Genomic DNA, 212505 nt, shown 5'->3' with positions numbered 1-212505 from the left:
CTCTTGATCTCAGGGTCGTGAGTTCAGCGGCCCACTAGGTGTAGACATTACTTAAATAAATAAAACTTTAAAAAATCTGGAAAAGATTCCCTTCTCTATTAGTAAGGACCTAAAAAGAAGAGCCACATTTGTATTTTATCCTATTCTTTGAATCACTATTTTACCATCTACAAGAAAATAAAGCAACACAATAAAGTATCAAAAGCCAAGAAAGCAGAATCCAGATGTTTTTAAATTTTTCTTCCTGAACAATAGTACAACTAAAAGATATTCTCAATTCCACAAAAATTTTCTACCTTAATTACATTAATTATTAGCTGACAGAATTTTAAAGAATAAAGTTAACTTCATAATGAACTCTATCAGAAAAGCATTTTGCAGGGGCACCTGACTGGCTCAGTTGGTGGAGCATGCGACTATTGATCTCAGGTTGTAAGTCAAGCCCCACATCGGGGGTAGAAATTACTTAAAAATAAAATCTTAAAAAAAAAAAGTTTTGAGATGGTAATTTCTGTCTGTTATTTACGGAAAGACTTATTCAGCTTGACAAGTATTTGAGTGCCTACTAGTGGTTAAAATGTGGTACTGCACCACGGGGCCTCATCTCTCGGAGAAATGAGGGCCCTAAAAATTTAGTTCAGAATCTGCAATACTCAACCAACTCTCTTGCTCCTTTCAAAAGGCTGAATCACTTGGAGGAAGCAGACATAAAAAACGAAATTTAGTATCTATTATTTTAAAAAATACAATTTACCAATATATTCATTTTCTTGAAAAACAAAGATTTCTTTTGGCAAAAAACCATGCTGGAAAAACCTGAGGCGATGTTGAAAGGGTCATGGTTTGGGAGTCCCAACACCAGTGTTCTCAACCTGGCTCTGTCACACACTATCTCTTGATTTCCTTATCTGAGATGAAGCTCTTTCTGGCTTTATAATTCTAGACTGTGTGAAGAATTTCCTTAGCAATGATAAAACTTCAAAAAATAGAAACACAGTGATTGTGTTACACCTAATTTTTGAGACGTGAACATTATGAATCAAAGAAGAACAGCCATAATTATCCAAAAGAGCTATTAAAATACTCTTCCTTTTTCTACTACATATCTGTGTGAGGCTAGATTTTCTTTATACACTTCAACCAAAAACAATGTAATTCAACAGGTTGCATGCAGAAGCATATATAAAAATCTAGTTGTCTTCATTAAGCTAGTCACAGTGGAGAGATGCAAAAATGTAAAATAATGCAGCTCTTCTCACTAAACTGTTTTGTTTTGGAAAATATAGTTAGAAAATATGTTATTTATGTTATTATGCAATCGGTTCATTTTATTTTAAATAGATATTTAATAAATAAATGCAGTGATTGTTTTCATTTTACAGCACACCATACTGAAAGGATAGTTACCAAAAGTTAGCAGAGGTTACCTGAGGTTGGTGGCCTAAACTATTTAGGAATTTTTATTTTCTTCTTTAAATACTTGTTTTTTCCTGAATTTTCACAGTAAGCACATATTACTCTTATATTCATAAAATGCCATTTCAAACTTGAAAAATAAATCAAGTGGACCACAGTTCTTTCAATAATATATATTACATAGCATCCATGAAAAATTTCCTCTCTATTCAACCCCAGCGATAAAGTACACATATTATTAATAGCCATTTGTGCCACCATTGAGATATGTTGCATTTTTAATGTGGTTGATTGATATTTCTTTTCAGAAAAACAAATTAATATTAGTATATGTGCTGCCGAAGCGAGAGCCAGAAAAACAAATTAAAAGCAGAACACTTTCTTCACTCAGAAGCTTGATATCATGAGAAGAGATTGGTTTCTTCCATCCCCATATACTCACCCAAGGACCCCCCAACCCTTCTACTTCCCAGCTGTAACTTTATACAAGTTAGCCAATATTTCTATGGATGGGGTGGAGCTACGGTGTGAGTTATTGGCTAACTGCCTCTTAGGACCAAGGCTCTCATCTGTATTCTGCTCTGGGATGCTGAGTCTGGGACTCTAAAAACTACATATCTCAGATTCCTTGGCAGCTGGATTCCTACTAAGATTTGTCAGTAAGAGTCACTGGCTGGTGATTGGAAGGTTTCTAGATTCTCTCAGCATCCCTCCCCAACTTCCTCCTCCACTGCAGGTGACCCTCCAGCTCTAGCTTCTCTCAGCACTCCCTCCCAGCACCAGCTACACTAAGACCCTCCAGAACATCAGCCAGCTGCTCTGCATCAGGGATCCAAGCGCTATGCAGTGTGGACCCCAGAAGCATCAGCACCAGCCACAAGGCACACCTCCTGTTGAGATCTCCGCCTCCGAAGATCCAAGCACCACTGCGTTGTGCCCTCACCTCAGAGGTCCAAGCACCAGCTCTAGAGGTGAGCAGGAGTATCTCCTTTGAGCCCCTGTGTTCTAATAGCTTAACTCTGCCCTTCTTTTCCCCAACCCGAATGTCTACTAATCTACCTACCTAGATAAGGAATACCTTTCCTCACTCATCCTTCCAGTGGAAAATCACTCAAATTTGTGCCTCAGCAAACCATACATTTCTGATACTTTGGATTGCTTGTGAGTGGTCCAAATGGCTTGTTTTAGAGTCTACCATGTCGAGGGTCTGTTGTATTTCTGAAAATTGTTCATATGAGATTGACAATAAACATAGCTGTATCTGCACATCTCTAAGAATGATCCAAAGTCTGCAATTTCCTGCATCCCTTGTAAGGACAATTCTACCCCCAGGAAGTTCCACTTCCTAAGTGAATAGGTTCCCAGTTAATAAGAGAATTGATGCCCCCCCAACAAAAAAAAAGGGTCATTCCTTCCCCAAACCACTAACTTTTGACTCCTCACACTTTCATTCCATTTTCATCTTGGAGGAAAGGAGCCAAGAAACTATAGAAAGACAAATTATGTTATTTAAAAAGACCTCTACTTTAGCATTTCCTAGAGAGTTCCTTAAAGATTTTTCAATCAGTAAGAAATCCCCCTAAGATAATGATCAAAATACTAAGTTTTGGGGTGCCTGCCTGGCTCAGTAAGTAAAGCATGAGAATCTTGATCTTGGGGCTGTGAGTCTTAGCCCCACACTGAGTGTAGAGATTACTTAAAAATATTTTTAAAAAATACTAAGGTTTTTGTCCATATAGTCAACTTTCAGTTGTGACATGACATAGTCACTGAAGTGATATATACCAGACAAATGCAATGTCCTTCTCTAGGTAAAGAAAAGAATACAATGTATTTTGAGCATTTTCTAACAGATCCAGTACCTGGACCTAAGTATTGCTTCATGTGCTCTGAGTCTCACAAAGTCCCTTGTGAAAACAGTCCTTTGATTATTCTGTTTGAAAACTACCTCCTCTTAGAGACTAAAAAACTAGCTGGCACAGGACTAAATGTAGTCAATATGCCATACTGTTTGAAATTCCCACCTTGTAAGTCATTTTGTATTAAGACTCTGTGTGAGGAAGACTACTGTCAGATGCAAATTTGTTAACGAGAAAGGTTAACACAATACTAAACAACCATGCATGTAATTATAAATACGTGAGAATTTTGAGAAAAGAGAAATTTGGGGGAAAAGAGCAAGAGTCAAGGTCCTGCAGGAATTCTGTGAAGAGCAGGGACCAGGGGGGTATCACCACAGGGGGTCATCAGACATGAGATCTTGCTGTAGCTATGCAGAAGACGAACAGAGGAGCCTTCAAGAGAAGAAGGAAAATTAGGCTTAACTGATAATTTCATGTTAAGTCAAGTCTTCTACATCTGAAGGAGGGAGTGGAAAACTCTGTGGGTATTTTAGATCTACCCAAATTGGAAGGAAGATAACTCAGTAGAGAAGAGCCAAAAGACAAAGCTTGGGCTTCAATTTTTTTATTCCCATTGAGAAGTCACTCAAAAAGAGCCACTCAACTGTCAAAAAGAATTCTGAAGTCAGGATCATGTTTAATCATGTTAACATACAGAAGCTGAACGTGGGGAGTTGACTCCAAGCTGTCTGAGAAGACAGGAAATGGACACTCATTTAGCCCACACACTTTGGAAACTAAGTAGTCGATCATCTTACCTATAACAAAGACATTGTGGAGAATCTGGTGTTTAGAAAAAAACATGCTGTTAACTTCCACATTCAAAAAAATGGGGTACATGTAAAATTCCCATCATGGCTCCACTGCCATGGTAACTAAGCCAACATCTAAGGCTATAAATGCCTTAGATTATGAAAAGTTACAAAATCAAAACACTAAGGACAACGGATCACAAACAGCAAACTGGGCTTTAAGCTCTAGTCAGTCAAGTAATTCCCTTTCCTTGCCCTAGCACTTTCTCTACACAGGTCTTAGCCCCAGCTCCTTTCTCCTAACCCCCTCTGGTTTTGGTGCTGCCTGATTTGAATTGATTTCTGTTCAAATAAGCTCTTAAAATTGTTTAATGTGCCTGAGTTTATCTTTTAACAGTCTTTCACACGCTCATGAGTTCATTTATCCAGGTATAACTAACTGTTGGGTGGTCTTGTCCTTTCCACAATCCCAGTGGGTTCCCATTCTGAGACTTAATGGAGCTGGCTCACTGCACTTCGTTTTCTCCAGCATGCTGATTCCTGCTGTGACCCTGATTATATCATCCCCCCGCCCCAGTGTCTGCTCACACCACTTGTCCAGGCTTTCCAGGCAAGCTAGCGGCCTTTTGCTCTATCTTTCCCTGAGGATTAGATTTTCAAGGCCCTTTGGTCATGTCTGCTACTTATCTCTGAACTCCTTCTAATTTTGCCTACATCTCTCAGGTAATGAGATGGTCCAGACTGAACACATTACTCTCCAGAGTAGGATGGAAGGAATATACTGCCTCCCAAAAGTATGGAATTCCCTGGGTTATGCTTTTTATAATTAAAAAAAAAATTCATCTCCCATTTAAGATTTAAATATAATTTTCTGTGTACTCATGACTTCAATTGGATTTTTGTTCTCTGGTTTTATTTTTCTAGTTCAAAGGTCATTGGGGCATCTGGGTGGCTCGGTCTGTTAAGCGTCTGCCTTTAGCTCAGGTCATGATCCCAGGGTCCTGGAATCGAGCCCCACATCGGGCTCCCTGCTTAGCAGGGAGTATGCTTCTCCCTCTCCCTCTGCCTCTGTGATCTCTCTCTCTCTCTCAAATAAATAAATAAGTTCTTAAAAAAAAAAACTTGTTTGTGAAAGTATTTCCCTGGATGGATTGGTTTCAGTTTTTAGAGAGTATTGTATCATTTGTACTATTTCAATATTCTTAATTTTTCAGTTTTCAATTTTCAAAAAGTATTTTTCAGTCTAAACATGACCAAAATTTTGTATAAATGAAAATTAAAAAGTACTTTCTAAAAAGTGAACTTTTTAGGAATACCGTATTAGAAATCATCTTGTTTAAAGAGTCCCAAACTAAATTTATTTACCTAACAAATTCCTACAGATTACCTTTTAAAAACAGGATTAAAACTCATTATAATTAACCTTTTGCTTTGACATAGCATCAAAATAACAAAGTGCTTTGCGATTTATATGGTCTTCAATTGCTTTGTTGGGGAAAGAAGCTCTCACGTGTATCATACCTAAGAGTGATTATTCTATTCCTGACAATCTGAATTATACAAGTTCATATAATTTTAGAATCTTCAGGCAATGTGAAATAATCAATAAAAATAATTTTACAAAGAATATTATGAATTCAAAAGGGATATAAGTTCTTACTGATTTTTTTAAGAATAAGAAAGTACTCTATGTGTACTCTATGTGCCGTAGTAAATATGAAAAAAAAAATCCCACTGGTTCCATTAAAACAACAAACAAAAAAAAAGCAAACAAATAAACACCTTCTTATCCATCCAGACAGCAGAGACAGGCAGAGTAACATCAGTCCACCAAAAACCAAAAGTTTTACCAAAAGGAAGGAAACACAGTCATTAAAAAAGGTCTTAAAACCATAAAAAGAACACTCAAAACCAAGAAGCTGTGATGTGATAAGGAAAAGTTGTCATTGTTGAGCCTTAAAACGTTTGCGAATGGCACCTTTGGATAATGAACAGGATATTTATCAATAGTGAATGAGGACTAAGAAATTATTCATAAAGGAGAAATTATATCAGAAAAATATCTGTCTACATAGATCTGGCAGGGAATGCTTTTCCTTTTTAGAATAAGTAAATAAATAAATAAATCACAGGTCAGTCCCTGCCAAAGAGCAACATTGATTCATTTCATTTAACTGAACCATTGACTCATTTTTCAGCCAAAAGATTTCAGAATATTCTATGTTCATTACCAAATCGTAGATCAAATATAATAAAAAAGGATTATCACCAATCATCCTCCTAGGAAAGACTTGAGTAGAAAGTAATGTAATTCCTGTGCCTTTGACAAAAAAGATATATACTGCAACTAATTTATTCTTCCCATGGATGGTGTAAATAGCACAGTCTAATTTTAAGTGGCTTATTGTTGGCACTCTCACTCAAGGAAGTTTGAAAGTATTTCTGGATAGACATCACTCAATAACATTCTATGTTGCTAGTTTCCAGTTTATTTAAATCTGGTTTTCTACCTTTTGGTGACTCATCTTGACTTGAGGACTAACCAGCATAAGAAAATTCCTAAGTTTGTGTATGGAGTAAAGATGCTTTGGAGCTTCACTCCCCAGTCACTTAATACTCAATGAATGTAAGGCTGACTTCAGATATTGTTATTAACCAGGGATTTTATTTTATTTTATTTTTTTAAAGATTTCATTTATTTATTTGCCAGAGAGAGAGAGAGAGTGAGAGCACAAGCAGGGGGAGCGGCAGGCAGAGGGAGAAGCAGGCCTCCTGCTGAGCAGGGAGCCTGATGTGGGACTCGATTCCAGGACCCTGGGATCATGATCTGAGCCGAAGGCAGACGCTTAACCAACTGAGCCACCCAGGCATCCCTAACCAGGGATTTTAATTGCAAGTGATAAAAGCCAGCTCAAACCAGTGTGAGGGGAAAAAGGAATGATTGGCTCATATCGCTGAAAAAGCCAAGGTTTAGGCATAGAAAGATCCACAAGTTCAAAGTATCATCTGGACTTAGTCTTCCTTTCTCTTCTCTGAGTTTTGCTTTCCTCTGTGTTAGCTTTGCTCACTGGCAGGCCCTCTTCATTTAATAATCCCTGGCATTTCCAGCTTCTCTTTCCTCTTAGTTCCAATTAAAACCCAGAAAATAAGTTTCACTTGCCATGCCTGGATCACATTTCCATGCCTGCAACCAGAAGGGGGATGTGAGTAAGTCTGTATGACCCCATCTACAAGGACCAAGGTGGGGTGGTTCCCAAAAGGAAAATCAAAATGCTGTTACTGGAAAAGGAGAGAAGGATCCTGGACAAGCGAAACCTACAGATCTCTCTCAAAAGTAGTCAGGACCCTTCAGCTCATCTAACAAACCCAGTTCTTAATCAGTGGAGACTTTTGGGTCAGAAAATCAAACCACAGGGAGGGCAGGAGAACAGCTGGGCTTCAAGGACTCAAGACACGGCCAGGACCGTCTCTCTCTCCATCTCTGTGCTTCCCTCTGAGTTCCAGCCTCACTTTCTCAGACTGTACTTCCTCCATGCTGGAAACACGGTGACCTACAACGCCTAGTATCTCTTCTCCCAGCCTCACCCAGGAAAGGGTACTGGGCTGGTATCCTCTAAACTCAGACTTAAAAATCCTAGGAAAGATCTCTGATCCAGTAATTAGAACAATCACTGGCCCAGGGAGGCCACAACTTTGGATAAAACCATGAAAGCTCCCTCACTGTTGAAGTGGAAAAATGGTTCCCTGAAGATGAGAGATACAATTCCCAAAAGAAGAGTGAAAGAAGGCAGGGCAAACAGAACAGTAAATGTCCAGATTTGTATCACAGCACATTACAAGGTTCTATTCTATTATGGTCCCTATACCTTCCATATCTCCGAAAGCAGATATAGGAAATAAATAGACAAACAAACAAACATCACTGTAGTAAATGTATTCTAATGAACGGGTTCTCCAGGGCCTCTTCTGTGTGCCCTGCCTGCAAGGAGTGGTTATCTTCCAGTACAAAGCTGTCTTCTAAAAAAAAAAAAAAAAAAAGTTGCCTAAGAGGGAACAAGTATCAATTTTATTCTGGTACCTATAAATGCTCCTGGATTAGCCTGAAAGTAGACTTGGTATCGATGTGACATATCCTATTTTCCGTTTTTCTTTGGCTGCCAAAAAGCTGACACAAATTCTTCTGTATCATTTCAGTAATTCTCTGGTAAGTGAAACTGCACAGCTCTTTTCTCTCTTCATATGATATCTGATTTATTTTTTATACGTATATTTTACTAACAGACTGCTTTAAATTACTTTTGGAAGCACGACGGGGCATATGTTACAACAAAATACAATATTGAAATACTTTAGATATTTATAAATATCAAACCAGAAAATGTTTTCTAGACCTGACATCTTATTCCTTATAGGCCCAGTCATTCCTATTACGACACAGGTTAGACCTTTCAGGAGTTTCTCTATATCAAGGAAGGTCAAGAAACAAATCCATGATTCAGTAGAAGCTCTTTTACCTCAAGAATATGTATATGTCAGGGGTGCCTGGCTGGCTCGGTCAATGAAGCATGTGACTCTTGATCTCAGGGTTGTAAGTTCAAGACCCAGATTGGGTGTAGAGATTACTTAAAAATAAAATCTTAAAAAAAAAAAGAGTATGTGTCAAATTTTGATACAAAAAACTCTACAAACTCCCAGTGACACAAAAGGAAGAAAGAACCGAAGAGCCATTTCTTACCCAATGAGTACCTGAAATTTATATTGCCCTCCCTGGTATGCAAAGTAATCTGGTGAGATGGTCAGTGTCAGAACTATTGTCATGAGCATTCCTGGTTTTCCTTTATGAAAACCAAGGTATAGAGAGGCCCAGCAATTCATCCAAGGCCACAAATCTTTGAACCCATGGCCTGTCCAACTCCAGAGCTCCTTCCACTACAAGACTCAGGCTTTCCCTTGTTGACTTCCAGGGGCCACTGCAGCTCTCTGGGAAGACTGTACTTTGTCTCAGATTTGTCATCATCTTAATGAAGAAATTCTGGTAAATCATGACTTCCCAAGGCTAAAAATCCTCTGCCAAGTAAACAGTGCCTGGAATTCATTAAGTCATTCAATAATTATTTTTGAATGTCCACTCTCATTCATTCACAATTTATTGGATACTAAGCTCTAGGGGTTCAGTAACAGGTAAGAACGACAGAGTCCCTGTTCTTGAGAACCTTATATTCAAGTGGAATAAGACAAACAGTAGACAAGAATAACAGTAAGTGAAACCTTTCCAATAGTGATAATGCTATGAAAAAGAACACAAAACAAGGGGATGCAATAGGCAACAAATAGGTGGTTGCAGGACGGTATGATACTTTAGATAGGGTTGCCAGGAAAGCATGTCTAAGGAAATGACATTTTCACTGAGCCCGACTAATAGGAAAGAGCCAGCCATGGCAAGATAGGGGAGAATAGCATTGGCAGAGGTCCCGAAGGAGTGAGAGGTTGATATGTGTAAGTAACAGAGAGAACAGTGTGGGTGGATCAGACTGAGCTAAACCAGAGCATCAGCTGAGGCCAGAGAGGTACACAGGGCACATTCAATAGATGGCACCAGAGAACCAAGCTGGATCACGCTTTCTGAAAACAAGGTAGTGGTCTACTAAGGATATTTTTTCAGATGTTCGTATTTATTGTCATTTAAAAAAAAACCTTATAATCATATGAAAATCAAATCCCATATTGCTGTACATTTTAATGTTGTTTTTTTTTAAATAATAAGAGATCATGACCTTGAGCACAAACTGTCCCAAGAATCCAAGAAGTGAAGCTAATGTAATAATAGCCTATGGCGGCCTTGGCACAGGTCTACCGGGGAGACACAGAAGCCATGTAAACCCCAAAGGTGGACTGCGAGGTTTTCTTCCCTCCATTTATGATGATACGGGGCAGTTTACTTGGAAGACTAGAACATAACCTATCTCTTGCTGAAGATACTATTCTTTGCTGAACATTTTGTGGCTTTTTGGAACTCTTTCCATTTGTACATAATCATGAACAATGTTGCTGTGTGAAAAATGGTCAAATCATGCAGGGGAAATAGGCATGCCCCATTTAACACTGAATAATCTTTTAACTCCAATGGGTGCCTCACATAATGGGGGTGAACTGAACATCAACTAAAATGGAAAAGGCCAGGGGAGGAAAGCCTCACCACAGGCCTGCCCGGAGATTTAACATCATGGCATTTCTCCATATGCGCATTTCTGAACACTTTGCTTTCCATAAAAGAGAGGTAGTCACTTCACAATCTGAGAGACACAGAGGAAATCCCAGAGAGTATCCCTTTGGAAAAGGACATGATACCCTAACTTTAAGCTTTGAATGAACTCCAAAGGAACTACTTTCAGGAACCGCTGTGGTTTCTCTGTTTCCTCCCAATTTCCTTCTTTAGCCCCTTCTCCTCCCACCCATTCAACACATCCCCTAACCACGAATCTTTAAGAGGCCCTCTTAGGATGTTTAGCAAAGCAGAAGAAAGCATTCTTCTTCCCAAACTTGCAAACCTGTTTTAGAACATGTCCTACATTGGGTGTGGCCCAACTAGATCTGGTTTATTTGTCAACCTAGAAGTTTCCAACAAAGCTTAAGTTCCTATTTTTTCATTTTATAAACCAATTATGAAAAGATTGCTAGTTGGGGCGCCTGGGTGGCTCAGTCGTTAGGCGTCTGCCTTCGGCTCAGGTCATGATCCCAGGGCCCTGGGATGGAACCCCGCATTGGGCTCCCTGCTCTGCCAGAAGCCTGCTTCTCCCTCTCCCACTCCCCATGCTTGTGTTCCCTCTCTCGCTGTGTCTCTCTCTGTCAAATAAATAAATAAATAAATAAATAAATAAATAAATAAATAAATAAATAAAATCTTAAAAAAAAAAAAAGATCGTTAGTTACCTCAATAAAATTAATGGTGTTATCAGTCTAAAAAGAGACATACATTACCCCCTCTGGCTTTGGAAAAATGTGTTATTTTCTGGGCCAGGCATGAGGTTTTTCATTTTACTCTGAATGGAAACCGCTTTCTGCAGCTAACATAGGACGTGAGGCTCTAGTCAAAGCAAGGATCTTCTGAAATCACCATTCTTTTCCTAAAATTGCTTATTTTATATGCTCAAGTAGTTGCCCTTAGTAGGAGACATGAGACCAGAGAAACTGGTCATATTTCTGTAGGGTCCAATAGGATATATTAAAACTAAGGAAAAGTTACTACATTAGTCATGGTTCTCCAGAGAAGCAGAACCAGTAGGACATCTGTGCGCGCATGCACACACACACACACACACAGATCATAAGGAATTGGCTCAATTGGCTTATGGAAGTAAGCAAGTCCCAAGATCTGCAGGGCGAGCCAGCAAGCTGGAGCCGCTGGAGAGCTGATGGTCTAGTTCCAGTCCAAAGGCCTACAGGCTTGAGACCCAGAAAGAGCGGATATTTCAGTTTGAGTCCAAAGGCAAGAAAAAGCCAACGTTCCAGTTCCAAAGCAGTCAGGTGGGAGAAATTCTCTCCTACTGGAGGGCAGTTCAGCCTTTTTGTTCTATTCATACCTTAACTGATTGCAGGAGAGCAGCTTATACTAGGGATGACAATCTGCCTCACTCCATCTACTACTGATTCAAAAATTAATCTAATCGCAAAACAACTTTACAAAAACACCCAAAAATAAAGTTTGACCAAATACCTGGGTACCCCATGGCCCAGCCAAATTCACACATAAAATTGACCATCACATTTACAAATATAACTGTATCTTAGGCCATATCCCCAAATTAATTGTTTGATGGAGGTTATGGAGCCAGAGGCTTGCCATTCTCATCCAAAAATTACTGCTACTTTGAGGCCAGACAATTGGTTTCGGGACTTGTTTTGAAAGCATAAGCAGGACTATAGTTGTGTTAGTCGCATTATTAACTTAGCTCCACATTTTGTTGTGGTCCCTACTTGTTTTAGGCACCTCTTAACCTTATGCACAATCAATCATTAACTTTGCCTTTTCACCCCTACCCTCTATGTACCTATTCCTTGTAGAAACCTAATGGGGACTGGACTGCAACATTTGTCTTCAAATTATCTGGTGTATCTAATCTTACCCGCTCTTGAATAGAGCCTCACTGTCCAGAAGAATGCATATCTCCTTATTGTTTCAAGGCCTCTCCCCTCTAGGTTTCAAGAAATCCCTTAACACCCTCTCATGTATGTAAACTGTCCCTAGGCTCAACAGGGCAAGGCAGTTTTGGGAGTGATGCCCTGCAATTCTGTTAATAAAGCTTTCTTTGCTTCAAAACCGGTGTCTCAGACATTGGATTACTGCGCCTCAGGTACAAGGACAAGTTTGAGTTCAGTAACAACTTTACTCAGGACATTTTCAGAGGGTTAAGTGTGCTCCTCGGAAATATGGGAAGTTCTACGTTACGAATTTCTTTGTATGATCTAGATTATACCTCATTAAATTTTGTGCAACTGAGATTTATTAAGATTATTTAAAGCTGGGGATTCTGTTTATACTCTCCCTGATTTTAAGAAATTGTAAACTTCCGTCATGAAGAACCAAACAGCCTAGGGGAGCCTGGGTGGCTAAGTCCATTAAGTATCCAACTCTTGACTTCCGCTCAGGTCATGATCTTAGGGTTGAGGGATTGAGCCCTGCATTGGGCTCCATGCTCAGCATGGAGTCTGCTTGAGTTTCTCTCTCTCCCTCTGCCCCTCCCCATGCTCTCTCTCAAATAAATAAAACCTTAAAACAAAAAACCCATAAGGTAAAATCTCAAATAACCAGAAGCTTTGATTAAATAGTATTTTCCAATATTTTTTAGAAGAAACAAAACACAGTTAATGAAGCACAAATCATGACATTTAGTCAAAATGCCAACCCACAAGAGAAGACAGATACAGTTGATCTCTTACACCTATACTGACATGTTTGAATGAGAATTCTGAGAGGGACGACTCTGAGTTACTACAACGTCTTTAATTATTGTCAGACAAATAACAACAAAAACCCCTCAATTATCTACCAATGAGTGTGCATTTATTAGACTGAGATACTTAGAAATATCTTGTCAATAAATATTGAGACCAAAGGGTTTGGAGATGCAGTTTGAGTTTTAGAGTCAGGCCTCAGTGATATCAAATGCGATGACATACGGGAGTGTAGCAAGCTATTTAAAAGGGTCTCCCTGTTTAGCTGGTTCTCAAAAAACAAATGCTCATGAGATTTTTGCTTGGTCTCAGGCTCATGCAAGAAAATAAAGCTGATTTTCCAAGAGAGGAAATAATTCCATGGACAGATGAAGAAAGAAATGTCCTCACCTGTGAAAGAGTAGACCATCCCTTTATGTCCCAATTTTGTGCAGGACTCTGGATGGGGATATGAAGGCAAGGAGCTTATGAAGGGTGGCTACAGAGCCCTTAGGTGCTGTGGAGGCCTATGGGTCTGAGCCTTTGATTTGTACAAAAGAAAGGTAAGTAGGTTGTCTCTGAGGTAAACTCGTGCCTGAGGTCCAAGAACACAGACCCAAACTGTGCAAGTAGCATCTGTAGTGGCCAAGGTCAACTGATCTTAACCCATTTTTTAGGAGCCACACAAGTCCCTATATTTACTCCATGGCCTTAGCAGAAACAAGGGCCCCAGGAAACACAACTGAAATTAAACTTCTTAATATCTTGACAAGTGGGAATATAAAAATATTTAAGTTTTTTAACAGCTTTATGAGGCAAAATTGACACAATAAACTACATTTGCAATTCCTTGATAGGTAATGAATTAGAGCATCTTTCCATATGTTTACTGGCAATTAATATATCTTTTTTGGTGAAGTATATATTCACATATTTTGTTCACTTTTTAATTGGAATTTTGTTTCTTAATCATTGAATTTTGAAGATTCTTAATATATTCTAGATACAATTCCTTAATTAGATATGTGATTTGCAAATATGTTCTCTCAGTCTGTAGGCTTGTCTTTTTTTTTCTTTTAACAATGTCTTTCAAAGTTCTTAATTTTTATGCAGTATAATTTATAAATTTCTTTTATGGATCATATTTATGGATCATCCCCCCCGCTCTTGCTCTCTCACACACACTCTCTCTCAAATAAGTAAATAAAATCCTAATAAAAAAAAAAGAAAGAAATACTTGCCTGATCCAAAGTTACAAAGAATTTTTCCTATGTTTCATTATGGAACTCTAAAAATTTTAGGTTTTATATTTAGATCTAGGATCCATTTTGAGCTAATTTTTTTTAAAGATTTTATTTATTTGACAGAGAGAGAGAGAGCACAGGCAGGGGAAGCAGAGGCAGAGGGAGAAGCAGGCTCCCCGCTAAGCAAGAAGCCTGTCATGGGGCTTGATCCCAGGACCCCGGGATCATGACCTGAGCCGAAGGCAGACGCTTAACCGACTGAGCCATCCAGGTGCCCCTTTTTTGAGCTAATTTTTATATATGATGCAAACTAGGGATCAATTCTTTTTGTTTTGTTTTGCATATAGATATCCAATGGCTCTACTAGCACCATTTGTGCAAAAGACTATCTTTCTCCAAAAAATGGCTTCTGTACTTTGTTAAAAATCAGTATATAACCACATACATTTGGGTCTATTTCTGGAATTTCCAATCTGTCCCATTGGTCTATATGTCTATCTTGACAGCACTACTAAACCAGCTTGATTACTGTAGATATATATAATAAGTCTTGAAGTCAAAGGGAATAAGACTATTGAGAGCAGACATACTTGCTTTGTTCCCAATCTTAGGGAGCAAGAATTCAGTCTAGTGAATTCAGCAAGAATTCACTATTAACTATAATGTCACTTACAGTGTTTTTGTAGATACTCTTTATCAAGCTGAGTAAGTTCCCCTCTATTCCTTTCTCTGATGGTTTTCATCATGAATGATGCATTTTTTTCAAATGTTTTTGTGCCTTATCCTTTCTCCACTGAGTTGACTCCAATGGAATCAAACTGGAATCAATAGCAGAAAGATAACAGGAAAATCTCTAAACACTTGGAAACTAACCAACATATCTCTAAATAATCTTTATGTCAGAGAGGAATTCTCAAGGAAAATCAAAAGATAAAATGAACCAAATTAAAATATTTCATATCAAAGCAAACAGAAAGAAGAAATAACAAAATCAGAGTAGAAATCAATGAAATTGAAAACAGAAAAACAAAGTCAATGAAATAAAGACTTGGTTCTTGGCAAAGATCAGTAAGATGGACAAACCTTAACACAAGACTTAAAAGTGAAAAAAGAAAAAAGAATCAGAAAGGTAACAACAGGTATTATTATAGACCCTGCAGATACCAAAGGACTAAGAAGGGAAAGTTACAAAGAACTCTGTACATACAAATAAATTTGACAGTTACAAGAAATGAGGCAAATATTCAAAAACACAAACTACTGCAACTCACTACGAAATAGATGATCGGAATAGCCCTATATATGTTAAGGAAATTGCATTTGTAATTTAAAATCTCCCCAAAAAGAAATCTCTAGGCCTAGATTGTTTCACTGAAGAATGAACACTAATTCCAAACATTCTTTTCCATAAAATAGAAGAGGACAAAATACTTACTAACTCATTCTATAAAGTTATTATTATCCTGATATCAACACTTTACAAAGTTTAAAAAGAAAACTATAGACCAATACTCCTCTCATGAACATAGACACAAAAATCCTTAAGAATATTAACAAATAGCATATGAGGGCGATCTGGCTGTGACAACTGTCACCCCACTGACGGCCAGGATTGATTCGGCTGATCTGGCTGGCTAGGCGAGTGTCCCCTCTCCCCTACCTGTGTTTCCCTACCGAAGCTGCATGCTGGGTTGAAGAGGACGACCTTCCGCGATAGAGAGGGACTATTCTTCGGTCAAGTGTACATGAGTAGCTGCACTCCCCTGCTAGAACCTCCAAACAAGCTCTTAAGAATATTAACAAATAGAATTCAATGATACATAAAAATAATTATACACCATGACAAAGGGGGGTTTATTCCAGGGATGAAAGGCTGGTTCAGCATTTCAAAAGAAATCAATGTAATCCACACATCAAGGCTAAAGAAGAAATTACATGTGGGTTATGTTTCCCTCACTAGCCAGAGGTACAATTACATTACAAACCTGTACAGGCTCTAGGAACATGTCAACACAAAGACACTTTAGGGTTGGGTTTTGGTCTGCCTTACAAGATTCCTAAGACATCATAAGTGGTCAAGGCATCGAGGCTTGTGCTACCTATTTGCTCTATTGTAGGTTAAAATTACCAGCTCACACAGTGACTAAGTCTATTCTCCAATTTACTGACATAGAAACCAGGATAAAGGGAAAACAGAAAAACCAACACCCAATTAAGAGTTAATAATAAGGGTGCCTGGGTGGCTCAGTCGGTTAAGTGTCTGCCTTTGGCTCAGGTCATGATCCCAGAATCCTGGGATCGAGCCCCGCATCAGGCTCTTTACTCAGTGGAGAGGCTGCTTCTCCCTCTCCTTCTGTCTGCTGAGTGCTTGTGCTCTTTCTCTCTCTCTGTCAAATAAATACATAAAATCTTAAAAAAAAAAAGAGGCTTGCTTTCAGAATAAATCCAAAAGCACCATTTTTCATCAAATTGCAAAAAGACTATTGTAGAGCAAATACAATGAGTCCTTCTAACCTGTCATCTTTGAACTGGTGCACTATGGAGTATGAAGAACACCTTGCCCCGGGTGGAAGCTTCCACAGTCCCATGCCAATGGAAAATATGGAGACTGCCTAAAACAAAGAGAAAGCCTACACAGGCTTAAGGTTAAAAGTGTTTATTATGTGACTCAGAAAAACGTAACACATCTTAGAGACATCATACTGGCTTACTCATTTCCCATAAAGACACATTCTTTTTAGAGAAGTCTAGGAAATTGAGGCAAAGCCAGCTAAACTCATTATTATCCACCTGCAGGACTGTGGAACGTACAGCATCCCATACGTCTTCAACTGCACAGCCTGAGTGTGAAAGGCTGAGATGACCAAGTAGGAATCAAAGCACACTTGGGGAGGAGGCAACTTGCCCAAGGGAGGTGAAATATCTAATTCCAACTGCAGGTTCTGTTTGTACATATATCCCACATCCCGGTTCATCCTTCATCAACTCCATCCCTCCCTCTTTCCAATTTGGATTTCACTTGCTCCAGTGGAAACTATACCATAGAAGCAGATCTCAAATTGAACACATACTCTATAAAGCTTATTCTGCTAAAGGCAGAAGCACCTGAGGAATTCTTGCTTTGTCTTGCTGATGGTTTCATCATTCAGGAAGGAATAAGGATGGGTGTGCATGCACTGCACGACTGTAAGAGACACTATTCCCAGTGCAATCCATGTGAGTGTTGCCCCCTGGAGTTGTGTAGGGCACAACACACAGTCCTGGAGGCAGTTTTTTAAATTTCAAGAACTGATTAATAAAGTGGAGATGATGAGAATGCCAGAAGAACAGAACCAAATTCCTAGGATTCATGGTACCATGGTCAAAAAATGGCCCCTGGGCAATAATAATAACTAATATATATTATCTCATGTTAGGCATTTTACTAAGAATTTTATGTATTTTATCTCATTTAATCCTCCACAAAATGTGCAATTACTCCAATTTTACAGATGAGGAAACTGAGGCACAAGGAGCTTAAGTAACTTGTCTGAGTTCGCCTAGCATGTTAGACTCCAAAGCTGAGTTGCTTAACCACTATCCTATATACTGTGTCCCCCAAAAGAGAGCAGGTGTGAAAAAATGGTCAGGAAAAGATACCACAGTCCTGTGTCCAGAGACTGAAAGGGAATTCAGCTCTAGAAGAACATTTAATCGACTGAGCCACCCAGGTGCCCCTCTCTAGGAGAACATTTAAAAAAAGAAAGGGAAAAGAAAAAAAAAAAGAAAGAATAAAGGAAAGAAAGTTTGACTATGGAGTTCCCAGCAATCATTCTGAGGAAGGAGACAGAGTTGTCTGAAGATGATCAGGTGACTTCCCAAGGAATATTCTGCTCATTTCACTGCAAAAAATAACGAAAGATGAAAAGAAAGATAGGTGTATAACCAGAGTGAAATACAAGAGGGAAAAGGGACCTTTCAGGAGGTTAAAGCATAGTATGACCTGAGATAAAAGAAGTTTCAGGACAACTCTAAGGGTTTTTACATATGTGTTCCAAGCAGAAAGGAGGAAAACACATCGCTGCTTGAGGCATATGGAGTAATATTAACTAGGTTTAAGTTTAAAAAAAAAATGTTCATTGCAGTAAGAAAGGGAAACACAAACATGATTAAGATAAATGGAAATCAAACAAACTGAGGGTTGCTGGAGGGGAGGTTGGTGGGGGGATGGGGTAACTGGGTGATGGGCATTAAGGAGGGCACTTGATGTAATGAGCACTGGGTGTTATATGCAACTGAAGAATCACTAAATTACTTCTGAAACTAGTAATACACTATATGTTAATTAACTGAATTTAAATTTTAAAAAAAGACAAATGGAAATCAGAGATGGATAATATTCCAAAGTACCCAAACACCTAGAGATTTACATGAGTTCAACTTTTCCTCCTGTGGTGAGAAAGGAACAAGAATTGGCAGAAATTTCTGCATAATTATATGAACGGCAGAGATGTCTGAAGTCTGGAATTAGGTAACATTCGAATGTATTGAAAGAAATTAGGCTTCCCACACAACCACCTGTGGGCTTACCATAGAATACTTGGCAGAATTAAAAAATATTAAAAAATAGTTTGTGAGCACTTAAAAACTTTTAAATGTCATCATCAAAAGCCTTTATGTGAGGCTTTTGGTGAGGACAAAAATATAAAAATATTTTCATTTTCCATTTTGAGGGTGTTGCTAGTACTATATTCCCAGCAAAGAATTACACAAAATTTCATATGACCTTGTGGCCAAACTGGAAAAACATGGGGAAGGTGACGAAAGATAGTGCACTCATGGCTCTTATACACTTGTTCAAAGAGCTCTGATTACTGGAGCTGCCTTGTGCCAGGGCTGAGAGCTCTGTCCTTGGTTCTAACCCACTCACATTCTTATCCACTTGACTAAGGACCTACAAGAAATACTTCCTTATCACTTGGGCAGCAAAGTAGAACAGGCTTCATATTCTAAATGACAGAATCTGGAACCAAAAAAAATTCCAAATAGGCTGCAACAAGGTCCAAAGTAACAAAATAATATTTTTTAGATGAAAATTACTAAGATCTTAAATTGGCATTTAAAACAAACCACTGTACAAATGCTGAAGAGGACAGGATTTTTTTTTTTTTTTTAAGATTTTATTTATTTGACAGAGAGACAGCGAGAGAGGGAACACAAGCAGGGGGAGTGGGAGAGGGAGAAGCAGGCTTTCCACGGAGCAGAGAGCCTGATGTGGGGCTCGATCCCAGGACCCTGGATCATGACCCGAGCCGAAGGCAGATGCTTAACGACTGAGCCACCCAGGCGCCCCTGAAGAGGACAGGATTTTAACAACACCAAATAAACTTAAGATCTTTAGTTGACTAGAAGCTCAAAGTGAGTTGACATTCTGCTTGTGATCTGATCATCGGTCAGTGTGGCTACTGGTGGCGTTAATGGAGAGGAGACAGACACTTTTCTTTTATCAACCAATAATCTTTACTTTTTTAATTAACATATAATGTATTCTTGGTTTCAGAGGTAGAGGTCAGTGATTCATCAGTCTTATATAATACCCGGTGGTCATTACATCACGTGCCTTCCTTAATGTCCAACACCGTTACCCCATCCCTCCACCCGCCTCTGCTCCAGCAACCCTCAGTTTGTTTCCTGTAGTTAAGTGTCTCTTATGGTTTTTCTCCCTCTCTGATTTCATCTTATTTTTTCCTCTCTTCCGCTATGATCCTGTTTTGTTTCTTAAATTCCACATATCAGTGAGATCATATGATGTCTTTCTCTGACTGACTTATTTCACTTAGCATAATACCCTCTAGTTCCATCCACATCATTGCAAGTGGCAAGATTTCATTTTTTGATGGCTGAGTAATATTCCATTGTGTGCGTGTGTGCATGCGTGTGTGTGTGTATACATACCACATCTTCTTTATCATCTGTCAATGGACATCTGGGCTCTTTCCATAGTTTGGCTATTGTGGATACTGCTGCTATAAGCATTAGGGTACAGATGCCCCTTCGGATCACTATATTTTAATCTTTGGGGTAAATACCAAGCAGTGCAATTGCTGGATTGTAGGGTAGCTCTATTTTCAACGTTTTGAGCAACCTCCATACTGTTTTCCAGAGTAGGTATACCAGCTTGCATTCCCACCAGCAGTGTACGAGGGTTCCCCTTTTTCTGCAACCTCACCAACATCTGTCATTTCCTCACTTGTAAATTTTAGCCTTTCTGACTGGTATGAGGTGGTATCTCATTGTGGTTTTGATTTGTATTTCCCTGATGCCGAGTGATGTTAAGCATTTTTTCATGTGTCTGTTGGCCATTTGGATGTCTTCTTTGGAGAAATGTCTGTTCATGTCTTCTGCCCATTTCTTGATTATTTGGATGTTGAGTTTGATAAGTTCTTTGTAGATTTTGGATACTAGCCCTTTATCTGATATGACAGATGCATTTCTATATTCTCCCTGATTACAGTGCACAACAGAAGATAATGAGAGTAGGTCACATGGAGTGCAGTTTCAGATCCAGGCAGATCTCTGATAATCAGAGCTTGTGAAAAAGTGAGTTACCTGTTGCTGGAAATTCTTAGGAAGTAGCTAGGACTGAGGAGGAATGCTGTAAAGGATATCCTCCCATGTGAATACCCACAGGTTATGGACATCCATAACTTTCACCTAAGGTTGCACTAGGTGACCTCTAAGCTCCTTACTAGCTTCAAAAGTTAGATTTTACTCTAGAAGCTTCTCAGCACTTTGTCTTCTTATTCCCTGGGGCTACATATTGAGATCCCTGCTGCTGAGCCCATATGCTGCCTCCAAAACAGATTCACTGGATCCTGGGTGAACAGGATGTTACTGGACTTTGGGTTTACAAAAGACTCCTGGATACTTCCTGCCTACTTGTGACTTTCCCAACTCTGCAGATCCACTGTGGACTCCCGAAGTCATGGTGAAGAGATCTCTGTCTTTTTTCTGCATGCTCAATTGTTACCTGTTTTTACTATTTTTGACTCTCCAACTCACCTTGCTAGATGCACAATCCTCATGTGATTCTGTCACTGCTAAATCTTCCTATTTCAAATTCTACAGTTCTGTCATTTATGCACTGTCCCCGAAGCTTAGGGAACAGCAGCTCATCACACCAACTGGTCAATACCTGCCCACCCAACCCTTGTACAAAGTCTTCTATGCCACCATCATTTTGATTACATCATGATCTCTTCCCAAAGTTTCTCCTCATAATCTCCTGAAGATGAAATCTAAGAGCTAAAAAAAGCAAAAGAAGTCAAAGAAAAAAGAGGAGGATTTAACTTCTAACAAAAAAACCCCCAAATCTATTTTGGCTTAAAATGAAAAAAGCAGCTATCAAAATGCCTTAAACCACAGGAGCCAAGTTCCTATTATTCTGGTTAAATACCAGCCAAACAACACTTCAAATTGCCAACATGTTGAAAACTGCTGTAACGTGCTCATGGGTGAGCAATGGAACTTCACTTATGAGGATCACCTTGGCTTTTCTCTACAAGATGCTTAGAAAAGCATTTAAACCAGCTTCCAACAAGTGAGCTTTTAAACATAAAGACAAAGTACTTACTGAGAAAAGTATATCAGGTACTGACAAATCTCAGTCCCTGGTGTGCGCTAATTATAATCTCATTTACAATTTTATTATTGACACATACTTAAGTCTCAGTGACCAAACTACAGGTAGTTTGCTTGGAACAGGCCTTGTCTCAAAGATTAATGACTTAGAAGAGGTAACCAATGGATCTCAGCCTGAATAAATTTTAAAACAACCATTCCATTATCTGAAGAAACAGATACCAGATAGTACATTTGTTTGTTTAGTCAATGAAGTTGGGGGCACAGGAAGATGTGTGTGAACACAAGAGCCTGGAGAGGAAAATATAAGGTTCTTGCATTTATAAATTTACGAACTACAAAGAAATCCACTAAAAGAATTGAGAATACTCTCCTGACAATCTTAAGATACTGATAAATGGCAGGGTTATACCTCCATTAATGCCTCTGCTGGTTTTCTGTGCTTCTGTTGCTTTTCTTTGCTTCTCACACATCCAAGTACCATTTTTCCTCCTTCAACCCTCAAAGAAGCTGAACTAATGAGTCTAAGAAACTCCTAATTTAAGTGTGAACAAAAATGCACCCACTTCCAGAACTCTTCTTTTGTTCCCTAAAACATGCTAAGATTGGGGCTAGGGAAAGAGGTTGCAATGGGGTGACTGGGATGGAAAAGGAAGGTATGGAGAGAGCTAAGCAGAAAGGGGAAAGGCAATTCTGCACATGGGCAAGAGAGCAGAGAGGGGACTAAGTGCTAAGCTGCCCAGTGTGGACATTTCTATTACCTGTGGACCACCTACCACTTGAAAGCCCCAGACTTAAGACCCCACATGGAGAAAAACCTTCCCCACACCTGAGGGGGAACTGAACAGAACACCTGGAATTTCCGTAGAAGCTGATATGGTAGCAGAAACACTACCACTGTCACATGAATCACACCTGAGTTTCTTAAGAGTCAGAAGAGGGTCCCTTGGATGGTTTACCAAGAGAACATAAAGGAAAAGACTCCTGAGCATTTGCCCGTCATAATGGCATAAACACTGATTCTCACTTCCCCAAATCAAGACACATCACTCACTCATAATAGGCTCTGCTATTTAATTAAATTACACTAAAAATGTAAGGAATCCCATTGAGGACCAGCATACATTCTGCAGTGTGCCAACTAACTCCTCAGGAAGGAGGCAAATGTGTGGTCGAGGTACTGATACTGGGATGCAATTTAGGCAGACCAGCCACAAAAGCCCTATGAAGTGGGTACTATTACTATTCCCATCTTAGAGATACAGAAATACTCTTTAAAATGATGGCACAGAAGGTGAATTAGAGACTAGGCAAGGTACAAGAGTATGAACTCAACAGAACCCCAGCCACCAACACATCCAGCTCATGCTAAGCTTCCCTTACCAACTGGCTCCTCATTCCATCTGATTCAATCAGCTGCCGAGAGAATCAAGGACCAAATCTCTGTAAAATGATACAATAGTCCTCCAGTTTCACCATCTCACTGCACATGACTCTTGCACCAATTAAAAATCTGGGAAAATCTCTTCCCACTCAAGTCAATGTGAAAGAGATGCACATGTTTGTTGGCCTGTTCAAACACAAAATATTGTCTAAAAACATTAAAAAAAAAAAAAAAGGCCTTCTCAGCAGTGTGTCTGGAATAGCTACACTATAGCCCTGTGAGGGGAAAGAAAGTTCCAGGCGAACACCTTCTCTGCATCACCCCATCCCACTGTGTCTTTGAAATCAGTGGTTCCCAAAGTTCAATATGCATCAGAGTTGTTAAAATACCAGTTGCAGGGTTTCACCCCCAGAGTTTCTGATTCCATAGGTCTCTAGTGGGGCTGAGAATTTGCTTGTCTAATGAGTTCCCAGATGATGCTGAGGCTGATGATCTGGGACCATACTTTGAGAACCACTGGTCTAAGGCAGTCTATTAAAACACCTCAAACTTCATCCCAGGCAGTCTGCAGGTGTTAAAAAGTTAAGGAATTGAAGTGAGTTTTGCTTCTTTTTAAACGGCTAATGTTTTGACTTCCAATGCCAGTGTGGACCTCTCTTCAACAATCACTGAGTAATTAATCCTCCTTCCACAATATTGAGAAGCCAACAAACAAACAGCAATTACATGTCCGATCCAGTACAAGGAGCTCAGGGGTGTAAAGAAGCATACTTGGGACAAGCCTGCCCCGGAGACAGCAAGCAGCACTTCAGGACAGTTTAGGGATGAATTCTAGTTCAAAGGGCCTGAGTATTTGCATTCCATTCGACCATTCCATCCATCATATAGTTCTGAGCAAAGTAAGATTCTATGCTAAGTGCTGCCAAGATGTACAGGGGAACCACAGATAGATGTTCTGGGGAATTCCCTTCCCTATACAGATTCCCTTCTCCCTGGCACTGATGGGCCAGTGGAGCTCATTCATTCGTTTGGATGCAGAGATTAAAATTTGAATTGGAGTGCCTGTTGGTTCAGCTGGGCCCACATTGCCCACATCTCAAAATGCCTGTCACGCATTATTGAATAAGACCTACTGCTTTATTCATTCGTGTCTCCTGCTTCGCTGCACAAGTTTTCTAAGTTTGCCACATCTCCTCTGTCTTCTCTGTGCCCCTTTCCCTGCCCCTTCTGGGTGCCAACCACCCTGCCCTTTCTGATCCCCAAGCACACTCTTCTGTCAGCCTCCTCCCCTAACACCTGTTCTTCTTCAGTCTCCACTTGAACATGTCTTCCTCAGTGTTGTTCCTGACTCCCACTCTAGAATTCTCCTTTGGAGTACTCCCCAGAATGGAATGTGTTTGTCTTACATCTGTTTATCCTACTAGTTTTAAACTCCTGAGGCTAGGAACTATTTGTCCATTCCACTAGAATGCAGCCAGTGCGTGACTCAAGACAGGACCCTGGAGCTCACTCTGGTTGCCTCAGTGATGAGCTAGCTAGGGCAAGGGCTGCACCGGAAATCATCTGCCCCAAGGAAATGGCTTCTGCTTCCCAGCCAAATAACTACACTGTCCACAGGCCTCAGGTCACTAGGTGGCGAGTTTTTCTCACAATTGCTATTAACACCTCCCCCTTAGACCCCTCAACACAATCTCTGCATGTTCCCAGCCCTGTCTCATCTCTCCTAGTGACAATGCCAAGAAGCTGGGAGATAATGCCTGCTCTTTTTGCTCTCCCAGGCTTGTGAGTTTCCCCAAAAAAGCCTCTTCCTTAACCTATCCTGTGTGATGTGGAAATTGTCCTGAGCTCAATTGCAAGGCAGATGGCAACTCTAAAGGGACAAAACCTCTATGACCTATGCTTAACGGGCCAGGTATGACTTCTCTGCGTCCTAAAGAAACCTTTGGGTTTATATGCTATATGCCGATGACTCCCACACTTACATCTACAGCCCTGACTTCTCCAGACTCACGTGCACAGCTGCCTCTTCTATACCTCCAATGGTATATCTCAAGGTCTCTTAAAACTCAGCTGTCCAACTGCTCTCTTGATCATCTTCACAAACCCAGTTCTCCCAGAGACTTCTACTTTCTCAAGCCAAAGTCTTGGAATCATCTTTAATCCCTCTTTTCTCAAACTTCACAACAACCAATCAACAAACCCTGTCTCTACTTTTGAAACACATCCAGAATGTGATCACAGCTCACCATATCCACCAAAACTCCAGCAGTCTGAGCCTCCATTATGCTGCTCTTAGTTTACTGTATTAGCTTCTTACTTTGTCTCCTTGCTTCAGTCCTTGTTTCCCTCTGGCCTTTTCTCAAATATACAGGTAGAGTAATGTTGCTAAAACCTAAGTCAGAAATCAGGTGTCCGCTCTGTTCATAATCTTCCAAATGCTTCCTATCTGAAAGTAAAATCCAAAGTCCTTTCCATGGTTCATAGGCCTTCACTCTGTGTGCCTCCTCCTGTCACATCCCTTCCACTCCTACTCTCTCCCACTTGCTGTGCCAGCCATGCTGGCCTCTTTAAAGCTCTCAGAGCAGAAGCCCTCACCCTAAGCCTTCACTTTGCACTTACTACTCCCTCAGCCTGCAACACTCTACCTGAGATAACTGCATGGCTGGCCTCCTTACTTCCTTCCAAGAGAGATCTTTTGCCATCTTCCTTGTTAAAATTCTAAAATTCTAAAATCCACCATAACCACCACCATTCCTTCTTCTCCATAGCACCTACTCCCGAGAAGGATAGGTTTCATGGAAAGTACAGCATCTTGGTTGGGTTCTTAAAGGTGGAACTGTGATAGGAAGTAGAAATAAGATAAGGAAGACAGCAGGCAGTCAGCAAAAATTGTCTTCTAATAGTTACCTGAGGGTGTAATTACACTTTAATGGAGGCTCCAGAAGGGACTTCTACTGAAATGGAAACTGACTAAAATGTCCCTCCCATCTAAGGCAAAGATTAGTATGCTATTTGTGGTAGTTGGACCAAAATGCCCACAGTATGAAAATGGCTTTTCTTTAAAACATAAATCCTTTTGGTTGCTGGTAGGCAGAATCAAGAAACAAGGGATGGGGGAAGAAAGAGAATAAAATATAGGCTGTAGATTTTTAAAAAATCCCTTTTCTGGATTGAAAGGCTTGGCTCAGTGTGAAAAAGTCTGTAAAGAGCAAACCTGGAGTTCCAGTCTTGAGATCGAGAAGTAATCACCAAAGGAACTTATAAAAATGTTTCTTCATCAAAAACAAAAAGCAAAACAAAAAACTGTTCTAAATAAATCAATAAAGTACCAAAATCCCACAGAGAGACTAGTTATCCTTCTTCCTGCCCCTTCCCCCAACATCCTTAGCAAATAAGAGAATCTAATTATGGGTTTGCTTTCAAACTGAACAAATGATGCAGGTATACTTAGCAATATTCACAAAAGGATGCACAAATCAAAAAAAGGCTATCAGAGTTAATGAACTATTTTCCTCCATTATTTTCAAACGAGTTAAGAATTCTGACATAGTTTTGTCCTTGGGAATGTTGGGCACCTTGAACTTTCTGATGGCCTTTAAAAATTTGTGGATGATAAGAATTGAGCAAATATTTTCCATAATACTAAAAAAGAATATCTGCAGAAAGCTGCACTGGTCTTAATATTTACAAAGATCAGGCCAGAGTATTAATAATTTTCTTGTCATTAATCATTCTCAAGAGTTAAATATCATTTGTCTTTTTTTTTTTTAAAGATTTTATTTATTTATTTGAGAGAGAGAGAATGAGAGATAGAGAGCACGAGAGGGAAGAGGGTCAGAGGGAGGAGCAGACTCCCTGCCGAGCAGGGAGCCCGATGTGGGACTCGATCCCGGGACTCCGGGATCATGACCTGAGCCGAAGGCAGTCGCTTAACCAACTGAGCCACCCAGGCACCCTAAATATCATTTGTCTTAACTACCAAGTCTGTATTAAAATTACTCCAAAGAATAAATATAGAAATATAAATATTTTTCCCCAGGACTTCTTCATTTTGCTCTGAGCACAACTGGTATTTCATCTTCAGGTCCAATTTTTCATTACAAAAGATAACTATGCTTTCAAAGTGAATTGAATTACAAGTCTTTTTTATGACTACATTTCAGTGAGCAGGTAAAGAAAAAGCTATTCAATCTAACTTAAAGTTTCACTTTAGCACTCGGCCAAATAGAAATTTTCAAAGGAAATTCTGCTTAAAGATATGATAAAATACCATATGGTCCTGGCTTCAAGCAAAATTCTATTTCATTTTGTAAGTTGAGCAAATGAGCTTACTAGTCAAAGTGAACTTATAAGATCTCTGTAGTCTTTATAAACTGAAGCAAACTAGTTCATTTGAACTGCTATGTATTTCCCTAGCATTTTAAAATGTAAGACAATATATTTATAGAAATAATCATTCTTTATCAGGGAATGCTATTTTACCATGCTCCCACATCAACTTAAAATCTTGAATTTCATAGGACACTTTCATATAAAATGTCAAAGTTCAGGAAAACTTAGACACAAAAAGAAATTTTTGTAACAGTAAAAATTTTGGAAGACAGATAATTCGATTTATATTCTCACGCTTTTCAATTCTATTTATCTTAAAATTAGTTTCACAAAAATGTTACATGGTTATAATTCATTATCACTGCGTAATGTATTTGAGAAATGTCTGGTAACTGACTTGTTATTAGGTAATTTCACAACTCAAGTATCCTGTTACTGTTTTGATGTTAATGAGCACTTATTAAAAGCTACCCTGAAATGAAGAAAAAAAAAAGCTTTTTCAAAAATATTTATTAAAGCAGAGTATGGGTAAGTTAAAAGGTCTGTCTGACTGCATGGTTGATTCCCTAACAATTCTTTTGTATCAATTTCTACCATCCTGGAAAACACTCTACCGGGTATGTAATTGCTGTCCATACTACCTAGGGCAAAATAAACTAGAAATTAAAGAAAGCCAACCATAAAGTCCATGTAAAAAAGAAGAAACAAGCAGCTCTTAATCAACTGAGAAATAAATGAGGCTGATTAGCTCTTTATGTCCCAGCTGAATGTGTCATTTAAACACAAGGACCAAGCTTATTTCATATTCGTTTTCTTCCGGTGGCTGTATATGGATAACGGCTACTGGCAGAATCTGCCTTACAAGTACACATTCTAATGCCACAGGTAGACCATTACAGCATCAAGCCCATACCTTTTAACAAGAGGAAAGTTTTACTGGCAATATTGACAGTAAATGAACTGCAGAGGCTGAAAACAAAAAACTCATCGTACAGACACACATACTAACACCCGCACAGAGATTCTAAAAGCACTTTCTAGTCTACTGCGCCAGTTATGAATATCTGCAGGGAAAGGCAGGCACTGAGTGGCAATCCCCTCCCTCCTTATTCGCCACTATGCTTGATCACGTACCATCCTTCGCCCTCCACTTCCGCATCTCAGTTCCCAGAAGACTCACAGAACACAAGGCCCACTTCTCATGAGATTATGCTTCAGGATTCTGGGAGCTACTGATGTTACAGGTCATGCCCAGTACACCTGGACCAAAACCACACAAACTTAAGAGTCTTCTACTCTCCAGTTACAAAGAACATGCAAAAAATTCCGTAAAAGACAGTTGGCAGGAGTGCATGGGAAACTGATTTTTATGTCGTATATGTTGATAGAAGATCTCTGGTTTCAAAGCAAAGTACACATTTACTAAAGACTGAGTTCCAAAGTTTATCCCTAGCTAGCTCACATTATTTTACATCTGTGATACAAAGCAGATCTCTAAGAAAGGTGAACATATGACCATAAACTTATGCTTGACTACTAACAGTTCTTTCCCTAACTCAGCTAAGCCAGGTTTTCCTGTCTTAAGACAGAAGCAGAATTCAAAGAGAACAACGCTTATGTGAAAAAATGTCCCATATTAAAAAAGAAAAGAAAAGGAAAAAAAAATCCCATAATCACTATTCTGGGTGCTACTCAGGCTCTGAAAAGGTACATCCAATGAAATTGCTTTTTACCACTGGTACCAGGATGTAAGATCATTAAAATTGTTAGAACACACTGAAAAGTTCTATTACAGTTTCATAAATTCTGTCTCACATAGGCGGATCGTGTTAGAGTACAATATTTATTCAATTTCATCATTTACGATCACTGTTATAACCAAATTAACCCCGACATAAACTCTGACATTTAAAAACACAGAGAACATACTGATTTTTCAGCTATTTTGTTTACGTGTACTTTTCAATTTTCATGCAGTGCTCATAATTAGGAGATACTGTACAAAACCCTCTCACTTATGTATTAAGAACCAAGTAGAGAGGGTAAAAAAATACCAACATAAATTCATTCTCCAAAAACTGCCCATGGATGCATTATCACTGTTCCTTCTAATTATATACTTACAGTGCATTCTTCAGTAAAATGTATAACTGTAGTCACATAACAATACTTATGACGAGGCAATGATATCATTTCAGAAAAAGAATACAACAAATGAGACTAAAAGTTGAAGAGAAGGATCACAGCATATAAAAGTCATTTGAGAACACCACACGAACTTCAGTGTTTTCCACTTGCCAGTTGGAAAGAACATGCACAAAGATTTCTTAGCAGACAATAGTCAGGAGTGCATGAAAAATTGGCTTTCATGTCATATATGTTGAGAGAAGATCAATGCCATTGAGAAAAAGGAATGTGTTCATTATCTTTTGGGTCTATCTATATCATCTATAGCAGCTAGAAGTTTTTGTCTTGCTTTCTTATTGATATGGGATCCCAGGCAAACATTTACCAGATTGGTCAGCTGCTTCGTTGAATACTCCTGCTCAAGAAAAAACAAAAAAAAGATCCAAATTTAGTACACTGAAAGACATGTATTTGATCAATGCAAGGAAAGAACAGGCAGATACTCAGTTTTCAGTGGATAGTGACCGAGCACTACAAATCAGTGAAAAGCAGAGGAAATTATAGTTTGAAACATGGAAACAAGTTGTTTACTCAGCCGTTATAACAATAAGGACGCCGCAGGATACACCGAAACAGAAAGGACTAGAATCTCTTCAATATGGCAGAGTAATCTGACATGCCTATGCTTTTGTTACTTTTAAGACCACACACTTTATGCTTGTTTCTGTGACAGTCTTTATTAAGTTATTAAAATATACTGACCTCTCAAAATTTTAAAATGCTACTAAATAGTTATTTTCTGGTACTCTACATTTTGCAAACATTTTAGGTGAAAGGGAAAAAAATCTCTAACCACAGAACAACTTTTCTGAGATATGATAAATGAGTAAGGTAACAAGGATCTTTAGAAAGCTACTGGCTTTTAAACCCTCATACTGTCATTATAGCTAGTAAGTAAAATTAAGACTAAGTCTCTTATGCTGTACAAATCTATTTGGTTCCTGAATTTCAGATAATGAGTTCCTAGGAAAAGAATGATTAGGGATTCACCAGAAAGGTTTGCATATTGATCTGGTTCTGGAGGATGAATAACAAGAGTTCAGATAAGGAAAAGAGAGAGTTCTATACTATCATCTGAGAAGAAAAGTCATCTGTCTTCACTGGAGGTAACCACCTAAAGATAGCACAATTTCAAAATATGAGAAAGAGTTCATTTTAAAAACTCAGCAAACTATTCAGTTTGTGTATCTGAGCTCTGGGAGCACCTGTCAGCATCTGATAAATTCTCTTAATCAGTCAACATTTAACGAGTATCCACTGTCATCAAGCACTGGGCCAGACACTGTCCTGGAAGACAGAAATAGTCGGCTCCTGAGAAAATTTCACTGAATTACAAATATCAGCTAGTTAAAGTTCTCACAAAATGCTAAGCTAAAAATTTTGGTGCACTATATTAAAAGAGGAAACTCGAAAATGGGTATCTTTCTTGCATCAAATAATGGATATCTAAGAGCTGTGCTTTTTCTCCTCAGTTACTTGTACTCTTTCCCTAAATGCCTTCCACAGTAGCAACCTCAAAGTGTTTACAGCTTCCTTTACTAAATGGATTCCAGCAACATTCAGCAGTCCATCTGTTCCTGGTCTAGCATTCTGGTTTTCAAATGTCAGAAGTCAGTGGGACTAAAAGGGACAACCTTTTTCTCAATTCTGGTGTACTGATCAAAATCACTGAAAATAATATGTACATTTCTATTTTGCTTCTAAAGATATGAAACTGACCCACAGTGGGCACATTTCCACAAAATTCAGGCTAATTTTCATTTCATTTAGAATTTCTAGAGTAGTGAAACCAGACTGGATGAGGCTGATAAAGTATAAATGATTCTTTATTTCCTCACCCAGTCAAATGAAATAAAAATTTACTTAGCTTTTACCCATGATGTTTATAGCATAAGTAAATGTGATCACTAGAGTTACTGAAGGAATAAAATGAGGTGATAATTTTAATACTTTCCATATTTTCATTAAATCTGTCTTCCCATACTGCCTACCTAGACAAACGATAGAACAATCATACTAGGAAAGCTCCCCATACTGAGCATGCTCTGGTGATAGATGTTGAGTTGAACTGTGTCAAAAATTCAGCATCCTAAACAACACTTAATAAATAATACTTTTCTCTACTTATTTTTATAGCCACACAAAAGAAAAATAATCACATCTATACTCAAGGTAAAATATAATGTAGGAGGAAGTTAAATTTAGCCATTTAAATATTAATATATTCAATCATCACCAATATATGTCAGTGTGGTCAGGATGACAGCAACTCACCTTTGAGAGCTACAAGGTTTAAGTTATATAACAGAGGTTAACTTGTGAATCACTTCAATGTTGCTGTCTTCAATTTGTCTTGATGGCAACCAACTTCAGCCTTCTCCCACAACACAGTTGCAGGATAAACACACCTAAAGTTCAGACTCTGGCTACCATTCCAGATAATTACTGTTGCAGTTCAGAAAGATCTCAAAAGGATTCGATTACGCAAAGGGCACTGCATAGACACAGTGTGAATATGGCAAAGAATCAGCTGATGCTTTATATTTCACTCTCATGATTTTGAATTATATAATACACCAGACAAGAACAGCACAAAGGAAAAGGAATAAAAACTTAATTAACTGTTTTCCAGCTCTCACCCTGTGCTCTTTGATCCAGCGTTCCATGTCATTCTCGGTTAGATAGTAGGCTTTAATATAGGTTTCCACAAATTCTTTATCAGGAATGGGTCTAATATCTGTTAGTTTTTCAAGTTTCATTAAAAACTGTTGAAAATCCAATTGCATCAAGGCACGACCCTCATTACTACACTTCTTGACGTTGGCATATCTAAGATACACAATAATAAAAAACCAGAAATGATGGGATGGAAAAAGAAACCTGTAGGTACTTAAACTCTTTTTTAACCCATATCTGGACAGATTCTCCAGAAACGAGAGGATTCTAGGGAAAAGAGCACATGAGCCTTGTGTCAGAAGGACTGGGCTGTGTTGGGGCCCTGGCACTAAGCTGTCATTTTACCTATGGGGCCTCAGCTTCCTCATTTGCAAAGCAAAGAGATCTAACAACTTCTGAAGTTCTTTGCAGCTCCACAGACTACAGTTTCCCCCTACCCCCAGTCAATTAACAGAATCATCTGTAAGAAAGTTAAACTGGTCTTCCCGTAAATCTGGCTACCAAGAATTATTTATAAAAATTGAGCTAGGAATACTCCAAACGAATCTTAGTTTCCTAAAACTGTTCAATATTGTAACTACTGATGCAAAGAAACAAAAGCAGTAATTCCCCCATTGACTGTCAGCTGAACCTAAGAAACGTGTGAGCATATAAGCAAAAAAAAAAGGATATACATACTTGTCATAAACCTTATAGACTTATTCTGACACCCCTCACTACTAAAAAACTGTGTGTTCTAAGGTTGAGTAGTAATAAGAATGTATTAACCTCAAGAGTACAACATGTTATTACTCAGAAGTCAGTGTCTCATTCCTTCAATAATACAAAAGGTGGAGAATCCAACCCTAGGAATGCAGTACTTCCCCTAAGGAAATTTGCAAGGACACTGGAGAGCATATTGTTTGAAGTGAATGGGTTTTTTTGTTTTTTGATTTAATAAAAAGTGTTTTGTACAGAAATATAACATTATTCAGTTTTCTACTTTATTAAACAAATTTATTAAAAACACTTTTCAGTCGTGACTCTTGACACAGAGCCATTCTGTGATTTCCAGCACCGTTGGGTTTCTATACAGAGTGCTAAAACTGTTGTCAGCTTGTCACTGTCACTTTCCCACTCTCTAATAACATTCTTCTTTGTATCAAAGAAGAACTGAAAAGAAATCAGATAAATGATAGTGTGGAAATTCAACTGATGTGCAATTCCAGACCACTGTGAATGGTCTTTGAGACAGCACTTGCTTTCCAAAGACAGTTTATATTCTAGATGTAATAAGCGTGGTCTCTGAGTAAGTGGGAAAATTAGTACTGATAGATCTTTAAGCTCAACATATGAAAGATTTATACAGTTTACAATGATATAATAATGATACCACTAACAGACATAGTGGTTATGAGGCTTGATTTTGCCATCAGAAGTTCATAAACCTTCTTGGTGTTTGAAAACTGTGTCAACTTGGACAAGTTATTTAATCTCTCTAAACCTTGATTTTTCTGAGGTTTTCTCCTTGATAAAACAGAGAGAATTAATGGTTCTATCAAAGAGTTTATGTTAGGATTTGGTGATATAATCCTGTGAAGTGCTTGATCCAGTAAATGACACATAGTGCTCAATAAGTGTTATGCATAATCATAATAATTATATCATTAAGTAATAATAATTATTATAAGTTTAATTTTCAGATAACCATGAGATGCTACTTTCCACTCTCCCCTACTAGCTGGTTCTAGGTTACCACTGAGAAAAGAAAGCACAGACAGAGGAGGCACAGTGGGGTTTAAGGTTTCTTCAATTATGTTCTAAAGTCAAACCTGAATTATTATAGGACTATCTGCTATCTATGACTTTCTCTACCTATTCTCTCCAGTAATGACAACATACAATGTGATCTGTATATTATGATTTATCACTGAAGACTCAGATAATTCTTTCATGAAAACTTACCCCTCTACAATAGTTCTGTTGGCCAGCCGTATACAGTGTTCCCAAAGTATATTAGACACGGGCAGGGGTATCCGAACTCTCTTAGAAACCTCATTTAACCTCCTGTTAAACTGCTCAAATTCCTAAGAAGACAAAAATCATGGCCATATGTGGATATAATTATAGTGCCACATCGCTTTCCAATCTTCCCGGCAAAGAAGAAGATAAAGAAAGCGAAGCATATTTGATTCTGAGAATCAAACCGAGTAAAACAAAAAGAGAATACAAAAGATAACTTGGACTTTTTAAGTACCTCACATTGAATAAACTATGTTGTGATACAGAGTACACTACATTTCATCTCAAAAGAAATGTGTCATTAACAGATTAAACAATGCTAACAATGTTTAAATGCTTCATCTCAAATTTTTCTATGACTGTCAGAATGGATTAAAAGAGCTTAATAACCTAATATGTCTTTAAAATTATCTTCAAGAAACCCATTTTAAAAAATATTTTGATAAGCTTTCAACTCAGAGTGAACCGTGAACCATTTGTAATTTGAGGCTATACTCCTTAGAGAACAATTGGATAAATTATCCTCTTTCCTAAACATTCTTTAAAAGTAAATAAGTTATTATATTCCAGATAATTTGAAAGTCATGTAATAGCTGCAAATTTTTAGTGCAAAGGAAAAAATAAAACATAACATAGTTCCTGTTTCCTACAGGAAAACTTATTTTCATTACTTATTAGGGACTTTTATGATACCTCTCCACTAAAAATAAAAATATATGTTACCAATTTAGACAAATTCCAACAATCACATGAAAGCAGTTTACCCTTCAATAAATGTATTTCTAGTTTCTCTGGACTACTGTCATCTAAATATGTTCATTTACAAAAGTAAATGCTATCGCTCCTTCCCTGACAATACATTTCAAATAAATTTAACAAGGTTTAAAAATGACATTTTTTCCTTTAGTTTCCTCAGGACAGCAGCTACATAATGCTTAACAAGTCAAGAGTGACATGTGTTCAAATTCTCTAATAACACACAGGAGGAAAAAGAAAATCTAATCATCACCACTCAAGCTACCACATGATCACTTATTATCCTTTTGCTGTTTTGCTAATCACAATTTTTTTGATTTATTTTTGACAGTTAAATACTTTTAATTATTTATAAAAAGCGAATTTTTAATTCACTAAGATTACTTTTGAAAATCAAAGTTAAATAAATAATTGCTCTTCATCCTTTTCATTTTATGAATCTAGTAGAACACTAGTATTAGCTATTGCATTTATGCTTCACTGCAGTAAACTCTGCTTTAAGATTTCCAGTCATGATTCAGTACTTTCCACTAATATTTTAAAAATAAAGTTATATGCTGTGGCGTCTGGGTGGCTCAGTTGCTTAAGCATCTGCTTTCGGCTCAGGTCAGGATCCAGGGTCCTGGAATGGAGCCCTACCTTGGGCTCCTTGCTCAACAGGGAATCTGTTGCTCCCTCTCCCTCTTCCTCTCCCCTCCTGCTCAACTTTTTCTCTCTCTCTCTCTAATAAATAAATAAAATCTTAAAAAAAAAAAAGTTATACGCTAACTGTAAACAATGTCATTTACTCATTGCTAAATTCAATGTTCAAGAATGTTGTTAAATGAACAATAAAACCATTTCATTTTACTTAAGATTTTTGGGGGGCAATAAATGCAGATTGCTTTTTACCTAAAAGTTTGGACTCGGAAAAGAAATAGAACAAACAGAGGTTATATGAAAGCTTCTTTAGGAAAGAAGGTTTTAAGCTGCTAAAAACTGGGTTCAAGTTAATAATCTGAATAAACTTGGTTCTTTCTTACAATATTAATGTTTCTTATAATTAAAAATAACCAGGGGCACTGGGGCAGCTCAATCGGTTGGGCATCTGACTCTTGGTTTTGGCTCAGTCATGATCTCAGGGTCATGGAATCGAGGCCCATGTCCAGCTCAGTGCTGAATCTGCTCGAGATTCTCTCTCCCTCTCCCTGCTTGTGGTGCACGCTCTCTCTCTCTCAAATAAATAAATAAATAAAATAAAATCTAAAAAAAAAAAAAACACAAAAAACCAAGAAGAACTAAAGCAAGTAGACTCCTTCTAGTATATATATTCAGAGTGCAGAAATCTCTTTCTTTTTGCATCCCTATGAGTACCATGGTTAGCATGCCATAAACAATAAAATCAACTTTTCAAAAACAAAATTGTTAAAAAAAAGGGAGTATGTGATTATTTATAAATTACATTTGTCTATCATATTCCAAATTAAAATTCCCAAGTGAAATCTCATGGGGACTCTAGAAATCAAAGTTCTCCCAGGGTGGCAATTACAGAGCACCCTTGTCACTTACCCCTCAGACCAGACAGTAACCCCTAGACACTGCTAACTGATCTCTCACCCTTAGTTCCAGAGTCTGGGGAGGGTCTTGCAGTCTCCATCACAGAGCTCTAGAAAGGCACCAGGCAGAGAGATGATTAATTCCGCCTCTATCTCTGTTTTGATCTCTGGCTTTGCTTACTGGTTCGCAAGTGTCCCAGCTACCAGCTGTTGCCCTGGACTAAGCAGGTAAGAATGTTTGTGTGAACGAGATAAAAGTCAGGAGCTTAAGAAGGGTCAACTTTCTTTTCGCTGACAAATATGAAAAACAAGACTTTTCTGAAAGCAGTTTTCATCTCCTCAGATGCCCTTTCCTCACCTCAGACATCCACATGGCTCATCTCCTTGCTTCCTTCAGGCCTCTCCCCAACGCTCACTTTATCTCCTGATAAGTATTCCCTTCTCTGATGACACGTAAATAAACAATATTGCCCCCAACCCACATCCTGCCACTCTATCCCTTTTCTGCTGCTTATTTACTTTTTCACAGGGCTATTCATTATCTGAGACATTTTATCTTAATTTATGTCTTTACTGCTGTCTCCGTATTGGCATGTAAATTCTCTGAGGGCATGTAAGTTCCTTAATTCACAACTATGTTGTCAGCACCTAGATCAGTGTGTGGCACACATCAGGTAACCTACAAATATCTCTTGATTCATAAAGGACAAAAAATGTGCAAGTCTTTCCAGAAAACTTTTAAATGTAAGTTTTAAATGCAAAGGTGTTTGCATGACACATTGCAAAAGTAAAGTGATTTCTGGAAAAACAACAACAACAACAATGGAATAATCAGGGGCCTGGTCTCTTGCTAATCTACACAACTACAGAAATATCTTCTTGTCACCACAGTCATGGTTATTGAAATTATTTAATATGAAAGTCAGCCAAGACATGCCAATCAAACTCTAATTCAAGATGGGAAATTAGGGAGCAAAAACCAAAAAAATCTACAAAAAATTCTTGGGTCTAAAAGAACACAAAATTCAAAAAGCAAGTCTATTCTGATTCAGGGGTTTTAATGTCATGATGCTAGCAATGTAGTAATAACTATAATCTCACTAATTTAGAGCAAGTGCAATGATAGGAGCAGTTCTCCTGGTAGACTTGTCTTTAACAAAGGTGTTTCTGTGTACTTGCCTTTAGCAGTGCGTCTACATAGATGTTGTGCTGTGACATAATTTCTTTTACATCCCACTTCACATTGGCCATTAGGAGCAACATCTGTTCATAATCAATAGCTTTACCGGCTACAATCCAATAAATTGGTTTGCGTAGTTCACTGGCAGTTGAGACTGTCTGAAATACATTTCACAAAAAGGAAAACAAATATTTTCTAAAAGTATCAAGTTTATAAAAAATCTTCTGTGCCTATTTCTAGTGTACATCACATCTAAAAATAAAACATATGTATCTGGAGATTTAAATTATGAAAACACTTCAGTTCGTTGGCAAATGACTTACTCAAAACATACTTTGGAGACATCCCAACAACGTGAGGCCACTGATAACACAACAATAAAAGAACCACAGATCTTCATGGAGACAAGCAAATATTTCTCATGTTTTTTCACTTCTCTCCGTTTCCACTCCAACTGCCCTGTCTCAAGATTTCGTCATCTCTCAAATGTAAACCTGTAATAGCCTACAAGCCGGTCTCCCTGCCTGCAGGCCTGTCATCTACTTCTGCCAACTACACACTGACCATGCCACTTACCGGTCTCAGATCCTCTGGTACCTTCCCTGTACCCTCAAAACAGAGTTCGCCTCCTGGCTGAGAGCACGGCGTACCATGTAGCTCCTGCTTCTTCCTCCAGCCGTCCCTCTCACCACTAGCCCCCTTCCCTGCTCTGACAGTTTGAGTTTTCCACTGCCGCTGACATGCACCCTGCTCTCTCTCACCAGCTGGTCTTCACGTAAGCCATTCCCCTAGTTTGCAATATACTCCCGACGTAGCCGGCTGCCCCGGCTTAAAACATCCTTCCTCCAGACAGCCATTCTAGACAACCTTCTCCCAATGACACACGCCCCTTTCCTCCTCCAGCCAAGGTTAAATTCCCTGCTGCTGTTTCTTCCCCCTTACCATACTTTATTGTAAACACAGCTGTAATGGGCATTAGACTAAGTTATAGGAGGTGCTCAGTACTTCATACAGGAATTCATGAGTGAATAAACATATGCTAATTGCTCTCCTGGAATTTGGAGACTGGCCACTAGCCAAAAAACCCCAAATAATGTGCTCACAGTTGAAATGACATCCAAGAGTGTCTCTGACCTGAGAATAAAACTGCTGAAGAAAGGGCTTTTTGACTGCGGGCATCACGGCATCCAGATGGGGCTGAAGGAACTCAAACTGTTCAGCCAAGAATACCCTAAAGGGAATAAAGAAGCCACTGCGTAAGCAGAGTGCAGGATCCACAGGCTGGTCAATACTTCTGTATAAGTCATCTTTAAGATCTCTAAGCAAAAGTTCGACCATTAAAATTCTTTTCCACTTGAGTGAACCACCTTGTATTAGCTCATTTACAACCTACCCAAAAGTTATTGCTGAGCTTAGCACGGAATGTAAGCAGAGGTGGAAGAAGGAGACTTCAGATCAACTGCTCTGGAAACCACAAGGTGTAGAGCTATGCTGCTCTGCATGTGACGCAGAAGCACAGATCACAGAAAAGACGGAAGAAAAAACGTAACAGTTTTTTTTTTTTTGGAAAGGATTTCCCATAAGGATCCCATTTAATTATACAGAACAGAGAGCTGAATTCACAGACTTAACATCTAGCTGGCACTTCTCGTAAGTGACCTCATGCAGCAAACTGCAGCTTGGCTGAGACACACATGTGAACTTCAGGTCAGGAGGCTGGGGTGGGGGAGTGAGGTCATTTGCCTGGAGTATTGCCAGCAGCTGCCCTCTTTTTCTCTTTTTTTGTAATGTACACAAAAACTCTTAACTGATACTGGCCTACATTTAAAGGAAGAAGTCATGTGCTTTACCTGTTTTAAAAACTGGGGGATTTATAAAGGTCAGGAAGCATTCTTGCTCATGTCAAGGGCTGACTACATTTAACACTAAAGTGACATCGTAACCAGTTTCTCTAGAATCACAATTTGATAGGAAAATATAAAGTATGCTATAACGTGGTATTTTTTAAAGTTTTACTTTTTTTTTTAAGATTTTATCTATTTATTTGACAAAGAGAGACACAGCGAGAGAGGGAACACAAGCAGGAGGAGTGGGAGAGAGAGAAGCAGGCTTCCTGTGGAGCAGGGAGCCCGATGCAGGGCTCGATCCTAAAGTTTTACTTTAAAGCAAGGATCATGTTGCTAAAGACTGAAACCTAAAAGATTTCCCTTCTTCCATTTATGTAACTGAAAACCAACCATGCAGTTTCAAAGATCGACGGGTAATCTATTTTAGGATAGACTTCTCAGAAATATATAAGTGACACTCAGAAGTGGGAGATGGATACAGCTAGAAATCTAATTATACAATGCTTACTTTTATAACTTTTCTTAAAAACTTAAAGGCAAAGCAATGGTTTTTAACAACTTACAAGGATTCTGTGGCTACCACTCTTTCCGCCAGCCCATATAATGTATCCCCAGATGTCAAAACCACTAGGTGACTGAGGTGTGGACTTGGTACCTTCTCCTTTCTCTCTTCTGCTGCTGTGAGGGTGGCAGTAGGATCAGCTGAAACTTCCTGAAAATACAACACATGTACACACACAACCTGAAATCAAATCTAATAGCAATAAACCATGTGGTTTTGCAAAACTGGACCTGTACTTAAAATACTCGTAGTCATACATATTAATTACATTTAGTTTCTGTTCTTTCTTTTCCTTCTTTTATATTTTCTAACTACTGGAAATTTCCTTTTTATACTAAGTGAAAATGATCCAACTATGCTATTATCTGCGCATGACCTAAAAGCGGCCAACACAAGCAATCTTTATGAACTGGCAGATGTTTCATAGAGACAAGAGTAAGATGCCCTTTGAGAACCTGGAAATGAGAAAAGAGACAGCCTCTGGAGGACTGAACTGGCACATTCCAAAATTATGGTGTGGTTAACCATTTCACAGCCACACTTTAATCAAGGTAACTCTGGTATAATCTCAAGAAGAGGACTAGAATGCACTTATAAATCGAAACTGAGCTAACTGTATTGGTAGGTGTCTGGGGTCATGTTACTGATGAGCAGGAAGATGGTTAATGGGAATAAAAGAAAGGGATGCCCGAAAAGCAGGCTGTACTGAGCTTTAAAAGATCCTCCAAGAAAATTATGGCACAAAAATTGGATACAAACAAGTCTAAAAGTGTACAAAATGTAAATCTAGATTACTTCTTAAATCAATTATACAGTCGCAAATCTCCAACTTGCCTTATGAATGAGAGAGACATCAAATGCACGGGACTCTGGGAGCATAACAGGTTTATAAATTTAGCAAAATGGAACTAAAACATTATAAAACCTTCCAAATTAGAAAATGGTTTTAGTCTTCTTCAGTGCTTTTTTATATCCTATCTTCTACAAACGATACGGTTTCTCTTCAATCTCTAATTACTCAATTAGCATTTAAAAGTTATTTTGGGAACAAAATAACTTTTTAACTTTTAATGTTGTGCTTTCTCTAAGGGAGGATCACGATAAGGAAACTATGCAAGTTAACCAATGTTGCCGCTCCAGTATTTATTTTCTTCTACTAGAAAGGAAAATAATCACCCCTCTCCTGCACACACACATATCGTCACAAAATAACATACTGTTTGGTATGGCTGCCTGTGCTATTTCATTTAATGCCGGTGGTTATGCAATTACCATCTACCAGACTGTCCAAGTGAGGAACCCTGGAATCATTCATATCTTTCCCACCCTCCTCCCTCCACACCTCTCCTTTGTTTCTTCCCCAGTCACTGCTTCATCGGGACCAAGGCCCCACAGCATTTTTACCTGAACTAACAGTCCCCAAAGAGAGACCTCTCCCTCTGGCTTCTCCTGTTTCTACTTCACTTTGCACACAGTTCACTGGCTGATTTTTCTAGAATACCAAAGTGATCTTTCTAAAACGGAAACATGATCACACCACTCCCCGGTTTAAAAGTCTCAATTAACTATCCACTCCTTACAGACAAAAGCCTAAACTTGTCATCATGGTATTACTCCTTTACAGAGATACCAGCTACCTTGCCAGCTTCATTTCCCAGTAATCTTCTATGCCCCTAGGATCTAGCTGCACTGGACTACCTCCTATACCTGTCTTCCTGACACTCTTCTCTTACCAGCTCTCTGCTGCTTGTCTGCCTAGCTCTGTCCTTCTCTTCTTTTAAGTCTGAGGTCATATTTACCTCCTTTCTGTTACTTTCTCAGCCTCCCAAGAATGGTTAGTATCTTACTTCTGTTTTTTTTTTTTTTAAGATTTTATTTATTTATTTGACAGAGAGAGAGAGAGAGAGAGCACAAGTAGGCAGAGAGGCAGGCAGAGGGAGAGGGAGAAGCAGGCTCCCCACTGAGCAGAAAGCCTGATGTGGGTCTTGATCCTAGGACCCTGGGATCATAACCTGAGCCGAAGGTACACGCTTAACTGACTAAGCCACGCAGGCGCCCAGTAGCTTACTTGTGTTAATGTTACCTACACATATACGTATGTCTATACATGGGATCAAGTGCACTTTGTCGGTTGTGGTTTCCTGACCCTCTACCTCATTGTGAGTTCTTGGGAGAATTGGGACCAATTTCATCATCTTTGTATCTCGAGACCTTGTCATGCCTCTTGGAACGGGCAGGCCCTCAAATGGTTTAACTGATGGAGATGGTAAGAGGGTCTTTACTTCCTCTCCTCTCACTCTCTTTCAAGCCCATTCCAATCAGGCTTTCGTGTGCCCTATTCCAAAGAAACACTTATCAAGGTCCCCAGTGGCATCCTATGGCCAAGTCCAATAGTCAATTCTGAATACCTACTTTATTTAGACCACTGTAGCATCCTACAGGGCTAACCCTGAAAAACTTTCTTCACTTAGTTTCCAGAGTACCGTACCCTCCTGGTTTTCCTCCTATGCTCCTGGCCACTTCTCAGATTCCTGTGCTAGCCTGTCGTCTTCTCCCTGACCTTTAAACACTGGATGCCCTCGAGTTCACTCCTCAGACTTCTCTCACTCAAGGTCTACTCCCTAGATGATTTCATCCCCCGTTTTAAATATCATCCCCATGCCAAGAACTCAAAATTTACATGCTAGCCCTGACCTCTCTCTTACCTTTAGTGCATTTATCATATCTGAAGACTGAACTCAAATGTGTCCCTCCTAAAAGTCTTATCCATCTCCATTCTCCAGAAGTTAGGTGTCATCGTTGACTCCTCTCTGGGTCCTACCTCACTTATAATCTATCAACAAATCTGGATGGGTCTACCTTCAAAACACATCCAGAATCTGACCATGTCTCACTACTCCTTCCATTAACACTGGTACAAGCCACCTTATCTCTCTCCTTAACTGTGACACACTATGGTGAAAATAATTCTCTTTTACCTATTTAAGGCAGATCATGTCAACTCTTCTGCTAAAGCTCTTCCAACAGCTTCCTGTCTTCCTTAGGGTAAAATCCAAAGGCCTTACATGATCTAGGCTCTGGCTATCTCTTTGGTTTTATCTATCACCAACCCTCCTACTTGCTTCATTCTAGTTATACTCATCTCTGTGCTGTCAAGCATGGTCCCACCTCAGGGCCTTTGCATTCCCTGTTCCCTCCACCTGAGACACTTTTCTCCAAAATATTCCCTCTCTACAAGCAAACAAGTTGCACACGAGTAGGGAGTTTTGTTGGATTGCTCTCGCCCCACCAAAACTGTATCCTCAACTCCCAGACAGGGTCTAACATCATATATAAAGTGTTCAATAAACAAGGCACTAAATAAGTGTTGTTAAATAAATGAATTCTCATCCTGGTGGCTCACCCCTCTATTTCTTCCTTCAGGGATCTACTTCAAGGTTATCTCCCCAGAGAAGCCATGTGTGATCACCTAAACAAAATCACACCCCTTCTCTATCTTGAGTTTCAGATTGTGCAATATTGGCAGAAAGTTCACGTCAGTTTGTGTCAATATAATTACAGAATATTTTATTTTTTTAAATATTTATTTATTTATTTATTTATTTGAGACAGAGACAGAAATAGCAAGAGAGAGAGGGCAGGAGCAGGCAGAAGAGGGAGAAGCAGACTCCCTGCTGAGCAGGAAGTCTGAGGCAGGACTTGATCCCAGGACGCTGGGTTTATGACCTGAGCTGAAGGTAGCCACTCAACCAACAGAGCCACCCAGGCACTCCAAACACAGCCTCTTTTACAATATTCTGTAATTAAGGGCACCTGGGTGGCTCTGTCGGTTAAGCGTCTGCCTTCAGCTCAGGTCATGATCTCAGGATCCTAGGATCGAGCCCCGCATTGGGCTCCCTGCTCAGCGGGGAGCCTGCTTCTCCCTCTTCTCCCTGCTCCTGCCCTCTCTCTATCTCTGTCTCTGTCTCTCAAATAAATAAATAAATATTTTAAAAAATAAAATAAAATATTCTGTAATTACACTGACAAAAACTGATGTGAACTTTCTGCCAATATTGCACAATTTCAAACTCAAAATAGCACCAGGATAACCCTGAATACCATGAATACCACATATTTATACTAGCAGAGTTAGTTTTGGAATTTCATTCTTTTATGATTAGTTATCACTTATATATAAATATATATAAAAACTAAAAATATATTTAAAAACTAAAAGTTCCTGTGAAAATAGATATTAACTAGCTAATTTAGGATAGAAGAGGGATATAGTGCTAGAAGGTGATAGAAGGCAAGGAGAGGTTCTATCTGTGGCCTGAGAGAAAGGAAGTTTATCTCTGGGTATACAGGAAAGGCCACAAGCACTCACCTACTCCGTCCTTACCTACTCCTTACCTACCTGCCATTCAAATGTGCTGAACTCCCTCTTTACTCACAGAGCTCTTTCACAAAAACATGCCTGCAGTGATCACTGGAATTGTTGCCCCCACTTCAAAAGGTTTGCATTAGGATGCCATTCTTTGTTCCTAGTTAACACTGGCATTCTAGGCATAAAAATTATGGTAATTATCTGCTTAAAGGCTACAATTCTGTGTTTACATTTAGGGAAACAGGCTTAAAGAGAGCAAGAGAGTCACAAAAATGTCAAGCTGATATAAATAAACGGTATGTGCTTATTGCGCACTTCAATGGAAAAGCTCCAAACTGGATCAGTGTTTCAGATTACACCAGTACAATAAGGAAAAGATAGAAAACCCCTTGAAGACTTTGAGAAATAAAACCTTAATCAAAATCTTTAGTTTCACAGTGAAAGTCACAGTGTTTAACTTCTCCTGCCACTAATAATTTACTACTAAAAAGAGAAGTCGTTTTTATGACTTTTCTGGACCGATTTAAAATATATTTTTATTATCAAAGATTTCAAGTGAGTCAAAGATCTTAAAGTAAACAATTTAGCATCATAAAGTATATAACTAAAAATTCACAGTTCTGGTACCAGTATGACCTATACCAGCTTCCCTTTCTTCTTCCCCCTAGTAGACTCCTTTTCTTGAACTTCTATTTGATGTGTTGAATTTTCTTATTTACATTAAATATATACGATAAACAATTTCAGGTGGCATTTTTAAGACCATAATGATTCCATGATACCTTTTACAGCTTAAAGAGAAGCAAAACTTAGAAGATATATATGGGGAAAATGAAATTACCAGAAATGTGCTTATTACATTTTAACCCGGAGAAAGTACAACTTTCATCTAGTGGTTCCAGATTGATTAGGCTATAAATTATTTTAATAGCCAAAGACAGTATTGAATAGCAAGAAATCAGTTAATGTTCTCTGCCAACGTAGATGCAAATTAATGAAGTGAAGAAAAATTAATATAACAGCTTACAAGAACCTGAGATCAAGGTCTAGCAAATGACAAATATATTTTCTAAAATAATATACCAGTGCTTATCAGTATGAGTAATAATTTAACATGTAACACTGGAAACCAACAGAAAATTCGAGAAAAACTTCTGTATTGCTGTAGGAGGAATAAGGACTCCGGAGAGACCCTGTCAAAAAGGTCAGCACTACTTACAAACTGAAGAAGGAACGACTGCTCTCATGGCCTTCTGATCCGAGGTGCAGTTTGATTTAAGAGATGGTAACGATAAAGACTTAAAGAAAAGATATCTTTAAAAGACCAGGTGCCAAAGAAAAAAGCAGGCATATCTATCTATCCATTTATTGGGGAGGGGTTTTTAAAAACATGTTTCTAAATCTGACTACCAGTTCTGGGAAAAACTTACCCAATGAACACAGAACTGATCAGACAGATGCTACAGATACACTGTTATCCATAGATGGGTGGCAGCTGGTTTGAATAGCTAGTTTATTTACTCGGTCATGATACTTCATTACACACCATATGGCAAAATCTGAAGCATCAAATCCATGCCTTAAGGGTCAAATTTGGAACTGTGGTTTGACAGTCATGAACCAGTAACTAGCAGAGATGACCGAGACATCAGAGTGAATGATTCTAGTGGTAAATTTTGACCTATCAATCTTTTTAACTGTATTATTATTATTTTATTATTAAGGAATCCACTGCTATAACTGTCATGAAGCCCAGACTAGGTTAACAGTAATGAGTTCTAGAGGTAACTATACCCCACTCTGGACTTCTGATTATGACCATTCAGTCCATCAATGTCATGGCTTTCAGCCAGAAACAAGAAAAACTTAAGCTGTGGACTAAGACCTGCAAAACAAGATGTGATGGTCAAGGTTATACTAAGTATCAAACAAGGAGAAGCAAAACAGAAACATGGGTAACTTCTAATGGATTGAAAGCCAATGGATTTTACAAAACAAAGACAAAAATATATATAAATAAGTGGCTGAGTCAAACAAGGAGCCTTGACTCTGAACATGATCAGAATTAAATGGATAGCAAAGCCAAGAAAACAAGCCAGGTTAAGCCAGAAGACAAGAAAACTCAGGGATTGGAGTTTACTCATCTATTCTATGAACATTTACTGAAGAAATGCAGTTTCCTAAGTGCTATGAAAATATAAATATACATGTGCTGGGCAGAATGATCTCCAAATTATAAGGGAGATGGATGAGGTGTATACAGGTGATTTCCTCTGTGTAGAGTGCTCACCCGAGATAGGAACACATGCCTCTCTCATCTTACCTCTCTGCTCAAAGACCACTGTTGTATCACTCTGCTTCCTTTTCTTCTTAGCGCTTCTCAGTATCTGACAGTATATTACATATTTATCTCTCTGCCTCAATAAAATATTAAGTTCCAAGACAGGAATTACCTCTTCTGTGCACTGATGAATGTCCAGCACTATTACCACATCCAGCAAATATTATTTCAATTAGTATTTCTTAAAAGAATGATTACATTGCTTTATTAAAACTTCAATAGCAGAAGTATGTACATAATAATAGACCTCATGAGAAAAGAGGCAAATGACTGCTTGTTTGGGTAGGTGAAGAAAAATCAGAGGATCCTGGGGTTAATGTAGATGCAGAAGAATGTGCTGAACAACAACAATCTCTAGATACAGTGACCCATCACAAGAAAAAAACCTTTATTTTAAATGCCTATGTTAGCTTAAACACTACGAAGGCTCAACCCTGTTTTGCTGCCTAACTTATTTTCTTAAAATATACGTTACGTCATGTGACACAACAGTCAAGAATCCAGACCCCCTACTACATAGCCAACTATACCCAAACCTCTTCTTTGAATTTCAAGGCCATTTGTAAAGTGTCCTAAACAGTTTCTGCAACCCGACTCTTCAGTATATACCAGTGTCCCAATCGCAAAGACGGCCAAACTTTGGGCCAGGCCTGCTCCCACCTCCAGGCCCTTTCTCAGCTTCTGAACCTTAATTTGAATGCCAATCTTTCTTCTTTTTCCCCACTAACCCCGTGCCTGTTCTTCAAAGACTAGCACAGGTCTCACTTCTTCCTGTAATTATTCTCTGAAATCAGGTTTCCACATAAACCTTTCCTCCCCTTGAACTTGTACTGGATATACAGCCAACATCACACTCTTCCCTTTATAGCAGGTTTTTTCTCTCCAATCAGACTGTAAAAAACCTCTATTTACTTCCTTACAAGCACACAGTGTAATACTGAGGACTCAGGCACTCAATATAAACATAGACATCAGTTATATGCAGTTGATTGGTTGGCTAATTTTTATTTTCTGTAACCCAAAAGAATTATGTCCAGTTGGTCACTTACCATAGCAATAAGGCTTTCTTGTATTCTGTTGAGAGTGGTTCTTAGTCTACTACTACTAAGGCCCAATCCCGTTGACTCCAGCTGAAAAAGAGAAAGAAAGGTACGCCACATCACGTCGGAGATCATCTTTTTTATACGTCGTAACTTCAAATTAACCAAAGTTAAGAATCTGATGAGTTTTCACTCACACTTGGCCTTCAGAGGGTCTCCAAACTGTATTTAAAAATTTCAAAACATCAAGCATATTTAGTCAAACCTTAGCCTTTAAGGGAACAAGAGAGCTACTTACACATTTGCATTTACAGGTCACACTAGCATCTGTCAATCTAATAAATTTATCAGGAGAGAGTTCACCAGTATTTCTCTTTCCCAGAAGTTATTATTTTTAGTCCTAAAACTTATGATTTCAGATACTTAAAGATAGTGCACTGTGTCGTATTTAGGTAGAAGCATAACAAGGTAGACTGTTTTTAATTTTCTTTTTTTTAAAAGATTTTATTTATTTATTTGACACATGGAGAAAGATAGTGAAAGAGAGCGCACAAGCAGGGGGAGAGACAGAGGGAGAAGCAGGCTCCCCGCCGAGCCGGGAGCCCGATGCGGGGCTCGATCCCAGGACCCTGGGATCATGACCTGAGCCGAAGGCAGACGCTTAACTAAGCCACCCAGGTGCCCCGTTTTAAATTTTCTAACACAAATTACAGATAGTCCAAATCCTTATCCAAAAATTAAGAAAAAATTTTATTAGGCCCAGTAAACATTTCACAGTATAGACTTTGCCTTACTACATCAGAGCCAAAGCACTTGTAAACATCCTCATGCAAGAACATAAATGAGAGGGGACACTCAACTCTTGAAATGAAAAGCTGACGGGGCGCCTAGGTGGCTCAGTCGTTAAGCGTCTGCCTTCGCCTCGGGTCATGATCCCAGGGCCCTGGGATCGAGCCCCGCATCAGGCTCCCTGCTCCGTGGGAAGCCTGCTTCTCCCTCTCCCACTGCCCTTGCTTGTGTTCCCTCTCTCTGTCAAATAAATAAAATCTTTAAAAAAAAAAAAAAGAAGAAGAAGAAATGAAAAGCTGGGGTGCCTGGGTGGTGCGGTGGGTTAAGCATCAGACTCTTGGTTTCAGCTGAGGTGATCTCAGGGTCATGAGATCCAGAGCTCTGCACATTGGGCTCTGCACTCAGTGCGGAGTCTGCTTGTCCCTCTCCCTGTCCATGCTCACTCTCTCTCCCTCTCTCAAATAAATAAATACAATCTAAAAAAAAAAAAAAAAGACATGAAAAGCCGGTTAGTTGGCTCTTTAGTTGGTGATGATTCAATTGATGAATATACATTTAATTTAGAGGTAATCATAGATACATACAGACATCTAGAAAAATGTTAAAATGTTCTATATGAGCCAAAAAATTTAAAACATTGGTAACAGTAAGCTATAAAATATATAGTGTCACTAATTCATTCATAGAAAATTATAATATATATGGCATGTGCACACATTTATTACTCATCCTTTCCTATCTGAGATAGGATGAGAACAAGGAATTACTTACACAACACGTGACAGAAAGCCTCAAACTACAATAGCTGTGTGATGCCATGGTGTAGTAAAACATGAACTCATGTAATATAGTTATTTTAAATACATTTTACTTTCATTAGGTTTTATAAACTTTATCACTTCATTTCCCCTCTTTTTTCACTAGGGTCTTATTTTTGCACAGTTAAATTTAGCCACTGCAAATATATAGTTTGATGAATTTTGGTAACTGTATACAGTCCTATGACCAGTACCACAATCAAGATGTAGAATTTCCCTCGCCTTTAAAAATGTCCTTAAGCCCTTTGCATGGATTCCCTCCCTCCACCCTTAATCCCTGATCTTTCTGTCACTGCAGTTTTGCTTTTTCTAAAATTTCATATAAATGTACTCATACATGTGTAGTCTTTTTTATTTGACTTCTTTCTTGTATTTAACATGCTTTTGAGATTCATCCGTGTTGTAAGCCTATTAGTAATTCATGCTCTTTTATTGCTTAATAGTATTCTATAACATGGATATATCACAACCTGTTTACTTACTCATCAGTTGATGAACATTTGGGTTCCAGTTTTGGGCTACTTGAATAATGTCACTATGAACATTTATATATGTGTATATGTCCTTGAGAAGACATACATTTTCTGTTCTTTTGGGTAAATACCTAAAAGTGGAATTTCTGGTTCATAAAATAGGCATAGTTTTAAGTTTGTAAGGTACTGCCGTACTGTTTTCCAGTGGCTGTACCAATTTTCATTTCCATAAGCAATGTATGTAAATTCTAGTTATTCCATTTATGGACTGAATGTTTGTTGTCCCCTCAAAATTCGTATGTTGAAGCCCTAACCTCCAGTGAGATGCTATCTGGAGATGGGGCCTTTAGGAAGTATTCAGGTTTAGATGAGGTCATGAGAGTGGGGTCCCCACAATAGGTTTGGTGCCCTTTTAAGAGACATAGCACATAATTTACACTTCTTTTTCTAGTTTCTTAAGGTGGTAGCTTATCATTAACGTAAGACTTTCCTCTTTTTTACCGCAGGCATTTAAAGCTTGATACTTCCATTTAAGCACTAATTTAACTGTATTCCACAACTTGATACACTATGTTTTCATTATTATTCAATTTAATATATTTTCTAATTTCTCTTATGATTTCTTTAAACCAATCTTTATTCAGAAGTGTGTTAATTTCCAAACACTTAGATTTTTCCTAGTTATCTTATTGTTTCTAATTCAATTACATTGTCATCAGAGAATATATTTTACATGATTTTAATCTTTTAAATTCACTAGAACATACTTAATGGCCCACAGAATATGGTCTATCCTGATAAACATACCATGTGCACTTGAAAAGTATATCCTGCCACTGTTTGGTGTGTTGTCCCATAAACATCAATTAACTGAAGATGGTTGAAACTGTTCTTCAAATCTTCGATGTATTTGCTGATTTTCTATATACTTGTCCTATTAGTTACTGTGTAGTTTTAAAATCTCCAGCATAATGGAATTATTTTTTTGTTTCTCTTGAATTCTGTCAAGTACTGTCTTATGTATTTTGAAGCTCTGTTAAGTAGCCACATACACATTTATGCTTGCTATTCCTTCCAGCTGAATTGACCCTTAAATTATTATGAATCCCTCTATCTCACATTTTGCTTTCAAAGTTGTTTTATCTGATATTAACATAGCTAATGCAACTTCTTTTAAAGATTTTATTTATTTGAGAAGGAGACGGAAGGAGGGAGGGGGAGAGACAGCGAGAGTGCGAGCACTCACATGAGCAAGAGGAGGGGCAGAGGGAGAAGGAGAAGTAGAGTCCCTGCTGAGGGGCTTGATCCCGGGACCCGGGGATCATGACCTGAGCCAAAGGCAAGACTCTTAATTGACTGAGCCAACCAGGTGCCCCAGCTACTGCAGCTTTCTTAAGAAAGCAAATACTTACTGTTTGCATGGCATATCTTTTCAATGCATTTGCTTTCAACCTATATGTGTTTCTTTTATATTTAAAGTGTTTCTGTTGGGCGCCTGGGTGGCTCAGTCATTAGGCATCTGCCTTCGGCTCAGGTCATGGTCCCAGGGTCCTGGGATCAAGCCCCACATCGGGCTCCCTGCTCAGCAGGGAGCCTGCTTCTCCCTCTCCCACTCCCCCTGCTTGTGTTCCCTCTCTTGCTGTCTCTCTATCAAATAAATAAATAAAATCTTTAAAAAATAAAGTGTTTCTTTTGTTTTAATCATTCTGACAATCTCTGCCTTCTAATTTGACTGTTTAGTCCATTAACATTTAATGTGATTATTGGTTGGATTTAAAGTTACCATTCATTATAGGTTATCTCTTTTTTGTTCCTTGGTTCCTCTTTTCTTGCCTTTTCTGATAATATGAATATTATTTTTTAGAATTCTAATTTAATTTTCCTATTGGCAAAAGATCTAAAGTCTTAAATATTATTTTTCATTGTCCTATGAATTACAGTATACATTCTTGGTATTTCACAATCCATTTGCTGTTAAAAATGTTTTGTTTAACAAAATATATAGAAATCTTGCCATCTTATAGGTGCATATCTTATTATAGTTGTTGTATGTAATATATTTACATATATTATGAACTCCAGAAAGTAATGTTATGATTTCACTTTTAATCAGCTACATGGTTTATACAGAAATTAGAAAAAGAAAAAAATAATCTTTTGTATTTCACCAAGTAGTTTCCATTACCAATGTTCTTCATCCTTTCTTAAGGATCCAAGTTTTCTGGTATCATTTTCCTTCAGCCTAAAAAAAATTCCTTCAGCATTTCAGTATTATATGTCTGTTGGTGACAAGTTCTTAGTTTTTTTTTTTCTTTTTATCGAAAAATGTCTTAATTTCACTTTTTTTTTTTTTTATTTGAGAGAGAGTGAGAAAGAGAGATCACATGAGAGAGTACAAGCAGTGGCAAGAGGGAGAAGCAGGCTCCCTGCTGAGCAGGGAGCCCAACATGGGGCTTGCTTCCAGGGTTCCAGGATCATGACCCGAGCCCAAGGCAGATGCTTAACTGACTGAGCTACCCAGGTGCCCCTCACCTTCATTCTTGAATGATGTTTTGCTAGATATAAATTCCGGATTGACACTGTTTTCTTCTCTTTCAGTACCTTAAAGGTATTAACCATCTCCTAGCCTCTACAGTTTTGCATGAAGAGTCAGCTGAATCAGATCATTGGTCCCTTTATATAATAAGCCTATTGTACTTTTCCAGGGACAGTTTCACCATGAGGTATCATGCTGTACGCTCCTTTGTGCTTACTCTGCTTGCTGTTCATTTAGTATCTTGTATCTGCAAATTTTTGGCCAGTGTTTCTTCAAATATTTTTTTTTCTACCTCATTCTCTCTCTTCTCCATCTGGTATTCCAATTACCTGTATATATGATCATTTGATATAACTTAACATGTCCCTAAGGCTTTGATCATTTTGCTTTCCAATCTTTTTCCTCTGTGTTCTTTATTTGAATTATTTCTATTGATTTATCTTCAAGTTCACATATTCTTTCCTCTGCCATGTCAATTTAATTGTAAAGTACATTCAGTAAATTTTTTTTAATGGCTGAAATTCTATTTTTCAGTTCTAGGATTTCCCTTTGGTTTTTTTATTAATGTTTTTACTAGAACTTACTATTTTTCTACTGAGATGTTCATACATTTAAAACATCTTTTGTTTTGGGGTGCCTAGGTGGCTCAGTTGGTTAAGCGACTGCCTTCGGCTCAGGTCATGATCCTGGAGTCCCTGGATTGAGTCCCACATCGGGCTCCCAGCTCGGCAGGGAGTCTGCTTCTCCCTCTGACCCTGCCCCCTCTCATGTGCTCTCTCTCTATCCTCTCCCTCTCAAATAAAATCCTTAAAAAACAAAACAAAAATCTTTTGTTTTACTTTATTTGAGATGGTTCTAATAGTCCATTTAAAATTCTTATCCCTTAGTTTCAACATCTTGGGGTCAAACTAAATTGATTTTCTTTTTACTTAAGGATGTACTCTACTTTTTTTGGTTTTATGTATGTTGGGTAAAGTTAGACTGCATTATCAATTTAATTCTGGAGATTTTGGATTTTGTTATTTTTCTCCACTGGGCACTGTTTCCTTTGTTTTCACTATGTAATTTTCTTGGCTGGGCTTGTACTACAAATTGTCTCTTATGCAACAGCTTCATTCTCTGTTCAGATATTTTTTTTCTTTGGCTCTAGTCAATCTGTTTCATATAAACAGGTTATGGGCTAATCAAATATTATCAATCAAATTGATCAAATCAACTTCCCCCTACTCTTTTCACTTTCCCAGTTTCCTGGCTTCACTTTTCTGGTTCCCCAATCCATAAAGACTGAAGCTCTTCCTATGCCTGCCTCCACCTTTGTGCTGTGTGAACTGTATTCAATCCTGGGCTACAAGGCCAAGGAGATGGAATTTATTTTTATAGCTCCCCTTTCCCCAATCTACACACTAGCATGAAATGTGCCCCCACCACCCCCTGAGTCTATGCTTTGTTCACTCTCCAGTATCTTTAGGTATTTGCCTTTTGTGTAACATTTAGTTACACACAAAAATAACAATAGTTATTTTCTTTTTTTTTAAAGATTTTATTGTCAGAGAGAGGGCACAAGCAAGGGGAGCCACGGGCAGAGGGAAGATGCAGGTTCCCCACTGAGCAAGGAGCCCAATGCGGGACTTGATCCCAGTCCCCAGGATCATGACCTGAGCCGAAGGCAGATGCGCAACCTACTGGGGCACCCAGGCATCCCTATTTTCTACAGGGATTATTATCCAGTAAAATCTTAGTCCTTCATAGCCAGAAGCAGAAGTTAATTCATTCTTAAAAATTTTAAAAACTAAGCCGAATGTGCTCTTTGTCCATGGGGGCCCAGTGTGCCATGGCTGCAAACAGTAGCCTCCTTGGTAGTGTATGCAGCCTGTTGATTGTATGGGTTGCCCTAAGGGACCTTGGGGACAGCCCTTTCCAGTGGATTTTGAGGTCTGACCTCATGCTATCTCCAATCTAGGCTGCAGACAGGTATGTGGGGTGCCTTTGGAAAGCCCCAGGGCACAGTAGCCAGGGTCCACATTGGCCAAGTCATCATGGCCATCCGTACCAAGCTGCAGAACAAGGAACACATGATTGAGGCCCTACGCAGGGCCAAGTTCAAGTTCCCTGGCCGCCAAAAGATCCACATCTCCAAGAAGTGGGGCTTTACTAAGTTTAATGCAGATGAATTTGAAGACATGGTGGCTGAAAAGCGGCTTATCCCAGATGGCTGTGGGGTCAAATACATCCCTAATCATGGCCCCTTGGACAAATGGAGGGCTCTGCACTCATGAGAATCTCGGCACTGCCCCCTCCCTATTCATGTCCACCAATAAAACCTACTTCCTGTCAAAAAAAAATTTTTTTAAAAACGGAATCACAGACTCTATATGGAAAAAAAAAATCTCATTAATGAAGGTAACTTTAAATGATGCTCACAAACTGTTTTCAAGTAAGAACACTCATCAGATTTACTTGGATAAGAAATAATTAGGACATCAATACATGTGTCCTAAGAATCTACTATGTGCTTATTACTGTGTTAAGGTAAGATACAGAATGGTCTTCATGAAAGAATATAAACAGGAAGAACCACAGAAACTATAACTCAAAAGGTGAATAATGGAAGGCTGGGGCCAAGGCAAAATAAAGCAACACTGTAACTAACATTATCATAATAGAGCCAAATGGATTAGACACATAATAGAGCATGATGTAGTAAGTTATAAACATTTCCAAGAAAAGCAAGAGCTTCTGGAGGAATTAGTATGAACACGAAGAATCTCTTAGCCTACTGCATACACTATGGCTCCCCAGCCAATGACTTTCTAGAAACCCTGAGAAATGTACACTTATTCTTCTACAGGCAGCATCCATCTAAATTCACTCATACAAGTGTCTTTCTTCCCTGGAAGAGAAGCAGGAGCAATCATGTACCACCATGTTCTTCCAGTTCTACCAGTTACCTAATTACTCCTCCCCTCCTACCACCTAAGACTCAACAGCTAACAGGGCAATTTGGAGTATGTATGTATGTATGTATGTCCATATTTGAATATCAAAATTTCTAGGATTTCTAATGGCCTTGAAGGCTTATCTTCTTAGCAAACTAAAAGCTACCACTTCAATCTTATACACTTGTATATGCTTATTTATGCTATTTAGATTGTCTTGTTCCAAAAGGAATTTAAAGTAGGAAATTAAGAATATAATCTTGCAAGGTAAAAAACCCAGAAACTTTAAATAGATATAAAATTAAGCAAAGCATGGGACGCCTGGGTGGCTCAGTCAGTTGAACGTCAGACTCTTGATTTTGGCTCAGGTCCTGATCTCAGGGTCATGGGATGGAGCCCCACATCGGGCTCCATGCTTGACAGGGAGTCTGCTGAGATTCTCTCTCTCTGGCTCCCTCTGCCTCTGTCCCAGCCCCCAATTGAGCTCTCTAAAATAAATAAATAAATCTTTAAAAAAAATTAAGCAAAGCAAAATATGCGTAGAAAGATGGAGTGGTTCTTTTTACAAATTTGTAAAACCCCTTTTTATGGAGATTCAGTCTTTGTTTTGCTTTAAATAGTGTTTCCTTCAGTTTTGCAGAATCAAAAATAGTAGGGTCCAAATTATAAATTGTTCTATTTGAAGATGTGCATATTTTCAATATTCACATGGTAGATAAAAGCTAGTATTACTAAGCATACTCTAACAATAGGAAAAGTCTTTCTTAAAAAGTATAAGACGCAGAGCGAGCCCTGTATTTAGTCATACATCCTCACTCATAGGCACATTGTATCGGTTCATATAATACAAAATGTTTCTAATATGACATATGTATAGACACCCAGGTTAAGGACAGAAATGCTTATAGCTGACAGCTAATTAAATAGCTGAGTCTTATAAGACTGAAAATGCTTTTAATATAAAATATAAGGTTAATGTGTTCTTTAAAACATGGTATATTTTAAATAAAATATGTAGCATATTTTACAATAAGCACCTAACTATATTTTGCTAACTTTCTCAGGTCCAAGTGAACTCCACTGTAAACAAATCTGTGCCAACATAAAATCAGCTAGAAAGTCATGTCCAAAAGCATTAGTTCCCAAAAGCTTCCAAAGGACCCTGTTTTAACAGATCTTATCAACAATGTGGTCCACAAGTGTTCTAACCAATATGACAGTCCCAGCCACATGTGACCACTTATATTTAGAGATAAATTAGCTAAAATTAAATATAATTAAAAACCTGTTCCTCAGTTTCTCGACTAATCACACTGCAAGTGCTCAATAGTCACATGTGGCTAGTGGCTAGAGCATTTCCATGACTGTAAAACTTCTCTTGGACAGTGCTGGTCTGGAGGCTCAGCTCAGGAGAGAGAGTAAGGGTCATCTAGAAGACTTAAAGATTCTGACAATTAGCTAAAATTCTAGAATGCCTTTCTTCTCTAATACATATTTATTGAGTTTCCAAATTCAGAGCAATGAATTAGTACATATTTTATAGTAACCTAAATTCTGTAGCAATACTCCTTACTCTGATTTTATTAGTACTCTTTCTAAAGAATATTATAGAGAATTAAGAACAGGAAATTCAGATCCCATTATTAAAAGATCATGTCTTTGGGGTGCCTGAGTGGCTCAGTCGATTAGTGTCCAACTCTTGGTTTCGGATTAGGTCATGATCTCAGGGTCATGGGTTGAGCCCTGTGGTGGGCTCCAAGCTCAGCATGGAGTCTACTTGTCCCTGTCCCTCCCCCCACTCACATACACTCTCTCTCAAATAAATAAATAAAATCTTTAAAAAAATAAAAATAAATAAAAGATTACGTCTTTGATATAACTGTAATCACAGCAAGGATATGAACATTTATATAATAAATGTAGTTATCTGTTAAAATTAATGTATTTATTTATTATTTTTAGATTTTATTTATTTATTTGACAGAGAGAGATACAGTGAGAGAGGGAACACAAGCAGGGGGACTGGGAGAGGGAGAAGCAAGTTCCCACTGAGCAGGGAGCCCGATGTGGGGCTCGATCCCAGGACCCTGGGGTCATGACCCAAGCCGAAGGCAGACGCTTAACGAATGAGCCACCCAGACACCCCAAAATTCATGTTTTTAAAAAGATACAAAATAAAGTACATGAAAACTTTGTATTATGATATAGTCATAGGACCCAACAGGATTCTTTTACACAGCATCTATCAAATATCTAGGTGAGCCACATAATAACCAAATATCAGGGAAGTTATCTGCCTAATATTGTGTTGTTCTCTTTAGGAGTAGAAAAAGATAAAATTAATAAGAGCTTTGGAAACACAAAAAGGAGGTATAGGAAACAATTCTGTAGCAGACAGAAGGTTCAGTTCAAAGGTTTTCAATTATTTTAATAAATATTTGCCATTATCTTTTGAATGTAGTAGTGCCTGCTAAGGTTTGTAAGCCAATATTTAAAATGTCTCATTACACACTGGGCCAGATTTAAACAAGGCAACCCACACATTTTTCATTGCCAAAATATGTCAAGGTTAAAAAAAGATGCTGCACTTTTTCTGCCAAAAATCTGAATAACATAAAATATGTTTATCATTTCAAAGCTTAAAATTAATATACAAATAAGGTAATTAGGCAGACAAAAAGCTGACAGCAAAAATTTTGTTAGATTTCTGATGAATAATTTTCAAAATATTATTATTTGTGTATTTTATACAAAGAGAAAGAAAAACTTTATATTTTAAAAATAAATAAATTTTAAAAGAAACAGACTTTCCCTCCAAAGGTGACTTACTGAATCATTCCGACCAAAAAAGGTATATATTGCATACAAGTAATAATCAAATAGCTGAGACATGAAATGGATAACATCAAAGGCAATTGGCTTAAGAATGTTCATCATCTGCATATATTTACCTGAAAAGAAAAAAAAATCAAAATTAGAAAAAAATTAAAATCTGTTAGTCTATCAGTATAAAGAGACAACTTGCACACCCAGAGCAGGTGAGTTTTATGCTAAATGACACCTCAATCTATTAAAAAAAAAAACAAAAAAAAACCCACTTTACCAAAATATATATTTTTAATGAACTATTACATTCCTCAGTCCCTAGTCATGTTTCAAGTACTCAGGTATCATTTGTGGCTAGTGGCTACTAGATTGGACAGCACAGATAGAGAACAGGTACATTATCTGGGAAAGTACTGCTGGACAGCACTGATATACATACTACTTACGAAAAAGCTTATATCATTATATTTTACTGTTTGTCAAATATTCATGGGATATCTATGCTCTTCTACAAATGACACTGAACAAACACACAACACAGTTCCACATTCTTGGAGATTCCATTTAAAATAATTTCCTCAAAAATGTTTAGGTATAATAAAAGACAATGTACTTGAGAAAAAGCATTTTTCCCCCATAAGCTTATATACACATAGCTAAAGTAAAAAGGCAAGAAGAAAAAGGATACATGGAAGTTTCCCCTGAATTCTAGCCCTGTGAAATCTTGTGTCAGAGGCCAAGGACGTTTCTTTATCACTACAGCACTCAAGAGCTCAATACTCTCAAAGTGCCAAGAAAAGGTCCTCCTCATTCCTTCTTTTGGGAGATGCCAATATTACATTCTCTTTTCTCTAAACATATGATGCAGTTAGGGGCAAAAAATTTAAAAACCAAAATTTCTGCATTTATAAACTTCTTAATGCATTTGAAGGGTGCATGGGAGATGGGCTGAATCAAGTAACAAATAATAACAAAACACTAACTGTGTTTCTGTTTTATGGGGAATAACAGGGAAAGGAGCGCATCCATATAAAAATGCTCTTCTGCAGAAGATGTTAAAACAGGCCATTTGCCTAATTTCCAAATGAGCAAATAATTCAGGTGCTCACTCTACTTAATGTAACTGTTATAAATTTTAAATTGGTACTACTGAAGACACCATGACTCAAGAGAAACACATTAACTGCAATAGAAAAAAATGACAAATTTACTCTAATGGAAATGTCTACTATCGAAACCATCTCTCTATTATTTAAGAACGCCATACAGCTGTCTTAATTTACATGAGCGATGATTCTAAATAATACTCAGAGAGCCAGGAAGAGAAATACACACACCAAAAGGTAGAAACCATTCAACTCAGATTCTATTCTTACTCTTATTTACAAGTCTATTGTTTCAGAATCATCTTTTTTAATTCTTTCACACAGACATTTTTTGAAAAATGACAAATGAAAAATACTTGAAAATTATGCTCCTAGAACATTCTGGATCACTATGCAGATATTTTATCAACTACAAACATGCAGTTTTCAAACTGCAACTATTTACATGTAAAATAATGTGACACTGTGGAAATAAAGGGAAAAATACTATGTTACGTTATTTTAACCTGTAAAAGAAAAAAGAGAGATAATAAGTAAAATGAGGTAGAATGCAAATATCTGGGTTGATACGTATCCAGAACACAAAGCTCCTCTCCATTACTAATAATAAGATTAGCCATTGTTCATATAATTAATCTTAAGAAAGAATATATAAATGAATTAATAGGTAAAAGCTATTTTAAATGTTGCATTCAAAAGAAAAACTAGATAAAAATCCACTACTCTAAAACAATTTTTAAACATATTTATATTCATTTATTCATTCAATATTCAACAAAGACTCTTTGAAGGTTTACTATGTCCTTGGCTTTGTGTTAAGACACAAGGAATCAGACAGAGTCCCTGCTCTCACACCTTAAATGGTCACACAAGGAAGGCAGCCATTGATAAGCAGGCTGCTGGCATATTAAAATGTGTAAGAGTAAGAACTCTGTCTTTCCAGCTCACGAGGGCACAGTAGGCCTTTGGAGGCCTGAGGAGGCTTATGTACCTCCTCAGAATTATTGAATTAGAAGAATGTTACAGTGGATTAAGCCTTACCTATGAAGAGAAAGGGATGAGGAGGTAAAGGTGAGTAGGTATGATTACCAGAAAATGAGAAATCTCAAAAAATTTCCAAACCAAGGGTTGGTGAACTTTTCTTATAAAGAGTACATAGTTCAGGCAACTATGGCAACTACTCAGCTCTGCTGGTCTCCGTTGCAACTACTCAACTCTGCCTTTGTAGCACAGAAGCAGCCATAGACAACATATAAACAAATGATCATGGCTGTGTTCCAATAAAACTTTATTTTATAAAAACAGGTAGCCTAACTGATTGGACCTGCATGCTGTAGTGTCCCAGCCCCTGTCTGGATGACAGATAAGAGATGGGAGCAGGGAGCAAAGATGACCATGAAGGAGGCGAAAGCTATTCTTGTAGGATGGTGATTGCTTAGACTCAGTGGGTAGAGCAAGAAGACAGGAACAAGAAATGGAGCTGAAAAAGGGTGGGTTAACTGAAGGTTCACGTGCGGGATAAACTACCAGTCAGCGTGCCCTCCTCTACCGCTATCCCTCACCAACATCAGAGTACAGGCTGCCAGGCTGTTCCCACAGACAAAAACAAAAGAAAATGAAAACTCTTGGGATTTCTCTCTAAAAGAAGGAAACAGGGGCGCCTGGGCAGCTCAGTCAGTTAAGCGTCTGCCTTCAGCTCAGGTCATGATCCCAGGGTCCTGGGACGGAGCCCCGCATCAGGCTCCCCGCTCATTGCTTCTCCCTCTCTCTTTGCCCCTCCCCCTGCTCCTTCTCTCTCACTCACTCTCTCTCTCTCAAATAAAATCTTTAAAAAAATAATAATAATAGACGGAAACAAACAAAACAAAAAAATTGAGCAAACTTTAAAAAATAATAAATTAGGAAGATGAAGGCTTCTAGGGTAGATGCTGGCACCACAGATTAAAATCTACCCAATTCTAGAAGTTTGAGGATCTGTCCCCATAAGGTAAAGACTGCTAGTAAATCCACCCAGACCTGCCCTGCTCTATACAAAGTTCCCAGTCAGGATTCCTACTGAGAAGAAAGGGGCAATAAGAGCCCGTAGCTCTCATTACTGAGCAGGGGACACCCACAGCAGCTACCCAGGCCTTCTATTTTGGATATGAATAGGTCATCAAAAATCGCCAGGCCCTGGAGGAAAAGTCAGAGAGTAAAAGTAAAAAGAAAAGTTGATCCCAGAGAAAACAATTAATTCAAGCTAAACAAACATAATAATTATGTAAAATCCTATAGCAGAAAAATATGGGAGGGAAAAACAGAGAATATGGAAGGGCTCTTAAAGATTTCAAAAGTGATTTTTGAAGTTAAAAATTGAAGAAAATAAATGAAAAAAGGAAGTCTTCTAGAAGGTACAGCAAAAAGACAAAAATACGGAAAACATTAGAGAAAATATGGGAGACAGGAAGGGGCCAATCTAAGGGACTAAACATTGGAGCAACAGGAAATCAAAGAAAAAAGAGGGTAGAGAAAATGCGGAGGTGGAAATCATCAAATAAATAGTAGTATTAGTCACAACTGAGGAGCACAAGAGCTTTCAGACTGAAAGGGTCACGAACTACCCAACACACTTAATGAAAAATAACTCACACCTGGACAGATCACTAGAGAATTCTGAAACCTCAAGGGAATAAATACTAAAAGCTTTCAGAGAGAGAGAAGAAAAGAAATGCATCTATAGTAAAAAAAAAAGCTTTCAGAGAGAGAGAAGAAATTCATCTACAGTAAAAATTCATTTATAAAATGAAACCTCTAGAATACCAGAGGTTTCAACTTTTTAAGGAAAAATAATTTTTAATCTACAATTCTATACACAGCTAAACTGTCATTCAGTGAAAGGGCAGAATACAGACATATTCAGCCTGACAAGAATTCAAAACATTTACCCTCTCACCACCCTTTTCTGAGAAATTACAACTAGTAGAAAGGCAAACAGAAACAGACCAAGAAATTGCCTGCAGGCTGGTGGCAGGAAGACTGGGGGTAGGAGAATGCTGCTTTCCCTCACGACCTCTTCTTTACTATTTACTGCGTTACGGTGAGAATACTACCTTAATAAAAATGTAGAAGCGTGGCTCTGAAGTTAGCCTGCCTAGTTTAAAAAACACAGCCAGTGGATTAAGATGTGGTTCGGTCAGATGCACTTCACCTTCCCTTTCTTCCCTTCTAGAGTTCCCTAGAGAGAGGTGAAAGGAGTGGACACGGTGTGCTTTGAGAACATGGAGCAAGGTTATTCAATACCCAGATTGATGCCAGACTGGCCGGCACCCCAGAAGGGAGGGCCTCAGGCCCCTTGCTAAGAGGGCTCTCGGCTTCATGTAAGAAAGAATTCAGGAGCAAGCCATTTAGGGGAAGGGACAAAGATTTATTTATTAAGCACAGAAGTAAGAAAGCAACTACTTCATAGACAAGGTAGCCGTCTCTCCTCCCAGGTGAGGGAGAGGACCCCCTCTTTGCCTCTAACAAAGGGTTTTAGAAGTTTTATTTGAGTTAGCTAATGGTATAGGGAGGGGTTTACTCTTTAACTTTGGGTTTATCATTCACATTGGGCAGTTTTTCCATTATCTTAAGGTTATGGAATTACCCACAGGGAGCAATTTTAAGAATGTCCAGGCTGTATGGCTTTTACTGCCAGAGGGAGTGGGTCTTACGGTTTTCCGTGAGTATGATCTTATGATTCTTCATGACCTACTGACTTTTAGGTTAAGGTTCAGCCTAAAACCAAAATGGCTTTACTTTGGTGAACCTGTCTTGCAAGGCTCCCTTCCCTCCTGCCTCAGGATAACAGACAAAAGCATCTCTTTCCAAATGATCATCTGCGAGAAGTTCTTATTCTTGCTTCTAACCTATACTGCAACCTCTCTGAACTTTGTCTAGGTAGAAGAATTAACTTTCCCGATTTCCTCTACTGGTTGTGAAGCATAAAAAGAGCCTCCTGGCTCTAGGATCAGACAATCTGGGTTCTACCAGTTAGCAGCTGTGTGGCATTAAGGCAAGTTATTTATCTCTGGGCTTTAATGATTCGTACATAAAAAGGGTACTGTGAAGAACTCATGAGAAAATACAGGTAGAGTGTTTACATAGCCTATAACAAGGGAACAAGAACTCTTAGCTACTGCTGTTATTTTAAAATAATTATAGTTATGATGAATGCGATAAGGGAGAAGTATAGAGTGCTATGTAAAAGAAACCTAAGCTGACGAGGAAAAGCTTCACCAGGGAAGTGCTGTTTAAACTATTACCCTAAAATCTGGACCAGGAGTCCAGTACACTCATGGGGAGAAGCCACAGAGGGAAACCAACCAAAGAACAGCATGGACGAGAACCAGAACCAAGAGGAGCACTGGGCCTGCCTTACCCAGCTCATCAGCAGGCGGCACAGAGAGACATGCCATCACCACCTGAAAGGTGTCCCGGGGAAATTCAGCTAGTGAGCCCCACTCCTACGCAGAGGAGTAAATACCAGGGTACAGAGAAGGTGCTGAAAGTGTGTGTTCCTCCACTACGGATCAGGACAAGAGAGGAGGAAAATGTGTTTCTCCAGTAGTCGAGATGTTAAAAACTAAGGTTTGTCAGTCCCATACATTGGGCACCTATGAAAGTGAAAAGTGCTTGGCTGTATGCTCTATATGCTGCAAAGATGACTCCCCAACTCCAAATCTTTTCATCTGTAGGAGCTGACAATCTGATGGGGAAGAGCCAGAACAGAATCCAAGCTGGAAGGATGTTCATTATTTTTATTACAGTGCAGTAAGTTGAGACATCATCAGTGGATATGAATAGCACATAAAAGTGAACTGGAAATGCTATAAATGAGGCATAAAGGAAAGGAAGGAAAAGTCAGTTCAGCTCAAACAATTTAGAAAAACGCATTGAACAATGTAAGTGAGGACCAGGGTAAAAAATTAGTAAGTCTGTTACCCAAGTCCCTAGTTTTTATTCCATTCTTTGAGAGCTTTTAATTGATTATTTTATTCTATTATTCTATCATAAAATATTGTTACTTATTTTTATTATTGTTTGTATATTCTATCTTAGCCCCACCCCCAAATCTCCAATATCATTTTCTTGTACATTGTACTTAAGGATGACACCTGGACCATTCTCTCAAAATATCATGTTGTATATACAGCTACCACCTCAGAAAGTGTTTTAAAACTGTTTAAAAATATTTCATATAAATGACAAAAGTATTTTTAGAGAAACAGATATATTGGAATGTAATCTAAACAATGATACATTTTTTCCTTAAACATTGCATATGAAAATATTAAGTTTCTTAAAAGATAACTGTATTCTGGTTTCATGTTAAATTTGGATGCATGATGTGCTGCTGTGTTATTTTTTCAGCTGCTAATGTAGTAATTTTATCCTACGGTCTGTAGTTTTTACAAGCATGGATTTTGGCAACCTACCTTCCGCCCCTCTCAGACCTGTCACACCTGCTCAAGTGAGAGCTGCCTCCGGGAGAGAGAACTCTGAATAGCAAGGCTATTTCAGTGATGAGACACATTCCTTAAAATTTCTCTGCCTCTGTCTGCAAGAAATTGTCAGGCTGACAGCATTTTCTCTTTACACAAGCAAGGATTCTGATTAGTTCTCTGCACTTGTGAACGGCTCCCTGGGCCTTTCTAACAGATTTAGGTACCACCTGGGGCTGGGAAGCCCCATTAACACTTTTTTGTTTAATCTCTCCTAATTACCTGCCAAATAAATACTACTTGAAGAGGACATTTTAAATATGCCTTTAGTGTTCTAAAATGTGCCTCCCAACTATTGAATAATTAGTTCCTTCATCTTCCCAGGCACCCAAAATTAATCAATCTTATTTACACAACTGTACTTCTGGCTTTGTAAGAAGAGACATTACCTTTGCCAGTTTATTATCTTCAAGTACCTCTATGCAATAACAGGGGATAGAATAGCATTTACTGGTTGGAGCCCTCTTAGTGAGTGGTTCTCTTAAAGTTCTATTTTATGAATATGTACAAACTGAAGATAAAGACATCCCAGGGAGAGAAAGTGGTAGGCATAAAAGTCTACTGGAGGGAATAATGGAAGCACCTAATCCCAGCCCTAAATGGGAAGATGGGAGAGTTAAAAGCATACTAGGTACTATTTCCTAATTGCAATTCTAGTAAAAGACCTGGTGGCGGCGAAGGCTGAAATCACAATGGTTAGATTCTCTTCACTGAGTAAGGTTTTATTCAGGACTGTTCTGCTTTATAGGGCTGACACATTGAAGGCCCCTAAGAATGCAACTTTTCCCAGTTGCTTAAATCCACTATTAGAAAACAATGTCCACTATGTCAATCAGTAATCCTTACATAAGAATTTGTTGTTACTGACTTCTGAATTTAGCACCAATAGCACATTTCTATCATTATTCGATCCCCTTCTTACATAATGAGAAGAGCAGAATGCATTGTTTCTTCATTTCCTTGTGTCTACCAAGAATTGAAGATTTGCATTTGTTGTCTGCATTTAACTGAATGAAATGTGATTTCCCCCTCGATTTTGTGTTAGCCTTATATTTGATTTGATTTGATTCTACTAAATATGTGTCTTTTAGAGTAAAAGCAACATGATGACATCTAGCTCTTTTTGAACTAGGCGAAGTAAAAAATATAAACCACCACTTCCATGGGGTTGATTGTACTATTTTCCCCAATTATCTCCACCCATTCCCCTTCCCTGTAAGAAGATGATGCATCCTTGTCCAATGCCCTGAACTTGTAGTGCCCTCCTGGGGCAGAAGCATACTTCTCTCTCCAATAGTTAATAAGCCTGACTTGCCATGGCCAGGAACTTACGGCGGAGGAAGTCAGGATGCCACATCAGAGCGGAAGCCTTAAGAGTTATAACATGGTTCAGCTCTTGCTCTTTTCCCCATGTTCCAAACTGGTGCTATTTTTTCAGCCTGCATCTCAGAATGACACATGGAACAAAAGTAAGGTGATCGGGAGCCAGTATGCATCATGTAAACCTCTGCGGTTGAAAGCCACTCATTGGGGCGCCTGGGTGGCTCATTTGGTTAAGCAACTGCCTTCAGCTCAGGTCATGATCCCAGGGTCCTGGGATTGAGCCCCGCATCGGGCTCCCCGCTCCTCCCTCTCCCTCTGCTTGCTGCTCCCCGCTGCTTGTGCTCTGTCAAATAAATAAATAAAATCTTAAAAAAAAAAAGCCACTCGTGTTACAGTGGTTTGTTCCTTCAACATAACCAGGCAAAAGATGAATTCATTAAACTACATCTCAAGCAGCATGTTCAGAAACCAAAAACTACAGTGAGTCCAAAAGGCTGAGGAGGATGACCAGGATTTTGGAATATATATCAGTGAGAACCACATGAGGAAAATGAGCACACTCACCCTGAAGAATGAACTAGGGGAGAACAAGGGAATAAGGACAGTGTAACTACCACCCACACCTGAAAAGTCATCACAGGGAAGAATAGGAGAAAAAAGGATAGACTTACTCTTTTGGCTTTTAAAGGTGTAACTGAGACCAACAGAATTACAGAGAAAAAGAAATTCTGGTTTATCATAAGGAGGAGATGTCTACCAATTAAATCAGTCTAATAGTAGAATGAGTAGTCTTACAAAATAATAACGTATCCACGGACTGTGAGACATGAAACAAAGGCTAGCTGGCCACCACAACTGAGGGGAATTAGATAAAGAAATCCTAGTTTTATAGGCATTTATAGCAGATGAGCTCTCAGAACCCTTCCAGTTTCCGTTCTATAAATTCCAGAGAGTAACTAGAAAAGCTAATTTCTCTGGCAATGATCAACCAAAAACCACTTTTTAGAATCTGTGATTTTTCTGTGTGGCATGAAAATATATACTTTTCCTCTTCCTGCCAACTCATTACTTCTTTTCCACCATTTTTCCTAAAGAAAGTGGAATTTCTAAGAAACATATTTGTCTACTTTACCCTATTCATTAACAAAATTTAGAAATTATCTTCAAGATTACAGACCATTTTATCAGAGCCAGGAGTAATCAAACTAGAGAGCAGGACATTATCATCTCCATATAAACAGAATAAGGAGTTTTTTTTGTTTTTTTTTTTTTAATAGAACACATTACAATTCCTGACTGGTATAGATGACTTAATTAATTTGAGAAGATATAACTTATTCGTCAAATGTACAGACTTACTTGTGAGATATAAAGGTTAAGATGGCATATAAAATGCTGAAATACTGACATTAAAAATTCCACATCATCTTCAAACCTAAGTATTTTAAATGGCATTTCTTCATGTTATTTGCCTTCTACAAAATCATCAATAAAGGTCTTATCTGTAATAAGAACAACTCTTCCTATGGTGTGAACATTTAGCTTGTAGAACTCTTGTGTTTGAAAATACCAGAGAATCACTATTCACTCTGCCTATCTGACAGGAAGATTGTGAAGATCGATGAAACAATTAAGCACAAAATATTGTGTAAATGTAAAATGGGTACTATCATCATCCTACATATACCTCCAACTCACATAGAGAGTTTTTCATTACATTTCAATTAATTGAAATATTTTAGAAAAAGTAGAAGACACAAATACTAAGTAGTTAACTGAAAAAGAAAAACTAACATTAATGTTAGTATTATACTATTTGAACAATTATGATGGAAAGCACTGACATATGACAATATTAAAACCTTCCTTATGGTGGGCACTGCAGTGTACAATGAAAACCCCAATAAAGTAACAAAAGTAGACTAGTTTAACTAAAAAAATTTTTTTTTAAAAGGTGGCTACTTACCAACAAGTCTTATTACATTCAATGTTGTATTTGTTAAGATGGGTGCATTCACTTTATTTAGACTATAATCTGACTTCTTCCTGCTTTTTAGAGTTTCTCTAGAAACGCTTAATATGGAAAAACAAAACAGAGTTGCAATTAGGGTTGTCAACTAGTAAATCAGTAAGTTATTCCAATTAGGATCTATCTTTCATTCACTAATTAGTTACTGAAACTGTTACCATGTGTCAGGTGGGGATATAGAAATGATCCTCCTGTCCTTGTAGAGCTTACAGCCCAGAGGGGAAGAGAAATTCGTAAGTAAAGAAATAAAGTACCATACTGTATTTCTTGGATTCTAAGACATTCATTATCAACCATTAAAAGAAGCTATGTCACTTAAAAAAACAAACAAAGAAACATGTTCCAGGGAAATTATATATCAAATGTACCAAGTATCCTGATTTCCAGGGAAATTATATACCAAATGTACCAAGTATCCTGATTTCAGACTTATAAATATGAAAAAATACCCTCCTTAGAATCTAAATCTAATATCTAAAGTATAGGGGAAGATGACATTAGAGTCTGGGGTTGGGGACGACACCAGGTTCAAAGAAAAAATTGAAGTTATATGGTAACTACACAATAAAAAGGGACAATATGTAATAAGGTCAGAGGTAGGAGAAGTGAGTGTGCTCAGAGAAGCACAAAGAATTCACATGGAGAATGAGTGGGTTGAGGGAAGAGTGACACAAAAAGAGGTAAAGAGGGCGCCTGGGTGGCTCAGATGGTTAAGCGTCTGCCTTCGGCTCAGGTCATGATCCCAGGGTCCTGGGATCGAGGCCCACATCGGGCTCCCTGCTCCTTGGGAGCCTGCTTCTCCCTCTGCCTCTCTCTCTCTCTCTCTCTCATGAATAAATAAATAAAAAAATTAAAAAAAAAAAAAAAGAGGTAAAGAAAGGCCAGACCACTAAAGGCAATCAAATCTAAAGAGTATGAACCTAACCCTGAATGCAAATTTTAACCAGGAAAATGACATGAACAAATTTGTATATAAGAAAAAAAAATCGAAATTTGTATCCAAGAGGGATTAGGAGGGGGCAAAACTAGAGACAGAAAGCCAAGGTAAGAGGGCTGAGCCAATAATCAGGCACAGAGAGGATTTTTGCATGAACCTGGATGGTAGCAGTGAAATATAAGAAATTTTGATAAATTCAAGAGATACTTTGAAGTTGGAATTGATACTAATTGATTGAATGCAGTTCGTAGTTTATATTATTCATAGTTCTTAGCGGTAAGTTAGGACAGTTTAGGAGGGTAACTGTATAACATTACCAAAAATGCAACTATATACACATATACTGGCAGACACTATCCTACACGTTCATTTCAGTTAGAGCTCTTCTTTCAGCCAAAATATACCCAAAACATCCAATGAAGAAGTCCAACAAAAACAGTTCTATTCTGTTCATAATGGACCATAGATGGATTTAAACATCATACATACATGAAAACCAATGGAAACAATTTTTCCCAATTCATAGATCTACAATCACATGAGTTGCTCATTTTTGAAGAGAGAGATTATTATCAATCAGGGTTTCAAATTAATTAGGTACTCACTAGGTACTTTGGGGGCAAAATATACTTAAATCTATCATTAAAATTTACAGATATTTGTGGTCACTAAATATCTGATACTTAGTCATGAAATTAACTCACACATAAGAATCAGGCCCATTTAACAGGGAGAAGATGACAAAAAATTCTTATGTAATTATCATAGTTTTGGAAGAGGACAGTTTATCACAGAAACAAAAGAACAAAGGAACCTTAACAGAAGGCCCAAATAGTGAATGTAATTGACCTTGGAAAGATGAGTGGAGACTTTCTGTATTTACTAGATTGAGGTAGGAATTCCACATGCAAGACAAATAACTACTTTCCTCCTTGAGGTTTTCTAACCTAAATGAAGCAGGAATTGCCTCTAAAGGCAGTACTGATTTTATAAATCAGAAGTTTGTTTTTCTGCAAAAACCACTGCTCTCTAAATTAAGCGCTCTTTGATTATGCCCAATATCAAAAAACTACATTTTCAACCTTTCAGCAATCAACTTAAAACATGTTGACTTGTCACATGACATCAAAAGCTACAGAAATATTTAATTTTTTCCCCTAACCTTTAAAGGAAATCCTTTATTTAAATGTATAACATAAAATATGAAAATACCATACAACCTAAGAACAATTACCTTTTCACAGGTGCATCACCTGTTTGCTCATCCACATAATCTCGTTTCAGTTCCTCAGGAACATCACTGTCACTGTCATACTCCTGATAGGCACTTTTTTCTTGTTCATCAGATTCATACTGAAGAAAACACAGAATATTCAACAATGAGTATGAAAAGTCAACATTTCTTGGAGTCTTTCAACACAATAAGAGTATCCAATTTTTAAGAAGTAGTTTAGGGAAGTAAGTTCTTAATAACTCATCTCTAATTTTGCCATCAAGAATATTAACTTTCCATTTTCTTCTTCTTCACCCATCTTAACCAGCTCAAAAGAAAAAAAGGAAAATAAAATACATTTTATGCCTTTACAAAAGCTCCTAAATGTCTCACCAAAAAATCAAATCTCCATATAAAGAAAACAAACACAAACATCGTTCTAGGCCTTTAGGAAGGAAAAGAGTGTACATTTGACCAAACAACAACAACAACAACAACAACAACACTTCTTCTCTTCCTCCACGTGGTTTCATCATACTTACTTCCATTTTGCTAATTCACTATAAAGAGGCTGAGTATACAATTCTGGCACAGTGGAAATGTTAATTCAGCATAATAAACTCTACACACATGCTAATGTCCTAATTCATAATGAGATTTAATTCCAACGGAGCCTTAGAAAATTACACTGAGCACTGAAGGACTACTGAGAGCAAGGACGAAAATGGGGGATTTCCTCTTGAGAGGAAGGGTGACTTCCTAACACTGTCATTGTCTTTATGGCAACATGACCCCATGCCAGCATGGGAGGACAGTGGAGTCCATGCACAGGAAAGAAAGCAGCAGCAGCATTATCGCTTAATATTATAAATTAATATGATTAAATCATAGCTAACATTTCTTGAATGTTAAGTGCTAAGTGCTTTCATAAATTTTCTCAACGAATCTTCAGAACAATTCTGTAACAAAGTTTATCCCCATGTGCCAGTTGAGGAGACGAGTATGAAGACAACATGAAAAGAATTTGGTCCCCTAATTCAAAAACCATTTTTTGAGAGCTTAAAGCAGAGTGATAGGTCATAGTAAGATGTGGACCCTGACTCTCTGGAAAGATTAGATCATACATTAATAACTGCAAATGAGCATTCCAGGCATTCTCATCCACCCGTACACACTGTGATCCTAATAACATTCAGAAAGGGGATCCACACAAACCAGGCTCTCCTGGCTATGACAAAAAGCTTCATAATTCCACAGTACAAGAGACCATCATTTTTGGGGATTCTGTATTTTTGCAAATTTCTGTACTTGCTAAATTTTATTTGTAACCCCAACATTACTACTTTGTGACACTTCCACAGTCAATCATGGATATGTACAGAGTATGCAGAAACTTTTGAGTTATCCAACATGCACGTTCCTAGCTGAGTGCAAACAAGGTGACACTCTACCTTCTTGCTTCAGCTTTCCTACTTAAACACATGTCCTTTTCATAGTCTAGTGCCACATTTAAAAAAATATGTGTGGTTTTTGCTGGTGATTTCCCTGTTTAGAAAGGCCCCTAAGTGTAGGACTAAAGTTTTGTCTAGTGTTCCTAAGTGCAAGACTGTAATATACCTTATGGCAAAAATACGTGTTAGATAAGCTTCATTTCAGGCAGGAATTCTAGTGCTGTTGGCTGTGAGTTCAATGTCCAATACTGTCTATTAACTTAGATGTCTTCAAGCAAAAATACACATAAAACAAGGTTATACACTGATCAGTCGACGAAAATGTTGTGATCAAAGGCTCACAGGAACCTAATCCTGTATTTCACTTAGGAACAATAGTTCTGTATTTGCTAATTCAGTGTTCAGAGGGACTTTATAGAACACACCTGCCACAAATAATGAGAATCAAATGCTATGTGAGATTTAAATTAGCAAATTACCAGTGCAAAGGGATATATTATTTCAAAAATATTGAAAAGACTTTTAATTCCTTCTAGTTTAGTGTACTTTAGAGAGGCAAAATGTCACTCAGAATCACTAAATTATAATTGTAAATATGGCTTATTATGAAATAATTTCTACTTCATGATAAAATATAACAATACACTTTCATAGCAGTATTTTTTAAATTATATCTTCACCAAACAAAAAAGAAAATGCCAAAACTAAAATACATATACAAATTCAACAGATTTTCATCAAATCTGAAGTTTTCACTTCAGCTTCATCAAATCTAAAATAAAAATCATACAGGGTCCCCTGGAAATGATGAAGATCAGAAGGACCCATCCAAATTAAATACTGTAAAAACACAGATAACTGTGAAGTAAATATTCACTCATTGTAAATATAGGAAAACTGAGGGTCACAGAGTTAAAATAAGTTGCCAAGGGTCACACAGTTAATAAATAATAAAGGTGATATTCATTCAACTGCCTTAAAATCCTTTCCATTAACTCACACAACCTAAGTTACATTATATTTTTTTGAGCTGCTCAAAGTGTTAAAACATTGTACTTCTAAATCCTAAAAACATCCCTGCTGGGTAACCAGGTAATACGTTACTCTCTCTCAGATAAAGGGACATGGAACAAAATAATTTGGATGTCCAAGAGTGGAGTTGAGAACTAAGTGCAGATGATCTATTCCCTCATCCATCTATCCAACAAATCACAGAAATAGGCAGTGAATAAACTATACTCCTATGTGATTTAGTAATCTAGTAAGAACATACAGCAATCTAATAAGGGCACAAAGTAAACATAAGGGCAAAATGTATTTTTCAGAAGGACTTTTCAACAAAGCATGCTGTAAAGCCATTACTGTACAAGTGGTATCACAGGTATATAAGCATATAGGTAGGAAGGTGGGTGGTAAATGGATAAACAAATCTAGCTAATTACCTTGCTCACTGGGTGGAACACTTTTCAACAAGAAAATCTCACTTATGTTCCACAATTGGTTTTAAAAACACTACATACCCCATTAGAAGCCAGGACATCTTCTGTTTCTTCATCTTTGTGGTTGGCCTGGATTTCAAAAGGATTCCCATCACTACAGTACTGCTCAAACAAGGTCACTGTTTTTGAGGATGTTGAGGCTGGCTGCTTACTAGGTGAAACTGATGGGGAACGAGACTGTTCCATGAATTTAAATTCCTAGACATTAAAAAAAGGAGCCAGATACCTTTTAACAACAACAATAAAATTCAAGTACATAACATATTCCATCAAATAAATGTTGAGTTAGTGGAAAAAAAATAATCCTGATTCTGCAGGTTATTCACTTTTAAATCTTGAAAGTTGTCTGAAAGCAAAAACTTGAAAATATGTGCTCAAAGGTTTCCCTAAAGACAACTCAGTTGCTGTTATCACTTTAAAAAGTGTTATCTGCATCAAGCTACTTTTGGCTTAGTTTACAGAACTGCACAGAAAACTTTTGAAAATAACTTAAATTTGAATAATTCTAAAAATTTTAGCATAGTAGCAAAGACCTAGTAGAATATGATTTTAAGCAATAAAAAGGCCATAATAAAAATTAATCATTGTTAATAACTATATGTTTATACCATTTAAGGTACTGTATTTTATAAAAACACATCAGAATCTTTCTTTGTTATATTGATGTCTATAAACTTTCATTTCTTTTTCTTCATACACCTAGAAGTAGACAACACAAACACACATGCTAAGGTCAGACAATATGTCTTCTAGATTTAAGGTTTGCCATTAACCCATTAACTTCCTATATAATGTTGGGAATGTCACCTGGCTTCTCTGTGCCTCAATTTCTTCATCAATAAAATGAGAAAGTCAACCTCCAGTACAAGAACCACAATGCTAAAACTAAAGAGCTGTTCCCAGATGAGGAAACCAAAGTAGTCCAGAGGGATTCAGTGCCAAGTTCAAGACCACACTGCTTATTAGTGGAAGATATGGAATAATCTCTAAAGTTCCTTTGAGGGGCACCTGGGTGGCTCAATCAGTTAAGAGTCTGCCTTCAGCTCAGTCATGATCTCAGGGTCCTGGGATTGAGCCCCGCATCGGGCTCCCTGCTCAGTGGGGAGCCTGCTTTTCCCTTTCCCTCTGCCTGCAGCTCCCCCTGCTTGTTCTCTCTCTCTGTCAAATAAATAAATAAAATCTTAAAAAAAAAAGTTCCTTTGAATTATAAAACTCTTGATTTTTCACAAAAATCTGGTATACATTTTTCTTTTACCTTTTAGTCTTTTTAATATTAATCACAAATTTAAAATCTTTCATATTCAAAGATAATCTTAGAAATTACATGTTTGTTAAGTTTCAAATGATGTGTTTATTTTCTTTCCAAATTGCAGTTACACATTAAATCAGATCCATCATAATGCTCAAAAATTATGCCATTATTTTTATAATTCTAAACAGGGGGTGACTGTAATTTAAAGAGATGATTTTCTTTTAAACCGAATCTACAGGAATACAGGTATCAAGAGAACACTATCTCAGTTGTGAATAGTTTTCAAAGTAACTACTTTTTAAAATTGTTGTTAGAACACTTACCATGAGATCTACCCTCTTTTTTTTTTAAAGACTTTATCCATCCATTCGACAGAGAGAGACAAAGAAGGAGAGGGAACACAAGCAGGGGACATACTAGAGGGAGAAGCAGGCCTCCTGCCAAGCAGGGAGCCTGATGCAGGGCTCAATCCCAGGACCCTGGGATCATGACCTGAGCCAAAGGCAGATGCTTAACGAGTGAGCCATCCAGGCGCCCCTACCCTCTTTAAAAAAAAAAAAAAAAAAAAAAAAAAAAGATTTTATTTTTAAGTAATTTCCACATCCAATATGGGGCTAGAACCCACAACCCGGAGATCAAGAGTTGCCTACTCCACTGACTGAACCAGCCAGGCGCCCCAAGATCTACTCTCTTAAAAAAATGTTAAGTGTATTGTTAACTATAGGAAAAATCTTGTAAAATTCAAGGTAACTACTTTAAAGGACATAATGCTCACTTGGATGGAAATATTTCAAATGTATCTTGTAAAAAACTTTGATAATTACACCAAGTATATGTGGTCATACACACAGACACAATTTGATGGTTAAATAAGAACTCAAGTAAAATTATTTAAATAGGGATTCTAAAATCAATATTAGAATTCTAAATAATGTCAAGGAATCATCTAAGAATTCTAAAATAATGTTGGGGCATCTGCGTGGTGCAACTGGTTGAGCATGCGACTCTTGGTTTCAGCTCAGATCGTGATCTCAGGGTTGTGAGATTGAGCCCTGCATCAGGTTCCAAGCTCAGTGTGGAGTCTGCTTGAGTTTCTCCTTCTCCCTCTGCCTCTCCACCTACCCCCCAGCCCCCGTGCACCCTAGCTCTCTCTAAAATAAATAAACCTATAAAAAAAGAATTCTATATCAGAAAAATTAGATTTTAAACCAAAAACTATAATAAGAGATGAAGGACACTATATCATACTTAAAGGGTCTACCCAACAAGAAGATCTAATAATTGTAAATATCTATGCCTCTAACATGGGAGCAGCCAATTATATAGGCCAATTAATAACAAAAACAAAGAAACACATTGACAACAATACAATAATAGTAGGGGACTTTAAAACCCCCATCACTGAAATGGACAGATCATCTAAGCACATCGACAACAATACAATAATAGTAGGGGACTTTAACATCCCCCTCACTGAAATGGACAGATCATCTAAGCAAAAGATCAACAAGGAAATAAAGACTTTAAATGACACACAGGACCAAACAGACTTCACAGATATATTCAGAATATTCCATCCCAAAGCAACAGAATACACATTCTTCTCTAGTGCCCATGGAACATTCTCAGGAAGAGATCACATCTTAGGTCACAAATCAGGTCTCAACCGGTACCAAAAGATTGGGATCATTCCCTGCATATTTTCGGACCATAATGCTTTGAAACCAGAACTCAATCACAAGAGGAAAGTCAGAAAGAACTCAAATACAGGGAGGCTAAAGAGCATCCTACTAAAGAATGAATGGGTCAACCAGGAAATTAAAGAAGAATTAAAAACATTTATGGAAACAAACGAAAATGAAAACACAACTGTTCAAAATCTTTGGGATGCAGCAAAGGCAATGCTAAGAGGAAAGTATATAGCAATACAAGCCTTCCTCAAGAAACAAGAAAGGTCTCAAATACACAACCCAACCCTACACCTAAAGGAGCTGGAGAAAGAACAGCAAATAAAGCCTAAACCCAGCAAGAGAAGAGAAATAATAAAGATCAGAGCAGAAATCAATGAAATAGAAACCAAAAGAACAGTACAACAGATCAACGAAACTAGGAGCTGGTTCTTCAAAAGAATTAATAAGATTGATAAACCCCTGGCCAGACTTATCAAATAGAAAGAGATGGATTCCTGTCTCACATTGAGGTCTTTCATCCACTTTGAATTTATCTTTGTGAATGGTGTTAGAGAATGGTCGAGTTTCATTCTTCTGCATGTAGCTGTCCAATTTTCCCAGCACCATTTATTGAAGAGACTGTTTTTTTCCACTGCATGTTTTTTACTGCTTTGTCAAGATTATTTGACCATAGAGCTGAGGGTCCATATCTGGGTTTTCTATTCTGTTCCATTGGTCTATATGTCTGTTTTTGTGCCAGTACCATGCTGTCTTGGTGATCACAGCTTTGTAATAGAGCTTGAAATCGGGCAACGTGATGCCCCCAGCTTTGTTTTTCTTTTTCAACATTTCTGTGGCGATTCGGGGTCTTTTCTAATTCCATACAAATTTTAGGATTGTTTGTTCCAGCACTCTGAAAAATGTCATTGGAATTTTGATGTATTATATGGTGACTAACATAATAAAATTTAAAAAAAACGAAGAAGAAAGAGAAATGACCCAAATCAACAAAATCATGAATGAAAGAGGAGGGATCACAACCAACACCAAAGAAATACAAACAATTATAAGAACATATTATGAGCAACCATATGCCAGCAAATTAGATAATCTGGAAGAAATGGATGCAGTCCTAGAGATGTATAAACTACCAAAACAGAACCAGGAAGAAACAGAAAACCTGAACAGACCTATAACCGCTAAGGAAATTGAACCAGTAATCAAAAATCTCCCAACAAACAAAAGCCCAGGGCCAGATGGTTTCCCAGGGGAATTCTACCAAACATTTAAAGAAGAATTAATACTTATTCTTCTGAAACTGTTCCAAAAAATAGAAATGGAATGAAAACTTCCAAACTTGTTTTATGAGGCCACCATTACCTTGATCCCAAAACAAGACAAAGACCCTATCAAAAAGGAGTACAGACCAATATCCTTGATGAACATGGATGCAAAAATTCTCACCAAAATACTAGCCAATAGGATCCAACAGTACATTAAAAGGATTATTCACCACCACCAAGTGGGATTTATTCCTGGGCTGCAAGGTTGGTTCAACATCCGCAAACCAATCAATGTGATATAATACATTAATAAAAGAGAGAACAAGAACCATATGATCCTCTCCATCGATGCAGAAAAAGCATTTGACAAAGTACAGCATCCTTTCTTGATCAAAACTCTTCAGAGTATAGGGATAGAGGGTACATACCTCAACATCATAAAAGCCATCTATGAAAAACCCCCAGTGAATATCATTCTCAATGGGGAAAACTGAGCGCTTTCCCCCTAAGGTCAGGAACACGGCAGTGATGTCCACTATCACTACTGTTATTCAACACAGTATTAGAAGTCCTAGCCACAGCAATCAGACAAAAAAAAATAATAAAGGCATCCAAGCTAGCAAAGAAGAAGTCAAACTCACTCTCTGCAGATGATATGATACTTTCTGTGGAAAACCCAAAAGACTCCCCCCCAAAACTGCTAGAACTCATGCAGGAATTCAGTAAAGTGGCAGGATATAAAATCAATGCACAGAAATCAGTGGCATTCCTATACACCAACAACAAGACAGAAGAAAGAGAAATTAAGGAGTCGATCCCATTTACAATGCACCCAAAACCATAAGATACCTAGGAATAAATCTAACCAAAGAGGCAAAGAATCTGTACTCAGAAAAGTATAAAATACTCATGAAAGAAACTGAGGAAGACACAAAGAAATGGAAAAACGTTCCATGCTCATGGATTGGAAGAACAAAGATTGTTAAGATATCATTGCTACCTAGAGCCATCTACACATTCAATGCAATCCCTATCAAAATACCATCAACTTTTTTCAAAGAAATGGAACAAATAATCCTAAAATTTGTATGGAACCAGAAAAGACCCCGAACAGCCAGAGGAATGTTGAAAAAGAAAAGCAAAGCTGGCGGCATCACAATTCCGGACTTCCAGCTCTATTACAAAGCTGTCATCATCAAGACAGTATGGTACTGGCACAAAAACAGACACATAGATCAATGGAACAGAATCGAGAGCCCAGAAATGGACCCTCAACTGTGTGGTCAACTCATATTCGACAAAGCAGGAAAGAATGTCCAGTGAAAAAAAGACAGTCTCTTCAACAAATGGTGTTGGGAAAATTGGACAGCCACATGCAGAAGACTGAAACTGGACCATTTCCTTACACCACACACAAAAATAGACTCAAAATGGTTAAAAGACCTAAATGTGAGACAGCAGTCGATCAAAATCCTAAAGGAGAACACAGGGAGCAACCTCTTCGACCTCAGCCACAGCAACTTCTTCCTAGAAACATCGCCAAAGGCAAGGGAAGCAAGAGCAAAAATGAACTATTGGGACTTCATCAAGATAAAAAGCTTTTGCACAGCAAAAGAAACAGTCCACAAAACCAAAAGACAACCGACAGAACGGGAGAAGATATTTGCAAATGACATATAAGATAAAGGGCTAGTATCCAAAATCTATAAAGAACTTATCAAACTCAACACCCAAAGAACAAATGATCCAGTCAAGAAATGGGCAGAAGACATTTTTCCAAAGACACCCAAATAGCCAACAGACACATGAAAAAGTGCTCAACATCGCTCAGCATCAGGGAAATCCAAACCAAAACCTCAATGAGACACCACCTCACACCAGTCAGAATGGCTAAAATTAACAAGTCAGGAAACGACAGATGTTGGCGGGGATGCGGAGAAAGGGGAAGCCTCCTACACTGTTGGTGGGCATGCAAACTGGTGCAGCCACTCTGGAAAACTGTATGGAGGTTCCTCAAAAAGTTGAAAATAGAGCTACCATACGATCCGTCAATTGCACTACTGGGTATTTACCCCAAAGATACAAATGTAGGGATCTGAAGGGATATGTGCACCCCAATGTTTATAGCAGCAATGTCCACAATAGCCAAACTATGGGAAGAGCCAAGATGTCCATCAACAGATGAATGGAAAAAGAAGATGTGGTATATATACACAATGGAATATTATGCAGCCATCAAAAGGAATGAGATCTTGCCATTTGCAACAACGTGGATGGAACTGGAGTATATGCTGAGTGAAATAAGTCAATCAGAGAAAGACATGTATCATATGATCTCACTGATATAAGGAATTCTTAATCTCAGGAAACAAACTGAGGTTTGCTGGAATGGTGGGGGTTGGGAGGGATGGGGTGGCTGGGTGATAGACATCGGGGAGAGTATGTGCTATGGTGAGTGCTGTGACTCATGTAAGATTGTTGAATCACAGACCTGTACCTCTGAAACAAATAATACATTATATGTTTAAAAAAAAAAAAAAAGAAGATAGTAGGAAGGGAAAAATGAAGGGGGGGAATCGGAGGGGGAGACAAACCATGAGAGACTATGGACTCTGAGAAACAAACTGAGGGTTCGGTAGGGGGGGTGGGTTAGCCTGGTGATGGGTATTAAAGAGGGCACGTACTGAATGGAGCACTGGGTGTTATATGCAAACAATGAATCATGGAACACTACATCAAAAACTAATGATGTATGGTGATTAACATAACATAAAAAAAAGAATTCTAAAACGGTGTTAAAATCTTTGTTAATTTTGCTGTCTCTAAAGCATTTATTAATCGACATGTTTCACTGTATTTAATATTTCCACATTAGGAAAGGAATATGATAGAACTGGATAAGTAAGCTATTATACAATATAAGAATAAAGACTATCCCTATTAAAAACTTTTAATCATATATTCTTTACATTTATCTAGAATAAGAAAATTGCTTCTAGCAAGCCATTCCTTCCAAAGGCAAAATCTGAACATACCGGACCTTCTATACAGGGACCTATGTTTATACACTGTATTTTGACATTTGGTATTTGTAGGACACCATCTATCACACAAGGAATATTTATCTACAATGTGTTTCAACCAAGGGAAAACAAATCAGTTAATATTTTAACAGATTACATATTCTGTGAGGATTCAAGGAATTAGTTAACTAATAAAAATTAGTTAAGAGTATGTTTTGTAAATGCCTATTTTATTTTGGAGGCATTGTCTAACTACAGGTACACTTATGAGTTGCAACATAAATTAAGAGCCTATTAGTTCCTTTAAGAAATAACAAACAAACAAGAAATCACAAGCATTCTGCGAATATAAGCTTTTTCATTAAAGACCATCAAAATACAACTGATTAATTTTCTGCAAACTTTAAATAAAGCAGATCTCTTTCTGAAATCAAAAGAAAAAGACTGGCAAAAGAGTTTTCCTGAAGTATATAAAGTGAATTTGTAAAAAGAGACAGATTTTGACATCCATAAAAGGATCACTCTTATAAAAGAGGCTGGCTATTACTTTTAAGCAAGTAAGGAAAGATGCTATTAATGATTTTATAAATGATTTTTTAATATCTGCGTTTTTTTAAGACAACTAAATAAAAGACAGATTCATTTATTCCTAAGAGACACTTACATGAAGTTGCAAGATGCTGAAATTTGACTTCACAGGACAAAGCTCCCATGTCTCATTCTCTAGAAACATTCTCAGTTCATCAAGCCGTGTTCTTAAAAAAAGAAAACAAACACTCCAGAAAGTTAGAGGAAAAGTACACTGCACACAAGAATTAAGAAAATAAAATACAATTATAGAATTATCATCATAATCATAATCAACTTGGAGAATCTATTCAAAGCAACACAGCAAACACAAACATGTACTTTTACTTGTTAATATTTTATCATCTTTAAGAGAAAAAACTCTCAAATATTTACTAAACTCACAATATCTCTACTATATTACAAAAATAATGAATGTACAGGAAATGATATTTTTATTAAGGGATGAAACTAAAAGCTACTCCCAACTCACATACTTAAAATATCCCTAGCTAATCATATATCAATGCCAAAAAACAGAGAAATAATTTACAAAGTTTATGAGATCATTAATACTAATAAATGCTTTATGCTAAACAGCAAAGATCTTAATCATACTAAGCCACAAGATCAGGATAATTATCACTCTCCAGATATATTTAGCTCAGGGCCTCTCCCTACACAGCGGTTACAAATTAAATTACCAAGTATGGCACTTCCAGAGCCAGCACTGCACTAATCACTTACATCACATTGATCTCTTCTTTCCTTTTTAATGCTATTGTGGTTTACTGTCTATCCTGAATAATCAGTACATTATACAGGCAGTTCCAGAAAAGTAACTACTTCCTTCCAGTTGACCCAGGAAACAAAGGGCCAGTGCCTGCTCTACTTTTCCCCTTCTTGTAACAGCTTCATTGTTATTACTAACCTGCTAAAAACAAAATCTAGATTTTTTTTAATTCACATTTCTAAAGTAAAGAGGCAATAAATGGGTAAATCTGTAAAAACAAAAGCTGCTCCAAATATTAGAATTAACAGAAGGTGACTTTAAGATAACTATTATAATTAATGAAATAGAGAAAAAAAGATGTACAAAATGAATAGAAAGAAGTTCAAAGAATTGCAATAATAAAAAAAACAAAATCAGATATTCTGTAACTGAAAAATACAATTACCTTAAACTAAAAATTGGTTAAGCAGATGACAGGATTAATGAACTCAAAGACAGATCAATAGAAACTATCCACACTGAAGCACGAATTGAAAACAAAAATGGAAGCAACAGAAAAGATCATAAAAGATACAGGAGACACAGTCAAAACATCTAGTATGCATGAGATTGAATGGAGAAGATAGAATGAATGTAAGCAGTTTTGAAGAGGTAATGGCTGAGAGTATTCCAAAAGTGATTATGCCCAAATCTCACATCATATACAAAAATTAACTAAAAAGGACCACAGACCTAATATAAGAAGTAAAACTGTAAAAGTTTACAACTCTTACAATTCAACAAAAAGACAAACACCACAACTGAAAAATGGGCAAAGGTTTTAAATAGACATTTTGCAAAGATATACAAATGGCCAATAAGCATATAAAAAGATGCTGAATATCATTAGTCATTAGGAAATGTAAGTCAAAAACATAATGAGACATCACTTCATACCCACTAGGATAGCTATAATCAGAGACAGACCATAACAGGTGTCAATAAGGATTTGGAGAAATTAAGAGTCCTTATATAATGCTGATGGAAATTTAAAATGATAGAACCACTTTGGGAAAACAGTTTGGTAGTTCCTCAAATCGTTAAACATAGAGTTACCACTTAACACAGCAATTCCACTTTGTATTGGTTTCCTGTGGCTGCTGTAACAAACCACCAGAAACGGAGTGACTTAAAACAACAGAAATTTATTCTCTTATAGTTCTGGAGGCCAGAGTCTGAAACCAGTACCACTAGGTTGAAATCAAGCTGTTAGCAGGGCTACACTCTCTGCAGACCTCTGCACGTCATCTACCAATCTGTTCCTTGCCTCTTTCAGTTTATGGCAGTTACCACCATTCTGTGGCTTGTGGCCTTGGCACTCCAATCTCTGCCAATCTTCACATTACTTTCTCCTGTGTGTGTCTTTTCCTCTGTGTCTGTGTCAAATCCCCCTGTCTGTGTCCAAGCATGAGAAAACTCTATGTGCCATTATTGTCTTTTAAGATGGAAATGGTCGTGCTCAAGGACTGCAGAGAAGCTTCTAGAAGCCGAGAATGTTCCCAAGCTGACAGCCACCATGAAAATAGGGATCTCAGTCCTGAGATCACAAGAAACTGAATTCTGCCAACATCCTGAATGTGCTCAGATATGGATTCCTCCCCAAAGCCTTCAGATCAGAGCCCAGCCCTGCTGATCTTTTGATTTTGGCCCTGTGAGATTCGTAAAAGCTGAGCACCTAGACAAGCCGATCCAGACTTCTAACCTCAGAACGGTGGCATAATAAATGGATGTTGTTTTAAGCTGTTAAGCTCATGTCAATTTATTACATAATAATATAAAACTATTACAGTGATAAAAGGTACCAACTCACAGACAAAAGCAGCTCAGTGAACCCTCTGCATAAAGAGTATATAGGAAACAAGATAGAAAGTAAATGATAAAAACATAAAAAAACTAAAAGGATAAGAAAAGAAATGCAGTTACAAAGTTAGTTCTTGCACTATTCTGGAAGTAGACTAACCTACGGTCAACTATAACAGAACAGGAGCGCATATTGAAGAGACAGTAACCACTACAAGAATCTATTTTTAAAAAGCTAACTGAGAAACAAAATAGTATTAAAATATATGCATGATCAATCCAAAAGAAAGGAAGACAAAATATAAATAGAAAAAGAATAACACTTTTAGAAATAAAACAGTAATATGATGGATTTAAATCCAACTATACCAATAAATACATTAAATGGAAATAAAACAAAAACCAGTTCAAACAAAATACAAAAATCATATGACTGGATTTAAACACAACAAGATAATCTATATGCTGTTTACAAGAGACACACTTTAAATATAAGCCCATAATTAGATTGAAAGTAAAAATTACACACAAGCATGATTTCTTAAAATTGAGATAGGGTGGAATTTTATCAAATTTTTTTTCTTCATCTATAGGATTTTTCCTATATTCTGTTAATTAGTAAATTAAATTAATTTTAAATATTTAGCCAACATATGGGATTTCTCCTATACTCTGTTAATTAGCAAATTAAATTTTAAATATTTAGCCAACTTTGTTCTCCTATAATACTACCTGTTTGCGATGTCATTATCCTTTTTAGATATCACTGAATGTAATTTGCTAATATTTGTTAACAATTTTTACATCTGTGTTCTTATGAGATACTCCCCTATAATTTTTCTTTTTTGTAATGTCCTTGTTATGTTTTGGTATCAGTGTTATGCTGGCTTCACAAAATAATTTACAAAGCATTCCCTCTTTCTCCAGTCTCTGAAAGAGCTGGTGTTGATATTTCCTCCTTAAATATTGAGTAGAATTTACCAGGGAAGGCAGCAGGCCTAGAGATGGAAGTGTTTTTAAAAAATACAGATTCAATTTCTTTAAGAGACACAAGTCTATCAGATATTCCGTATTTTATTTTGTCAGCTTATTAAGTTTGGTTTTATAAGAAATTTGTTCAACTACATTGTCAATTTTATTAGCATAAAGTTGTTCCTATCATTTTATTATGTATCTACATCACTACACATTTACTGTATTCTTTTTTTAAATTGAAGTATAGTTGACACACTATTACATTTTTAATGTCTAGGATCTATAGATCAACTCCTGCTAATATTGGTAATTTGTGTTGTTCTTGTTGTTTTTGCTCAGTGTTACTAGTAGGTTTATAGAATTCTATTATACATTTGCTTTCTGTTTCATTGATTTCTGCTCTATAATCTTCCTCCCTCTGTTTCCTTTTGTTTAATTTGCTGTCATTTTTGTAACTTATTGAAATGGAAGGTTAGGGCATTAATTTTCAAACTTTCTTCTTTTCCAAAAAATACACTTACAGCTAGAAATTCTCCCCTCTGCTTTGGATCCCATAATTTTGATGCCATGGTTTTATTACTATTCACTTAAAAAGATTTTCTAACTCCCAATATGATTTCTTCTTTGACCACTGGAAACAGGTTGTTTAACTTCCAAAAACTGGTGCATTTTCTTGTTGTCTCTCATTTATTTCTAGTTTAACTCACTGTGGTCAGAGAATGAAAGCTCTATGATTTCAATCCTTTCAAGCCTCCCCCGCTGAGCAGGGAGCCTGATGCGGGGCTCAATCTCAGGACCCTGGGATCATGACCTGAGCCGAAGGCATATGCTTAACCAACTGAGCCACACAGGCACCCCAATCCTTTTACATTTTTAAAGAACCTGCTTTACGGCACAGTGGATCAATTTTGATAAACTTCTTGTGTGCTCTTGAAAAAAAATATATACTCTGCAACTGTTGTGTGGGTCTCTCTCTCACACATGCAGACACACACACACACACACACACACACACACACAAAAGGCAAATGTTATTGAATATGTTAGTTGAACACATATCTTCAGTGATTTTTTTCTGCTTCCATTATCACTCACTAAAAGTGGCATACAAAAAAATTCTATGATTATAGAATTATTTCTCCTTTTAGTCTAAATATTTTGCTTTATATGTTTTGGAGTTGTTTTGGAGTTGAGGCATACAAATTTAGGATTGTTATATCTTCCTAAGGAACACTCTCTTATCATTATGAAAGTATTCTCTTTATTTTTAGCAATACTTCTTGACTTAAAGTATACTTTGTCTTAGGAATTTCTCTAATCTGACATAAAGTATCTATAAAAGCCTACCACAAATATCATACCTAATGACAAAGCACTGCACAATAAAGATACCCTTGTCACCACGTCTATTCAAAATTGTATCAGAGGTCCTAACTAGTACAAAGATTAGAAATGAATATATAAAACCATCATTATTCACAAATGGCATAAATGTATACACAGAAAATTCAAAAGAATCTCCCAACTATTAGGTCTAATAAAATGCTTTAGCCACCAGATCACAGGAATTTCAGGTCAACATAAAAAAACAAACAGCTTAAATATGTATATATATGTATGTGTATATAAGTATGTGTATGTGCAAGAAACAACTGGAAACTTTAAATAAAAAGCAAAAACAATTCAGAATGGCATAAAAAAATATTTATACAATGCTAAAAACAGGCAAGACTAATCAATAGTGATATAAGCCAAAATAGCAGTTATCTCTAAGGATGGTTTTGAATGAGAAAGGACACAAGAGATCCTTCCAGGGTAGTGGAAAAATTCTGTATCTTAACCTGGGTGGTTTATGTGGTATATAGATATGTAAAAATTGATGGAGTTGTACATTAAGATGTGTGTACTTTTATATTACACTTTAATATATTTTTTTCAAAAGAAAAAACCTGAATAATCCTCTCATTCCCCTAACTAAACTGTCTGCAATAAAGGCAGGCTTGTTTTAAAAATCTGGCCACAGAGGGCTGTAGGCAACATCAATACACTTGTGAAGGGTCACAAGGTCACGACTAGTAGACAGCAGAGAGGCCCTGATTTCCAAATCTTTCTTTTCATTGCACCACTGTTGAAAAAACATAGTCAAAGGCAAAAATCTACTTATTTTGTGACTGTGAATGATAAATTCGTTAATATTATCCAAATTGATTCATTAAAGCCACGGAAAACTTCCTTTACATCTCTTTGCCCAAGAACATTTTTACACAAATTGGAAGATTTGCATTTTACTTTTTTCTTCTATTTGACTCTACTAATACACATAAAGAATAAGTTACGATGAAAAGCAGTGAGTTCATAAATTACAAACTGCAATCAGATGCGGAATAACAGAAATGAATGCTGACCTATTATGTGAAAAGCAATTGTAATTATTACTGTTTAAGCAGTTCAGGTGCCCCCTATGTCTTTAAGAAACAAGATATAAATAGGATACAAAGAAGCTTCTGTGGACTACAAGAGAATAGGTACAATACAAATAAAATTTAAAAGATTTTAAAGGGCAAGTATAGTAAAGAAGACAATAACCAATCTAAGAGGCATCTCAAATATGCTGATCTACTAATTAAAGGAAAAAAATATCCACGAATTGGAACTGTGTGAAATCCAGATCTTTTAATTAACCTGATAAAAGACTTGATGCAATAAAAGGCAGATTCCAAAAACAAATGATAAAAACGAACACTTCAAGAAAGGTAAAGATTCCACTACAAGCCTGCCACATTTAAAGAGAAGGAACTTGATGCTCAGAGAAATAAGAAAACCAAATTACAGAGGTGGTAAAGCTAGTAGGTAGTACAGAGGTAGGAACCCAAGTCCACTGAAAACACCACACTGGCCCAAACATTTTCTCAGCAGGAAAAAAACTGGAAATCAATAACAACAGTATAAACTAAGAGGAGTTTAAGAGTGGTCTACCTACTATTATTATAAACTATGGCAGAGGGAGTTAGTCTGACATCAGATAGTAGCATGAAGACTTTGTTCTCATTTTACCTTCAAAATTTAAGCCCTATTGTATAGTTTAGAAATGTAAATGTTTTTACTTTTAAATAATCTAATTTACAGTATTTTAAATATTAAAGATAATTTATTGGTACCATTATCACCAAGTCCATTTGTTTTCTAAAAATATTTCTCCTATTTTCCCAAGGAATATAGCAGAGAGTTGCAACAATTACCTCCTATCCCACACACATTCTCTTATACAACATGACCTTAGCACTCCCCCATCAAATGTACCTCCTCTTGAATCTGGGTAGCCTCATGACATGCTTGTATTCAATGGAATATGGTGGAAGGACTACATGACTTCTACGCCTACATCAGAAAAAGCCATGAAAGCTTCTGCCTGGGTCTTTTGGAAAACTAGTGCTGCGGGAAGCCAGGCGCCATATAAGAGAAGTCCAACCACCCTGAGATCATCATAGTGGAAAGGCCACATGCAGGCACTCTGGCTAACAAACTCAACTGTGTACATCCTTCTAGCCATCTCCACCAAGGTGCAAGCAAAGCCATTCTGGATTCTCTAGACAAACCCTACCATCAGCTGAGTACTACTCAGTCACCTCAGCCAATCCTCTAAGAAGCAGAAGATTCATTCAGTTCATCTCTTCCTAAATTCCCGACTCACAGATTACATGAAATAATGATAAAATGATGGTGGTTTTAAACCATAAGTTTCAGGATAGTTTGTTATGCAACAATAGTAGTTAAAACGTAAGTTGGACACTTACAAATTTAAACCTTTACATTTGTTAAGATTGTTTCCTTAAAAAAAAAAATCTGAGACCTAGCATAAAAAAACTAAAATTATTGATCACTTATTTACTGCCCTCTCTGAAACCTTAACGAAAAGTGCTTATTGGGCAGAGAATATATGGAGGGAGAAAAAGCAAGTGAGTTCTACAAGATACAAGGCCCAGTACTCAAAAAAACAAAAAAGATTAAATCACTTCGTCCAGGCAGAAAACAAAGAGAAGTATATGGATAATAAACTTGATCCTAGAAACACACATTTTGAAGCTACTTAAAAAATAAACCTTTCTTACTCAGGCAATGGGAAAGTTTTTCTCCCTGAAAGGATAGGTAACCTCTCCCCTCTTTTAACACCAGTCACTGTACCTTCAGGATCCTCGAAAATGTAAGATTTGATCATTAGAGTAATTACAAATTAAAGTGCACTTGTTAAATAGAATGTTCTGGCAATTACACTACATAATCTCTATGTTATTATTGTTTAAATCAGATAATTTATGCTTTTGGGACTTCTGCAACATCTGGCAGAAGAATGATAGCATTGGATGTATACAAACTTAGCACTGAACATAAAGGAATTTGGGGGAATAAAACCTATATTTTTGTAAGATAAGAATTCACATTGATAGAGACTGTGTTCCCTCACAGTCTAATGTAATTTTGCCCTAGAAAAAGATAATGGCATACAGACTTTTTATACAACTACCACAAGCAACATGAATACACTTTATATAAATAGATGTTCCACCCAAAGGTAAATGGCATACAGACTTTTATACAACTACCATAAGCAACATGAATACACTTTATATAAATAGATGTTCCACCCAAAGGTAAAATGCTTTTATTTTCACCTTTTTATTATGCCGACATCTTTAAACCAATAGCCTAAGCGGACTCTAAGTCAGAATAATTTGGTCTAAGAATTTCTTGATTCTCAGGATCTCTATTTGGCAATAGAAGATCATGAAACAATTGTAAGCATATTTTAACACTTTTATTAACAAAACCAAAACCCACTTGATCTATAGTTCACCATGTTTCATACTGCCTTTAAGTATTTATGTAGTATGATCTGGTGAAGAAGATACTAAATTGGAATTTAACAGATTTAGATGCATCACTAGCTAATGTAATGACTTTCGTCAATTCAGTATTATGTACATCATTTCTAAATCACCCGTTAAGTTTATCTTGCTTATAAAGAAAAAGATTTACTTCAGAACACATTAATGGTTGGCATTAACTTTACTAAATGATTTTTATTACAATTTTCCAAATGGCAGCTGTTGGACAGATAGTGACCATAGCCAGTATATAAGCTGGGGATAGAGAAGAATACTTTTAGAAAAGTTAAATCTTTACTTTTTAACCTATTCCAATATTCCAGTATACAACACAGCAAGAAAAAAAGGGCAAGATCTACAGGCAACACTTATGGAGACCTTTTCATCTAGCCACCCCATTTTGCAGTTGATAGAACCATCAGCCAGAGTTAAATGATTTGTCCAGTTTCAGAGAGCTGGCAAACACCAAAAGTGGAATAAGAACCCAAGTCTAGTATCTCCCGGTCCAGCTCTCCTTCTGAAAGAACCATACAGCCTTTTCAATGGGAAACAAATTTCACATATATTTCTAAGAGAAGTCCATTAAAAAGTTGAGTGTTTTGGAAACAGTTAATAATTCATTTCTAGTCTCTAATTTCATCAAGGTAAACTTTGGTGAGGAATCTCCATCATGGTCATAGTCTATAAATGCCCAGACCTGGCTGCCATAATGACAGATACCTTATGACAATAAGTAACGTAGAATGCAGAATGGAGACCATTAAATAAATCAGGGTTTTTTTTCATCACACACGTTGTGCAGTCACTAGGAACACAAAAGGTCTCCCAGTTGTCTTACTGACTAAAAGTAATCTTTGGGAAATGGACATCTGTCATGCTTTCATTCTGACAGGTAAGTGAGGCTTCTGGCTCGTTCATAGTTCCTTATCCTTTCCCATCTATGATTTAAAAACTCCTCCTTTTGTACAGCAATGTGTACAAGCCAGGCCATCTGTTTCAGCAGAGCTTAAATTTTAACAGGAAAAAAATATATACAAATAAAGGCAGTGTTAGTGTTTCATGCTCTCCCCTTACTACTGTTTTCCTGAGGTTTAATCAATTAAAAAAATTTTTTTTAAATCTTCTAAACATTCTTTTCAATTCAACTACAAAGGCCAAAGGCTCTGCTTTGGTACAGGATCAATTTAAATCTCTTTCAAAACATATTTAATAGTTCACAACAAAGAACACTTGTACTTAAATATATTTAATAATTAATTAATCATTGGTTTGATGTCCAATAATCTCTCTTCTGACATGGCACCTATCACTATGACCAGGTATTGACTCTGAACAAGAAGAAAAAGCAGAATTAAACATACATACATACATACATACATACATAAATCATTGAGACAGGAAAAAAAACAATAAAATAAAATAAAATTGGGGTGCCTGGGTGGCTCAGTCATTAGTCTGCCTTCAGCTCAGGTCATGATCCCAGGGTTCTGGGATCGAGCCCATCGGGCTCCCTGCTCAGTGGGAAGCCTGCTTATCCCTCTCGCACTCCCCCTGCTTGTGTTCCCTCTCTCGCTGTGTCTCTCTCTGTCAAATAAATAAATAAAATCTTTAAAAAATAATAATAATAATAAATAAAAATAAATAAAATCACCAAATAACAAAATCAAAACATAATTCTAAAAAATAAAAATGTAGAATAAAAAGATACAACAATTCAACTGATAAAATATATATAAGGAATATAGTACAGTCTCCACCTTATATCAGGAAAGGTCTAATAAACAGCTCTCAATTTAATGCTGCTTTAAGCATACAATCACACTGCTAATTAAACACTCTTTCCCATCTTCTTCCATTCCCAAAACCATTCCTAATCACGCTTTCTAAAGTCAGTAGTGACTGTTTTGCAATGTCATACATAATTTTGACTTTGTAGCTAGATTCTGAATATCATGCCTTCTTCTATAGAACGTTCTTACTCTTAAGAGGCAGATGCTTTCAAGTAACCCCTCACTGAGTGCTGCCTCTAGTGATTTAACTCCCTTATTAGCTCACACCATATATGCAGATACAGGATAGTGGCCAAATTCTTTCGGTGAACTCCAGTAGAATAATCACCTTTCACCCATAAAGAAATTGGTTCAATATTTAGTTCAACATTTTGAGCCTCTCAGGACAATCTATCAAAATTTACAATAAATAAGGAATGAGAATATTTTATGATATTTTTGGCAAAAAAAAAAAAGTCCTTAACCATGGCAAAATGAACTACAAAGGAATTCTTTCAAATTCAAAAGTAATTGTTTTAGGGGCTCCTGGGTGGCTCAGTTGGTTAAGTGACTGCCTTCAGCTCAGGTCATGATCCCAGGGTTCTGGTACCGAGTCCCCAATTGGACTCCCTGCCCAGCAGGGAGCCTGCTTCTCCCTCTCTCTCTCTGCTGCTCCCCCTGCTTGTGCTCTCTCACTCTCTGTCAAATAAATAAATAAAATCTTTAAAAAAAAATTGTTTTAAACCAATTAATGCTATAAGGTTTAAGCATTAGACAAAGTATTCTCATTACCTAAATAAGTCTATTCATATTTTATTACAGTTCTTACCTATGGTAGTTCTTAAAATAGTTGACACTCTGTTTTCTAATGGACTCTTGCAAAACTTCAGATTTGCTACCACAAAATTCTTCTCCAACTTGCATCAACCTAGTTGGATAAAAAGATTTATATAAATTTCAGCAACATTCTTATTACAGAACAAAAGTAGTCCAGGTCATCTTTCTTCAAAGATAACACACCATAAAAATGGATGTTTGAAGAAATTCTAACGTTCACAAATTCATTATGGTTTACAGACATCTGAAGGGCAGAAATATTTAAACACACTCACACACACCCAGCAGAAATTAGATTATGAATGTTCAATTGTCTTCATTTCCATGAAAAAGTTATACATAACTCACTGATTCATGATTTCTTTGATTATCATGGTTGGATGACTCAAACTAAAGAATAAAACAAGATTTCACACAGTACCTGCTGATTATATCCAAAACAAAGATGAAATCATCATATTTAAATATAGACAAATCTGTTCCAAGCAAGTAGGTTTTTACTTTTAGCTGAACATCCTGCAAAACAAAACAAAAAAATATTTCAAGTAAACCCAAAATATAGAATATAAGCTCCCAGAACCATTTATTCTATACTTACACATTGAAATGAGACAGGAATACATTCTTAAGAATATATATTTAGGCCAATAATCAATATTCTCACAGTGATATCACTGAAACAATTCCATAAACATCAGATATAAAAATAATGATGACAATCATCATTAATACATACACATATGCAAGATAAAAATTATATCCTCATTTTGGATATGAAGATAAAAATCATCATCATTCATGTGTGGCTTGGTAGGCTAGAAACTCCAAAATAATCAATTCAAAAATAATTAGAATAATCAGTTCAAAAATAATTAGAATTAATAAGATAACTATGTGATTATGTGCAATACATAAAAATTAAGTTTTCGTGTATTTCTGCTATTGTATCTTAAAATGAGATTCCATTAAAATAAAAATTAAAAATATAATGTACTTAGGAATAATTTTAATAGGCAACAACAGACCTGTAAGAAAAAGCTAACAACTCTAACAGGATACAAAAGAAATTTCAATAAAATGAGAGTCAAGGGACTGAATGAGTATAAAGACATCAACTTTTCCAAATTAATATTAAGTTGGGGTTCAGTGACATTTTAACCAAAATCACAAAAACCTTTTCCTATGAACAATCATTCTAAAATTCATCAGAAATAAAAAACAGGCAATAATCTTTTTTTAAAATACAAAGCTTTGAAAAGATGGAGTAAGTTTTAAGTGATGTTGAAGGACTTGTCCTACCTGTACTAAATATATTAAAAACTATTTTTTTAAAAAACAATACTGCCAATACCCAAAGGATCAACAAAATAGGACAAACAACTCAGAAACAGTGCTAATATATATATAAACAAAGCTTAATAAACAACAGTAAAAACTACTGTTTGCTGGTTGTTTACTTTTTATCAGAATTATACTAAGAACTTCACATATTATCTTTAATCCTAAAACAGCTCTGTTGAGCAGGCATTTATTATCCTCTGAAGAGAAGAAAAACTGAAAACAGGTCAAGTAATTGCCTAAATTCACATGCCCCGTGAATGACAAGACTAAGATTTGAATCCTGGTCTCTCTACCTGCAGAGTCTCCTCTTTCCAGCAGACCTTGCTACGAGGAGGCATCACACATAAAGAGACAAGAAAAAAGATTATTCAGAAAGTAGTAGAGGAAAAATCAACTAGATTTGGGGGGAAAAACTCCTCTCTCCTCTCTTTATATCACATATCAAAAGACATACAAATGGATTAGATAACTGTTTTTGTATGTTTGCAAAAGATTAAAAATTAATCCAATAAAGCAAAAATATTTTCTCAGTACTAAGTGTTCTAGGCAGTACTCCAGGTATTAGGGATATAGCAATTAATATAAAGTTTAGATAAAGATCTATAATTACCAGATGAATATTGACCTGAGCTTTACACAGGAAAAAGTATTTTAAGAATAAATGTAGCACAGATACTGAACTCAAGTTGGAAGAGGTCCGGGACTGTGGTCTCAAAACAGAGGTAAAACTGCTGCCCAGTTTACCCGAACCCAACCCTCCCCCATCGCCATCGCCACTGCCGCTAGGGAAGGAGGGCCAAGATCCAAAGGAACCAGAGCAGTTGAGAAAACCGGGTTTTTTTTGGTGTTTTGAGCTTTGACACTACAGATGACGGTTTAAGAGAACATTTTGAAAAATGGAGCACACTTATAGATTGTGTGGTGATGAGAGACCCCCAAACAAAATGTTCCAGGGGTTTTGATCTTGTGACTTATACCTGTATTGAAGAGATGGATGCAGCAACATGTGCTTGACCACACAAGGCTGATGGGCCTATACTGGAATCAAAGACAGCTGTTTCTAGAGAGGATTCTGTAAAGTCTGGTGCCCATCTCACAGTGAAGAAAATTTTCATTGGTGGCATTAAAGAAGATACAGAAGAATATAATTTGAGAGACTATTTTGAAATGTCTGGCAAGAGTAAAACCATAGAAATTATGGAAGACAGGCAGAGTGGGATTTGCTTTTGTAACTTTTGATGATCATGATAGAGTTGATAAAATCGTTGATCAGTAACACCACACTATTAATGGGCATTTTCTTTGCTGTCTGCTGGATCCCAAGACATTGTGGAGGTAGGTGGATCTGGCAGCTTTATGGGTTGTGGTGGAAACTTTGATGGAAGAGGCGGCTACGGTGGTGGAAGTGGTGGCAGGAAAGGTAGTTATGGAGGAGGTGATGGTGGCTATACTGGATTTGGAGGTGTTGGTGGCAACGATGGTGGTGGTCCTGGTTATAGTAGTAGAGGAGGCGATGGTGGTGGTGGAAGAGGATCCGGACACTGAGGAGGTGGATATGGTAGCAGTGGTAGAGGACAGGATGGTTACAATGAAGAAGGAAATTTGGGAGGTAACTATGGTGGTGATGGGAACCACAGTGATTTTGGAAATTCTAGTGGACAGAAGCAATCAAATTATGGACCCATGAAGAGGGACAGTTTTGGTAGAAGAAGCTCGGGCAGTCCCTATGGTGGTGGTTATGGATCTGGTAGTAGAAGAGGTGGATATGGTAGCAAAAGGTTCTAAAACAAATTCAAAAGAAAAGGGCTACAGTTCTTAGCAAGAGAGAGAGTAAGGAGTTGTCAGCAAAGCTGCAGATTACTTTGAGACAGTCGTCCCAAATGCATTAGAGGAACTGTAAAAATCTGCCACACAAGGAACAACGATCCATAGTGAGAAAAGTCACTGCAGCTTAAATAAGAAAGCCTGCTTGTTCAGGACTGTCATAGCGACAGTTTACAAAAAGTGCAGCTATTGATTAATGCAATGTAGTGTCAATTAGATGTACATTCCTGAGGTCTTCATCACATAGCTTTGTCTTTGTCTTTTTTCTTTTCATTACATCAAGCATACAGCCCCGTAAATTGTGGTGGCAGTACCAGGAATAAAAAAATTAAGGCATTTTTAACTTTAAAAAAAAAGAAGAAATGTAGCATAGGTCACAAAAGATAAAGGTCAATGGTCTGACCTCATAAAAATGTTGATCATCCGCATATTGAAAATATAATAAGTGAAAATAGACAAATGACATACAAAAGATTACTCATTATCACATAAATCATTTTGGACCTATAATCAAAAAACATGAGCAAATAATTCACAAATCAATAATTAATGGATTTTTAAATGTTCAGCTTCTCTAATAATTAAAGAACTATGAATTAAAACACTAATAAAAATATAAACAGATTGAACCGCCCAGTTAAAAGATAAAGAGAGACAAACTGAAGGTTCTAGGGGGAGGGGGGTGGGGGGATGGGTTAGCCTGGTGATGGGTGTTAAAGAGGGCACGTACTGAATGGAGCACTGGGTGTTATATGCAAACAATGAATCATGGAACACTACATCAAAAACTAATGATAATAAAATTTTAAAAAATGTAAAAAAAAAGATAAAGTCTCTCTCTCAAAAAACATTTATTTTACATTTATAGAAGACACAACAAAAACATGATCTAAAAGCATTTAAAATAAAGGGACAGTCAAAGGAAAATATGAACAAAATAAACACAGCAATGGTAATAATAAAGCAAACTAGAATTCACGGCAAAATGCCTCAGGACAAAAGAACTATATATTTTTTTAAATTAATGAAGGAATTACATACAAAGAAGGTAGGTAAAGTGGTTATTAGCATTGCAGCATCAATCAACATAGCATCCAAGTATAAAAAGCAAAAGCTAATGTTAGAAATAAAACAAAAACCTGACAAAATTACAATCCTTCTGGAAGATTAAAACTCCTCCCTCAGAATTACACAGGCCAAGGAAACAAAGAAAAAATAAAGATATAGATTAGAATAATACAATTAATAATAAGCTTGCTTTAATATACACATAGGACCTAACTCCTACCACAAAGAAGAAATACACGGTTATTTTCCAAATGCTCGAGCAAAAATTTTTTAAAGTGGGTGGCATTCTAGGATGTAAAGAAAACCTCAAATTCACAAAAAGTAGAAATATTGCAACCCCAATGCTCTATAACAAAAAGAAATAAGTAGCATAAGAATAATATGAATAATTTCTTACATATCAAATATTAAAGATGAAAGTGAAAATCTTGGAAGATCGAGACTTTCATATAGTTAGATTCGTAAGCTCATAAGGTCAAGTATCATGGATTCACCACCGTGTTCTTAATTCCACAGTGTCTGCCAAATGGCACCACTGATACAACCTTTTTTCTTACAGATTTTCTACTTGAGTCAAAATGCATGGAAAATACTCTAAAAATTTTCACATAAAAAAATAAGTCATTCTGATTTTGAGTTTAGTTTTTATGTTAAAAAAGTTAAATATCTTATGCTTTTCAATCATTTTTCATTATCTCTATATACATTTATAATAAATGTATATAAATTGTCACATGCTAACTTGTGCTTTGGAATTCAAGATTTCAGATGTTAGAAATGTATTATGGCACCTATAGCATATACATTTAACACCCCCCAGTGTGGTTCTAAGGCAGTATCCCAAAATAAAACACATTAATATTCCTGCAACATATAAATGTTCACTTTAATGCGATAAATAAATACTACACAAAAAAGCTTAATGACAATACAGGTGTGGTTCTGCTGCTGAATGAATTCAAATCAGGTCAGGTTTTGCCTGCTGAATGTGTTATCAAAAAACATTTGTTTTTCGGAGGTTTTGCTTTTTTCAACTGAATTGAGCCTTATAATTTCAATTAACACTCAATGAGTTCCTAAAGTCTGCAAAATACTGTTTAAGAACTATTGAGAATGGGGGGAAGGGTGGCAAATGAGACTTGGGAGTGGTGGAGATGAAGATATTCTAAAGCTTGAACACAATAATCTATACTCAAAAGCATGATCACTTGCATTAAACTGGCCAAATGCTTAAATGAGAATAGCTTTACTAAACCTCATATTTAGCAGACTTGCCTAGATCTGGAATGACATCAAGTTGCCAGACTGTATGGAAACTAGCTATATAAAATGCCAGGTCAATATTTCAAAGCACACTGAACTACCAGAAATTCCATTGTGGATTCTACAATTTCAACTAAGTACGATTGGTGTCTATTAGTAGGAGACTAACTCAGGAGATTAAATCAGAAACAACTCATAATCTGACCTTAGATGTATATTTAATAAGTACAAGATTTCCCTTTCCAGTATACATAATATTCCTAGAAAACAGCCCATACCTGTAATTAATGGTAAATTAAAAAGTAGTTTAATATATAATAAAGGCCATATATTAAAACCCCACAGCTAAGATACTCAATGTTAAAAAAAACTGAGAGCTTTTCCTCTAAGATCAGGAACAAGACAAAGATGCTACTCTTACTACCTTTATTCAACACAGTACTGGATGTCCTAGCCACACCAATTGACAAGAAAAAGAAAGAAGCAGCACCCATATTTGTAAAGAAGAACTTAAACTGTCACTGGCAGATGACAGGATATTATACATAGAAAACCTTGAAGACTCAACCAAAAAACTACTAGAAATAATAACTGAATTCAGTAAACTTGCAAGACACAAAATTAATACCTAGAAATTGGTAGTGTTTCTATAAACTAATAACAAAGTAGCAAAAAGAGAAATTAAGAAAATAATTCCACTTACTATTATCCCAAAAAGAATAAAATAGCTAGAATAAACTTAACCAAAAAGGTGAAAGACCTTTACTCTGAAAACTATGAAACAATGATAAAAGAAACTAAAGACAACACAAACAAATGGTAAGATATTCCTTGGTCGTGGACTGAAGAACCAATATTGTTAAAATATCCATACTACCCAAAGCAACCTATAGATTTAATGCAATCCCTATCAAAATACCAACAGTATTTTTCATAGAACTAGAATAAATAATCCTAAAATTTGTATGGAACCACGAAAAAGACCCTGAATAGCCAAAGCAATCTTGAGAAAAAACAACAAAGCTAGAGGTATCACAATTCTAGATTTCAAGATATACTACAAAGCTGTAGTAATCAAAACAGTATGGTACTGGCACAAAGATAGACACATAGATCAATGGAACAGAACAGAGAGCCCAGAAATAAACCTACACTTGTATGGTCAATTAATCTATGATAAAGGAGGCAAGAATATACAATGGGGAAAAGGCAGTCTCTTCAATATATGATGCTGGGAAAACGGGACAGCTACATGCAGAAGAATGAAAATGGACCACTTTCTTAAACCATACACAAAAACAAACTCAAAATAGGGGCACCTGGGTGGCTCAGTCAGTTAAGCATCCAACTCTTGATTTCAGCTCAGGTTATTATCTCCAGGTCCTGAGATCAGGCCCGGCTTTGGGCTCTGTGCTCAGCACAGAGTCTGCTTGTCCCTCTCCCTCCACCTGCTTGCACTCTTGCTCTCTCTCAAATAAATAAAATCTTAAAAAAAAAAAAACCTTCAAAATGGATTAAATACCTAAATGTGAGACCTGAAACTATAAAACTCCTAAAAGAAAACACAGGCAGTAATCTCTTGGATATTAGCCTTAGCAACATCTTTATATGTTGCTATATGTCTCCTCAAGCAAGGGAAACAAAAGGAAAAATAAGGTATTGGGACTATATCAAAATAAAAAACTTTATATGGTAAAAAAAGCCATCAACAAAATGGAAAGGCAACCTAATGAATGGGAGAAGATATTTGCAAATGCATGTTATTCCCTTCTGAAAATAAAAGAGGATACATTTTCAGATTTGCTTCACAACGTTTTTGTTTTCCCAAAAAAATCATTTTAATTCTCATATATTGTAAGCCTATGTAAAATTTTAAGGGGTTAATACCCAAAATATATAAAGAAATTCTATAACTCAACACCAAAAAACCCAAATAATCCAATTAAAAATGAGCAGAGGACCTGAGCAGACAATTTTCCAAAGAAGATATATAGATGACCAACAGACACATGAAAAGATGCTCAATGTCACTAATCATCAGGGAAATGCAAATAAAAACCATGAGATATCACCTTACAACTGTTAGAATGGCTAATATCAAAAAGATAAGAAATAACAAATGTCGCCGAGGATGTGAGAAAAAAAGGAACCCTTGTGCACTGTTGGTGGGCATGTAAATCGGTGCAGCCACTCTGGAAAATAGGATTGAGGTTCCTCAAAAAATTAAAAACAAGAGTTACCACATGATCCAAAAGAGCAGTCCAAAAAGAACAAAAAAGTGTTATCTTCAAAGAAATCATACTTTTATCTAGGAAATAATAAATTTTAACAAATTAACAAATTTAATCATCTGATAACAACTATGCTACTAAACTGCAAAATAAGTTAAAGAAGATACATTCGGCCAATAAACATATAAGATGCCCTCAAGGCACAAAAATCATTGACTGAGAAAAATTTTTTTTCATTCTATACTAGATTTCAGCCCAACTATATCACCTATTTAGTTATCCTTTTCCTAAAATTAATAGAAAAGGAAAGAAAACACAAATGAATGAAATAAAAACAAAGAGTATCTCAATAAGAAAGGAATTTCTTTAGGAAAGCATACATTTGCTAGGACACTAAAAGAAAAAATGTAATAAAGGAATATATGTATATTTCCAATGGAGATTTTCAAATTAAAAATTTATAGTCAAATACAACTGTGAACTAAATTATAGAAATTAAAGGATAGATTTAGTCCAAAGAAAAACTAACAGAATTAACTCTATAGGAATGCAAATGAGTACAGAAAATTCAAACACTGAATTTCTAAAACAACTTAGACATGAAAGTTTCTATTGCTTTTGTAAAAAAATAATTTAAAAAACCCAAACCTGCCATATTCGTGTAAGTCCGTGTTCTAATTTCTTTTTTATGTAGCCACGATCAAAATTAGTTTCTTCAGTACCCATATTACTCCCTTCTGAAAATAAAAGAGGGTACATATTTTCAGATTTGCTTCACAACATTTTTGTTCCCCCCCCAAAAAATCATTTTAACTCTCATATATTGTAAGTGCATGTAAAATACAGAAAATATGTTCAATATTTATACAATCAAAACAATATCAAAAATAGGTGTTAGGATTAAATGCATTTGATACATAAACTTAAGACCATGAAATGTTAAGTATTTTACACCTAAGACCACTCAGTACATATGCGATTGGAGCTGGGATTCCAAGTTGGGTAGTGTGATCCCAGAGACTGGGTTCTCAATGACTTATATACTGCCTACTGCCGGGGCATTACTGGACACATTTACCTAATTATCAGTTAATATGCATGTTAACAAGGGTACAGATTGCAGAACTGCTCATGCAGTAAGGTAATGATGCACATGTTTTATATTTTTCATGATCCAGAATAGTCTAACAAATAATCTAACAATGTCCAGTTCAACAGGTGAGAGCAATGACCTGCTTGAAAACAAATTTCCCCCTAAAAGCAACTGAAAACACACATATGTACATTTATATTAAAAAGATTATGCCTTTTTTTGAATAAACTGTGTGGAACAACTGAGGATACTATTTCACCTTGGGCTAGCAGGGTGAGCACTGGTAACCAGCAAAAGGCCCTTGCACGGGCCAGGCCCCATATTCATGCCTAGTGTACCTCTGACCACTCCTACAGCCTAAGCTTTATTATCTGTATGGTCTGGCTATTAGGGACCCAGCAGCTCAGGGCAGTGCACTTGGATGACAACTTTAGAGTTTTGTTTTAGAATGGTAAAGCGTTAGGATGCCAACAGTATCACTATAGAGCTACAACAGACAACCTCTTGAGACCTATCAGCTTTATGACATTCTGGGAAGAAAAAGGTTAAATTACTGACTCCTACAATTGTATTCCTTAATGTGAATATGAAAGGATTAACTGCAGGTGAACAAATGACTTTTTCAAGTTCAATATATTGTCAGATGTTAGGCTAATCAAAGTCCTGAATACTCTTTAAATATCCAGAATCAGGTCAAGGAATTTTAGCAAAGAGTACTAAGTATATAAGGCTCAGTGTTTTAAGTTTGACTTTACACCCCAATGAAAATACATACATATATAAAACAATATATGCAAACTCTGAGCCTGAAGCAAAAAAGCAACCTTCACTATGATGAGTATGTATCATCCCCTAAACTCTTATATTTCAAGTGTGTATTAATATTGTTCCAAACTTTCTCTCTGGTTTCTCCTTAAATAATGTACTAGAAAAGGGAAAAGAGGTGCTGAAATGTCTTAATAGTTTCTGCATCTAGAAAAAAATAAAAGTTGCCAAAACAGGATAAACTTGTGAAAGTCTGGTGTCCCAGTAATCCCAGGAATTCCCTAAGTAACCTGAGATTTAAAAAAAAAAAAAAAGGCCTGTGGACATTTCATCATCATTACTATCATTATTATCTCTTGACACATTTCCTTTGATATTAACAACAACCAGGGTAAGCACTTTACATTATCCTTAAACTTTACAGCAAACCTATGGGTAGATGCGTTACTACCCTATGGAGCTGTTTGTTTTGATTTTTTAACCTCCCACTTTTAAGAAGGAAGCTGAGGCCTGGAAAAGATAAACTTCTTCACATTCTCATCTTTGGAAAATGGCAGTCAAAAATCTGAAGCAGGTTATCTCTGACTGCAACACCAGTGCTCACATAGGTAGTACAGGGATGAGAGAGTATAGGAGTTGGGTAAAAACAGTCTGGCCTAGAAACCTGGCCCCCTTTTCTCTGCTTTCTCCTCCTCCCTTCCTTTACCAACCCCCCAGCAATATTTCTAAAAGGATGAAAACCCTTCTATAGAATCTTCCTCTGTTATTTTTTGCTATCTATATTTACAAGCTTCTTATGAGTCAAGAAAAATATTAAACTTATGCCTTCTATACTGCAAGAATCCTACAATATGATTTGTGTTCTTCCACGCACCCAAACACAGAAACCAAGCACCTCAGAAATTAGAAGTTACTAAAATAATTTGATTGACTAGCTACATTAAATTGTATGCAATACGAAAGACTTGTGCAATATAATTTATTTTGCCCATATTAAACAGAATGCTGATAAAAACATTTATTACTTTTAAAAGTATTTTGAATACTTAATCTATCGTTCAAGAATAATCACTTAAGATATATAATTATACAAATGAAGTAATTTAAATATAATGTCTAGTTAATAATTTCTCTAAGATTTTTTCTTTATGTAGCTGACTATATCATAGTCATTTAAAGTTGTGTTTTCCATTCAAATATTAATATTTTAAAACTTTGTTTTTTATAAAATTTTAAGTCCTGCTGTGTTTTCATGGGAAGAAAAGTATAATTATTTTTATTTTTTTTCAAGGTTTTATTTATTTATTTGAGAGAGGGATAACATAAGTGGCGGGGGGGGGTGCAGAGCCCAACACGGGGCTCAATCCCAGGACCCTGAGATTATGACCTGAGCCGAAGGCAGATACTTAACCGACTGAGCCACCCAGGCACCCCGGAAAAGTGTAATTATTAATTCTTAGAATCTAGCTTTATTAGTACAACTTGCAAATTAGCAAATAGATTTAATATTAAACATTAGCATTAATTTTACAGTAAATTGGACAGACCAGTGTCTTACCTAGTTTGCATTTTTTAAAAGCCCTTTGTTAATAATTTAGTCCTAAAGCCATCACCACATTTCCTGAAAACTGGTAATATCTATCACTTAAGAAGTCCTTTGGTCCAGTTAATCCCCAAAGTTAATGGAGCTTTTATAGACATTGAATGACTTTCTTCAGTGAATATTTAACCTATGAGTCACTAAAGTTCCTGAAATGGCTATCCCTTTTCTTTCTCCTTATTCCAGAAATATGGCATATTTATAGTTGTTTTTAAAATAAAATAATTTCCTACCAGAAGCAGAAGTAGTATCCTCATTGTCATGCTTTTCATGCCATTCCATAGTCCTGTAATAGCTGAGCATAACTTCCCACAGTGCTTTGCACAGGTCAGCAAGGCATGGAATATAGCTGTCTGGTGTAACATGCTGAAGAAAATGAGCAAAGTCAACTTTAAAGATTATCACAATTTGGAAAAAGGAAATCAATCCATTATGGCATTTGTGTAACTTAAGTACCTTCGACAATCTCTAAATTCTAGAAATCACATGGATATTATAGATATTCCATATCTATTAATAACATTTTAAAATAATGTTTTATATAACATGGCTATGAAACAAGACATAGTCTCAAATCTCCCTAACAAAAATGAGTAGCTTTTTCCCCTTCTATCCTTTGTATAAACTACCAGCTTGTCATTCTGCCCTCTTTTTCTGCGGGTAGAATGATGCCTCCATTCTATTTTGCAGGCTGTCATAATGGAGCATTTACTTCATCATTTGAGATTTCGTAGCATTTCTTCCCTTTGTAATCAATCGACCACAACCAATCATGCCAATAAAACACTAAAAGGCTAGTAAGACTGGTATATACTAAGTCCTCCAAAGTAAAGAGCTAGTAGAAATAAGCTACATAGCAAATATAGCGATGGTGTGATTGATGCTTAAGATAGCACAGATTGGTAGTGGTCCTCTCTCTTTCAAAACATTTTTTCCCTCCTCTAAGCTCCATGTTTATTAAAACATTCATCAAGCAATTAATAAAAACTTGTATGGCTCAGTTCACTTTTGTGGAAGCAAGTCAAATCTCTGAAACTCAACTAGGAAGTAGTAAAATAAAGGAGTTGTTAAGCTCTGGAGTCAGACTACCTGAGTTGGGTTTATGCCAAGAATAACAGGATGGTTTAATCCAACAAAATCTATTAATATAATTCACCATATTAACAGTCTAACAAGAAAAACCAAATGATTATCCTAATAGATGCTGGAATAAACCTTTTGACAAAATTCAACAGCCGTTCCTAATAGTAACTCATAAAAAAATTAAAATGGATGGATATTTCTTTAAGATAAGGAAACTAAGGCAATACCCACTGTGGTCAGGAACAAGACAAGGATGCCTACTATCCCCACCACTATTTAACAATGTTCTGGAAGTATCAGCAAATGTTATTAGACTAGAGAAAAGAGTAAGAAGCAAATAAACAGGAAAAGAAGAAATCAAATTATTTCTATCTTCAAATGATAATAATACATCTAGAATATAACTCTTAGAGAATCAATAGTAAAACTAACTCAAACAAAATAATGTAGCAAGGTAGCAGGTCATAAAATTAATGCAAAAAACAATAGCATTCATATATACAAATAATAATCCATTCCTCATACCATACACAAGAATAAGCTCCAAAAGGATAAGAGATCTAAATATAAAAAATAAAACTATACTAGCACTAGAAGAAAACTTGAGTTAATTCTTCTCTCAGCTTGATATAGGGAAAGTCTATGACTCAAAATTCAGAGGTAATAAAATATAAAATTTGATACATTTTAGTACACAAAAATTTTAAAAAAGAATTTACATGGCAAAACAAAACACCATAAGCAAAGTCAAGACAAATGACAAACTTGAAAAAACATTCACAACATATATCACAATAAAGAGTTAATATCCTGCATCTATAAAGAACTCTTAAAAGTGTTGGGGAAAAAGACCAAACATCCTATATAAGAATGGGAAGAAGTCACAAGCAAACTGCACAAATAGAGATACAAAAATGGCCATTAAACCTATGAAAACATGTCCAACTTCATTCATTAATAGGGCAAATGAACATTAAAACTACAATAAGACACAAACTCTCACTCATCAGATTGGTGAGAATTTTAAAGCTATTAACAAAGATTCTCTCCTTGACCAAACTCTAGCCAACATCCTCTAAGTTCTCTTCTCAACTAGGCCTCATTCTTGGCCTATAAAGACCAGAAAAAAACACTAACATAGTTTCTAACAGCCCAAGGCTGCATCCTTAGGATGACCCTAGTCCCCGATGAAGTGCCTCTCTGAGAAAACTCAAGCCTGTTTGAGGTAACACCTGAAGATAGGGCCCCCATCTCCCAGCCTCTGAGGGAGAGAGTGGGAGTCTAACTTCAATAAGCCCAGTTAGCACACCCAGAAGGGCTGCACAGGGACTAATCCCCACTTCCTGTTTTCTGCAGTTTTTCATTCCCTGACTCTGAGCCCTGCCTCATCCCCCTCCCTTTAAAACACCCAGTCACCTCTGTACAAATGGAAGGTGAGCCTGGTTCACACCGGATTCTTTTCCCTATCTCAACAGTATATTACTAGTTAAAAATCTGTCCATACAACTTTAATTTAGTATTTGGCTTTGTTTATCTTTGACCCTCTATTCTGTTGTCGAGGCTGTGAAAAAGTACCCACTGTCATACATTGCTGGTGGGAATGAAAAATGATATAACCCTACGGAAGGGAATTGGCACGGTTTAACAAAACTACATGTGTATGTTCCCTTTGACCCAGCAATCCTACTTCTAGGAATTTATCCTGAAGATACCCCTCAAACAACGTGAAAATATATGTGCACAAGGTTATTCATTGTGAAGGATTATTTGTAACTGCGAAATATTGGAATCTATCTAGATGTCCAAACAGGAGATTGGTTGACTAGACTACTGTTCATCCACACACAAGAGTACTACACAACTATGAAAAATAATAAGCTGATACATGCATATTTAATTTTTTTAATTAAAAAAAATTTCTCCTGGTAACCATCTGTTCGTTCTCTATAGTTAAGAGTCTGTTTTTTGGTTTGTCTCTTTTTTTCCTTTGTTCATTTGTTTTGTTTCTGAAAGTCCACATAAATTTTTTTCTCTGACAGACGTATTTCACTTAGCATTATATTCTCTAGCTCCATCCAGGGGGGGAGGTGGGTGAGAGGATGGGTAAAATAGGTGAAGATGATTAAGACTACATTTATCTTGGGGGCGCCTGGGGGGCTCAGGCAGTTAAGCATCTGACTCTTGGTTTTGGCTCAGGTCATGGGATTGAGCCCATATCAGGCTCCACACTGGGCGGGGAGTCTGTTTAAGATTCTCTCTCCTACTCCCTCTTCCCCTCCCTCCTCCTCCAGCTCACGCTCTCTTGCTCCCCAAAAAAAAAAAAAAAAAAAAAGAGTACCCTTATCCTGATGAGCACTAAGTAATGTATTGAATTGTTGAATCACTATGTTGTACACCTGAAACTAATATCATACTGTATGTTAACGATACTGGAATTAAAATTTTAATTTAATTTTATTATGTTATGCTAGTCACCATACAGTACATCATTAGTTTTTGATGTAGTGTTCCATGATTCATTGTTTGCGTATAATACCCAGTACTCCATGCAATACGTGCCCTCCTTAATACCTGGAATTAAAATTTTTAAAAAAATTTCCCCTTCATGACATACATATATGAGAAAGGGAAAAATTTTAAATTATATGTATAACATATGTTACACATACAATATAAAAAATATATATTTAAAATTATACATGTCATAAGAAATAGAAAAAATTTAATGCATATATCTGATATCATCACAAAAATAAAGAGAGAAGATAAACAAGAAAATACTGAAGTTAGTCATCTTTACAAGGTGGGGTTGGGGATGCAATGGAAGAAATGTAAGAGGAAGTGACACTTCTCTAAACATACCACATTGGCTATAGGTACATATTCAGAGAAGAATTAGAATGACCATCCAGATTTACACATGGCTTGCAGAGATGAATAAAAAATATTTTTCCATACTTATACCATAATTTGGAGTAATTTTTATGTTTACATTTCATGTTTACTTTTGCAATTACCACTTTACAATGACCCAGTCTTGATTTTTCCCCCCTTGGTTTATCTTTATCCCATCATTACGTATCCCTTATAACACACTCATGTAATAAAAACTTGATACTGATGTACAAGGTCAGGAAAAAGCTAAAAGCAGAAGGCAAAGAAAAGAAAAAAAATCACAAAAACGTTCTGGGCTTCAACTCCCAGCAATCATTCACCTGAATAAAGGTACTCTTTTACAAGTCAATTTTTTCTCACCTTCATAAACTCAACTTTACATAAATTTATATTTACATTATGCAAATAAATTTAATCTAATTATATCCCAACATTCTTTCGGGTAGATAAAAGGAAGACAGTGTTAGTCTTATTTCTTCCCAAAGAAAAACTACAACTATACAAATAACTGTGTTATAGTTCACCAATTAATTTTTGTTACACTTGTCACAGTTTAACAAACCAGAAAATTGAATCTTAGAACTACTACTACCTTCTATTTTCTACCCAGACGCTGTCTAGCTACATTATTTGCCTATTTATTTGAGGAAAAGGAGGTTCTTTACTATGTTACCCCTTGATGATTCGCTGAAATGTAATGGGTTTGGATGAGATACACAAAGACGTATATGCAAATTCTTTTCCAAAAAAAAATGACATTATTGAAGTTACAGCAAGCTTTTTCTCACCAAACTGATCCAGGTGTAAACAATTCACAAATCTAGCTAAACCACTGCACATGCCTGAAAGTCTTCCAAAAGAATACAAACTGCATTATCTTCACAAATATGTTCACATGTACAAACATAAGACTATGACATACTGAGCACCAGATAACAAGATAACTGTTGCCTAAATTTATATTCTAAAATAGAAACAAATGTAGAGATTCTTTGTACTAAATACATATGCAGTAAATAGTTTAAGAAAAGAGGGCAAGGTGGGAGAGAGAAAAAATACTGTTTTCAATACATTTAAGCCCGGATATGTTAATTTCTGCACGTGAAGACCATGATAGCAATAAGTTAAAAGAGTGCTTTCATTTTAAAACTGGACTCCAAAAACCACTTTTCTCTGTACCATGCAATCAACTGGTGTCAACTCTCATAGCAACAAATGCTTCTCATGCTTTTAACATCTTATTACTAAAATCATTCACAACTAGTGTTCTCTCATCAATTTATAAGAATCACCTCTAAATTTCAAGTAGAGAATCTTATCACATGGACATGGGTGAATCATAACTATAACAAAAGAAATTCAAAGAAACCGGCAAATAAGCAAATAATTGCATAAGTAATCAAAAAATAAAAGATAGGCCAAGAAGAGAATTTGAGTTTCTGAATTAACAGACCATGAAACTTCCCCCCAGACATCGATTCTTCTTCACACCAGCAGGACATAATAGAAAGAAGCCTACAGAAGGAACTGGAAGCCCCAGGTCCAGCCAGCACAAGTTCCGCAACTTAGTGGTCACAAGCCCTTACACAATAAACCACTGGGGACTGAAGTTTCTGCCTTTCATAAAACAGTGTTAGACATTCCTGGATCTGCCTACATCATCACTAGTTTAATCCGCCCACCAATTACTAAATACCTAACACTTCATCTCAGTTCAAGTCCCAATTAAGGGACGATTCATTTAGGATAAGACCAGAAATATCAAGGCAGGGGAATGCCATACTCTAATTCCAGTTCCATGTTCGTATCACCTATCAATAATAGCAATGAAAGTCTTAAATTGATCTATTTAGAAAATATTCACAGTGAGACACCCCAAAGAACTAAAATAACATGTCTTTAAATTCTGTTTTAAAAATTAAGAATAGGGGTGCCTGGGTGGCTCAGTCATTAAGCGTCTGCCTTCAACTCAGGTCATGATCCCAGTGTCCTGGGATCAAGCCCCACATCGGGCTCCTTGCTCAGCAGGAAGCCTGCTTCTCCCTCTCCCACTCCGCCTGCTTGTGTTCCCTCTTTCGCTATCTCTCTCTGTCAAATAAATAAATAAAATCTTAAAATAAATAAATAAATAAAAATTAAGAATATATGGGAAACAGAAATTTAATTATCAAATATTTTTCTGTGTTCTAGAGCTATTCTCCATTGCTATTCTTTGGCTGAAAGCTAGTAGTTTCAATTCATTCAGCAAAAGTTGTGAAGTGAGTGGGAAAGAAAAAGAATAGTATTTTAGAAATATCTCAAAAAACATGTAGAAAAGAAAGTATATTTTAAGTAATATAATTTTTTAAAAATCAATAACCTCTATACAGATAACATACATGTCTAGTAACTCTGAGGATTATAAAAGGCAACAAATATCGTTGGGGGAAGGATTTGGAGAATATTCACAAATCGGGATGTTATAATGTAACATTATAAGTAGAAAGTCCAACACAGCATTTCCACTATGCTTCACTATTCAAACATCAAAATAGGCTTCTTAATCAAATCTTGATTAACACTTTCAAAAAATCCACAGATATGATATGCTATTCCATCACTGTCAGCTAAAGTAACACTCTGCACCTTCCATTTCTGCTATTTAACTACTTCAACCAACCTACCTGGTCAAAATAAAAAGGATGAAATTAGCTTAGTAAAACCAGCAACATCTCCGCCTTAATTATAAACAATAAGTAAGAATCTAGAGGTCATTTTCAAAGAACATGAAATGAATAGGAGCAGCCTTTTCCAATTTGAAGCACACAATGAAAAAAAAAATGCCATCTTTTAAAACTTGCTTACGTGCAGAGCTAAGTGGTAAATATGAAAAAAGGAGGATGCCAGATTTAGCTTTTTAATTATTAATTTGCTTTTATACACATCAGAAATCTCTATTACCAAATACCTACAAAAATTTCAGGAAGATGATTTTTAAATTACAACATCAAAATAAAAATTCTTAGGATTATCTTAAATTCTTAAGGTATTTTTTGTTCTTGTCTCATTTTGATTTAGCACTCTAATCACATCCTGACAAACATAAAAGGAACAGATGTCTTGGCATCCTCACAGGGACCCAAAACTCCCAGCGCTGCCATCCCCCCATCCCCAACTTCATACACACACTGATAGATGGATTTCAAAAAACAACAGAGTTAGCAGTATCTCTAGATGAATCCTGTTAGCACTGTGAGCTACATCACCAGAAGCTGGTACTACTGCCTGTCTGGGAAGCTTCAGGAAGTATGCTGCAGATCCAAACAGCACTAGACCCAGGAGCTAAAAACATCTCTGGGGAGGCTGAACTCTGGACCTAAATAAGTGTCTGGGCCAAGCAATTATAAGATCTTTCCAACCACTAATTATTTCTGTAAGGGCCAAGCTGTACAAAATACGAACATCTTCAGTACTTTCTAACCATTGGAAGCCAGAGATGTGCACAGTATAGTGGAGTGGATAGCACACATTTGGGCTTGGGGCCCAATTTTGTGACCTACTTGGTCATGAGGCTATAATACCACTTCATATATCTAAACACCCCTAGGGATAAAGCAAATAACCTATGTTCTCTCTGAAGCTTTAAACACTATGACTCTCCAAAGACAACAATGTACATAAGCTGTAGCAAAACTTTCCTTGTACCAAAATAGATTCACTCATGATTTAAAAACACAAACATATGATGGTAAGAAAACAGTCACTCTCATCTCCCAGGCATTTTATCCTTAATACTAAAATTATATATATACCCACAATATCATATTTATCTGTATGATATAAATGATCCTAACTTGGAACTAAGTGACTAGCACCTCGTGAAATTGCTTGCAAAGTACTAAACTGTGAAACAGAAGGTCTCCTGTACACCATTGGAACTAAGTAACTAGCCCCTTGTGAAATTCCTTGTGAAGTGCTAAATTGTGAACAGAATGGTCTCCTTTAAACCATTCTCAGGTTTTTTTGAATTGTTGTTAAATGGCCTGAATCAAATAGCTTAATACTATAAAATAAGCAAAGCAGGTATAATCAGAATACATAATAATCTTTCAAAGTTACAATCGATAAAATGCTGGGAACCCCTAAACTGAGATTATCACCAAAAAAAGGGTAGTATTTAAATGTAAAAGCACCATCAAATTAAAAATAGGGTTTCTTGAAGGTCTCAAGAACAGCCTTCTACCAGTAAATTATTTTTTGTTTCTGCTGGCAGTGCATGCCATGCTCTAAAAACAGGTTAGGTCTTTAACATTTACTCCCAGCCCTCCCCCACCACACACACACACACACACACACACACACAATTAACATTTACTCCCAACCCTCCCCCACCACACACACACACACACACACATTTACTCCCAACCCTCCCCCACCACACACACACACATTTACTCCCAGCCCTCCCCCAGCACACACACACACACACACACATTAACATTTACTCCCAGCCCTCCCCCAGCACACACACACACACACACAATTTACTCCCAGCCCTCCCCCACCACACACACACACATTTACTCCCAACCCTCCCCCACCACAGACACACACACATTTACTCCCAGCCCTCCCCTACCACACACACACACACACACACATTTACTCCCAGCCCTCCCCCACCACACACACACACACACACACATTAACATTTACTCCCAGTCCTCCCCCACCACACACACATTAACATTTACTCCCAACCCTCCCCCACCAAACATACACACACATTTACTCCCAGCCCTCCCCACCACACACACACACACACACACACACACACATTAACATTTACTACCAACCCTCCCCCACCAAACACACACACACATTTACTCCCAGCCCTCCCCACCACACACATACACACACATTAACATTTACTCCCAACCCTCCCCCACCACACACACACACACACACACACACACACACACACACACACACTGCCCAGCAGTCTACACTACACTGACAGGTTCTTAGACTTGGGCAGCCCAGGGGCCTTGCCACACCTGAGCCAGCTTCAAGTGACCAGGAAACCCCTCCATTTCTAGTCAAAGAGGGAAGACTGGCTACGTAAATAACTACAGCCCAAAGCATGCACTCCAGAGGCACTCAGTCCCAGGAACACTGAAAACAACCAAATCTTCACACTGAAAATCCCGTTAAACCAAGCCAGAAGACCTATGGTTCCTTTCACCTGCCCTAGGCTCTCCTCCTCTCATGCCATTGCTCAGGATATTTCCTTATACTTCCCCAGGACCCAGCTACATACAGTATGCTGTTGAAATCCAAGACCCTCAAAACTTGCAGCCTCCTCTTAACAATAAGATACAGTTTTGCCTTCCTTGGGCCCCAGTAACACTTTACGTTGTTTGAACTTTTCTTATCCTACCTCTGATCATAATTAACGTGACACCTTACTGGGTTATAAATTCTATAAACCCTTATCTATCCTTGTTGAGCTGAATTGATTACTTGATTAACAAATGCTGAGTGATGATAAGGGAACTGGCTTATGCTTAGCAAGTGAGAATATTAAGAAAATGGAGTCTTGTGTCCTATGCCAGCATCCATGAAAGGGCAAGGTACTAGCTTGTCAGTTTATAAGTAGGATAAAATTTCAGACCCTTCACGGTTCTTGACAATCCAGACAGTAAACAGCAGGGAAAATTTTTCCTTACCTAACTTTTGATCATTAAATTTTGAATTTTAAAAAATTACCAAAACCTAGTTTTTATTTTATTTTAAATATATAAACATCAATATATATTCATATATAAGAAAATATACCAGTGCTGATGGTAAAAATATGTGATAATAAATCTGACACCTTTATTCTTTGGAGTATTCTAAAACTGACCTGAGGAAGCAACTCAAGTAAATGTATAGTATTACTCTTCTAACTGAAATGACTTTTCTCTTTGAGCAAATGTTCAAATTCGTAGCTTCCAATAAGAGAGAACAGGTCTACTCGCCTAACAAATCAACCAAATTAACTCCAACAATCAATTAAATGTCCCAGTTTAATTTCCTTCACATCCTAAATATGCCTGAGTGATAAACAAAATAAATTATTCTTGATATGCTACCTTCTGGTATCTGACAAGCTAATAAATACAAAATAATCAACATTCATGTGTACAGGGAAAGGGATAAAAGCAGACATCACTGATGAGGAGTATAAATTGAAACACACTTTCTAGAGGGCAATTTTGGAAAAATGAACCAAAATCCTTATAAATGCAAAGCCTTTGACAATGCAATTTCATTTCTCATCACTTATCCTAAATAAAGACGTGTACAAAGATTTAGCTTTAAGAATATTTACTACAGTGACAAAAACTAGAAATAAAATAATGACAAAAACTAGAAATAAAATAAATATCTAAGAACAGGAAACTGGTTAATCCACAGGATCTTACACTGAAATAGTCAAGCTATTAAAAGTTATGTGGGTGGCATATTTACTGAAATGAAAAATTATTTATAACATAGAAAGTGGGAAAAATGTTATAAAACTGTGTATACAGCGTAATCCTACTTTTAAAAGCTATTTGCTTACAAACACATTAAAAGAACCAGCTTTTCATGCATAAATATTAATTTTTATTTTCTTCTTTTTGCTTATATATATTTTTCTACAATTAATGTTTTATTTGTATGATTTCAAATATGTATATTTTTAAGAGTAAACATGTTAATTAATGATTGCTTAATTTGTGCAACTACTTATATAATCCACATTCTAACTCTGTAAAGACTCTAAATAATGTAAGAACACATAAATACCAGACTAGTTTAAGTCAGAAAACAGTTAGCAAAAGAATAAAGAGGCAGTTAATTCTATAGAGAAGCAAAAACATGATTGTTTGATGAGAGACAATATATTCTTCATAACAGAAAATGCCCTGAGAACTTGGGAATAGAAACATGTTTTTGACTAAAAAGAGGAATTTGTCTTTAGGTTTCTATATGAACATCAAAATAAACTATACCTTCAACAGAGATCTTACGAAAGATATTTACTAACCCTCAAAAAAACTGACATTGAATCCAGTATCAAGAGAGAGTACTTACAAGAAAAATTTTATAAAGCTTAGAAGAATGGAATGTTAGACCAGCAGTTCCTTTGTCTTTCTATGATGTATGCACATAAAGCATCTGTAAAAGTACATGGCACAGGGGCACCTGGGTGGCTCAGTCGGTTGAGCATCCGACTCTTTATTTTGGCTCACGGCATGATCTAGGGGTCATGAGATCAAGCCCCAAGTCAGGATCCGTGCTCAGCATGGAGTCTGCTTGAGATTCTCTCCCCTCTGCCCCTCCACTCCACAGCCCCCTCCACTCATTCTCTCTCTCAAATAAATAAAATCTTTAAAAAAGAAGTCCACGGCACACAAAAGATTCACAATGTTGGTTTTCTTTCCCTCATACTTAACTTAAATTTGAACTGTGTCAAACATCACACCAATTAGAGACAAAGAGGGCAATTTAATTTACTCAAGAAACATTTACTAAGCACCTCCAATGTGTCAGACTCTGAGAAAACATATACTGAAACAATTTCAAAGTTTTTTCTAAAAAAACTCCATTTTTCACCAAAGTTATTACTACATTATGAAGTTCATTTCAAAAACAGAACTCAAAACTCATTAAGCTCATTTGGAAATGAAAAACTGAAAAATGGTTGGGAAAATTTCAGCCAGCGTTAGCCAGCTCTATTATCATAAAATTAATCAATAACATCCTAATTAACATGTTAATATAACCTTCCCAAGGAAATCCAACAGCCTGCCAAAGAAGGTTGTAAAAAAATTTTTTTTTAAACTTTCAAATAACCTACAAAAAGTTTCTCTACAAGGTCACTAAATAAATAACATCCACTTAGTGTCTATAAATCTCTCCACAGACTGGTATCAACATGCAGGGATACATCGACGTAAATGCAATCACAAACAAGGCTTAATTTTTTTAAGTAAATAAAATAACTACTGAGCCCCTTTCATTAGCCCTTTCCAGAAATGAATGAGGTTTAATTCTCATTTGAAAATTTTGCTAAGTATCAGTCATTTATTTGAGCTTCAAAATAATGTATACGTTTTTAAAGGAGCCTAAATCATTGATCTAACAACTGTTCGCCAATAATTCAAGAAAAACAGGAAAACCAGACTGAAAGATAAACTATAAGAAAAATTGTGCTTCTAATGAAATCATTCAGAAAACATTGTTTAGTAAAGAAAGAAAAGTAAGTACATGCAATTACAAAATAATTTCAAAAAGCTCAAAGCCAACTAAGTTTTTAAACTGAGAGCAATGGTTGACGGGACACAAATGGCAGAAATGTCATAACGGGATAGGATGCTGCTGGCCTTAAGAACTCTGAAGTTCTCGGTTTACCAGAGTAAATAAAAACAGAATGCTAATTTTACCCCAGATTTCTTTGTAAAGGGATATCAAAAAACTTCAGTTCAATTTCATTCTAACCCATTTAGTAATAGATGGATATGAATGGTTTAAAATAATACTAGAACAAGGGCAAGCAGATGATTAGATCTCTTCATTTCCAATCTCTTTCCATTTAAAGGAAACACAATTGTTCCCGTTTACAGGAACTCCACCCCTCTCTCAACTCTGATGAGTATACTATTTCATGTATTTCATTTTTTAATTTTATATGTAAACTCTATGATTAAGGGCTTCCTTCAAAATACTGCTACTATACAAGAAAACCAACTGCCCAAAGGCCTGAATTCTTTCTTCTCATTTCTAAAATCTACCAGTCAACATGTTATATGCATTTCCCGAGGGCTCTGTTGCTTCTTTCTTACCTGACATTCCATTGCCACATACACTCTCCCATTAGCACATCCTCAATAAGTATTCTCAGTTACTTTTAATCAGAGCTAAAATGATTCCCAATTGCTATATATTGAAAAAATCAAGAACCTTACATTCTAATACAAGGCTCCTTCACAAATCATCTCCCTTGCCTGAGCTGTGCCATTCCAGATCCTTTATATGTGTTCTCACCAGGAAAACATATTTAAATCTCCTTTCATCAGTTTATTTATTAAATTTCTAAGGGTTGCTTCCATTTTTCCTCTCCTGAGCTAATCATCTTCATTTACAGAACTCAGTTACTAAAAGGTCACATCTTTTCATCAAACTTACAAATAAACAAATCTGATGAGAAATAATTTCTTCCTAATCTTCCCTGGCTTAAACATGTCAAAAAGAATTCAATATTATAAAACAAATTAAAACTTAGTTAGGTTTCAAAGAGATATCCACATCCCTGTCTGCCTGTGGCAGCACTGACTTAAATACTTCTAGAGGCCTGGGGTAATTTCTGAACTTCTTTAATTTCTTATTGAGAATTGTGCCAAAGAAAATGGGCCACCTTAAAATGCATCACATTCTTCACCTCATTATTCAGCTCCCCTAAGTCTGTTCTCTCAACATAAAGAGCCCACCATACCTAATTCTGTTAAATCCTTTCCTCAAAAGAAATTCCTTCATGAAGCCATCATCAACATTTGCTACTATTCTCACCACTTCAAAACTCTTTCAATGAATGTTTTAGCACAGCTTGAATAGAAACCAGAAGTGTACAATTGCATTGGATCATTAATAACCTATGTGCTGGCTGTTCTGGGTGGGAGGGGGGTTTCTATCCCTAAGCTCTAGTATACCAATAAATCACTTGTTTCCTTAATTTAATTATATATACCTCACTACTATCACACATAGATAATTTTATAAAGAATTACCAGATGTTTCTTGGAGTCATTTTAACAAGCATTAACTCAAAATAAAATCAAGAAAGATAAGCCCTTTGTTACCTGATAATTTAAATATATACACAGCTTCAAAAGTCAGTTTAAAAAAAAAAAAACAGTGAAATAAATTCCAAAAAAAAAACAAAAAACAAAAAAACCCTAACAACCTATGGTAAACACTATAAGCATAAATTTTTGTTCATAAACATTTATAAGTACAACTTTCAGCTTTGCATTACATAAATGTACAGAGGACTTTCTCAAGAAGCAGGAGCACAAATATGTCTTTGACTTAAAAACATATAAAAATTTAATGGTAACAAAGTATACTATGCACATACACAAACACACACCAGATTTAACCAAAGTAAAGAAGACTGAAGGACAAAAGCCTAATTTGTTTAAAATGTTTGTTTTAATTATTATCAGTTATTTTCTGCTGTAACAGAGAAATCACCAACTTGTAATAATTTGCTTTACCATTTAAATCATCTCTTCACAACAGCAACACTAATAGAATCAAAAAATGAAATTGATTTCTTGTACATTTAATTTAAAAATATATACTATCAACCTAAGAAAATATTTGAATAAGAACAACACATTTCAAAATCATTGAACTTTAACAAATGATGACTGTACTTAAAACTGGATTGTCAAAAATGAAATTATGCAACTATATCACACTTTAAGTTAATAATCATTAAATTTTTGAGTCTCATGATTTATGAAATGATTTTAAAGACATTTTTTAGCTATATTAACAACCATCCACTGTCATTATTAACTTAATCCTTCATCTATCATATATAATTACATCCTCCTGGAATATTTATTATAGCTCAAGTAAGATTTCTTCAGATCCCAATGAACATATAACTTGCACTTTTGACAAACTCACCAAAGAATTAAGATTCTCTTAATTTTATACTAATCCCTGGACATAATTACAGTAGAGAATAGACATCTACTTCCTAGAACTGTTATTTTCTGAGTTGATATTACAAATAATTCAAGAATGTCTCCAGTGAGAGACACAGAACATTCTTGAACTAGAAGTAAAGAGACCAAGGTCAACAATAACCACCACATTGTCAAATCAAGGGTCAATTCTGTAATATCACCTTATGACATAGGTTTACAGTCAATTCTCCTTGAAATACTTACTTCTGTAGGCTGTTCCACCATCTCCTAGTTTTTCCCCCACCCAGCTAGCTGCTCTCTCTCTGACCCTTCTTCCTGGTCTCTCCTCCTTACCTAATCCCTGAATGTCACAAGGCCCAAGGGTCCCATGGCTCCTTTATCTACACTCCTTTCCCAATCTTCTTATCAAGTATCATGGCTTTAAGTACAATTAGATTCTGATGACTCTATCACTTCAGCTCTCATCTCCATAAGTTCTTTTATCCAACGTTATCAAACAGAATTCATGACTCTCCACTATAAATCAGTCTTCCTTGTAAACACAAATGACACCACTCACTGTTCTCCCAGTTGTTCATCATTCTCTTTTCCTCACACCCTACATCAATCCATCAACAGGACCAATTCTAAAACAGCCCATCTCAGTTCACTTCTCACCTGTGGTTATATTACCTACAGACCTCTGTTTCTTTAAGAATGAAAGGAAATTGGTTACAGATGCTGACAGAAACAGCATTCATACACACAGAAAGACTGACGGAAAGTGTATACAGGAAACCAGCTAAGATGACTGCTTAGAAGTACCTTAGATGCAATCACAGAAGAGAATTAAGAGCCTGAGAGAAAAGGGTAAAAGAAGCTATGACAGAGTAAAGAGTCCATTTAGAAGCAAATGCACTCCATCAATCTGTACCATCTCATCAACCTTTACCATTTGTGTGACTCAATCTTCCATTATGAGAAAAAGAACAATATGGGAGAAAAAAAAGCTTTCGGCAAATGTATTTCTTTTTATTTCAGTAGCATCTTCAACTAATAGGTGCTAAGAAAAACGGGATATAAATTCAAAAACTAAAAGAGAGGCAATATGAACAGAACTAAGTTACTACATACTGTACAGAGATCCTTATATTGCAGCTTTTGGAATTTTGTATCTGTGTTTCCTGAACATAGTTCCACATAACCAAGAACAACTTGAAACACAGTATTATGAATGGCTTGAGTGAAGTGCATGTGAAGTTGATCCATTGCTGTCTGTGGAAAGAAAAAAAACATGCAACATAATTTCATGTTATTAAAATAAATAAATTTCAATGGACTTGAAAAACATAGGAAAAAATCTTTACCAATTATAGATACAGCACAAAGATCACTATTATTTATAAAATTTTAATTGTACTGATTATTTGCAAAGAATCCTTCAAATAACCACAACATCCTAACCCTAAAAATAAATCTGAATCATGAACCCTGCTTTGTTGCTTTGTATTTATCCATCCTGCCTATATTTGGTATCCATACTGCTCTTTTTTGGACATGTCATGTAAAAATCACACCTCTGGATCCCCTCTGTGTCATTCCCTTACATTGTTCAGGATGCTTCTCAATGGTTACCTTCTCAGAGAACCCTTTCCTGACTATCCTGTATAAATCAGTGTCTTCCATGACTCTATCCACCTACCCTGATACATATTTCTTTATAGCACTTGTTACAACCCAACACCCTGTCCATTTATTTCTTTAATGTTTGCTTCTGTTACTAGAAGATAAGATAGATGAGGGCCCATATTGAGCTGCCTGGAGCAATGCACACAATAGGGGCTATTAAATATTTAATGAGTAAAAGAATTAGTCTAATGAGGGTAATTAGAAGTTATAATCATATTTTCAAAGGTCTTTAAACATGTCCAAAATTACCAAGTGTCTATCTTCTTTTAATTTCTCCTCAGTAGCTTAAGATGTGCAAGATAATTAAGTAAACAACCAAATTTCTTTATTCAGACTTAAAATGCAAGCAGTTTCAATGGTTTGGTAAATTCTTAGATCTCCTAAGAGATGGACAGGAGACCATTTAGGGGAAGAAAACATTTATATCTATCACATGTAGCTGTTTTATAGATAAATGTATAATCCTGTACAAGCAGAAGGTACAAATAACTTTCAATGACCCTTGCGGCAAATTTTTCAAGGAAGCCCTTGAGCAGTAAGAGAATGTAAAACCATGCACCATGGGAGTAGTGAAGTCATTCGGAAAGTAAGAGAATCCCTTGAAAAATCTGATAAATGAAATGGAGCTGTTTTACAGATAAACATACACACTACACAAAAGTTTACATACCACTTTGAGGGAAAGATGCTGGCCCATCTCAGAACCATGAAGCTCCAAATTAAGAAGTTCTTATTCAGGACCAAGAGCTGAGGTAAAAGACTACACATCCCCTCCAACTAAATTATCTTATAATAACACTTCAAAAAAAAAAAAAAACTATGTAAAATTGTGAAAATATTAAACCTGACAACACTTCATAGCTCAAAACAAACTTCTGTCATGTTTTAATCACACTCCATACACTGAACCTATGTGAATATGGCATAAAAGTATACTTTGTTAAATGAAACTTTTTAAGGACACTATATTAGTAATATTCAGACTTGAGCATTCATAAAGATCAACATATTCCTGATTAAGAAAAAAGCAAACATTCTTTCAAAACTAACCTGTGTTTTTCCAAGAAGTCGATAAGCCTGCTGAACCTTGGTGTAATGGTTTATGTCAAAATTCTTGCAGATTTTGGAAAGAGCTACATCCAACTGTTCCTATGGAATTAAAACAAGAGGCAAGAGGCAGTTAAGGAATTGTTTTCAAGGTAATGAGAGGAAAGTATTAAGACTAATTTTTCATTTCTTAATTAATATCCAAAGACATTTACTATCACACTAGATTTAATAGTCAAAATCAAATTTAAATAAAAATATAAATAGATTGTAATTCTCATGCATTACCAACTATAATAAGTTTACTAAGATGTCATTAATAAATGAGGAATCTAAAGACCCATACCTAGTGTTTCAAGAGACACATAAGTATAAATAGTTACTAAAAGTAACTTTTTATTTTTACTTTATGTTTCCTCATACATCTGCTAAAACTTACAATTATGTGAACTGAATTTATAGGACTATTAAAAAATAACAGTCCTTCTATAATCACTGAAAAGTAATTCTCAACAAAACTACATTGGCCTTAAAAGCACATACCTCAAGATACATACTTTTATATCTAAATGCATCAACTCTGTCTAAGGATTTCTATTTCAATGATTTCATTTCAAAATAATGATTCTCTACCTAAGTACAGAATAATATTGTATACTGAGAGTGAAGAAATACTGCGCTTTCAAAAGAAAGTCCTCAATATTCAAATGATTATTTACTTAAGGGATTTTCAAAGCATTATCTTTATGTTTATCAAATAAACTGCCATTCTTACAATTAGTAAATAATTGCATTTATGATGAAAACGTACTTTCACAAAAGGTTGTTTGAAAGTCCAGCCTCAATTTTTATAAGTACTCTCATCAGGAAAATGATAAAATAAAATACCAGAAAATAACAAATAATTCTTATTAAAATCAATACCCTGCTTTGCAAAGATTGCCAAGTAAAGAGATGAACTCTGAACAAATGTAGGAGGAAAAGCAAGACTTCATGCTCATAATGACATATCTTTTCCTTTCTATTTCTATATTTTGATGAACTGTATGAAATATTAGAAGGTTTAGGAATTTAGGAGGGTTCATCAGCCAATAATTATTCTTATATAAATTAACTCACTGAACTAAAAAGTTAATAATCAAAAAATAATTAATACATGATAAATACTGTGGCTATAATTTACATGAAAACAAATCTATGATTAACAGTTTTGGGATCTTTCTGGATAGGGTGTTTTCAGATACAAAATACCATTTTCAGATCCCACAACTCCAATAGTATTATTGAGTTTACAAGTAGATTAGCATTAACTCAACCATGCACAGATATCCCAAATTAAAAAAAACAATAAAGTGTTGTGATCTAGAACACTGGTAATAACAAAAAATCATAACATAAGATGCACATGTACTATTCAAAAACCTCTGAAAAGAGAAAAGCACTTAACTTATGATGTAATCCTTCTTACCTCAATTTGTTCTAAAGTATCTTGAAGCTTTGAATTCAATTCACTATCAAATAAAACAGAGTTAGATGTGACTATCTTTAACAGAGACAAACTAAGTGCTCAAAAAACATATACTAGCTGAATAAATAATTCATAAATTCACAGATAAACAGTATGAGCAGTAAGACATGTTGATTCTACAGACAGGGCAATAAAGCAAGAAAAATAAAAGGAAAAGAATTAGAAAGAATAAAAGAGTCATAACTGACAGCAAAAGAATTGTATAGGTAGAAATTCCTAAAGAATAGATAAAAACTAAGAATTCAAGAAATCAAAATTGATAGCAAGTTTTAAAGATTAAAAAGTATTATATAGATAAAAGGTAGAATTTCCAAAGTAAAAGCAATTTCTATATACTAGAAACAAAGAATTAGACAATAAAAAATTTTACCATTTCAAAAAACCAAATAACTAGGAATAAATCTAATAAAAAATAGGCAATACAAAACTGAGCTAAAATAAAGAATACTGAAATACATGAAGATATATACTGTGGAAACAAACTATAGCCTTCAATATCATTAAGATATCAGTTCTCACCAAAGTGATCTTCTAGAATAACTAAAATTTTAATTAAAACTCCAACAGGTTTTTCTTTCTTTGTGTATGGAAAATGTCAAGCTGCTTCTAAATTTATGTGGAAACTCAAATAATAGGCAGGAATATCTTGAAGAGCAATGTTGGAGGACATATACTAAAATAGGCAAAGGTTATAAAGTCACAGCAATAAGATAGTGTGGTACAAACAGAAGAATTCATAAACTGATCAAACGAACAAGAATAAAAATAAAGGGCAAAAGGCTTGAACAGATACCTGACAAAGGAGATACCTGATTGGCCAATTAACATACAACAGGCACTCCAAGTAGGCATTCAGGAAAAGCAAATTGAACCTACAATAAGACAACATAACAAACAACCAGAATAGCTAAAAATATTTTTTAAAAATCAAAAAAAATGACATCAACAAATGTTGTCAAGGATGCAGAACAAATGGAACACTGAATTCAATGTTGGAGGAAGGGGAAATTGATAAAACCTCTTTGAAAAACTGTAAGATCTACTGAAATTCAACATACATTCATCCTATATTCCAGGAGTCCTAGATACATATCTTACAGAAATGCATATACAACCTTTGCAGCATTATCTGTAATGGGCAAAACTTAAAGCAACACAATTGTCTATGAATAATTAAATGGATAAAGTATGATATATTTATGTGATGAAATACTATAGCAATGAAAATGTATCACCTGAATCTCAAAAACAAATTGACAAAAGTCCACTATATAGAAGTCACTACATGGTAACATTTATATAAAGTTCAAACCAGGCAAAACAAACCATAGTGACAGAAGTTAGAACAGTGGTTAGGTTATCTTGGGAGAAAAATGACTGGGATTGGGTATGAAGGAAGCTTCTGGGGTAACAGAAATGTTCTATTTGCATTTCTGGGATGTAATTACACAACTATGTTCACTTTGTAAAAATTTATTTAGTTATACACTTTGGATATGTAGTTGAATCTGATTTTGTTCCCTTTAATTTTCCCTAGGTCAGTGAAAAAAAATTAAAAACCAGAACTGCTATTATTTGAATTATAGTATTTCATTATTAAAAAGGATCTGTGATACCTAACAAAATAAATACAATCATAGAGAAAATATTTTAACAAAAAAAATTAAGGCAAACTAAAATAAAATAGAACAAGTGAAAGGTATAATTGTACAAGGTATTGTTTTACAACTGTTATCTGTTTATGAACTTGACTCTCAAGGTCCTAGCAGCCAAAACAAATAGGGAGGGTCCAAGTACACAATTTAGTGTCCATAATATCAAAAACATACCAGCACTCAAGGGAAAAACAAAATAAAAAACCGAAGAAACAAAAATCACTTTTGTTGGCATTTAAGTTCTGGGAGAAAATTTTACCAGAGTTCTAAAAAAGGGAACAATAATCTTTTATCTCCTAAGGCACAACACCCTTGACAATAGCCTTATATAATATATAATAATGGATTCATGGATTCATTGCATTTGCTTCTTACACAACCTTTTAATGAAAGCTGAGGAAATAACACCAGAGTGATGAGACATACATAGATACATATATAGATACGTAGATATAAAGCAATGTATCAGAAAAGTAAAACCAATAATACAGCTACCCATTTTTTTGGTGGCCTCAGGGATAAATGTCCAAATACATGGAGGAATTAGACAATTTGCTACAAATCCTACTTATCGTAAGCACACTTTTGATTAAAGTTGAGAACTGGAGATTATTCTAGTAAAAACTGAGACTGAGCAAAACTATGTACTTTGACAACCAAAAATAGAGGGTTGATATCTTACCGGAAAAATTAAGATCTCTAACCAGGATTTATGCCTAGAAAAATAGCCACAGCCACAGCCACAGACATAGGTTAAGGGAATACGTGTAGGCAGGACTGAGATTTTCCTTAAAAAAAAAACAAAAGGGTTCTGGGACAATTTCTGTTCAAGAACAATGAATGAATGAATGAAAATGAGACTTAAAAGCCCCCAAATAATACAGCAAAAATGACAGTCATGATAAGTACCTTGGCACTTAGAATTAAAAAGTTCCTCAGCTCCACCCCTTCCCCCCAATACTTCTTCTCCTACAGTTGTCCTTTCTCCCACTTTTTTTTTTTTTAAGATTTTATTTATTTATTTGACAGAGAGAGACACAGCGAGAGAGGGAACACAAGCAGGGGGAGTGGAAGAGGGAGAAGCAGGCTTCCCGCTGAGCAGGGAGCCCGATGCGGGGCTCGATCCCAGGACCCTGGGATCATGACCTAAGCCGAAGGCAGAGGCTTAACGACTGAGCCACCCAGGCGCCCCATCTCTCTTTTGATTCAGGTCATCACCACCCATTCAATCTAAGCTAGAAATCTCTAGGTCATCTTTAATTCTTTCCTCTCTTCATGTGTGAACTGGTAAGAGAATCCCGACAATTCTACCATTTCAGTATTTCTCACATCCACCTATGTTTCTCCTTTTTCAATTATGTGTCCTAACTCAAGCATTACCACCTTTTGCTTGAATTATCTTAATGGTCTCCTAATGAATCTCTGCACACAACACCCACACCCACCCTTCAATCCATCATCCATTTATTTGACAAATACCATCAGCCTACTGTATACCAAACACTGTACAACATCCTCCAAAAAGCTCTCAGGGATAGCTCTGACCAGGGGTCTCAATATTCTACTTGATCCGGCAAACACAGTTTTTCCTCTAGCTTATATGTGAAAGGCTTCAGGCAAGGCCTGATCAGTCCTGTGGGCATGACCATTTCCTACTATCACACATCTGGCAGTTTCGTGTAAGTTACCTGCCTGGTCCCTACAGACATCTGAGTTTGCAGCTTGTAATTAAAGCAGAAATAAATTCATATTACTCCACTGCTTTAAAACATTTGGTGGCTCCCCCCAATAAACCAAAGATAAAGCCCCAAATTAGTATAGCATGTAAGATTCTTAACAATAACATGAAAAATGAACTTCCCCTTCACTTTTCAGTGCCTAGATTTTAGTCATGTGGACTATGGGCAATTCCCCTAAGAACCTCAGACCTTCACACCCTCTGTTCTTGTATATAATGTTCATGAGAACTAGAACATACTTTCTCCTTTTCTCACTCACAAATGTCCATCTGTCTTTCCAGGCCTATCCTAATGTCATCTTTTCTAGGAAGTCTTCCCCTTCAGACTGTTCCACTCAGTTTCACAATGCTCTGTTTCCAGCATCCCACCTGATAGAAGGGAGTATCTGTGACTGTCCCCTTAAGCAGAGACTGTGGCTTATTCTCCAGGACTCCCTAGGACTAACTAAACTCACTGCCTGACTCACTGCTGAGTCAAATTTATGATTCAAACAAAAAGAGTGAAATTTCCCCATCACATTCCTTTAGCCCCTATTTTTTACCTCAATAAATAAAACTACAGATAGAAAAAGAGAAAGGAGCATGTTTTAGAAGAAAAAGAACTGCACTGAACTCTAGGTCTACAGGTGCATTAGCAAGAAGACAAGAGAGATAAGCAGAACTAAAGCAGTTCCACTCCTCTATCATATAAGGCTAAGAAGCTCATCTAAGACACAGATATAGAAAGGCAAGAATACCTGGAATAATAACTAGGTTAGAACTGGTAAGCATATTCTTACAGGGAGCATCTTGAGTTTGGTGGAAAAATAAATATATCTAAGCTCATTCACAGTTGAGAGTAATGATTTCTTCAACTTGGCAACTGGAAAAAATGGGCTTTAGCGTTTATAAAATTATCATAAATCTGAATGGTTTTACTGCTTCTATTACTTATGGTTAAAATGATTCTATATCCTATGTATTAAGAGTTAATGTAAACATGGTAATGTAAATAGTATGTATAATATTTTAAATATAAAATCTATAAATCAAACATTTTGGCTTTAAAATGTTTTTAAGGGGCACCTGGGTGGCTCAGTCAGTTAAGCATCGGACTCCTGATTTTGACTCAGGTCATGATCTCAGGGTTGTAAGATCACACCCTGTGTCAGACCCCATGCTGGGCCTGCAGCCTGCTTAAGATTCTCTCTCTCCCTCTCCCACTGCCCCTCCTCCACCTCACCCCCCCTCCTAAAAAAAATGCTTTCAAAATCTACACGTGCATTTTGACAATTTACTACTAATTGAAAATACATATATAAAAATTATGTGATTAAGGAGTGTATATATTAACTGTACAGCCTTCAAAGAAACTTTTAGCCATCATTTAGAAACACAGATTCAAGTCATTTCAGTCAATTAATCAAAGTATGCTAAAAGGATCTACTCATAAACATTTGGATAAATAAAAGCTACATTATGGTCAAAAAATTTACCAGTTCTCAGATGGAAGGCTAAAAGCTATTAAAGGCTATCTGCAAGCTGAATAGAATGAAGTAAACAATTTTGGGGGGCACTTTTACCATTACTACAGAAGATATTAAATATATCCATAAATAACTAATATTGTTCTCTTAAATAGCTGATCTAGGACATATACACTCATAAAATGAATCCTGGAAAGGTTGTATATAAATCAGAATTTTGTACCGATTTGACCACACAGAAAAGCAACATGGTACAGAGGTAATTAGCATTTTAGTGATCTTTCCCTGGTCTGTTATTATTGAGTCATGTGGTTTAAGTCTCTTAATATTCCTGGGCATCAGCTTCCTATACAAAAGTGTGCTAGATCCAAAGGGTTGCTTCCCACCCTAAAGTTTCAAGATCCTATTACACGCTAAATATCAGTTACTCAATAACTGCATCTTTGTATATGATTCAGTAGAATGCTAAAACTTATAAAATTAGCTTAAGTAAAATTTATACTTGCAAGTTTATACTGTATGTCCATTGACCCTGGATATTCCAGGTATTTAGATCAGAGATCTATTCCTGTGGTTTCAATCTAGTCACAGCTGGCAGAGAGTTTATTAACATTCTTCAGAGAAAACCTGACTTTCAAACACTTTGAGGCTAAACCAACAATGGTGAGATACCATGAAGTGTCCACATGGTCTTTCAAACCATGTACAGACTGTAAAAGAACTCTGAAAATCACTGAACCTATCCAGACCTCTGTCCTCACTCTGTTCAAAAATCAGAGTCCACTACTAAAACTACTAGAGATGTTCAAAATATCTCCAAACTTTATGAATTCTAATTCTAGAGCAGAGGTCAGGTCCAGGAGCCAAATCTAGCCAACAGCCTATGTTTCTAAATAAAGTTTTATTGGAACACAGCCACATGAACTTATTTACATATTGTCTATGTGCTAGGGCAGAGCTAAACAGTTGCAAGTGAGACGTTATGGCCCACAAAGCTTAAAATATTTATTATCTGGCTCTTTAAAGACAAAGTTTGCCAACCCCGTGCTAAAGTTCAACAGACCTTTCAGTTGGTCAACTGATCAAAGTTAAAACGAGAATATTTATGCCTGTGTGTGTGCATGTCTATTTACATGTATGTTGAATGTTGTAAGTACAATTGTATAACCGTATTTCATTTACCCATTTCTGATTTACCCAAAATCTTCTCATCTGAGTGGAGATTTAACTTCTTGGTTTTATATGAGCCAAATCACACACAAATTGTCTATAATTTCAAGTTTCAGTTTCTCTGTGATAAGGTAGGAACTTAGACAAAGGCAAAACAATCTGAATGCCAAATCATATTTAGTTACCTTATATCCCCTAGTTTTTATGAGTTGTCTCGTCTACTTTCAAAAACCTGTTTCCTTAGTTTATTTACTTAACATAAATACAGTAACAAACACAACTGGTAGAAATAGGTTTAGGAAAAAAAATACAACAAACTCAGCTACTGGAGATGAATAAAAATCGGCCTCCTAGCCACGAGCTTCCGCTGTATATAATAGTTATTACATTATCAGACAATATAGTGTAGTAGTGGTTAAGAGCAACAAGCTCTGCATTTCAGGAGACCGAAGTTTAAATCCTAACTCTGCCACCTATTTTACAAAGCATCAATTTCCTCATCTATAAAATAGAAATGATAATAACACCTCTGTGGAATATTTTGTCAATACCAAATAAGAAAAGGCAAGGGAAATGATCAGTACAGTGCTTGAACACATAAAAAAGCCCAAAAAATGTTAAATATTATCACAACCATCATCACTATCATCACCATCATGATTCAATTTTTAAGAGCTAAAAAAATAAAGCATTAGTGAAAAAAACCTTATTAAAATCTAATTTAGAATTACTGTACAGTTGATGCCGTCAAAGCTAACAGTGCCTAGCTTCTATTCACACTCTTATGCATGTCAATATTTCCATTCCCGTAGGGGTATAAGAAGCAAGCCATTCACAGCATGAACATTTCTGATGGTCTTTTGTTTATGTACTCTGTGTTCTTAACTGGCATATTATCCCACAGTCCTGCCTGTTAACTGCCTGTTATTATAAGCTCCTGGAGAACAAATACATTTCAAAACCTCTTGGTATAACAAGAAGCATCTCATGCAGATAAGGATTAAATAATATTTCATTCTTGTCTCATCATCTCGGAGTAAAGAGTCTGACACAGACGACTTTCCTAGACAACTGGCGAAATTTTAGAACACCAAATAAAAAGAGAAAAATCCTTAAGTTTCTTTAAAAAAAAAAAAAGGCACTATTTATAAGAATGAGAATAGCATCTGACCCTGTCCTACAAACAGAAGGCTAAAAGAGACAACTGACGAATGCATTCCATTTTCTAAAAAAAAAATAATTTTTCTTTCAATCATGGGTATGGAGTAAATTAACATCATTTCAAAATCTGAAAATTGATTTCCCACATATTCCATATCGGAAAAATTTCTCAAAGGGATAACTGTAACAAAACTATAACAAAACAAGACAAAGGAACATATAAAAAAGGAAACATTGTAGAAATGATAGCAGTTGAGGAGGACCTAAAAAAGGTGAAAAATGTTCAACAAATAAAAAAAAACCAATAGATTTTGATTTTCATGTAGAGAGAAAGGATTACTTTTCTTTTTTTATAAGTCCAATCACTCTACTTAGTCCTGCAGATAATATTTATATAATCATGATACACTAAATACAATTTCTATTAGGTTAATTTTTCTGGAAGTAACCTACTGAGAAAACACAGAAGATTTAACTATAGCTGCAAAAAGAATATAAATGTTATAAACTTGACCAAGTACAAATAACAGTTTCACTAACATATCCTGGAAAACAGAGAAGAGAAGCAAAAGAAAGCATACCAAATTCCTATCTCTTACTGGTATTTTAATAGGAGGAGTAAACAGTCAGAGAATTAACAACTATTTACAGTGATGAATCAGGAAAAAGATATTTTAACACAGTACTTTAAATTACAGTGAAATCTACTGGAAAAAAAACTAATAAGCTGTAAAAGTGGTTTACTCCAGGGAGTAGAAAAGAGAATGGTGGGTAAGGCAGAAAGAAACTTTTACCTTTTAAGACACTTTTGTTTAAATATTATGTTTTGTCATCAGATTTTACTTTACATTATTTCAAAATGGCACAGCATGGGGGAGGGAGACAGAGGAAAACAAATTAAAATAAAAGATAAGGCGTGCAGGCAGTATGCGAATAGCATGCTGTCAATAACTCGGCCCACACAGACGGAGCAACAGGACTCCAGATCTACCCAGGGGTCTAGGTAGCTGGCCTGGTGACCCAGCCAAAACACACTGCTCCGAACACAGTCCCAGGCAGAGTTCCTAGGTTCCCCTTGCCTGAACCTAGACAAAGACAGAGCATGACATCTTGCTAGAAGGGAATCAGAGGGGAATAGGGGACCCACAGTCCCCAGTATTGCTCTATTTGTACCAAAAAGCTGGGTTCATTACCCTACAATTTAAAGAAGTTCTACAACTTACAATTTTTATTCCACTGCCAAGTTCATATTCTGAGGGGGAAAAAAGGGTATTTTGAAGATTGTGAGAAATTAAATACATGTGTCTATGCTAAAGTATAGTACTCAAAAAAGATATTCTAGTTCTGGTGGTATACAAACTTTTGAGTGCATAATCCAGAATGCTCTCAGATTCTCTCAAGTAGTTTCTTTCAAATGAAATAAACAATAAAGCAGTTTTGACTTTTAAAAATAACTTTTCTTGAAACTAATTTAGATAAATTTCAAGTGAAAAAGAAATTAAATGCTTCATTCACAGACATACTTTAACATAAACATACTCTGATTCCTATTCCCAGTAAATCCCAAATATACGATTCTGTCAATCAACTCAAGAAATGTCAAATAATGTAAAAATGTTCCCTGTCAGTTATAAAAGTGAACAAAACTCGTACACTATCTTTTATTAAAGATGTTGAAACACACCATATCTCAAGGAAAATACAAGGTACTGAAGGGGTACAAGTTTTCTTTCAGTTACATTGTATTACTTGGTACTTAATGTATTAAGCTACACAGTCATATAACCTGAGACAGACAACACACTCAAGGGCTCTTTATGCAGAAGCAAATACATGAATTCTGTTTTTCCTGCTTTCAGAATCTTAAGAGTCAGCCCTCAGTTGCCCCATGTAATCTACTCCTAAGACGACAGGGTCTCTCCCATCTACCAAAACCCTTTTTTCCAACAAAAGAGCAATGTGACTAGAAAAGAAAAGAGGAACATACACTCTACCTAGGAAAAATTAAAAAGTGGACAAGCAGTTACGTTGTGCATATGAACTTGCCTAAAGTATATAAAAAAAAAAAAAATTACACCAGAATCCAGAAATGCTCTGCATCACGGGTTGTTTGTTGTCTTAGGGACATTTCTAAAGGGAATATACTTCACGATTCTCTCACCATCAAGAGAAATGAAAATAAATTTAAATGTTAAAGAAAATGAGAGTATAAACAGTTGGAAATTAGTTACTATTCCTCAGATTACCAGAGTGTCAAATGATTTTTCACTCTCATTCACTCAGGTCCAAGCAAAGATTAAATCTTGCCTTTGGTTAAATTCCACAGCTCCAGGTCAATGAAATGAATTTTTAAAGTGTTGATGAATCATGTCTGAGCAGTCCCAACCAGACAGCTCAAGAACAGGTACAGTACTGTATTTAGAAGACCAGAGGAAAAAGAGCAAAAGAAAGGAAAATAAATGCACAAAATAAAAGAGGTACATCCAATTAATAAAGACATAAAAGGAAGAGACAATAAAATTCCTTTCGTTTTTGTGGACTCAACCTGACCTACACGTCAGCTAACTCTATCTAGCTCATATCCCATTATCTACAGGAAGTGAACAAATTTCTCATGCTCTCCCAAGTAGGAACAGAAATGTAAAACAAGAAAAAATGAGACTGGGTTAAGCAGGATGAATGGGGGCTAGCAGAGAAAAAACAGTGCTGGTGTGTGAGGAAGAATCCGGGTAGAAGGCTTGGCATCGCCACCAAACAACTCCAACAGCAGCAAAGCTCTCTGAGCCACGCCGACATTATCACTACATCGCCAAGTTAAAAACACAACTGTAACAGAGGTCCTGCAAAGCCTAACGTTAAATTAATTCCTTGGGACATTTTAATATATCTATGCATGTATTTTTACCTATTTTCAGAGAATAAGACAAACTTTTCTTATTATTACATGTACAATTCACATGTGTAAACACAGCATGCATCTTATATAATGTACTCCCTAAAAAAAAGCAATTATTACTTTAAGTCACCATTACTGATCTTTTCAATTTCAATCTTTTCACCAGGTCAGATAACTGTAGTCACAGCTCCTCCACATATCACTATATACGAGAAAGGACTCAGAAGTCACTTCACGCTAACTTTAAAAAGTCCAAATAAAAATTTCCTTAAGGAGGGGGCAGAGCAAGATGGCGGAGGAGTAGGAGACCTGGATTTCGTCTGGTCTCAGGAATTCAGCTGAATAGGGATCAAACCATTCTGAACACCTACGAACTCAACAGGAGATCGAAGAAAAGAATAGCACCAACTCTCTGAACAGAAAAGTGACCACTTTCTGAAAGGTAGGACGTGAGGAGAAGTGAACCCGAGGCGATATTCGGGAGGATAGACGGTGGGGGAGGGGGTCTCCATGGGCCGCTTCTGGCAAGTGATAGAGCCACGGAGCACAAAATCGGAACTTTTAGAGGTCGGCTCTGCTGAGGGACGTCGCTCCAGTGGCTAAGCTGGGGGTGGAACCCTCACAGGACAGTGTGGTCTCAGGACCCTCGGGGTCACAGAAAGACTCGGGGTGCCTGAGTGCAGCAGAGATCCCAGGTATCGGAGCGGGGAAGCCAGCTGCAGAGACAGAGCCAAGGCGCAGCCTCTCAGCTCGGGGTGGCCATAAACTGTGATTCGCGGCCCAGTCGGGCCACTGCTCCTCCAGCAGGGACCCAACTAGCGGCAGATCCGGGGAGACTCCCCTTCCTCCCCCGAGAGGAGCGGCGCGGGAGCGGACCGCAGGGATCTGCTGGGTTTGGAGACTCCACACCAAGTCGGGTGCCAGAGATAGAAACGCTTGGTCACAGGCCGGGTGAGCACGGAGTGCGGCCGGAGACCGGGGAGACGGGAGTGACTGACTGCTTTTCTCTGGGGGCTCACTGAGGAGTGGGGCCCCGAGTTCTCGGCTCCTCCGGGGAGGAGATTGGAGGCCACCATCTTCACTCTCGTCCTCCAAAGCCGTTCGGAAAGCTTGCAGGGAACAAAAGCTCCAGAGAGCAAACCCCAGCAGATTACTTAGCCTGGACCGACAGGGGCGGGGCAATTCCGCCTCCGGCAAAGACATTTGGGAACCACGGCAACAGGCCCCTCCCCCAGGAGATAAACACAAACAGCCAGCCAAGACCAAGTTTACTGATCAATGAGAAGGGGAGAACTCCAGCGCTAGGGGAATACTGCACATAGAATTCATGGCTTTTTTAACATGATTCATTAGTCTTTCAAAGTTAATTTTTTTTAACATTTTTTTTTGGATTTTTCTTTTTCCCTTCTCAACCAACATCTTATCAACCCCTTTTTAAAAAAAAAAACATTTTTATTTTTCATTTTTAGAGTCATATTCTACCCCTTCATAGTAGTTACCCTTATTTTGGACATATATATAATATATATATAAGTTGTTCTCTCTTTAAAATTTTAAGATACACTTTCTTCTAACAGATCAAAATCTACCCTAAATCACTAGTGTATGGCTTTGTTCTAGTCCCCTGCCTGATCACATTCTCTCCCTTTTTTTTTCTTTTTTTTTAAATCTTTTTTCAAACAACTTCTTATCAATTCCTTTTATAAAATCTTTTATAATTTTCATCTTTACAGTCATCTTCCATCCCTTCATTGTATCAACTTATTTTGTACATATATAAGTCTTTCTTTCTTTAAAATTTTAGGAGGCACTTTATTCTAACAGACCAAAATATACCCAAAATCTAGTATGTGGCACTGATCTATGCACTAGCCTGATCATATTTGATCATATTCTGTTTTTTTTTGTTTTCTGTTTTTGTTTGTTTTTCTCTTTTTCTTTTTTTTTTTCTCTTTCTTTTTTCTTTCTTTCCCTTTCTTATCCCCTGGTTTCAGGTCTTTTCTGATTTGTTTAGAGTATATTTTCTGGGGATGTTGTTAACCTGTTAGCATTTTGTTCTCTCATTCACCTATTCTCCCCTGGACAAAATGACAAGACGAAAAAAATCACCTCAACAAAAAAAACAAGAGGTAGTACCGTCTGCCAGGGACCTACTCAATACGGACATTAGTACGATGTCAGACCTAGAGTTCAGCATCATGATTTTAAAGATACTAGCTGGGCTTGAAAAAAGGTTGGAGATTATTAGAGAAACCCTCCTGGGGAAATAAAAGAACTAAAATCTAATAAAAGAACTAAAATCTAACCAAGCTGAAATCAAAAAGGCTATTAATGAGGTGAAATAAAAAATGGGGGCACTAACTGCTAGGATAAATGAGGCAGAAGAGAGAATTAGAGAAATCTGAGAAAAAGAGAGAGAAACAACTACTGGATCATGAGGGCAGAATTCGAGAGATAAGCAATACCATAAGATGAAACAACATTAGAATAATTGGGATCCCAGAAGAAAAAGAAAGAGAGAGAGGGGCAGAAGGTATATGGGAGCAAATTATAGCAGAGAACTTCCCTAATGTGGGGAAGGAAACAGGCATCAAAATCCAGGAGGCACAGAGAACCCCTCTCAAAATCAATAAAATTAGGTCAACACCCCGACATCTAAAAGTAAAACTTACGAGTCACAAGAGACAAAGAGAAAATCTTGAAAGCAGCTCGGGAGAAGAGATATGTAACCAATAATGGTAGAAACATTAGACTGGCAACAGACCTATCCACAGAGACCTGGAAGGCCAGAAAGGACTGGCATGATATCTTCAGAGCACTAAACGAGAAAAATATGCAGCCAAGAATACTATATCCAGCTAGGCTGTCATTGAAAACAGAAGGAGAAATAAAAAGCTTCCAGGACAAACAAAAACTAAAGGAATCTGCAAACACGAAACCAGCCCTACAAGAAATATTGAAAGGGGTCCTCTAAGCAAAGAGAGAGCCTAAAAGCAGCATAGATCAGAAAGGAACACAGACAATATACAGTAACCGTCACCTTACAGGCAATACAATGGCACTAAATTCATATCTTTCAATAGTTACCCTGAATGTAAATGGGCTAAATGCCCCAATCAAAAGACACAGGCTATCAGATTGGATTAAAAAACAAGACCCATCAATATGCTGTCTGCAAGAGACTCATTTTAGACCCAAAGACACCCCCAGATTGAAAGTGAGGGGGGGAAACCATTTACCATGCTAATGGACACCAAAAGAAAGCTGGGATGGCAATCCTCATATCAGACAAATTAGATTTTAAAACAAAGACTGTAATAAGAGATGAAGAAGGACACTATATCCTACTTAAAAGGTCTATCCAAGAAGAAGATATAACAAATTGTAAATATCTATGCCCCTAACATGGGAGCAGCCAATTATATAAGGCAATTAATAACAAAAGCAAAGAAACACATTGACAACAATAATAGTGGGGGACTTTAACACCCCCCTGACTGAAATGGACAGATCATTTAAGCAAAAGATCAACAAGGAAATAAAGACTTTAAATAACACACTGGACCAAATGGACTTCACAGACATATTCAGAACATTCCATCCCAAAGCAACAGAATACACATTCTTCTCTAGTGCCCATGGAACATTCTCCAGAATAGATCACATCCTAGGTCACAAATCAGGTCTCAACTGGTACCAAAAGATTGGGATTATTCCCTGCATATTTCCAGACAACAATGCTTTGAAACTAGAACTCAATCACAAGAGGAAAGTCGGAAAGAACTCAAATACACGGAGGCTAAAGAGCATCCTACTAAAGAATGAATGGGTCAACCAGGAAATTAAAGAAGAATTTAAAAATTCATGGAAACCAATGAAAATGAAAACACAACTGTTCAAAATCTTTGGGATGCAGCAAAGGCAGTCCTGAGGGGAAAATATATAGCAATACAAGCCTTTCTCAAGAAACAAGAAAGGTCTCAAATACACAAACTAAGCCTACACCTAAATGAGCTAGAGAAAAAACAGCAAATAAAGCCTAAACCCAGCAGGAGAAGAGAAATAATAAAGATCAGAGCAGAAATCAATGAAATAGAAACCAAAAGAAAAGAGAACAGATCAATGGAACTAGGAGCTGGTTCTTGGAAAGAATTAACAAGACTGATAAACCCCTGGCCAGACTTATCACAAAGAAAAGAGAAATGACCCAAATCAACAAAATCATGAATGAAAGAGGAGGGATCACAACCAACACCAAAGAAATACAATTATAAGAACATATTATGAGTAACTCTATGCCAGCAAATTAGACAATCTAGAAGAAATGGATGCATTCCTAGAGATGTATCAACTACCAAAATTGAACCAGGAAGAAATAGAAAACCTAAACAGACCTATAACCACAAAGGAAATTGAAGCAGTCATCAAAAATCTCCCAAAAAACAAAAGCCCAGGGCCAGATGGTTTCCCAGGGGAATTCTACCAAACATTTAAAGAAGAATTAATACCTATTCTCCTGAAACTGTTCCAAAAAATAGAAATGGAAGGAAAACTTCCAAACTCGTTTTATGAGGCCACCATTACCTTGATCCCAAAACACACAAAGACCCCATCAAAAAGGAGAATTACAGACCAATATCCTTGATGAACATGGATGCAATAATTCTCACCAAAATACTAGCCAATAGGATCCAACAGTACATTAAAAGGATTATTCACCATGACCAAGTGGGATTTATGCCTGGGCTGCAAGGTTGGTTCAACATCCGCAAATCAATCAACGTGATATAATATATTAACAAAAGAAAGAACAAGAATCATATGATCCTCTCAATAGATGCAGAGAAAGCATTTGACAAAGTACAGCATCCTTTCTTGATCAAAACTCTTCAGAGTATAGGGATAGAGGATACATACCTCAATATCATAAAAGCCATCTACAAAAAACCTACATGAATATCATTCTCAATGGGGAAAAGCTGAGAGCTTTCCCCCTAAGGTCAGGAACGTGGCAGGGAGGTCCACTCTCACCACTGCTATTCAACATAGTATTAGAAGTCCTAGCCACAACAATCAGACAAAAAAAAGAAATCAAAGGCATCCAAATCAGCAAGGAGGGAGTCAAACTCTCACTCTTTGCAGATGATATGATACTTTATGTGGAAAACCCAAAAGACTCCACCCCCAAACTGCTAAAACTTATTCAGGAATTCAGTAAAGTGGCAGGATATAAAATCAATGCACAGAAATCAGTGGCATTCCTATACACCAACAACAAGACAGAAGAGAGACAAATTAAGGAGTCGATCCCATTTACAATTACACCCAAAACCATAAGATACCTAGGAATAAATCTAACCAAAGAGACAGAGGATCTGTACTGAGAAAACTGTAAAATACTCATGAAAGAAATTGAGGAAGACACAAAGAAATGGAAAAACGTTCCATGATCATGGATTGGAAGAACAAACATTGTGAAGATGTCAATGCTACCTAGAGCCATCTACACATTCAATGCAATCCCCATCAAAATACCATCCACTTTTTTCAAAGAAATCGAACAAATAATCCTAAAATTTGTATAGAACCAGAAGAGACCCCAAACAGCCAGAGGAATGTTGAAAAAGAAAAGCAAAGCTGGCGGCATCACAATTCCGGACTTCCAGCTCTATTACAAAGCTGTCATCATCAAGACAGTATGGTACTGGCACAAAAACAGACACATAGATCAATGGAACAGAATCGAGAGCCCACAAATGGACTCTCAACTCTATGGTCAACTCATCTTTGACAAAGCAGGAAAGAATGTCCAGTGGAAAAAAGACAGTCTCTTCAACAAATGGTGTTGGGAAAATTGGACAGCCACGTGCAGAAGACTGAAACTGGACCATTTCCTTACACCACACACAAAAATAGACTCCAAATGGTTGAAAGACCTAAATGTGAGACAGCAGTCCATCAAAATCCTAAAGGAGAACACAGGCAGCAACCTCTTCGACCTCAGCCGCAGCAACTTCTTCCTAGAAACATCGCCAAAGGCAAGGGAAGCAAGGGCAAAAATGAACTATTGGGATTTCATCAAGATAAAAAGCTTTTGCACAGCCAAAGAAACAGTCCACAAAACCAAGAGACAACCGACAGAATGGGAGAAAATGTTTGCAAATGACATATCAGATAAAGGGCTAGTATCCAAAATCTATAAAGAACTTATCAAATTCAACACCCAAAGAACAAATAATCCAATCAAGAAATGGGCAGAAGACATGAACAGACATTTTTCCAAAGAAGACATCCAAATGGCCAACAGACACATGAAAAAAAGTGCTCAACATTGCTCGGCATCAGGGAAATCCAAATCAAAACCTCCATGAGATACCACCTCACACCAGTCAGAATGGCTAAAATTAACAAGTCAAGAAACGACAGATGTTGGCGGGGATGCGGAGAAAGGGGAACCCTCCTCCACTGTTGGTGGGAATGCAAGCTGGTGCAGCCACTCTGGAAAACAGTATGGAGGTTCCTCAAAAAGTTGAAAATAGAGCTACCATACGATCCAGCAATTGCACTACTGGGTATTTACCACAAAGATACAAATGTAGGGATCCGAAAGGGTACATGCACCCCAATGTTTATAGCAGCAATGTCCACAATAGCCAAACTGTGGAAAGAGCCAAGATGTCCATCGACAGATGAATGGATAAAGAAGATGTGGTCTATATACACAATGGAATATTATGCAGCCATCAAAAGGAATGAGATCTTGCCATTTGCAACGATGTGGATGGAACTGGAGGGTGTTATGCTGAGCGTAATAAGTCAATCAGAGAAAGACATGTATCATATGACCTCACTGATATGAGGAATTCTTAATCTCAGGAAACAAACTGAGGGTTGCTGGAGTGGTGGGGGGTGGGAGGCACGGGGTGGCTGGGTGATAGACATTGGGGAGGGTATGTGCTGTGGTGAGTGCTGTGAATTGTGCAAGACTGTTGAATCACAGATCTGTACCTCTGAAACAAATAATGCAATATATGTTAAGAAAAAAAAAGATAGGAGGGGAAGAATGAAGGGGGGGAATCGGAGGGGGAGACGAACCAGGAGAGACTATGGACTCTGAAAAACAAACTGAGGGTTCTAGAGGGGAGGGGGATGGGGGATGGGTTAGCCTGGTGATGGGTATTAAAGAGGGCACATTCTGCATGGAGCACTGGGTGTTATGCACAAACAATGAATCATGGAACACTACATCAAAAACTAATGATGTAATGTTGGGTGATTAACATAACAATAAAAAATTAAAATAAAAAAATTTCCTTAAAAAACATTTTGTATAGTTAACTCTCATCAAGTAATTACTTTAGCACAGCCAAAATTTTTAATTATTGAGGAAAAATAAAGTGCCAACACCTGTCACCCTCTACCTCAATTTCCTTCCACCAAATTTCCACACCCATTCTTTCCTATTATAATAGAAAGTGACCTTTTCAACGTCAACTCTACTATAATCCCTACAAAGCCTTAGCATAATATTATGTCCTCTATTTTATTTTCAACCTCTCACTTTCTGATAGATTTTCAAATATGCAAATTTCCCCCTCAATTCCACATCACCCCTCTTTATAAAATTTTCTCATCCTATACTTATACTTCAAGCAAATCTATCCCAACAAAGTCAGCTATGATTTCTTTGGATAGATATTTTCAGTCTTCATTTTGCTTGTTATCTCTGCAACAAAGACTTCATCAAAATACCCATAATCTCTTATCCACAACCCTCATACCTTGTCTTAGCTAACTCCTATGCCCCTCCTTCAAGTCCTCCTTAGTCTTGACCCCGAAGGAAAGTTAGATCCCAATACTTCCTCTGTATGCTCAACACCCATCTCCCTAAGACCCCATCCTACCATCCCACTATGCCTTCTTCAATCCAAGCCTCTTGATAGATTACCTAGGTAATCTAGAAAACTAGGGATTATAATGATTACTTTATGTATAGTTCAACACTATTCAGCCAATTTTAAAGCAAAGCACCTGGCATATAATAAACCCTTAGTAATGTACAACTGCCTGAATTATGTTCACCCAATCACATATAAGCTGTTCTCACTGTAATTGATTCATCACCACAAAATAAACTAAATGCATGCTATGTCTCTTCAGGACCCAGAAGGCCCCTGTTAGAAATTTTCAAATACATTCAACATATTAAAGCTAATTCTCTATTTACTCAATTTAAAAAAATCTAAACATAATCAAGTCTTTAATAGTGACAGTTAATCGGTGTCAAAATGGATAAAAACAAAACATCACTGGAACTACCCAACTATGCATTTCCTAATCAAATAAAAAGTGTGTTGATTCAGTATGCACAATCCTAAAGAAAAAAAATACCATAAATATTAAATAGCATCTCTAGTGGGAAAATAGCTAGCTCTTATCCTACATCCTGCAAAGACCCATGATGTGGGGGTATATTAAAAGAAAAAAATTTAATTAAATCTGTATTAATGTTTTGGTCTTCCTAATCCTTTTATTTTTCAGATACTAACAATCAACATCTACAACATGGGTGCATCATGCTCACTAACTGCCAGAATTTCCATACAGGAGAGACTGAGGGGTTATGTTCTAGGATAGGCATGCATTTAATTTGAAATTGGGTTTGCTTGGCAAGCATATGATTTTACTTAGATTGTATGTTTACTTGAGATGGTTTTAGAGGAATGATGGAAATTACACCTGGGGATTGAGCCTCCCCAAGAGACTGCCACCAGTAATGCAAAACCTTCATTTTAAGCAGACCAAAAACCCATTAAAAAAGTAGAACTAATAGCAAAGGCTGCAATGGCCATTTTTACACTGTACATTTTATAAATAACTAAATAAAAGATGTAACACAACAAATACATAAACACTTAAATATGTCAAAGATGATTATTACATAAAATTAAATCACACTTAAATTTTCCAAAATAATTCTTATCAAGATGAGCCAAACACTTGAACTGTCTGGATGTGAAAAACAAACGGCAGTAACACTCTCAATATTTATAAGCTGGGCAAAGTTAAGGAGGAAAAATTCCCAAGAGATGCAAGAGAAATGTAAACAGATAAATTTATTCTTCTCTACTACTCTATAAATTGGAAAGAATATGAAAAAAAAGTTTCAATGAGGTGAAAAGAAGGGGTAGGATTAAAAATATCTGATCTTTCACACCTTATAAATTATTATTTATAATTTCATTGTACTGCCCATTTATGAACAAGAATGCTAAACTAGAACATAACACCTAATATTAATTTTCAATGTTCGTTAACATTGTGTGTTACACAGCTCGTATGTTAAAAACTGACAACAGAGTCAGCTTTAACATTTTTATATTACCTTACCTTATGCAACTGTAATGTTTAAAAGTGCTGGCAGCTTTCTGACATTCCAGGCACAACTGAATAGCTCCTGGATAGTCTTCCTCCTTAAGATAACAACAGAAGTCATTAAATAGGGCACAGTTTTTCCTAAAGTCCCTGAAAAAAATAAATCTCCGCTCATACTCCATCCAAAAGTTACAGAACCTGAAAATTTTAATTCCTCTTAAGTAAGGATTAGAATACCAATGATAGATAAATAATAAAATATAAAGAGACGACTAGCTCCAAGCCTAAAATGTATGCATAGAAAAAATATTCTCTTCCCTCATATACATAGTAACAGCCCTCTAAGACCATGACATGTGGATAAAGCCTACACAAAATAATAAGCTGCTTCACAGGGAAAGTGTTCTTTAACTGTTAATATATCTTCTTTCAGTAATGTTTATATAAAATGTTCCAAACCAGTATGAATTCCACTTGTAATCAACACTCAAGAGTTTTACCACCAAGAAATCAATAAATATTTTAAAACAAATAAAGTTGTTAGAAAGTGAAATATTCGGTCTATGGCCATACCATCTGGAATGTGGCCAATCTCAACTGATCTTGGAAGCTAAGCAGGGTTGGGCCTGGCTAGTACTTGGATGGGAGAAGTGAAATATTCATTAATAGCCTTGGAATGTTTTTATCATCTAAACAGTAATTTAATGCCAAATGAAATTTTCATATGCATTCCTCAAATCTAAGTTTAGAAGTAACACGGTGATTACCGAAAACCATAAAAAAGTTTTCCTATGCTCATCTCTATAATTGGACAAATGTACTTCAAACCAGTGGGGATGCTGAAATGATGACAAAGTACCTACCTGAAGGACCTCAAGTATTATGGGAAACACACACATTACCTTATGCTTTATAAAACAAGTACATAGAGAATGCTAAGAAAGCATCAAAGAGAAAACAGATGGCTCACTCAAAAAACCAATTATTATATGAGAGACCAAACATAACTCAAATATGACATATTCCTTAAATCATTCCTGTATGCTTGATACAAAAGATAATTTTATTGCTATTTGGGTGCAAATGCAATCAATACACTGAAGTTAACATTCCCACATTGCTACAAAGTAAACATTTCCCCAAATAAATTTTTCTAAATGAAATATGTCAATAGAAAAATGCTCTAGAGCAAGTACATTTACATGTCTAAAAATGTTCTTTATACCAAGTAGCAATTTGAAAGAAATACACATCTGAATGTTTTCCACTATAATTTTTCTATTTAATAGTGTCAGGATCACCAAATTTCCAAACTTTGTTTACTTACCTCCAGCATTTCACTTAAGCGCACATCTGTTCTTTGCTGGGAAAAACAAACAAACAAACAAACAAAACACAAAAGTCAAAGGTAAATCTGTTTCAACCATAAAATTAAGTTTTAATTTTTAAATAGTAACCTGTGTATACCAATGTTTTTATAGTTCTCAGAGATTTCAGAAGTCCAATCAGCAACTGACGTTTCCTTTGATTTGCAAGAAGGCCTAAACTAGCTTGAGTAAAACCTTCCTTGGCAATATTCAAGTGTCTGCAAAAAAGAAGAATAAATACTTAAATTTTTCTAATAAGAACACTATTCACAATTAGGTAACTGATGAGGTGGTATCCTCAATTACTCTTAAAATTAGGGATTGTGACTACTATTTGACAAATGTATTCAACGGCTCAATCTCAACCAGCATTACTCAAAGCATGGTGGGTGGACTGGTGCCAATCCTCAAACTGTTACTGATCCACCACAAGAAAAGTACAGAAATGGAGAGTAAGTATTAAAAAACTACTGAGAGCAAAAATTGATATAATTTTAAGTTTGATGAATTAATAAAAAAAACTGAGACAACATTCTCTATGTCCTAGGTTACTTTCTTAGTATTTTGTTTTTAGTACATTTTATAAAAATAGTCCAAAAAAATGGAAATTAAAAAAGAAAAAAAAATCTGATCCTTATAGTTTGAGAAGCATTAATCTAAACAGAACAGCAGTACGTTAAAGCCATAATGAGATTTACAGATATTTCATTTCAAACACACTTTCTTAGTGCAGGTTTTAGATCATAATATATATTCAGTTAATGAACAGTAGTCTAGAAGATTTGCTTTTAAAAGACAAACTCGTAAGTCATAATAAAAACTCAATTATCAATGACAGTTTCACAATTTTTCTTGAAATGTTTTCCAGCTTAAAAAACAAAATATTCATCAAATGCAATACCTCCTCCCATTTGTGCAGATAACAGCAGCTAACTGAAGACCCGTCTGTAATGAGGTAACTCTTTCAAGTTCCTATGGAAAAATTAGGTATAGGTTATTGTGGAGGCATTTTATTTTTCTTTATTATTCATATGATACTCTAACAAAAACTTTAGTGGGTTTCAAAGAAAAGCCTGCTTAGAAAACAAAGTAGCAACAAAGATAGCTAAAATTGAAAACTGTTGGTGTATCTTTCACAAAATAATTTAAAATGACTACTTTCAAATGATTTTCACAATGACATATGATAAAATACTTAGTATTGCTTATAAGGAAAACTAGATACAACCTGTTTTATACAGGCATAAACAAATACTAATAATACATCCATTGAAATGTTTCTACCCAACAGAACTTCAGAAGATAATCAAGGATATGACAAGTATGATTTCTGTTTCCTAAGATGCTTTGAGAACAGATGTCTTCATTTGAACACTGGTAGGTATTTCAGTGGATTTTGGAGTCTCTGATTTTCTGATTCAAAGACAGATTCAGTTATAAGATTCCAATTTTATTATATTTTAAAGACAGATTGTTACACTGCTACTGAACAGTCATTATTAATGATCGACATGTTACAAAGTACACCGAAGGAATTTTCACTGGACCTTCTAAAGTTTGGAAAAACCAAAGAGATTACTTTAAAATCAATTATAAAAAGTCACTTCTTCAGTTTGGTAAATTCCCCCAAATGAGAGAGAAAAAAATACATATATAGTCCCCCCCAAACACACCCCAAATAGAGTCAATATGTTGCTATAGAACTACAGACAAGAGAATAAATTACTTCAAGTGTAAGTCACTTAGGCATTTTTTTTAAATTTTACTATTAAAAATAACAAATATCATCCTACCTTTACATAAGCAGGCTGTTTTTCAAGGATTAAATCTGCTACTTTTTTAGAGACCTATAAAAACATGCAATCAAACAAAGGAAGTAAAAGAAAAAGCCACATACTTCCCGTTCCATTTTACATTTTAAATTTTTGTAAGAATATTCCATAGGTCTTCCCAATTACTTCTACAGCATGATATTGGCATGCTCTGGGCTATGAAATTAGTAAAAGAGATATAACAGAGAGCATAATACTTGGTCCTTAACAGAAACTCAATAAATGGTCATTATGACTGTTAATAATATGAGAATCACCTGATTTATTAACATGCACAAAGGTGTAAGATCTTTAACGGCTTAAGATTTGCTTTTAAAAGACAAACTCGTAAGACAGTCAGTTGAATTTATGGACACAGTGTCTGGGAAACAGAGAATATCCTGTACCCTTTAGATCCTTTGTTCCACCTAAAAAGACAAACAGTAATTTGGTCCTCTACTTCTGAAAACTTGAAAACGTGTTTTGGGGGGATTTTTTTGGAATGCTATGAACATACCTAAGGTTTTCTTGGTCAATTCCATGAAAAATGTTAGTGTAGGTAAGTAAGAATTATAATGATTTTGAATATGAGGCTCTTATTTCAGTTTCAGGGGCACCTGCTAGACTACACTACAGGTACTATAGAGCATGGCACATCCAAAGCATTTAGTGAATTTTTGCTCAAAAAACTCAATTAGTTGAGTTTCCCTTCCCCTTCCCCAAGCAACTGAGAACAAAGAATTACACATACATTCAACTATTGCATTAACCCTTCTTTATCTTCTTAACTGCTTTGAATTTGTTTAGATATGAATCTGTATAGATGTATAGACAGAAACTGGCATAATTTTATCAAACTGGGTTTTTTTTTTTAAATAGTTTAAAATAGTATAGTTGTTAGTCTGCACTGTGTCAAGCAGTGTACTAAGTGCTTTCCCTACATTATCTCAATTAGTACTCATAACAATCTATTAAAATGGGTTCCTCATTTTCCAGATGAATAATCTTAAATATAGTAGTAACTGACCCACAGCCCCCACAGCAAGGCCAGGATTCAAGCCCAGGCGTACCAAATTCTAAAGGTCACTGTGCTATCTGGCCCCTATAATGGGGCCTCACTCCCTAAAGAATACTATCAGATCAAGTACAGAGACAGATGTGTACATATTTAAACACACTGAAACCAACAGAAGGCAAAAGATGCCACCATCCACTGGAATCCAGTTCTCTAAAAGCACTTTTACCACACAACCCTCTATTGGTCAAGTCCCTTCCCAACACCACTGCTGCTACCCCCAGGGAGATCCCAGAACCCACTGAGACCTCTGAGTGTAGTACAAAAGAAGGAGAAGTATATCTTTCTTTGTCAGATGTATTATCAAAAAAATAAATAAAAATAAAATAAAATAATTAACAAGATCCCGTACTAACATTATTTAATCTTCTACAGTATAGTCTAAGTTTTATTAAAGGAGCTCAGCCTTCCTCAGCAAGGAAAATCACAGAATCACAGAATTTTACAGCATCCAAGAAAATGCAGGCCTAACCCGTCACTTCACAGATTGAGCAAGGCTAAGTGACTTGCCCAGTGCCAGACAATTAATCAGTGACTACAACTGTAACATTCTGAATCTTAGCTCTTTTCTCTTTGGGCCTATTTCAACTAGAAGTGGGGGCCTTTATTCTGAGGTAAGAAACTATAGTAGGGAAGTCATGCATGCGTGACAAGGAGCCTAAAGGTACTCAGCAATCTAAGAAGAAAAGGTTCAAAAACCTTTGATCACATTCAGGATTCCATAGAAAAAACCTCTCAGTTCTAGAAGGAAATCTATATCAAGGTAATGGGAGGGAAACTGAATAGGCATTAAATTTTTAAATAAATGTATCATTGAGTCTGAGTCATGTTAAATAACATTTGTTTAACATGTTAAGTTAAACCATAAAATCTGCAAATATTACACCTCCCTGCTGTTTCATTTAGTTATGTCAGAAAGAAAGGTGTTTTTTACTTACTGCAGCTTGCTGTTGTTTCAATTTGTCTCTGTACTCCTCTAATTCTTGCAAATTGAGAACAGGAGGGAGTTTCTAAAAAATACCCATAAATGAATAAAAAATAGTTTAATTTGGTCTCATTTACCTGCATACTTCTGCCTTACAAACTATCATCTGTGCATGTAAAACAGTACCTCATCCCATTCCCACCCACTCCTCTTGGCCTCCCCACTTTCCCCACTAGACTTCAGACATGAAAGCTTCCACATGTTTGTTGCCCAACCCTTTCACGTGCCATCCCTCACCCAGCCCTATAGGACAGAAGAAAGTCCCACATCCTAACCTCACCCTCTACCAGCCATAGGTATATCACTACTTGTCTACAATAGAACTCAAAACATTTCCCCTCTGAAATACTAGGAATAGTAACTAAGCACTACAGTGTGATAGTGACAGTTGCTGGAGTACATTCTAGATTCCACATCAGCTTTCAGAAGACAGGATGGGAAACTAACAAAAATGCATACTGCTGTGTATACTGGAAACTCCAAGTTTCAATGGACTGATGAAACTTCAGAACGAGTGGGGGCTGATGGTGTGTACAGTGCATATAAAGTATGTATGCATACTGTATTTGGTTTCATCTAAAACCAGATTTTACTATTCTTTTTTGAATTTCCTATAAATTTAAAATGCCAACATTATAAACATGGCATAGAGGTCTTTATCATGGCTAAAACAATTATGTGAAGATACATTGATGATTAAAAGTCTCAAAGTTTCTCTAAACATATTTTGAACAACATAAAATAAGATAGAGGCAGCATACCAACATATTGTATGCTAACAGTTAAAAACCAAAAATACATGGAAGGGGGTGGGAGGGATGGGGTGGCTGGGTGATGGACATTAGGAAGGGTATGTACTATGATGAATGCTGTGAATTGTGTAAATAAAAATAAAAAATAAAAACCAAAATTACAGTAATGTTTCCTAGACCAATATTCTATAGCCGCACTTAATTTTACATTTTTTTAAATAATTTAATCATTAAACAATGTGGACAGTTCAATAAATCACTATATGGTCATCATAAACCAGTCCTGGTATTAAGGAAGGAAAGGAAGGAAGGAAGGACGGATGAACACCCCTAAAAAGCATTCAAATCTCATCCACCAATTCAGTCACTGAACAAGATAGGGTTTTAATAGGTTTTAATGAATTTTGTTTTACCTCCAGCTCATATTTAACAATATCAAATGAGTCCGTTGAAAAATATACTTGTTCAATACTATTAATTAGCTCTTGTTCAGCTTGAGGGTCACTAGGCTGGTCTCGAAGTTCTCGGAATTCCTCCTTTAAGAAAAAAAAAAAGGAAATCACAATTACAGTAATTGTACCTGTTATAATTCTACCTACATGGAAATAAATAATCACCTGTCTTAAAAGTCACAATTCTCCTGGGAACCATTCCAAGCAAGGAGATAAACTGACAGAAGACAGGAAAGTTCACAGAAAATTAGGACTACTAAAACACTAAAATACTAAAAACTACTCATCTATTGGAGAAAAAAAAACTAGCGAATTTGAAGATTCAGATTTTATTTTCAATTCTGTGTGTGCCAATGGATAGGTGGAAGAACTTGTAAGTTTAACAAAAGGAAAAACCAAAGTAACTATGTAGTATCTATCATACATACATACCACATACATACGCATTTTCATCACTTAACATTCTAAAATCTGTCTTAGCACAGATAACCAGGGAATATCTCAATGACTTGCAGGTCACAATCAGCATTAAAACCCTGAGCAGAGCAGACATCCTTCCTTGTGCTGGAAATCTCACTGCTCGGCTAAGAAACACTGGCTCCGGAAAAGATTCACAAGTTTAGCTCTGTAATCCTATGAGGCTTCCTTCAAAGTGTGCTGATAATGCAATTAATGATTGATTATGAATCTAAAGCTCTGTATTTGATAAAACGCTTTCTTTCTAATGATACAGAATGGAGCTTCTATGGATTTACACAACTAAAAAGAGCTTGACAGACAAATCCCTACCCCTAATGTCAGCAGCCTGATCCTATGCAATTGCACTGCATAATTGGATAAACCTTCAGTTAACTGGGAAATTTCATTAACTCAGACACCCACTCTCTGCCATACTAATTAATCAACACATTATTATAGACATTTAACAATTTAGTCCTTTGATTTTTTATTCATATTAATCTCAAATACATTTAAGAACACAAAAGAAACTCATACTTAAAATAATTTGTCATTAAAATAATACTTAACAAAAATCCTTAATAAATCATCATTAATTAAATACACAGAAATTATAATGTCAATTAGAGAACATTGTTTTCCAAATAGAAATACTCTAGATTATTTTATTGCAGGGCATAGTTTTCATTTGTAAAAAAGAACCTCGCTTATATATCTTTTAGACTTTATAATTTAAATATGAAAAAATTATTAATTATAAAATTATCTCCTCTTAGATTCAAGCTAAAAGAAAATATTAGAGCAATAAACCTGAAACTCAAGAGAATAGTTAACTGTCTATATTTAAAATTCCAATAAATTTAGGGGCACCTGGGTGGCTCAGTCGTTAAGCGTCTGCCTTCGGCTCAGGTCATGATCCCAGGGTCCTGGGATCGAGCCCCGCATCGGGCTCCCTGATCCGCGGGAAGCCTGCTGCTCCCTCTCCCACTCCCCCTGCTTGTGTTCCCTCCTTCGCTGTGTCTCTCTCTGTCACATAAAGGGGGAGTGGGAGAGGGAGAAGCAGGCTTCCCGCGGATCAGGGAGGCCGATGCGGGGCTCGATCCCAGGACCCTGGGATCATGACCTGAGCCGAAGGCAGACGCTTAACAACTGAGCCACCCAGGCGCCCCAAAATTCCAATAAATTTAAAAGAGAAGGCAAAGTCATACAAAAATCAACTCTACATAATTCAAAGTGCATGGGAAAGAAAATGCCTCTTCTGTACCAAAACTCAGCTTATAAAATACATTAACCAAAAAAAAGGGTCAAAGATACAGTCATCAGTGATTTAGCATGCAATCAAATACTATGAGTAAAGTAAGAAATCCAGTGTCCAAACAGTGGGAGCTGCATTCCTGTGTGTGTGTGTGTGTGTGTAGCAGGGGGTTATCGACAACAAACACACTAATCTGCGTTGCACCCTGGACAATGACACTGAGGAACAGACTTGGGTTAAAACCACACCACTTACAGAAAGGTTTCCAACTAGGCTACTCATGGGCAACCTCCAAGCATTTAATAAAAATTTGAAATGAGTGAGACATGAAATGGAAAACGAGATCAGAAATTCTTGGCAATCTCCCTCCCTAAGAGTCCACAGGCATTTGAAATACCAGCTTCTGATGCTGCAACCTGAGGCAGGGAAAAAGACCCAAGTGAGGATCCTCCCTAGGAATTTCACAGCACCACTCAGAAACAAATGAGGCTGGTACCATTAAAAATATATATATATATATAAAAATTGCTAAGACTGAAAATATCAAGTACGAAGTCAAGCAAAAAATTCAAATAGGCTGCAATGAATGAACACTTTCATCTTAAAAATAGATATGCCAATGACATATAACTCCATGCTGAGGTTCTCCATACACTACCTAATTAATTGATCTGAAGGTAAAGACCCTTAGGTTTTAGTTGTGACTCTGGTATGAACTTGGGCAACTCAGTCATTTTTTCACCTGTAAAGGACATATACACAAACACAAACACACACACACAATGACAAGTGAAACAAATATCCAAAGTTATTAAGAATGTCAAAGGGAAAACATGATTTCATTTATAAATATCTCACAAGTGTACCCTTCACAAACGTAATGAATCTGTAAAAAGAGTACAATCTGTATATGTATATAAAAGGTCAAGTGCCATTCCTTCCTGGAGAACTAAGCAATTATATCACAGAGAGCAGACAAACCCGTACAATTTCAAAGACACATAACACTTGACACTCTAAGTAACCTAGACTAAGGAGAGGGATAAAATCAAGAACGGCAGAGAAAGAAACATAGCACCCAAAGTAGAATTCAATCCAAAACAAATGTCCAAACTATATCCCTATAAAATACCCTCTCCTTTCAGACAACTTGGTGGCTCCTCTGTGAAAATATACACCTGAACTCATTTAGACAAACTCCACTCTAACTAGATCCCGATCACCTTGTTCCTTTTCATCCCACTGCACCTGAGGGCTGCAAGACTCTGCTTCTACCTGATCATTCTCTACGTTTCACTACTGTTAGTGCCCCGTGCTCAACCCAATAACACACCTTTTGAGAACTGAGATTTCTCCCTATTCCCCATCATTATGTTCTGTAGTGCCAAGGCACACTGTAGGTAACAATCACTGACTAAAATTAATTTACATAGTGAGCTGTATGAAAAAAAAAGAACAAAAAGAAAGGAAAAGACATTAGGTTGTTTTGATAGTCAAAACTTTCCACAAACTCTTAATAAAAGATCTCTTTCTTCTAACGAGAAATAATAAAAAATGTTAAGTGATTTTAGGGATACTTTAAGCATGTAAATTAGAAAAATAAACAAAAACACCAAGATTGTATATTCTTACCACAATTACCCCATAATTTTGCCATTATATAAACTGGTTTCCTTGAATTGGAGATGTAGAAAAATACATAATTCTTCACCTAAAACCAATTTTGCAAACCAATATATATGTATGAGGCACAATTTTACATAAACAAAATTAACAAAATATTTCCTACAAAAAAAATTTAAAAGGCAAAACCAGGGGGCCAGAATAACAAATGAAACTCCTTAGACCATATTAAAATACATGATTTCTTTTAAAGTTACAATAATTTTTGATAAGCTAAGTTTGAGAATCAAGTACTTCAGTCTTACAGATTATAAAAATTCTTTAAAGAATTTTATTTCATAGTAAATTTTAAGTCACATAGTAACTAATAAATACATGTTATCATTAGTGGTATAAATGCTCTATAAAACTTGAAAATCCAAAAATAATATATCGACAACTATAGACCATCAAAATTCACCACAACTTGCTTGCTAATGGTAATCAACTACACTTAAAATAAAGAAAAAGTACATTGCTTACCCCAAAATTAAAACTGAAGAAAAACTACAATTAAGGTAATGAATTTAACTTGTAAAGGGGATAAAAATAAAAATACAATGGCAAAAAAAGAACAAATCAAGTCTCTCTTCCATACTATCATTAGGAAATAACCTGTCTACTTTCAAAGCTCTCTTATCATACCTTTCTCAGTTGAGTCACATGTTTCAATTTAATATTTTTTTTAATTCCCACTATGTAAGAATTCCCTATACTAGGTCATACAGAAATAAAGTTGAGTAAAAAGATAGCTGCTTCAGTAGTAGGAGAGGTCAGATGAAGGAAGAAGCAATGCCCCTGCAAGGCAGAACATAAGGGAGAACAAACAAAACCCAGGGCATCGAAGGGCAGTGAGTCCACATTTGATGGAACAGGTTACCATTTAGAGAAGAGAGAACAGGTGAAATTTCAAATTTGAGAAATTTGGGGAAATAAGGTAACAAATACAAAGCAAAGCACAAGTAAAAGCTGTTGCGGGAAAGCATACAACAGGTTAAACGGCAGAGGATGGCTTCACAAGGTGGAAAAATGTCAGAGGGAGAATCTACATATACACCAAGAGGCAATAAAATGCAATAGTAGAGATTTTTTTTAATCCAATATATTTTTATATATCCTAGAACCATATTTTTCCTTTAAAGGAAAGCTTAACACCTATCACCGTGCCAGATGCTGTATCAAAAAAGTAAGCATAAATATTAAATATTTTCTTAACATAATAAACCAAGCAGGATTATTTTAGACAAGTGGTAGAAAACAAAGAAGTTAGGCAATATCTTAGAGGCTGTCTTTTCAGCAGTCACAATACACTGTAGGATTGCATCTAATTCTACCTAGCCTATTTTTTTCCATTTTGATCAGCTCTGAGATAAAGCTGTATGAACATACATATAAAATGCACATAAATGTAACTTTATGAAAAATGAAGAGAAACAATCATAACAGAAATTTAAGTGAACATCTTTGTTTTAGCCAAGTCATTTTTCCTCTCAACATAAGGTTTTATGAGAACTGGGGATTCAGGTTTATAAAACAATTGGAGCCCTCAAGTGTAAGGTGTTATAAAACATTTCCAGTGTATTTATGGTTTCTAAGGAACTAGGCTATAACTTTACAAAGCAATTTCCTACTTAAGAGTTCATCTCTTATGGGAATGTATTCAAGTTTAGGACAAAAAAAAAAAAAAGACTACAAATTTTGCATTTAACCACTACTTTTAAATTATACAAAATACCACACAAATTAAAAATACCAACTCAAGTTCAAATTTTTTAATTCTATTCACTTTCATAAATGTAAAAAGTGAGCTATGACAACTTCACAGTTCTCCTTACCATTATTAAACTCAATTTTCTCTTTAATTTTGAAAAGCAATATAACCTAATTTTTAAACTCACAGAACAGCTTGGAAACTTAGAATCTTCAATAGTAGGGTTTTTTATTCAAACAAAAAAGATGAAAGCAAAATCTTCATTTCATAGGTCAAGTTTTAAAACCCCACAAAAAATGTACAGAATAAAAAAAATGAAATGCAAACCAACTTCCATTTCTGTACGTAGTATATTAGACTATGGTCCACATTACAATCCTGAATGACAGAATGCATTGTGTTGAGAGGGAGTGAGGAAGGAAAAAAAAAATTTTATTCTTGTAAAGCATGAATTGGGGCTTACCAAGACAAATCTTACCAAAGGTTTTTTCTTACTGTTTGCATTTCTTTGTCAATCAACATTAAAAAAAAGCGACTCTGCTATAATAAATTCTAAAAATAATTATAGTCTTATCAAAGTTAATATCACATTAGAGCTTTAAATGAGAGTAAAAAATGTTTAGCTACCAAAATCTATACAGAGCTAGAAGGAAGAACAAAAACATGAAGTTTTCAATATTAAATCAGTATTATAGAAATCATAAATCACTGAACAAAAATAGGTTTTGTTTCCAAATGAAACAGGATTCAAGATCAAATACCCTAAAACCATACATATAGCATATAAATTTGTAATGAATTGCCAGATGTCGGATTACACAGGGAAATGGTACATTTTCTTAAAATCCCACTAGAACAATAATGACCCATCAAAGCACCAGGCTCATCATCCATTTGTGTTTGTGTGTTTTAAATAAAACATAGCTTTTAAAGCCTACCTAGTTGTTGTTGTTGTTGTTGTTGTTTTTATTTTCAGGCTTTCAGTGCCATCTAGTGGAATACTGGTGAGGTTACAATTGGAAGGGAAGTTTCCATAAAATGATTTATAGATTTTTCTAGAAGGTTATTAAAGTAGCATTATTTTAATCCAGCTTTATAACACATTTAAGTGATTGAAATAATGTATTTTAATCACTTTTTATACAAAAAAGCATCCAAATAAACACATATTTGTTTTTAAAGAAAAAGATTATGAATGAGAATTGATTTTATTCATAAAAATATACCTATTAACATATAATAAAAACACAAAACTAGAAAGCAAATCTTTCATATGTGATAGTCTGCCAAATGTTTTTATTTACTTCTCTTACCCAACAGTTATATTTTTAACGGGTATTTTTCTAAATTTATTTCTATGAAAAGGAAAACAACTAAATAGCTTTAAAGCCATCAAAAATTTTTTTTAAAGCTATCTTTAAAAATTTCTCAACTTCAGGGAAAAACATCAAGCTGTCTGGCACACTCCTGTCCATTTGGACGCTAATACTAAAGAAAGGCACGTCACAAACTGAAGTAAAGAGAGAGAAGCCCAGGGTATAGTCTGGATTCTGTTTTTCTGTTAGTTTTAAAAACATCTCATCAGACCCACTCTCCCAAAGAAGAAATACTATCTATTCTGAGAAAAAACATCACAACATCTTCAATCTCAGTGTCTAGAAACCACAGTCTTTCCAATACCTTCACCTTCCACGTCCAATAAAATCCTCAGTCCTAAATTCTGCTTTTAAAACATCTCTCAAATTTAACCCTTCCTCATTTCCTAAACTTCATGTTCTTATCTTCTTCTTAATCATGCAATTAAGACAACTTCCTTCACAGATCTTTACCTCTGAAACAAATAATGCAATATATATTAAGGAAAAAAAAAGAAGATAGCAGGAGGGGAAGAATGAAGGGGGCGGAAATCAGAGGGGGAGATGAACCATGAGAGACGATGGACTCTGAAAAACAAACTGAGGGTTCTAGAGGGGAGGGGGGTGGGGGGATGGGTTAGCCTGGTGATGGGTATTAAAGAGGGCACGTTCTGCGTGGAGCACTGGGTGTTATACACAAATAGTGAATCATGGAACACTACATCAAAAACTAATGATGTAATGTATGGTGATTAACATAACAATAAAATTTTTTTTAAAAAGACAACTTCCCTTTCATAAGCTGAATGTTTACCTCAACACCTGAACCTAACTCTCCTGACTCTTAGTCCAACACACTTTCCACATATCTTGGTAAAGTTCTGAAAACCAAGCTCTGTAGTTAGTGTGTGGTTTTAGGATTCTTTTCATAGATGCCAAGAAGTCAAGTCAAATCCATTTATCTTACTTCACAGAAGTATTTTACAAGCAAGAAAACATTCTGCACAAACTCCTAGAACATTATATAAGAGAAGGTACTCGATAAATATTTGTGGAATGCATTAAGTATGCAAACAAAAATACTTTCTTATATTTAGACAAATATATTTTCAAGTTTTGACTGCAACCGAGATTTCTTTTGCTCCCTTGGCCTATATTTTTCTTTAATGAAAAAAATCAAAAGCATAGCTAAACCAATTATGTAATAGCAAATCTAGCTGAATCCTATTTGTATTTATGAGTTAGTAAATTCAGGGTCTTAAAAACAAACAAAAAAACTTTAAAGAATAATATCAGAAGGCAGTAGTTCAGAAAAAATACAATCTTAACATTAGTATTGTTTTTTCTCAGTACTCTTTTTATGATATATAACCATTACAGAAGAACTATGGAAAGCATTTACTTAAAGTCAAGATACAGATTTATACAGTTCTGAATACTGATATTTTTTATCAGGATTCAACATATATTCTTGAATACAGCCCTAATAATTCTGTAACTACTAACCTGTGGCTATTGTGATTATTATATATTATAATAAATTTTGGTCTCAAGTCTTCCTAAGTATTACAACCAATTAAGTAAAAACTTTCACATCATTCGAAAGTATTAATTTCTTTAAATGGGAACAAATTTAGTCAGTAAATACTATATAGCTTAATTTCTTATATCCTTACCTCAGCATGGAAGTCCCATTAATTTGAAGTAAACAGAATCCATTCCCCAGGAATGAAATTTTAGGTCATCACTAACTCTTTACTCTTTCCCACAAAAACTGTCCATAAAACTTCAAAAACTTTTTCTACAACAGTTCCTGTGGTTCCCCTTTCTCCATTCTTGTCATCACATCCTCCACTTGGCAAAACTTCCCAAACACTGCTCCACACTGGAATCACCTGGGGAATCTCTAAAATTTACTGCTGGTACCTGGCTCCACCCCACACACTGTGACTTAATTAGAATGGGGCAGGGCCTGCCTGGTTATTAGTGATTCTAATATGCAGCAAAGTTTGTACACCACTGACATTGGCTCTGAACAATTTAAGCTGAGATTTCTGAATTTGAACTCTCAAAGTTTCCTTTTCTATAGAAAGTTCTGAAAAGAATCCTAATTTTTTTTTCTATTTTCTCTACCAAAATTCCAAATTTCCAGTATATGGATCATTATTTGACTCACATGTCTTAACTTAAAACGGGATACAGTGTCATCCTGTCCATAAAATGCAGAAATTGTACCAGATGATTTCTAAGGTTTCTTCCCACTCAGAATTTATATAGTTCTCAAGAAAAAAAAATCAATCAACAGTCCTTTCTGGATTCTCAAGCACACCTAACGCCCTTCAGTTTTCCTTCACCATCCTCCTCTTTCTAGTGAGTTGCACCATATGAAATTTGCCAGTGTTAGATTATTTTTAACTCAAAGAAACAGCCATTTCCCATGATTCATCCTAATATGTCCCTACTTATTCTTTATACAAGAACTTTTTTAAAAAGATTTATTTATTGGAGATCGAGAGAGAGATTTATCTGAGAGAGAGAGAGAGAGAGCGCACACACAATCGGGGGGAGGGGCGGGGGGAGAGAGAGGGAGGAAAGAGGAAGAGAGAGAGATAGAGGGAGAATATCTCCAGCCAACTTTCCACTAATGTGGAGCCTGACTGGGGACTCGATCCCATGACCCTGAGATCATGACCTTCACTGAAATCGAGAGTCAGATGCTTATTAACCAACTGAGCCACCCAGATGCTCCTATACCAGAACCTTTAACATAACACAACCCAAGCTAAACTACTTCTTTCTTGACAACTCCACTGAAATCTCAATTCCTTATCACAACTTAGACATTATGACAAGAAAGGGAAGAAGAAATGGGTCCATACCTAAAGACCAAGGATGCCTCTTTTTTTTAATGTTCTAAATACATATACTTGAGTGCGTCAGAGCTATTAGATGAAGTTAACGTTTAAAAGTTTTACTATGCAAGTATTTACATTGACTACTTAAATAACATAAATTGAGTTTGTTTTTTACTTCTTACATTAGAATATCAGGGGAACCCAAACTAAGACAGTGAGGCATTTTTTTTATTATTATTAAGAGGTACAACTGACATGCAACATTATATTAGTTTTAGGTGTACAACATAATTATTTGTATACACTGCAACATGATCATCACAATAAGTCTAGTTAACATCCATCACCAGACATACAGAATTTTTTTTCTTAGATGAGAACTTTAAGATCTATTCTCTTAGCAACTTTAAAAGACGCAATACAGTATTATTAACTATGGTCACCATGCTGTATATTACATCCCAATGACTTATTTATTTTGCAACTGGAAGTTTATACCTTTTGACCCCTTTACCTATTTTGCCCCTTCCCCACTGCCTCCGGTAGCCACCAATCTGTTCTCTGTATCTGTGAACTGGTTTTTGTTTTATTTTGTTTTTTAGATTCTACATATAAGTGACATCATATAGTATTTGATCATATGGTCTTTCTCTGACTTATTTCACTCAGCAAAATGCCCTCCAGGTCTATCCTATGTTTGCATATGTGCAAGCGCATGCACACACACACATACTTTCTTTATTCACTCATCCATCTATGAACACTTTAGGTTATTTCCATGTCGTCCCTGTTGTAAATAATGCTGCAATGAACATGGGAGTGAATATATCTTTTCAACTTATTGTTTTCATTTTCTTTGTAAGTGGAATTGCTGGATCATACAGTAATTATATTTATAATTTTTTCTGTTAAACTCTATTATTACTATTATCTATTTTTAATTTTTTGAGGCACCTCCATACTGTTTTCCATAGTGGCTGTACCAATTTATATTCCCATCAATAGCGCACAAGGGCTCCTTTTTCTCTACATCCTCACCAACTTGTTTCTTGTCTTTTTTGATAACAGACAATATAACAGGTATAAATTAAGTTCAAAAAATATCTCTCCAAGGGGCGCCTGGGTGGCTCAGTCGGTTAAGTGGCTGCCTTTGGCTCGGGTCATGATCCCAGGGTCCTGGGATCAAGCCCCACATCGGGCTCCCTGCTCCGTGGGAGGTCTGCTTCTCCCTCTCCCACTTCCCCTGCTTTTTTCCCTCTCTCGCTGCCTCTCTCTGTCAAATAAATAAATAAAAATCTTTAAAAAAAAAAATATCTACCCAAGCCAAACTACTGGGTAGCTTGCTTTTCAAACCTAGTATTATACTGTAAGCATTTTCTCTGTAATACATTTTACTAATTTTAAAACCCAAACTTCAGAATAATTTATAGGATTTAATACCATTAAAAAAAAACGGAGGAGAGGGGAACCTACACTGACTACTCCATGTGAAAGAGCCTCTGGCTTCAGAGTTTAACTCATCACCTTATTTCCTTTATAGTATCTGTCAGACTTTGCAATCACCTTGTTTAGTGCCTGTCTTCCCTCCACTTGAACTGAGTTCCCTGGCAACAGAGTTTTGTCTTTTTCACTGCTATATTCAGTCCCTAGACAATGTCTAGCACAAAACAGATGCTCAATAAATTTTTGAATATACATAGGGAAAAGACCAAAAGGCAATGTTAAGCTTGACAATGTTGGTGATTTTGTGATTTTTTCCTTAGGTATCTTTTTCTGTTTACCGTGTTTTCTATTTACAGTATATATTATTTTTATTATAGGAGAAGATTATTTTAAAATAATCATTTCAGGGCAGCTGGGTGGCTCAGTCAGTTAAGCATCTGATTCTTGATTTCAGCTCAGGTCATGATCTCAGGGTTGTGAGATTGAGCCCCCCCCACCCACTCTTCAGCTCTGTGCTAGGCGGGGAGTCTGCTGGAGATTCTCTCTCCCTCTCCCTCTCCCCCCGCTCATGCACACTTTTTTTCTCTCTCTAATAAATAAGTAAATCTTTAAAAAATAAAAATAAAAAAATAATCATTTCAAATTAATGTTTCAGACTTTGTCGAAATACTTTTAATAATTTGAAAAATTCAATATAAAGGTTATCTTTTGAAGCCATAGAAGTTCAGTTTATCAAGAATTAGCCATGACATTAATTTTAAGGCAACTGTATAAAAACAAATCATGTAAAAATATATATCACCACCACTCATCATCAGGGAAATGTAAATCAAAACTACAACTCACCCTATAGCACTTGTGATGTCTCAAGAGAATGCACAGAGAACAAGCACAAAGAGCTTATCACCTTTCTTAGCATGAGGCTACATTTAAGCTGATTGCATTGATACTAATTTTGCTCTTAACTGTTTTACAATTTAACAACTTAGCTTCTTAGACCAATGCCTCAAGCTTAATCATCACCTGAAACATTTACATTTGCTGACCTTGTGATCCCAGACTGGCCTCTCTACCCAGAGCTAGGCATCTCAAATCACACACTGCAGGCCACGGATGGGGGTGGGGTGCCAGGACAGTGAGAAGACTGGGTAATGAGATCATTATAAATTCACTACCTACCCCTACTGGAAAAACATCAAGGTGCATGGTTTAAAGACAACAAAAGTTCACGCAAGGTTTAAAAACAACAGAAAGTTCTTATGCAATACATTCATGTATTTTTTAAAGAGGCTCACCATCAATTTTACACTGGTTCTGAAACATCTAATGCAATCTAATTCCAGGCATGTTCATAATGCATGATCTCTTTTCTTGAGTCAAAGAAATAAAAAGAATTATTTGTCAATTAGGATTTATGGTTATGGCTTAGTTCCCAATTTCAGCAGCTGCAACAATCTCTTATAACAACAAACAAAACTGTTCAAAATGCCTCTTTAAGCTTTTTGTCTGACTCATTTCATGCAAATGGGCTGGTTAGAATTTTATCACATTTGGAAAATATGTTTGAGCCTGACCCAAAAATTAAAGCTAAGCTATAAATACAAAATTCACGTTAAGGGGTAAGACTCCTCATAGGGGTGGAAAATCACTCTCTTGAGCAGCTGACACTGAGGAGTTACAACAGGCCTTATGATTGCTGACCAAGATAAACAAGCCCCATGTATTAAGACGCCAGAAACAGAAAACAAATAGTACTTTCAAATATGATCCTCAAATTGAAAATCCCAAGAGCAGACATTCAGAAGAAGACACTTTGATCTGTGATGGAGCTGCTATTCACGGAGGCAGCTCTAAGTGGCAACACCCCGGAGTGAGAAACAGCAGGGGATTTTTTTTCTTTTTTTTTTTACAATGGTTAATAATTCTCCTGAGGGAAAGCCAGCTAGCTTTCAAATAACACCTATTAAATTTGTAAACTGAGAAGTTCACATAAATCAGGGGATTAAAATCTAAGATAGCTACAATTTAGTATAAATTATGCTTTAGCTACCTGCTCAAAAATCTGCTCCATAACAAAAACATAATTAACAACGATTTTTGACTCATAGTGTTACAGCATAAAAAGTAAATTATTTCATTTTATTTTTCCAAATTACAGCAAAAAAATCAGTAAGTTTCACATACATATACATATATGTGTGTGTATAAAACTGCTTTCAGGCTAAAAAGTTGATACAATAATAAACTCTAAATTTATCAATTTTGCATTTTCTGCTTCACTATAATGAATCATACTGCATCCCAATGAGTAATGAAAGCAAAAACAAGCCCCAAGCCTACTATACTATAAAAATTTACCTAGCTCTATCATAACTACCATCTGCCTGTGGGAAGGAATAGCTTCTGTGAATCAATTATTATCCAAAGGCAATATTATTTCTTAAGGAAGTGAAAAGTCATGCTCACACATGCAGATCAATACCTTTCCAGGGACCCGGAGACTCTCAATGGCACCAAGATCACTAAGACTTTCCGGAGGGCTTTTCAGACCCTTAAAAAAATAGTAATAATAAAATAAAAAGAATTTTAATTATGCTGCAGAACTGTAAAATAATAGAACATACTTATTAAAATAGAAATCACCATTTTAAAAATAGAAAGTTTCCTGCTTTAAAATATATAGAACATGTCTTCTAAAAACAACTGTCACTTAATACATATAGTACTATTATCAAATCAAGTAAAGATGTACTTTGGAAGTTTAAAAGTATTATATGGCAGCTTCACAACTAATGGTTGAAATCTAACTTAACCATGGTTTAAAAACAACCAACAGACAAGAAAATTGGGTGACAAAAAGCATTCTATAAAAGCACTTATATATTAAACATCATCAAATTCACCTGATAAGAAGGACCAAGTATTATGATTCTATGATATAATACACCAACCAGCTAGCTAATCAAAGACTTTTAAATAATGCCAATTGCTTAATTAATACATAAATACCCTTGATTCTACCTGATTATTTCTCACCAATGTACCCAATTTATACTTCAATCTCATGGGACTTCAATCTCATGTCTTGCTGCTTTCTACTGTTCTTTAGCTCCTTGGTACCCGGTAATTTCTATATTCACAACAACTGAGGGATTCTGAAAATCTCATTTGAACCAAGGAAAGTTATCAAGATAGAAAGAAGTTAGCAATCTCACTTTTCTTTGAAAGCTCTTTTTAACTATAGGCTATTCAAAGCAGATACCTAAAGTCCCTGTAGTATTAGTTTGTATACAAAATTAGCTGGTACATAAATTTGAAGAGCATTTTTGTCCTTCAGATGCCCTATATTTGCCCTATGATGTCCTCAGTTACCAAAACATATGGCATACTTAGGTTGACTATTTGAGACTTACAGCAGAACTTATTTTTAAATTATAGAGCTATGTATTCTATCTTCCCTATTATAAAATATGACCAGTCATAACTACATTTTTTAAGGTAAGGTGCTTTGCCTCACCCCTAATTATTCCATTACTCCCAGAACACCTCACCCAGGCTTCTCTCACTTTCATTCTCTCATATTCTCTCTATCCCTCTTTCTCTCCCTCTCATACACACACATACACACATATACACACACATATACATACACACGAGTGCAAAACTTCATAATTTGATTCAAAATCATGACCACTCCAAAATATATTTTTAAAATATAACTGCCATGCCTTTTATTTTTTAAAGACTTATTTGAGAGAGAGAGCACAAAAGGGGAGGGGCAAGGAGAGAGAAAGAAAAGAGAGAGAGAGAGAGTCCCTAGCAGATTCCACAGAGTGCAGAGTGCCATGCAGGGCTCAATCTCACGACCCTGAGATCACAAGCCAAGCAGAAACCAAGAGTCGGACACGTAACCTACTGCGCCACCCAGGTGCACCTGCCATGCCTTTTAAACAAATATTTTTAAAGATTTTTATTTATTTATTTATTCATGAGAGAGAAGAGGAGAGAGAGAGAGAAGCAGAGGGAGAAGCAGGCTCCCAAGGAGCAGGGAGCCTGATGCGGGACTTGATCCCAGGACCCTGGGATCATGACCTGAGCCAAAGGCAGACGCTTAACCATCCGAGCCACCCAGGCGCCCTTAAACAAATATTTTTAAAACTATAGATGTGTTTATCCAATCTAACAGAAATTCTTGGAGGAATATATCACAGGTAATTTTCTTTCTCCCCAGAGCTATTCGGTAAAGAAACCAATGCCTGAAATGTAAAGAAGAATGTATATCAATATATAGGAAAAGGCCTTATCTCCAAATTAGTCACCCCATACAATAATTTGCTACTAATATATGGCAACTTTCTACCAAATGTACAAAATAAAAGTAGTAAAAACTGGAAACCCTATTACATGTTAGGAAGTAGGGGAGCTCAGTGATTCAGGGAATGGGCCCTGTGGTCTTGAACAACTTATCTAACCTGCCTGTCTTTATATTCTAATGAATGTGACAATGACGCAGAGGCCAATAAGGAGTAAAGGAGATAATGTATGTGAGAGGCCAAAAACAGTGTCTAGTACATGGCAAGCATTATTTAAGTGCTAACCATTATTCTGATTATTACTGTGATCACAGAGAAATACTTTTCTTTTATCAAAACTGAAATAATTACATAAATGTCTCAGAGCACATCTGACACATGTATTTTAGGGGTTATAGATCTTGAAGCCTTTGATTAGCAATTTTATAAATTTCTACTGACAAAAATGAAGTCATGATTTTTATCCTCACTTCTCTAAAGCAGAAAGTCATGGTTAAAACTATGTACTCTGCTTTTACGAAATCATTAACCATATTGATTTTCTTTGGTATTTGGTATTTGTTTTGATAAATTTCTCCAGTTTAAATTTATACAAAATTCAGCATAAATAATACCTGCCTCTGCACTTTACTTCTTTTCTCGAAGAAGATTAACACTTCAGACTACTTCTATTATGTCTACATGAATCTTCTATTTCCATTTATGAGACCAGCAACTTATGTCCCAAAGATCAAAAGGAGCATGTGAGGTGTCTTCTGCCTCCTTCTCTTTTCAGCGAAATTCAGCATAGTGGTTACACTCAGTCCTCCATTTCTCTTGAACCCACCCTAATCAGGCTTTCCTCCCCATCACTTCATGAAAAGTGCTGCCGTCAGGTACCTGATGACGCCCATGCTGCTCAGTCCAAAGGCTCATTCTCATCTTCAGCCACCCCACCGCAGCAGTTAGCACAGCTGATCACTCCCTTCTCTTGTAAGTTTTTTACTTCTGGCTTCCACTCTACTTGGTAGTTCTCTTTATACACCAGGAATCCAAAAATTATTTATTGAGCATCTGATATGGGACAGGTGATCTTTGAGATGCTGCAGGCCTCCCTTACTGGCTGCTCCTTCTCAATCGGCCTCGCAAGACCCACCTCTTCCCCTAACCTTGTAACATTGAAATTTCAAACGTTCCAAGTGTGGACCCTGTTTTATACCCACACTCATTCCATTGGTGATCGTAGCCAGTTTATGCACCTTACACGTGCTTGTAAGTCCCAAATTTGTATCTATATCCTGTGTTTCTCCTCAGAAATTGAGACTCTTAGCCAACTGCCTATTTTATCTCACCACTTAAATATCTAAAAGAGGCTTTCAAATGAACAAGTCTAAAAACTTCCTCCCTTCCCTGAATCTGCTCCTTCCTCAGCCTTACCCACTTCGTTAAATGGCAATTCCAATTGCTGGGGCCAAACCATCTGGCATCAACCTTGAGGCTTCTCCTTCTCTCACAGCCCAAATCCCATCTGCCAAGAAGTCCTGTTAACTCTATATTTACAATATACCACGATCTAACCTCTTCTCAGCCCTTTCATCACTCTGGTTAAGGCCCACACGTTCTCTCATTCAGATTACTGAAATAGCATCCTTTTTGTTCTCCCTGGTTTTGCTCTTTTTCCCTCTTCAAACTATTCTTTTAAAAGAGGCCAGAAAGATCTTTCTGAAGTCCATATATGTAAAATGAGATCAAGCCTCTGCTTGCTATTTCAATCATAATAGAAGCATGGCTTTGCTATTAGTGAGAAGAAAAGTAGTAGGAAATGAGGTCAAAATGAAGTCCTGTGTGATCTGGCTTCCTGCTCTCAGCTCTCTGACCTCATTCAGACCTCATCTCCTACTGTTTTCTCCTCACTTACTTTACTCCACCCACGTTGGCGTCTGGCTGTTCCTCAGCCATGCTCCTGCCTCAAGGCCTCTGCATTTCCTCTTCCTTCCACACGGAATGCTCCTTCCCAAATATCCGCATATTCCCTTCCTCACTTCCTTCAGGTTTTTACTCCAATGTCACCTTCTCAGTGAGACCTTCCATGGCCAAACTATCTAAAATTATAAATGATCCCAATTTGCCAACAACTTCCAGGCCTCCCCATCCCCTATTCCTCCTAAGCATTAATCCCTATGTCTGCCTTAGCACTTGTCTGTTTTGTTCACTGCTACACCCCCAAACTTAGAATAGTGCCTGACACACAGTGCTCTGTAAACATTTGTTGAATGCACTGAAGGGAACAGAGGGCCAGCATAATAGAGAAAGCTGAACAACAGACCTCATCTAAATAAAGAGTGCCTACAAAGCCCATCCTCCCACTCTTTTCCAAACCAAGATCCTTGCAGAGCTGAAATACCAAAAAACCTAAGTTTCATAGACCTTTCATGTCTCTCCACCTTAATGATATTATCAGCATATTCTTTAGCCTCACAAAAAAGAAACATCTTTGTGTATATTTATTTGTAATACTACTAAATTTAACCCAATAATAAACAGTACTAAATAAAAATCTCCAATGTAACTCCAGGCAGCAGCCTACTTTCATACCTCAAAGATTCATGAAACGTGTATTAGTAATGATTAAACATGTGGCAGTCAAGCCATAAACAAACATAATTAGGATGACTTTTAAAATCTGTGTAGGGGCACCTGGGTAGCTCAGTCGGTTAAGCGTCCAACTCTTGGTTTCGGCTCAGGTCATGATCTTGGGATCATGAGATCAAGCCCCACATCAGACTCTGCATTCAGCATGGAGTTTGCTTGAGATTCTCTCCCTCTTCCTCCACCCTGCCCCCCACTCGAGCACTTGCTCTAAATAAATAAAATCTTTTTAAAAATCTGTGTCAAATTCCTAATTTTACCTCACTTTTTACACAGTATAGTTCCAGCTTTTTGTATGTGTTTAGTTTTTTTCTATACCAACTAAGCACTGATTTGACCTGCTCAAGTCCAATAAGCAACTGATTGAGGCTGAAGAATCACCATTTTCACAATTGCACTACATTTAGGAGACCTCTGTGATCAAGCACTTCCTTGATAAGACCCAGGAGATGTGTTAACTCCTTTATCTCTTTATCTTCATCATATCATATGAACACCACCACCAGGCTGACCCCATGAGATACATGTTACTATTTATTCTTTAAAGATGTGGAAACAAATGCTCTAAGAAGTTTGGTGACTTCCTCAAGGTCACATGGCTACGGCAGGATGGAGAAGGACCCAAACATCCTCAAGTAACAAGTGGTATGAACCATAACACCAGTACTCAACAAATGTGAGGGATCACCACTTACTTAAATCTTTTATTATTCAAAGAACTTTTAAATTTTATTTTCATGACATTAACAATATAATTTAAAAGGAGTAAAATAATCATATAGGACTCATGTATTCTTCACAAGATATTTACCATTTGTAACCTATTCAGATTATCTCTCAAATAAAGAGTTTAATTTGGAATTTGTAATCTCCTTCTAATCAACAACAACAAAACTCACAAATGAACCTTTCACTAAATGATTATCCTCCATATTCTCCAAAGTCCTCAAAATTCTCTGATTTAAAATACTAAATTATACTTCTTTCATATAAAGATAATAATGAATGACCAATTCTGGTAAAATATTAGAGTTGAATAAATAAAGATATCTAAAACCAAGTCATAACCAATAAGTGTGTAAAAGGAAATTCTGCCACTTCTTCCTTGAAGGAAGGTGAGACACTATTAGGAAGTCCCTAACATTTATGAGATGGAATAAAAAAAAAAGTCAAAGTTTTTATTCATGAATTGTCATTGCGGCAAAAAATAAAAGGCCATTATTTTGCCATAACAACGATTTTTTTAAGTATCTTTTCACATACATTAAATTATTGGTGACTCTCAGAACTATAAGATAAGATTAACAAAAATAATTATTATTCTCATTTTCACATCTGGAAATTTAAGCTACAAGGTTTGTGAACTTGCCCAAATTCATAAAGCTACCAATTCTGTCTTCAACTCATCCGTTTTTTTCACTTTCCAGTCATCTCTATTGCACAGACCTCACCTCCCTACCTCACCTGCTCACAGACGACACACAGCCTAGATAAAGGGAGCCCTACAGGGTAGCTGGGGCTGTCACTGGAACGATGGCAAAAAGGAGAGGAGACAAAGATAGCCCTCATTGAAACTCGCTCATTGACCTTATCTAAAGGAATGTTTCTGGGACGCCGCTACCCGCCTGAACAGGGCTCAGATCACGGTGGCTCAGGTAAGTTTTCCAGGGTGTGCCCTGGCTTCCCAGTGCCCCTGATACCTGCCACCAGCCATACCTAGGTCCCCGCCCGCCCCAGCCCAGAGACAGAACATCTAGGCTCCTCTACCAGCAGAGACGAAGGAGGCCTTCGCTTCAGTCTCCCCTACTTACCTGTCGGGTCATAAGAGATTTGATTTTTTGCATGTCGGAATCGTAAGAGTGGTACCCCGCCGCAAAGAACTAATAAATCACGCCGAACCACCAGACAGCTGGCCCGGGCACAGGGAAGCCATAGTGAGTAGTCACGTGGAGCTGCTGACCCGGGTCATCCTTTCCTGCGCTGAGCATGCTGGGCATTGTAGTCTTCCGGCCGCCCCGTCACCCGCAATGAACAGACGAGGACAGCTCAGGTACTACATTTCCCAGGAAGCAAAATAGCGGACGCTTCAGTTAAGCCTGCAAATCTTGTTGCTCTGAGTGACCACGGCGACCTCCCGTCTTTACAGAGGTACTTGCTCTTGGTCACCCCGTTTCGTTAAGGCGAAAACCTAACTCATAGGTGACCAGGCATTGAGCGACAGAAGGAAGCCCTGAGAAGACCGTATATAAACCGCACTGACGTGATTTCCCCCTCACAGTGTAGTGGAGGAAACCCAACCTGGTCCAGAGAGGCGGGGTGGGAGGACGTGAGACTGACCTGACAGGATCTCAAGGAAAGGCACTCTTCCAGAAGTGACTTGAAAACCTGGGACTCTGCAGCTGACGTGGCTTTGGCCTGAGGAAAGGTGGTGTGGTCCTGTCCGGGGCTAGGGCTCTTCTTTCTCAGTCTTGACATCCACTGCAAAAAACTAAAATCGCACCTGATCTAAGGCAAGTCGAGATAGAAAATATAACAATAATAAGTATACATGGCACTTTAAAGTTCACATTTCAACTCTTAGCAGTTTAGTTAAATTGAAGAAAGTAATAGGAGAGGTGTTAGGCGTTTGATTTAAGAAAGAACTGTCCAAGGGCGCCTGGCTGGCTCAGTCAAGATACGACTCTTGGTCTCAGGGTTGTGAGTTCGAGTTCCCTGTTGGGTATAAAGATTTTTTAAAAAATAAAATCTCTAAAAAGTAGGAAAGAGAAAAGAAAGAACTTTCCAATTATGAGAATACTAGGGGGGGGGAAAGCAATCCAGAGTTAACAGGTAGCATTTATTGATTGCTTACTACATGTCAAGAACTCTGCTAATAGCTTTACATATATTATCTCATTTATCCACACAAACATCCTATGGGGTTGTACAATTATCCCCAATTTATTTTTTTCTTTTATTTTTTTCAATGATCCCCATTTTAAAGTTGAGGAGACTAAGGAATGGAGAAACTAAGTAACGTGTCTAAGATTACTGCAACATGCAAACAGAGACGGAAGGAGTGATTATTCCGATGTTTCAAGTAAGAGTTTCATGTATGGTGTTGAAGAGTGAGTCATGAAGTATGGTACCAATAATTTTTTAAAATTTACATTTAATTAATGTTTATTAGAAAACCTGTGAGTTCAGAAATATTTCCTAGGACAACTGAAAAAGTGTTAAAGTGTGCCAAACTAATGAAAAATATTAGGTAAACCATAGTACGGGTGGTAGAAAGAGATGGCAAAAATAATAAAAGTAGTTTGCAAATAACTGAAGCTTAGAGGACATTATATAGAAGTTATTTCCAATTCTGAAATTCTATCATTTGACCTCTGAGTCTTGTCTTTTGCCTTTGTCTCATTTTTACAAATGAGGTTGTAATATTTGACCTAAGATTGTGTAAGGATACATGAGATGATGTAGTTGAATACCAATTTATAAATAGTAAAGCACCTTACAATTATGAAGAATTATAATCACAAGTCTGCCTAGTTTGCTGCTGCAACAGAACCACTTTGTGCGTACTTCTATCATTGTGCTTAACAGTTGCTTTTGAAATTATATGTTTACCTATATGCTTCTCTGTTATTTCTAACCCCATAAAAAATTCCAGGCACTTTTCGGCAATCCTAGTTTAGTTCATTCTTTACCTGCTCTAGTCTTTATTGCCAGGCAGTTCTTATGTGAAAATAATCAATATTTAAAAGTCCTTGAAGGGGTGCCTGGGTGGCTCAGTCAGTTAAGCGTGGGACTCTTGGTTTTGGCTCAGGTTATGATCTCGGGGTCATGAGGTCAAGCCCCATGTCAGGCTCTGTGATCAGTGCAGAGTGTGCTTGAGATTCTTTCCCCCTCACCCATCCTCCCCCTCTGCTCCCTCTGCTCACTCTCTCTCTATAAAATAAACAAATAAAATCTTTTAAGAAAAGTCCTTCAAAGCATCAAAAGAAACAGAAACTGCTGACTATATTAGCATATAAAATGAAACCCAATTCAGTTTTTGATTGTTAGGCACTAGGCAACACTATACGGAACGCTTTACATTAGTAACAGAGTTCTGGTCCTCAAGCAGTTTACAATTTAGTTGAAAAGCGTATATTAGAGCTAATCCAAGACCAGTAGTTCTCAAGCCTGACCATTCAAATGCACCTGAGGAGTATGCCATTGTTATTGTTTTCTTTTAGGTTCTTTGTTTGTTTAAGATCTTCAGTGATTCTTACAGGCAGCCAGCTCTAGCATTTCAAATCCATTCCTTAGAAATGAGAAAATTGATCCATCTAAGGTTTCAAGGTCACACATTTTAAAATTAGAGCTTGAATCAGAACTAGAACCCAGATCCAAAACCAGAATTTCCCCCTTCATACAGTCAATACACAAAGTTACAAGTGACAAAAAAGCTTTTTTATTCCATGTATATTTTGTCTTTTTCTATCAGCCTAATTGGGGAAATTAATATTTTCTGTAACTATTTGACCCTGAAAAGTCAAGAAAGCATTAAAACTTTATTTTACTCTAATACTCTAAGTTTTAGTTTATTTCTTATAAACTAAAAATAAATGAACAATCCAGTCTTCTACAAGTTCAAAGTCTGTAACCATAATATTAAAAAATGTAAATCAGTGCTGTTGTCTAAATAAACTCTATGCACATAAGGCTTATTTAGGACTTTTACATTTGCCTGAAGGCTGTTAGTGATAGGACAGAGCAACTAGCAGAGAGTTTGGATAGCCTGCCAACAAGTCTTGAGGAAAGCTTGCCAGATGATAGCCCCTTGGTAAAGGACTGCCAGCCCCATTTTTGCAGATTGAAACATCAGGGCTAAGAGTTTAAGTTGTTCTGATTAAAGACAACAGCATTAGCAGTAAAGTACGATAGGGGCATATTCCTGATGGCGCAAACCGGAGGAGCCTCTGGAAACTAAAATAAAAGCTGGTTTGATTAGGAAGGTACATTTCAAATCATCCTATAAATAAATATCAAAGCAACACAAAGTTGTGGCCTCTCCAGGATGAGGTAACTACACTTTCTGAGCAGAAAACAAAACACTTGCTGAAGGTAAAGCAGTGAGCTGGAGAGGAGCCCAGGAAGGAAGACTGCTGCATAGTCATTTAGCAGCCACATCAGTAGATCCAGGCTTCTCAGGGGAAGCACTGGAGATGTAACTATAAAGGAGTGAACACCAGCACAGGCATCAGTGATTGAAATGGCCTCCTCTAGCGGCCAGCTTTTCCCAGTAACCTGTAAACTGTAACCTTTCCTAGGATCTGTCTAATTACAACATAAGACAGTGCTTTTTTTCCCCAGTTCTTAGTCCCCACTATTCTACATTGACTTTGGATTGGCATTTTACCACCTTTCCAATTCTTCTTACCATTCCAAAATATTCATATGCTAATAAATAACGAATGCAGGTGTTTAAAATGCATGTAGCCGACTGCTTGCCTTATGAAACAAGACCAATCTTACAATTTAAACAAACTAGATAATAAGTGTGACTTGAGAAGTGACAAAAAAGCCCGCCCCCTCCAAAAAAAAAACTCCCCCCCATACACAGCGGCTCCTTTCATTGCTTAAAATTTAATCACTATAGATATGGATTGCTTAAGTTAATCAGCCTTTTCATTTTAAATGTAAATATAACAAAGATCAATAAACAGGCTCCTGAAGAGTATAGTAGAGCTGAACCCCCCTGTAGATTACAAGTCAGCTGTGAGATATTGTTGGTGGGAAATTTCTCGTATAATAATAAAACACTTTAAACCGTTTTTAGCAATCATGTAAAAACTGACAACAGTTGAAGTTCTCTATTTTAGCATTATCTTGTATGGCTTCCTGAGTAAACCCTGAATTCAGAAATTACACCGGCAGGTAAGATTTTATGCACACTACCTTCCGCTAGAGGGCGCTTTGTCGTGGATGTGCCACGTAGCACTTTCCCATGGCGTTTGGTATGGGTATTGTCATTTTTTCATGTTTGCCATGACATGAAAAGATCACAACTATGATTCATTTTGGCATTTATTTACATTTATTTACATAGTGTCCATTGTCACCTATGTCATAAAAGAAAGGACATTTTAAAGTAACACGAATGGACATTTTAAAGTATAACGTGAATTTGCCTAGGACCCAGAAAGCTTCATCATGAGCCACCACTGGGTTTGAAAAACCCTGGAAAGAGTTTATTTTAAAAATGAAATTAGAAATTAATATTGATTTAAAAGATGTGAGGGGAATCTATGCGGTATCTGTAGAATGTCTATATTTCTGAATTGTGTTTTTTGCAAACCAATGTTAAAATTTATATGCATTTCTTAACTTCAATTGAGAATCAGAAGACAGTGGCCAAGGAGCATTTGGGGTTTATTTCTTAACAAAAACGCTAGTTAAGCACCGGTGAGGTGCTTAGGATCCATAATTAATTAGAACAGTTTCTGTATTTGAGTTGCCCAGAGCAAAAATAAACATGCAAGAAAATTAATTGAGGTTAATGAGATAAGTGCTACAATAGATGTATGTCCACGATTTGGAGATAGCACAGAGAAAGCTGTGGTATAGTAATCAGCTGGGGGGAAGCTCTTGCTGTTTTTCTGAATCATGGAGAGATTATAAAGTGACCTTTGAAGAGGCCTCAGGTTTTCCAAAAGTCACTCACTCTCTTTGCCTATAGAAGCACTTCTGGAAGAGTTGGGAGCCTTACTGAAAAAATGTTTCCAAACTTGGATTCTAAAATAACTATCATTCCTTTTTTTTTTAACTTTACACCTGAGGAAGTCTTTTTTCCTGTTATCATTGAACTCCTTCAGTGAGCCCTTACTGCTAAAAATGATTTAGGCAAGGAATTTTGCTGGATTTGATGCAGATTTTATTACATACTTTAGGTTATATGCTTCATGTTATATATGTTTGTTATATACTTTACATAGTGGCAGCCTTAGACTAGAGCTTTCTTGCAATAAATGAAATTAAATGGGAGTTAACTTATAACTTAGTAAATTAAGTGGAAGTGCTAAGACTGCCTGCTCCCATGGCAATGAAGAGGTCAGGCTGAAAAGCTGTGGCCCAGACACCACAGTAGAGACAAGAGCTTCTTTGGGCCATTGGTTTACTTCCTCTATGCTTCAGCTGTGAAAATGTGGCTTCAGATATTATCTGTTTTCATTATAATTATGCATGGTCCATGATTCACTGTCACTTGGAAACACACCTGTGGTTTGCTTTTAAAAATAACATGAATCCGTAGATTCAATAAAACCATGCCAGATGTTTATAATAGAAAATAATATGTAGAAAAATACATTTTTAAAGATACTCAAGTGCTCCGTTTTGATTCTTTGGTATGACTTTCACATGTTAGTGACTTCATGATCATTTGTAGCTTTAGCAGATATATGAAATACTTCAATATTCATAGAAAAAGAATTTTAATTTCAAAATGGGATAAGTTTGCATGATAGGAAACCAACTTACCTTTTTCAGGAAATTTCACAATATGTTCTCATTATGAAAGCATACTATTTTTCAATAAAGTTACCCAAAAGGATGTTTTCTTTCATGTGATTATTAATAACCAAGAATGATTCATGAGATATACTGACAATTACTGATCGTCTGATAATCTCTAAGAAGCTGTTCTGAAGTCATAAGCCTGTATTCTTGCAGAGTATATAACAGGTGTTCCCACTCCCTGTGTCCTTTGTATACACATTCATTCTGTATTCAAATCACAGAAGCAAGAGACAGGATAGGGTCTGTTACCTCACTGCTAATTTCCCTAGCAAATAAACCAGCAGCTGCTGGTCCATGAACCAAGTTGCCACTGGGAACAGGGCACTGTATGCATGGGACAGGATGCTTTCATGGAGTCCTTCAGCAGCACAGTTGGGGGCTTTCAGTGCAAAATATACCTCCTTCTCTTAGGTAAGGCACTGCATTTCAGCTGTTGTTTGTTTTGTTTTGTTTTGTATTTTTAATTGTGGGCATAAGGTAAATATTTGCTTTAAGCTGTAGATTCACTCAGATAATTGAAGAACGGCTCAGAACCTTTTAAACAATAACACACTTTGTTCCAGTAAAGAAGCAGGAATATTTAGGAGAAATGAGGTTCAAGAAACAGATGATTGTGGTTTTCTTAGAACAGCAATTACTGTCAACAGTACTCATTAAGAAAATTAAGACCTTCTAAAAACCTAATGAATTTCTTTTTACAGAGTTTACATATAGATTTAATAGTCTTCAACACATTTTATTTTGGCAAATATTCACATAGGCCATGAATTTGTGACCATTTTTAGTGAAACTCATAACAATTTATGAAAACGGTTTTAATTAAAAATATTGTGGTAAACTGTCAGCTCTGCTTCATTTTAAATTACCTATCATGAAATGTAGAAAACGGTGAGGTTCCAAAGTTACAAAAAATATTGTATACACAATAGGGAGCAATGTGTTAAAAAGTATTATTTCTCCAAAGTACCTTTAGCCTTTCTCTTTGTCCAATGGTTAGTCTTACTACATTTTTTTTCCTTGACTTACTGTTTTCTCCTCATTCTCCTCTTCATTCTTAAAGATTCTTTCTCCAACATTCCCACTGTTTTTGTGTCATCTTTTTTTCACTAGGTGTTCTCTTTTTCATTCTTCCTATTTATCAGTTTTAAAAGTCAAGTTTGTTTCTTGTTTTATCTATAGTCAACAGATAGGGACTCAAAAAAGACTTTATTCTTCAAACTTTAAGAACAGATTAGCTAAATAAGCAATTTAAGTCTTAGGCTTTTGCAGTAGCTTAGAGCCTTGCTTTCACTGGTGTTTTTTGTTATAGTTTTCATTGTAAATGTGATTATTATTCAAATTTATACATAATGTATATAATCCCAAGTATTTGAAATGCTCAGTTTGTAATTTTTTCTAAAAACTGAGTTTCCCATAATTGATGATTGTTTTATGTTGTCAAATTCAAGCCTATATAGATTTTTAGTTTTTGAAATTTTTAGAAAAAAATCAGTAAGTACCATAACTGATTTTTTATCTTTGTGCATTTTTCTGGGCTCTGAAACTATCCTGTGTGTCAGTGCCCCCACTTATTTTTAATTTTATAACAACAGGCATGCTGTCATTTCATAAGTAATATTTTTGAAGCTGGCTTTAAGAAGAACTTAAAAACAATTTATTTGAGGAATTTGACTAAAATAAAATTAAAATTACTAATACATAGAAATAGATAGTATGTTCCTAAGTAGTTAAAATGGTTATCCCTTAAGTCTTTCTTACACAGATTCACTTTTCTCCATTGATAGTGTGTTGTAAAGATCATATGTAATGTGGAAATCTTTTTGTTTTTAGAATATTGGATATCTGATTGTTTTTCTTTTCGAAAAAAAATCTTAAAAATTTTGAACCCCAAAATGTAGTTTGTAAAGTCTGTTCAAAGTACAACTTCATAGTTTCTATTTTCTCTAAAGATGCAGGAGTTTATTTTCAGTCAACTATAGTTGTGTTATGCTTGCTAATATCATACATGATAAAGGGGAAGTAAATGCCACCTATTTTAAGGTACAGCTAGAGGTCACTTTGTGAAATCTGATGTTTATATTCAATACAGTGAAACTGGTCTGGGGAGTCTTTTGTTTCTGGAATATAGATAAATTTTACAATATGACTTCCAGTGTTTCTAAACACTGGACATTCGTTTATAGTGCTGTTGTTAGACAGTTTAAGGGAGTCTCTAAAAGGGAGATTATTGCTATAATGTATGTTAATTATTAATATTTCTCCAAGTTAATGTAATGCCTTATATGTAAAAAGTCTAAGAATTTTTCTTTTTTTATATTTAAAAAGTAGGTATTAGTGACTCTAATAATAATTTTTAATAATTTTTATTTAAGTCCAATTATTTGGAATATCAAAAGGAAATTAAATTTCAATTTTTAAGATTTATTATCTTAAGGTTTATTTGTTCACACAGAGGTTGACTTCCTAAAATCAATAGTTTTAGTTCTTTAGATTTTCTCATACAACTAGAGAAGAGAGCTTGAAAAATTCTCAAAATGAAGCTAATTTTTTTAAAGTTAATACCGTACCGTCTGAGAGCATAGATTTATCACATCTGTAGTGCAAAATACAACAGTGAAAAAAAGAGTGTGTTCTTAAGATGTAGAGGAGGTATCTAATCATCTGTTTATTCACCAAAGTTCACTACAAGTTAAGGATTACATCATATCAATAGGTTCTTTCCTGCAGAGTGAAAGAATTTTAGTAGCTGAGATAAGATACTCTATAAAGAAAATTACAGTCTTCGCTGATATTCTTATAACTTGCTATCTATAACTTATCTGATAAAATGGTAGAGGCAATCTAAGGAAAGAGCTCTTGTAACAGCTGTGCTCTCTCTCACTGTCGTGCGTATATTTGAAAAAAAGCACATATATTTGAAAAAACTAAATGATATGATTTCATATGATTTGATATTATAAACATTGAATACATTCAGAGATATTGATAGCAATGTATTATTTAAGGCATTATTACATGACACAATTTGTAAAATAGCCCAAAGAACTAGTTCACCCCACTTAAACAATTATTATAAGTGCCATATAAAATGTTATTTTCTTCTAAAGTAGTTCATTATTCCTGGGCTGCAATATCTGTATTGTATTTAACCTTGCATTAAGTAAAATTTGCTTCCCATAACGTCAATCATAGACTTTCGAATCAGTCTTTTCATGCTTAAGATTCAACATTCTGATTCAAGATCCAAAAGTCACCAGCATTTCTATTCTTGTCATGCTAGCACTACATAGTAGTAAAGTGCCTCCCAACCATTTTCTGGCTACTAAAATCTCAATCTTTAAACTATAACTACCAAAAAAAAAAAAAAATAGATGAAAAACAGTTCTTCCCCTTTTCCAAAAAATAAAACAAAAGGGAAAAAAAGACCCTAAACAAGGACTTCTGACTTCCCCAACAAGAACAAATTGGCCAGAATTGCATTCAGGCTATCTATATCAAGCTCACTGTCAAAGGCAACTACCGAGTTTTAAGTCAGCAGCCATGAAACTTTTTCCAGAGCATTCTCAAGGCAATGATGTAGATTCCCACCATCCCCCATGGTTCCTTGGTAAAAAAAAACACAGAATCGCCGCCTTACTGAAGGACATCCAGGGATTGTGACTTAAGTGGACTAAAACCTGAGACTCAATACTTCAAAATTCTGTGGGCCCTTTCAATTAAATATGGGCCTTTCACCTTCAAAAGTAAGGTAGCTGCTACCCTGAGAAAAGCACCTCGGGATGTCAAGAACAAACATAAAGAGTAGAGAGAGACTTAGACCTCATCTAATATTACCCTCCTTTTACACATGAGAAAACTGAGGTCCAGAGAATTAGAATGACTTTTCTAAGGCCACTTAACTGGCCAATCATCATTTTATCCCAAGGGTGTGTCCTTTACTAAGACCTTGCATTTCATCAATTTTTAACTTTATCAAAGTCTCAAATACAGAAATCTCTCTGCAAATTTAGAGATTAGGTTCCTAAAATCTCTTATTTCAAGGCAATTTGCAAGTGATGAATTTAATGACTAAATGGTGAGAGTAGAACAAGGAAATCCAAGATCAAGAGTGAACTGTGAAACCTCATAAATACTTTCATATTCGCTGAAATATAAAAGGAGACAGCAACACACTTCATAAATACAGTGAAAATTATATTTGTTGTATTTTAAGTTAGTAATAATGGGTATTAAAAAAACAAGTTTTTATTTATTGCTTACCAGGAATTTGTCCAGAGCTTCCTATCCCCAATTTCAATGAAAAGCATGTAGATGCATGTTGTTTTGTGCAGATAACACATACGCTACGAGGAATCTTTTCCTTTACTGGTCCCTCATCCAAATGCCCAATGTGTTTCTCAATCTGTGGCTTGAAGAACTTTACTCTCTTCTGTTGGCCCCTGTTTCACATATCACAGACTTTACTAGGTTTAAGTCCTAGATTTACCTTCTCTTCTTTTTTTTCTCTCTTATGATTTCCTTGCAGAAACCACTACTCCTTTTCTCAATCCACTTTATCTTCGCTTTAGAATTCCCAGCACGTTCCTTCTTTTTCTAATGATTCAAACTAGGAACAACCACAAATTTAACATTCTTGCACTTGCCAGAAAAGAAACAGAAGCAAATCCTCATACCTTTGTAACTCCTTTGTTATGAACCAAATCACTAAAATGAATGTACAGATACAGCCCATTATCAGGAAAAAAAAATTACAGAGTCCATCACAAATACACACAGAGCCCAAGGAAACTATAAGACACATATTTATTTTGCCCATAGAGTCATCTAATTCTCAGTCCATATGGTCAGTTTCAGGTGAACATCTGGGAGTTCCTTCTCCCTCTAACCTTCTGTGATCTTCATCTTCTTGCTTTCTCCTGAGTTTTTCTCTAACTTATCTGCCAGACCTAGGTCTCACTCTCTACTAACAGCTAACTGAGGACCAAAATCATGGAAATCTTTACTCTCACCTCCAGCCTGGGAAGTAAGAGAGAGATTTGCTGTTGGTAGAATTTGATTCCTCTTAGTGGCAGACTACATCTTTCAGTTTCTCCAAAGAAATCATCACACAAACAGACCTTTACACCTTTCCTTTCCTAATATTGATGGCCTTTTATAACATCACTTAGATAAAGCTTAAAGACCCTCTTTCTAGTAGGGATGAAAAGGGAAAGCAATTAAAGAAAATAAACATGTGTATATGAGAAAATTGAAGTTGTAAGATATCTCTATTTGTGCCCAAATTTCTCTCTTTTCTTACCTAAGATTTTTCTTATTCCACCTTCACTCATCTGTATTTGGCTTCATCAAGTTTTTTCTTTCTGGTGGATCATTTCAATAGCTACAAATATACTGTTCAGCATCCATCCAAAGAAACAGAGAGGAAAGAAAAGAACATTTTTCTGCTCCCCTTCACAGCAGAACTCCCCAGAAGTATTGTCTATACTCATTGTCTATAGTTTCCATTCTTTTTCCCCCTCAATGTTTAAAATACTTCACATTTAAATTCCTCCCATTCTCTCCCTATTTCACATGTTCGTATGCTGTCAGTAGTATCTTGCTCCTTTTTAAAATGATGCCAAAGCAAATAGCTTTTAATTAGGATTCAAGCAACATGGTAGTCTGAACTAAGGAGGAGTCTCTTCTTCATTGCAAATACATAGAAGTGCTAAATAAAAATTTAAAATATATATCATGGCTCAAGGTAAAGGTATGGAAATCTCCAGGTGCCAGAAAATAGGAAGAAACCTGCAGACATATCACTGAGTGCATGGGTCCAAACAACACAGGCAGGCAGGAGGCTGGGAACCAGGGCCATGCGTTGGGCAGAGCTCCATGCCCCAAGGCCCTCCAGACTCTCATTCTGACTTAAACCCAGTATATCCTTTCAGTATTGCCCCTTGGATGTCAAATGGGTATCTCAAATGAACATGTCCAAAACTGACTCCTAATCTGCCCCACAAAAATCTCTTCTCCCCAGTCTTCCCCATGGTTAATTTATTAGTTGCCCATTAATAAATGACATCCATTCTTCCATTTGATCAGGTCAACAACCTTAGAATCATTCTTGACTCTTGTTTCTTGTATTTCACCCCAATGTGTCATCAAATCCTATTAGCACCACCAGCCTTTCTCACAATATCTTTTATTACCACACTGGTCTGCGGTACAAACATCTCCGGCCTACTTTATTGTAGTCACCTCCTCAGTGGTCTCCCTGCTCCTGCTCTTGCCCGTCTTGGTCTATTCTCACAATCACTAGAGTATACCTAAAAAAAAGAAGAAGAAGAAGAAGAAGAATATCCCTCTCTGCTCACAAAACTCCAGTTTCATCCCCATCTCACTCAGGGTAAAATTGCCAAAATGTTTGCCATGACACTAAGACATTGCCTGATCTGGCCCCAGCCACCTTGCTGACCTGTCTTACCACCTCCTCCACCTCCTCCAGTCTGCTCCCTCTTGCTGTTCCTCAAACACACCAACCGGATTCCTGCTTATGGGCAGAAATGACTGATCATGAATGATAATGGTTTAAGGCCATTCTCCTTGGGATATTTCCATGTGACAAGCCTTTGGCTAAAGAGGAAAACTTCCAATAATGGTCTAGTAAGCCATTGCAGAAGACTTTGGAGAGAGATTCTGAGGAGGAAGTAGCTCCTCAGTGTTTCTCAAATCACAGAGTTTAATTGGGATATGATATGATTCAAACACAATTTCATAATTTTTCCAGGTTTCATTGGACTTTAGAACTAACAATCTTTCCCAGTTCTCTTTTTCCCATTATTCTTTAACAGCCATAGATAATAACTTCTGCTTTTCCTTTTCATCTTGCCTTTAAAGAAGCCATTCAATCAACATAGTCTTTGGGTGGAGTTTTTAAAATGCAGGTTTCAGAGACAAATATTTACCTCTGCAGGTACTAGAATGGTCAGTACCTAGAAGCCTCTCTCCTTTGTAAGCATTATCCGATCAGGTTCTCTCTGTACTGCCCCTTAGATTGTGAAATGTGGCTCGGGATCATTACAACTTTCCTTTCCTTTGTAGCAGGCGCTTGCTCAGGGCTGAAAGTGACAGTGCCCTCACACACCGTTCATGGCATCAGGGGCCAGGCCCTCTACCTCCCTGTGCACTATGGATTCCACACTGTGGCATCAGACATCCAGATCATATGGCTGTTTGAGAGACCCCACACGATGCCCAAATACTTACTGGGCTCTGTGAACAAGTCTGTGGTTCCTGACTTGGAATACCAACACAAGTTCACCATGATGCCGCCCAATGCGTCTCTGCTCATCAACCCATTGCAATTCACTGATGAAGGCAATTACATCGTGAAGGTCAACATTCAGGGAAATGGAACTCTATCAGCTAGTCAGAAGATACAAGTGACCGTTGATGGTGAGTCCACTCTAAGTGACCTGGGCCGCTGGGAGCATGGCAGTTAGTAACAGCTCGGGAGATTAGACTACCTGGGCTTTAGGTCCTGGCTCTGCAACTTTGGGCAGATTAATTAACCCTCAAAACCTCAGTGTTTCATGGCACAAATTACATTATATATCTCGCAAGGCTTTCTGAATATTAAATAAGACATGCATGTAAAGTATATGCATAGTGCCCAATGAAAGGTAATCAAGCAATAAGCAGAACGTATTATTTGTTTGCCTGGAAGCTATCAAGGATAAAGTTGCTGATACAGTAAGATGGAGGAATTTTTTTTCTCAGTATCAGAACACACCCTGAGAAGAGCCCTGTTTTTGTCACATGAAGACTTTTATTTTGATACACTGTTTGGGGGAGGATGAGACTTGCTCAAGGACTGTACTTAAGGAACAGTAGAAGTTGCTGGAAATGTCCTCTGAGGGATTATGGAGTCAGCTAAATTTCAGACCTTTATTTTCCTTATTGAAGTATATAAGTAGCATGCCTTAAATATACTATGTCCAAACCCCAACTTCTGATTTTCCCCTTAACCTGATTATTTAACAGGTTATTACTTAAAATTTCCTCCATTTTAGTAAATACCAACTCCATTCCATCAGTTGCTCAGGCCAAAACTTTGCCATCACCATTGACCCCACATCTTTCTCTCACACCGCACATCACACCCCTCTTTCTCTCACACCCCACATCCAGTCCACAAGTTACCAGTCAGCTTTACCTTCAAAATAGAGTTCAGTCACTTCTTACCACCCCCTCTACCTCCTCTCTCAACCCCACCACCAGCTCTGAATTGGACTGTCCTTAATAGCCTACTACCCGGTCTCCTGCTTCTACTCCCACTTCCTGCAGCTTAAAACCCTCCCATGGCTTTCTATCTTACTTAAAATAAGAGCCAGAGTACTAACAATGTCCTACAAGGACCCACATGACACTTCCCAGCATACCCAGCATCTCTCTGACCCCATTTCCTACCTTCCTTACCCCTCACTCACTCTGTTCTGACCGCACTGGCCTCCTAGCTTTTCCTAGAATAGGCCAAACACACTTATACCTCAGGGCCTTTGTACTTGCTATTCAGTCTACCTAGACTGCTTTTCTCCTGGATAATAGCATGGTTCCCTGCCCTATTTCCTTTAGATCTCAGCCAAAATGTCACTTTATATGTGAAGGTTTTCCTGACCACCTTATAAAGTATAGCCTCATTCCCCCAAACAGAGAGAGAAAGAGAGAGAGAGAGAGAGAGATTCCCCCAAACAAATATATAGAGAGAGTTACTATCTATCTTGAGTTCTGTTTTATTCTTTTCACAGCACTTATTTCCACCTGGATATATTATATATTTTTATTTGATTATTTTTTCTCTCCCTCACCTAGAATATGAGGTCCATGGGAGCAGGGACTTTGTATTGTTTGCTGCTTTGTCCTTAGTTCCTAAAAGCTGATGCTGGCCTTTAGTAGGCACTCAGTAAGTGTGTGTGGAGTAAATGAGTGGAGACCAGAAAAACTGAGGGAAGCAAAGGCAGAGGGTATGGAAGCAGATGCCTATACAGCAACTATGAAAAGAGAAAAGGAGAAAATGTTCATGAAATTCTCCTGGGTAGTATCCTATCTCTCCCCAAAACTTAATAGAATATTCATTACATTTTAATATCTAGTAAAATTGGGTCTGTTTGGCAAAACACAACGAAAAAGTCTTAATAGGATTTAGGGCCGATGTAAAATATCTTCCTGGGAAAGTTCCACATGTAAGTCGCACTCTTTAAGGCATGTATATGATCACAGCCTATTCTGATTGGTTCTCCCCATAAAAGACCTTTGACATTACTTCTTTCCCATACCACATCTGTTTCTACACAGAGAGATATTTGAAATATAAGCTTTTCCTGTGTAATAAATGTACACAACTCATTTTTCCTTTTTAAATCATAATAATGTAAACAAAAGCTATTCTACATCCTTTGTTCTTGCCAGGAACTCTAAAAGATTAAATTGAACGAACAAGTTGATTATACCCATCTTAAGAAAAACTGAAGGCTTCAGAACTACTTAGGTCCCCTGCAAATTATTTCAGTTTCCTTTTTTCTTATTTTTCATTTTCTCCTATATTCCCTGGGCTAAAGGATTGGGTCTGTTTATTCCCCAATGTACATTTTTCCATGTAGGAAAATGAGTGTATGAGTCAAAAGGAATTTACCTTCAGAGATGCATCAACCCCAATTTAAAGCCGGATAAGAAATTGAAATCTAAATATCTGAGCCAATCATTTCTCCCTTATCTATCATCTCACTCTCTCTGTGTCCTGTGATGATGCATAGAAGGAAATTATTAAACATATCTCTTCAAAATGCAGGAGAGAAACATTGCCAGATATAAGGCCCTCTTCATTTTGTCACTGACTGCTGTGTAACTCTGGTCAAGTCACTGTCCTTTATCAAACAGAACTGAGAACCTCAAAGATTAGTGAAGTTTGCTGAAAATATTTGTGGATACTTATATAATTTCAACCCTTACCCAACAATTTTACAGTTAAAACTCAGGGAGGAAATATTTACTCATTCTTGGAGATTTCTTCATTTGACAAATAGCATCATGTACCAGATTCATGAGTTTTAACTATTTTCCTATTACTTGAAATTCCAACAGGAATTACTATTGGATTTGTCTTTTATATCTCTAATGGGATGTAATCACAATAACACATTTTATCCTGTTTTCAAATTGAATCAGTGTTGAAATGTAGGCTTTGGTTTGTAAAGTGGCTAACATAATGTTGCAATTGCACAGCAATTAAAACATATAATTAGTTCACTTACATAAAAAGAAAAGTAAGTGGTGAAAATGTGATTCTCTAAAACTTTCCCTCAGTATTCCACAAGTGTAATATATGTGAGCTTTATATTTTACAGATGGTGGATAAAAATTTAGGTTCATCTACCCCAAGCAGCTATTCTTGGGACATTAGAACAAATCAAGAGAGGGAAATGCCATGTAAACTTTGCCCATGAGAGTATACCTTTATGGTGTGGGAAAAGGCACAATGAACAGGAAATAAGGAAGTTGGTGTTGTCTACACTAACTGCATTATCTATAAAGTAAAGGTTTTCATTAGAAAATCCTTGAAAAGTACATTCTAGAATTTTGGTTATCTCTGCTATAAATGATATTTTTATATTTTTATCATTTTGCATTTTCCATTGATTATTTTTTATTCTCTTCTTTATTTTCTGAACTGTGTACATCTACAAAAATGTAAAAATTTAGAATCATTTCTCCAGGATTTGACATTTGAAAGACCACGCACACTTGTATTATAATTCCGTGGTGGCAAAAACCATTTCTATCTCTTTTGATATTGCAGATCCTGTCACGAAACCAGTTGTACAGACTCAGCCTTCCTCTGGAGCTGTGGAGTATGTGGGAAACATGACCCTGACATGCCTCGTGGAAGGGGGCACCCGGCTGGTTTACCAGTGGCTAAAAAATGAAAGGCCTGTCCACACCAGCTCCACCACCTCCTTTTCTCTGCAAAACAATACCCTTCATATTGCTCCAGTGACCAAAGAAGATATTGGGAATTACAGTTGCCTGGTGAAGAACCCTGTCAGTGAGATGGAAAGTGACATCATTATGCCTACCATATATTGTAAGTTTTTAAAAATATGTATATTCATGACTTTTCTTCTGGGAAGTTTACACAAGGGTGGTCACAGAGAATATCAACACAAACTGTCGTTTGTTTTTTACATTATTGTAAAACAGTATAGTTGTAATTATACTTCCTATACATAGTCTTTGTCATGAAATATAGCTAGTAGAATGACCCTATTTCTTGAATATCAAGTTGAGATACTGGCTGTGAGCCTTTTAGGATACATTTTCTGACTTGGTCCGTTGTGTGACTTTATTTCCAGTGGAAAGTAGGAAACTCAATTTTAAGAACCGAGAACCAATACAGAAGGCACTAATTACTCTAAGGACGAAGAATTGGTGATCATAAACTGGAGGAGGGGGGTGCTCCGTAGCTGACCACAGGAAGAAAGAATGTTCCCAGATTATGCATGGGTACTACATCCCAGAGCATGGCTATTCTTCTTCCCATTTTCTCAGCTCCATTTTTAGAGAAAACTTAATTGTTCTGCAGTAAGCTAATAAGGTTCCCAGAGGATCGGTGATTATTTCGGATTTCAATTTTCTTTGTTTTTTTTTTTCCATTGTTGTTGCTGTTATTGTCCTTTAATCTCACAGAGTTAAGTTCATCAAGATCTTCAGTTTGTGTCATATTATCATTCCAGCCCAAGCAGGATCCCTCTTTCTTTATCATATTATTTTTCCCAGTCCCCTCTACTTCATAGTACCACCTCTAGTATGTTTAATTTTGCAGTCTACTTTCAGCTTAACACAGGGTTTCTCAGTGTCCACACTACTAACATTTTGGGCTGGACAAATCTTTGTTGTGGGGGCTGTCTTATGTATTATAAGATGTTTAATGGCATCCCTGGCCTCCCCACCTTCAATTGTGACAACTAAAAATGTCTCTGGTTATTGCTGTATGTCCCCTGTTATGGGGGGTGCAAAATCTCCCCTAGTTGAGAACCAATGACCTAGCACATTGGGAAGTCTTCTCATCAGTCACTATGTAGCTTAGAACATAGCCACAACAGCAGTGTAACAAAAAGAGTGAGGCATGGTAAAGAAAAACTTCTCAACCCTGTGGCATGAGGGTAGAGGTTTCAGCTAGTTGAACCACTGGGCAGAATTAACTGTATCTACTTACTCGTCAAATAATATCTGTATAATAATACTAGGAGAGGCCCCAAAACCTAGTGTTTAGGTGTTTAGGAGGTAGACAGACCTAAGTAGGAGATGGGTTCTCTCATTACTCATATGACCTTAAGAAATTCCTTGACCTTTCTGAGCCTCATTTGTAAAATGGAGATAGTTAAAACTACTTCACCACATTGCTATGGCTCAATAAGGTATCTGAAAAATAACTAATGACTGACACAAAACAAGCATTCAGTAAACAGAGGCTGTTTATATTACTGGTTCTATTTTCTTCAATAGAAAATTGATGGAGTCCTCTTGAGGAAGTGTGTTATTAACTTTTTGGAAAAAAGCACCAGCATATGTACAAAATGTAGGCTTTTCCAACTAAATAAAGCTCAGCAGTAAAACTGAGCTCCAGGGTTGGGGCAGGAAAAGCAGCTGCAGGGAGAGGAATGAAATAGTGTGATTCAGGTATCCAGTAAGGTTTGCTTGAGTCAGCAAAATTAAGCCAAGAAAAATGGAATCATTGACTCTTGAAACAGGAAGCTATCCTATAGTTAAGCAGAAGTGAGAAAATATGCACAATAAAATGTGTGAAATAGAATGTCATAAATACTATAGGGAAGTGTACAAACGACCATAATGGCTAGGAGCAAGAACTCTGGAGCCAGAGGCCTGGGTTCAAATCCTGTATCTACTACCTTACCTCTCTGTGCCTCAGCTTCTTCATCCATATAATGATGATAATACCATTATAATACCAAGTAATACCTACTTCATAGAGTTGCTGTGAGGATTAAATCTGTTACTACATGCAAATTGCTTAGAACAGTAACTGATAGTAAGTATTCTACAACTATTAGCCATGATTATCACTATAATATTATGAGACTATGAAATTCAGAGAAGGAAAATATTACTTCTGGCTAGAGAGAATGGTTATTGTAGGAAGTAACATTTGGGATGAATCTTGAACAATGGGCATGACTGGGGCAAGTAACAGTGTCTGGAAAAACCATTTTAGGCAATGGGGGACAGCAGGAACCCAAACCCAAAGCAGAGGTCAAAGTTTAGGCAAATGGTCAAGTTTAGTTAGAGTGAAGGATACAGCAAGGGGCATGGTAGACTAGATGGTCAGATAGATATGTTTGAGTTAAATCATGGAGAGCTTTGAACACCAGACCTTATATGGTAAACAATGAGAAAAAAATTATTTTTTTAAACAAAGGTTCAAATAAAAAAAAAGACTAGAGAATGGTTTATAAGCTAAAATTTAGACACACATATTCTAGGCTAAATCAAAAAATGTCAAGAGAGCACGTTTTCAAGATAGATCACAAACTTCAGACAATAATAGAAATGGTATATATAGGAAAGGAAAAAAGGGAAGTTGGATACATTTTATTAACCAATAATACAGAAAGGAAAAGTCACCAATTTTGAACTATATACAGTGATTAAACATATCTAAGAGCAATTTCAAAATATTTTTTTCTGGAAAGTATTATCCACATGGAAATAGAAAAAACTTCATACACTGTATAAGTCATTTTTGGTTTAGGGGAACCAAAGAGGATTAACTCCTAGTCCAACCTAGTCCAGAATTCACTGTCTCAAAGATGAACCATTCCCTTCATTTGGAAACAGAAGAAATTATATTAAAAATGCTGAAGAAGGAGGAAATTACAGTTTCTCACCAAGAAATACCACAACACCCACACTGCAAGCAACTCACTTGAGATTTGTTACAGTTATTAATTGCATTATGTTTAACAATGGCATTATTTTTATAGCAGAACTTTTAGCTATATTTTTATAGTTTTATATAATTTTATATTCAGATGACATTGTGAAAATATTCTGTCTGCCTTAATGCATAGACTGAGAAATAAATTCACAAAGGAAGTTTAAACTGTGCCTATCTGCATGATAACATTGTATTGGAGTGAAAAACTCAGATTTAGTGTGGTCTATTTATAAGTGTAGTTATCTTCTTGACGGAATAAGTTTATTCTGACATGAATTAACATTTCCATTCAACTGCAAGTAGCACAAGACCTAAGTATTGAAGTTATTTAAGCACAATGAAAAAAAAATGTGAGCAGGCAAGGTGAATCAAATCTAGGACTATGCAGATACATCTTTACATTATTCTTTATTACTTGATCTAAATGGTTTACATTCACATAAAAAGTACAAAATGCAAAAAAAAGATATTAAAGCAGCCAGATATCATCTACTGAATATTAAACCTAAGGAACCGTCATTCAGTGTGGTCAGAGACAGCAAGAAGTGAGCTTGTGCTGGAGCATTCCTTGTTAACTGATGATCTTTTTGTTTCAACCACATTAAATTCTAGTTAACATCATGTCATTTGGGGAGTGCAGTGGAGAGCACAGTGGTTATGAGCCTGAGCTGAAAACTGAGACTGCCTGGGCTAAAACCTTGGTTCTGCCATTAGCAGTATATGCAAGTGACCCCCTTTTCTGTGCACCAGTGTCCTCATTCTCCTTATCGCCACTGTCCTCTGTATAAGGCTAATACCTGTCTCAAGTTGGATCGGGAGGATTAGGTGAGATTTTATGAATAAAGAAGTCAGTGAGTAGCACATGGGAAGAACTCAATGATCTTAGCTCTTCCCCTCCCCACTTCTTTCTTTCTTGTTTTTTTATTTTTTTCCTGTGAGCCAAAACTATGCTGACATAATTGGGAACATGGCAGCAAGAAGTTATGGAGAGCCTGGATCATTTAGAAGATGCCTACAAAGAGAAAATGGAAGGAATACCTTAAGAAGAACATTTTCTTTCCCAAACATTACCAGTAGTTAACATTATTTTGTTTACATGAAAATATTTTCTTTACATCAGTTTTTTTTTTTAACATCTATCTGTCTCTCCATCTATTTGCCTATCTTTAAACTCTAGCTATAGATTTAAATGAGAAATTCCTGGGGGAAATTGCATAAATAGTTACAGTTACGTGAAAGTATCATTTGCATCTTTAAATACGCTCTTATTTGGCTATATAGTTTATTTTAATCTGTCAAAGTGAGACTAAGACTTTTCTTTTTTTTTAAAGATTTTATTTATTTATTTGAGAGAGAGAGAGTGCATGCACCAGGGGAGGGGCAGAGAAGCAGACTCCCCGCAGAGCAGGGAGCCCAACATGGGACTCAATCCCAGGACTCTGGGATCATGACCTGAGCCAAAGGCAGTCGCTTAACCAACTGAGCCACCCAGGTGCCCTCCTGTGTTATTTTAAAGGATGAAAATATCCCCATCCAAATAAATTCAAATTTCACAGAATATGTCTTCATTATGGACTGAACCTTTTTCTTTACATTCTTTTAGACATAGTCTATGGAAATCTCAGAGAAACACCAGTCATGAGTAAAGACTAATGGTAGATGGTAGGAAGAAAAACATTTGGAAAATTTACAAGTTTGCATTGTAAAGATGAATTATCTAGATGGTTTAACAACAATGATTACTCTTATTAAGTGGTAATTGTGAATATAGTATTATTAATTTACTTTCTTGACTATTTTTACATTCAAATGCAAAACTCTTCACTTAGTCAACAATCTCATCTTACTGACCTTCATTCATTCACTTATTCACTCAGCCACTCATAGTTTGTTTGATTCAAAAATCAAACGTCATGGTCTGGGTTGTGCTAAACAATTATTACTTATCACATAACATATAGAAACACAACCCAGACTCATTAACTTTTTTTCAGACTCATGAATTTTTACATTTTTCTTTCTATTGCTATTTTAGCCCTGTTTTATTGTTTGTTTTTATCTTTTGTTCAGTTTAGTTTAATTTGGGGTTACAATAATTAAGTATGTAATGTGAAGATTTGTCATTTATCCTTTCTGTTGATGTAGCATCAACATTTTTGCAATCTTTGTCATTCTATACAAACTGGGAATATATGCTTTGGTTGATGTTCCCAATTCTCTTTCTTCACCTGGCTACACCCTCTTCTCCCTTCATAGTATCATCTTCTCCAGAAAGGCTCTCTTGCCCCAACCTTGTTTCATTTTTTTTTAAAGATTTTATTTATTTATTTGACAGAGAGAGAGATAGCGAGAGCAGGAACACAAGCAGTGGGAGTGGGAGATGGAGAAGCAGGCTTCCCGCCGATCAGGGAGCCTGATGTGGGACTCGATCCCAGGACCCTGGGATCATGACCTGAGCCGAAGGCAGATGCTTAACGACTGAGCCACCCAGGCACCCATCCCCAACTTGTTTCAGCTCTTCAGTGTGACTAAGAGGTTCGCTGTGCTCCTATAACACCTTCTTTCCTGGTACTCACTGCACTGGAGTCTTTCTACTCATAAGCACTCCGACCCCAAATAGGAACTCTGCGTTATTCATCTCTGTATCCCTAGGGCAATACTTGACACAGATTAAGAACTCAATACAGGTTTCTTGAACTTGACTAAAATGGAACAGATGATCTTTCTTCATATCCCTTTCAGATTCCAGTGTTACTTGATGATGCAAGGCTAAATTCCCATCATAAGATAACAGCTTCCTAATTATAGTGCTTTGGCCTTTTATTTTTTGTTTTTGTTTTTGTTTTTGATCTTTAGCAAAGTTTCTCAATAAAAATGTCATATTCCAATATTCCCCTATGGAGGTCCACATCATAATTTAGAATTTCAGCATTAGTTAACGACTCTGTTTTCTTAAGGCACTGTTTCTGTGACAGCTTCCTTCATGAAAGCAGGAATTATTTTTTATTTTGGCAGAAAAAGTTTAACAGAATCTATTAGGACTGGCCATGTATGTATGAGGTTATGATGTCATAACCTAGTAATGGACTTGTTTGGAATAGAACGTCAAGTCAGTAATTCAGACAAATACCTACTTATAGTCCATGAAATGTATATGCCTTCCAGCTTCGTTGTAAATAATAACCCAGTAACCACTGCATTTTGTGTGCAACATATGGCACTGCTGCAGGGAAGTATTCTAAGTGATAAAAATTAAAGGGAAAAAAAAGGTCATTCACAGTAAATACTTACCATCTGCTCCCAAGCAGGGTTGCAAGCAGCATCATGATGGAAATTTCGGTACTGTTCCTACCCAGCCATAAATTGTTAAAGAGAACAGATGATATGTGATTTTACAAGTCACTTAGTAAACAGCCATTTCTGAGGCAAAAGGTTTATTTCTATTGGGAGTTCTCTGCCACAGGGCAAGAAACTGAACCATAATCCAAAGTCAAAATAGAATTATCCTTCTGCTTTCATTTTCGATGTCAGAGGCCACACTGGTTGAGTCACTCCAAATGTCTTCAATTGGATTGCCCATTCTCATGAATAATGCATTCAGCTACACCTCAAAGTAAAAGATGGTCAGACTAAAGTGCTAAAAAGGAAATAACATCATAGTGTAGTAAGTGTAGTGTAGTAAGAAGAAAACACTGTAAGCAGTGTATAGAGAGAAAGAGGAAGGAAGGAAGGAAGGAAGGAAGGAAGGAAGGAAGGAAGGAAGGAAGGAAGGAAGGAAGGAAAGAAGGAAGGAAGGAGATAGATGTGTGTGTGAGAGACAGACGTATATAAGATTGAAAGATCATACACTGAAATCGGATATTCATTCTTTGAATGGTAAAATTACAAATGAGTTTTCTTTCCATCCTTGTGAATCTCTGAATTTCAAGGTTTCCTGCAATAAACATGTATTTCTTATATAATCAGATAAAGTAAGTTATATTTTTAAGAAATCATACCAAAAGCAAGGAACTTAAATGCTTCAAGGTATTAGGTTCCAAGAACTGGGAGAAATGTTTGTATGAGGGCTGGGAAAGTTTGAAGGATTTTGAAGCTAACTCTGAAGAAGCAGATATAGCATATAATTAAGACAGAGGAGAAAAGTTTATGTCAATCATGAAACCCAACAAATGGGGAAGTAGCCAAATCAAAATACATATATGTATAGGGAAGATAAGCTGAGATTCCTTTCTTAGAAGCATGTTTTATTTTAAACTAGAACAATATTATTAAATTAGATAATCAACCTTATTCACCAAATTTGGCCATAAGTGACTATGGGCTTCCTTTACAAATTGAGCCCATTCTCCAAAATAAAAGAATTACTACTTTTGAGTCTACTCCATTATGTTGCAGGGTCCTAAGGCAATTCCAACTGAGGAGTTCTCAAAAAAGTTTTGAGTAATGTCAGCACACTGAAAAGAATATTACTCATTTTTATGTGTGTCAAATTATCAAGCAATTTGTTTTTATAGTCACATTCTGTAAACCCTGAAAGCCAATGAAGACAGACTTAAACTGAATGGCTGTATTTTTATGACCACACTTTTGTTTATCACTGCTCACAGAAAAGCTCTCTTAGACTTTAGTTTTTGTGCACAGACTCGGGTCTCTTGTTGTTCCAAACTTTAGTTGATTCTTCCTCTTGGTTTCCTACTATGTGAACCATAACCAGTACTTACCAGTTGGTGGTCTTTGCTTCTTTAATGTTCTGTCAATGCTAACAACTTGAAGGGACTCTGCTGCTGAACAGGGCCTGCGAGAACAGCCACAGGAATCATGTCTATGACACTCGGATTCTCCCACAATGCCTAGAAAAATACTATGCACACAGTGACATCTCAGTATTGATTTTGGTTGAGTGAAAACAACTCTTCGTTCCCATTACACAACCTACTGTTTAGTGGAATTCAGAATAAGAGGGTTCCACTTAGCACACAGTTCTGAAAGAGTGGTTTTCCCCAGAGACTGTATCATAGCCTGAAATGAGAGAGCCACATGACAGGGTTCTAGTGCAGCTAGTACAGTGCGGGAAAGGGCATTCATTTCTCTTCACTATAACCTTCCATCTCCTGTTCCTGATTACTTTACATTTGAAGATACTAACGTTTTTATTTGGCTTCTGAAATCAGGATCATCTCATGTATACATATTAGTGTAAATCTATAACTTCCCTGTAGAAGTTTGTATCTTTAGGAAGCAAATATGTGTAAAGTTCATGCTCCCTAGCCAAATATAATATATTGTTTTGCATCTTCAGTTTCTGTTTTATCTTAGGAAATGTGTTTCCCCAGTGGTAGATTGGTCAGAAAATGCTGACACAAAAGAGAACCACTCTGGGAATCTGCAAAATTAAGGTTGGTTTGCCAGTATCCAAAATAGCTTTAGCATGGCATCAGTCATTCAAAGGTATTTCAAAGGGATAAAGAACTTTGCAACCACTCATGCAGTCAACCTTTTTGTAGCAAAGGTGAGGAAATTGAGACCTGAAAGTTTAAATGATTTCTGAAGAACACTTGAATAATTATTGACAAAATCAGGATTTAACATAGTGATAACTGATAATGACTACTGTGTAATCATTACATCATATTATTCCCTATAATGAGAGATAAATAGTACTTTAAAAAAAAAAAAATCAGAACCGGGGCACCTGGGTGGCTCAGTCGGTTAAGCGTCTGCCTTCGGCTCAGGTCATGATCCCGGGGTCCTGGGATGGAGCCCTACACTGGGCTCCCTGCTCAGCAGGGAGTCTGCTTCTCCCTCTCCCTCTGCCCCTCCTCCCTCTACCCCTCACCCCGCTTGTGCTCACTCTCTCTCTCTCTCTCTCTCAAATAAATAACTAAAATCTTAAAAAAAAATCAGAACCTTTGAGATTAGGTTATTACTGAGCAAACCATCCATAGCCTTTTCCATTTTATTAATTCCTTGAGAGTAAGAACTGTATCTTATACATTTTTTCTCTCATATTAAATATATTATCTCACAGTATCTCTCAAACAAGAATTTGTTGATTGATTACTTGATTAACTGAATACAGAATTAATATATAATTAGACAATTTTAGCTTATTATAGAGCTAATACTATAGTTACACAACAAGAAACTATTCTGATATAGAAAATTATATGACATACATTTTTTGGGAGGTAATATGAATGATCAAATGCATATATTTTAGAGTTCCAGCTCTGCTATATAAGAACTTTGGACCATGGGAAAATTAATTTTTAAATGTCTCTTCCTTCATCTTATAATGAGAATAATAAATTCTACCTCATGTGGTCACTTTAAAAATTAAATGTAGTTGTCTGTGTAAGTACTTAAAGTGCTTTCATATGGAAAGTAGCCAACAGATGTAGGTGATGATCAGCTGAAAACGGAACACAATCATGTCTAAACCTTAAAGTTTTTAGAATTTAAACCAGGATTTAGACTGAACAAGAAAGACTTTATCTAGCTCAGAAATTTTTTCAATCTCTGTCTTTATTTTCTGAAGAAAGCAATGGGAAATATGTCTTCATCTACAGGCAGTCTTGTGCCATGGACATAGCAAAATGCCACAAGACAATAGCAGTAAGGAAAAACACCATGGGATATCCATGATTAAGTAGTTTATGATGATCAATGAATATTTGTTAATGATAATGAAGATGTATTTTTTCCAAACAGGATTCTAAGCTTGGTTTGCAGGGAAAAGTTTTTTAAATTCTTTAATTGTTAATGTGTCATGAAAATACAGGACACCTCTGTATCTATTTGCACAAATCTGTGCTCCATGTGAAACTATGTATTTTATTAATATTTGCATGACCTACCTTAGTACTGAAAAAAACAGATAATACTCAAAGTATGAGAAAATAATGGCCATAATCTATTTCTAATATGCTTTCAAGTACAATTATGGTTTCAGAAGGATGGTACTTGTCTAACACGATTGCAGATTTATCAATACATTAATTACTCAAAAGCTTAGCATACGTGCTGGAGGGGAGAGGGGTGGAGGGATGGGGTAACTTGGTGATGGACATTGGGGAGGGTATGTGTTGTAATGAGCACTGGGTATTATATAAGACTGATGAATCACTGACTGGTACCCCTGAAACAAATAATACATTGTATGTTAACTAATTGAATTTAAATCTTTAAAAACGTGATGATGAAAAAAAAGCTTAGCATACAGTTATGATGGCAGTGTCTCTAAAATTATATACTAAGTTGCAAGGCTTTTACTATCTCAGATAAGTTCAATCACATTTCAAATAATTTCCATTGTCATGGATATCAGAATAACACATTTTTAGTCTTCACAATTTATTGGGAATCTAAATAAGGACCGATTTGCCCAAGTTTAACTTGAAGACTTTCATGGACAGTAAAATGCTTCTGAGCTCTCCCAAACTTATAACTATGTTGTGATTATTTATACTATCCCTTTGTTTCTTTTTTCTATCAATGCAGATGGACCTTATGGACTTCGAGTTAATTCTGACAAAGGGCTAAAAGTAGGGGAAGTGTTCACTGTTGACATTGGAGAGGCCATCTTGTTTTATTGTTCTGCTGATTCTTATCCCCCCAACACCTACTCCTGGATCCAGAGGACTGACAATACAACATATGTCATCAAGCATGGGCCTCGCTTGGAAGTTGCATCTGAGAAAGTAGGCCAGAAGACAACTGACTATATGTGCTGCGCTTACAACAATGTAACTGGACGGCGAGATGAAGCTCATTTCACAGTCATCATCACTTCTGTAGGTAAGTGTGACATAAAAAGCAAGGATCCCAAGGAAACACAAATGCAAGCTAGCCTTGCTCTAGCCCCATTTTATATCTCTGTGGAAGAGAAAAGTATTGTGGATTGTTGATAAACTCTGAGAAACTCTCTTTCCTGAGTTGATTAATCCATGGCTTCTATAAGTCAAAGAAAGAAAACGCAAAACAGAATGGAGAGAGAATTCAATTGCTAATTGAGGGACTATGAAGAAAAAGAGAATTCAATAAATGACTTAAATATGCATTTATGCTTTCCTGATTTTAAAATCAGGAGTAGAAGAGAAACAGTCTACTCATTTAAACTGGTTTATATCTGCTATTGCATTAGCTCAGGTGAATAAATCTCCATGAGTTGGAAATCTGGTTTTCCTACTATCTAATTAGACTCCTCTTCTCACTGTCCTTCATGGGCCTCCCTTCCTTTTCCATCATTTAAACACCTGAAATCTGGAAGTTCTCAACAGGAGTCTCAACACCTTGGAAACTATAACATTTTGTAGGTCTTTGAAATTGGACATTCTCTAGAAATCATCTGATTTTTATAGAAAGCTCATCAATCTGCAAAAGTTAAGTATCACTACCTAAAAATGTGTGTCCACCAAATTCTCATCCTTTTGAGCCTTCTCTTCTCTCTCTCTAGTATAATTTTACTTTCCTATGTAATTTCATTCACTCCCATGGTTTCATGTAACACTGGTACATCCCAAATCCATGTCTTTAAAGCTCGAAAAGTGTACACCCAGTTGCCTTCTGGGTGTCTCCAAGTGGAAATGCCAGAGGCAGCATGTAAGTCAAACATACCAAAACTGAACCGTCCTCTTTCCCCCCAAATTACTATTCTTTCTGTATTCCCTATTTAAGTAAATGGCCTTACTCTCTACCAACCTGAATCAGGTAGCTAAATGCCACTCCAGACCCCTTTCTCTTGCTTATTGCCCTGTCCAACATCCAGTCCCCAAGTTTATCCATTCTCCTTCCTTCCTACCTCTCAAACCCATTTCTCTTCTCCTTCTTTCTTAAATTTCTTCTCCTCCCCTTCCCCTTCTGCCTCCCCCTGTCCCCCTCCCCCTCCCCCCATCCTCCTCCTCACCCCGTCTTCCACCTTGTCCTCATCCTCCACCTTTTTCCCCTTTGGCTTCTTGCTGTACTACCAGTACTTCTGCTGATATTGAGTCTTTCCTGGACTTAGCTTTGCATACAAAGACAAGTCAGTATGCACCTGGGGAACACCTGAAAGCAGGTTTGGAGCTGTGGCTAGGGTGCCTATTAGTGGTGTAGGGACAAATATGCAAAAGGGTACCACACATCCATACTTTCTCCTTTGATAACTTCTCTTTCTCTGCCTTTATAGGCCTAGTGCCTAGATTAGGGCCCATAGTATAGAAAGAGTCAATACGTTTTTTTGAATAAATGAAGCAAGAATATAATCCTTGTAATTCTTAGGCTAAATTTTTCAATATGTGGCCCATGGGCCATGTGCATCAAAATCACCTGGGGAGGTCTACTAATGTATTTTCATTAAGATACCTCAGACCTATTGGGTCAGGATCTTGAAGGTAGGATCTAGGAATCTGAATATTTAACAGGCATGTGTGGTAATTATGTGTTAAAGGTGTTTTGTTTTTTTTCTCCTCTGTAGTCTTTTGAACTTATTAAAAAGCCACCAAGAATTGTAAGACTATAACAAATTATAAACTGATGAAGACATATATAGTGGATAGAATCCTCCCAGGATTCCTTAAAATTGAGAGTATTCATGTTTGTGAAATCATCTGAATATACTGGAATTTATATACTGGCATGGTGAGGTTTTGTTTTTTTATATGAAGAAAATACCACACTCTAGAAAAGTGCTATCCAGGGGCGCCTGGGTGGCTCAGTCAGTTAAGCATCTGCCTTTGGCTCAGGTCACAATCCCAGGGTCCTGGGATCAAGCCCTGTATTGTGTTCCCTGCAAATCTGGGAGCCTGCTTCTCCTTCTCCCTCTGCCCCTCAGTCGTGCTCGCTCATTCTCTTTCTCTCTCTCTCTTTCTCAAATAAATAAAATCTTAAAAAAAGAAAAGTGCTATCCAATAGAACTTTTTTCAGTGAAGGAAATATTTGATATCTGCTCTAGCCAATATGGTAGCCACTACCTTCATCCGGCTTTTGAGCACTTAAATTTAGTTATGCAACTGAGGGACTAAATTTATTTTATTAATTTTAATTTTAATTAAAATTTTAATTAAATAGCCACATGTGTCTGGTAGCTACCATATTGGACAGTGCATCTCTAGAATTTATACTGAATTATGTGTCATTTGTGCAGTAGATAATGTATTTCCCTTATTGCTCTCCAAAGCATATATGTGTGTAGGGTGCTATAAATCAGACACTCATTTATTCATTATTTAACACCTATTATGGGCCAAATACTGGGATAAGCATTGAGAATGCCACGTGAAAAAAAAATTCCTGCTAACAAAATGATCACAACCTAATATGGGTAGTAGGCATGTAAACAGCTAAGGTGCATCCTTCACTTTCTATTTTACTAAAATTTTAATTGGCTTAACCAGCTTTTTACCTCAGTGGTTAACCAAAACATAATTTTAAAGCAAGCCATAATTAAGCATATAAAGTCATTTAGTAGCAATCTGGTTGTCATGTTAGACTTGTTCCTCATGCTCATTGCAAGTGAAAACATCACTATAATATGTACTTGTATATCCCATTGAAACCTTTCACACTGCCTGAAATTTCCCCATTAATATTTAGCCAAAGTATTTTCATAATATCAGAAGCCCCCAATATTTGATTAAGATCTTATTACCAAGGCCCAAAGACACTACAGTCTTTATATCAAATAATTGTCTTTTACAAAATATAAAAAAACCTGTTTGACCTGTACAAAGACCAGGTATTTGCTATTATAGTAAATAAGAAGAGCAGGTGCTTAATTTTCAGAGGGATTCAGAGTTGTCAACATTAGTGACCTCTTTGTGGTTTTTAGAGCTATTTTTCAACCCCCATATGTCCACAGAACTTTATTATTTTTATTTTTTTTTTAAGATTTTATTTATTTGACAGAGACACAGCGTGAGAGGGAACACAAGCAGGGGGAGAGGGAGAGGGAGAAGCAGGCTTCCCGCTGAGCAGGAAGCCCGATGTGGGGCTCAATCCCAGGACCCTGGGATCATATCCTGAGCTGAAGGCAGATGCTTAACAACTGAGCCATCCAGGTGCCCCCTCCACAGACCTTTAACTCAAACAGCAGCAAATGGCAAAGTAAATGAATAGTATGTCTTAAGTATCTGATTTTTTTTAATTTTCCAAATTAATGAATCTCTGCAATGGAGATTAAGTGTACGCTAACTTACAGTGAAAAAATGAACATCACCAATTGAGCACTGATTGACCAACCACTCTGATAAGCAAGCAATCTATATTAAGATCAGTGAAATGGGGCACCTGCCTCCCTTGACAATCTTGATTGAGAATATCAACAAGACTATGGTCTTTCTAAAACATAGATTGCATATACAGGATACTGTGTATTTTCTCATCACCTTAACTAATTTTGTGCTGTATACAAAGAGATACTCTCATTTGTCCATGACATGTGTATGTTTTCATATTAATGGGAAATTATGAAGCCTGTAACTAAAAATCATACCTAGAATATAAGTTTCAAGGAAAGACTAGCAATTAAAATAATCAGTTACCACTTGTATTTTGAAAAAAATCAATGATTTTGTTTCTTTGATTTAGGACTTCCTTGAGTGCAGGTGTCCATGCTTTTTTTTTTTTTAAGATTTTATTTATTTATTTGAGAGAGAGAGAATGAGAGACAGAGAGCATGAGAGGGAAGAGGGTCAGAGGGAGAAGCAGACCCCCCGCTGAGCAGGGAGCCCCATGCAGGACTCGATCCCGGGACTCCAAGATCATGACCTGAGCCGAAGGCAGTCGCTCAACCAACTGAGCCACCCAGGCGCCCAGGTGTCCATGCTTTAAATTTTAATGGGGTCTAAATCACTACTGTAACATGCAATATATAGAAAATGAAAATGTTTATGATCAGAATTCAAGTGTTCACATTTAGTGAAGACGTTCAAATATATAAATTATTGGAGTTCCCAAGAGCCACATGGCTGTAGTTTGAGATTTAGATATAATAGCAATGTCTCAAGTTTGCAGGTGATCCTGAAAAATCTATCATTTTTTATATTTATTTCTATTGTATATCTTTTCATATAGAAGAGAAAAAGAAAGTGACCCAAAGCAGGAAAATGAATTGACTAATTTCTTCTATCTAGAAGTTTCTCCTGTTTAAGATCTTAAGGAGATGTATTTCACTTTGGGCCACTGGAGAAAACAGCTGAGAAAGAACTACAGCCCTGACATCCAGACCCTAAGACCGTAGGTGACATCCCCATGAGCATCTAGCACAGAATAACTGTGTCTATCAGGTGGGGCCATGGAGAAGTATGGAAATAGCACACCCCCCAATATGGTGCTTTCATCTCCATAGGGACATGAATCAGCTACCATAATCAGCAAACAGATTGGATGGGAGAGATCTCAGAACTCCATTCTGATCTAGGAATAAAAATGGAGACCGTGGGGGGCACCTGGGTGGCTCAGTCGTTAAGCGTCTGCCTTCAGCTCAGGTCATGATCCCAGGGTCCTGGAATCGAGCCCTGCATCAGGCTCCCTGCTCTGCCGGAAGCCTGTGTCTCCCTCTCCCACTCCCCCTGCTTGTGTTCCCTCTCTCGCTGTGTCTCTCTCTGTCAAATAAATAAATAAAATCTTTTAAAAAAGAAAAGAAAGAAAAGAAAGAAACGAAGAAAAAGAAAGAGAGAAAGAAAGGGAGAAAGAAAGAAAGGAAGGCAGACTGGTAGCATATGGCTGTCCTGTTCTGGGTGCAGTCTCTCAAACAGCAGGACTGTGATACCATGGATACCACACCTCTTGCCTATATTTGCACTTAATATATTATTTCATTTTATTTGTTTGCCTAAGGAGGGGGCACATAGCATTTGCACTAGGGCTTTGGTAAATGAGTCAGTCATATTTAAATAATGAAGAGAATGGCATGCTATGAGCTAAACAGTAGAAAACTCTCTGAAAGAAAGAATGGGGCTCCTGCGAGTGTCCAGAACTGCGTTCAGAATTCCTATACATTCTCTGTAGCAATAGGATCAGAATTTCCCTGCTGCCTTATTTTCAAGTTGGGTTCTAGAAGTCCATCTCTCCAAAATACACTTACCTAGAGCTGAGACTGCAGCAACTGTGCCCCTTGATTTGATCCTTGACATATTTGGCATTTTTTATTTTGTGAAAGGGAGCAAATTTCATGTTCTGAGACAGAGAATCAATGTTGAGAGGAGAGACTCAGAATGCTCTAGAAAGAAGGGGGCCTAACGGGGAAGATCATTTGTTCTGAGAATAAAGACTATCTCTATTTCTCATTCTCCAGGGAAAGGATGCTTGGCCTTCACCATAGCCAAGGTTTTGGGGTACAGACAGTGGTCGCTACAAGGTGGTTCTCTGATGTAGGGCTAACAGGGGCGGAGGGGAAAGGAAGCAAGAGAGCAATAAGAAAGGAGTCTGAAGAGATAAGGAAGTAGGGGTGCCTGGATGGCTCAGTCGATGGAGCGTGCAGCTCTTGATCTCAGGGTTGTGGCTTCAAGCCCCATGTTGGGTGTGGAGGCTACTTAAAAATTAACTAATTAACTAATTAAAGAGATAAGAAAGTAATGGTAAAAGGAATAAGTGGGATCCTCTGTAGGATGAAATGTGTAAATTCAGTCATTTTAAGAAACAAATCAAAAGGGACAAAAAGTTAAAAATGAAGGAGAGGCAAGATGTCTTATTTAAATGTAAGATGGCCAGCACCTGGGTGGCTCAGTCATTAAGTGTCTGCCTTCAGCTCAGGTCATGATCCCAGGGTGCTAGGATGGAGCCCCACGTCTGGCTCCTGGCTCAGCAGGGAACCTGCTTCTCCCTCTGCCTCTCCCCCTGCTCCTGCTCTCTCTCCCTCTCTCTCCTTATCTCTGTGTCTCGAATGAATAAATAAAATCTTTAAAAAAATAAATAAATAAATGTAAGATGGCCAATCATTGCATGTTAAACCAACTTTTGGTTGGTTTCAGAATCACAAGTGCCTGGCAAAGAGCTGATGTATGCAAGAGTGTAACTTCACCATTAGAATGAGAAGTACTTGGAAGTAATAATTATTAGCATATTTTCAAGCTTAAGGGGGGAAAAAACTGAGACTATACTAAAATGTTTTTCTGCAGTTTTTCTCATGGTAAAGCACATAGCAGAAACTTGACAAGAATAAATTAGCATTCAATACTTTTTTGAGGGGTTAGGGGAGTTTTGGTGAAGGCAGTCCAGCTATGAAGAAGTGAAAGAGCTGAAACACATCAAGTCTCGTGTTAGAAAAGATTAGAGGTAAAACTGGATACCTGCATTACAAAACCATTCTTTGGCTATGGATTAACAGGAAAAAATTGAACTTGCAGTAGGAAAAAACCTATGTTCCAGTCTTAGTTCTATGACTTACTGAATATGGCAAATATTTTAGTTTCTCTGAGACTATTTCTTTGTACCTATAAATGGTACTTTAATTTTTTTAATTATTTACATTATTACTGACATGATACATCTATACCAAATAAATGGGAAACACACACTCTCCCCCGTCTCTCTTTCTCTCTCTCTCTATATATATACATACATACATTCACACACAAAAGAAATAATATATAATATATAGGTGCAGTAATGTCCCCAGATAAAGCATAAACAACTCAAACTATATAGTAATTTATTATTGATCTTTAATAAAAATATTTAAAATATGTCTTTTATTTAGGACTGGAGAAGCTTGCACAAAAAGGGAAATCATTGTCCCCTTTAGCAAGTATAACTGGAATATCACTCTTTTTGATTATATCCATGTGTCTTCTCTTCCTATGGAAAAAATATCAACCCTACAAAGGTAGGTTAAAATTAGAAAGAAAGTTTACAAATTGTTTTATTTGTGTACTAAAAAGTACCTTACTATGGTTTTTTTCCTCTTGGTTTTAGTTATAAAACAGAAGCTAGGAGGCAGGTAATATGTATGTTCCTACAAAAATAATTTTTTCCTGAATTCTTTTTCCTCAATTATCATCACTGACAGAAATACCCATTTTTTTTTTCAGGCCAGAAACAGAATACAGGAAAGCTCAAACATTTTCAGGTAATGGCCATGCTGAAAGGGACTAATATCAATGTTAATGTATATGAATTAATATTGTTGATATTAATTATTATATATAATGTACTATTGATATAATAGAATTCCCATAAGCTAATATTGATATAATACTAACAGTCCTTTACCTTTGAATAGTGCCTTCACTTTACAAAGTGCTATCCCTTGTATTGGTTTTATCTAAGTCATGCGAGTATATAAAATAAGCCTGAAAGGCACTCAACTCCATCTTATAGGCAAGAGAACCAAGGGTTGGAGATTAAGTCACTTGCCCACCGTCACTGAGTTCTTTTGAATCCTAATCCACTGATCCTTGTATTATTTTGAAAATGCCCAGGACCTTCTCAATTTAGTCTTTCCTAAAGCAGATACAATGCTGGCAGCTCCATCCCAGGGAGAAAAGGAAAGGGAGGTTTGACAGCTTTGCTGCTTCTTTGTCCCCAGATTGCCCCTCATTGCCATTCACTACTGACTCCCTACAGAGTTGTTACAAGCTAACAATGGGGCTTTAACTCAGGCCTTGGAGTCACATGGAGCTGGGTTTCAGTGCCATATATGCCACTTTTTTCCAGTGTCACCTTGAGAAAATTAATTAATTTTCTTGACCTCAACTTCCTCATCTATATAATAGAGATAATAACACACACACACCAGGGTTGCTATGAGAATTAAATACAATGATGTAGGTGGAGTGCCTAATATGCCTGGATGCTTAGTGAATGTGGGTCTGCTTCCTCTTATCAAGCCCCAGAGACCATCTGGTTCCTCCCAACCACCCCATTCACATCATTTTACAGATGATAGTTTGGGTGATTTTGATACTGCCTTGTATTATATTTTGGACACATGGGCAGCTATATTTAATCATGTATTCTTATTAGTTCTGATGGTCTCTGTTTTAAATTTGGCAGGGTGCAGTACATATTATGTGTAGATTAAGAAATGCTGTGACTCCCAGGCTGAAGCCTTGGTGTGCTCTTTGGTAACTCAGAGTTACAAAGGACAAGCCTGCCCACACATGTTCATTTGAATATAGAATACACCTTCCCACATCAGGCTTTAAGAATAATTGTCCCAATTTAGTTTCAATTCTCAGCTTCTGAAGGAGTGATTTCCAACACTGCTTAGTGACAATATGACTATAGGGAATTAGGAAATGTTAAATTGGTTTTATACACATACCACTTGAAGCAAACAGTAAAGATAAGTTTTACAAAGGCTTAAAAAAAAACTACAGTAGCAGTTCGAGGCATTTGATTTGTAAGTAGTGTTTGTTTTACATTTCAGGCCATGAAGATGCTCTGGATGACTTTGGAATATATGAATTTGTTGCTTTTCCAGATGCTTCTGGTGTTCCCAGGGTTGGTTTCCCTAGTGGCTGATTAACCAGAGGTGTAAGCAGCATTCAGTTAAGCACTCAGGCAGTGTGGTCAAATGGCTGTGCTACCCTCAGCAGAGTTTACTCGCTTTGTAGTGAATGATGTTGCCGGATCTGAGGACCTAAAGCATCTTTCTTGGCCTTTATAAGTAAGGCTAACACGAATTAGGAAGTTACACTAATTCGTAAATGTTCTTTACCTGGTAAGCTCAGCGAAGAGAGAACTAACTAGGTTGAAGTTCAAGAGAACTTAACAAATAGGGGATCAGGGGACCCTGATTTAAATCATTCTGCATCACCTTGATAGCTACAGCCTGTCACTTCACTGAACTCTCTCTCTCTCTGTTCCTCACTTTCCCTTCCCTTCCCCTCATAACTTGCAAAGACAATTGATCATACCCTTACTCATACCCTTATGCTCTTCAGAAGAAAGGTACCATATAAACCTGAAGTATGCAAGTACACATCTTTATTTTTTATCTTAAAGGTGCCTGAGATGTGAGAAGGGGAGCCTTTACACCATAGAAATATTTTTTCAGTTTGTAAAGACAAGGTCTTTTAAAACAATCTGTTTTGTTTAACAGACTTAAAGAATGTTCTCTGAGCTAATAAGCTCGTTAGCATTTTTATAGATTTCTGTAGGGCCAGTCTTACCTCTGCTTTCTTGTTCCCCTATGATAGTTTACTTAGGGAAGGGGCCATAAACAGTCTACTTGCTTCAGAGCATTTTCATTTCCTTTTTTTTTAAGAACTATTTGTCATTAGGGATTGGTTACCTCACCTGTCTGTTCAGTGAATTCTATCAATGCATAAGGTTCATATAGTAATTTTCCTAGCCACAGACTTGACTTTACAAATGCTATGTGAGTAATAGAGGGAGACTGATTTGTATTTCATCCTCCTAAGGGCACGTTGGTAGCACCATGATCACAGATGAAGGGCAGAACTGCATTGCAAAGCTTTGCACTACCCTATTCAGTCTCAGACAGCACTGGCTCACCTTTCACTTCTACAATGAAAAAGACAAAAATAAATATTTGTAGATCAATTATTTCAAACAGCTTCTCACCACAGCAGAAAGCCCCTTGTCAGGTGTGGCTTTTAAATAGGAGAGCAGGAAACTGAAGAGCTGGTAAGACTTAGAATTGAATTTTTGAATCTGGGGAGTTTGTTTATAATAATGCAGTTTTTATTCCTAGGAATTCATGAGAAAGGAGTGAGATCTATGTAAGAAACTTTAAATTTAACCTTGTGATTAATTAGTATTCAGTTTGAAGATGTTATTGGGAAGACCTGTATGCTCAAAATGCTATAATCCTCAAGAACTTGGGGCATGGAAATGAGCGCTTTGATTACATATCAGAAGCCGCCCTTATTTCTGTTATAAGTAGAATAACTTAATTTGGAGCCATGCCCATCTTCAAAGCTGAAAATTCCTGAGGAGTCAGCTAAGGTTCTTCATTGGTGGTACAAGGTGCTTTGAGAAGTGAGAAATCAACACCAATAATGGAAGGAAAAGGATGAGGAACAGGACATGTGTAGGAGAATCTGCATTAGAAGAAGCCAGCGTGGCAGTTACATGTGAAGATTAGCAGCCAAATGCAATGGCTTTGAGAAGAAAAGGAAAAATAATAATAAGGCCAAGATCTCAAAGTTGAAGTTAAGAAGGGAAATAAATTACTAACCTTTTGAATTTTTAAAAATAAGAATCATCTCTCAGCTTGTGGTACATGGGCATGTGGAATCTTCCTCCTGTCTACTTGCTGTAGATTTTACTGTCCATTTAGCTCCTCTTTGGGGTATTGGACAGAAAGCTATGGCATAAAATGAACAAATTTATTACTTGTTACCAGTTGATATGAGCTTAGGTGAATAAGTTAAGTTATTACCTATAGATTGCTTTTATCATAGCCCCCAAGCACCCCATACCAAAAAAACTCAAGAGTTGATCTCAAGTACATTTGACCCTGGAACAACATGGGGGTTAGGAGTGCCAAGGCTACCCAATCAAAAATCTGCCTATAACTTTGGCTCCCCAAAAACTTAACTACTAGTAGCCTACTTTGACCAAAGTCTTAGCAATAATATCAACAGTCAGTTAATGCCTATTTGTATTATATATTGTATTCTTACAATAAAGTAAGCTAGAGAAAAGAAAATGCTAAGAAAAGCATAAGGAAGAGAAAATACATATACAGTATTGTCCTGTATTTACTGAAAAATATCCATGTATAAGTGGACCTGCGCAGTTCAAACCCAATTTGTTCAAGGGCCAACTGTACAAATGGTAAACCAAGATCTCCTTGGCACAAAAATGATAGGATGAATCACATATCCTAGGGCTGCACGTGAGAACTTAGGCAAGTGGAATGGAAACTGTTTCCAAAGAAAACACAGAGCTAAGATGTTCCAATGCAACATAGCAGATTAAATTGGAGTGAGATAACAAACTCTTCAGATGATTTATCAAGGGCAAAGAGTCCTCTAGGTGACACTCTGTAAATACAAAGGACTGAAAGTGATCCATTGGAAGTGTGATGAAAATTGGAAGAGCTTGGGATGAGGAGGGGAACCAGACTTTAGCTAACTAATTGGAAGGCAATGTTTACAAGAAGAAAATCATCAGATACAAGGAAGGGGAGTTAATAAAACATGAATGCCAGTTTCAGCAAAATACATGTTGGTTTTTACCAGGCAGAAATATACTGCAGTGCTTCCCACATTCTTCCAAGCCTTTAGTTAGAGCCCATCCATGACTGCTTTCAAACCAAAACATCCCCCTTTGTGTGTTCTGTATTTCTTGGTACTGTCTGTATTAACCTGCAGTGTGATGAGGGCTTTTGTCTACACACTATTCTTTCTTTTCAACTATCCTTGCACGTGGAACTGGGAAACAGTGTCAAAAAGCTAATTGAGATGTAATATAAAAGATAATCGTATATGCTCTCTGATTCTAAGCTGTCCTGATATCTTCTCTTTTGCTATTTTTTTCTTTCTATTATATTTCCTTTACAGTACTGCCAGCTTTTTTCTTAAATGAAGAAAAAAAAGTGATAGCGTTGTTAGGCTGTCCCTCTTCTGACTGCATAGTGATGCTGCTGCATAAACTACCATAGGGTGAGTGCAGGGAACTATGGCAAGGAGAAGATGGACATTGTAGGGAAGATAAACAGATCTAATCCTCTCATCATCACTGCTTCCAGTTGTTTTCAACTATGCAACAGAGTAGACATACTATTTACTAGTCTGCTAATTTTTTTTTTAATATGCCACATTTTCTAGATGCCAAGTAGGTCTGCTCCAACCTCTGATGGTGTATCAGGACAAGATTTGCACAGTACAATTTACGAAGTCATTCAGCACATACCTGCCCAACAGCAAGACCGTCCAGAGTAAGTATGAACTTGCATTTGGTGATGCTCCTTTGGAGGAGCTGAGTGTTCAGCCCCTGCTTTGCCCAGAATTTACTGAAAGGCTCAGAAGAAAAATATTAAAACAGGAAGTTATAGCTTCTGTACATTTGAACACACTTCCCCACTGGAAAATAATTTTGGGGAAAAAAATAGACACACAAGTATCTTCTAGGGTTGTGCACTTGGGCCAGTGGACTAGATGCAGAGCTCAGGAATCCAGCATTTCCCTCCAATGAGTCTGAGTATGAAAGATTTTCAGGCCAGTTCTCAAGCCTGATAATCTTGGTTATCTTGACAATTTTCCAATGACTGTGGTGATTTTAGAGCCAGTGATCTGTCACCATCAAATGTCCAACCTCTTACAGATTCAAAGCAGTCTACTCTCAAGTGAACAGAATCACAGCATGGACTGGCCTCACATCCAGAGATGGTAAAATCTGAGCTGAAGCCAAAGCCAGGAAACTACTTATCCAGTTAACCTCAGGGCTGACACTAAGGAGTTGCCCTCCCTTCCCTGGCCACCACAGAGAAACTAAGCCTACAGCCTTTTGAAATAATGAAATGAACTTCCCCTTTTTGTGCTATAGCTGCCTGCAGGCATAACTGCCACAAATCATCTTCCATCATTTCTTTGTCATTTATTGACTTTGAGAAGAACATCAATAACCACACACAGGAACTTCCCCGCTGGCAAAAGAAACAGTTCTAGAGAAGTAATTCATGCAAACTTCTGGATAAATACCAAAAATAACAGCTAGCAGTGGATGAATGCATGGGAAATCATCTTAGGGGGAGGAGACCCAGTCCTGGGGGAGACTATGCAGTCATTTAAGGGCTAAGTGGCAGGACACCTCACAGGACCCCATCAGTGCATTGCTTCTTGACCCAGGGAGCCTGGAGAAAAGGGAGTCAGGTAAATTAGGAGCAGACCCTGACAGACTAGGAATTTCTGGCTTGAAATGAAAATGTTTTAAAGAAATATATTATTGGGCACCTGGGTGGCTGAGTCGGTTTAGTGTCCTACTCTTGATTACATCTCAGGTCATGATCTCAGGGTCCTAGGAAGGAGCCCCAGGTAGGGCTCCCTGCTCAGCGCCTCCGAGAATGCTTTCCCTCTCCTTCTCGCTTTGCCCCTCTCCCCCTTGCACCACTATCTCTCAAAAAAATAAATAAAATCTTAAAAGAATTATTTAAATGCTGTATTTAAAAAATCAGAACACAAGAGTGAAATATTATTCCATGACAGTTAAAAAGAAAAAAAAAAAAACCTCTCTGACTCTCTTTACTTCTGGAATAGAAAATTAAGGGATTTTTGTTGTTATTGTTGTTGTTAAATGTAAGGAATAGAAGGAATTTTGAGAGTATGTCTGCTTCCCAATTTTAAGATTATATCCAATTAGGAATTTTATCCTATTTAAGTTCATGTGTTTTTCTATTTGTCATTTATTCTGCATTATCTTTTTTTTAATTTAGAATGCAAACAAACCAAATGAAAACTTGAGGTTTATCTTTTAAAGCTCCCAATGATAAAACAAATGTTGATTTATTTATAAAGCAGTAGAATATGGCAGCTGTTATTTCAGAACACAAAATAAAGTGATCAGGTTGGTTTTGCATTTAAAAAAAACACGCTTCTCTAAGTTAAAGAAGAAAATCACCCTCTGAAACTAGACTGCTTTCAGATATGAGCAATATCTTTAGAGTTTCTTGGGAATATAAAACTTTATTTTAGAAATAAACTCAGAAGGTTGAAAATAAAGCAGAAATGTTCTTTTTCAAGCACATAATGGACTATTCAAACTGCTATTGAGGACATGTTCCCTCGAGGGGCAGCAACCTGAGAACCCCAGTTCACACCACCAGTCCTCTGTCTCCATTGCGTTGGCTCACCTCCTTCCCTGTCCTCCTACTCTTTCTTTGCTTCCCTTCCTGTGTCTTTGTCTTCCAAGGACTCTCTCTTCCTTTACCTCCATCCTTCAATATCTGCCCTCTCTGAATACTCCCTTCTTTTTTCTTCTCTCTCTGGAAGACTGTCTCCCTTCTCTCTAAAATCTCTTAAAATTTTCCTTTTTACACTTATTTTATTTACAGTCAATTTACAAACATTTCCAGAACATTATCTTCTAGGGATAGAGATTATGTAAGGCTAAGTCTTTTAAGGATTCCGTAGTTTAGTAGGCTCTTGTTTGCGTATTGTACCTAAAGACTAGTGGTCCTTAGTAGAATAAATATTCCTCAATAATTAAATATTCCCTAAACATGCAGAGGGCATTTTTCTCTCCTGATTGCCTATGGCTTTATTCTTTAAGTTCAACTAAACTCAAAGATCCATTTTATGAATAATGCAATATTACAGGTGGCTGGTGAATTTCTCTCCTCCCCCGCTTCCCAAAGTGAATGTGCAAGCTCTGGGTAAAGAATAATAACTTTCTGCTTTCTTGTACCTCTGTTTGACAGTTGCTTCTGAGAGAGGAAAGACAGCAAAAAAATTCTTTTCTTTGGCTCTTAGACTATTCTAACAGTGTTGTTTTCATTACTGTATGTGTCTGTTACCTAAGTGGACTGGTGTTTAACAAATTGGTAAGTTGACCTGTTTTCATATTTTAGTACTCAGCCCAGTTATTTGGTTATTGAACTTATGGCTACATTTATTTAAATGCTATCTGTTGACCTCATTAAATGCTCCTGGCACAGTTTGTTTTGAACCCGTGACTGGCTGTTAGTATCTTAAAATCGGGACATTTGAGTAAGTAAACCCTTACTTTCAAAAGGAAATTATCTACAGAATTTAGTGATTGCTTATTTACACTTATTGGTTTATAAATGTAATTTTCTTGATCTAGTTCAAAACACTCCTATTATTTGCAGCTATTGAAAGGAATAAAAAATTTAAGGTTCTTCTACCTGTGGAACTGGAAATCTGTAGAGTATTTTACATATCTTGTAACATCTTTTTGCCAGGTGAGCATTCATGGGTAAAGCAGTGCATTGGAGTGAAATAATGAAGGAACATTTTGAGGAAAAACAGTGGAAATGTATATTCATCTGGAATCAGTGAAGAAATCAAGCCCAATACCTCTTGCTCATTACTCCTTTTAAATGCAGAATAGAGTCATTTATAAAAATTGTACTGAAGATTTTCCAGCATACACACAATGCATTGTGTTATAGAGGAACATGGTGGGGAAGTAGTCCTCAGTGTACAATCTTTATCACAGTGACTGAGAGGGGGAAAAAAAGATGGGACTTTCCAATTACTCCTATCATATCAAATTTCTCTAAGAAGCTCAATTAGTTCTAATCTATACTTTCACTTTCATCAATATTGACTATCCTATCTAATTTACGAATGTGGAAACTTTATATTTGTAAAATTTCTGGTAGGCTTTGTTTTATTAATTCTCATTATTGTTAAATTACTATATTAATTTTTAAATTTTATTCCCAAACTTACTTCCTGCTATTTGTACCACACAATAAGGATGGCTCTCACAACAGCAAGACTTGCCTTCTCCTAGGTTGTCAGTTACCAATGGCTTTTTTGAAAAGACATAAAATACTGAAGGAAATGACATATTAAAGTCTTATTTTTATTTTTGTTCAAGGAAAGATGGATTGAAATAAATTATTCTGGTTTTGCTTTTATATGACCCTGACTCTTTGTCTTGTAGGGCAAAAATTTTACATAAAAGTCCGATTGTACAATTAGATTTTTTATCCTTACTTCCCAGTGTGCAATAAAGTAGATTATAGAGAACTACTAAAATAAGAATCTTGCTCTTTCATGGCTATTTTTCTTTTCAGGCTTGAAATTTTTACTTGATTGAATTGCTGATTCTGGGAAAGGTCTCCCTTCTTGTATATTGCTGTATTTAAAAAATCAGTAGACCAAGTGGTAGAATTAGAAAACACCATTTTACAACCTCCAGGTGAAATAACTGATTCACATCACAATCATCATTAGCCAAGACTGCTAGATAAATGGTACCAGATAAAACCAAATGACCAAGGATCAGGTTGCAGAAACTCTGTGAAGGGAAGGTGGTCTGAGACCTAGAGAGAAGCAGGTATATGAAGTAGCACAGAGGCAACTGTGCAGGACGCAAGAGGCCCAGGAAGTGGGCACAGAAAGGTCATCTGAGTGTTGTAGGTCTTGAAGACGAAAGATGAATATTTATGTGTAATGACATTGGCTACAAACACTCTGACCTGACAATGCCACACTTTAAGATTTCATTCTGGCCAAATAAAGGTAGAAACAACCCAAATATTCAACAATAGGGAATTTTTAAGTGACATTAGATCCATACAATGGTTCACACTGCAACTATTAAAAAGAAGATATACACCTGTATTTACTGACTTTAAACTATGTCTCATGAGCTATTATTTTATACACAAGAAAGAAATGACAAGAATAGCATTTCTTTTTCAAAGTGTTTCAAAGGAACCACTGTATTTACACTGTACTTCCCGCCTTTTCATAGAAGCACGTGGTGAAAGGAAAATTAAGACTAAGTCCCACAACCCCTTTCTGGTCTTCTTTCTCTACCACCTCATGTATTTCTCTGCTGGAAAAGTCCACCAGTCCTACCACAAACATTTTCTTTTGCATTTGGTATAATATATATTCATATATATGTGATATATGATTATATAATTAGATTATATAATATAATTAGATTATATAGAGATCTTATATATATGTATTATCAGAAAAGGAATTAATGCCCACTGTAAATAAATACATAATATATATACATACATACTTGGAAATGCAGATGGCTAACCATAAGATAATTAAAATCACCTGTAGAGAGTAGATCTTAGTCTCACAACAGCAAAAAAGAAAATTGCAATCATGTGAGGTGATGATTGTGTTAACTAACCTTATTGTGGTAAATTATTTCACAGTATGTTCATGTACCAAATCATCACACCTTAAACTTACACCACAATGTTATATGTCAATTATATTGCAATAAGGCTAGAAAAATAATATAAAATCACTTGTATTCTCACCTCTCAGAAATAA

General features: G+C 36.6%; 3 protein-coding genes, 1 non-coding gene and 1 pseudogene across 5 annotated transcripts; 4 read left to right on the top strand and 1 right to left on the bottom strand.

The window, feature by feature from the left end:
* Positions 1-28016: 28016 nt before the first annotated feature.
* On the bottom strand, positions 28017-167939 carry VPS50 (VPS50 subunit of EARP/GARPII complex). Its single transcript, XM_028119657.2, has 28 exons — positions 167892-167939; positions 161622-161690; positions 148361-148483; positions 147149-147220; positions 145118-145171; positions 144226-144296; positions 143425-143542; positions 143285-143320; positions 141973-142055; positions 122437-122479; positions 120972-121070; positions 119367-119507; positions 103779-103911; positions 100736-100824; positions 92782-92876; positions 92353-92451; positions 81422-81512; positions 73551-73727; positions 70601-70719; positions 68367-68473; positions 58456-58577; positions 48084-48164; positions 40326-40474; positions 39050-39146; positions 37915-38073; positions 34388-34509; positions 32407-32596; positions 28017-30122 (listed from the first exon to the last, which is right to left on the bottom strand). The coding sequence occupies exons 1-28, from the start codon at positions 167922-167924 to the stop codon at positions 30003-30005; spliced, it is 2892 nt and encodes a 963-aa protein (XP_027975458.1). The 5' UTR covers positions 167925-167939; the 3' UTR covers positions 28017-30002.
* LOC114222492 (small nucleolar RNA SNORA70) lies at positions 54473-54603 on the top strand. Its single transcript, XR_003611957.1, has one exon. It is a non-coding gene; the product is annotated as a small nucleolar RNA SNORA70 (small nucleolar RNA).
* On the top strand, positions 54645-55026 carry LOC148162503 (large ribosomal subunit protein uL16-like). Its single transcript, XM_088018448.1, has one exon. It carries the CDS (start codon positions 54664-54666, stop codon positions 54964-54966), a length of 303 nt encoding a protein of 100 aa, XP_087874574.1. The 5' UTR covers positions 54645-54663; the 3' UTR covers positions 54967-55026.
* On the top strand, positions 93620-95486 carry LOC114219866 (heterogeneous nuclear ribonucleoprotein A3 pseudogene; annotated as a pseudogene).
* Positions 167940-180668: 12729 nt separating the features above from the next.
* On the top strand, positions 180669-211095 carry HEPACAM2 (HEPACAM family member 2). 2 transcript variants are annotated; one of them, XM_028118058.2, is made up of 9 exons: positions 180669-181062; positions 184463-184747; positions 195119-195415; positions 202296-202421; positions 202511-202535; positions 202627-202664; positions 203967-204040; positions 207340-207449; positions 210432-211095. In XM_028118058.2, exons 1-9 carry the CDS (start codon positions 180669-180671, stop codon positions 210433-210435), a joined length of 1353 nt encoding a protein of 450 aa, XP_027973859.2. In that variant the 3' UTR covers positions 210436-211095. The 2 variants fall into 2 exon arrangements, with proteins under 2 accessions (XP_027973859.2, XP_027973849.2); XM_028118048.2 differs by lacking the exon at positions 210432-211095 and having other exon boundaries at positions 207340-207533.
* Positions 211096-212505: the final 1410 nt, after the last annotated feature.

This window comes from Eumetopias jubatus, unplaced genomic scaffold (assembly GCF_037043125.1).
Source record: "Eumetopias jubatus isolate StellerSeaLion01/CBP00866 unplaced genomic scaffold, mEumJub1_p1.0 scaffold_14, whole genome shotgun sequence".
NCBI lineage: Eukaryota > Metazoa > Chordata > Mammalia > Carnivora > Otariidae > Eumetopias > Eumetopias jubatus.
The sequence above is the reverse complement of the archived record's forward strand: the minus strand, read 5'-3'. Positions and strand labels throughout refer to the sequence as shown.

Excerpts from the sequence above, each read along its gene's own strand:
- LOC148162503 (XM_088018448.1), top strand. The coding sequence starts at position 54,664 with ATGTGGGGTGCCTTTGGAAAGCCCCAGGGCACAGTAGCCAGGGTCCAC.
- VPS50 (XM_028119657.2), bottom strand. The coding sequence starts at position 167,924 with ATGCAAAAAATCAAATCTCTTATGACCCGACAG. Across the intron at positions 161,691-167,891 it reads AATCTCTTATGACCCGACAG|GGTCTGAAAAGCCCTCCGGA; the intron begins GTAAGTAGGGGA and ends TATTTTTTTAAG. Across the intron at positions 68,474-70,600 it reads GGTGATGCACCTGTGAAAAG|CGTTTCTAGAGAAACTCTAA; the intron begins GTAATTGTTCTT and ends TTCCATATTAAG.
- HEPACAM2 (XM_028118058.2), top strand. The coding sequence starts at position 180,669 with ATGTGGCTCGGGATCATTACAACTTTCCTTTCCTTTGTAGCAGGCGCT. Across the intron at positions 202,536-202,626 it reads AAACAGAAGCTAGGAGGCAG|GCCAGAAACAGAATACAGGA; the intron begins GTAATATGTATG and ends TTTTTTTTTCAG. Across the intron at positions 202,665-203,966 it reads GAAAGCTCAAACATTTTCAG|GCCATGAAGATGCTCTGGAT; the intron begins GTAATGGCCATG and ends TTTACATTTCAG.